This window comes from Mytilus galloprovincialis, chromosome 3, assembly GCF_965363235.1.
Source record: "Mytilus galloprovincialis chromosome 3, xbMytGall1.hap1.1, whole genome shotgun sequence".
Lineage (NCBI taxonomy): Eukaryota > Metazoa > Mollusca > Bivalvia > Mytilida > Mytilidae > Mytilus > Mytilus galloprovincialis.
In genome coordinates, this window is record NC_134840.1 from 101189682 (window position 1) to 101471093 (window position 281412).

The window sequence follows — 281412 nt, forward strand, 5'->3', positions numbered from 1 at the left end:
TTAACCATTTTTCATAAATTAAATTAATCTTTTACAAAAATCTTCTCCTCTGAAACTACTGGGCCAAATTAATCCAAACTTGGCCACAATCATCTTTGGGGTATCTAGTTTAAAAAATGTGTGGCGTGACCTGGTCAACCAACCAAGATGGCCGCCACCGCTAAAAATAGAACATAGGGGTAAAATGCAGTTTTTGGCTTATAACTCAAAAACCAAAGCATTTTGAGGAAATCTGACATGGGATAAAAATGTTTATCAGGTCAAGATCTATCTGCCCTGAAATTTTCTGATGAATCAGTCAATCGGTTGTTGGGTTGCTGCCCCTGAATTGGTAATTTTGAGGAAATTTTGCTGTTTTTAGTTATTATCTTGAATATTATTATAGATAGAGATAAATTGTAAACAGCAATAATGTTCAGCAAAGTAAGATCTACAAATAAGTCAACATGACCAAAATGGTCAGTTGACCCCTTTAGGAGTTATTGCCCTTTATAGTCAATCTTTAACCATTTTTCATAAATCAAAGTAATCTTTTACAAAATCTCCACTGAAACTACTAGGCCGCAATCATCTTTGGGGTATCTAGTTTGAAAAATGTGTCCGATGACCTGGCCATTCAACCAAGATGGCCGCCACGGCTAAAAATAGAACATAGGGGTAAAATGCAGTTTTTGGCTTATAACTATGAATTCAAAGCATCTAGAGCAAATCTGACAAGAAGTTAAATTGTTAATCAAGTCAATATCTATCTGCCCTGAATTTTTCAGATGAATTGGACAACTGGTTGTTGGGTTGCTGCCCTCCAATTGGTAATTTTTAAAGAAATTTTGCCGTTTTTGGTTATCTTGAATACTATTATAGATAGCGATAAACTGTAAACAGCAATAATGTTCAGCAAAGTAAGATCTACAAATAAGTCAACATGACCTAAATGGTCAATTGACCCCTTAAGGAGTTATTGCCCTTTATAGTCAATTTTTAACAATTTTCATTGATTTGGTAAATATATGTAAATTTTTACCAAATATAGTTCTCTGTTACTAATGGGCAAAGTTCATTATAGATATTATTGTAAGAAGCAAAATCGTTCAGTAAAGTAAGAACTTCAAACACATCACCATCACCAAAATACAATTTTGTCATGAATCCATTTGTGTCCTTTGTTTAATATGCACATAGACCAAGGTGAGCGACACAGGCTCTTTAGAGCCTCTAGTTTATCTTACATTGATCTTTTGATGTCGTCCCTTACAATCATTCAATACACTAAATATATTGCTTGTAGCACTTAACCATGAAAACTTAACATTGACCAATGAACCATGAAAATGAGGTCATGGTCAGATCAACAATCCCAGGCAAACATGTACACCTTACAATCATTGAATCAATCTATGCATTAAATATAGTTGACATACTGCTTATAGTATTGCAGAAACAAACTTAACCATGAAAACTTAACATTGACCAATAAACCACCAAAATGAAGTCCAGGTCAGATGATACCTGCCAGACAGACATATACAGCTTAAATTCCTTCCATACAACAAAAATAGTTGACCTTTTACATATAGTATTAGAAATCAAGACCAAAACCAAACTAGAGGCTCTTAAGAGCCTGTGTCGCTCACCTTAGTCTATGTGCATATTCAACAAAAGTCACAGATGGATTAATGACAAAATTGTGTTTTGGTGATGGTTTTGTAGATCTTACTTTAACTGAACATTCTTGCTACTTACAATTATCTTCATCTTTAATGAACTTGGCCCATTAGTTACAGAGGAAAATATTTTGTTAAAAATTTACAAAAATTTATGAAAATTGTTAAAAATTGAATGTAGAGGGCTGTAACTCCTTAAGGGGTCAACTGACCATTTTTGTCATGTTGATTTATTTGTAGATCTTACTTTGCTGAACATTATTGCTGTTTACAGTTTATCTCTATCTACAATTATATTCAAGATAATAACCAAAAACAGCAAAATTTCTTTAAAAATTACCTATTCAGGGGCAGCAACCCAACAACCGGTTGTCTGATTCGTCTGAAAATTTCAGGTCAGATAGACCTTGACTTCATGAACAATTTAACCTCTTGTCAGATTTGCTCTAAATGCCGTGGTTTCGGAGTCATAAGCCAAAATCTACATTTTAACACCTATGTTCTATTTTTAGCCATGGCGGCCATCTTGGTTGGTTGGCCGGGTCACGCTACACATTTTTAAACTAGATACCCCAATGATGATTGTGGCCAAGTATGGTTAAATTTGGCCCAGAAGTTTCAGAGAAGATTTTTGTAAAAGACTACAAAAATTTACGAAAAATTGGTAAAAAATCACTATAAAGGTCAATAACTCCTTAAGAGGTCAACTGACCATTTTGGCCATGTTGACTTATTTGTAGATCTTATTTTGCTGATCATTATTGCTGTTTACAGTTTATCTCTATTTATAATAATATTCAAGATATTAACCAAAAACTGCAAAATTTCCTTAAAATTGCCAATTCAGGGACAGCAACCCAACAACTGATTGTCCAATTTGTCTGAAAATTTCAGGGCAGCTAGATCTTGACTTAATAAACAATTTAACCCCCATATCAGATTTGCTCTAAATGCTTCAGTTTCAGAGTTATAAGCCAAAATCTACATTTTATCCCTATGTTCTATTTTTAGCCATGGCGGCCGTCTTGGTTGGTTGGCTGGGTCACGCCACACATTTTTTAAACTAGATCCCCCAATGATGATTGTGGCTAAGTTTGATTAAATTTGGCCCAGTAGTTTCAGAGCAGAAGATTTTTGTTAACGACGACGAAGGACGTGAAGTGATGAGAAAAGCTCACTTGGCCTTTTAGGCCTGGTGAGCTAAAAACGTAACTTTGACCACTGAACATGAAAATGAGGTCAAGGTCAGATGACACCTGCCAGTTGGACATGTACACCTTACAATCCTTCCATACACCAAATATACTAGACCTATTGCTTATAGCATCGTAGACTTGACCACCGAAACTAAACCTTGTTCACCGATCCATGAAATGAGGTCGAGGTCAATGGACATGTGACAGACAGAAACTTTATAATATAAGGTATCTTCATGTATATACTACATTGAAGACCCATTGGTGGCCTTCGGCTGTTGTCTGCTCTATGGTAGGGTTGTTGTCCCTTTGACACATTCCCCATTTCCATTCTCAATTTTACAAAGTATGAAGCATACAGGTGTTCCACCTTCTAAAATATTAAGCTTTTAAGAGTGAACTTACCCGTTGCTGCGGGGTCACTATCCCTTTGTCGAGCTTTCTGCAACAAAAGTTGCAGGCTCGACAATAACCAACCATTGGCCTGTGAACCATGTAATATGGTCAAGACCAGATAAACCAATCCAAATGACCCAAGAATTGTTTATCAATCAGCAGAGTAAATTGGTGATCTGACACCTAAACATTCATGATCTTGTGATCCCAAATCAAGTAAATAATACACACAAAAAGATTTATCAGTTTAATTAGAGGTACAACATCATATATAACAAATATCTAATAAAAATCTCACACACTCTGTCCTGAGGTATTTCATTCTAACTCATGATTTATACACCTCGCTTGATATGGTAACTAAAGAATGCTCAAGTAAATACTTATTGAGAAAATTCCATTATAATTTACATCCCCTATTAACAATGCCATAATTTGAAACTTTTTTTTTAAATCAAATATTTTTTTTAAAATTCAAAAGTAATGGTTGTAGAATTGCTTACTTGACCTGTTAAACAAAATCTAATTAAAGATTATGTGTGAAAGTGACCAAGCATAAAAAAATGAGCTAGTTTAAAGATTTACTGTTAATTAGATAGTGTAAAAAACAGGATATTATTGCAGCCTCAAAAAGGCACGATACTGTGTAATAATATTCCAATATGTAAACAAATAGTTTTTGTAAGGGCCATTCCATTTCAATGAAGTTGGAAAGGTAGGAAAGTTTAAATTTTAGACATGAGTCATTTATGGTTGTTTACTCAAAAGTACTGGGGATTAATTTATTTTTGAGGATTGAGGAAAATCTTTCTGGTTTTTTTTTTCTATATTTCATGGTATTTCCAAAGTCTTCATTCAAACCATTCAAAACATTTGTAATTCATTAACATTAAATTCCTGGCTTACTTATTCCCCAAAACTTTACCAAAGATTGAATCTGACGAATCATACTGAATCCACAATAGCTGGATTGTTTGGTGAATCTTGGAAGTCCCTTTATAACCTCTTACATCCATTTAAATGGAACGGTCCTTAAGAAGTCCCTTCATACCCTCTAACATCCATTTAAATGGAACGGTCCTTAAGAAGTCCCTTCATACCCTCTAACATCCATGTTAAATGGAACAGTCCTAACAATGCAATATCAAACAGAAACATGTTAAGTATGCTACCAATTCATAGATTAAAATATCAATTTAAACATTTAAAAACCTCAACAAAATCTACCTCTAAAAAACCTATTTTCATATTGGTGAACTCATCGTAAAAAAAATCACTACATCAACACATATAAACTTCATAGACGTACAGTTGTTCCTTTAACAAAACATTGCATGTTATGGTCACGCATGGTTAGCTTTAAAAACATAGAAAATAATGTTAACCTTTGAACAAATTTAAAACAAGATTGATTAATTGTTGCTTTTTAAACATGCAGTTGCAAATCCTAAATGAGTTTAAAAAAGTAGCGTGAACACAGTTCACAAATTTATACCTCAAACACTCAAAGATATCAGATTTTCAATCTCAACTCATTTTAATTTAAAAGTTGTAACATCACAGCTACCTCCCTTTATTGAAAATTTATTTCATTGCATTGCCTCTTATTGAAATCCATCCTATGAAGTGAAATGAAATGATGTCAGATGGGATTCAAGTATATTTAACCTTTCATTATTTGAAGATATTTTGACATAGATTTTTATTTCTCAGATTGTATTAAAGCCCTTTATTAATCATTTGACAAGATGGTTAGAAATAATCTAAGTTAGTCCATTATTTCAGGTGCAACCTCTTGTATTCAATATTTAGAAAATTTAATTATTTATAAAATTGCCACAAGCAAGGTTTCACAAAAATAAAGATTCAGGGATCCAGCCATTTTCAAAAAGGGTTTCCAACCCAGAAGAAAGGGAAAGGGGGTGGGGTGTCAAAATATATATTCCCATTCAAATACAAATGCACGCAAAAATTTCTAAATTTACACTTAATGTTGAAAATCAAGTTTTATTACAACTTAAAACAATTTATATATGGACGTGAGGTACCTTCATGGGTAGCCAAGGACTTGAAACACCCCCTGGTAATTGTTTTACATATATATTATTTATATATCACTACATACTGAAATCCATTTCACATTACAAAGATTGGGGAAAAAATAACATGTAAATTTGAGTTTATAATTGACACTGCAATGTAAAACAATTCCATAAAAAATTGCTGTGGGTAAGACAATGTAACAAAAAATGGAACAAATCAAAATCAGAAACTGTACACATGTGGGGTAACCAGCCAAACACTTATATAACAAAAATATTTATAAATTGAGATTACATATTTTATTATGTTGCTATCACCGGAAGCTGTGCATTTTTCAATTGGCTGGAGAAAAACAAAAAAAAACAAACATAGTGCATTTAAAAAGTCTGACAATTATTTACTATGGATCAAGGCTCTTACTTCAGAGATTTGAGAAAAGGAGGACTAGCTGCCAACTGGTAAAAATATAGACTGGCCTATGACAAAAACATTTTGAACACCCCTCCCCCTTTTCTAACAGTCTTCAAAAACATATTGATCCCTAACAGTCATCATTCTTTTAAAGTATCACTTTTACTCCCAGTTTATGTTACAAGAAATATTGTGTAAGTTCATTGTGCAATTTCCCACTTTGTAAGCTGAGAGAAACATTAGAAAACAAGTTTAATGCTGTTGAACATTAGAAAGGGTTTTATGTAAACCTAATTTATATGAAAATATTATGAACCAAAAAACTGATAATTGACGGACTGTACACATACAATAATACAAATGTAAGTACTGTAAATTCAGAAATTATTGCAATGTTTTTGTTATTGCGAAAAATGCGACAGGGTTATAAAATCGCAATTAGTTAAACTCACACTTTTAATTTTTTTATATAAATTACTGTAAACAGTATATATCTCAATATCGCAAAAATTAAAATCGCATTATAGTCTAAATTGACAAAAACGCAATAATAAATGAATGCAATAATTTCTGAATTTACAGTATACATTTTAAACGTTAAGAACCAATTTGAAATTACAGATTTAGCAAAAGACACAATCTTTCCTTGAAATTTTCATAAATAAAATGTCATTTTTCTTCCCACATCACTGATCTATTAATGCTAAAATATGGTCCATGAAGCAAGTTTTCATAATGATACTATTAGTGACAGAGAATTTTCCTATCAGACTCTCTTATATGAATTATATGGTCTATATGTCCTTCTCTAAAACAAGATATACTTAATATAAAAATGATAAACATGATATTTCTGTAGTGAAAACACACATTTTGAAATGAAATGATAAGTCAACACACATACACATGATTCAGATCAGTCACACCAACTCAAACATGCTTCATCATTTACACTCACACTCACACATACACACTAGTACTAAATAAGTCCTTTCTTTTTCTTATATTCGGCTAGGTTAAGGGATCTTTTTGGTGCTGCTCCTTCACGACTCGTTTCACTGGTTTTATTAACAATCATTGAGGGAGCTGAAAAGTAAACCATTTTATTACATTGATTTCCCAGTTAAAAAAACCCAGATAATTTCACATGTGAAATAAACGTGGTTATTTCACTCTCTGACGTCATACAACAATAGGCGTTGTAAAGACATCGATAACGGCGGATCAAAACAAATTGTGAATGCGTAGAAAAAAGATATAGTTCCTTACATGTTTTACATTAATTTCTTTAAAAAAAAAAACATTTTCCAATGTAATAAAAAGAATAACTAATCAAAGAATTCAAATATCCAAAAATATTCAACTGGTGACCGAACAACACTGATAATTAACTCATGCGCTACACGCACTCGTAAATTAATGTGTTGTTCGGTCACACGTTGAATATTTTTCACTATTTGAATTCTTCGATTAGTTATTCTATAAATAATAATATAATAACATTACTACTATTTATGAGTGTAGGTTTAAAATAATTCCTTTTTTTTCTGTGCGACAAACAAAGACAGTGTTGGTATTATGTCTTAATGTTTTTAGTTAATTCAAGAATGTTATTTTGAAGACATATCTATGATTGTGTTTCTGTTTTATTCATTCCCATATCTGATGAGAGGACAGCAATATCTTTATATCACAAACCTATGTGGTGAGGTCAATATACAATTATGGCCAATAGCAAAGTTAAAAATTCAAAATTGTCAACCAGAAAAGATTATTACATTAGGGTTGAGAAATTTGGTTATTCTTCACTTCTTAGGGGCCACAATTGTTTTTATTATACTGAACAGTGAAAGGGTATTTTGAACCATCAAAAGTAAGTTTTTTTAAAACACTCCTGTTGGAAAAAATTATTTAGAGTTGGAGAGAAATGTACTACACATTAAAGGTAGACTGTAAAATTTTATACGAGATATCCTTGACACAAGATAATTTCAAAACCTTGTTTCCTTGCCACTTGGTGGGTTTCAAATATGACTGTTGCAATTTTGTTTCAGATGTCTGTGATATCATTTTGATGGGAGATCACTCAAGAACAAATCAAGAATCTCAAAAGCTTAAGTCACCAGTAAATAATAGGGTTACTCACTGCTGGTGTAAATGTTTTAGGTTTATTCGTCCTTCCTTGAATTTAAATAAAAATAACTGCATTATTTCATGTCACATGATCATGTTTTAACCAATAAAAATGTTTCTTATATATGTAAGCTACAATAATATCTATTGTTACATTAAATACCTGATGAGGTGACGTCAAGATCTATTGTTATATCAAAATCATGATCAGCAAATAAATCTTGTTGCTTTTTATCTGGATTTTTTAATGGTGATATCTGCAAATAAAAAGAAATAAAAATGCCTTAATTTTTCTTTCCTTAAATACCCTGCTGTTGTTGCTGTACAAGAGGGTTTATTGCATCTTATTTGAAAAGAAAAGTGACCCCAATCATAAGTATCTTTCAGAATATTACTTGCACAATAGAATGTGCATTAAAGCAATTATTAGTTTTAAAAAATCAAAACAGTACTGGGTTTAAGAAATTTCCTCTAAAATTGGTCAACATATTTTTATACAACAAGCATTACTTTTAAACAGCATATAAAATATATGATAATATATATCAATACCGACCATGCCAGAACTGTATTACGAGTCAATGTAGTTAAAAACTCCCCATCATCAATGCTAGCACTGTGGACAATGTGCACATATATACTTACAGTTTCATGACTTAATTGCTGTGTGTTTGAATGTGTGTGTTTGGGGTTGTGTGGTTGGAAAGAGTTTTTTTACCACCCCATCAACAAGTTTAATTATCAAAATTCTATAAAATACTGTTAAATAGATTCAACCCAAATCTAAAGTTATTTATAAAACTGCACTTAAATCAAATGTAGCAAAGAAATGAATCTCATATGAAAAGAGATTATATACATGGTAAATGTAAGCAGATAAATAATCAAATAAGAAGAAAACAGATAATGGATCATACATTTCTCTCCTTCATAGATGGCTTACACTTTTTCAACAATTGATTATTTGTTTGTGACTTCCTTCATCTCAGACCCACTTTTTCAAATTTCAAATCAAACATTTCATTTTCTTGCTTTCCTTTGACTTCACTATTGTGATGTCACATAGAAAGAGCAAAATCTTTGATAAATAAAGATGAACTTTGCCTACATATCATCTTAAACAAAGACCACTTTCGAGTTTGTCCGTCACTGGAAAAAAGCTTGTCTATTATGAGGGCCTTTATGACATCATTTACCAGATAGAAGGGATCACTTGTATCCCTGCACTATTAACGTTCATTAAGCATCTTAGTGATCATCATTATGCAGGATAAACTAGAAATAATGTTTGTTCGGTAAGTATTTAATCACAATTCCCCAATGATAGCAGTGCTGATGGTCATATATGAGACTTCAATTTGCAGAATTATTCATACAATATAGAATCATAGTTTTCCAACCAATTGCTCAACATGGGAACAGAAGTGACTATGCCCCTTAACGCATGAATGATGTTCTCTAAAACCAGAGTTTTTGACCGAAATGCATCGAACTCAAAAGTTGTCTATTAGATAAACTGAATCTACCACTGTATCTAGTGGAATACCATATTTCTCATCTGTCAACAGTTAAATTCTTGGTATTCAAAAATGCACGACAAGGCTTATATTTTAAATTTGAAATGTAACTGTCTGAAAAGACGAAATATTGTATTACACTCAATGCAGAAGTAGAATCTATATTTCTGTGTCGGCTTCTCTCCCTTTTCAACCAGGAAACTTTTCTACTTATGATGCCAAAAAATAGAGGTGGTTGGTGAATACCTGGCCCTTATATCTAGAAAATTCAAACAGATAAAGGACAGGCAAACCAAACCAGTCTGTTACGAGTACAAATTAAACACAATAAAATCTTGTAGAAATCAAAACAGTACAGTCAACTATTTGTTATAAATTTCTTTTTTATCAATTTAATTTTCTTTTAATTTTCAAGTAATAGGAAAACCTGACACTAGATGACTTAAATTATATGAAAGAACTTAATAAATACTACATTGTGCTGAATATGACTTAACTGGCTTACTAATTTTTCCAATATTTCTTTAAATCAAAGTGCCAGTTCAAGGTAAAGAAATAACTCGGTATGTTGTTTTACACTAAATGATGGCTAGCTCTATTTGAATGTTTTCAATCAATGTTGACAACCCTATCCAAGATCCTATTCATATTTTGAAAAAAGTCGTAGGCAGCCAAAATTGATCTTGAGGTACTATTACTAGTCATGCACCTACTAGCCTTTACTGAAAATTGCAACTATGAAACATTTTTAAAACTTAACAGTAGCCTTTAACTTAGCAACTTAAATAATATGCGTTAGTTTTCTTTACTGTTTTGAGATATACCTTTCTATGATCTCTGTGATCTTCAGCCTGGAAAATACAGTGGATAAAATTAGGGAATAAACAGTCATATTGAAGATCTCAAGGTTTCAAAAGGTTCAGAGTTTTTCGTACCAGGTCAACTTATTGCGTTAAACCAATATTTATGTACAAGAGATCTTCAGAATGATTGAATAAATAAAAATTTGAACGTAATAAACCAAAACACCATAAAATAGTCCGATACATATATACTGTGACGTTTTTGACAGATAGCAGTGCCTTGATTTTTATTGATATTGTCTACATAGTTTTCTCTATATTTCTGCCAACCGTACTTTGTATTATTTTATTAAAGCAGTAAATGTGTGTATTCTATTTCATTATTACCTATATATTGTTTAATCGTTTTAATATTGTATGTTCCAGAACGATAGAGACGTTTTCTTACCGGCATCTTTTGATTAATTGTACGTTACTTTCACTTTCATTGTTACCGGAAGTCACGAGTATTATTATAAATATAGTGACCCTAGAAATCGTATAATATGTAGACTGTCCTGAACATGTTGTAGTTATAGTTTTGTATGTTTTTCAAATTAGGAACACATGTTAGAGTATTTTATGTAAAGTTTATTTAGAAGAGAGCTTTATTTCGATTATTGTAATAAGTTCTTATGAACTATTTTTGCACCGACGTTGCGCACCTTTTCGTAGTTATTGGGCTGTATCGACGTCATTTGATCAGACGTTTAGTGCAAAGATATGTACCTTATAAGGAAGTCTCCTTATTAGGTCATTGATTTCACCCCATATTTGGAATATTTCTCACGCGAAATAACAACACTAGCGTAAGATTTATAGTATTTTACGTCAGTTCCAGTTTGTCCCTGCCGCCGGCTAGCAGCTTTATTTACTTTCTCATAAATTTCAAGGTACAGTTGTCTTTCTAAAGCAGAAGTTTTAATATCTTTTAAGTTCCAGAATATTGCAATATTTATGCAATATAATTATTTATGCAGTTCATTTAATTGTTCCAGTTTCCAGTTTTTAACGGAGGCAGAAATTTAATAGTTTTAAAGAGAATAAAGTTTGATAATGAATTTTAACTTTAAATAGGAGAAAGGTGCGTAAAGTCGGCAATAGTGTCCGTTTGTTTTAAATAGTCAGGGTTGTTGTTAATGGGGTTAGGAACATTGTGACTTATTTATTTGTGTAGTATTTTACTTGTATTTACATAGAGAGTTGCTGATAGTATCTGTGTTTGTTGAATGCTGATTTTGGTGTAGCTGTTTTAAAGAATTCTCTGTTTGTCTAATCTATACGAAATATTGTTAATTATTGATCGCTGCTTTAAAAGATTTATATCTGTCCATTCTTGTTCCTGTTGTTATTAATATTATGTCTGGTGAATAAAACTTGTTATACATTTGAAGCGACTTTTTGTTTACATTCAGAACATCAAACTAAGACTGATCTGATACTTAATTACAATACATATAAAAATACCATCGTTTTACACACACACATAAAAAGGAGACCGTTTGCCGACTTAGAAACTATATTTGTGTGATATGCAGTATGCAGTAGCGGTAGCAGTAGTAATTCTGAGCATTCATATTTCCTGTTTATTTCTTTTGGTTTGTTGTTGGTGTCTGTCCGGTCTGTTGGTTGGTTTGGTTGGTTAGAAAGGTTCTCTCACCGGTTAGCGAAAACGTTACATTTGGCGTCGTCGACAGGATTCTACAGTTTCAAAGTGGAATTAAAAGATCCTTTATAAATATGTTGTTTTATTTTGATTTTGTGATTCATTATTGGTGAGAGGGCAGTGGCATATCAGTAAAGATATGACAGACAGAACATCTCAGCGGCTTTAGCGTTATACCGGTGCTGGTGGTAGGGACGACTGGAACTCAACCCCTCTAATGAGATTAAGGGGATATTCAATTAAGGGAAAATGCAGACTTACGTCAGATATTTAAAAGCTGAGCGCGAGGAGTTTAGGGTAGAGACAGATGGTTCGGACTCTGTGGATATTCTATATCCGCCTTCACAGCCTAGGCAGGTGCAGGGGCGGAGTAATTGCGAACTGGCGGCATCGGGCAACAAGGGGCTACACCACATTTGTAGTACTGATCTTTGGACCCTACTTAGATCAGGGTTGTGCTAATGTTGCTGAGGGGTCCACAGAGGAGTTCCAGTAACCCGGGAGAGTACTTGGGCCTGTGCATCCAAGGGGTGAGACTTCGACCGGACTTCTGCAGGGACCGGCGGGGCTACGGGGCAGGTACCAGATTTTGTCAGCTGGTGGCAGTGAAATTTACATCAGTGCCGAATTGTGAACCTCCTCCTCATTTTAACTAATATAACCACTTTTACAATTTTTAAAAAGAAAAGTAATAAATTTTATAATGTTTTCTATTTTTATATGCTCAGGTGGCAAGTATTCTCCTACTTGTGTGATCGATACAGGTTCTACTATATTAATTGTAACTCTTGGAAATTTCATCAGATTCCTGAGACAGATAGACCTGAATTTACAAGTCGGTGAAAAATGGCCAATGGTAGTTTTATACGCCCCTGGGAAAGGCTGAATTTATTTTTGATATTGGTTTTAAATTATAAAACATGAGATGATTGTGGCTGATATTGAGTCACAAGTAATATTAAGATTTGATTTTGATTTTATTTTGTCCAAGTATAAATGTAGTTTAGACTTGGAAAGGGAAGTTTTACCTGTTGGAAGCAAGTCAATTAAATCTAATAGCGAAAGTGCAGAGCAGTAGGTTTGCAGAATCGGAGTTGCTGAATATGTTTTTGTTCCAGCGGCTTCTGAACAAGATTGCTATTAAATCTTTTTAAGAGACGGATTCATTTATTAATTGTCTCGTTCTCATGGAAGAAGGTCTCTTTTTGGCTTGTACTATTTTTATATAGTTTAGTCGAAAAAAAAGGTTTTTGTTCCTCTAAGACTTATTGATATATAAGTTAGCAAGTTTTACAGAATACAATGTGCTTGCAGCCGTGTACGAGTATGTAGGTTCTATTTACTCTCACGAGGATGAAATAAATAAAATTTGTTATTTTGACGATGTTCCGTCTGTATCCTGTTTTGTTCCTGTCATGTATATTTCCTGTTTAGTTCCTGTCATCTCAAGTGCCGACTGCATCCTGTTTAGTTCCTGCCATGTCTCCCGTTTGGTCTGTATCTTGCTCACCTGTACGTGTGAGATTGGTGTTGGTTGTATACCAAGCTTACAATTATCTAGTAACATTTGGTAAGATCGCAACGATAGGTAGTACGTTTTTTTAAATGGTATTTTTAAAATAGAAGTTTAGAATTTAGAATTCAAATGTTTTTCTTTTAGGTATAGTTCATATTATAAAATTGTAATTGTTTAAGTATTAACTTTATCCAAATTTGAAAATATGCAAGTGTAACAGTATAGGTACATGTAATATTTTATTTGCATACTAGTACATCATGTTTTATGTATGTTAGTCAGTCACAAGAACTTTCAAGATCTCGTCTACATAGATAATCCTGATGACCGGCAACGAAGAAGATATTTAGTGGACTCTCTAGTAGTGATATGTTATCATGAAACCACTATGGACTTAAGTTAATGTATACTTATTATTTATTGTTCGGAATTGTAAAACTAAATTTAAAACAGGAGAGGGAATAAGAAGAAAATTGTAGTTTACATGTATATGGGTTGTTTTAAAAAATGATTACGGGTGAATGTGTTGGTATAATTTATATTGGACACCATTACAACTTTAAAGCTCAAATAGTGTTGTTTTATTATCTATGGATATTGTCATAATGTTAGCTACTATATGTATATTTAACTTGGAACCAATTATATATGTGAAATCAGGTAGCGACAGTTACCGTATTTGGTTGTGTATAACCCGCGGTCGGGGCGACCTCTGTTTGTAAGGAGGGGGTAATGTGACGTTTTTGACAGATAGCAGTGCCTTGATTTTTATTGATATTGTCTACATAGTTTTCTCTATATTTCTGCCAACCGTACTTTGTATTATTTTATTAAAGCAGTAAATGTGTGTATTCTATTTCATTATTACCTATATATTGTTTAATCGTTTTAATATTGTATGTTCCAGAACGATAGAGACGTTTTCTTACCGGCATCTTTTGATTAATTGTACGTTACTTTCACTTTCATTGTTACCGGAAGTCACGAGTATTATTATAAATATAGTGACCCTAGAAATCGTATAATATGTAGACTGTCCTGAACATGTTGTAGTTATAGTTTTGTATGTTTTTCAAATTAGGAACACATGTTAGAGTATTTTATGTAAAGTTTATTTAGAAGAGAGCTTTATTTCGATTATTGTAATAAGTTCTTATGAACTATTTTTGCACCGACGTTGCGCACCTTTTCGTAGTTATTGGGCTGTATCGACGTCATTTGATCAGACGTTTAGTGCAAAGATATGTACCTTATAAGGAAGTCTCCTTATTAGGTCATTGATTTCACCCCATATTTGGAATATTTCTCACGCGAAATAACAACACTAGCGTAAGATTTATAGTATTTTACGTCAGTTCCAGTTTGTCCCTGCCGCCGGCTAGCAGCTTTATTTACTTTCTCATAAATTTCAAGGTACAGTTGTCTTTCTAAAGCAGAAGTTTTAATATCTTTTAAGTTCCAGAATATTGCAATATTTATGCAATATAATTATTTATGCAGTTCATTTAATTGTTCCAGTTTCCAGTTTTTAACGGAGGCAGAAATTTAATAGTTTTAAAGAGAATAAAGTTTGATAATGAATTTTAACTTTAAATAGGAGAAAGGTGCGTAAAGTCGGCAATAGTGTCCGTTTGTTTTAAATAGTCAGGGTTGTTGTTAATGGGGTTAGGAACATTGTGACTTATTTATTTGTGTAGTATTTTACTTGTATTTACATAGAGAGTTGCTGATAGTATCTGTGTTTGTTGAATGCTGATTTTGGTGTAGCTGTTTTAAAGAATTCTCTGTTTGTCTAATCTATACGAAATATTGTTAATTATTGATCGCTGCTTTAAAAGATTTATATCTGTCCATTCTTGTTCCTGTTGTTATTAATATTATGTCTGGTGAATAAAACTTGTTATACATTTGAAGCGACTTTTTGTTTACATTCAGAACATCAAACTAAGACTGATCTGATACTTAATTACAATACATATAAAAATACCATCGTTTTACACACACACATAAAAAGGAGACCGTTTGCCGACTTAGAAACTATATTTGTGTGATATGCAGTATGCAGTAGCGGTAGCAGTAGTAATTCTGAGCATTCATATTTCCTGTTTATTTCTTTTGGTTTGTTGTTGGTGTCTGTCCGGTCTGTTGGTTGGTTTGGTTGGTTAGAAAGGTTCTCTCACCGGTTAGCGAAAACGTTACAATACATTTAAGCAAATAAAAATACAAAATTGATAGCCTTGAACTTGAAACAAATTAAGTCTCTAAACAAGGAAAATTAAGAGTTCAGTTTTATCTTATAAAATTAACATGGGTTTTAAGCAAAAAATAATTATCTAGAAATCAACAAAAGGAGCTGCCACTTTTTTGTTAACCCAAACATGCATAACTTTTAAATTATCTTTTACACTTCTTTAGCTACATTTTTGAACTACCATCCCAACCATAGCAAAAAAGAATATAATTATATACCTTCAATGATGGGATTTTGTGGTTCAATGATGGGCTTTCGTTTTTAAGTTGACCTTCTTTGGCTTCTTTCAATGGTTCTTTTGCCTGCGAACCAACCTGAAATAAAGTTAACCTTCAAATAATGAACACAATTCACTCAAGAGAATCTGATGCTTCATCATAGTGTTTTATGATAGAGGAGTGAAAGTACATGTGATATGTATGTTGTGGGAAAGTATATGTCAAATCATTCATGTCAGAGTATATATCGTAAAAGTACAAAAGTGTGAAAAAATATGTCGTGAAATTATATGTTGTGAAAGTACACATAAAATTATATGTCATGAAAGTACATGTGACATCATTTATTGTGAAAGTACACATGAAATTATGTCAGGAATATACATGTGAAATTATAGGTTGTAAAAGTTCATGTGAAATTATTTGTTGTGAAAGTACACATGAAATTAAAGGTTGTAAAAGTATATGAGAAATTGAAGGATGTAAAAGTACATGTTAAAATTATGTCGTGAAAGTACATCTGAAAATACTTGTGAAATTATATGTCGTGAAAGAACATGTAAAATAATTTGTTGTTGAAGTACATGTTAAATTATATGTCTTGACCTACATGTGACATCATTTGTTGTGAAAGTACATGTGAAATTATTTGTTGTGAAAGTAGACATGAAATTATGTCATGAATGTACATGTGAAATTATTTGTTGTGTAAGTACATCTAAAAGTACTTGTGAAATTATATGTCGTGAAAGTACATGCAAAATAATTTGTTGTTGAAGTACATGTTAAATTATATGCATATGTCTTCAATGTACATGTGAAATTATATGTCATGAAAGTACATGTAAAATTATGTCATGAAAGTACATGTGAAATTATATGTTGTGAAAGTACATGTGAAATTATATGTCATGACAGTACATGTAAAATTATATTTGTGAAAGTACATGTAAAATTATGTAATGCAAGTACATGTGAAATTATATGTTGTGAAAGTACATGTGAAATTATATGTCATGACAGTACATGTAAAGTTATATTTTGTGAAAGTACATGTAAAATCATATTATGAAAGTCCATGTCAAATTATATGTCATAAAGTACATGGCTCAATATCTTTAATTGTTTTTACATAGGCGGTAATGGTAACGTTTTTTCCTGTAGCTCAGTCCATATCGTAAACTTGGATATATATGATAGCTCGTTTCGAAGCTGTGACATTTTCACATATGTGGTTAAATTTTCGGGGTACGAAGTGAGATTACTTTTTCCGTAAATTAGCAAACCCCGACCATCCTTGTGTGATGCGGCTCCTTGTGGTAAAATATCCCCTTTTTAACACAATAAGTTCTTTGAAAATTTAATACTTTGAACACATTCAATAGCTCCATAGTTTTTACACATTTATTCTATGTTCCTCTACTTTCCTAATCACCACAAATAATTAAGTTCAGTCATTTGTTAAAAAATAGAAACATGTCCAATATCACTACAGAGATTTTTTCTTTACACGTGACTTTTGAGTTCCTCATTTCGAGGCGCATTAGGGATGTTGTCCCACATGTCAAATTATATGTTGTGGAAGTCCATGTCAAATTATATGTCATAAAGTACATGTCAAATTATGTTGTGGAAGTCCATGTCACATTATATGTCATGAAAGTACATGTAAAATTATGTCATGAAAGTACATGTAAAATTATATGTTGTGAAAGTACATGTCAAATTATATGTCATGAAAGTACATGTAAAATTATGTCATGAAAGTACATATAAATTATATGTTGTGAAAGTACATGTCAAATTATATGTCATAAAGTACATGTAAAATTATGTCATGAAAGTACATGTAAAATTATGTCATGAAAGTACATGTTAAATTATATGTTGTGAAAGTACATGTCAAATTATATGTCATAAAGTACATATGAAATTATCAAGGTTAACAATATATGTTCTGTAGTTTTGGCTTTAGACAGATTACACTTTTTAAAATATTGTCTAGTTTTAAAAGGAATAATAAAAATTTAGTAACTTTGAAGTGATAAACTTTATTTCGTGTAAAAAAAGATATTTCACAAACATTAACATTTGATTTCATCTATTGTAATAATCAAATTTCTGTCCATTGTTTTAGTGCCATATGACATACCTTTGTTACCATGGTTGGACGACACTGTCGTCTGGTAAATGGATCAGCTACTTTATTTTTCATTTCTTCTACTTCAACTTTACAAGCTTCTTCTGATTCTATCATATTACGCTGTCTGTTTCTCTGGTTTATGTAACTAAAGAAAAAGCAATTTAAGTTTTGGAAACTCAGAAATTGAATTTGATAAACACATTTTTTTATTACTATTGTTAATCAATGAACAAAATTGTGAGATTAATTAATGCTATTTCAGAATTTATAATTATAAAATGATCATAACTTCAATCAATTTTTTTTGCAACAATTGATAAAAAGTTACAAAAAAATATCTGAACCAAATTTGCTGAGAAGTACAAAACAAATTTAAAGTTCCAGATAAAATCATTAAATCAAATATTTTCAAAAAGGGAAATTTTATTCAACTTGAACTGACTTGCAAGTTTAATAAAAAGATATAATAATTCCAGCACACAGAATTGACAATACTTCCATAAGTCTATTAAAACTGCCCTGCAACCCTGACATACCTTATAGAGTTGATTTTCTGTGACCGTCGCCGGTCCAACTCAGTGGCCCTTTCCTCTAACAACCCTGACATACCTGATAGAGTTGATTTTCTGTGACCGTCGCCGGTCCAACTCAGTGGCCCTTTCCTCTAACAACCTTGACATACCTGATAGAGTTGATTTTCTGTGACCGTCGCCGGTCCAACTCAGTGGCTCTTTCCTCTAACAACCCTGACATACCTGATAGAGTTGATTTTCTGTGACCGTCGCCGGTCCAACTCAGTGGCCCTTTCCTCTAACAACCCTGACATACCTGATAGAGTTGATTTTCTGTGACCGTCGCCGGTCCAACTCAGTGGCCCTTTCCTCTAACAACCTTGACATACCTGATAGAGTTGATTTTCTGTGACCGTCGCCGGTCCAACTCAGTGGCCCTTTCCTCTAACAACCCTGACATACCTGATAGAGTTGATTTTCTGTGACCGTCGCCGGTCCAACTCAGTGGCTCTTTCCTCTAACAACCTTGACATACCTGATAGAGTTGATTTTCTGTGACCGTCGCCGGTCCAACTCAGTGGCCCTTTCCTCTAACAACCCTGACATACCTGATAGAGTTGATTTTCTGTGACCGTCGCCGGTCCAACTCAGTGGCCCTTTCCTCTAACAACCCTGACATACCTTATAGAGTTGATTTTCTGTGACCGTCGCCGGTCCAACTCAGTGGCCCTTTCCTCTAACAACCCTGACATACCTGATAGAGTTGATTTTCTGTGACCGTCGCCGGTCCAACTCAGTGGCCCTTTCCTCTAACAACCCTGACATACCTTATAGAGTTGATTTTCTGTGACCGTCGCCGGTCCAACTCAGTGGCTCTTTCCTCTAACAACCCTGACATACCTGATAGAGTTGATTTTCTGTGACCGTCGCCGGTCCAACTCAGTGGCCCTTTCCTCTAACAACCCTGACATACCTGATAGAGTTGATTTTCTGTGACCGTCGCCGGTCCAACTCAGTGGCCCTTTCCTCTAACAACCTTGACATACCTGATAGAGTTGATTTTCTGTGACCGTCGCCGGTCCAACTCAGTGGCCCTTTCCTCTAACAACCCTGACATACCTGATAGAGTTGATTTTCTGTGACCGTCGCCGGTCCAACTCAGTGGCCCTTTCCTCTAACAACCCTGACATACCTGATAGAGTTGATTTTCTGTGACCGTCGCCGGTCCAACTCAGTGGCCCTTTCCTCTAACAACCCTGACATACCTGATAGAGTTGATTTTCTGTGACCGTCGCCGGTCCAACTCAGTGGCCCTTTCCTCTAACAACCTTGACATACCTGATAGAGTTGATTTTCTGTGACCGTCGCCGGTCCAACTCAGTGGCCCTTTCCTCTAACAACCCTGACATACCTGATAGAGTTGATTTTCTGTGACCGTCGCCGGTCCAACTCAGTGGCCCTTTCCTCTAACAACCTTGACATACCTGATAGAGTTGATTTTCTGTGACCGTCGCCGGTCCAACTCAGTGGCCCTTTCCTCTAACAACCCTGACATACCTGATAGAGTTGATTTTCTGTGACCGTCGCCGGTCCAACTCAGTGGCCCTTTCCTCTAACCAGCCTGACATACCTGATAGAGTTGATTTTCTGTGACCGTTGCCGGTCCAACTCAGTGGCCCTTTCCTCTAACAACCTTGACATACCTTATAGAGTTGATTTTCTGTGACCGTCGCCGGTCCAACTCAGTGGCCCTTTCCTCTAACAACCTTGACATACCTTATAGAGTTGATTTTCTGTGACCGTCGCCGGTCCAACTCAGTGGCCCTTTCCTCTAACAACCCTGACATACCTGATAGAGTTGATTTTCTGTGACCGTCGCCGGTCCAACTCAGTGGCCCTTTCCTCTAACAACCCTGACATACCTGATAGAGTTTATTTTCTGTGACCGTCGCCGGTCCAACTCAGTGGCCCTTTCCTCTAACAACCCTGACATACCTGATAGAGTTGATTTTCTGTGACCGTCGCCGGTCCAACTCAGTGGCTCTTTCCTCTAACAACCTTGACATACCTTATAGAGTTGATTTTCTGTGACCGTCGCCGGTCCAACTCAGTGGCCCTTTCCTCTAACAACCCTGACATACCTTATAGAGTTGATTTTCTGTGACCGTCGCCGGTCCAACTCAGTGGCCCTTTCCTCTAACAACCCTGACATACCTGATAGAGTTGATTTTCTGTGACCGTCGCCGGTCCAACTCAGTGGCCCTTTCCTCTAACAACCCTGACATACCTGATAGAGTTGATTTTCTGTGACCGTCGCCGGTCCAACTCAGTGGCCCTTTCCTCTAACAACCCTGACATACCTGATAGAGTTGATTTTCTGTGACCGTCGCCGGTCCAACTCAGTGGCCCTTTCCTCTAACAACCCTGACATACCTGATAGAGTTGATTTTCTGTGACCGTCGCCGGTCCAACTCAGTGGCCCTTTCCTCTAACAACCCTGACATACCTGATAGAGTTGATTTTCTGTGACCGTCGCCGGTCCAACTCAGTGGCCCTTTCCTCTAACAACCTTGACATACCTTATAGAGTTGATTTTCTGTGACCGTCGCCGGTCCAACTCAGTGGCCCTTTCCTCTAACAACCCTGACATACCTGATAGAGTTGATTTTCTGTGACCGTCGCCGGTCCAACTCAGTGGCCCTTTCCTCTAACAACCCTGACATACCTGATAGAGTTGATTTTCTGTGACCGTCGCCGGTCCAACTCAGTGGCCCTTTCCTCTAAATCTTCTAATTCCTGTTGAAGTTTACCTTGTTGATCAACATTACCTTCCATGTCAGCCATTTCCTATAATATAATATTTATAAATGAATTCTACTGATTTTTTCATGGTCCCAGAATAGGCCTATCCTTGCAGAAAAACCTGAGGATTCCAAGACCCTGCTTTATCCAACATTTTTTTCTGGTCCCCCAGTGTGTCAGATTAAGTAAGTTCCACTGCATTTGTTTTTTTTGTTATATTTTATAAATGTTTTTTGGCATATTTTATTGAATTTTGTCATTTCGAGAACTATGTGTCAATCAAAGATCTCTGAAAGATTTAAATTCATTTCTATTTGTTAAGACAGTAGAGCTCAGCATATTGTTTCGATACAAGCCAGCTATTTGTATGCTCAGGTTGCTGTCAGATTGAAATTTAATCCCCATCTCTCTTTTTTGATCATAGTAGAGTCTATATCAATAAGTGAGCCATCACAGAAGCTCCTTAACATTTAAGGATGTACTTAGAAAAGGTTAGGTGAAAATTAATAAATTAAGAAGTTAAAATTGATACTATAAGCAGGTAGAGCAGCAATTAAGGATAAAGATACGCTAAAAATATTGATAGGTAATGGACCTCCTTTTCGAGATATTGAGATTTAAAATATGGCGGGAAAAGGCTGACTGGGACTTTTACCTTTTATTTACATTGATATTATTTCGGTCTCAAAACCAAAGAAAGAAAATCAAGAATCTTCTAAAATTTTGGTAAATGACCTTTCATGACCTAATAAATCTTATATGAAAAAATAAATGGGTGTTATGGGGCAAAATATTTTACATTGTATTGTATGGAAAAACACCAAGGAGTTCGAACATTTGACACAAATTCCAAAACCTCACCTAAGTACATCTTTAATAAGATACACTAACAATAACCTTCAACTGACCTTTTGTTTCAATAAAGTGGTTTTCTTAACATTTAATAAGATACACTAACAATAACCTTGAACTGACCTTTTGTTTTAATAAAGCGGTTTTCTTAACAGCATAATTATGAGGATTCTTTTTAAACCTTTGTTTTTCTGCTACAATCTGTAAAAAGCATCAATATGTTTTAAGTATACGAATAAATTATCATTCAAGTGTTAATCATTGTTAATAACATACTCAGTGTAAAATTTTGATGTTTTTGCAAAATAATGTTATTTTTCTATCATCTTCAACATTGAATTATGGATGTTTGAAGACTACTTTTTCAATGACATCTACTATAAGAAGAATAGTAGTTTCATCTTAATGAATTTTTACAATTGACAGAATACCCCTTATATTCCAAGTTTTGCAATCAATATACATAACAGAGTTAAATCAAATGTGGAATTTTATGTGACTGTCTTACAAGTGAGACGTTAAGCTAGCTAGCTAACCATAAAACCAAGTTAAATCCACCATTTTCTACATAAGAAAATGACTGTTCCAAATCAGGAATATGAAAATTGTTAATCATTTGTTTGATGTGTTTGAGCTTTTGATTTTGCCATTTGATTAAGGACTTACTGTTTTTAATTTTGTGCAGTGTTTGGTATTTTTGTTATTTTAATTTTCATTTATTTCCATATGTATAGTTTTTTGGGGGTTTGGTAAAAACTGTATTGTTTCATACTTGATTTCATGCTTTTCAAAGTTCTGCATACAAGATAACAAAACAGATGCTCCACAGGGCGCAGCTTTATACGACCGCAGAGGTTGAACCCTGAACGGTTCGGGCAAGTATGGACAAGATAACAAAAAAATTTAATTTGATAAATATTTGAGTTTACCTACATTGTATATACATGGAATCCAAAAAATAAATGTGTACCCAATAAATAAAAAAAAATCCACAATTCTTACTTCTTCAATATCATTTTCCTTGAATTTATAATTAGCAGCCTCTGCAATGTCTTTGACTTTTTTTTCAATATCATCTACAGTTGGTAAAGTTAGACCTCCTAACAACATGGCTTCTTTCCATTTAAAGAATTCTGAATCTGTGTAGTCTTGGTTTGATACAAACTCTAATCGGTAAACCCTTTCTGAATGACCATGTCTGCAAAATAATAGGTATATCAGTTAGTCTAATCATATAACCCTTTCTGAATGACGATGATGACCTAGATTTTTTTTAAATTTCATCTATGTAATTATAAAATTTCTGTCTTTTCAGAAAGATGATGGAAGTTTCAGAAAGAGGAAATAATCCAATAAATTATTAACATATTCTCTTTTTAATTATGGGACATGTACAGCACATATATCTTACCAATGATTATGAAACCCTAATCTAGTAAGAAACTAGAGGCTCTTTAGACCCTGTGTCGCTCACTTTGGTCTATGTGCATATTAAACAAATTACATAGATGGATTCATGACAAAATTGTGTTTTGGTGATGGTGATGTGTTTGTAGATCTTACTTTACTGAACATTCTTGCTACTTACCATTTTCTCCATCTATAATAAACTTGGCCCTTTCGTTACAGAGGAAAATATTTTGTAAAAATTTACAAAATTTACCAAATTAATGAACATGATGAAAATTATTAAAAATTGACTATAAAGCGCAATAACTCAAGGGGTCAACTGACCATTTAGGTCATGTTGATTTATTTGTAGATCTTACTTTGCTAAACATTACTGCTGTTTACAGTTCATCTCTATCTATAATAGTATTCAAGATAATAACCAAAAATAGCAAAATTTCTTTAAAAATTACCATTTGGGGGGCAGCAACCCAACAACCAGTTGTCCAATTCATCTGAAAATTGCAGGGCAGATAGATATTGACTTGATAAACAATTTCACTACTGGTCAAATTTGGTTTGGTTTCCGAGTTATAAGCCAAAATCTACATTTTACCCATATGTTCTATTTCTAGCCATGGCGGACATCTTGGTTGGTTGGCCGGGTCACCGGACACATTTTTTAAACTAGAGTCCCCAATGATGATTGTGGTCAAGTTTGGTTAAATTTGGCCTAGTAGTTTCAGAGGAGAAGATTTTTGAAAAAGTTAACGACGACGGATGACAGACGCCAAGTGATGAGAAAAGCTCACTTGGTGGCCCTTTGGGCCAGGTGAGCTAAAAAATAGATGAAGATTTATCCATTGCTGTTACAAAAATTGTCTCCTAAATACATGTACATTTATATCACATTCTACATTATTTTATGCAATACCTTAATTTTAAACCTTTATTTGTTCTAGTTGTCCCTAATTGGTAAACCTTTGCAGTTTCTACAACATCTATTATCTCTGCTACCTGAAATTAAAGACATAAGAATCAAACTATCAAACAAACATCTGTACTATCATTTCGTTAAACTGTGTGTGTTTCAGAATTAAGATGCATGTGGGACATGGAAAGCATTTTAAAAAGACCCTTACCTTTCATTTCACCTCTTGAAAGAAATTTTTAAGGAAAACAGAACCATCCACTTTGAGTGTCTTCCTCGTCGCCAACCATGATAAATTTGGGAACAGCCCTATTTCATAATTCTTACTTTTTCAGAAGGTGATGATAAGTTAATGAATTAACTTGCAGAATATTTAGAACCTTGTTTTATCATTCCACTTTTTGACTTGGTCAATGCCACCCTTTCAGAGCAAAGAGCAAAAATGCCAGTGCCTCTTTATATCTACGCCTACAATAATCTTACAAATCTACAGAATTTGCACATACCCTATATACAGCTCTGCCTTCATGATTTCCTATACCAATCCTTACATAACAACCTTGCACAGTTTTCCTGAAGAAAGGCATATGTACCCATCTACAAAAAAGATCAAATAAGTTACTACACTATATCATAAGTATCACATATATACTGTGGTTTCAAAAATAGGTACTAATTTTCTTTCGTTTTTAGATTATATCAGTATAACTGAACCATTTATTTAAGACTAATGGATCACAGTGAAAGATAAAATCCTACTGCTAAATACTTATTCTGCATTTAAAGAAGTCTAACCAATTTTATCAGAATTTCAATTTTGGTGGTGAAGTCCTTTAAATAAAGAATTGATAATTTTGACTTTTTTGCGAAATATTTGTCATATAAAAAATCAACTGCAAAAAATTGTTGGTTATAACAGACTATAAATGTAGGACTTGGAGGTACAATGGTATTTCAGAGTACCATCCCCAATTCAGAGTCCAAATATATATTATTCAACTTGTGACAATTATAATGGAACAGTATAGGTTAATGTGAAGTACAATTTATGTCCAAAAACCCTTAGAATAATGCAGTACATACCTCTCTATTTTATGCCGAGACAGTCTGACCTTTTGCATTTGTTCCTTTGTAGATACATACTGGACTTTTTTCTTTGATCGCTGGTAATTATAATATCTACAATGAATAAGACAAGTTTGTGTTATCTAAGTTTAAAGTCATATGAAACGAGTGAGTGGTGAAAAATAATGTTTATCCAATTCTTGAACCAATGCATGAATATATCATAAACTTAGTCCTCTGTGCACGATTTTTAAAAAATTTTACGCAAATACTGTATATCGTTTAATCGTCATTTTTTTTCTCTCTGTCTGTTATGATTTAACAAATATGGCTGCTCATTAAATGCCGTGTTTTAAAGCCGAAGTTTACCAATTGTCACCTTATAGTAAACAAATAACAAGAAGCATGGCCATTGAGCACGTGTTTAACATGTACAATCAGATAATTGTTTATTTTAATGACAGATCCATGCGTATTGCGATCACCGGATTTTTACGAGGAGGGTTAAGCTCAGGTCACTATGCATACGGAAAATATGTTGGCGAATTTCTTCCTGGAAGCAAGCAATTAAAAATAAGTAAACTTCTTCTAAATGTGGACAAATTGAAGAATTTTCCTCAGAAAAAAGTATATGTACATAAGTTGTATAGTGAAAACTATCCATTTAGTTATAAAAAACATGTGCATAATTATTTTTTAATTTGAGGTTTCTTATGACTTTTAAGTTGGAACTTATCTGAAACCTCGGGGGAAATGCCAAATTCGGTGTCAACAGATATTCTTGAAAGATGAAATTCCATAGTTTAAATTTCAATGATAAAGATAGACCCTCAACACACTCTGTCCGTTTAATTTTATATATAATATTTAGTGTAATGAAGATTTTTTCAGGTCTTTAACATTTCATGGAACTGAAATCCCCCTCAATTATCTGCAATAACTAGCAGTAAAAATAAAATTAAAAAAAAAGTGACAAAATTTCATACACAATCATTAGGCAGCACTGATTTTTAGATCTAAAAAACTTTAAGGGAAGGACATGCTGACAGAAAAAGAGACATAAACTATTCTACCCCACTCCTTCTGAGCAGGGGTATAGCTACCCAATTATCTCTGTGTTCAATAACTCAGACACTTACTCATTTTCTGATTGTGACCCCTCATCTGATGACCGTTCACCACTAGATGATTCCGATTCCGATTTTGTTTCATGGACCTCCATTTTACTCTCTTTACGAACATCGTCCTCATTTTCGTCATTATCATCGTCTTCATCCTCATCATCAGAGTAAATATCATCAGCTTTCAGCGTCTTTTTCCTTTTTTCTTCTAATTTCTTTTGTTTTGTGGCCTCTTCTGTAAACAACACTCATAGACTTCAACAACACCATTTAATTTTCTAAATATACTTAAATTCTAAATAATCAAATAAACTTTTGAGGCTACAGAACACACCAAGTTATTCTATTGAATAATCATCTAAAGACTACTTTATGATGCTAATAATTACAAGTGATGCACTCTTCAATTTCTTTTAATATACTTTTACAGAAAGTCACATTTAAAGGTGTCATCATCATTCACCTGCGACCGTTTGTTTTTACATCATATTCTCAACAAGATTAAGGTAATGTAAAATTCCACATGGTGTGTTTACCTTAAATCTCTTGCAATGGAAGATAACAAACAAAGATGAATCTTTTGATGAAAAACAGCTTGCTATGTGATTTGGGTTTTTTGCCATTGTTGAAAGATATACATTGACCTTTATTTGTTAACTTCTACAAAGTTGAAAAGAAAATGTAAACATGCACATTTAAATAATTTGAGTGCTTCCCCTCTCCCATCTAATACAGTTTGTAACAATTAATCCTATAACAAACCTTGTCTCTTCTTTTCTTCTCTTTTTGCCTTTATTTCTTTGAGGACAGAAAATTTTCCTGAATCTTTTTTCTCTTCAATATTTTTCCGTCTTTCTTTACTCCTTTGACTTGTGGACCTGTCTAACAAAGACTCAGCAAACTGCTTGTCTTTTTTCTTTTGTTGTTGTTTTTTGGCCTGTCGTAGTTTCTTTTCTATATCAAATCTGTAAGAGGAAGATTAATTTATCATCACTATGAAGTTAAAGGACTACTAACACAAAGGTTCCTGGTTCGATTCCCATTCGGGATGAAAATTTCAGGGATTTAATTGTCAGCTCTCCTTTGACACCATTTGCAAGTATGGTCTTGAGGAAACAACGATAGTCAATCGGAAAGGAACGATAAATGGCTGACCTGTGTTAAGAGAAAGTCATATCTCTTGCACGTTAAAGACACCCTTGTAGATTTAGAAAAAGAGCAGGATAATGCCGCTACAAGGCAGCACTGGCACCTGAAAAGTGGAAAGGGATTAAAATAAGTTGCAAACCTTGTTTCCCAATCAACTAACAATTACCAAAGACTGAATTTTTTTCCATACTCATTTTCTTCTGTTCTTTTTCTGAATATTTTACTTTGTCAAACCATTATATTATAGATTATTTTCACCCACAAAATCCTACCTTGTTTTCAAAGCTTCTCTTCTCTCGATTCTGTTATACAAAATTTGTTCTCTTTCTTTTTCTGTCATTTTTTCAAGGCGTAATCGATCTTCTTCATCTCCGATTAAGTTTTCATCATAGCCATCGTTGAATGTCTCTTTATCAGATTCGTAGTCAGACCCAGAGTTACCACCTGCGCTGTCAGACTCTGACACTTCACCTATAATAAAGCACAATATACTGCCTTTTTACACAGGATTATCACATTAAAAATAATACTACAATAAGAATGAAACTAAATGTCTATGAGACAATTAAACAAAAATAGAAGATCAACGTATTGCTTACAAACATGGTAAAGTTCCTAAATCAAAGGCAATAAACAAGCTTTATATCCCATAGTAGTCAAGATGTGAAGCTATTCAATGAAAATTAATTGACCTGACAATATTTTCTCAATGCTTTCATAATTTGGCCAACTTTTCCATACTAATGTTGCTTTCTTTTGTGTTTTTTTTCTTCTACTATTGTAAAAGAAAGACTTTAATCTTTTTTTATTTCTATCTTAATTTTAAATATGTTTGGAATGTAATGATCTTTTGGAACATTGGTGTTCTTCTGCCAAATACACGAGTATGATCATAGGTAGGAGTGTAAAACTTCCCTTGTGTTTTAATTTAGGACAGCTTTTCTTACATTCCTGAATAATTATGAAAGGAGTAAGTTCGGTAAGGGCCATATTTGGCCCCAATTATAAAGTTCATAGTTACAAGACAATAAATGCTTTAAGTTGCCTTAAAGACATGTGAGAAAGTTAAACAGAACTGTTTTTGTCAAAGTTCAATTCTAACACGTTGATTTTTACATCCCAAAAAGGTCAAGATAAGGGATTTTTGTGAAATTTGACAAAATCAGCTGGATTTCAACCAAATAAAGGACCAGGAAACATAGAGCGCAGGCGTCGACAAGCCTAATATTCAAATAAGACATGTGAAATGTCTTCACAAACATTATTTTAATAGATCTTTGTTGTCGACTTATGCGCTCTACAGTACGCCCAGAGAGTTTGTAATCGCGAACTTTTATCACCGATTTCCGAGTGTAGCGGTGTGACACCGCGAATCACGGATTCTACTCCCAATTTCCTCCAAAGATTCTCTCCCAACACCGCGTGGCTGTTAATTGGTTTATTGCCCATCGGATGAACTGAAAATTAATGACGCGTGACAACATAATCGGATTAGCCAGATTTATTACCTTTGTACATTTAATCGATCTTGATTGCACCTGTGTGCTTTAAAATACGTTATTTAAATGTCCATTCATTGTCAGATAAAAGTGTGACATTTTTATTTAAAATAAGATAATTATTCTTGTATGTATATGCCCATGTCATTGTCATATGAAATAAAACGTAAAAACGTATAAAAATACGAATAAAACACTTATTTAGTATTTTCATTATAGTCCGATCAGGTCATAATTTTTGTTTTTTCAACAAAGATGATTTTACCACAATTAGAACCTTTTATGACCTACTCAGTGAGCAATATCCGGTTCATTAATAGTTCAATATTATATAATTAATATCAACTGGCTTAAAACAAAATTATGTTTTTACGGTAATTTGTCCAATCTAAATCAAACCCTAGAGTTAATTTATCGGACCAACAAGTGAACTCTGTTACTTTCAATTTATTTTGAAATGTAAAATATTATGTTTCACTACCTCGGTAGATTACCGACTTGAAATATTTGAATTTAAAAAAGAAACTGTAAAGTGACAAATAGTTTTGTATGCAATGTGGCAGCCCTATATTCATAAATACTGAGATAATTCCCCGCCCAGACACAACACAATAATCACAACCTTATTTAATTATATGAAGAAATAAAATCATTTGTTTTTTATCTGTTATGATCTGTTATTGATCTTTTATTATTTAAAATAAAATTGGATTGGCGCAACCCGTATTTTACTGCTCGTTAAAAGTCCTCGGCGAAATATAAAAAGAAGTATTTCAACAATTCATACTATAGAATTCCGAATATTAAAATGAAATTAATAAAATATATCGTACAAGAAAGAAATATGTAAAAAAAAATGTGGATCGGATTTTTACGATCGACACATTTTCACAGAGGATCTCTACCAACGCCCATCAGGAACTGAACGACATGCATCCTGTTTTCATCTACCATTAATGTATAGTGTTGACTATGGAAGTATAAATAATGTCCAGGTTTATGTCCTCTGTTGACTGAGAAACGTATAAATAAAAGGCTGATGTTCGTTTATTCAGAAAAGGAATAAAATTTAGAATCCGGTTAATCAATTGTAAAAGGACCTTCTAGAGCCTCAATCTTAACGCACACAAATGTCAATCATTTCAAAGCAAGTTTAAACCTTCAATGAATTTTCACACGGTTATCCAGAAAGGTCACCTGAGTTTACTGTTACATGATACTATTTCCCGCCAAATAAAAATCTCGTGGACAAAATTGATGTCACTATTTTTAGCATTCAATATTGTGAGCGAAGTCAAGTTCAAGCTCAACCACGCACTGTTGATCACTGAGATGCGTGTCGTCTTCCCACGGCAATTAATTGTTTTAAAAATATTTAAAGATCACTGTTCTAAATACAACACTAAAGTTTACATTCATTGTGCGTAAATGAATATTATGCAACGACGAGTTGATGCAGCTATAGAAGTATTCCTGTTGTAGCCGAAATGTATTATATCCTAAAGTAATGCTAATCGTGAAGAGAAAATGCCGTAGACTTATTAAGAATAACGAATGGTGAATAGTATTTTCTTTTTTACTTGCATATACAAGTTTTAAGACACGTAATTTTCTTTAAACTCACTGCTCACATTTTATACCTTCAGCGTTAGTTTCCGTTTATTTTCACGCAAGTATGTCTCTTTTCGTAAGTTATATCAATTACCGATAAATAAAAAACGAGGTCATAATCAAGTATAGATTTTTTTTTATAAAACTTTAATGCAATTGAAAGCATTAACAACAACGTTTTGGATTTTAAAACTTTTATTTTGTAATCGTAAAATGGAAATGGCGTAGAATTATTAGCATAACAGATAGTGAATAATATTTTCTTTTTTACTTGTAGTATAAAAAACTTTGAGACGTGTAATTTTTCTTTAAACTGCCCTCATTTATTCAGCGTTAGTCTCCGTTTATTGTTGCACAATTATATCTCTTTTAGTAAATTAAATATTTATTTACTGATAAAAAAACGGAAGTCAAAATCAAATATAGTTGTTTAAAAACTTGATTAAAATGTACAGTGTAATTGAAAGAATTAACAACAACGTTTTGCTTTTTATTTTAATCTTTCATTTGTTTCAAGCAATCAGATATAACCTGATAATCAATAGACAGGAAATACAATTGTTTAATTACATTAGAAATCTCACATACCTTGACTGTCGTGTGCCGGCATAGATCAGACGGATTAGGGCAATTAATTACCTGGTGTCACACCGCGTCACACCAGACTGGGAGAGATGTCGCTAATACAATAAACAAAAGGTAGCGGATTTACGCGGAAGTCGGAGGGAATACTCCCAAATTTCTCCGAGAATTTTGGGAGGGATGTCGGAGTTTCCTGGTGTTACACCAGGAAAAATATCGGAGTATGGAGTTTGGGATTACAAACTCCTTGGGCGTACTGTATGTCTCCTGTCCAATAATCTATGGAAATTTACCCATTTTCATTGATTTTTTCGTGAAAAATCAATATGAGTACAACTTGTGACGTCATAATAAAACGTAGAAACATGAAATTTTCAATAAAATGGCTTATATCCTATCTAGTCAATGTATTAGCTAAAATTTATTGTGATATTGTTAAACAAATCCGAATTTGAATTTTACACTAAAAAGGGGGGCCATTTTAGGACCTTATCGAACATACTCCTTTCACTTTATTCCAAGATTCTTTCAAATCAAAAAACATAAAATTGAGAATGGAAATGGGGAATGTGTCAAAGAGACAACATGGTATTGTTTACAGCTAATTGCAGTTTACACAACACTGATGTTGCTGCATTGCACTGTTTACACAAATGATGCAAGAGAAATAATTCTTTTGTATGTATTGGATCACATTAATTACACTGTCTCTGATACATGTCTTAATTACATTCTATAAAGATAATGGTGATAATTAATAATAAAGAAGGGAGGTAATCTATTTCTGTCTGCATTAATTACATACCTTCCTCAGGTTCAGAAACATGTTTCTCACTTTCAGCTTCACTTTCTGAAGAGGATAATGCTGAGGATTTCCTGCTATTCTTTTTGGCAGCTTTTCCTTTCTTCTTTTTCTTTTTACCTTTGCCATTTACTGTCCACTGTAAATTCAAAAGCCATTTACTTTAAATTCTAACAAATCTGAACTGAGTTCTTTATTTTTCATTTAACTTTCTTTTTTTTTCTTTTTCATACATGTATGTAGATATTCAAAATAGAAGCATATCCTAAGAACACAAAAATAATACCTACAAAAACTAAAACAATTGTACTCTATAAATATAATCAACTACTGTGAGAGCTAGTAATTATCAAACCATTTAATCATTTTATCGGTACCACCAAAGCATTGTCACAGAAAAGAAAAGGAAATATTCTATAACAGAGTATCCTTCCAGGACACAAAACAATATATGCACAGCAAAAAACACAAAAAGTAAAGGAGAAGCACTTTTATTTTTGTTTCTGATCTGAAAGTCACAGTGAGGCCTTCAACAGGGAGCAAAAGAGCCCTGTTACCCTGTTTCATATTATAACATGATCTTGTCTTGACCAATACTTACATCATCATCACTTTCAGATGTTTCAGAGTCGGAATCACTCTGTGATGCTGCTGCTGAGTTTTGAGATTCAGAATTTGGTCGCTTCCTTTTGCTTTTAGCCAGTGCTTTCAGATCCTGAAAGAAAACCATTCGTCTTAAACAGTTTTAAAAACATTAATTCAACAGATTATTAACAATAATGCAACATAGGTATTTGAATGTAAACAAAATATGACAACTTAAAGTCATAAGAAACCAGTGACCGGTGAAAAATAATGTTTATCCAATTCTTGAACCAATGCATGCATATATAATGAACTTAGTCTTCTGTGGACGATTTTATCATTTTTTACGCAACCATATCGTGTAATTGTCATTTTTTTTCTCTCAGTGTCTGTTATGAAATGAAAATATGGCAGCTACTTAAATGTTGTGTTTAGAAGCCGAAGTTTACCGATTGACACCTTATAGTAAACAATCAACAATTAAACATGGATATTGAGCACGTGTTTTAACATGTACAATCAGATAATAGTTTATTTTAAGGACAGATCAATGCGTATTCCATCACCTGATTTTTACGAGTGGGTCACACTGAGGTCACTTTGCATACGGAAAATATATCAGCAAATTGCAATTCAAATAAAGTAAACTTCTTCTAAAATGAACAAATTAAAGAATTTTCTTCAGAAAAAAGTATATGTACACAAGTTTTATAATGAAAACTATTCATTCAGTTATAAAAAACATATGCATTTTTTTTTTTTAATTTGAGGTTTCATATGACTTTAAGCATGTTTAGCATATCATTTTCCTGGATTTGTCAGTGGGTTGGTTCTTTTTGATATATCAACTTTTAAATCTTTTAATCTTGTGTTCCTTTCACTATATAAAGGAGTAGGTGGAATAAAATGAATGAGATTTATTTCAAAATCATCCAGAATTTGAAGATAGGTCACTATATAAAATCATTGCATTGAATGACTTGCAATTTTTACCTATTCTTATTTTGCAAGCAAATCATCAAGCAGTAGTGTAAATCTGTCTGAATTGTTAATATGACAGGATATTGGTAACACACATGTAACTTCAAATTTGAATTTAAAGAAGATTGATAAGCTTTTGAGTTAATAGGTTTTTCAAATATGATTTGTTTTTGCACTACATGTCTATATGTGTTCTTAATTGATAAGTTATTTAATTAAATAAGGTATTTTAAGGGCTGGCTTTATATAGAGGTAAATTGTAAATGGATAAAAAAAGATAAGTTAAACATTTTGTTGCAGTTCAATATCAGATTAGCTAAACCATATATCATTACTTTTTATTTTTAAGTTGTATATATTTTTATTACAGTTCAGCTTATTGCACCATTTCCATATACAAGGCCTAATCTGATATATATGTGTTAAATGACAAAAAAAAACTTTAAACAAACAGAATTGAACTCTTTTATCAGTAGATTTTTTTAGATTTTTTAAGTTGTTGACTTTTTTATCTGCATCAAGTCATTTTTTTCTATATTTTTAAGAGAAGAGAAAGAAACAGACAAAATTAAAAGCATACCTAAATTTTAAATAACAAATCAAATAATTTTTGTTGATGAAATCATTTTATCTAAGCAAACTTTCTTTTTAACCTAACATGCCAAATTATGAACTGATCGTGATGTATACTTAGATTCTAATTGTCCCTTAAACATCTGAACTTCTTAAATTTTTACAATTGAACATTTTTTGTTTTTTCATTTTATTTATCTAAAAATGTCAAAAATTACCACCAACCAGGCACAAAATTGGATTTACTAGATAAGAAGATTTCCCTTACCAAAGTATTCTGACAGAAAATAAATAATTTCTACTTTATGCAAAAAGCTGCCTTCAATTTCTGACTACAAGAAAGGCTAATATGTGGCTAAGGAAGTCTATCATTTAAAAATGTGATAAAATTGTAACTAGAATTATCTTTCCATCCAGTTGAAAAATATATTCCCATTTGGAAAGCTTTAGCTACAAAAATGAGCTATATTTGATCATATTCATTGGAAATTTCCTAAAGTAAATAAAGATAAAGGCAGTAAAATTCACTTAAAGTACACCATTCTAAGGTTTCACTTTATTTTCCTTTCAAATTTCTAATCTAGATTTTAACTCAGGACACATTTAATATAAAGGACAGTTATATTAAATTTGAGTTAATGTTGTTGTGGAAGAACAAGGTTGCAACTTTAATTCAGACTTTACAAGTAGCATGGGACATTTTTTGCTCATTCAGTATTAAGTGTCAACATTTATACAGCACACACACACACACTCACATTTCCTCTTATTCTTTGAGTTTTTTCTAAGTGTTTTAATGCTGAGAGTGGTGAAATGCATGTTTTTTTGTATATATGTTAAAATCCTAGATAAAAGATGTTGTGTTAAAATCCAATATCATGATAGAGAAAATTAGATGTTTGCATATATACATGAATTTATAAGGGAAGATAAAGGATGGTGGGAGAGAGGTCTTAAATTTTGTTTGGCTTCACTTTGTGTGAAACTTGATAAATCCATAAGAATTCTCTGTAAAACGTATATATCCACTGAATTTCAGAACAATCTAAACTGTCATACTTCATCAATGTTTGATCCACTGTCACTTTCTTCACTATCTGAATCGATTAGAGCTGCGCTCTTTTTTCTTTTCGACATTTTTGTCACAGAAATTATGAAAGTCTATTATAAAAATAAAATGGAGCGCTAATGTCTTTCCCACAATGCAATTTTGGGAATAAACCGTCAGCAAAATGTTTTTATTTTTAGTTTTTCCATTCGAAAATTGTCACTTAGAAGGTAAAATCCTATTAAAACTCTAGAGAAACATAAATTGTCAAACGTCTCATACACTTCGAAGAGAAAAAAATGATTCACATTTTCATGATAAACAATAACGAAATTTAAGTCAACAATACAAACGATCGAGATGATTTCACACAATGACAAGCGTCAAAAAGTTTAGAACAAGGACTTCAAAACGTTTTTGTGCAGAGAAATTGTGTTGCAGATCAGAATCAACTGTTGCTACTTTTCATTGTGAGGACTGTGGCTCAGACCAGTGTGAAGACTGTTGTGAAACAATACATTCAACCAATGCCAGTTTTGAATTACATGATAGAAATGTGATTAAAGGTCCTCATCATTCAGAACTATGTCAGATTTCTAAAATACTTCCATCTAAAATATGTATAGATGAAAATTTTGCTGATTTATGGTGCGAAGTGTGTTGCATAAGCTTCTGCAATTATTGTTTTGAGGTTTTTCACAAGCTGTCATCTCGAAAAACACATAGAAAAATATCTTTTAAAGAGCATAAACTTCGGGAACAACAGAAGGCAGAAGAAACACTACACATGAACATCCAGTCAATGCCCCTGCCTATGAACATTCAGCCATTGGCATTGTCCCCAGTGTCAGACGACGATTCATTGACCTACATTTCTTTTCCCCAAGAAGAGTCAAACATAGCAATGATTAACACAACACAGGTGCAGTCTGTTAATATTATACCAGATTTATGTGTCAATACAAATGATGACGATATCATTAATACTTTGGCAGAGAGCATGATTGAAAGTGAATACGATGAAATAGCAAGCTTCATGTTGCTTGATGACCAAGAACAGTTGAAGGTAAAAGAGTATTCAAAATAATGGAAACATAATCACATATAGCAAAGGGGGCTCACATAACAAATTCATTTGTCATAAAGTTGCAAACAAAGAAGAAAGATTACTTTTAAAACCACATTATTTAGGAAAAGTGGATGGCAATGAAACAGTAACCCAGCACTAAAACATGTCTCCTAGAGCATGAATCCGGGTCCGTTCACGCCCATTCATGTTCGCACCTGATTACGTTCGCCCCCATTCACTTTCGCACCCTACACGTTTGCGCCCAATTTTTATTGCTTTTGTGTTTCATATCTTTGTAATCAAGTTTTGGCAAGTGTATTCATATAAGTATATTTGTTGTCATTGTCTGAAATTAAAGTGAGACAACGTTGGTTTTTTTTTTGTGTTGAATAAATCCTGTTCTTGTTTTGGTTTGTGTATGGTAACTTTTATTTCATTGTTTCAAAATAAAGTGAGACTCTGACAACGTATTTTTTGTGTTGGATAAATGTTAATCATATTTCGGTTAGTGTATTGCTATAACTTTATGTTTCATTGTTTCAGATCAAAATGGCCAAGCTGATAAAATCTTTTGTGTTTTTCATTTAAAATCTTCAATGTTTTACTGCAGTATTTACAATCAATTACAAACAACTATCATGATTTTCTCATTTACAATAAATTGTTATTCAACTGGAATTTGATTTTAAATTGGGTGCGACTGTTTTACAAAATTACTAACATGTGACCTACAGGCTACAAACAAACACATTAAATTGCAATCGCACCATCAAGTTGAAATGATTGAAGGTTTATTTCTTGGCTTTAGACATTTACTACATTTTTTTAAAAAAGAAAGATAATTTAAACAACAACAAACTCTTGTTTTATAGTTACATGTACATGTACATTTGTACCTGTATGATAACTTGACAATTAAACTAATTCCTTAGTAGATTTAAACTATTATAAAGATAATAATCAATGCTATTAGTAAAATAAATGATTAAATTTAACTTAAATCAAAACCATTCTTTAATTTAATTTATAGGTATCGAATGAAGAAGACTTTTTAAACAAGCTTGAATGTGACAGTAATGATTTAGTAAAAGTTGTGTCAATATTTGGAAACACAGGTGATGGAAAGTCATTTACCCTTAATCATACATTCTTTGGAGGGAAGGAGGTGTTTGAGACATCTGCTCAACAGAAATCATGCACTATTGGTGTATGGGCAGCATATGACTCGAAGAGTAAAACAATCGTCATAGATACAGAAGGAATGTTAGGATTGACATCCAATCAGAATCAACGATCTAGACTTTTACTCAAAGTTTTGGCAGTATCAGATATTATTATATATCGTACACGAGCAGAACGACTACATACAGACATGTTTCAGTTTCTTTGTGATGCTTCAGCGACATATTATAAATACTTCTCTACTGAACTCCAGGAAATGGCTAAAAGAATTGGCAAGACTCTGGCTGACTTGACACCAGCAGTTATTGTCTTTCATGAAACTGTCAACACACAAATTTTATCAGGTATATACATTTGTATAAAGCTTAACATATGCTTAAAATTTAATTTTACTTTGAAAAATTGCACAAATCTTTTAAAAAAACCAGTAATATTTCTTTAATGCTTCACTTACATGTATTATCTCCCTTGAAACCATAATTACACTTGTTAAGTAGAATAACATGTAGCTATAACTGTATGCTAAAAAGATGTCACTATTCAATATGAAAATAACAAAATAATATACATGTAAGGTAAATTATAGCTAGAAATGTGAGAAAGTAATTTAATAACACATGAGTACAGGTTTCTTTAAAAATAAATAAACGTCATGTAGACATCATAATGTCTTTTTGGTTTTATTGATAAGATAAATTCAGATAAATTCAGCATATCTTTTAAAAGATATCTGGAGGTCATCATAAGCCTACATGTTTATAATTATATCAAAATCTGAATCATCTTAAAAACTTGAAAATAGATTTATTAATGAATACAATTTTTGAAATCAATACACAGTCCTCGATTAGAAATAGACAAACCATGAAGAGATAGAGAAAACTAATTTGGGCTTTTCCAGTAGTAATCTTATTTTTGGACATGGGCCGGGTTGTTTGTCATTTATCTGGTTTATATAGTTGAATGTCCATACAGATGTACATGCATGCAAAATTACTGTTAGAAAAGATTATGTAGGGATTTTGCAGTTCTGCCTTAATTGTCGCTAATTATCATGATTATAAACTGTTAATTTCTTTAACTTCTGATGTCTTATTTAAAATATGTCAAAGGTATTCAAAGAAATGTAGTGATTTAAGGGATGTAAAAACAGTACACAGATAACAGTGCAAACAACCTGATGTATTTCTGCCTTAATTGAAGCCAAACAGTTTTTCTCTTCTTCTGATATCTAATTTAAAAACTGCTATGATTTAGTATTCAAATTGATTTAGCGATGTTTAGTAATACAATGTAATAGAAAACTACCTTGAAAACAAAGCGAATTCATGTTATTACAGGAAAACAGTCAGCAGACAGTCAGCTTTGGGATCGATTTAGTCAGCTGGATTGTAAATTTCATTTCAAAGATTTACATTATGTTGGTGTTCAGACAAAAAGACCACCAACTGACTTCACACCATTGAAGACGGTCTTAGAAACTTTGCTGGGAGATAAAACCAACAGAGCTTCTAAACAACCAAATGTTATCTATTGTACACTTAAGGTAAAATTTTATCTACTAAACTTAGTGACTGGTAAAATTGCAGAGTTTCTAGAAAGCCATTTTTGTTTTATTGAGACTTGTACATGTTGTAGGAAAGATTGTTAAAAATCAAGAATAGAAATATTTAATTTATTTAAGGAGCTATGTCATAGTACTTTGATTGCAATCCAGATAGTTTTATGCTTCGAAATATATTTTATGTGAAATTTACACAAACATTTTGTCAATTTTGATTTTTCTTTTCTCTCTCATTTTTATACGACCGCAAAAATTATAATTTTTTGGTCGTATATTGCTATCACGTTGGCGTCGTCATCGTCCGAATACTTTTAGTTTTCCCACTCTAACTTTAGTAAAAGTGAATAGAAATCAATGAAATTTTAACCCATGGTTTATGACCACAAAAGGAAGGTTGGGATTGATTTTGGGAGTTTTGGTCCTAAAATTTTAGGAATTAGGGGCCAAAAAGGGCCCAAATAAGCATTTTCTTGGTTTTCGCACTATAACTTTAGTTTAAGTGAATAGTAATCTATGAAATTTTGACACAAGGTTTATGACCACAAAAGGAAGGTTGGGATTGATTTTGGGAGTTTTGGTCCTAACAGTTTAGGAATTAAGGGCCAAAAAAGGGCCCAAATAAGCATTATTCTTGGTTTTCGCACAATAACTTTAGTATAAGTCAATAGAAATCAATGAAATTTTAACACAAGGTTTATGACCACAAAAGGAAGGTTGGGATTGATTTTTGGAGTTGAGGTCACAACAGTTTATGAATTAGGGGCCAAAAAGGGGCCCAAATAAGCATTATTCTTGGTTTTTGCACCATAACTTTAGTATAAGTAAATAGAAATCTATGAAATTTAAACACAAGGTTTATGACCATAAAAGGAAGGTTGGGTTTGATTTTGGGAGTTTTGGTCCTAACAGTTTAGGAATAAGGGGCCCAAAAGGTCCAAAATTGAACTTTGTGTGATTTCATCAAAAATTGAATAATTGGGGTTCTTTGATATGCCGAATCTAACTATGTATGTAGATTCTTAATTTTTGGTCCCGTTTTCAAATTGGTCTACATTAAGGTCCAAAGGGTCCAAAATTAAACTTAGTTTGATTTTAACAAAAATTGAATCCTTGGGGTTCTTTGATATGCTGAATTTAAAAATGTACTTAGATTTTTAATTATTGGCCTAGTTTTCAAGTTGGTCCAAATGGGGGTCCAAAATTAAACTTTGTTTGATTTCATCAAAAATTGAATAAATGGGTTCTTTGATATGCCAAATCTAACTGTGTATGTAGATTCTTAATTTTTGGTCCAGTTTTCAAATTGGTCTACATTAAGGTCCAAAGGGTCCAAAATTAAACTAAGTTTGATTTTAACAAAAATTAAATTCTTGGGCTTATTTGATATGCTTTTTTATATTGCCCAGTTTTCAAGTTGGTCCAAATCAGGATTCCATATCAAGTATTGTGCAATTGCAAGAAATTTTCAATTGCACAGTATTGCACAATAGCAAGAAATATCTAATTGCACAATATTGTGCAATAGCAATTAATTTTCAATTGGAGTTATCTTTCTTTGTATAGAATAGTAGTTGATAATATATGTTGGAAATTTGCCAGACATGACTATGATGTCATTTTCTATTTTTATTTGCCAATAACTTTATGTAAATAACTTCATTGGAAATTTGCTAATATAAAATGTTGCTGATGAAGTTTTTTTATTGTTTTATACAATAAACAATGTATATTCACTTTTACTACCAACCAATCTTTACCATTCAGTGATAACAAGCACTTTATTTTACATTTTAATATTTTATGATGTATTTAAAAGAGTAGTTATTGTTGCAAACTCCATTAGAAGTTTGAATTGATATCAGTTTTGGAAAAAGGGAAACGGGGATGTGAAAAAAAGGAGGGGGTTTAAATTTTTCTCATTTCAGATTTCTTAAATAAAAAGAAAATTTCTTCAAACATTTTTTTGAGAGGATTAATATTCAACAGCATAGTGAATTGCTCAAAGGCAAAAATAACTTTTAAGTTCATTAGACCACATTCATTCCAAATCCAAATTCAGAGCTGTATCACGCTTGAATGTTTATACCCCGCTTTAAAAAAGGGGGGGTATACTGTTTTACCTCTGTCTGTCAGTCCGTCGGTTCATCAGTCCGTCCATCAGTCCGTCAGTCAGTCAGTCCGTCCCATGAAACTTTCGTCACATTTTTCTCAGGAACTACACATCCACCCTTTCTGTTATTTGGTATCAACATTTATATATGTCAGCCATACCGTGTGATGCGTTTTCAGATTCATCACTTGACAACTTCCTGTTTACCGAACACTTGTCTGATTTTACACATGATAGCCAAGTTGAAAATTTTCGTCACATTTTTCTCAGGAACTACAATACAAGGATTTCTGAAATTTGGTTTCAGGATTTATATAAGTCAGCTATACCGTGTGATGCGTTTTCAGATTCATCACTCGACAACTTCCTGTTTACCGAACACTTGTATGATTTTACACATGATAGCCAAGTTGAAAATTTTCGTCACATTTTTCTCAGGAACTACAATACAAGGATTTCTGAAATTTGGTTTCAGGATTTATATAAGTCAGCTATACCCTGTGATGCGTTTTCAGATTCATCACTCGACAACTTCCTGTTTACCGAACACTTGTATGATTTTACACATGATAGCCAAGTTGAAAATTTTCGTCACATTTTTCTCAGGAACTACAATACAAGGATTTCTGAAATTTGGTTTCAGGATTTATATAAGTCAGCTATACCGTGTGATGCGTTTTCAGATTCATCACTCGACTACTTCCTGTTTACCGAACATTTGTATGATTTTACACATGATAACCAAGTTAAAAATTTTCGTCACATTTTTCTCAGGAACTACAATACAAGGATTTCTGAAATTTGGTTTCAGGATTTTTATAAGTCAGCTATACCGTGTGATGCGTTTTCAGATTCATCACTCGACAACTTCCTGTTTACCGAACACTTGCATATTTTTACACTATTAATATTATCCACTTGCGGCGGGGGTGTCATCAGTGAGCAGTAGCTCGCAGTTTCACTTGTTTGTCCATACTTGCCCCAACTGTTCAGGGTTCGACCTCTGCGGTCGTATAAAGCTGCACCCTGCGGAGCACCTGGTTTTAAACCTATTTATTAACCAAAATGTACACACATATATTCATAAAGCTTAAAGTTCACATATTGAATATAAATTTTATTCATATTTCAAAGAAAATGAAATGTTTTTTCATTGCAGAATTTAAATGATAGATTTAGTGGACACTTAGACAGACCTGAGATAGGAACTTTTCCTGATCAGATATTTTCCTGTCCTGTAAGGTGCTTGTCTTGCCAGTAAGTATTTTAGAGAGAGAAAGATTAATAAAGGCCATGGGTGTGTAACTTACTTTGTTAAGATATGTTATTTCTAATGCAATGCACCCAAAGACTTGTCGTCTTTGATTGTGACAAGTCCAAATTTCAGAAGAAAAACAGATTCATTGCCTTTAAAACATCATTTATTTTTGTGAATATTTTATTATTAAGGTTTTGAAAAAGTTTCTTTATAAGCCGATAAAAACACTGTAGTTTGTTAATGTTGATCATTTCTTTGTGTTAAACACTGAAAGCTGTAAATCAATTGAAAAAATTAAAACCAATTATTAACCCACTAAGTACATTATTGCCAAAAATGACTGGTTATTAAAAATAACATATTTTCTGTAATGGCCCTGTTTTTTCTGTAATGTCCCTGTTTTTTCTGTAATGGCCCTGTTTTTCTGTAATGGCCCTGTTTTTTTCTGTAATGGCCCTGTTTTTTTGTAATGGCCCTGTATTAATGCCCGGTTTGTCTGTATAAAGCACAGTTAGGGTTTTTAATAAAGTTAATAAAATTAAGTTGTAAAGAGTATAATACTTTTTTGTATTTTATTTAATTTAGTTACCAGCAACCAACATTAAAGAACCATATATAGGGATCACTGTTCCTCCTGTTTTTTCAACACATAACTTAATATCTTGGATAATTGATATATTAACACATACACTTTTATTCAGTTGGTTAATAAATGTATTAAGAAATGGGTGTTTTTACAATGGCTCTGTTATATGTCTTCGGTCAGTAATAATGGCCTCGGATGTCTGTAATGGCCCTCAGCGTTGCCTCAGGCCATTACAGACTTCCTCTACCATTATAACAGACCTTGGACATATAACAGGGCCATTATAAAAACACCCATTCATTAATACTATAATATTATACTTTTCAGAGAGAGCTGTATTAAATGTATGAACCATTGTACTGAGAGTGATGGTCATGAAACAGAAAAGAGATGTACATACCAACACCAGTATCAGAACAAAGTGTTTTTATGCAAGGTAAAGACATACTTTTATGTACTACTTGTACATTGAAAGTTAAACAAATTACTTTTTATTGCAATGCTTATGCTTGACCAACATCAACTGAGAACTGCTCAGTCTTTAGTTTCTTGTGTTGCTGCTTTTAAGGTGGTTCCCAACACTTTCACTAAAATTAATTTGGTTCGTTTAATTTTCATAAAATATGGACAAAGTATTTACTTTGACCCTTTGACAAAAATATAAAAATTTCAAAAACTTTGAACCATCCATTTTATCAGAAAAATTACACTGGTTATATAGCAGTTTGACAAACACTTATTTTGATCAATGAGACGTTAAATATTCCCTTAACAACACAACGTAATTAAAACGTTTAGCTGATTTTACAGAGTTATCTCCCTGTTGTGTTAGGAACCACCTTAAGCTGATGTGTTTTTTTTTTCGATTTTCATTTATTATAATTAGAACTTTAATTTGTTATCCTCTGCCTCTAAACTACATGTTAAAATTATGGTTAGTGTGTTATAAAGTTAAGTTTAACTGAGCATTTACGAGAATGTATGTTAAACACATTTACACATCTATGGTTTATGTTGTAAAACAAGAATATCAAAACTACAATATTGTTTACGACACATCCTGATCATTAAGTACTTTTTTAGGTGCATTTACTCCACTTATATGTGATGTGATCAATGTCCCTAGATACTCAATTTAGGGTTTATTGTTGCTTTTCTTGTTTCTGCAAAAAAATTAAAACCAAACCACATGACTTTTGACTGTGACCTTGCTACTTTTTATATTTTAGACCTGTTTATTGGCTGGTAAACATAATGTTGTAGTACCTAAGACATCAGAATCAACAGATAATGTCTGGATGGGACTGGCTAAATATGTATGGACTGGGTGAGTAAATGTTGAAATACATATAACGATATATATTTGTAAAAAGAAAAATTTCAAATGTGAATGGTTTAAAAAAAAGACTTTCTAATGTTTGACCTCAAAACCAACTTTTATAAGATAGTCAACAAAATAAAAAGGATGGTGACAGTGTCTGCATATTTGCATTAATTAATATATTTATAAGGAAAATAATGGATAAAACTTTATTAAATGACATGTGCTTTTGTTTTTAGAGAAGTTTTAGAGTGCCCCAAGTGTGGAGTTATATACAGGAGTAGAGAACGTTGGTATGGTAACAAGAATATGGAGGACATTGTTTCTGTAGAAGTCAGACATGTCTGGCCTGATGTGAGTATCTTATATAAAGTGGGAAAATTTTGTAAGTCGTTTATGTTCCTGAATATTTTCAAAAAGCAAAATCTCTCTTCGCATAAATTTGGTATTGGTGGAAGTTTATAATCAAGGACAAAAATTGTCAGAAAAAATCAAACCTGGAAAAAAACTGCTTTACATCAAATAGAAGCTTTTGGAAGCTGTTTCTTTTTCAATTTCTTTTGCAATATTTAGGAAAATTAAAAATGAAAAGAAGGTTGATCAGAATACTTTGTAATTTATATTTCAACATTGCAGCCTCCATTAACATTTAGTTGGATGCGAAAACAACCTCTCACTGCAAAATTATAAAAATAGAAGGGAATTAAACTATCGATGACAACATTTTACAAAAAACAAAACTCAGTTATACTATTTCTTATATTCCAGGGTTATAAAAATCTACAGGGAACCAGTAATGCTGCCAGAAAAGTTATTGATAGCATGCAGTACATTGCTGATTCAGTTACCAGTGTGAGTCAGAAACCAACTAAAATGATTTCTGATTGGATGACAGACCAGATAGCTCCTGACTACTGGGTTCCTAATTCACAGATAACAGTAAGTACTGACATGTTACTATTGAGTTTGGTCAACTTTGTTGTGTTTTCAGTACAATATTTCATTTAGATTTCAACAAGTTTACTTTTTGTCTGACAATAATTTCACATCTTTCTTCTGAAGGTTCACCCAAGATTCACAATAGCAACACTGTGATAGACCAGACTTTCTCTAATTTTATCTGAAAACCTCTTTTGTGCATGTAGAGTAATTTATTTTTAATTTCACTAACATCAAGCAAATCAAACTTTCATTGAATATAATTCTTAGACTGATTCTAACTACCGGGTAATATGGATTGTTAATGACAAAGAAAATTCTTTTAATTTGCAGAATTGTAAAAAATGTCAGAAAGAACTTGATAATGAACAGAAGCATCACTGTCGTGCATGTGGTGAAGGATTTTGTGATGACTGCTCATCAAAGAAAAGACTAATACCAGAGAGAGGCTGGAATTTCCTTGTTCGTGTTTGTGATGATTGTTATAGTTTAGAAAACTCAACAGGTAAGTTCAATAATCTTCCTTTTCACATTTACAGAATTTTTATGTCTCCACTGAAATTATCCATTTTGCAGGGTACAGAGGATTCATTACTTTCTATGGAATACCATTTTTCTGGACTTTGAAGGTAAACTATAGGATTGTATATCAATCCATGAAAATATAACTTTCCTCAATATGAGAAAATTGGTACATGTATGATACTATCCACTAAACATAATTGAATCCACAATAGCACAAACTGAAAATAGATAATAAGTTTGGACAAATTGGGAACAGATACTGGTTTCACGTGGTCGTTGTGTGAAGACATTTGGTTTTCACACAATAACTTTAGTATAAGTAATAGAAATCTATGAAATTTAAACACAAGAAAGGAAGGTTGGGATTGATTTTTATGAGTTTTGGTCCCAACAGTTTAGGAATTAGGGGCCAAAAGGGTCCAAAATTAAACTGTGTTTGATTTCATCAAAAATTGAATTATTGGAGATCTTTGATATGCCAAATCTAACTGTGTATTTAGATTCTTAATTATTGTTCCTGTTTTCAAATTGGTCTACATTAAGGTCCAAAGGGTCCAAGATTAAACTTAGTTTGATTTTAACAAAAATTACAGTGACTTGACTGATAGTGTTGCTATCCAACAATTGCAATTCATTCAAAATTTTGACCAAATTGCAATTTGTTTTATTAAACCAAATTGTTCAACTGGTCAGAAATTTGAACAAATTGTTCAGTCAAAATGTGAAAGTGCAAGGTGATAAAATAAATCATACTTACAATCCTATAAGACTTTAACTCCACTGTTCTGATGTTATTTTTAAATTAGTTTATCAATCTGTATAGGTATATATAGCTATTACCATACTAAAGGTGAACTGTTTTATTTGTAATTGCTATAAAAATGTCCAAACTAAGCTTTTATATAGTTTTTCTTTCAAAATGTATTCTATATTCATAAGAATCACACAGTATATGAATAAAAACATCATATTCAGTAAAATAATTTGTAAAATTGCAATATATTTGTAGGAAGGGGAGATAATCTTTTTTGGTTTCAAAAAGTCTTTATTCAAAAGAATAGTATTTTAGGTTATTTCCCAAAGGAAACTTATCAATAGCATATTGTTATTTCACATATAGTTTACTGAATATATGATGTATTATTTTAAATGATATATGATTCTTATAAATATAAAATCCTTTTCGAAAGAAAAACTATATAAAAGCTTAGTTTGGACATTTTTATAGTAATTCAAAATAAAATAGTTGACCTTTAGTATGGTAATGGCTATAATATAACATATATGATATAATATATCAATACAGTGGAGTTAAAGGCTTATAGGATTGTAAGTATATTTTATTTTATCACCTTGCACTTTCACATTTTGACTGAACAATTTGTTCAAATTTTTGACCAGCTGAACAATTTGGATTAATAAAACAAATTGCAATTTGGTCAAAATTTTGAATGAGTTGCAATTGGTATAATTATATTATATCATATATGTTATATTATAGCCATTACCATACTAAAGGTCAACTATTTTATTTTGAATTGCTATAAAAATGTCCAAACTAAGCTTTTATATAGTTTTTCTTTCGAAAAGGATTTTATATTTATAAGAATCATATATCATTTAAAATAATACATCATATATTCAGTAAACTATATGTGAAATAACAATATGCTATTGATAAGTTTCCTTTGGGAAATAACCTAAAATACTATTCTTTTGAATAAAGACTTTTTGAAACCAAAAAAGATTATCTCCCCTTCCTACAAATATATTGCAATTTTACAAATTATTTTACTGAATATGATGTTTTTATTCATATACTGTGTGATTCTTATGAATATAGAATACATTTTGAAAGAAAAACTATATAAAAGCTTAGTTTGGACATTTTTATAGCAATTACAAATAAAACAGTTCACCTTTAGTATGGTAATAGCTATATATAACTATACAGATTGATAAACTAATTTAAAAATAACATCAACACAGTGGAGTTAAAGTCTTATAGGATTGTAAGTATGATTTATTTTATCACCTTGCACTTTCACATTTTGACTGAACAATTTGTTCAAATTTCTGACCAGTTGAACAATTTGGTTTAATAAAACAAATTGCAATTTGGTCAAAATTTTGAATGAATTGCAATTGTTGGATAGCAACACTATCAGTCAAGTCACTGTAAATTCTTGGGGTTCTTTGATAAGCTGAATCTACTTAGATTTTTGATTATGGGCCCAGTTTTCAAGTTGGCCCAAATCAAGGTCCAAAATTAAACTTTGTTTGAATTCAACAAAAATTTAATATATGGGGTTCTTTGATATGCTGAATCTAACCATGTATTGTGATTTTTATACGACCGCAAAATTTGAAAAATTTTTCGTCGTATATTGCTATCACGTTGGCGTCGGCGTCGTCGTCGTCGTTGTCGTCGTCGTCCGGCGTCCGAATACTTTTAGTTTTCGCACTCTAACTTTAGTAAAAGTGAATGGAAATCTATGAAATTTTAACACAAGGTTTATGACCACAAAAGGAAGGTTGGTATTGATTTTGGGAGTTTTGGTCCCAACATTTTAGGAATTAGGGGCCAAAAAGGGCCCAAATAAGCATTTTCTTGGTTTTCGCACTATAACTTTAGTTTAAGTTAATAGAAATCTATGAAATTTTGACACAAGGTTTATGACCACAAAAGAACGGTTGGGATTGATTTTGGGAGTTAAGGTTTCAACAGTTTAGGAATTAGGGGCCAAAAAAGGGCCCAAATAAGCATTATTCTTGGTTTTCGCACAATAACTTTAGTTTAAGTAAATAGAAATCAATGAAATTTAAACACAATGTTAATGACTACAAAAGGAAGGTTGGTATTGATTTTGGGAGTTTAGGTCCCAACAGTTTAGGAATTAGGGGCCAAAAAGGGACCCAAATAAGCATTTTTCTTGGTTTTCGCACCATAACGTTAGTATAAGTAAATAGAAATCTATGAAATTTAAACACAAGGTTTATGACCATAAAAGGAAGGTTGGTATTGATTTTGGGAGTTTTGGTCCCAACAGAATAAGGGGCCCAAAGGGTCCAAAATTAAACTTTGTTTGATTTCATCAAAATTGAATAATTGGGGTTCTTTGATATGCCTAATCTAACTGTCATGACTGTGTATGTAGATTCTTAACTTTTGGTCCCGTTTTCAAATTGGTCTACATTAAGGTCCAAAGGGTCCAAAATTAAACTTAGTTTGATTTTGACAAAAAATGAATCAGTTAGGTTCTTTGATATGCTGAATCTAAAAATGTACTTAGATTCTTGATTATTGGCCCAGTTTTCAAGTTGGTCCAAAATCAGGGTCCAAAATTAAACTTTGTTTGATTTCATCAAAAATTGAATAAATGGGGTTCTTTGATATACCAAATCTAACTGTGTATGTAGATTCTTCATTTTTGGTCCTGTTTTCAAATTGGTCTACACTAAAGTCCAAAGGGTCCAAAATTAAACTTAGTCTGATTTCAACAAAAATTGAAATCTTGGGGTTCTTTGATATGCTGAAACCAAAAATGTACTTAAATTTTTTATTATGGGCCCAGTTTTCAAGTTGGTCCAAATCAGGATCTAAAATTATTATATTAAGTGTTGTGCAATAGCAAGTCTTTTCAATTGCACAGTATTGTGCAATGGCAAGAAATATCTAATTGCACAATATTGTGAAATAGCAAATTTTTTTTTAATTAGAGTTATCTTTCTTTGTCCAGAATAGTAAGCAAGAAATATCTAATTGCAAAATATTGTGCAATAGCAAGATTTTTTTTTAATTGGAGTTATCTTTCTTTGTCCAGAATCAACTTAAATCTTTGTTATATACAATATACAATGTATATTCACTTTTTACTACCAACTGATAAATTATAATAAATAACATTCAGTGATAACAAGCAGTTTTTTTTACATCTTAATATTTTATGATGTATTTAAATGAGTAGTTATTGTTGCAAACTCCATTAGAAATTTTAATTGAGATTAGTTTTGGAATAAGGGAAAGGGGGATGTGATTAAAAAAATTGGGTTCAATTTTTCTCATTTGAAATTTCATAAATAAAAAAGAAAATTTCTTCAAACATTTTTATGCCCCACCTACGATAGTAGAGGGGCATTATGTTTTCTGGTCTGTGCGTCCGTCCGTCCGTCCGTCCGTCTGTCCGTTCGTCCGTCCGTCTGTCCCGCTTCAGGTTAAAGTTTTTGGTCAAGGTAGTTTTTGATGAAGTTTAAGTCCAATCGACTTCAAACTTAGTACACATGTCCCCTATGATATGATCTTTCTAATTTTAATGCCAAATTAGAGTTTTTACCCCAATTTCACAGTCCACTGAACATGGAAAATGATAGTGCGAGTGGGGCATTCGTGTACTGAGGACACATTCTTGTTTTGAGAGGATTAATATTCAACAGCATAGTGAATTGCTCTAAGAGAAAACAAAAATTTTAAGTTCATTAGAACACATTCATTCTGTGTCAGAAACCTATGCTGTGTCAACTATTTAATCACAATCCAAATTTAGAGCTGAATCCAGCTTGAATGTTGTGTCCATACTTTCCCCAACCGTTCAGGGTTCAACCTCTGCGGTCGTATAAAGCTACGCCCTGCGGAGCATCTGGTTGATATTTGGGCCCAGTTATCAAATTGGCCCACATTGAGGTCTAAAGGGTCCAAAATTGAACTTTATTTGATTTCATCAAAAATTGAATTCTTTGGGTTCTTTGATATGCTGAATCAAACCATGTATTTAGATTTTGGACCTTAAAAGGTAAATGTCCAATTCAAAATTTTTAAGTTCTTAGACTACATTCAATCTGTGTCTGAAACCTATGCTGTGTTAACTATTTAATCACAATCCAAATTCAGAGCTGTATCAAGCTAATGCTGTGTCCATACTTGCATTTTATTCATGGATTATTGGGGTATACTAATTTAAATGTTCAAAGAAGAACAAATATTTTATAGGATTGTATGCAAACCTTGGCAAAACCACTTATTTCAATATCCATGAAAATATATCTTTCCTCAATAAAAGAAAATTGGTACCTACTAAATGTAAATGAATCTTCATTAGCACAAACTGAAACAGATATTAAATTTTTGAAACATTAGAATGTGATTTGGTGTTTGAATATGTATGCTTTTAAATGCAGTAAGGAATTAATTTTAATAAAATCTTCTTCTAGAAATTCCTGGTGGAAGGGAACCACAAGTAACTGCCAGGAAAGTTGGTGAGGTGCTGTCGTCTGCTATCAGTGTTGTTGGTTCTACTGTAATCTATCCAGTGGGTAAGATTATTGTTATCTGATCTGGAGAAATGTATTATAGGGTTTCCTTAGATTTGTTTCTGGAATAACCTTCAAGTTTTAATACTATATTTGGAAATCCAAAAATCTACAACATCTGAGTGTATTAATTCAGAAACTATTCAACATCGGACATAATATTAAAATTCAAGTTTTGATTTTTGAGACACCTATCTTCGTCTTGTCTCAAATTTGTGGTACATGTATAACTTAAAAGAATAAGATATGTTTAGATCTGTATAACTTAAAAGAATAAGATATGTTTAGATCTGTATAACTTAAAAGAATAAGATATGTTTAGATCTGTATAACTTAAAAGAATTAGATATGTTTAGATCAGCTAAACCTTCTTGTCCTTAATATGAATTTAAAGTTGGACATTTAACAGCCGTCTGTTGTCTATCCATGCTTTTATTTACACATGAGATGATGAAGAATATGTTTTTCATTGCAGGTATGTTAAAAGATTCAGCTAGACCAACATACTGGACTCCAGATGAACATATCACTAAATGCTGTGTTTGTGAAACACCATTTGGACCAAAATTGAAAATACACCATTGTCGAGCTTGTGGAGAGGGTGTGTGCCATGATTGCTCCCCAGACAAACGTCCTGTTCCTCTGAGAGGATGGGATTATCCTGTCAGAGTTTGTCAGAAATGCTTTCAGAAGAAAGATAAAGTGTAACCATGTAATAACTTGATGGTCATGTGACAATTTTTTTGCCATATGACATCTTCACAGTCATGTGACAACTTTTTGGTCATGTGACATCTTCACAGTCATGTGGCTTCATCATTTCTTATGGAATTTGTCTCTTTAGTGAGACCATCTTTGTAAATAGGCCAGTTTCGGGAAATCATTATGTTATTGAATGGCATTTAATGTTGTACATGCTTATATATCTAAGGTTTTCCGTGCTATATTTTAAGTAAATTTCTTTTAAATTGAATGCCAAAAGTACCTATGATTTATTTTTATAAAACAGGTGACGACTATCACAGATTAAATTGAAAAATTTAGTTCATTGTTTCAAGAATTTGGTTTTGCTGAATTTGACTGTGCTTCTAGATTTAATCAAATATGGAAAGAAGTTTTAAAAGAGTTATTAAATAGGATAGGAATTGGTAAAACCAGTTTTAAGGCTTGCATTAGAATATGTTGGGTTTATTATTTGTTTGTTAGATATTTTTATGTATATATATATTTCATGTTGCTGTCTGATTAAAATACATATACTGTGTCCAACCTTGGATTATGGAATCTGAAAACATTTTCAGGTATAATTTTGAATAATGTTCAAACTAACATATTTAATCAACTCATTTTTTTTATTCTTAAAATCAGTTGCAGTTAAGGTGTCATACCACCAATTACTCCCGCAAATTTAGAACGTATGTGAAAGTAGGCCTACTCGGACAAAAAATAGTGCATTTGTTGTCATTGTTCACCTAAACTAACCAACAAATATGCAGAAATGAAACTTTTGTTGAAAGAGAAATATATTAAGACCATTTTGAGCCAAAATTTACCTGTCTATGAGTTTGCATTAAAAATTGAGGATTAATGCGCTCCATAGTATACTAATATAAGATTTCCAGAAAACCAGGGGTTATTTTTAGTGGTACCTCCTTTCGGAAGCTCTCTTCTTTCTTATATGATTTTGAATGTATGTTGAAAATTGGCATGCAGAAAGGTAACACCTGTACGATTCAGGATATACCTAGATTCTATGAAGTTAAACGTAAGGTAAAATATTTAGAAAGCTGGAAAAATTGCAAAATTTGGTTGAACAGATAGGGACTTTTAATTGGTGGTATGACACCTTTAAGCAAAATGCGGTGAAACATCAAAATCAGAAAACAATTGTTTTTTTTGGTCTTAACTGATCATTTGAGATAATAGTAGCTACATTTCAATCTTTTTGGGGGCAAAATGTCACATAATGCAAATTTAGAGCCTAAAACTTGAGTTTGTGCTATTTTTAGCTTTTCCCACCCTGACAATATGCTTTTATATAAAAAAATGTATTAAATAATGTTATAAATGCACAGAAAGTTATTCTGTGGTGTTAAACATTGAAACATAGGTTGTTTACTACCCCCAAACAAATTTTGTCATGCAGATTTAAAGAAATTATTTGATTTTTACCCCTTATATCATTGCATCATACTATGTACTTGACAGATAGCATAGCCTAATGTAAACACTGCAGAAACTAACAAAAGTACCATTTATTATTCCAAATGAAATTTTATATCTTAAATTTTATTAAGTGATGTAAATAAACACAGTTAAATGACCATGACTGCACTTTTGATCAATTTGTAGTTCTTTACTGACACCAGATGAAAAAAAAGGGGGGGGTCAATATTCCTTGACACTTAAATACCTTGGATTATTTACTAAATTCATTGCAAAAATTGTGGAAAGTCTTTAAAGTAGTAGAACAAAGGAGGAAAAATTAGCAAAAACTGATCTTGATATTGAAAGTTTATGTTCCTGTAGCCCAAAATGAAATTTTCAAGTATTTTCTATCAAAGTCATACATTACAGTCAGTTTAAATTGAGCTGTGAAATTTTTAATATAAGTCGCATAATGCTCAGATAGGCTGTTTTTAACTACAAATTGACTTAGGATAAGAATAAAGAAAAATAAAAGATTTCTAATCAACTTTTTTGTCTCTTTAATTTATGCAATTTTTATCTTCATATTAAGATTGAAACTTTTTTCGATTTTATAAAACCCCTGTCTATGACATCCATTATAAAACCCCTGTCTATAACATCCATTATAAAATCCTTTTATTATAATATGTCTTTGCATATATTTTAAGGTTCACAAATGAACAGTGTAAATACTACTGAGATTAGAAAAAGTTGATACAGAAATGTTTTTCTTAAGTGATTTTTTTTTCATATAGATGTAAACAATTAATATTTTATTATATTATGTTTAAACCTTTTCGCAAATACAAATACTTTTTAGTTTTATTCAATTGATTACACAAAAATTTTTTAAGAGAAGATAATTTAATACTGTGAAAAGTGAAAGAATGAATATCCGGTTAGCCCTTTTTGCATTTTCTAAGAGAATATAATACAGATTGTCTTCTTGTATTTTATTGTAATATTCTTATTTATATTCTTCCTAGTCACACAAATTTTAATCTTAATGAACAAAGCAAAACATGTGTGCACAGCTTGAAGTTTGAAAATAAGGCCATTGACATTATGTGCTTTATTTTTTTTTTTTTAGAAATGGAATATTTATATACAAAAATATTCTATAATAATTGATTTATTGTAGAAAATAAATACTTGTATGTGGCAGGTTGCCAGAAAAAACCGTGGCAGGTTGATAAATACAAAAATTTGCTATTTATATTTTGTTAATTTCAAATCAGGTAAAGGCAGTTCATTTTAGCGCAGTTAAATGATCACATATTCTGAAATGCCAAATTTGGGTTGATATAAGTGTTCCCATTTACATATTTATATTCCAATTTGGGATGTCTTCAAAATGGTGATAGGATGTAGATACAATCATTTAATTTATGCTTAGAATTTGCCCTTTTAATCAGAACATAGGGTGATAAGTTTTTTTGTTGTTTTTATACGACCGCAAATTTTGAAAAAATTTTCGTCGTATATTGCTATCACGTTGGCGTCGGCGTCGTCGTCGTCCGGCGTCCGAATACTTTTAGTTTTCGCACTCTAACTTTAGTAAAAGTGAATGGAAATCTATGAAATTTTAACACAAGGTTTATGACCACAAAAGGAAGGTTGGTATTGATTTTGGGAGTTTTGGTCCCAACATTTTAGGAATTAGGGGCCAAAAAGGGCCCAAATAAGCATTTTCTTGGTTTTCGCACTATAACTTTAGTTTAAGTTAATAGAAATCTATGAAATTTTGACACAAGGTTTATGACCACAAAAGAACGGTTGGGATTGATTTTGGGAGTTTTGGTCTCAACAGTTTAGGAATTAGGGGCCAAAAAAGGGCCCAAATAAGCATTATTCTTGGTTTTCGCACAATAACATTAGTTTAAGTAAATAGAAATCAATGAAATTTAAACACAATGTTAATGACTACAAAAGGAAGGTTGGTATTGATTTTGGGAGTTTAGGTCCCAACAGTTTAGGAATTAGGGGCCAAAAAGGGACCCAAATAAGCATTTTTCTTGGTTTTCGCACCATAACGTTAGTATAAGTAAATAGAAATCTATGAAATTTAAACACAAGGTTTATGACCATAAAAGAAAGGTTGGGTTTGATTTTGGGAGTTTTGGTCCCAACATAATAAGGGGCCCAAAGGGTCCAAAATTAAACTTTTGTTTGATTTCATCAAAATTGAATAATTGGGGTTCTTTGATATGCTGAATCTAACTGTCATGACTGTGTATGTAGATTCTTAACTTTTGGTCCCGTTTTCAAATTGGTCTACATTAAGGTCCAAAGGGTCCAAAATTAAACTTAGTTTGATTTTGACAAAAAATGAATCAGTTAGGTTCTTTGATATGCTGAATCTAAAAATGTACTTAGATTCTTGATTATTGGCCCAGTTTTCAAGTTGGTCCAAATCGGGGTCCAAAATTAAACTTTGTTTGATTTCATCCAAAATTGAATAAATGGGGTTCTTTGATATACCAAATCTAACTGTGTATGTAGATTCTTCATTTTTGGTCCTGTTTTCAAATTGGTCTACACTAAAGTCCAAAGGGTCCAAAATTAAACTTAGTCTGATTTTAACAAAAATTGAAATCTTGAAGTTCTTTGATATGCTGAATTCAAAAATGTACTTAGATTTTTTATTATGGGCCCAGTTTTCAAGTTGGTCCAAATCAGGATCTAAAATTATTATATTAAGTATTGTGCAATAGCAAGTCTTTTCAATTGCACAGTATTGCGCAATGGCAAGAAATATCTAATTGCACAATATTGTGAAATATCAAAAAAAAATTTAATTAGAGTTATCTTTCTTTGTCCAGAATAGTAAGCAAGAAATATCTAATTGCAAAATATTGTGCAATAGCAAGATTTTTTTTTAATTGGAGTTATCTTTCTTTGTCCAGAATCAACTTAAATCTTTGTTATATACAATATACAATGTATATTCACTTTTTACTACCAACTGATAAATTAAAATAATCTTTACCATTCAGTGATAACAAGCAGTTTTTTTACATCTTAATATTTTATGATGTATTTTAATGAGTAGTTATTGTTGCAAACTCCATTAGAAATTTTAATTGAGATTAGTTTTGGAATAAGGGAAAGGGGGATGTGATTAAAAAAATTGGGTTCAATTTTTCTCATTTGAAATTTCATAAATAAAAAAGAAAATTTCTTCAAACATTTTTTTGAGAGGATTAATATTCAACAGCATAGTGAATTGCTCTAAGAGAAACAAAAATTTTAAGTTCATTAGAACACATTCATTCTGTGTCAGAAACCTATGCTGTGTCAACTATTTAATCACAATCCAAATTTAGAGCTGAATCCAGCTTGAATGTTGTGTCCATACTTGCCCTAACCGTTCAGGGTTCAACCTCTGCGGTCGTATAAAGCTACGCCCTGCGGAGCATCTGGTTTTCTTTTCAAGTAAAGTGCAAGGAATTGTAATTATTTTTACTTGGTTTTAGTCTTTCATGTGTAAATCAGCCTCTGGAATGTCTGTTATTAACTAGGATGTGTATGGGGGTCTGGATGTGGTTTACAAAATAGAGAATTATGGACTAAGAGTACAGAAAAACTAAGAAATGAGATAAATTTGGTTCTTAAATTTTTAATGCAAGAGAATAATGAAAAAAATTAGTAAAGAGAAAAGTGGCTTGAAAAATAAAACAATATAGAAATAAAAGAAACCTCATTTAGATCCTGGTTCATCTGCGATAATTTTTAGGCAAAGAAATCTTATTCAGTAATTTTTCATTAGTATAAGTTTTAAGATATTAAACCAGTAAATTGTATAAAGGGGTAGACCTAGGCTTGTGTTAACCATTTTTATATATACATGTTTTATGTATCGAAGTACAATAGATTATTTCAATTCTACTTCACATAGATGCTTAAAAAGCATCTTTGAAATTACCTATATTACAAACACATTGCTGATTTCTACAGAGTTATCTCCCTTATCCAAGGTCTGTTCTCATTATTATGTTCTTAGGCCAAACAACGTAAATCAATAGATTGACAGTAAATGTTTTATAGAATTTTAGATGAGACAGGAAGTTATAACTGTTTAATTTTTCACATAAAAGTCATAACAAGCTAAATGCTTAATTATAAAAAAAATACTGATTATTCAAATTAAAAGAGTATATATTAACATATTGAGTTCTATTATTATTATTTTTATAATTTTCTTGTGATTATCAGGTTTCTAAGCAAAATATTGAAATTGAGTGCAATATATGTGTAGGATTATTTATTAATGATTCTTTAGAAATTATTGTTATAAACCTGAGTTCTTAAGGCTATTCTAAATAAAATCTCTGTTGGGATGAAGTGTTGAAAGGGATGTTTTTGCAAGACCCCAACCATACAATTTAAACACCAAACGTAATACTAGAAATTGGTGTATGCTAAATTAAAAGATTATATAATGAGTTGAAACAAGAACTGAATAAGGACCCTTATGGGATTTTTTCATCGAAATATTATCATCCAGCTTTCAGTTGTTTTAGACTTAATCACCATTACAAATTCTATAAAATAGACAAACATGGTCTCAATATTTGTTAATCACAAATATTAGACAAAACCTATCAAATTTGATCATTTATTAGCAAAAATGAAATTTGTTCTTTCTTTAAACTGAAAAGTTGCAGTAACTTAGTTACTATTCATTCTTGTACTGTTAAAGATGGTGATCCCTTTATATTTTATAATACCAAATACATCTTGTATTATTTAAAATTAAGGGCAAATAAGGCCCATTAGGCAGGTATCCTTAAGATAACCTAATCAGTATAAAACCTAATAACAATATTTTTAATGTGATACTAGCTTTTTGTTTCTTTTATTGTTGATTTATTTACATGAACTTTGAACTTTGTTGATTTTTGAAATTAAAACATTAAAAGATTTTGTTGTTTTTTTTTATTTCAAATTCCTTATGTGGTTTCAATCAATTCGCCTGTTATAATGAGGTTAGGAGAGATGCTCTTTGCAGTGTTAAAATTGAATTGCATAAAACTTCTTTTTACACATATAGATATAAGAAGATGTGGTATGAGTGCCAATGTGACAACTCTCTATCAATTTGTAAAAGTAAACCATTATAGGTCAAAGTACAGTCTTCAACACATAGCCTTGGCTCACACTGAAAAGATATAAACAAGAATGTGTTCCCAGTAAACAGATGCCCCACTCGCACTATCATTTTCAATGTTCAGTGGACCGTGAAATTGGAGTAAAAACTCTTATTTGGCATTAAAATTAGAATGATCATATCATAAGGAACATGTGTACTAAGTTTCAAGTTGATTGGACTTCAACTTCATCAAAAACTACCTTGACCAAAAACTTTAACCTGAAGTGGGACGAACGAACGAACAGACAGACAGACGAACGGACATACCAACCAGAAAACATAATGCCCCTCTACTATCATAGATGGGGCATAAAAAGAAGATGTGGTATGATTGCCAATGAGACAACTCTCCACAAGAGACCAAAATGACACAGAATTTTATAACAACTACATGTATAACAAGAGTCAAATTCACTTTTGTCACCTGAACTATGTGTATGGTATCTAGAAGTCATGGAGATGGTCTTTGTTTTTGTCATTGAAGAATATATGAAATTTTACCCTTTTATATAGATTATGTTTAGTCAACTACTAATTGGATATTTTTTAACATGGCTAAAAAGTACAACATGGAATTCAATACTTTGTAATGTTATTACAAGATGGTGTGGGTTGGATTCCAGGCCAGGTAGAATCAAAGACTTGAAAATTGTAAGTTGCTGCTTCTCTACCAAGTATCCAACATTTAGAAGTAAGATTCAAGTTTGGTCAGCTAGGGGTCAGAATAATTTAAGTGGAGGGTGATTTGTCTTCCTGCATACTTAAACTAGCCCATTAACAATGCAACGCAGTGTGTCTAGTATAAACAGGGATCAAATTCATATTACTTTTAACATTTTCTTGTCCTAAATAAGCATTTAATTTGCTGCTGTACAATAAACAGCCACCCATCAGCATCTCAATTCTTTAGCAAATAACAGGATTATGCAATTAGAAGGCATCTAGGTAGGATTTTTTCTCTGTGTTGAAGACCTTCCCTTCAGCTGTTTTCTGATCTTTGGTCGGGATGTTTCTTTGACACATTCCCCATTTCCATTCTCAATTTTATCTGATTAAAAAATTAAAAAGCAGGATCAAGCAATGGATTGTTCTTGTCTTAACTCAATCCATATATGTATGATAAGAAAGTTTTTATGTCAGATATGATGCAAAAGTTAAAATGTTCATCCAAGAATATCCAAAAAGCATAATTTTTCTAAGGATTTCCTTCTCAAAAGGTGTACCACAAAACCTGTCAACATTAAAAATAAAAGTCCAATGGCATGTATGCAGAAATCAATCATCAGTGAGAAATTGATTTTTTTCCTCTATACACAAAATTTAATATAAAAAATCAACAATATTTAAAAATATCTATTTGTTTCTTATAGATATGCTTAACACATTTCTAATATTCATTCCTCCAAAACATATAATAAGCTCACTAATACATGAAACAGAATTAAAAGCCTAATATATCCGGGGCATATTCTTTACAATTTTATACACACCTGCGACTCATTTCACAAAAAATCCTACAACTAAAATTGATTGAAAGTTGTACTGAAGTGTGTATGACTTAGAGTAATTTTACTCTTAAGGTTTTTTGTGACAATAGCTGCTGGCTTTCATTTATTCAAGTTTGAGTGTTTCTAATGTAGTACATCCAGAGCATGCAAAATGTTATTTTCATTTAAAACAATAGACACATCATAACCTACTGAAGCTATTAAAATCAAAACACTAGAGAATGAAAATGAGGTCAGGGCCATATGAATTATTTGAGTTGGACAGGCTAATGACAACAAAAACAATTACTATATTTATATTGACTTGTCATGCATAATTATCTAGGAGCAGGTATGAGATGAACTTACCAATGAAACAGACCTAAGTCTGAATTCACATGAAATGTGAATTCAATGCCATATGCAATTAAGTCATACTGACATATACTCCTTTACACAGAAGATTGAACTTAACCTGACCACTAAAGCAAGATAATAGAGGACAATGTTCAGCTGACCAACAGCATAAACAAAATTTGATAACTCAACCTAAATAAAGGATAAAGTACAAATGCATTTAAAATTAAAAAAGAGATGGTTACTGTGGACCATGGTCTTGATTCAAGTAAGTGAAGAGAAAATATACTTGTATGCTTATAATAGAGATAAATACATGTAAATATGCATAAATGACAATACATTAAATTATTCATGGATTCTTGTACCGGTAATCATATATTCATGGGACTTTCTCTCTCACTTACATCATTTTAGTCAGTCACTTATTCATTAAGAATTTCTTTTCTCTCTCACTTCATTTTTAAGTCAATTAATTATGCACCTTTATTTTATTTTATTAACCTTTTTTCCTCCTCTCTCACTTACATTTTTACGTAGTCATACATTTATACATTGGTATTTTTCTCTCACTTTCATTATTACAGTCGGTCATTTATACAATGGGATTTTCTTTCTCTTTATCTTCCATTCAGACATATATAAATATATATTGGATCAATCAAAATACATTCAGTCGGTCATTTATACAATGGGATTTTCTTTCTCTTTTATCTTCCATTCAGACATATATAAATATATATTGGATCAATCAAAATACATTCAGTCGGTCATTTATACAATGGGATTTTCTTTCTCTTTTATCTTCCATTCAGACATATATAAATATATATTGGATCAATCAAAATACATTCAGTCGGTCATTTATACAATGGGATTTTCTTTCTCTTTTATCTTCCATTCAGACATATATAAATATATATTGGATCAATCAAAATACATTCAAACAAACAAAATCTCATTTCTAGTAACACATTGTGAGTATACACAAACTCACATACAGAAACTTAGGTAAAATTGAAACAAAAATATGCATTACAGACCTGTACATTCAAAAATTATTGTGATGTCTATATTAATGCGAAAAATATAACAGTATCATTTTGAAATAATAAAATCTTGCATACAAAATTCCAGGAGTGATATTTCTTAATAAAATTTCATAAAAAACAATAGCACTTAAGGTGGTACCCAACACTTTCACTAAAATTAATTTGGCTGTTTAATTTTGATAAAATTTTGACAATGTATTTACATTGACCCTTTAACAAAAATATAAAAATTTCAAAAATTTTGAACCAACCGTTTTGTCAGAAAAATTACACTGGTTATATAGCAGTTTGACAAACACCAACTTTGATCATTGAGAAGCTTGATATTCCCTTTACAACACAATGTAATTAAAACGTTTAGCCGACTTTACAGAGTTATCTCCCTGTAGTGTTAGGTACCATCTTAATAATAAGATATCACATTTTTGCCAATGGTCAAGAATTCAGAATAATAAATGCAAGAATTAATTTCTGAATATGCAGTTATCCAATCAATTAAAAGAATATCACAGTATGATATCAAAAATCCCAGTTAAATACGTATTTAGTACATTGTGGACCTGTTTATGTTTTATCTGATTATCCAGAATTTCATACAATATCAGTCTACTGGATATCCACTGGGAAGTTCATCATAAACATCAGCCTAGTTGTTAGGGTTCTGCGATCATGAATGTTTAGTAAAGAATTTATAATATATAACCCCGCCTAGTCCACACACTTCTAGAAGGATTATAACAATTAAAATCATCTTGTTGGTCATCACTCTGTAAATAGGAAAAAAGTTCACATTTTTTCCATTTGTATGTTCAATCAAATAATTCATTTTGTGGGTACAAAATGTATAAATTTTTCTGAATTTGGAAAAAATGCTTTTTTCATTGGAAATTTGATTTCATAGTTTGGCAAAAAGTTTGTAGTATGAGCCTGTATAAAAATATATTTTGTTCAACATTTAGTTTCGCATTTTTTGTTTACCCACAAAATCAACTAAAATTTGTACGCCACAAATAATGAATACACAGTATATTAATTTTAACACTTTCAACAGCTAATCAGCATTTAAAATAGACGATCTTTAAACCACTGGCTGTATGTACACTTTAAGCTGTATTTGCTTCTGAAATAAAGTATGGGTATTATTGGAAGGGTTGTTTCTTTTTTTTTTTACCTTTTCTTCTGACATTGGCGCAACTTTCTTTTATTCGGCTATTGATTACCCTTGGTTTCTTACAAGTTTTTTAAAGAACATACTTAACCAATCTGTTGTGACTGAGGGAACGAAAATGTATCACACAATTTAGACGTTAATCGGATAAATAGTTTTCTATGTATCATTTTTCTATAAACCAAAGTCTTGTCTAATTAAGAAATAATTCATGGAAGCCATAGATTTGTTGGAAATTTACACATGCCCTGGGCCGTGATATTCAAATATTAACCTGTGCCAAAAGCATTAAGAAACTTTTGCAGAATTTTATATTTTTTTGATTTTGTAGATTTCTCTGAGGTCTTATGCATAAATCCTTTTTGTTATGCATCCAAATAAGAACTTAAGTTCAGTATTTTTTTTTTTTTCAATTGCAATTTTTTAAACAGTAAAATTGGCATAGAGTTTGCAAATAGATTCTGATGTGGATTTAGGTGGAAGGTATATTTTAACATCCAATATTATGTATATCTCTAAGTCTGCACTAAGTATATTTATATTGAGTATTTTATAACTATGTTGTTTACAAAGTGAAAAAAGCATATCATATTAGAATTATCATCAACTTATGGTTGAAGATTTCACTAGTCGTATATTTCCCCATGTTTGTGCTTAGACTTAAACAGAGACACTCAAACAAATAGATCTTGCACTCAAGTCTATTCCACCAATAAGATGAAATATAATAAAATAATGCAAATCATTGGCATATTTATAGAAAGTTCTATGAATTTAGAAGATTTAAATTGTCTCCCTTTAGTATCTTTATGTTGCAGAAGATATCTTATCATTAAGTTAAACTGCCCTAAAACCTACAGAAAATGTGTATTTATCTTACCTTGTTGCCATGGTTTTAAGGATTTTCCTACTTTTAGATAAGTTTGAATCTGTATCATGTAGCTGAAAAAAAAAAGTAAATTTGAAAGCATAAAAGTGTTTAAAAAAACATGATCTTTTGTTTTGGCTTGATCCACTAATTTGATGTGGCTGGTAGGACAGAACCTTCAAAATCCAACCACAACCAACATACTTTCTTTGGACATTAAACCATAATTGAAACACAACTCAGGTCTAAAGTTAAAACTTTCCTGTCCTCCTGTCCTCCCACATTTGATTAATGGAATAGCCCTAATGATAAACTCATATTTGGTAATATCAGAGTTTTTTTTATGTTGATTTCATGTCCACACATCCAAATGTTCAATAGATGTGAATGCTGATTTTGACAAACAGATTTAAATATCATCTAAAATACAACTTTTTTATCAATCCAGGAAAATTGGCACCAAACAGTAAACATTTTTATATTCACGTACCCTATCTCTTGTTCTTCCTAAGGTTTCCCTCTGTCTTCCTAACTCGTCAATAATTTCCACTCCTATTTCATCAGTTTCAGCTGCTATCTGATGTGTCCTAGCAATGCTATCTGTGGCCCGATTCAAAGACTGAGTTCCCTGATAAAGTTTGTTTCTCGAAGAAGCTGCCATTTGCTATTAAAATAAAAATGTAACTTTACTATAAATTGATAGTTTCAAACAGTAAGAGTTAAGACTGTAGCACTTTCAACCTGCAATGCACTGATCCTTATTCTGATTTCAAACTTTGATTAGTTCTTGTCACCAACATTTCTTGAATTTATAGCAAATTTGAGCTAGTGATGATATCAATTGATATGTTTCATTAAGAAAATACAGTTTTGAAAAATGTTCAAGATCAAATTCACTGTAAACTGCCTTATATTGTTGTTGTGTTATTTTTAATTCAGTTTTTGATTTTTTAGATTGTAGTGTTCCAGTCTATCTATCGTTTGTTTTCAGTTTAGAGTTTGTAAATATTTGTCTGTTTGTTATTTCTCTTTTGGTCATTGTGTTGAATGTATTTCTTGAACATGTACATGTGACTTTCTTAGTCCCTTACAGAAATTACACCAACTCTTCATTGGTTCTCCAGAATTTTAAGAACTTTGAATTTTTTTCATAGTTTAAGTTTACCTCATCTCTATCAAAACCAAAATTATCAGATCCTCTTCCTGTAGCTCCTTTACTTTTCTTCTGCAAAGAAAGAATTGCAATATCCATTTAAATTAAATGCATGTTTGTTCATGTTTTTAAAAGTGAGTCATTTATATTTCTTATTTTCTTGTAATTATAACTTGTGAATAAAAAAAAGCCTCTTTACATGCTTATTTTTTTTTTACATCTCTATCATAGGAAGGGCAGAAATTGGTCCCTTTTTCCTCATTTTGATCTTTGGTGAAAGGAAATGTATCTAGCAAGGTTATATTCAGTCAATTATAGTTGGTTGATAAAAAGTAAGAACTATCCAAAATATAATGAAGTTTGCTTTGAGATGCTCATAAGTGCTGAGTTTGAGTTTTCTGGGGTTTTATGCATATGATATAATATTGTACAACATTGACTTTAGGGGATGATATTCTAGAGGGCCAGCCCGGTCAGGAGGATTTTTTCTAACAGAACTTTCATTTTCAACTTTGTCATTTGTCATTATTTCATGTCTTTTGCATGGTTATAAAACCACATGATATTTATTTTCATTTTTTTAAACAATGTGCAATTCTTTTTTTCCAAGCCACCAAATTCATCTTCAAAAATTTAATTTATAATTTAATTAGTGATAATTTTGTGGCAAATAATGTTCCTTTAACATTCTCAGGAGCGCCCCCACCCTTATGTCTAATATCAAATTCTGTATCCCGCCTGGTATTATTAACTGTTATTCCTATCAATTCGAACTTACCAGATTTTTTGTTATATTATCTAAGTCATGTCTGTAGTTACGTATTCTGGATATTTGTTGAGATCTGTAAGAAATAGGTGCCATCTTTGCTTCCCCTTCCATTTCCTGTAGCTGAAGTATAATACCAAAAATATGGATTAAAATTTTGTTCCCTTTTATTCTTATGATTTAATCCACACCCGTCTGAAATGATAGAATATTTGATTCTTTGATTTTGTGTAATAATTTTAGAAAAAATACTTGAATAACTTCATTATATAAAAAAAAAAACTATTATAAACCATGTTAATTTTAATTTTTTGTGTTTATTTTGTTTCTTGACAGCAAACTAAAGCAATAGTTTCTGCTGTTTACATAAACTTTGCACAATTAATTCATGTAATTTGGATTTATTTATTCTGGTCCACATTTGTGTTTCTAATTCATAAATATTTTGTTGAAAAAAATATTTGTAGACTGTAATCAACATATTACAAGTTGAACCTTGACCTTTTGCTTTCTATATATTCACTGTAAACAGGAAATTATTGACAAGATATTTTTAACTAGTTTACACTTACAATGAAGTTTGCTTCTTCAATATTTCTTTCTGCATGGCGAATGGCAGTCTTTTTCTCCTCTGTCAAAAAAATAAGAACATAAGAAAAAGAAAAATAATTGTCAAAAGTATATTTAATCAAATAGGAAATATATATATGTTATCATGTACAGATCGATTGTTCCAAAACATAATATTTTTTAGACTCAAATGCCAAATAAAATTTTATAATGATGATATTAAAAAGACGTTATTTTGATGAAAACGATTGTTTGCTTCTTTTATTGTTTCTACAGGTAAGATATAGTAAATAGATTTAACAGTACCTTCATTATATTTACTGTAAATAGCCTTATGGGACAAGATTGTTATTCACCTTATCACTATTTTTCCGCCATTACTGAACATCACACAAATTCCTCGTTAAATTTTTATGTCATAATACAAAATATCTGTTGCCACAATGGAAAAGTGATTGATGTATGACATCAATAGTTCAGATAGTTCAAGCAGGACTGTGTCCAATAGATTCCTGGGTCAGCGGGGAATAGCAATAAGGTGAATTGTACCCATACGTAGTCCTGCATAGTATTTTTCAACATTCATATTTATTTTTTCCTAGAACTATAAGGTTCTGGAAAATCCTTACTACACTAAGTAGACAAGACTTAAAGGCATTTAAATCTGGTGCAAAATCACATATACCTAACTAGATCAAAATCATCTATATATACTTTGTATACAAAATATGTTCAAATTTTAACTCTGCATGTGACTGGTTTAATTAGGATTATGTAAAATGTACTGGTTACCCGTGTGATGATTTAAAAAAATATATATAGATATTTCATCTTTGTTACCATCCATTCGAGGTTTTCTTTTGTTAATATGAAATATTATCATAAAATGATTTCATAAACAATTGTTTATGTAACTTTGAAATTTTATCAAAACAAATAGCATGTATCCACTTTAACAGAGAGAAACAATGTTTAATTCTATGCTGCTTTAGGGTAAGACAATTATTGAAAAGACATGTATCTAACATTTTTTTGATTTTCATCTTACAAATCTTTAAAAATATATATTCACATGTCAGCCCAAGCTATCAAATTGAATGTAAACTGCATGGTTCATGCATATAAATCTTTATTTGTAGTGTGAGAGACTGTTTCTAGTAAATATATTAAAGAACATGTGAAAAAAGAAATTTCTTAAATACAAATAGACATACATGTACTCTGATAAATATTTGAAACAATACTTTTTGATTTAAACCTAAATGAATACCAGCATGTCTTGTCATTGTAACCTTCCAATAGTGGTCGCCATTTTGAAAATATTGCTAACAAATGCCAAAGTATTAACTTTTAAATCTAATTTTGAAGCAAAAACTTTGATACCTAAACTGATATGGTTTTCGATTTTATTTATATGAATATGTTGTCGATCTTTTTAGGGGATGGAAGGATATAAGTAACAATAAATAAGTTTAGAAAATTGATAATACAAAAAGGTCCCATTGCAATTTTAACGAGTTTTAACGGAGAAGTCAACGGAGGCTGTGTGGTTACATGTATGTCACTTCAATTTTCAAACTTATTTCGAAGCACGAAATCATATATCTGAACTGAAACTCAAAACATTTTTAATTGAAAAAAGATGTATACTTTAAAGGGAAAATTCACGATTTTTTACTTATGGTTTAAATATGTTCATTATGACATAATATATATATATTCACAAAGTTTTATCGCTTTATGTGCAGTAATAAAGGAGAAATTCAATAATTAATGAAAAAATATTAACTACTTCCTGTAGGTCGTGACGTTTTCTCCTGGTTTTTGCATGCTGGGATTTAAAATACAATCATTAAAAGTCTTGGTTTTTAACTATATTTTAACGTAATCGTAAGCGCGCCGATGACTAATGCTATATCTAATAACCATCCGATAATAAGAAAATAAAACGCACAGACGTGCAGTTGTACACATTCATGAGATAATTTTTCTATATTTCCCTAAATATTTCGATTTATTTTTGTAGACAGCACAAGAAATTTTTATTATTATTATTTTGCTTTAATATATGCTTTTTCATACTGATAAAGTGAATAAATTGAAGTATATAACTTTAAACTGTTAAGACAATACATAGGTTTACACTTATTGACCTTTTACTATCTACGTTATTACTAGGTTGATGCGATAGGTGTATTATTCTCCGACAATACTTGTGAAGGTAAAATGTTATTTGCAGATTGGTAATTAGCTTGGCCTCTAGGGCACTCTGTGCCAGGTGCGACTGTCTATTCGGATCAGTGGATTATAAGACAGGAGGTCGCGTTTAATACACAAATTTAAAATACATTTTCAAGGTGTTGACAAATACAAGTGAATCGCCGTGGAATTATTTAATTATATTTGATGCTATTATTTTATTTGAATTCAAATAAGTAACTAAACTAAAAAATGAACCGGTTAAAGTATGGAAATTAGTTTTCGGAATAAAATGATATACACTCTTATGATTTATTTATGTTTTTTAAAAAGGGAAAATAGAACTAGTTTTACAAAAGCATTTTAAATGTCTTATAAAGGCAAAAAAATGTACGGGAACACTTAAATTTAGACATTTGAAAGCCATGATCAGAGAAAGGTGTACCTGTATTACATTTTTACTTCTAGCGTTTGGCATTAGATTTTAGCTGAGACTACTTTAACCGTTGACAGTGTCAGATTTAAGTGAGGTCGGAAGGGTTAATCTTATGAAAAATAATTATCTGATATCATTTGGATTATGGAAGGAGCTATACTATAAAAATACATAAATTTATTACCAATACACTCGAGATCAAAGGTTGTTAATTTTGCTGTTCAAGTTAACTTTTACTCACATATTTTTATATTTTGATTTGAGCGTGCTTGTTTTTATATGACAGTTTTTTCAGTTCTCTTATCTCGTTAGACGAAAGTAAACCTGCACAGTATATTCTGCATTTGTATAGTCCGAAGTTTACAAATTGATATTCTTATTTTACATGTAAAATGAATGAACAGTTATTAAAATAAAACGGCATTCATTTCAAAATATACCACTGTTTTCTAGAGTGAAAATGAAGTCACATATGTGAAGATAAAAACTAGACGAATTACTTATATGAAATAACAGGAATAAAAATTATATATAAAAATGGAAGAATAGGTGCTGAAATATAAATAAAAGTAAAATTGAAATTAGATAACAGTGGGATAATCTATACATGATTTTGTACACAGGCCGTATATCACGGACAGTTTTATATTGGTATGGTATATTTTATAAATTTTACCTGTGCACACCTGGTTCACTCGCGATCACGCATGTGATTCATTGACCTTGTTCATTGTGTATTAAATTAAACAAGCCTGCCAGGAAGTCGACTGTTACAATACCCCGATATGTCACATTTACAATACCCCCGTAATTACCTGTATTAAGCCATGATTACAAGAAGACAAGTATTTGAACTTGGGTCAAGTTAGGTAAAAACCCAAAATAAGCTAAAAATATACGTTAGAAAAAAAAGCATTTAAAAAAACTTTTACATAGGAGATAAATCTCAGTTTATAATAAGTATCTCCAGACTTTTTTTCACTTTATTGAGACTACTTTAACATTATTATAGCATAATTCATACAATACTTGATACTGTATCTGGGTGCCAAAAATGTAAATTTATTGACCAGCTAAAACCATTGTACGATATTATGTCATTTACAGCTTTTTAACCTGACCTCAGCATTATACGTTGAATATTTAACCCTCTTAAAAAATTAAGATGTTTTTTAAAGTATTTTTTAAATTATTCTTGTCAATCTTAATGAAGCATTACTTGATTTGATGATCTTGAAAACTATGTAGACTTCTTCAGCTTCCATTACTTGGTCGGGTAGAAAATCCATCAGCTTGACAAGTCATATTAACACTGATTAACGAACATGTCATGCCATGTACTAGGACTTTGTGGTAATTAGATATCCGTGGTCATTAGTTTTCAAGATGGCGTCTTGCCGAGAATTTAGAGTCGATTTTAAAAATCTAATAACTCACTTATCTAGACAAATAAACCTTTAATATTTTGAGAATATGCTTATTTATTTAGGATGAACATAATATCAAATTTTTATTTTTTTGCGAATTTTCCCTTTAAAGGGGGGGAGGTGAAATACACAATATAACAAAAAAGTTATGACCGTTTAAAATATGTACCCTGTTCACTTTCATTGATTACTAATCAGCCATTAATGATATATAACTGAAGTGTAACAGTCACAGATGACTGAGATAGTTGGATATGGTAGACTTTTGAGAACCCAACTCTGACTCAGTCTTAGTCCAAATAATTATGACGTCTGGCAAGGCTATTTTAAATTTTTTTCTGGGAGGCGTCCCAGAAAAAAAATTAAAATAGCCTTGCCATCATAATTATTTGGACTAACTCAGTCTCAACATCACAGGCACTTGTTTCTATCCATTGGAAGAACCACTTTCAACGTATATATATAAATAATTTAATTTAAATATACGTTGATAGTGGTTCTTCCAATGGATAGAAACAAGTGCCTGTGCTCAACATATCTGTGATGTCTGTTTTTTCTGAATTTATCTGAAAAATAAGGACATTGTAAAACATTAAGTTATATATATTTACAACCTCCCTCAAAATTTGGGATTTTCCCTTCGACTCTGTCTCTTATGCTATCCAAAACACCTGACAAATCATCCTCAAGTGACTCAAACTTTTCAGAAGACATTTTGACATGACAGTCATGTGATCATTATAAATACGGGTTACACTAACTTTAATCTCGAGTACAATACAATATTTTTATTTTCCAAATTAAAGGGCCCATTAAGAGCATAACATTAATTACAACATGACATAAACATTACAGAGTGATTAAAGAAACATAAAATAATAATTGAAATTCAAATGCATGAAGAAAGGATCAGTGGTCAAGGGGAGATAATTTTGATATATTTTAGAGTATCTAACTAATTTTCTGATTTTCTTAGTTGCAGGCCTTTATCCAGGTATGCACATAAAATAGATAGAAATCTGCTATCTTCATTAATCATGATCCATGAAAAAAGATCATTTATATTTAAACTATCTAAACTGGGGTATTTTTTTATATAATCAGTGGTTATTGTAAATAGGGCATTCCAGAAGAAAGTGCATTTCATTTTCAATACAATTTGTATTACAATATAAACATATCCTCTCATGTCGAGGTAATATTTCATATTTACCACATACATTGGTAATTCGTTCATGTCTGCCAGTTTCTATTCTTAAACAGTGATTGCTAAGTCTGTATTTTGTTAATAAATGTTTTTGTGGGTGCTTTAAATCTAAATAATTTTCATAGTCAAATGACTTTTTGAATGAAAAATAAGTGTCCAATTTGCCTTGATTCTGTAAATAAAAATCTCGCATTTTCTCCCAATCATTTTGAAAATTTGATTTGAGCTGTTTTTTCAATAAGTTTTTAAATTTATTTTTTCCTAGATTTTTACATATATTTAGGTCAATACCAAATTTTTCACTGTAGAAAATGATATTAGAGAGCCATGAATTATTGGAACTGGTTTGACCTTTACTTTCTATCATTTTTAACTCAGCACATACATACATACATACATACATACTAATGACTGGACCGAATGACAGGACCAAATGAAAAATGCTAATAACTTTTTCATTTCTCAAAGGATTGATCTCAAATTTGAAATATAATAAGATTTCATCATTTGATATATAGATTTTAGAAAAAAATTTAAAAAAATTTGTAAGAAACTTTAGAAAACGTGACATGACCAACTCTGATAATGACAGGACCAACATCGACAATGACAGGACCAAATAAAAATGCTAATAACTTTTTTATTTTTCAAAGGAATTATCTCAAATTTAAAATATAAAATGATATGTCATATTTTGAAAGCTAAAGGTTATAAAAAATGTAGATTTTATTTCAAAAACATTCGAAAACGTGACATGACCATCGCTGACTGACAGAACCAACCTCGACAATGACAGGACCAAATGAAATTGCTAATAACTCTTTTAGTTCTCAAAATATTTTTCTGAAATTTGAAATATAATTAGATTTCATCATTTGATATATAGATTTAAGAAAAAAAATTAAAAAACTTTGTAAGAAACTTTAGAAAACGTGACATGACCAACTCTGATAATGACAGGACCAACATCGACAATGACAGGACCAAATAAAAATGCTAATAACTTTTTTATTTTTCAAAGGAATTATCTCAAATTTAAAATATAAAATGATATGTCATATTTTGAAAGCTAAAGGTTATAAAAATGTAGATTTTATTTCAAAAACATTCGAAAACGTGACATGACCATCGCTGACTGACAGAACCAACCTCGACAATGACAGGACCAAATGAAATTGCTAATAACTCTTTTAGTTCTCAAAATATTTTTCTGAAATTTGAAATATAATTAGATTTCATCATTTGATATATAGATTTAAGAAAAAAAATTAAAAAACTTTGTAAGAAACTTTAGAAAACGTGAATTGACCATTTCTGATAATGTCAGGACCAACATCGACAATGACAGGACCATATAAAAATGCTTGTAACTTTTTTTATTTTTCAAAGGTTTTATCTCAGATTTGAAACATAAAATTCAGAATATTCCTCTCAAATTTTAAATAATGACAATTTAGACCATTTTGCACATCATATAAGAAAAATATAGAAAAAAAAAGTATTGAAAGTTGTTGCGGTTATGTGACCTGACCAACATCGGCTATGTCCTGGCCGATGAAAAATCATAACTTTGATTCTTATTTTACTAAAATTTTTCAATTCTGATCCATAATTAGTAACTTGGGAAATCTTGACATAGCTGCAAAACGTATGTTGGCGTACAGAGAGTCACAGGACAAAAAGACACGAATGATCAGTATATCTGAGGGGGAGGACAGGGGGGTACCCTTCTCCCACCCCTCTTCTCCTTTCTCCTACCCCCGTTCTCCTTTCTCCCATTAGAATAAAACATCTCCTTTTGAGATATTTTTTCTTGAAATATTAGATCATTTTTTAAAAGGAGAGATATTTTATTTTTTCTCCTTTCTCCAACTTTTTCTCCTTTCTCCCAGCCTTCCTCTCCTTTCTCCTTTCTCCTACCCCCTGTCTCCCTTACCCCTGTCCTCCCCCTCATATCTAAGAAAGAGATCTTGAAATATTTACATGTTATTACATATAATCATTGTATAGTTTAAGAGATAGTTCATTAAACTATAGATAAATTAAGATTTATTGAATTATCATCATAATATTTCTTGACATCATGAAGTCCAATTTAAGCAACTTTGGAAAGGTATCAAACCTTTTAAAGTAGTCGGTGGAAATGTGTGCTTCAGTATATTTTATGAACAAATATTTAAAACTAAAAAGAAATCATGCATGCAAGGGTCGGACATACTTCAAGAAATGGTTATTTGTTCATTATTAGAAAAAAAATAATCAAGATATACCCTGCATATACTCGAACATTCCTTAAGTCATACATGGAAATAATTATTTTCTGTTTTGAAAATAATAATAAAACACTACATGAACAATTATGTGATTTTAATTACTGTCATAACAATCTTTATTGGATTTATCAACTTATTTATGGCTTATGTCACACCTTTTGTTTGTTACCTTATAATTGTTACCAGAGGTGTCAGATTATGAACGATAATTAATATACAAAAAATGTTGATTGAATGAATGAATTATCTTTATTCTCTCAAACCAAATACATATAAAGTTACAGAGAAGATATAACAATGATATTTATAAGATATACACGTGTGAAATATCAATCAATTTGATAAATATTTACACAAAAGATAAATAAAAATTTAGATGTACTAACCAGGAGGATAGACTTTCACATATATAGATTTTATAAATACAATATTTCTACAACTTTTAATACGTTTAATACAGACTAACGTTTTTTCCAATGTTAGTTTTTCCCCTTATTTGCTAAAAACTTAAATCATTCAATCTTAATGTGTGTGTTTTATTTTATTATTTTTAACCAGGATTTATATTGTAGGAACTATGGTCATTTCACGTTTTCGCAATAAAAATAAATCTAGATTTTTTTCTTTAATTGATATATTAAAAGATAAGATCTTATTACATTCTAAATCTGAGATAATTCCCTTTTAAAATAAAAAAGTGAATATCATTTTTATTTGGTCCTGCCAATATTGTCGAGGTTTGTCCAGTCACTGTAAGTGTTGGTCAGGTCACTTTACAACAAGTTTTTAATATTTTTTTCTATAATTATTCCTATGTTTATGTATAAAATGGTTAAATCTAATTATATCTCAAATTTCATAAAAATATTTTTTAGAAATAAAAGAGTAATTAGCAATTTCATCTAGTACTGTCATTATCGAGGATGGTCATGTCAGTCAGCGATGGTCATGTCACGTTTTCGAAAGTTTTTGAGACAATATCTATATTTTTTGTAACATTTAGGTTAAAAATATGACATATCATTATATATTTCAAATCTGAGATAATTACTTTGAAAAATTAAAAAGTTACAAGCATTTTTATATGGTCCTGTCATTGTCGTTGTTGGTCCTGTCATTATCAGAAATGGTCATGTCACGTTTTTTAAAGTTTCTTACAAATTTTTTCAATTTTCTTTTAAAATCTATATTTCAAATGATAAAATCTTATTATGTTTAAAATTTCAGAAAAATATTTTGAGAAATAAAAAAGTTATTAGCAATTTCATTTGGTCCTGTCATTGTCGAGGTTGGTCCTGTCAGTCAGCGATGGTCATGTCACGTTTTCGAATGTTTTTGAAATAAAATCTATATTTTTTATAACCTTTAGCTTTCAAAATATGACGTATCATTTTATATTTTAAATTTGAGATAATTCCTTTGAAAAATGAAAAAGTTATTAGCATTTTTATTTGGTCCTGTCATTGTCGATGTTGGTCCTGTCATTATCAGAGTTGGTCATGTCACGTTTTCTAAAGTTTCTTACAAATTTTTTTAATTTTTTTTCTTAAATCTATATATCAAATGATGAAATCTTATTATATTTCAAATTTGAGATCAATCCTTTGAGAAATGAAAAAGTTATTAGCATTTTTCATTTGGTCCTGTCATTCGGTCCAGTCATTCGGTCCAGTCATTAGTGTAACCCTATAAATACCGAATAAAGTTCGGGATGGATATATTCATAAAAATATAAACAAGTGTGGACACAGATCAGTGTGGACAATAAGAGTTCTTTGTTTTGATTCTTTATAAACTATCTTATCCTTATATGCATGGCATCTAAGAACATGCGCCATACATATATATACTATTTGTAAAATTCCACAAATTCAATTGCCTCACTAAAATTTCAACACTGATTATTTTTTTTTATACATACATATATAAATATAATAGTCATTTGTTGTTCTGTGACAATGTATTTATGTTCCTTTGTCCACAAAATCTGTAAATTAGTAACGGATCTTCTCAGCGGTATCATTAGAATTTAAAGTCGAAATTGTTTCTCAGAATATATTTGATGGTTTTGAGAAATGACAATGCTTAACATGAATCGATGAGTTGGGGCTAGATGAGGAAAAAGTAAACTTCAGTTTTTCCTTTAAAAATGCAGTCTTCTTCAAAGCCTGGTCAAAGTAAATAAATAATGTATTTAGATAAACAGGAATCCGCTTGTATTTAAGTTACGCTCATAAATAAAGTGCAGAGAATCAGCTTACAGTATTAGCCGGTCAAAACATATAAACGGTGGAATGAAGATTAAATAAAAATGTACAGATATGAGCAGGATCTTGATGTGGTCCTCCATTTTTTAGTTCTTTAATTTTCAGCCAAAAAACTCAAATCAACTCAACTACAGAAGGATTCGATCAATTACTTTGTATTCTTCATTTTTTGTCATATTCTCAAGGGTTTTTTATCGGTAAAAAATGCAAACTGGTTGAAAAATTTGGAATGAACCATAATAAAACAAAACAAAGGATTATACAGATGTCAGACGAGGGGAATGTGTCGGGGCATTTCCATATTCTTTAAATTTGTTGGTGCCATTTTCCCGTTCAGTTCTATACTTTGTATTTTAGTACTCTATACTGCATATTCTCTATTCTTTATTTCCTTTTTCTTTTTTCTATTTTTTTTTTAATTATTTCTTAGATTATTAATTAGTTGGCGTCTAGACTTAAATACACACGGAACGATAAAACATATCATCGAGCCAATGCTTTTTAAATTGTTTATTTTAGACTTTTTATACTTTGAATATACTATATACGTTGTACAATGTTAAATCAGTGAACAAGAATTTGACACCCAATGCCCCTTTAAATGAATCTAATTGGCAGTAATGTTGAAGATTTAGATGTATTGTGACTTCTGTAGTCTAGTCTGTCTGAAATAACACAATTTGAATTTTATTTGCCTTTTTCTATTACTATTGTTTCATCATTTTTTCAAATTGCGTAGTACTGTTCTTTCGCCCTTAGCAAGATTGTTTTTAACATTTTTTTCTATTGGTAGAAAAGACAATTCAAACTTTGTTAGATGGATATAATTATCCAACGTATGGCACGCAGACGCAGGTTTATATTAGTATTGTCTAGCAAATTCATTGTAGTCTTTTAGTATAGACTTTTTTGCATTTTTGCCGGATGGCGTTGGTATAATTTTCAAGCCACAGGATATGTAACCTGATTTGATTATTTGCGTTTTAATAGATTAACTACATGCTTTTTTGCATGTGCAGCTCTTTGTTGCATATTATTTTCATTTTGTTCTTTTTTTATTGTAGAAACTGTTTTTTAAATTATCGCAAACAAAAAATTTTGGAATCGTATAATGGTATGATGTCGTTGTCTGCGTCTTCGTCCGAAGACACATTTGGTTTCCGGACAATAAATTTAGTTCATGTGAATGGATCTCTATGAAATTTTTTAAGAAGATTCAATACCACAAAAGGAAGATACTACAAAGGAAAAACTGGGATTGAGTTTGATGGTTACTGCTCTAAGGGGGATCAAAAGGTTGGGGGTTCCAATTTTTTTAAGGGGTTCATATTTGTTTTTCAAAATTTTTAAATTTCAAATTTTTGAAAAGTTTCAAGGAGAAATCTTCAATTGCACAGTATTGTGCATTAGATTTGTAAGATCTTTGACCACATTTATTTTGTGTCAGAAACCTATATTATGTCAAAAATTTGACCACAATCCAAATTAAGATAGTATCAAGCTTGAATATTGTGTCCAAATTTGCCCCAACTGTTCAGGGTTCGACCTCTGCGGTCGTATCAGGCTGCACTCGGGGAAGCATTTTATTTGCTTTTCTATTAAAACGACGTGCTATCTTTGAGTTCACATTTGGCGATTCTCTTAGCTACGTGCCTTTGTTAAAGGCATACGATACAGTTACAGGGGAGTTAATGACGTTGCTAACGTAAAATGTTATTTTCGCGACGTCAAACTGTGACATATCGGGAAAAGATGCATTTTGCGACTGATTTTTTGCATTCAAACTGATTTAATTCGAAAACGAATGCATGGACCCCCTTTTTTTAAACCGACATTTTGTTTCATTTTGCAGGAGATTATGTGGACCAAATTTTATAAAACTGTAAATAGAGCAATTTTTTTAATTTTGATAAATGTACAGCAAAAAATTACTGTTTTTTACTCAATTCATGACCATTTGATAAATATGAGTTATTTCTGAACAAAAAAAGCATACATTTTTAGAACACTTATAAAATACAGAAATTACAAATTATTTAACAAAAAACAATTTATGTTTATCTTTTAAAACAAAAAAGTGATGTCTTTCTTTCTAAAAGGAAAATACGGCCACAAATCCGAATTTTGAGCAAATATACAAAATTTCGACCTCATTTAACTCAAAAAGTAGCACATGAAGGTATATTTTTTTATTACATATCTGATTTAATCAGGTAAAAAATAGCCTATATGCAAATTTTCATCAACTTGTAAATACAGAATCAAAACTGTATCGTATGCCCTTAATTAAGCTGACATTTGGTGGCCCACGATTATCTCTACAATAACTTTTTATTTGTCCACTGACGTTACAAACGCTTTTAAATTATCTATTGGTTATTCCATAGATATGTAGATTAAAATTTGAAGGTCTCTGGTTAATTCTAGAATGAATTGTTAACTTTTCTCTGTGAAAAAGCCCACATCTTTGACATCCTTACTGCAACGAATACAACATGTATTTTATTCAATCATCCTTCGTGGTATTAAGTTTTGAAAATGTTCCTTTGACACCATCTGCCAACCAATATACTATTGGCTGACATAGTTAAATATAGAAGATATACTAAGCGGTAATATGCAAGTTTGTTTTCTTCTTTTAAACTAAAAATCGATATACTAGTAAATAAAGAAAATCTAACAAGGGCAAAACAACTTCAGATTTTTAACTCTTCCTTTTGTTTACCTATGTCAAAACTGCAAGCAAATGGCAGAGTTTTCAGTGCCTTTTTTCCCCATGTTTGCCTATCACTGAAAATCTAAATTAGTCAATTTGACCAATTTAATTAGTCATTTTGACTGTCCTCTAGATGACAATGCACTTTAATCATTTTGACTATGCTCTTAGTCGTTTGACTAGATGGTTAGTCACATTTGACTGAGGAGGGTGGTCATTATGACTATGTTAGGAAGTCAAAATGACTATATGTCATACTCCTTATGACGAATTGGATTGTTCAATTGACTATGCACATTTGTCAGTTTGACAATTGAATGTAGTCCATATGACTGATTGATATAGTCGGAAGTGACCATGTTGGTTAGTCAACATGATTACTGTGAATAGTCACGACTGTTAGACTGTTATTTTAATTTGTGTTGTGTTTTTTTGTTCTACCATTTAATTTGTGTGTGTTTCATTCCGTTTCGTTCTGTTATGGTTCATTTCTTGTTATTCTACTTTTTGTTGTTTCTCTTCCATGGGATTAACAAATACATCTGGAATATAATATCATTAAAAATACCACAGCAGCAATACAATAACAATGACAATAGTATAAGACCACAAAGTGCTCAATGTTCAAAACCTTCCTATATCTTAAGTTTCCATGTGTAACCATTACTCAGTGACATATATTAAAGTCAAAAATCAAATAATGAAAATAAATTTATTATAAACTCATTGTTAATTTGAAGTGTTTATTTCAGATATTTTGTCGGTAACAACTCTGCATGTGTCAGTGTGGTATTCTCTATCTACAGAACATCAAAACTTTTGTTATTACTTGTAGAAAATAACAGCATTAACAGATTGTGAGGTTGTCATAAAACTGCACGAGATTCTGTTAGAAACAAGAATGTGTCCACAGTACACGGATGCCCCACTCACACTATCATTTTCTATGTTTAAAGGACTGTGAAATTGGAATAAATTCTCTAATTTGGCATTAAAATTAGAATGATCTTATCAAAGGGAACATGTATACTAAGTTTCAAGTTGATTGGACTTCTACTTTATCAAAAACTACCTTGACCAAAAACTTTAACCTGAAATTTGCACTATCATTTTCTATGTTCAGTGAACCGTAAAATTGGGGTCAAAACTCTAATTTGGCATTTAAATTAGAAAGATCATATCATAGGGCACATGTATACTAAGTTTCAAGTTGATTGGACTTCAACTTCATCAAAAACTACCTTGACCAAAAACTTTAACCTGAAGCCAAAAACTTTAACCTGAAATTTGCACTATCATTTTCTATGTTCAGTGAACCGTAAAATTGGGGTCAAAACTCTAATTTGGCATTTAAATTAGAAAGATCATATCATAGGGCACATGTATACTAAGTTTAAAGTTGATTGGACTTCAACTTCATCAAAAACTACCTTGACCAAAAACTTTAACCTGAAATTTGCACTATCATTTTCTATGTTCAGTGAACCGTAAAATTGGGGTCAAAACTCTAATTTGGCATTTAAATTAGAAAGATCATATCATAGGGCACATGTATACTAAGTTTCAAGTTGATTGGACTTCAACTTCATCAAAAACTACCTTGACCAAAAACTTTAACCTGAAGCCAAAAACTTTAACCTGAAATTTGCACTATCATTTTCTATGTTCAGTGAACCGTAAAATTGGGGTCAAAACTCTAATTTGGCATTTAAATTAGAAAGATCATATCATAGGGCACATGTATACTAAGTTTAAAGTTGATTGGACTTCAACTTCATCAAAAACTACCTTGACCAAAAACTTTAACCTGAAATTTGCACTATCATTTTCTATGTTCAGTGAACCGTAAAATTGGGGTCAAAACTCTAATTTGGCATTTAAATTAGAAAGATCATATCATAGGGCACATGTATACTAAGTTTCAAGTTGATTGGACTTCAACTTCATCAAAAACTACCTTGACCAAAAACTTTAACCTGAAGCCAAAAACTTTAACCTGAAATTTGCACTATCATTTTCTATGTTCAGTGAACCGTAAAATTGGGGTCAAAACTCTAATTTGGCATTTAAATTAGAAAGATCATATCATAGGGCACATGTATACTAAGTTTCAAGTTGATTGGACTTCAACTTCATCAAAAACTACCTTGACCAAAAACTTTAACCTGAAGCCAGAAACTTTAACCTGAAATTTGCACTATCATTTTCTATGTTCAGTGAACCGTAAAATTGGGGTCAAAACTCTAATTTGGCATTTAAATTAGAAAGATCATATCATAGGGCACATGTATACTAAGTTTCAAGTTGATTGGACTTCAACTTCATCAAAAACTACCTTGACCAAAAACTTTAACCTGAAGCCAAAAACTTTAACCTGAAATTTGCACTATCATTTTCTATGTTCAGTGAACCGTAAAATTGGGGTCAAAACTCTAATTTGGCATTTAAATTAGAAAGATCATATCATAAGGAACATGTGTACTAAGTTTCAAGTTGATTGGACTTCAACTTCATCAAAAACTACCTCGACCAAAAACTTTAACCTGAAGCGGGACAGACGGACGAACGGACGAACGAACGGACGAACGAACAGACGGACGAACGGACGCACAGACCAGAAAACATAATGCCCATAAATGGGGCATAAAAATGCCAAAAATATGCAAGCCTTCGAACTTCCAAGGGTTTGTGTTGTCAGAAGCATGGCACAACTGCCTCATTAAATGTATAATACCCAAACAAATCCAGAGAAAGAAGGGAAAAGTGTTTATATTTTCCATTATATATTTTAAAGATGATGCTAACCTTGCATTTATAAATTCTATGAGGTAAAAACAGGAGTAAGACAAGGCTGTGTGATGTCTGCTCTTCTTTTCAATGTCGTCATTGACTGGGTAATGAAAAAAAACAACGGAAGATGCTCCAAGAGGAATAAGATGGAACCTTTCAGCAACATTGGAGGATCTTGATTTTGCTGATGATCTTGCTCTTTTATCGCATACCCACCACCATTTACAAGAGAAGACAAACCGCCTTAATACTTTTGCTAGTCAAGTTGGACTTAAAATCAGCCAAACCAAAACTGAAGTCATGACGCTAAACATCAATAACCCAACTCCTATCCTAGTAGATGGAAAAGATCTCCCCATCACAGAAACATTTACATACCTAGGAAGTACAATAAGAAACGATGGTGGTGCAGGAAATGACATAATGAACAGATTGAACAAAGCCAGGAATATATTTAGAACACTTAACAATGTATGGAAATCATCACAGTATAGTAAGAAGACCAAACTAAAACTGTACCAGAGTTGTGTACTATCTACTCTGTTATACGGATCAGAATGCTGGAGGATGACAGAAGTCGATCTTAACAAACTGTCAGTTTTCCATACCAAAAGCTTAAGGAGAATCCTGCGCATTTTCTGGCCAAACAAAATATCCAATGAAGATCTTCTAAACCAGTGTCAGCAAGATAGCATGGGTACAATATTAGTGAGAAGGCGTTGGAAATGGATTGGGCATGTGATTAGAAGAGATAGTAATTCCATCACTAAAACAGCATTACATTGGACTCCAGAAGGAGTAAGCGAGGAAGTAAGCGAGGAAGACCAAAAAACACATGGAGACGTACTGTAGAAGGAGAACTGAAGACCATGAACAAAACATGGGGAACAGTAGAAAAGATGGCAAAAGACAGACAGAAATGGAGAACCTTTGTTGCTGCCCTACATGCCGATGGCATACCGGGCAGTAAGTAAGTAAGTAAGAGAAGTCAATGATTAAAATCATCATCTTTAAAATATATAATGGAAAATATAAACACTTTTCCCTTCTTTCTCTGGATTTGTTTGGGTGTTATACATTTAATGAGGCAGTTGTGCCATGCTTCTGACAACACAAACCCTTGGAAGTTAGAAGGCTTGCATATTTTTGGCATTTTTTCTAACAGAATCTCGTGCAGTTTTATGACAACCTCACAATCTGTTAATGCTGTTATTTTCTACAAGTAATAACAAAAGTTTTGATGTTCTGTATTTATGGCATTTAATTGTTAACATAAGGGGAAGGAGTAACGGCAACCCTTCTCAGCTAGACCAATGACACAGGAATACAAATTGTGTCCATTTTAGGAATCATAGCATAATGGAACAACAATATGCATCCATAGGATACCATGCCTTTTATATGCTATCTCATCTCTATATCTAGTGATTCTGGAAATGTGGGTAAATATCATAATTTTGCATATATTCTATAAAAAGTAACATCACAATAAACATGTGTACTGAATTTATGTGACCAAAACTTCAAGACAGACCAGAAAGAATAATATTATGTCCCTCTACTTTCATAGATGAGGCCCAAAAAACCTAAGGATTAGTTGATGCAGGCTTGAGTTTTGAGCTAAGATGTTACAACTGTCTTAATCTAGACTTTACAACTATAAAGGAAATGTTTGTCTGTGTATTATTGGCGAGTGTTATTAAAAGTTTTTGTGTTTCATTAGATTATCCTTTTCCTTTCCCTATTAGATTATTTTTGGAATTTTGATATCAAATGTGTGAAATATGGTTATGAAAATCATATAATAGACCTGAGCTTTCTCTTTGGCATTAAAATCCTTATTGACAGCCCTTCATTTTAATGGATTAATTGTTGCTGTTGTGTTTAATGCCACTCTCAACATATTTGGCTATTTTGTGGTAGTCAGGTTTTATTGAAGGAAGCCAGAGTGCAAGAATGGAATTAAATGCACCTGCCACCAGGTAGGTTGCAACTCACAACCTCAGTGTTGACAGGCCAGTGATAAAGTTGTTGATGTACTTAAACCACTAATGAACAGAAGTCACTCATTCACTTTGACATCTAAATATGCAGCCATATCGTCTTGAAAATGGGATGTTTACACTGGTGCCTCAAACATTACTGTGTCACCCTCACAACAGTTCTTACTCACACTTCTCGTCATTCAAGTCAACAAAATTAAATAGATCTACCAAATGGATTCATTGATATTTTGATCTTGTCCTATATACACAAGACTTATTTAAACTGGAAAGTATCAGCAAATCACCAGCGTGTTGTATTAGCATTCTTGTATTCTTATCATCTGCATTTAACATAAAATTCTTGAAATCTCCTGATAAACTTGCACCAGTTCTAAGTCAGAAACATGGAGTCGATTTCACCTAAAAACTTACAACTAAGATTTGTCTTAGGTCATGAACAAATCAGTATACTTACAATCAATCTTAGTCGTAAGTTTTTTTGTGAAATCAAATCCAGATGTTCAGTGCTGTTGTTTGTTGTGGTTCATAAGTGTTTCCTGTTTCTCCTTTTTATATAGATTAGACCGTTGCTTTTCCTGTTTGAATGGTTTTACGCTGTCATTTTAGGGGCCCTTTACTGCTTTCTGTTTGGTTGAGACAAGGCTCTGTGTTGAAGACCATAGTTTGACCTATAATGGTTTTCTTTTAAAAATTATGACTTGGATGGAGTGTTGTTTTATTGGCAATCATACCACATCTTCTTATTATTATGCAAAGAAATACAAGAGTGCACACGCTGAAATGTCTCGCCTTCTATACTAATCATTGATATTATGTTGATAGTCCTAAGTATAAAGCTTAGTTTTATTACAACTGTCTCATAAACTTAACATTAACCAAGATAACTTAACAAAGACCAATGAACCTTGAAAATGAGGTCAAGGTCAGATGAACCATGCCAGGCAGACATGTACAGCTAACAATGCTTCTATACAACATATATAGTTGACCCATTACTTATAGTTTAAGAAAAATAGACCAAACGCAAAAACTTAACACTGTGCAATGAACTGTGAAAATGAGGTCACCGTCAAATAAAACCTGCGCGACTGACATAAAGATCATAAAATATTTCCATACACCAAATATAGTTGACCTATGGCATACAGTATTAGATAAAAAGACCAAAACTCAAAAACTTAACTTTGACCACTGAACCATGAAAATGAGGTCAAGGTCACATGACATCTGCCCGCTAGACATGTACACCTTACCATCATTCCATACAACAAATATAGTAGACCTATTGCATATAGTATGAGAAAAACAGACCAAAACACAAAAATTTAACTATAACCACTGAACCATGAAAATGAGGTCAAGGTCAGATGACACCTGCCAGTTGGACATGTACACCTTACAGTCCTTCCATACACCGAATATACTAGCCCTATTGCTTATAGTATCTGAGATATGGACTTGACCACCAAAACTTAACCTTGATCACTGATCCATGAAATGAGGTCGAGGTCAAGTGAAAACTGTCTGACAGACATGAGGACCTTGCAAGGTACGCACATACCAAATATAGTTATCCTATTAGTTATAATAAGAGAGAATTCAACATTACAAAAAATTTGGACTTTTTTTTCAAGTGGTCACTGAACCATGAAAATGAGGTCAAGGACATTGGACATGTGACTGATGGAAACTTCGTAACATGAAGCATCTATATACAAAGTATGAAGCATCCAGGTCTTCCACCTTCTGAAATATAAAGCTTTTAAGAAGTGAGCTAACACCGCCGCCGTAGCCGCCACCGGATCACTATCCCTATGTCGAGCTTTCTGCAACAAAAGTTGCAGGCTCGACAATAAAAACTAATTTTAAACTTCGTTTTTATTCTTATATATTATATACATTGTATATATGCAATGTATATATGCATATATACATCTTTTTTTGTGTTTTTTTTCTCTCCATTACAACAACATATAACCTTAAAGGCCTATATAATATGCAATATTAATATCATTTACTAGTTAAGCTCAAGACACCCAATTCATTGCAAAACTATCACATACTTTTTCAAATTTCATTCATTATTTCTTTTTCTGACGCCACAAAAATTTAATTTGTTCTTGAAATTTAATATTTTCTGTATAAATCAAATGTTTCTCCCAGCAGTCTGATATGACTCAGGGGTAAACCCTGAACAGTAGGTTGGGCAAATTTGGACACAATTTTCAAGCTTGAATTCATTGCTGACCTGCTCTTATCAAAGCAAAAATTATACAACATAAAAGCTATAATAATATGTCTAAACCAGTTCTTACATAAAGAAATTAACAAAGTCTTATCTGCTGTAACTTTATATACATAAAAGACAAAAAATAAGACAAAACAAAAAAATGATAACCAAGCATTGCATTCTACATTTGACAAACCCTATGAACAGGAAATACAATATGGGGGGTCTGAATGGGGTTTACAGATTAAAGAATAAGTGGTCAAACCCACAGAAAAAAAGATTAGAGAATAATAGGCAAAAAACACTAAAATAGAGAAAAATGACATAAAAGAATAAAAACAATACGGAAAAGAAGACACTCATCAATTTTTATCCTTATTTTCCAAATATTAAATACAGACATGATTTTTAATAGCAAATAGTGAAAAGCAGCAGAAATTACCATCACTATAATGATGTTGGGGGTTATTAACAACCTTGACTGTTCGGTGGGTAATCACTATAGAGTGTTTGCTGAAGACAGATTTTGGTTTATAAAATTATAATTTCAGGGATTTATTCTGTTCCCTTCAAGGGATTAAATGTCATGGATATATGAAGAGCATTGAGAAGTTAAGATTTTTCAATGTTGAATTTTATGTTTGCATGGGAAATACCAATTTTGAACATTTTGACTTTGAATTATAGTCCTAAATATAAAACTGCAGTTAAGTAATACAAATGCATTGCAGTACCAAAATATTCCAATGACTCAGCTTGATTAATTTTGAAAGAGAATTGTTTTTGTCTCTCAAGGAATCAGTAGAAACCTGACTTGACTCTGTGATCACTTATTCTGCAAAACATCTTTAAAATAAGAAAAAAATAATACAATAGAAGAACAAAAGATATGGGGTATCCCTCCATGACACAAAAGATATGGGGTATCCCTCTGTGACACAAAAGATATGGGGTATCCCTCTGTGACACAAAAGATATGGGGTATCCCTCCGTGACACAAGATATGGGGTATCCCTCCATGACACAAAAGATATGGGGTATCCCTCCATGACACAAAGGATATGGGGTATCCCTCTGTGACACAAAAGATATGGGGTATCCCTCCATGACACAAAGGATATGGGGTATCCCTCTGTGACACAAAAGATATGGGGTATCCCTCCATGACACAAAAGATATGGGTTATCCCTCCATGACACAAAAGATATAGGGTATCCCTCCATGACACAAAGGATATGGGGTATCCCTCTGTGACACAAAAGATATGGGGTATCCCTCCATGACACAAAAGATATGGGTTATCCCTCCATGACACAAAAGATATGGGGTATCCCTCTGTGACACAAAGGATATGTGGTATCCCTCTGTGACACAAAAGATATGGGGTATCCCTCCATGAAACAAAATCAGTACATGCACAACAAAAAATCCACACAAAAAGCAAAGGAACATTGCTTTTATTCAGAGCTCCAGATAAGCTGCGTATTTGCGTGATCACGCAATACAAATAATAAAAAACCCAATGCAATTGCACATTGCAGGGTTCAATAACCCAATTAAGTCAAAGGAAAACCCAATTATATGCCAAAACCATGAGTTCTCAACCCTTTTATTGGCTACCATTTGCGTTATTTACCCTTATCTGTTTACAGTCGTCGCGTAAACTATTCTTATAATATTTATAATTGGAAATTTCCTTTCGTTCTAAAAATAGATCCCTGCATCAAGTAACTGAAATGGGTGCCTGTTAGAGTGTTCCGTTGCTCAATAGGTACACGTGTTTTTGAAAACATTTCGATCTTCTCGGTGTTTATCCAATTAGCGTGTGTCATGTAGTCATTTTTTTTCCGCATTGCTCGGGATTTATCATAACATACATTGAATTAAAACGAAAGTGAATGTCCGGTAAAAATATTGAATAGAAGCATGTTTTCTGCTTCTTTTGAAAAGCTGAGGGAAAGTTATGATGATAACAAGACTCAGTCAGTGTTTTTAGGAAGCGTCCATCGAACACACAGGCGTGTGTGCGTGTCTTAACGAGAACATTGCTGATAAAAACGGGGTTTCCTCAAAAACGAAATCAGTTGGAAAAAGTGAAAGGCCAAATCAATTATGACATGATAAAGCATCAGAAACCAAAAGTTCTAATAAAAGACAACTAAACCCAGATTTATGAAAATTAGAATGAAACAATTTATTAAACATTCAAGTATAATTAGAGTTTATCTATACTATTTTTTTTTTATTTTACGGTTAATTAATGAATACACACACAGGCACTGGTCTCAGAATTTATTATATAAAGGTATAAGACGAGTGCCTGTGAATACACATATCCGTTTTGTATCAGTTTATATGAGAAAATACAAAACTGGCAGAAGGTTTGAACCGGAACACAAATTAAAACCTACAATTGCTCCTCAGTGAATAAACCAAATGAAACAGCTAGCAAATAACCCTAACCCTAAACCAAGTAAAACAGCTACATGTAAACAAAGTAAGAAACATACATTGTATTTAAGATGGAAAAAAATCTGGGGTTGATATTCCCTAAATATTCAAAATTGTGTTGGGCCAACATTAAAAATATCTTTGTTTCCCCTCTCCCGACTGAGGTTGTTAGGGTATGGGTAGGTAGGTAGGCAAATTATTTTATTTTATTCCTTGATATGGTTTTCTATATTGAATTTGTACAAAATTCAACAGGTAAGATGGGTAAGACTCAAGTCAAGAAAAGTGGGGTATTCCCTGTATTCTAATTCAGTGTACACCACAGTTTTCTGGTGTTAAAAAAAACAGTATACAGCCACCTTCTTTTTTTTCCTATTCATTTAATGTAATGAAATCTACAAAAGCAAACATTCTACTTGTGATAACAATGCTTAATGATAGAAAGTGTTTTTTTAGTTAAAAAATCAAGCTTATTTCAAGTCTAATTTGATGCATAACTCACAACAAAACAATTCCTTTGTTCACCAATTCATACCTTGATCATCAATTATGAGATGACAAAAAGATACATGTATGTTAATCACTTGGGAATTAAAATTCAATGAATAAAAATTTTCAATAGAAGTGAACATAATTCAGTTATGTTCAGTTACACCTGGATCATGCAGCTTGGTCAATTGATTCCTAAACAAAGATTTGTATGTTTTTTCAAGTTCATTGAGAAACAAGGCTTCACTTAAATTCATGTTTTGTATTTCCTAAAATACTTATAAGTATTTACGAATCCTACTGATGCAGTTATAACGTTAAAACGTGTCCTTTTGTAATTTTCATGCCATAAATGAAATCCCATTTAAACTTGTGCCCAACCTGTTCAAAGACAAAGTAGATAGATTTTAAAGCATGAGTCAGACCATTTTTACTCAAAGTCTTTAAGATTTTATCCTTTAAACAGGAACAGAGGTTAGACACAAAGCAAATCAAGATGCACTCAGCGGGTTAAAAGATGCTTCAGTATTTTTTTTATTTTCAAAAAAAGATCACCCTTGCACACAAACAAATCGTGTGGAAAGCATTTTGTTTGTTTTCCTTGATTCCGAATCATGTAGACGCTTCAATGCAAAAATACCTTGATTTAAAACGCTCGTTGACTACAGCATTGGAAAGGTATCACCAAAACCCAACGATCGTTGACTACAGCATCGGAAATAACCAAGATAGCCAAAAAAAAAAAAAAAAAAAATAGTGGACAAGAATGGCCAATAAAATTTTTCGGGTCGCGGTGATTTTACCGGGTCGGTCGTGTGAGGGGAAACAAACAATATTTTATTTTTGGCCTTGATGAAAAAACCCAATACATTAAGGAGCTTGGTGGTGAAAAACCCAATTTGATATTAACACGAGGGGTGAATATGAATTGATAATGCAATTAAAAAACTTTATCACCCAATTGTATAAGAAAATGGTGGGTAAAAAACCCAATTTGTGAATTCTTATCTGGAGCTCTGTCTGTTCTTCATCTCAAAGTCACAGTGAGGCCTTCAACATGAATGCAGTGGCGGATCCAGAGGGGGGGGTTCCGAGGGTTGGAACCCCACCTTTTTTTTGGCCGATCAATGCATTTGAATGGGGACATATAGTTGGAACCCTCCCTTTATTCTGGGTTGGGAACCCCCCCCCCCCCTTTTTAAAATGACTGGATCCGCCCCTGCAATGAAGTCTGAATTCTAATTATAAACAGAAAGAAGTAAGATAAGAAATGTAAGAAAATCACATAAAATGCATCACAGCACATTTTAAAATTTAAATACATGCATTAATCTGGTAAAATAATTGTCAATAGAACATTATTATTCTAAAAGCTTCAACCTTGTCCGTAGTTTACTAACTGAGTGTAATCTAGGAGAAAATCTCAAATTTTTCGATGAAACTGTCTGTTTTTCTATTTTCTTTGATGGTGTAGTCTGTAAAGTGTTCATTTTTGATGAATTATTTCTTTTTATTGTCATTGCAGCTCTTAAATTCTCTGCTTTTGTTACTTCTCTTCCAGAGGTCTGAAAGAAAAAAAAAGTTTATTGTTTTAATCTATTTATTCTAGAACAGTGAGAATATGCATATATCCTAATAATGGAAAAGAAGGCAAGCATGTGGTGTCTTTCAAAGCTGTTATCCTAATTCAGGTAAGTGGCTTTGGTTTACTTGTTTGCTTTGTTTGTATAAATAATGCCCAGGTGCAAATACATCATGCAAATTCAAGATGGGAATTTATTAACACTTGATACAATAATCAATGATAGATAAATGAAACAGAATTTGTTAGTCTTGTGCATTTAAAATTAAAAACAAGAATGTGTCTATAGTACATGAATGCCCCACTCGCACTATCATTTTACATGTTCAGTGGACCGTGAAATTATGGTCAATACTTTAATTTGGCATTAAAATTAGAAAGATCATATCATGGGGAACATGCTTACTAAGTTTCAAGTTGATTGGACTTCAACTTCATAAAAAAATACCTTGACCAAAAACTTTAACCAAACTTTAACCTGAGCTTCGCACTATCTTTTTCTTTGTTCAGTGGACCATGAAATTGGGGTAAAAACTTTAATTTTCCATTAAAATTAGAAAGATCATTATAATGGGGAACATGTGTACTAAGTTTCAAGTTGATTGGAATTCAACTTTTTCAAAAAATACCTTGACCAAAAACTTAAACCTGAAGCGGAAAGATTGATTAAAACTGTATATACCTTAAGTATTGATGACAAGGTAGATTCTGTGTCCTTTAAACGATCTAAAACTTCCTCTGATGATAACACATTATCTGGTAAGGGTAAAGGCTCTGTTTTAGGGTTACATATAACTTTTAACTGGCCCTGAAATAAAAAGTCAAATTTACTAGCATAACACATTAATCATTGTTAATATTGATCCACTGTCCCCATCAATGCACATATCTTAAAAGTCCTATGTCAATATTGAAAGGTAATACCCGTGTCTTGATATCAAATATCCCTCAACAAAAAGATGAAATCTGATCTTTGGTGAAAATAATAAAAATGGACAAATAAAATGTTCTTGTATCATTTACTGTAAATCAACTACATGTAATTTTCACCACTTTGGTGAGTAGAAAATAACGCGAATATAAATCGTCAGTGTATTTTAAAAACTTGGATCTTCATTATTTAACTACATAATGCAAATCGAAAATCATGAAATTAAATTGCTGCATAGTAGGCTATAAAGAGCTAAACATGCAATAAAGTATCCATGAGAATAAGTTGGTTTACAGTATGTGTGGTCAAGATTGAAATGTATCGAAAATCTACATTCAAATGTACTTACAAGTTTACATAACTGTTTTGCAGTAAGACGTGACAAACAGGACCTGTATCTTGACGGACAATGCTTCCTTTTTGTAGCTACTTCTGTGACTGTCTGATGGAGCTGATTGGTCAGTTCCCCATTGATATATTCTTTCTTCTCTACATCTACAGGTTCAAACTCTGTAATGATTAAATATGCATTATATTTGATCTGCTGTAGTGAAGGAAATTTCTCTACATCTCTACATATGATCAGCTCAAATGTTTAAATGAAGGAACCACTTGGGTTCATCAAAGTTTAATAATACTATTATGCACAAAAAATATATATTTGAGGTTAATTTTCTTTTTAAAGATTAATAGTGGACTTGAGCATTAAGTTATTGTGTAGGAGGTTAAACACCCCAACTCACTGAACAAGCGATTAGCCTGACCTAATGAGAAAACAAGAATGTGTGTCCCTAGTACATGGGTGCCCCATACACATGAAAATGGGGTAAAAACTCTAATTTGGCATTAAAATTAGAAATATCATATCATAGGGAACATGTGTACTAAGTTTCAAGATGATTGGACTTCATGATCAACTTCATCAAAAACAACCTCGACCAAAATCTTTAACCTGAAGCGGGTCAGATGGACGAACAGATTGACGAACGAACAGACGCACAGACCAGAAAACATACGTCCATAAATGGGGCATAAAAATAATAATTGGACAGATTATATACCAAGGTGCAATCACCAGGAATTTATCAAAAACGTACGCCACAGTATTGTAACCTCCAAGTCTCATATACTGTCAGTGTGACTTTGGTACGCCACAGTATTGTAACCTCTAAGTCTGATATACTGTCAGTGTGACTTTGGTACGCCACAGTATTGTAACCTCCAAGTCTGATATACTGTCAGTGTGACTTTGGTACGCCACAGTATTGTAACCTCCAAGTCTGATATACTGTCAGTGTGACTTTGGTACGCCACAGTATTGTTACCTCCAAGTCTGATATACTGTCAGTGTGACTTTGGTACGCCACAGTATTGTAACCTCCAAGTCTCATATACTGTCAGTGTGACTTTGGTATGCCACAGTATTGTAACCTCCAAGTCTGATATACTGTTAGTGTGACTTTGGTACGCCACAGTATTGTAACCTCCAAGTCTGATATACTGTCAGTGTGACTTTGGTACGCCACAGTATTGTTACCTCCAAGTCTGATATACTGTCAGTGTGACTTTGGTACGCCACAGTATTGTAACCTCCAAGTCTCATATACTGTCAGTGTGACTTTGGTATGCCACAGTATTGTAACCTCCAAGTCTGATATACTGTTAGTGTGACTTTGGTACGCCACAGTATTGTAACCTCCAAGTCTCATATACTGTCAGTGTGACTTTGGTACGCCACAGTAGTGTAACCTCCAAGTCTCATATACTGTCAGTGTGACTTTGGTACACCACAGTAGTGTAACCCCCAAGTCTCATACTGTCAGTGTGACTCTGGTACGCCACAGTATTGTAACCCCCAAGTCTCATATACTGTCAGTGTGACTTTGGTACGCCACAGTATTGTAACCTCCAAGTCTGATATATTGTCAGTGTGACTTTGGTACGCCACAGTATTGTAACCCCAAAGTCTCATATACTGTCAGTGTGACTTTGGTACGCCACAGTATTGTAACCCCCAAGTCTCATACTGTCAGTGTGACTCTGGTACGCCACAGTATTGTAACCCCAAAGTCTCATATACTGTCAGTGTGACTTTGGTACGCCACAGTATTGTTACCTCCAAGTCTGATATACTGTCAGTGTGACTTTGGTACGCCACAGTATTGTAACCTCCAAGTCTCATATACTGTCAGTGTGACTTTGGTATGCCACAGTATTGTAACCTCCAAGTCTGATATACTGTTAGTGTGACTTTGGTACGCCACAGTATTGTAACCTCCAAGTCTGATATACTGTCAGTGTGACTTTGGTACGCCACAGTATTGTTACCTCCAAGTCTGATATACTGTCAGTGTGACTTTGGTACGCCACAGTATTGTAACCTCCAAGTCTCATATACTGTCAGTGTGACTTTGGTATGCCACAGTATTGTAACCTCCAAGTCTGATATACTGTTAGTGTGACTTTGGTACGCCACAGTATTGTAACCTCCAAGTCTCATATACTGTCAGTGTGACTTTGGTACGCCACAGTAGTGTAACCTCCAAGTCTCATATACTGTCAGTGTGACTTTGGTACACCACAGTAGTGTAACCCCCAAGTCTCATACTGTCAGTGTGACTCTGGTACGCCACAGTATTGTAACCCCCAAGTCTCATATACTGTCAGTGTGACTTTGGTACGCCACAGTATTGTAACCTCCAAGTCTGATATATTGTCAGTGTGACTTTGGTACGCCACAGTATTGTAACCCCAAAGTCTCATATACTGTCAGTGTGACTTTGGTACGCCACAGTATTGTAACCCCCAAGTCTCATACTGTCAGTGTGACTCTGGTACGCCACAGTATTGTAACCCCAAAGTCTCATATACTGTCAGTGTGACTCTGGTACGCCACAGTATTGTAACCTCCAAGTCTCATATACTGTCAGTGTGACTTTGGTATGCCACAGTATTGTAACCTCCAAGTCTCATATACTGTCAGTGTGACTTTGGTACGCCACAGTAGTGTAACCTCCAAGTCTCATATACTGTCAGTGTGACTTTGGTACGCCACAGTAGTGTAACCTCCAAGTCTCATATACTGTCATTGTGACTTTGGTGGCAGGTGAGACAAAAATGAGTCTAAGATCTTTCAAAATTTTCTTTTCAGAATTCTGTGAAAAAGCTATAGAGCAAACACTTTTATGTTTGACCAATATATAATTCATAACATAATTTGGGACTATAAAGCTAGGTCTGTGGATGAAGGAAACAGAATTTTTAATTTAGCACAAATTTTTTAAATAAATATTCATCCGAATGAAAATTAATGTATCTTACGAATTCTTACCTGTGGTATCGTTTCCATTACTCTCACTCCATAACTGTCCATCTATGGACACACATTCATGAAAAGCACCCTCATACACCTAAAAGTAACAAGAATATGACCACTTTTCATCAAAATAATGTAAAAGAAAATAGAAAATGAGATATATCTAAATGAAGCTGTTCAAATGGTTCTTAGGCATCAGAACACTGTTCAATTTCTTTACAAAACATTTAAATCAAAATAGTCACATTGCATTCTTTCAATAAGATTTTTAGTGTAGGTTACCAGTTTAAAGAAAATTTGTATCATAGTTATAGAAAATTCTTCCAGCTTTAACTGAAATAATATATAAGGACATGTTTATCTGTAGGGGTCTTTACATGTTGATATTCAGTTAAACAGCTTCAGACATACAGTCAAACGTGTATTAATAAGCATTCACTCTTGAAAAGAATCAAAAGTTATCACAAGAGAATTTAAAAAATTTTGCAAGCTTCAGTTAAAACACATGGATGGTACCAGCCAGATCTAAAGCAGTGTTCTTATTCAAAGAAGATTTTTCCCAACTCAACTAGTCAAACTTCCTTTTTATCTCCATTTGTAAAAGACACTTTTTCAATCTGCATACCATTCACCCGAGCATTTATATCTCACATGTCTACTACTGAACAACACCCTCCACCCCCACAAGTCTTTCATTTGGACACCTTCTGGCCAGACCCACAATGAATGCATGATGTCTTACTTAACAGTCTATCATCACTACTGACCTGATGGATATACATGTATATCATGACTCAATCAAATAATCTGCCAGGCAATCATAAGTACCAATACTGGCAGTAGCTCACAACCAATACAGTGAAAATACATGGATGGTTCCAGGCTAGGGTGATTTGAACCCTCAATCTGGGCAAAGGCAGTGCTATGACCAAATGAGCCAAATAATACCTTTCCTAGCTCTACCAGTGAGCAGTGTAATGGATGCAGTTGAGAGAAGTTAACCCTCCATTTATGTATGATTTTCCCATTTGAATGGTTTTACACTAGTAATTTTGGGGCCCTTTATAGCTTGTTATTCGGTATGAGCCAAGGCTCCATGTTGAAGGCTGTACATTGACCTATAATGGTTTACTTTTATAAATTGTTCTTTGGATGGAGAGTTATCTCATTGGCACTCACACCACATCTTCCTACATGTATATATATCTATGAGCTAAAAGTGTAGCACTATCTGACCCCTTCTCTTATATACAGCTTGTAAGATAGATTCATTCCACTCGTCATAATTTTTTTTACAGCAACCACATAAAATCGATAATCAATATAAGGAAAAACGTCTCTTGATTCATCACTTTCCAGATTTCATTGTGTGTGTTATTAAAATGATAAAATCCAAAAATATTCACTTGTACAATTCGCTTGTGTATGTAACAATGTTTTAGATTTTAAGGAGAGAAACTTATGTATTACTGAAAAATTATTACACCAGGGTTTTCGATATCACAAACTAGTCAAAACATTTACTAAATTTTATCATCGGTATAAGGACATCATTCGTAAATATAGCTCAACATGCAGACTTCTTATACGTACAGGTATTTCACATCCAAAATTTTATGGAAATATTCTTTATAAAGCACAAAAATGTCAGTATTTCATATTTTGGAGTTAATATTGATTCACTTATAGGGTCTTTGCATCGGAACTAAACACAATTATTATTAATACAGGGCTCGACATTAACGCTTGTCCGATTGTCCGGGACAAGTGCACACAGGTGTCGGGCAAGTAGATTCACCATACTACTTGTCCGATGGGACAAGTGAAAAAACAAGGTCAGATAAAAATAGATCAAATTCAAGACTTATACATTCCCAAAAATATGAATGATTGTTTTATTGATCATACTTAATGAAATAATTATTCATTGATTGAACCAGAGACATATAAAACTTGTATAATATGTCTCTGATTTGGAGTATTGAACATGCTGGCAGCCATTGACCAGGGGGATATAAGTAAGGGGAAAGAAACCAATGTTAATGTATCTTCTTAGTATAAGCTTCCTTGAATTAGGAGCACCTCCATATGGAGTTTTACCTAAACTTTAAAATATTAAATTAAGGTATGTTTCATTTGATTTTGCTTTTATGCATAACAATACATTAAAAGAGGTTTTATTTGATAAGATCTATGACATGTGATATAAAAATTTAAGATGAAAAAAAAAAAAAAAAAATCTAAAAAGTCAGATTTTTTGGTGAAATGTGTATGTACTTCATGATCATATATCAATGTATATACAAATCAAAATAAATTGTAAAAGCTTGTTTTGACATCATCAATAAATTAAAAAGGTTTACTCATATACATGTTCAAGGTCACTGGGGTAAAGCTGATGACCGTAACTGCATTCACGGTCATCCCAAGATGTCGGATGAAAAATTAGGTCAGTTTCTGTATTGTCTGTTAAAGTGTTTCTATATCATTTTCTTTACAAATCATACATTGAAACGATGTAAATTTATAAAAGAATCACACGGAAATCACTAATTACTTCTGAGAAATGTGCATGAAACGGGAAATTCGATTTGAAAAAATCGCCAAGATGACCGTAAATCACAATCGAGATGACCGTAACAGAATCAGCGATTCATAACAAGGCTGACCGTAACTGCTTTTAAGATGACCGTAATTTGTAAATGATGACCGTAACTTTTAAAGGATGACCCTCAATTCTAAGAAATATCCGTATTTATATAAACTATCTTTTTGTATCAAATGATTAATCGTGTTGGTATACACATATTAATATGAGAGTTTTATCCTATAGGTAGAAGAAAATAAGAAGTGCTTCAAATGCAAAGATTACCATATGTATCTTGTTTACAGTAGAGGGTTTAATTTTTGGAAAGATTAGAACTTGTTCTAAATCTTTACTTAGGCACCAGCCTCCCTAACAACAGGACAGGTTAGCTACTGTTACTAAATGTATTCACACTGAAATATAGTTCCCTATGGTTCTGATGTATGTGCACATTATACACATATAAACTGGAAAAAACTGGGTATATTATTGGAGCAGTTCTTTCAAGAATGTATGTCATTAAGGTGTGTTGATGTGCAGGCTTTTAAAAAACATTTTGATTAGGTAACTGGGTATTGATTCAACTAGTATGATTGACAACTGTCATTATCACTAAACAATCAGAGACCAGGTGAACCTTTGATTACAATGCCCCACCTCCTAACTGCCAATCAAATTGGCCACATTACCTATCAACCTCAGTCTTACATAATTATACAGACCACTTAATATAATTCTTAATACACAAGTATTTGACCTCATAATTGAATACACAAATGTGTATATTAGATGTTTGATATTTATAAGGATGATAGATTTATTTATTGCCAATTACTTTTGATCTACATTACATAAAGTGATTCTGTAAATTATATCTGAAAGATAAATGAATAATGGATTAACAAGATCTTAAAAAAAATGAAATATGAATATAAATATGAATAAATAAAAGGTATTCAAGTAAGGCCTATAATTTACTTGATAAATTTCCAATAATCATCTGTAATTAATCAACAATTAAATTAGTACACTTTTTTTTATCAGGAATTGGCTTGAAACAGTTTAAAAATTTTAAAACTTTTAATTATAACAAACCATTGTTTATTAGTTTATTTCCCATCAATCATTATGTCTATTTTAGTCATTTGAATTTTTATTAGAAGTGAATATATATTTTTGCAATCAAGAAAGAATCCACATTTCAATAAGATAAGTTTTTTAATTGGTTTACGTTGAAAAAGTACATTTTCAATGCACTGTGTTGAAAAATACTTTAAAAATTGATCAAAAGACACTCTAAAACTTTTAATCTTCAATGCCCATAACCTCTATTTCAACTTATAAAATGCCCCATAACAACATTTTTCATTTTTGTCGAGCCTTCGACTTTAGTCGAAAAAGCGAGACTAAGCGATCCTACATTCCGTCGTCGTCGGCGGCGGCGTCCACAAATATTCACTCTGTGGTTAAAGTTTTTGAAATTTTAATAACTTTCTTAAACTATCCTTGAATTGTACGAAACTTTGACAGAAGCTTGTTTATGATCAGGAGATAGTATCCAGAAGTAAATTTTGTAAAAATAAAATTCCATTTTTTCCGTATTTTACTTATAAATGGACTTAGTTTTTTCTGCCAGGAAACATTACATTCACTCTGTGGTTAAAGTTTTTAAAATTTTATTGACTTTCTTAAACTATCCTGGAAATGTACAAAACTTGGCCAGAAGCTTGTTTATGATCAGGAGATAGTATCCAGAAGTAAATTTTGTAAAAATAAAATTCCATTTTTTCCGTATTTTACTTATAAATGGACTTAGTTTTTCTGCCAGGAAACATTACATTCACTCTGTGGTTAAATTTTTTAAAATTTTAATAACTTTCTTAAACTATCCTGGAATTGTAAGAAACTTGGCCAGAAGCTTGTTTATGATCAGAAGATAGTATCCAGATGTAAATTTTGTAAAAATAAAATTCCATTTTTCCCGTATTTTACTTATAAATGGATTTAGTTTTTCTTCCAGTTAACATTACATACACAGAGGTGTTTACATCTACGATTTTGCCGTAGTTTCTACAGATTTCAGTGAAAAAATACGGACTACGATTGTCATAGCAAACACTACGGGTTTGAAAAAAATTCGTTTCGTTTCAAAATCCGTTAAATTTTGATCGTTTCGTTTCAAAATCCGTTAAATTTTGATCTTGATCAGTTAAACGATTGAATTAATAAGAATATCAATGCTTTAAAGCGCATATAAGACAAGGTAAATTGAAAGCATGTCCAAGAACCACTGATGACAATAATAATACTACAACCAGACCAACATCGACCAAGAAATCATGCCAAAAATTCATAGATTGTTACAGGGAAACTTTCCCTTCTTTGGGGGTTTTGAAGAAGGGCCCAACATTTGTTTACTGCTTTAATGCAACTGCTGAACGGGGGGCTGGTAAGTAATTTATTTTTTGTAAAGTCTATTCACTGTGCTAAGAAGATGTTCCTTTAGGATAAGGGGAACTGCTCTCCTTCTTAGTGCAAGCTCTTTCTCAATTGCCCAATCTTTCAAGGCCTTAATTTGTTTTTAAAAAAATGGGAAATGTTGATTTTCTAGGAGCCGTGCTGCCCAAATTTTTTATGAATGTTGGACTTTTTCATATTTTTTTTGGTCAAATCACAGTCGCTTGAATTTTAGTGATATATGTATGAAAAAAAAATTAAAAAAATACTGTTATATGTATACGCTTGAATTTTAGTGATATATGTATGAAAAAAAAATTAAAAAAATACTGTTATATGTATACGCTTGAATTTTAGTGTATAATATAACAGTATTTTTTTTATTTTTTTTTTCATACATATATCACTAAAATTCAAGCGACTGTGGTCAAATCATGCAAATTAAAGGATATAATATTGGTCAAAATCTTTGTTTCAAACATGTCTGAATAAGACTGCAGATTCTGTCAGAATGCAGGAAATTTAATCTAATTTTTCAAAATTTTCTTGGGGGGGCATGCCCCCAAACCCCCCTAGAAGGTTCGTGCCGCTACGCGGCACTCATCGTGAGGACTACTGACAACATTGCAAAACTACTGACAATTCTACTGATAGACATCAGAATGGGTAAACAGGTCTGCATACAGCCTGCAGTTGAAGTATTTAAAACATTTTTAAGATTCTTAAACAAGCCTGGATTTTTACCAAACTTGGACAGAAGCTTCTGACAATCAAAAGATAGTATGGAGAGGAATAATTTTATTGATTTTTTTCATCATTTTTGATGAGTGTGTGATTAACAGCAAAAGTAGGCGAGACACTGGGTTCCGCGGAACCCTTACAAATTTTTTTGTTTGTTGACACTTTAAAGTTTTAAGCTGTTGGTCCAGATTTATGTCTTACAAGGATAGTTGGTAACATTTACTAGAAGAATTTTTGTTTTTATGAAACATGTTCAGAACCGGCAACATAATTTCGATAAGATATAAACTGCAGTTTAAATAAAATTGTGCAAATTAAGAGACCCATATTATTTAATTTGAGCTCATTTTGTCCTCATGCTGGAAAAACAAGTTTCCTTCTAAAGACCTGCTGTAAATGCAATTTTCAGCAATAGTGCTTTATAAATGTTCATTTTTCCCCACCATACCTTAATATGAAATATTTCAAACTACTCTTCTAATCTTTCCATGAGTGATTTCCATCACTTTGATTAAAATGAATTTGCCAAAAGACATGCAAATGAACAGGAAGGGAAAACATGCTACAAAAGCGTGATAAAATAACACCTTACAAGCATAATGAAAAAAATGCGGTGCACAGCCTTCAACTGCTCGACAAAAGATTTTTTGTGTGTTTCTGGGATTCCTTTTAATGACATATAATAAATACACATTTTTAAAAATGCCAAAAAATTGCATGTACACCCATTGATATTATATCGTCTTTCATTTTGTCGTGCAAATAAAATAACAGAAATATTTTGAAAATATCATTCAAATAAACTAGTTAAGGTGAGCTCCAGCAAAGTAGATCCTTAAAATAGTATTGTACGAAAAGCGTATCACAAGGCGGAACGTTGTCAATTTGTATATATACAGAAATGTTATTCATACAGTCAGGATTTTACTTCTTCAAAATTATCTCCCCATTACGCCAGTTCATGCTCACAATCGTAGAAATGGAAGCCATTGTAGGGATGACGCTCTGCCAATTTTGCTCTTGAAAAGTGATAAATTTATCCACATAGCACCATTACGATCGATAGTTATATGTCAGTTATATTTTAAAAGACAAATGTATCTACTAGCTAATGAGCATTAGTTAATGATCTTGTCTGCATTGATTCAACTTTTAAATATTCAAAAATATTGTCTGTTCGGATGTCAGATGGAATTTTTGAAAATAATTAAGCATTTAAAAAAATTCTAATTAAATATTTCGTGGAAGGGCAGACTAAACATTTTCAGTGGTTGAAGATTTATAAACCCTAGTTATCACACACAAGAAAATCATATTTTTTCGAAGATATCCATTTTCATCATCCAAATTAAAAGACTGTCATCAAGTACTTTTAGAAAAAATAGCTATTCGAACACACCTACTCTGTTTTTGTGATTCATTAGATAGGTATTTCACTTGACCCATATATTTCATCTTTTCGTACTGTCATTTTTTTACGTTATAAAATCAACCTGTAGCTTTGATATATAATAATGATAGAATCTGAAGCGAGATGCTATATAAAATACTCTTGCTTTGTACGTTTTAAAGACAAAATATACACCCCAAACATGCCCTAACATAAAAAGGTGCACTCGATTTTTCTCTTTTTGATACAATCATTACCTGTTTTGAGGATTTTTTTTCTTGATTCACATAATGGAAGGGCAGACACGAAAATTTCTGAACTAAAAGATTGATATGTTCTCCGTCCGTGATAAAAAAAAATCGGAGGTTATGCATTTTCTACATCCAACTTATAGATACTATATATAAAAAAGAGGATGTGGTATTATTGCCAATGAGACAACTATCCAGAAAAGACTAAAATGACACAAACATTAACAACTATAGGTAACCGTAAGGCCTTCAACAATGAGCAAAGCCTATACCTCATAGTCAGCTATTAAAGGCCCCGATAAGAACCATGTCGTCGACTTGATATCTTATTGTTTTGCATTACTATGTAATAGATACATTGAAAACTTATGCAAATGGTGTTTTTAAAATAAGAAAATTGTCGTTTTATTTGTTTCTATTAACTTTTTAAAATTTTGTTACTATATCAAACATTACAGTTAACATTTATCGCTTTCTCGATAAACACATTTCATAAGTGTTTCCGCCTGCATATATCAAGACAAATTAAGATTTTAATCTGCTTCCTCTGGAACCATACACATGGGCTCGATTACCAAATATTCGTTTGTATTATTAATGTTTTTAATGCTCCATTTATTGGCATTATGTTTTTCTGGTCTGTGCGTACGTTCGTCCATTCGTCTGTTTGTTTGTCTGTTTGTATTTTTTTTTAGTTGTAATCTCTGTCCTGCCTTTTTATTTTTCACTCTATTCGGTCCTGCCTTTTTTTTTATTAGTTTATCCTGACTTTTTTTTACCTAAATTGTCATCCTGCCTTTTTTTTTTGCAAAGTGTCTCATCCTGCCTTTTTTTTTTACTCAAAACTCCTGTCCTGCCTATTTTTTTCAAATTTCATCCTAGCCCCCCCCCCCCCCTAAAAATCAAATGGTAGCTCCCTAAACATAGAAAATGATAGTGTAGACGAGGCATCCGTGTACTAGGGACACATTCATGTTTCTTCAAATTTTCGTCGTATCGCTGTCAATTTGTGTTAAAATTTTAACGTCGATATCAATAAAAATTTCATTGTTTACGAGAAATATGCAATTTACTATCATTGTTATAAATCCTAAATATGGCCAATTATATTATAGTTTAAAAAAAGAAATTTATGAAACATATTTATATACGCTAACCGAGCCCCTATTGAGATCGACAAACTCAACAAAAAAGCTTTGAATACAATACGAATATTTCTTAGAATTGAGGGTCATCCTATAAAAGTTACGGTCGTCCTATATAAATTACAGTTAGTCTTTACAAATTACGGTCATCCTTTACAAGTTACGGTCATCTTTTTACCAATCACGGTCACCCTTGTTTTATGTTACGGTCATCTTGAAAATATTTTGATTATGATTTACGGTCATCTTAACGATTTTTTCAAATCGAATTTCCCGTTTAATGCACATTTCTCGGAAGTAATTAGTGATTTCCGAGTGATTCTTTTATAAATTTACATCGTTTCAATGTATGATTTGTAAAGAAAATGATATAGAAACACTTTAACAGACAATACAGAAACTGACCTAATTTTTCATCCGACATCTTGGGATGACCGTGAATGCAGTTACGGTCATCAGCTTTACCCCAGTGAAGGTGGCCAGGTGTATTTACATCCTTGGTTTAACCCATACCACTACTAAAGAATGAATAGGTCCATAGGGAAACGTAGTGGTTTGGGAAGAAATGATGATTTAATGATTGACAAATGATAGTGACATTGAGTCAGAGAACACAGTCTTGCAAAAAAACTTTCATTCTGAAATAATGAAATGTATTTTGATGCGGTATTCATATAACATTACAAAATGCTCCTTTTATTAGGTACAATCAAAGCCCAAGTGTTATTATTGCATAAATCATCAATATGTTAGATTTTCAATTATGAATTCGGACAAGTGAGTTAAGAGTTCGGACAAGCTGATTTTCTTGCCACTTGTCCGAAGGGACAAGTTAGAAAAAATGTTAATGTAGAGGCCTGTAATAAACCAGTTGTTGGCATGACACGGGTTATGTTCTTCTCATATATGTTATGATGGTATGATACTAAACCCCTCAGGGGGAGGATTGTGCCTGATATTCATATGATGAAGACATAATTTTTCAATCAGTTTAATTGAAGTCCGGAGCTGGCATGTCAGTTAACTGCTAGTAGTCTGATGTTATTTATGTATTATTGTCATTTTGTTTATTTTCTTTGGTTACATCTTCCGACATCAGACTCCGACTTCTCTTGAACTGAATTTTAATGTACATGTACGTATTGTTATGCGTTTACTTTTCTGCATTGGCTAGAGGTTTTAGGGGGAGGGTTGAGATCTCACAAATATGTTTAACCCCACCCGTATTTGCACCTGTCCCAAGTCAGGAGCCTCTGGCCTTTGTTAGTCTTGTATTATTTTAACTTTTAGTTTCTTGTGTACAATTTGGAGTTTAGTATGGGGTTCATTATCACTGAACCAGTATATATTTGTTAAGGGGCCAGATGAAGGATGCCTCTGGTGCGAGAATTTCTCGTTGCATTGAAGACAACTATTTTATAGAAGAGATAGAAGAAGAAAAAAATTTGAAAAAAATATATTTGAGGTGTCCATGGGGTTCTGCGGAGTTCTAAAAGTTGGGTGTTATAGACTCTCCCTTTCTGTTTTCTGTAGATATTTGAACTCTTCATCATCTGATTTGTTGAATTAATAACTTAAATATTATATTTAAGTAACATTTATATGGGGACGAAGTCCCCAATAACAGTAGAAAATTCAATAAAAAACAAAAAAAATCTGGAAAATTTTCCCAATATTTTCATTGTACTAATGAACTCAAAATCGTTCAATTTTTTTTTGTCGCGTTTTTGAATTTCCGCATCTGCGCAGAAATCTACTTCCGATTCCAGTCTTGTTTGCATGAGACTTTGAATAAAATGTAAATTCATCAGTCTAAGAAAGGAACTCAATACTAATTCATTTTTAAAAATTGTTTGTTATAAAACAAACGTTACCTGATGACAGCGTTTCTTTGTTTACATTGAATATGACGTCATAACTTAAATAACGTCACAACTAAAATCCCTAACAACAGAACCAAAGTCGGAAACGTTACGTTCTTTGTTTACATTGAATATGACGTCTTAATGTCACAACTAAATCCCTAACAACAGAACCAAAATCGGAAACGTTACGGTATTTCTGTTTCTCTTTTTAACATTTTTGATTTATAAAAAAAATCATAGACTTCGTCTCCATTCATAGGTTATGCCTGCCTCATATTATCGATAAAAAAACAAAATAATAAACTTTTGGGGTGTTTGGTGGTGAAAAGACCTACCGCCCCACTTTTACAGGTAATGCCTGCCTCATATTACATTGCTTGGTCGAACACGCTCCATGCCATGAGTAATGACCAAACTTCTTCAAGTAATTTCTTGTTTCTACATTTTGGCATAATTTTTGCGGTTTTCATTTTTGAAAAAATAGTTATATTATAATTTTCCTTTATTTACACTACAGATAAAAAAGTGCAATGGGAAATACTATGAATTGTTAATAAACATCTCCATGAGTCTAGTACCGAATTACCAACACGGTACACACCAATATATACAAACACTCTGACTCCACAGCTGCCAAAAGACATGAAAAGTCAAAACAAAACAAATCATGAAAATAATTCGAATTTTTGTATAGATTGTTACCTCTTTAAAACATTTTTCCCAATGGCATTTTTGGTTTTCATTAATTTCGTAAGAACTTGTTGTAGCTTCAGTAGCCGAAACTATAATCTCTTCAATCAGAACATCTGTACACTTTCTACTTTTAACTTCGATTTTCGAAGGGCGGAAATCCGCCATTTTAAATATGCCGCTATTTCATTGCGCATGCGTGGTCTCACAAATTAGCGACAACGAGAATTTTAGCGACAACAAGCGTCAACAAGCGACAAGAAGCGACAACAAGAATTATTTTAGCGACAAGCGACAAGAAACTATTTAGCGACAAGAAAACATTTTTTTTTAAAATTAATTATTGCAATAAATATTAAAAGAAAATAATTTTAGCGACAAGAAAGTTAAAATTGATAGAAAAAAATGAAACATTATTTACATTTAGATTTTCTAAATCTTTTCTAAATCTTTCCTTTGCCAATAAAGGTCTCGATGGCGTCAACCTAGGCAATATCCTTCATCATAAATTAGTTCAATCGAAAATACCTCCTTATTTCAAAGACCAGTCTGTACCAATAATTTCTTATACCTATACCAAACCTATTGCAACTAAAATTTTCAATTACAAACGCGTTTTGCAGAATCTCGATATTGACGACTTCAAGTCTAAACCTCCTGATTGCACTTGTGCTAGTTCCCAATTCATATATAATCCTGCTGGCCACGTTATTACCGGTGACCTTAACATTGTTAATAACACTTCTCTACGAAATGTGTTATCGAAAGGTCCGAAATATCGTGAGCCTAAATCCATCAATTGGAAATACAACTTTAAAATTTTGATGGACTCAGTCGAGGATTATGCCAGGCAATGGGCTAAACGTGAAAAGGAAGACGTAGACACTCTATCCGAATGGATTAAGGCAGTGAGGTCGTTAATACAAATCAGAATCAAGAAACTGAATGGGTCCATCAGTGCCCATGCTACGTCAATCTTTAAAGACCCAAATGTTGCTAAACACTTATCCGACCTCCATGATAAATATGTTGTTGTCCCCGCAGACAAAGCCCCAAATAACATCGTTTTTGTCTGTAAAAGTCACTACATTAATTGCTTGATAAACGAATTAGGTATAGACAATTCACTTGGAAACTCAACATATACCCTCACGACACTTACCAAAGAGGAAATCCTAGATAATCATAGGTCTGTTCTTTGTTCCTTTGGTATTTCAACCAAAGATGAAGAACTGGATCTTCCATCACTGTATTGGATACCTAAACTACATAAGTGTCCTTACAAACAACGGTATATTGCTGGGTCTTCCAAGTGCTCCACGAAACCTCTTTCTAAATTATTAACATCTATTTTATCAGCAATCAAAGACGGGCTTCAAAGTTATTGTGAAACTGCCTATTCTAGAGGTGGCGTGAATCAGATGTGGATACTTAAAAATTCCAAAGATCTTTTAGAGTACATACAATCTAACTCTCTTTCATCTTGTAACAGTATTAAAACATTTGACTTTTCTACTCTTTATACAAGTATTCCACATTCCAAGCTAAAAGACAAATTGAAAGAGTTGGTATTACTTTGCTTCATAAAAAAGAATGGCCAACGTAGATACAAGTATCTTGTCTTAGGGAGGGATAAATCATACTTTGTAAAGAATCACTCTGATTCAAACAAAAAATTCTCTGAAACCGATATTATCAAGATGCTTGATTTCTTGATTGACAACATATTTGTAACGTTCGGAGGACGTGTTTTTCAACAGAGTGTCGGCATCCCAATGGGAACAAACTGTGCCCCTCTACTTGCCGACCTGTTTCTTTATTATTATGAAGCTGACTTCATGCAGGAACTTCTTAGGAAGAAAGATAAGAAGTTAGCAATATCCTTTAACTCTACTTTCCGCTATATAGATGACGTTCTTTCACTAAACAATTCAAAATTTGGTGACTATGTGGAACGCATCTATCCCATCGAATTGGAGATAAAGGATACTACAGATACAGTTAAGTCGGCTTCATATCTTGACTTACATCTAGAAATTGACAATGAGGGTCGATTGAAAACTAAACTTTACGACAAAAGAGATGATTTCAGCTTTCCAATTGTGAACTTTCCATTTCTAAGTAGCAACATTCCAGCAGCACCTGCATACGGGGTATATATCTCCCAATTGATACGTTATTCCCGTGCTTGCATTTCCCATCATGATTTTCTTGATAGAGGGTTACTGCTCACAAGGAAGCTATTAAACCAAGAGTTCCAAATGGTGAAGTTGAAATCATCCCTTCGTAAATTTTACGGACGCCATCACGAGTTGGTTGACCGTTATGGAATAACCGTTTCACAAATGATATCGGATGTTGCTTACGTCGTAACTACAATCCCCTTCCCTTTCATGAATGTGACCTACCGAATTAGACTATTTACCAGATTTGTAATCACATAAGCAACACGACGGGTGCCACATGTGGAGCAGGATCTGCTTACCCTTCCGGAGCACCTGAGATCACCCCTAGTTTTTGGTGGGGTTCGTGTTGTTTATTCTTTAGTTTTCTATGTTGTGTCATGTGTGCTGTTGTTTTTCTGTTTGTCTTTTTCATTTTTAGCCATGGCGTTGTCAGTTTGTTTTAGATTTATGAGTTTGACTGTCCCTTTGGTATCTTTCGTCCCTCTTTTACATAATATTTTATCATCTATTATGAATGACAGCCAGTATTACGTTTAATTATTGTATTATCAGATTACTTTTCCTTGTGTTTTAGAACATATTATTTATCTTATAATTTGTTTGTTAAAACTCTTTTCGTGCAATATGTATTAAGCTCGCAAAATGAATTACTTGTGCATCATTGTCCTGAAAATATTGACACAAATTGTGAAATACAAAGAACTGAAACCAAACAGGAGGAAAAGAAAATTGAAATGCGAATGTTTTCATCTTTTTATTTGTTTATTGCCTCATTAAACGATATTTATCATGTTTATGCATATTGATTGAAGATGAAAGGAAATTTATGACAATCTTGAGTTTTCAACAGGTGTTCTCTATTTACAATGATTGTATATTCTGGCGCGTGTAATTGTATAGTCTGACGCGTGTACAAAGTTGAAGGTGTTAATTCAATTTGGATGTTATTGTAGCAATAAAAAAGGGGACACGCGACTCGTTAATCTCATTTGATGTTCCACATTGTGTGTACTGTTATTACCTTAGGGTGAAGCCACATCTAATGTTGTTCCTATCAAGAACAATGAATTATACTGTTAGAAAGGAAATAATATTTCATGTTTTTGTTTCAATAAATCCTTCAAAGGAAAGTTGACCTTTTTTTTGTTTTTGTTTCAATTTTATAGCGTGTGCATTTCCTTTGCTCTACCAAGCTGACTGAAGCCATTCAACTTTTATGTTTAGTATAAAGTAAATTGTCAGCATTTCAGTATTATTCTTGCAAAAGTACGTGCTCTGTATATGGACCCCAAGGTAGAACCACGTCCTCGTCGTGGGGTCTGGAAACACGCTTAAATAATAAAGATGGCCGCAAAGCGTGGCTGAGAGTTCTACAAATAAAGCATCGAATTGACATAACAAGAGTACACTTAGAGCATAGTATTAAGCAAATGAATCAAAATATTATATTCCATTATGCCCGCTCCATATATATCTCCATTCGTTTATTCATACTTTGACTTTGATGAAAACAGATACATACATTATCTTATACATATTCTTCATATTTAAAAATAAAAAAAAAAGAAGCTCAATCTCTTTCCTTTTCACAAATGTTAAATTTCTTCATCTACCTATATCGAGGCCAATATACTAATATAAACTTCACAATCTCTTTCTTTCTCACAAATGTTTCATTTCTCCGTCTATCTATATAATAAAACATTTTAATTAGACATATCTGCTCGTATATTAAAAAAAACCATTAAATACAAATTTCTTTATATCTAATAAAAAAAAAATGTTTTCTTGTCGCTAAATAGTCTTCTTGTCGCTTGTTGTCGCTAAAATATTTTTTGTTGTCGCTTCTTGACGCTTGTTGTCGCTAATTAGTGAGATGCGTATTGCGTAGTACAACAAATCAGGAAACAGACACGTATTGCTTTTCGTTTTACAAACGTGCCAGTTGTTGACCTTGCACTGTTTATGTTCGAAGTCCAAAAAGAAAAATGGCAGCCCGACTGAAAACGCTTTTTGGTCACATTCAGGAACATAATACCCCAACTGATGTCTCAACAGTCTTAACACATGCTAGTCCATACACCGGAATTTATAAGTATACTCTGAATTCGCCAAGGTTGACAGAAAAACAGAGACAGTTCTATGAAGATAATGGGTATTTGGTCATTAAAAAACTTGTTCCTGAGTACAGTCTGCAGAAGTACAGAGAAAGATTTGAACAGATATGTAAAAAGGAAGTTGTAGTACCTGGTTTGACTATTATGAGAGACGTTGCCATTTCAAAAGATGAGTTTGTACCAGGACAAAAGGCAGTAACCAAAATCCAGAACTTTCAGATAGATGAGGAGTTATTTGAGTATTGTAAATTGCCAGAGGTATTGGACTATGTGGAAGCTATTGTTGGAAGCAATATCAAGGCCATCCATACTATGCTGATTAACAAACCACCAGATCCAGGTAGGAAAACCTCCAGACATCCAATGCACCAGGATCTTCATTACTTCCCAATGAAACCAGCGGAGAAGATTGTCTGTTCCTGGACTGCAATGCAAAAAGTTAATCGTGAAAATGGTTGCTTAGTTGTGCTTCCTGGTACTCACAAGGGTACACTACTTCAGCATGATTATCCTGAATGGGAGGGTGGTGTTAATAAGATGTACCATGGTGTGAGAGATTATGATCCCAGCATGCCCCGTTCACATCTTGAGATGGAGGCTGGCGACACAGTTTTCTTCCATCCTCTGTTAATACATGGATCAGGAATGAACAGGACAAAAGACTTTAGAAAGTCCATTTCATGCCACTATGCCAGCAGTGATATCGAATTTGCAGAACAAGATTCCCAGAGTACAATATCTGAGGAAATACTTGATCTGATAGTTAAACAGTACAAGGTTCCCAGGGACAGCGTTAAATATGAGGACATATGGAAAATCAAAAGCCGTACTGTTAAAGGACACTCCGATTGGTAAAGTAACAGTTACAATTTCAAAAGTGTTCGAGTGTAAATTATTCATGTGATACATGTAGGTGTGACTTTAATTTTAGTTCACATATTTATTATTTGAACATCATGATTCATATATTTATAATATAGTTCTGATATACATGTATATTCGAAATGACATTTGATTGACTGAAATGAAATAAATGACTTGATTTATGTGTTAAATTGCTAGCTTGACTTTGATTCAATTATGTAAGATTTTGTACATATGTGAATTATTAATTTTTGTTGTAAATTTTAATTTATATGTGATCATTTGTATTATTAGGTCTTTCCACTTTTCTGTGGAAAGACCTATTGTTTTTCTTCTGATTATTTATTTTTTTTTTTTTTCTTCCGCCTAATTTTGTTCTTGCGATAAACATTTGTTTCGCAATATGTCACTTAGATATTTTGTATATGATATCGAACAGTTTATGCGCTTTTGAAATTTACCCTGCGTAAACAAATACTTTTCTTTGTAGGAGTTATCTCCCCAAACACTGTTTTCCTTGTTAGCGCATCTCCTTCGCAACCGTAAAAGATTATGACAAATTTATTTTACATAATTGCTCGTTATATCCTTCGCATGATTTGTCCTATTTTGACCGAAGCGATATGACCGCTCTATATGAGAGTTATTTCCCCTTATGCATCTGATATAAGTGATATGAATTTCTATCTTATAAACCATAAGTGATAGAGACCTAGGATCTTTTGATTTGAGGTCCTTGGTCCCAAAAAATGAAAATTAGGTCAGGGTCAAAGGTCAAGGTCATATTTTAATATTTTGAATTTGGCTTATTTTCACTTATATCCAAAGACTGTATAAGATATCAACAAATTATTTTTACTAAATTGTTAGTTGCGACATGTCGTAAGATGTAAATTTTGATTGCAAGAGTACGTTGAATGTGAAAGGGAGTTTTCTCCCCTCTTGTATTAAAAAATACGCGTTTAGTGATATAACTCATTAACTAAATATAATTAAGACCTATGGTCTTTTGATTTGAGGTCCTTGGTTTATGACCTTGAAATTGATCTCAAGGTCATAGCTTAATTTGACGTTCTATATTTTGACCTTTGCTTTTATTCTATATGTATACATGATAAAGATATACAACTTTTAGAAAAAGGTATCAAGCCATTTAACCTTGAAAAAAAACAACCGGAAGTGACCTTTTGTAAACCGGAAGTAGCTATTTTTTGTACTTTATTAAGATAAAAGTATATAGAACCAGATATTTTTGGAATCGGTTTCAAGTAAATATTTAAATATAATCGGAAGTAACATTTTTCAAACAGGAAGTAACAAATTATCTCCCTTATTTAAAAAAAAATGTATGGAAACAATATATTTTTGGAATCAGCTTACTAGGAGCTATCATTTGACAATTGAAATGACATTTTAAACTTAGTCTCACAACTTTTCATATCAAAAAGGATGGAAAGACCTTCAATTGTTCTCTGAATTTTTTTTTTTTTTCTTCCGCCTAATTTTGTTCTTGCGATAAACATTTGTTTTGCAATATGTCGCTTAGATATTTGGTATATGATATCGAACAATTGATGCGCTTTTGAAATTTACCCTGCGTAACCGAAAACTTTTCTTTGTAGGAGTAATCTCCCCAAACACTGTTTTCCTTGTGAGCGCAACTCCTTCGCAATTGTAAAATATTATGACAAATTTATTTTACAAAATTGCTCGTTATATCCTTTGCATGATTTGTCCTATTTTGACCGAAGTGATATGAATGCTCCATACGAGAGTTATTTCCCCTTATTCATTTGATATAAGTGAATTGCATTTCTAACTGGTAAACCATAATTGATAGAGACCTAGGATCTTTTGATTTGAGGTCCTTGGTCCAAAAAAATGAAAATTAGGTCAAGGTCAAAGGTCAAGGTCATATTCTAATTTTTGAATATGGCTCATTTCCACTCATTTCCAAAAAACGTTTAAGATATCGACAAATTATTTTTTCTAAATCGTTTGTTGTGACATGTCGTAACACGTAAATTTTGATTGCAAGGGTATGTTGAATGTGAAAGGGAGTTTTCTCCCCTTTGGTATTTAAAAATACGCGTATGGTGATATAACTCATTAACTAAACATAATTAAGACCTATGGTCTTTTGATTTGAGGTTCTTGGTTAATGACCTTGAAATTGATCACAAGGTCATAGCTTAATTTGACGTTCTAGATTTTGACCTTTGCTTTTACCCCATCTGTATACATAATAAAGTCATGAGACTTTTTGACAAACGGTATCAAACCATTTAAACTTAAAAAAACAACCGGAAGTGACCTTGTGTAAACCGGAAGTAGCTATTTATTGTACTTTATTACATAAAAGTATAAAAAACAAGATATTTTTGGAATCAGTGTCAAGTAAATAGTCAAATATTATCGGAAATAGAGTTTTTCAAACCGGAAGTAAGAAATTATCTCCCTTATCTAAAAAAATATTGTTTAGAAACCATATATTTTTGGAATCAGCGTACAATAAGCTATCATTTGACGATTGAAATGACATTTTAAACCTATTTTTACACCTTTCATATTAAAATACATTGTTTTGGTGGAAAGACCTTTAATTGTTCTCTGAACAATTGGTTTTTAATTAGTTTTTCTAATGTGATTATTTTGAAATGTTTTTAATCTAAACAATGTTTATTTATTCTGCATATTCTATGGTTCAATGAAGAAAAGTATAGTTTTTTGTATTGATTGTTGAGCTTATAATAGAATAGTGTTTTCAAAACTTTTCTGTTTGAACTCGCATAAAATACATATGTTATGTACTCATAATGTAGCTAACTAATTTTTCGATTTAGAAATGTGATACTTGCAAATAAAGATTTTTTCTGTGGCTGCATCACCTGAGTTTGATATATATAAGTATTATTAAGAAGATTTAAAGGTACAAAAAAAATGTATATTTTCAAGTAAAACCAATATACCCCTCTTTTCAAAAGCGTACAATACTATATAGGTTTTATCAGATTAGACAGAAGTCTTGATTATATTCTTTGAATTTTAATATTTTATTAAAAAACAAACATCAGACATGTCAGATGTGTAATCCAATTACAAAATGTACATTATACAAATAAACTGACTAAACAAACAAATCTTATCAGTTTACATATGATATATAAATAACATATAACTCATGATTTCAACAAATAGATTTATCATAATATGTATTAATATATCAAAGTACAAATATTGATTTTTTATCTATAAATATATGTGTAGTAATTATAAACTGATGAATTTTGTCTATAAAGTATGATAAAAAAATGTGCAGTAGAAATTAAAAACGGTGAATAAGGATCAATTTTTTCTTTAGATTACATGCAAGCAGAATTGCTAAAAATTATACCTGAATATTTTTTAAAATTTTACCCATTGTAATATTCGATTTACTATAGCCGTATGCATTGACAAATGATTGAAAAAGATTGTGATTCTTACATAATTATTAAAAATTATTATTTTTGTTTGTTTTGTATTTATTTCCATTCACCAATCTTGGCAATATTGGTAGTAGGTGTCAAGCTGCTGTTGGAGACCTAGTCTTGAAACTGATGACAGAAATGACTCATAATGTCTGTTTTGATTTTAATGTCTTTGACCTGTGACTGTCTGTTCTGATTGTGGACCTTGACCTGTGGACAAAAATGGTAGATGTCTGATTTTCTAATATCAACCTTGACCTGTGGACAAAAATGGTGAATGTCTGATTTTTATACGACTGCAAAAATTTTAATTTTTTGGTCGTATATTGCTATCACGTTGGCGTCGTCGTCGTCGTCGTCCGAATACTTTTAGTTTTCGCACTCTAACTTTAGTAAAAGTGAATAGAAATCAATGAAATTTTAACACAAGGTTTATGACCACAAAAGGAAGGTTGGGATTGATTTTGGGAGTTTTGGTACCAACTTTTTAGGAATTAGGGGCCAAAAAGGGCCCAAATAAGCATTTTCTTGGTTTTCGCACTATAACTTTAGTTTAAGTGAATAGAAATCTATGAAATTTTGACACAAGGTTTATGACCACAAAAGGAAGGTTGGGATTGATTTTGGGAGTTTTGGTTCCAACAGTTTAGGAAATAAGGGCCAAAAAAGGGCCCAAATAAGCATTATTCTTGGTTTTCGCACAATAACTTTAGTATAAGTAAATAGAAATCAATGAAATTTTAACACAAGGTTTATGACGTCAAAAGGAAGGTTGGGATTGATTTTTGGAGTTGAGGTCACAACAGTTTATGAATTAGGGGCCAAAAAGGGGCCCAAATAAGCATTATTTTTGGTTTTTGCACCATAACTTTAGTATAAGTAAATAGAAATCTATGAAATTTAAACACAAGGTTTATGACCATAAAAGGAAGGTTGGGTTTGATTTTGGGAGTTTTGGTCCTAACAGTTTAGGAATAAGGGGCCCAAAGGGTCCAAAATTGAACTTTGTGTGAATTCATCAAAAATTGAATAATTGGGGTTATTTGATATGCCGAATCTAACTATGTATGTAGATTCTTAATTTTTGGTCCCGTTTTCAAATTGGTCTACATTAAGGTCCAAAGGGTCCAAAATTAAACTTAGTTTGATTTTAACAAAAATTGAATCCTTGGGGTTCTTTGATATGCTGAATTTAAAAATGTACTTAGATTTTTAATTATTGGCCCAATTTTCAAGTTGGTCCAAATGGGGGTCCAAAATTAAACTTTGTTTGATTTCATCAAAAATTGAATAAATGGGTTCTTTGATATGCCAAATCTAACTGTGTATGTAGATTCTTAATTTTTGGTCCAGTTTTCAAATTGGTCTACATTAATGTCCAAAGGGTCCAAAATTAAACTAAGTTTGATTTTAACAAAAATTAAATTCTTGGGCTTATTTGATATGCTTTATCTAAATATGTACTTTGATGTTTGATTATGGGCCCAGTTTTCAAGTTGGTCCAAATCAGGATTCCATATCAAGTATTGTGCAATAGCAAGAAATTTTCAATTGCACAGTATTGCACAATAGCAAGAAATATCTAATTGCACAATATTGTGCAATAGCAATTAATTTTCAATTGGAGTTATCTTTCTTTGTATAGAATAGTAGTTGATTTTATACGACCGCAAAAATTTTAATTTTTTGGTCGTATATTGCTGTCACGTTGGCGTCGTCGTCGTCGTCGTCTGAATACTTTTAGTTTTCGCACTCTAACTTTAGTAAAAGTGAATAGAAATCAATGAAATTTTAACACAAGGTTTATGACCACAAAAGGAAGGTTGGGATTGATTTTGGGAGTTTTGGTACCAACATTTTAGGAATTAGGGGCCAAAAATAAGCATTTTCTTGGTTTTCGCACTATAACTTTAGTTTAAGTGAATAGAAATCTATGAAATTTTGACACAAGGTTTATGACCACAAAAGGAAGGTTGGGATTGATTTTGGGAGTTTTGGTTCCAACAGTTTAGGAAATAAGGGCCAAAAAAGGGCCCAAATAAGCATTATCCTTGGTTTTCGCACAATAACTTTAGTATAAGTAAATAGAAATCAATGAAATTTTAACACAAGGTTTATGACGTCAAAAGGAAGGTTGGGATTGATTTTTGGAGTTGAGGTCACAACAGTTTATGAATTAGGGGCCAAAAAGGGGCCCAAATAAGCATTATTTTTGGTTTTTGCACCATAACTTTAGTATAAGTAAATAGAAATCTATGAAATTTAAACACAAGGTTTATGACCATAAAAGGAAGGTTGGGTTTGATTTTGGGAGTTTTGGTCCTAACAGTTTAGGAATAAGGGGCCCAAAGGGTCCAAAATTGAACTTTGTGTGATTTCATCAAAAATTGAATAATTGGGGTTATTTGATATGCCGAATCTAACTATGTATGTAGATTCTTAATTTTTGGTCCCGTTTTCAAATTGGTCTACATTAAGGTCCAAAGGGTCCAAAATTAAACTTAGTTTGATTTTAACAAAAATTGAATCCTTGGGGTTCTTTGATATGCTGAATTTAAAAATGTACTTAGATTTTTAATTATTGGCCCAATTTTCAAGTTGGTCCAAATGGGGGTCCAAAATTAAACTTTGTTTGATTTCATCAAAAATTGAATAAATGGGTTCTTTGATATGCCAAATCTAACTGTGTATGTAGATTCTTAATTTTTGGTCCAGTTTTCAAATTGGTCTACATTAATGTCCAAAGGGTCCAAAATTAAACTAAGTTTGATTTTAACAAAAATTAAATTCTTGGGCTTATTTGACATGCTTTATCTAAATATGTACTTTGATTTTTGATTATGGGGCCAGTTTTCAAGTTGGTCCAAATCAGGATTCCATATCAAGTATTGTGCAATAGCAAGAAATTTTCAGTTGCACAGTATTGCACAATAGCAAGAAATATCTAATTGCACAATATTGTGCAATAGCAATTAATTTTCAATTGGAGTTATCTTTCTTTGTATAGAATAGTAGTTGATAATATATGTTGGAAATTTGCCAGACATGACTATGATGTCATTTTCTATTTTTATTTGCCAATAACTTTATGTAAATAACTTCATTGGAAATTTGCCAATATAAAATGTTGCTGATGAAGCTTTTTTTCCTTATCTTATCTAAAATGTTTTTCGATAATGTATGTTGGACATTTGCCAGACATGACTATGATGTCATTTTCTATTTTTATTTGCCAATAACTTTATGTAAATAACTTCATTGGAAATTTGCCAATATAAAATGTTGCTGATGAAGTTTTTTTTATTGTTTTATACAATAAACAATGTATATTCACTTTTACTACCAACCAATCTTTACCATTCAGTGATAACAAGCACTTTATTTTACATTTTAATATTTTATGATGTATTAAAAGAGTAGTTATTGTTGCAAACTCCATTAGAAATTTGAATTGATATCAGTTTTGGAAAAAGGGAAACAGGGATGTGAAAAAAAGGGGGGGGGTTTAAATTTTTCTCATTTCAGATTTCATAAATAAAAAGAAAATTTCTTCAAACATTTTTTTGAGAGGATTAATATTCAACAGCATAGTGAATTGCTCAAAGGCACAAACAAAATTTTAAGTTCATTAGACCACATTCATTCTGTGTCAGAAACCTATGCTGTGTCAACTATTTAATTTTAGATTTAAAAAGTTTGAAGAAGAAATCTTTAATTGATTTGTAAAATCTTGACATTTGTTTTGTGTAAAAAAAACCCATGTAATGTCAAAAATTTGATCACAATCCAAATTCAGAGCTGTATCACGCTTGAATATTTTGTCCATACTTGCCCCAACTGTTCAGGGTTCGACCTCTGCGGTCGTATAAAGGTGCGCCTTGTGGAGCACCTGGTCTAATTTCAGAGGGTTTTGACCTTTGCATGTTCTGCTCTTGATATATTTTAACTGTGGAACTCTGTTTTGATTTTAGTCAATCTAATTAAAATTAAATCTCTCGACCAAGCATAAAAAAATGAGCGAGTGAGAGATTTAATTTTAATAAGATTGGATTTTAGTGTCTTTGAACTGTGGATGTCTGTTCTGATTTTGGTGTCTTTGACCTGTGACTGTCTGTTCTGATTGTGAACCTTGACCGGAGGACAAAAATGGTGGCTGTCTGATTTTCTAATTTCAGAGGGTTTTAAACTTTGCATGTTTTATGGTGTATTTTGACTGTGGAACTCTGTTTTGATTTTAGTGACATTGAACTGTGGATGTCTGTTCTGATTTTGGTGTTGTTGGCCTCTGGATGCCAGATCATTTTTTAGTGTGTTGACTAGTGAATTGCTTTTGGTGTATTTGACCAGCACGTTTGCCATATTGTTGACTAAACCATTGTTCTTCTAACTTCCACAAAGTTTTAACAAAATCAAAGTAGACATCCACAGGTAAGTTATAGAAATCAGAATAGTCATCTGCAGGGCAAACACATAAAATATATTGAAACAGATACTAAAATGTCAAAGACCAACAGTAAAAAGATACGAAAATCAGAACAGACATCTACAGGTCAGAGACATCAAGAGGTCAAAGACATCTTACTGTAAATTTAGAAATTATTGCGAGGTTTTTATTATTGCAAAAAATGCAACACAGTTGTAAACGCAATAATTTATACTTGTATTTTGAAAATTTATATGAATTAAACTGGAAGTTTCTCAAAATTGTAAAAATAAAAATCGCATTTAAGTCTGAAATGACAAAATCGTAATAATAAATGGACGCAATAATTTCTAAATTTACAGTATTTTAAACAGACATTCACAGGTCAAAGATAGACATTTACAGGTCAAAGCAAAGACACCAAAATCAAAATGGACTCCAATTAAAAGACACCAAAATCAGAACAGACATTCCCAGGTCAAAGCAAAGACACAAAAATCAGAACAGACATCAACAGGTCAAAAACACTCAAATCAAAAGAAAGGCATAAATAGGTCAAAGCAAAGACACCGAAATCAAAACGGACTCCTATGATTAAAAGACACTAAAATCAAAACGGACTCCTATGATTAAAAGACATTAAAATCAAAACGGACTCCTATAATTAAAAGACACTAAAATCAGAACAGACATTCCCAGGTCAAAGTACAGACACCCAAATCAAAACAGACTTCCTCATTTAAAAGACATCAAAACCAGAAGATATTTATGGGTCAAAGACACCAAAGTCAAAACAGACTTCCACAGCTAAAAGACATCAAAATCAGAACAGACAACCACAGGTCAAAGATAGGCATTAACAGGTCAAAGCAAATACACCAAAATCAAAACTGACTCCCCTGATCAAAAGACACAAAAATCAGAAGACATTCACAGGTCAAAGACATCATAGTCAAAACAGACTTCCACAGTTAAAAGACAACAAAATCAGAATTGATATCCACAGGTCAAAGAAATCAAAATCAGAACAGACATACAGAGGCCAAAGACACCTCAACGGCACCAAAATCAAAATAAACACCCACAGTCCAAAGACGGGAAAATCTTGTGGATGTCTGTTCTGATTTAGTGCCTTTGACTGTTGGGAATCGTTTCGATTTTGTGTGTTTGCCCTGTGGATGTCTATTCTGGTTTCTAAATTTGACCTGCTAATGTCCATTTTGATTTTGGTGTCTTTGACCTATGGTTGTCTGATATGATTTTGGTGTCTTTGACTTTTGAATGTCTGTCTTTTACCTTTGGTTGTCTATTCTGATTTTGGTGTCTACGACCTGTGGATGTCTGTTTTAATTTTGATGTCTTTGACCTTTGTATGACTATTCTGATTTTGGTGTCTTTGACCTTGTATGACTATTCTGATTTGGTGTCTTTGACCTTTATATGACTATTCTGATTTGGTGTCTTTGACCTTTATATGACTATTCTGATTTTGGTGTCTTTGACCTTTGTATGACTGTTCTGATTTTGGTATCTTTGACCTTTGTATGACTGTTCTGATTTTGGTATCTTTGACCCTTGAGTGACTTCTAATTTTGGTGTATTTGACCCTTGAGTGACTTCTAATTTTGGTGTTTTGACGTGTGGATATCTTTTCTGATTTAGGTGTGTTTTGACCTTTGAAAGTCTAGTTTTGGTGTGTGTGACCTATGGAGATCTTTTTAGTATTTCTAGTTTTTGATCAATGGATGACTGTTATGATTTTAGTGTCTTTGAGCTGAAAATTGCTGTTTTGATTTAGGTGTGTTTTGACCTGTTATGTCTTTGGACTTTGTTGTAATTTTAACCTTTGAATGTATGGTCAGAATGTAATGTCTTTAAACTATGGATAACTTGTTTTGTTTTTGGTATATTTGTCCTGTGGAAGTCTGTTCTGATTTTGTTATTTTTTAACATTTGAAAGTCTGGTATAATTTTGGTGTGTATGACCTATGGAGATCTTTTTAGTATTTATAGTTTTTGATCAATGGATGACTGTTATGATTTTAGTGTCTTTGAGCTGAAAATTGCTGTTTTGATTTAGGTGTGTTTTGACCTGTTATGTCTTTGGACTTTGTTGTAATTTTAACCTTTGAATGTATGGTCAGAATGTAATATGGATAACTTATTTTGTTTTTGGTATATTTGCCCTGTGGAAGTCTGTTCTGATTTTGTTATTTTTTAACATTTGAAAGTCTGGTATAATTTTGGTGTGTATGACCTATGGAGATCTTTTTAGTATTTATAGTTTTTGATCAATGGATGACTGTTATGATTTTAGTGTCTTTGAGCTGAAAATTGCTGTTTTGATTAGGTGTGTTTTGACCTGTTATGTCTTTGGACTTTGTTGTAATTTTAACCTTTGAATGTATGGTCAGAATGTAATGTCTTTAAACTATGGATAACTTGTTTTGTTTTTGGTATATTAGCACTGTGGAAGTCTGTTCTGATTTTGTTATTTTTTAACATTTGAAAGTCTGGTATAATTTGGTGTGTATGACCTGTGGATATTTGTTTTGATTTTGGTGTGTTTGACCAATTTATTTGTGTTAGAAATGGGCAATACTTTGCTTTCCTTTTAAGATTATGCCTAGTTCATATCAAATTGGTACACTCAGTTATGTTTTGTAATTGCTAATTCCTTGTAGAAGTTGTTTAAGGGCGCACAACACAATAGCAGGGGTAGATAACAACTGATCCCACCTAAATGTGTTGTTTCGATACAATTTCCTCATAAAATTAACAGAAGTACAAGTTGGAAAAAAAAACCCCAGAAAAGCTCTTCATCTACTGTTTACTCTTTTGTCACCAAAATATTTAATCAATTAGAGTATTGTAACAGCTGAAGGATACCCCATGGTGCAGGAGTTTCTCTCTCCATTGGTGGCCTTCTGCTGTTGTCTGCTCTAAGGTCGGGTAGTTGTCTCTTTGACACATTCCCCATTCCATTCTCAATTTTATGATGTAATACAGGTGTGTCAAGGTGAGCTAAAAACACAAATCCAATACAGCTTGTAGCATAGATTTATTAATGATACTGTCTTGGACAATTATGACAAATACTTTTATGATATGATAATAGCAATGAGCTCAGCCCATGTTATGTTACAATGTTACATAAGCAAATAGTAAACTAAAAATTTTTACATAAATTTTATAATAATGACATTCAAGAAAAATACTATACACAACAAAGTTTTATATCATTTAACAATTCAGATATATTTGTGAATAACAAAAAATAGGATCAAAATAATTAATGTGTTGTTCAGTCCCTCCTTAGTTATTTGTCAACATTAGAATTCTTGGGTAAGTAACATCAAAATTAAGGTAAAAAAACAGATAAATAGTGTGCTTCTCGTATATCTAATAAGAAAATATTTCTCTGGTTATTTCATAAAAAATAAATGACCTTGAGGTAAATAGATGTGAAACATTACCAAACAAGAATGTGTCCATAGTACACGGATGCCCCATTGGCACTATCACTTTCTATGAAATTGGGGTCATAACTCTAATTCTGCATAAATAAGCAAATATATTTTGGATGAGAAAAATTGATTTTAACTATGATTGAAATATGAAAATAAAATCTTAGGTATTTAAAGAAATAAAGTCTTCTCAATATTAGCAAATAAACAGTGACAAACAAAAATTAAAGAATTCATTTTTCAAAATAATTTTGATGAAACAAATATGTCAACAATTAATTTCTCTTGTACTCAATTCCACATATCATTTATTCATACAACCAATCGTAGCACACTTAAAGTATCAACTTATTTTCACATTTTTATAATGATAGCACTATATACCAAAAACATTTAAAGCTTTCACACATATAGCCTGCTATAAATATGAAATGGAAGACTTTCATGAGCTATAATTATATAAGATACAATAAATATCTTATTACACCTCTACAAATTTCTTAATGTCTTAATGAATCACTAGTTAGTATTAATCTTTCAAGTGTTAACAATATTAATTTACAAAACCCTATCTAAAAATAAATTGGTACCTCATGTACTATGAAAACTATAACTACTTGTTCAAATCACTGGTAAAATTGTATAATATAAGAATCAGACAAGATTGATTTAAAGAATAGTTTTACCATTTTCTTTTCATGCCGTTTGAAATTTTTCTGCGCAAGAATTTTGTTTTGACTATCTGCATGACTGGAAATTGCATATTACAGAATGTATGCATAACTTGATTTAAATGCATGCGAGATAGTTCCCCTAGCTAAACAATTTACAGTGCTTCCTACAGGATTTATATTAATTGCCCAATCTATAGTACAAAAATGCTCTTTTTTATCACTGATCCTATTCTTTCCCTGCAATGTGAGTAGCATATAAGATAACACTGTTAACAAGAATGTGTCCATAGTACACAGATGCCCCACTCGAACTATCATTTTCTATATTAAGTGGACCATGAAATTGGGGTAAAAACTCTAATTTGGCATTTAAATTAGAAAGATCATATCATAGGGAACATGTGTACTAAGTTTCAAGTTGATTGGACTTCAACTTCATCAAAAACTACATCGACCAAAAACTTTAACCTGAAGTGGGACAGACGGACGAACAGTACAACGAACGAACGGACGCACAGATCAGAAAACATAATGCCCATAAATGGGGCATAAAAATCATTTAAATGACATCTCGTATCAACTTTATAAATCTTTAATGCCAAGTGTAAGACAGAAGTCATAGAGATCTGCAACTCTGAAGGAAATGATGGTCAATTTCAGAGTTAGCGATAAAATAAATGCTGAATAAATAAAAAGGGGGGAGGTGATGACAAAGAGACTCTCAAAAACCAAAAGACATTCAAAAACAGACACCACCATTGTCCAATGATATGCAATTACAGGACAAAACAAGTCCAAACTTCACAGAAAAATAAAGACTGATCAAAAGACAAACCCCATCAGAAAACAAAGTAGGCCATCAAGAAACAAAACATTTTTACTAGTTTTTTTTCTGAATACTTTGTATCATTGTGACAGAAAACAACAACTTCATTCTTAATAACAGCACCTAATTCATATGTACATAAATCCTAAGTATGACAATCAGGGGCGGATCCAGCCATTTTAAAAAGGGGGGTTCCCAAACCAAGACAAAGGGGGGTTCCAACTATATGTCCCTATTCAAATGCTTTGATCGTCCAAAAAAAAGGGGATTCGAACCCCCGGAACCTTCCCCCTGGATCTGCCACTGACAATCTGTTGTACGATAGTTAATACCAATCTATAAATACTTATGTACAATCTATAAATATTTATGTACATTTATATATATATAGTCTTTTTAATCCATATTTACACATATATAAAAATATTTTTACATATCACAGATATTGAATTTGTTCTGATTACATTTAGAACTAATAAATTTAATTATATGGATTTAAAAAAAAAAAATAAAGAATGCTACAAAGACATTGCACAACTTTTGATCTGAACCCACTATACTAAAATAAAAACAGGAAAAAGAAACCAGTTCAAAGAAGACTTGAATATAAATGGTGTTTCTCTTAATGCCTGATAAATAAGAAACTGTAAACTGACACTGCATGCCCAGTAAAAACTTTATTGCCCAACATGTGTTTTAAATTAAATGACTATTTTCAACAAAAATTTGGTTAATTATCCAATTATCATTGTTTGCATTGTAACATTATTAAACTTGCATCAGATAATGGATTAACTTTAGTTAAATTGCAAAACATACGTTGCCTTTGAAATTATCAACTATTTGGTGAATGCTTGAGAAAATATTACCCAGAATGCACTAATATCAACTAACCTACACTTCTGTTTAATCAAAAGATGACAATAGTTATCAATTCAAGCACTCTGCACAGAAAACTTTTTTCATCTACTAGTCCGGAAACTAAATATCAAAATTTGTCCCTATATGACTATATAAAATTTTGAAAGTTTTCACTAGTCCGATTCAATATTTATTAGTCTTGGGCATCAGACTAGTGGCTAACCACGCAGACTGGATTCAATGGTATACAAATGATGATCTACGGTGTAGTCTTTAACCTGTATAATTGCCAAAATTTGTCTTTAACGTAATCCTTGGTTTAATAGGTACATTGGTAGTCTTAAGGTCATGTGAATTAGATTTTGATACAGCTATCTTTTTGGCAGTCTGACTGAGTTTTATAGCACTTTCAAGTTTTGATTTAAGAATGGATTGTCCTGCCATAATTGTACGGAATTCCGTTGGATATTGTGGTCCTATTTTCATCAATCGTTGTAATGAATCTTCATGGAGTGTTCCCCTAGCTGTAGATGCACTGTCAAAATCATCCAATAGAAATGAAACAAGAATAGGAATGAATATAGTCAGCACTGTTAATTCTGAAAAAAAAAAAAATTGAGATGATTTAACAATGACATCATTTATAATTTTAAAGCAGATATTAAATTCCTGCACCTTGCAAAAGTTATGCAATTTTCTTGACAAGTGTAACATCATTTTGTGCCTTGAATATCTGATCATATATTACATCGATAAATTTCTGGAAATGTTCATGGATAGGATGGATAGAATGTTATGATCAATGTACTATATTTTTGTGTATCAAAAAGGTAGTGATAAGTCTTGGAAGATTCAGATATCATGTCAGTCCCATTAGGTTCTGATTGCATAAATTTTTTAAGTATTCATCAACAATACCTGAATAAATGTTCAAACATATGAAAGGAAACAAATCAACACTACAAACCCATTTATCTGGGGCTTAAAACCACGAAATCCCAAGGTCCCGAAATTTAAATAAATATAAATCCCGACATCCTGAAATCGAACAAAAAAATTCTCACATCCTGAAAGAGCCAACCCAAAAACCCAAGCTTAAAAACACCTGATCCCGGAGTCCAGATAAAGGTCCTTTTCCCCTTAGAGGTTAGAGAAGAGATTTGATTATTAAAATTTTGGTCATTGGTTGAAAGAAAGAATGTTGGTAGTGGCAAGATTTTGAAAGTCCATCCTAACCTCCCCCTCCACTGTAATGGAATAGTCCTAAAGTAGGTGAGGAATTATTGACTTACTTTTATCATCAGCAGCTAATGGCACTAATGATTCAAATGCACCCAATGATGCTATAACAAAAAAGATGTGATGAAATATAACTTACTTTTATCATCATCAGCTAATGGCACTAATGATTCAAACGCACCCAATGATGCTATAACAATATTTAATTCATCATCCACAACAGCTACATTGTCTTTAACACGTAACAAATATTCCGCTAACTTTGGAGCGAAACCTTTAATGAAGCCACCAGCACGCTCTTTACCTAAATGTTGTATTACTGAAGTAAACATCTGGATACTTTTGAGTTGAATCTAAAAATAAAAAGAATTGTAAGTGAACAAGAAAAATATCAATGTAAAGATATTTTTCATTTTTTCTGTACATTTGACATAATTGTTGCAAACAGGGTTTCCCCTGGGTCAATTATTTTTTTTGCCACCTCTTTCGCCAAGTAACATAAATATATTTTTCGTTTAAAATTTACCTTTTATCTACCACCCCCTCCCTTAAATTAGATGATTTTGCCCCTTGTTTCTATGACTATCTTAAATGAAAAAGGAAGACGTAAAACTATGCTTGAAACACTTGTGTCACTCAAACGACTTTAAAGAAGTCTTCCTAATCAATTGCATATATTAAAGTCAAAGGATAATTAAAGTTTTAAATCAGAGATTTTTCTTGCTTTTGAACATTTTTCGTCACAACATCTTTCTTTTCTGAGCTATCTTTAAGAGGAGAGGAGACGTCAAAAGTTTGCTTCAAACACGTGCCTCGCAAAGTGGTAAATTAATTCTGTATGTGACATTTAGTGGAAGCCATCTAATAATCATATCATTTTGTCTAACAATTCAATCAACACCTTTATTCATTAATCTTTTGCTGTCGATAGCTATCAAATGCAATCAGCTGATTATTGATTTTCTGTCCAAATCTTAATGAGGTCAAGGTGAATTCCGAGTATTGTCTGATCAGTTAAAGTCCTAGAAACTCAAAAACCAGGTGCTCCGCAGGGCGCAGCTATATATGACCGTCGAACCCTGAACAGTTGGGGCAAGTATGGACAAAACATTCAAGCGTGATACAGCTCTGAATTTGGATTGTGATCAAATTTTTGACATTACATGGGTTTTTTTTACACAAAACAAATATCAAGATTTTACAAATCAATTAAAGATTTCTTCTTCAAACTTTTAAAATCTAAAATTAAATAGTTGACACAGCATAGGTTTCTGACACAGAATGAATGTGGTCTAATGAACTTAAAAGTTTTTTTTTGCCTTTGAGCAATTCACTATGCTGTTGAATATTACAGTGACTTGACTGATAGTGTTGCTATCCAACAATTGCAATTCATTCAAAATTTTGACCAAATTGCAATTTGTTTTATTTAACCAAATTGTTCAACTGGTCAGAAATTTGAACAAATTGTTCAGTCAAAATGTGAAAGTGCAAGGTGATAAAATAAATCATACTTACAATCCTATAAGACTTTAACTCCACTGTGTTGATGTTATTTTTAAATTAGTTTATCAATCTGTATAGTTATATATAGCTATTACCATACTAAAGGTGAACTGTTTTATTTGTAATTGCTATAAAAATGTCCAAACTAAGCTTTTATATAGTTTTTCTTTCAAAATGTATTCTATATTCATAAGAATCACACAGTATATGAATAAAAACATCATATTCAGTAAAATAATTTGTAAAATTGCAATATATTTGTAGGAAGGGGAGATAATCTTTTTTGGTTTCAAAAAGTCTTTATTCAAAAGAATAGTATTTTAGGTTATTTCCCCCAAGGAAACTTATCAATAGCATATTGTTATTTCACATATAGTTTACTGAATATATGATGTATTATTTTAAATGATATATGATTCTTATAAATATAAAATCCTTTTCGAAAGAAAAACTATATAAAAGCTTAGGTTGGACATTTTTATAGCAATTCAAAATAAAATAGTTGACCTTTAGTATGGTAATGGCTATAATATAACATATATGATATAATATATCAATACAGTGGAGTTAAAGGCTTATAGGATTGTAAGTATATTTTATTTTATCACCTTGCACTTTCACATTTTGACTGAACAATTTGTTCAAATTTTTGACCAGCTGAACAATTTAGATTAATAAAACAAATTGCAATTTGGTCAAAATTTTGAATGAGTTGCAATTGGTATAATTATATTATATCATATATGTTATATTATAGCCATTACCATACTAAAGGTCAACTATTTTATTTTGAATTGCTATAAAAATGTCCAAACTAAGCTTTTATATAGTTTTTCTTTCGAAAAGGATTTTATATTTATAAGAATCATATATCATTTAAAATAATACATCATATATTCAGTAAACTATATGTGAAATAACAATATGCTATTGATAAGTTTCCTTTGGGAAATAACCTAAAATACTATTCTTTAGAATAAAGACTTTTTGAAACCAAAAAAGATTATCTCCCCTTCCTACAAATATATTGCAATTTTACAAATTATTTTACTGAATATGATGTTTTTATTCATATACTGTGTGATTCTTATGAATATAGAATACATTTTGAAAGAAAAACTATATAAAAGCTTAGTTTGGACATTTTTATAGCAATTACAAATAAAACAGTTCACCTTTAGTATGGTAATAGCTATATATAACTATACAGATTGATAAACTAATTTAAAAATAACATCAACACAGTGGAGTTAAAATCTTATAGGATTGTAAGTATGATTTATTTTATCACCTTGCACTTTCACATTTTGACTGAACAATTTGTTCAAATTTCTGACCAGTTGAACAATTTGGTTTAATAAAACAAATTGCAATTTGGTCAAAATTTTGAATGAATTGCAATTGTTGGATAGCAACACTATCAGTCAAGTCACTGTAATCCTCTCAAAAAAATATTTGAAGAAATTTTCTTTTTATTTATTTATGAAATCTGAAATGAGAAAAATTTACCCCCCCCCTTTTTTTTCACATCCCCGTTTCCCTTTTTCCAAAACTGATATCAATTCAAATTTCTAATGGAGTTTGCAACAATAACTACTCTTTTAAATACATCATAAAATATTAAAATGTAAAATAAAGTGCTTGTTATCACTGAATGGTAAAGATTGGTTGGTAGTAAAAGTGAATATACATTGTTTATTGTATAAAACAATAAAAAAAACTTCATCAGCAACATTTTATATTGGCAAATTTCCAATGAAGTTATTTACATAAAGTTATTGGCAAATAAAAATAGAAAATGACATCATAGTCATGTCTGGCAAATGTCCAACATACATTATCTAAAAACATTTTAGATAAGATAAGGAAAAAAAGCTTAATCAGCAACATTTTATGTTGGCAAATTTCCAATGAAGTTATTTACATAAAGTTATTGGCAAATAAAAATAAAAAATGACATCATAGTCATGTCTGGCAAATTCCAACATAAATTATCAACTACTATTCTATACAAAGAAAGATAACTCCAATTGAAAATTAATTGCTATTGCACAATATTGTGCAATTAGATATTTCTTGCTATTGTGCAATACTGTGCAACTGAAAATTTCTTGCTATTGCACAATACTTGATATGGAATCCTGATTTGGACCAACTTGAAAACTGGGCCCATAATCAAAAATCAAAGTACATATTTAGATAAAGCATATCAAATAAGCCCAAGAATTTAATTTTTGTTAAAATCAAACTTAGTTTAATTTTGGACCCTTTGGACCTTAATGTAGACCAATTTGAAAACTGGACCAAAAATTAAGAATCTACATACACAGTTAGATTTGGCATATCAAAGAACCCATTTATTCAATTTTTGATGAAATCAAACAAAGTTTAATTTTGGACCCCCATTTGGACCAACTTGAAAACTAGGCCAATAATTAAAAATCTAAGTACATTTTTAAATTCAGCATATCAAAGAACCCCAAGGATTCAATTTTTGTTAAAATCAAACTAAGTTTAATTTTGGACCCTTTGGACCTTAATGTAGACCAATTTGAAAACGGGACCAAAAATTAAGAATCTACATGCATAGTTAGATTCGGCATATCAAAGAACCCCAATTATTCAATTTTTGATGAAATCACACAAAGTTCAATTTTGGACCCTTTGGGCCCCTTATTCCTTAACTGTTAGGACCAAAACTCCCAAAATCAAACCCAACCTTCCTTTTATGGTCATAAACCTTGTGTTTAAATTTCATAGATTTCTATTTACTTATACTAAAGTTATGGTGCGACAACCAAGAATAATGTTTATTTGGGCCCTTTTTTGGCCCCTAATTCCTAAACTGTTGGAACCAAAACTCCCAAAATCAATCCCAACCTTCCTTTTGTGGTCATAAACCTTGTGTCAAAATTTCATAGATTTCTATAAACTTAAACTAAAGTTATAGTGCGAAAACCAAGAAAATGCTTATTTGGGCCCTTTTTGGCCCCTAATTCCTAAAATGTTAGGACCAAAACTCCCAAAATCAATCCCAACCTTCCTTTTGTGGTCATAAACCTTGTGTTAAAATTTTATTGATTTCTATTCACTTTTACTAAAGTTAGTGTGCGAAAACTAAAAGTATTCGGACGACGACGACGACGACGCCAACGTGATAGCAATATACGACCAAAAAATTAAAATTTTTGCGGTCGTATAAAAGTAAATAAACAAGATGGAGGAAAATAAATCGTTGATTATATTTTTATCACCAAATTCTTTTGCAAATGACGAATTTTTATCGCCACAATTATCATTTTTTCGCAAATTGCGAAAATGGCGACCGCCAGCGGAAGCCCTGGTTGCAAATAAATAATTACCATCAAAATTACTTACTAGAAGTAGAACCAATACCATTTAGTACACCAACATGAGTCTTCCTTTTGATAAAACTAGATGGTAGGGGTATTTAATAAAACCAAAATTTACTTGTTTTGCTTATTGTTGAAGGCTGCCCAATGACCTAAAGTTGGTAGTATTTATGTCATTTGGTCTCTGGTAGAAAGTTGTCTCATTCACAATCCTACAACACCTCCTTATTTATAAATAAAAGTTACAATTAATGCAGAATTATATTTAAACTGTAAGTCCAATATAATGATTCCTAATTTACCCCACATAGATGAGAAGAATAAGTATGCATACCTCATATATATGTGAGGCCCAGGTATTTAGAAACATATCCAGACATTGATTCCTGATATCCATACAGTCAACAATTTCTGGAGGTGCATATAATAAAAATATTGTAACAGTTCCTAATAAAGTCACATCATCCATGGCTGGTTTCTCTTCAGCTGTAAAAGATGAAAAATAGGGTTAGGATTTTTTAGCCATTAATTTTAAACCAAAACAATAAGAACTGCAGTTTATAAGATAGAGGATTACATTACATACATGTACATCACGAAACAAAATAATTTACTTATAGTATTATATGCGCTTCAATAGAATAAACTAAAGCTGAGTTTGAAGATTTATAACAAACAACATACGCATAAATTTTCTTTTATTTGTGTTTTTTTTTTTCAGGGAAAAAAGAATGTCACACAAAACTAAGAACAGTTTTTGCCATTGATCTTCAGGCCTTTACGTATTCTCTCATTTTAATGTGTGGGATTTTCTCGCTGCATTGAAGACCCATTGATGGCCTTTGTCTGTTATCTGCTCTTCGGTTGGGTTGTTGTTTTTTTTTACCCATTCCTCATTTCAATTCTCAATTTTATTATAAAAATCAGCTGCCCATTTTTTTTAAGCCACATCAATTTCAGAATTCAAAAGACATTCAATAAATAATTAAAAGATGAAAACATACAACAGATTTAAGTGTATATAGTTTATACTAAAAAATGTTTGCTCTCAGAAACAGACAACGGAGGATGCAAAATCTTGATCAAAGTGAGGTAAAAAACTGAAGGAGAAATGGACTTACTTTGGTTAGCACTATTGAGAACAGTTTTGAGAGCACTCTGTAATAACTGTGACCATCGGCCGGAGATAGTATCGTCAGAGAGGAATGATGAGGTACAAAGTGATTTCAGCGTGCATAAACATGAGGTAACAACAGCAGGTGATTTCCTCTCGGCTGACTTGGAAGACATTTCTCGTAACACACCCGTAATCAAATACAAAACTGTAGGCAGGACATTTGTACTACCTGGAATAATAAAGACAGATAGTATTTAAGTGTTTTAAAAGGTTTTCTAATATACCTTTAAATAAGTTTCTTGTCTTTTATCTGTTATAATAAAATTTCTGCATTACGATCAAATGAAGAGTAGTTTTTATTTGAAAGACTTAAAAGAGAATCATTACATATGCATTTTTAAAACATAACAAATTTCTGTGCTGAGAGGTCAATGTGTACCTTTTTAATTAGCTGCAAACTCTGGATTCATTTTTAAATGTGGATTTTGTAAGTATAGGTCAACCACAAATTCAAAGCTTTCCATGAATTAAAATATTCATACGAGCTTGAAAGCAAACTTTAATAAACTATGAAACTAAGTATCCACCAAAATTGTTACTAAAGAAATGAAATTATCCACTGTAATAATAAAAGCTGTAACTTAAAGACTAGTGATGTATGCTGTATTACTTACCTGCAGGTGAACACAGACTGGGCAGATCTCCTAGTACAGATACTACTGCAGCTATCAGCTGACAACACTCGTCTGACAAACGTCGTGCAGGAGCCTGGAAACCAGTTGTGGGAGCAGAGGGGTTCAAAACAGGGATGTGTTTTGATATGACACACATACAGGCCTCTAATGCAGCAAAGACAAGAGATTTTCCTTGTTCTATTTCCCCTGATTCCCCTCCTTCTCCGACTGTAACGTTACTATCAGTGGTGTCCATGGACTCTGTACTACTTTCGGTACTCACTGGGGATTCTTTCTCTAAAAACATACAATTAAATAATGACAAAATATTTAGAACCTTCATAAAGGAGTTATTTCCCTTTGATTGTTACAAAATTTATCTTAATGCATAAAATTTGATTTAAAAAAAGCAAGTTTTCTGCAAATGATTTAAAAAACTGGAAATTATTTTTTTAAATATTCACTGTTTTGTAATAAGAATGGTGAAAAATTTTATTTATTAGAATAAATTGCTTTTTTATTTCCAATTTGCCAAATTGATTGTCAGGAGAGAGCTTGTAAAGTGGAGTATTTGATCTTACTTAGGGCTATTCCATTAAAATGGAGGTAGATGAGTAGAGAGGGATTTCCAAAATCCCCATACAACCAATGTACTTTCTTCGTAAATTTACATACATCAAATGAACACAAAATACATAAATGAGCAACAAACTTCCCTTCCGCCTGTCCTCCCTTCTATTTTAATGGAATAGCCCTTATCACAAGTCAGAGACAATATACTATACCTTTATAAAAGATTTTCTGTGAATCTAAGAAATCTGTGTAACTAAGGATAACTTGTTTTACTACATCAGCAGCTACTAAATGAAGTTGTAGATTTTCTCTGGTTAGGAATGTTCTGTAAACAAAAAAAAATAAGAATTAATAAACAAATAATAATATATATCAGAAACTTTTCAATATGTAAACTCTTTGTTTTGAGTAAAGAAGATTATCCTTGTCTGAGCATTTTTTAGCTTGAAGAAAGACACTTCATGAAACATGTGATGGCTTGAATTGAAACAAGACCTACCAGGATGTGATCTGTATTGTTGGGAAATTACTATCAACAAGCAGAAAACAGCAGCATGGTAGATCTAAGCACTGCCTACAAGTTTCATATAAACATTACATACCTGTCAACCTGTGACGATGAAAATGCAGGTCATGACCTGCATTGAAGAATCAAATCTCAGGTCATAACGTGTACAAACTTTTTCGAGCTGAATTTCAGTATTTATGGTACATTTTCTTATAATGTATATATCAAAGATACCAAAACATCAATGCATATTCACTTTGTTAAGTCATTTTAAATCTTATTAAATATTATTTCATTACACTTTTATAGATTTTTATAAATTTGTGTAACTCAGTCTTATGTGCTTTACTTTTTGAGAAAAAATACTACAATCATCAAACACTAGACTTTAATGTAATTCTTAAATGTTTGAGACTATTGACTTTTTTTATCTTTAATGTTTGAGACTATTGACTATGTAGCCTTTAACCATACTATTTATTTCATTTAACAAGGAAATTAGACTATGATAAAATATAGTAATACAGTTAAAGGAAGTATAAATGTAAAAAATAATTTTCAACTTTTTTTTAAAAATTGTATAAAGGTATAAAAATAATGAAAAGTTATTTTTCAATATGTATTTGAATTTTATATTTTCATGATTTAATCTTTTTCACCCATAAAACGTAAATATAAGAAATAATTTTGAATGGTGACAAATAAGGGAAAGTAACTCTAGTTCAGTTTGTAAACCACATGGTACAATTTATTTACAACCTAAAGCTAAGGTAATTGGTGTTAATTAACAGTGTGTTTGACACCAAAGCTGTCAAGTGCAGCCATGCACTTAATGGGTCACTTAATTTGACAGTTTACATAGCTAGATGAACTTCCTGTTCATGGAAGAATTACGAATTTGCCGGTATTTCAAAGGAATATTACTTATGAAATCAATCTCAAGGCTAAGAAATACGGGTGAAATCGGTCATTTTCGGAATTCCCGGGTTATTTCAATGACCCGGCGGGTGTTCCAGGTGATCCCTCAGAATTGTGAAAATCTCGGGTCACACCCGCAGAATACGGGTCAGTTGACAGGTATGACATTATCAAACTGCAAACCAAATACAAAGTCATTACCCTCTCATAGATGACAAGAAAACTCTTGTAGATGTCTTTGACCAAAGGACTTTCCAACAGATAGAATAATGGAATAATGGATGAGTCAAGCAATTACTAGACCTGCTTTTGCAGTTTGCGATGGGTAAATAAATAACAACAGAATTTTTCGAAAAAAACTGATTTACTTTCTTGTGAAATAAAAAAGTGAAATTAAAAAAACTAATGGAAGTCTATAGATTCATTTGTGCATCAATTATTCTCAAATACTGCAGTATTAGCATGCTCACCGATGCATTACAGTAAGAATTTCTACAGATAATACTGGATCTTCAGCGATGTATTTACGTGGCCAGTCAGAGACAACCATTGCATGTAATCCTTTTAACAACGACATAAAGTTCAGTTCAGGTATAATTGTTGTATGATTGGTTAAAGCTTCCATTGTTACACCTGAAAATAACATTTATTTATAATTTATTCATCTTTCATCAATATATATTTACATTCAACAAAAATATCTTTTTATTGTACATTCTTCTGTATTCCTTTTGTTATTCAACTGATCAAGTGTAAAAGAGTAAAATTTGGGTGCAAAAAACTAGTTTAATGTTGTTTATGTACCAGTAGAAAGTCACAAACTAGAGCTCTCATAGCCTCTGCTAAATAGACAACTTTCGAGTTCGATGCATTTCCGTCAAAAACTCTGGTTTTAGTGAACGTCATTTGTGCATTTAGGGGCGTCGTCACTTCCATTCAAATGTTGAGCGAGTGGTTGGAAAACTATAACTCTATATTGTACGAATTATTCGGCAAATTGAATTCTCAAAATTGACAATCAGCATTGCTGTCATTAGGGAATTGTTATTAAGTACCTACAGAACAACCATTATTTCTAGTTTATCCTGCACAATGACGATCACTAAGACGCTTGATGAACGTAAATAGTGCAGGGATACAGGCGACCCCCTCTATCTGGTAAATGACGTCATAAAGGCACATATAATTGACGAGTTTTTTCCGGTGACGGATGAACTAGAAAGTGGTCTATTCATTTGACGATCTTATAAAGTGTTTATTTCATTTTCTATACTCAGGACAGTAAAGAGCTTCACATATCATATAGAAACTTGTCTATTGGTGGAGATGTCTTTTGAAATTCGTGTCAATGGTTAGCTCTTTCTTTGAAGAATACTCTACATCTGCTTTTACTCATTCAGCAGGCTCACATATCCAACATGCCACATCAAAATGAGGACAAAGTCACGACAAAATAGGCTTGTAAGGTATGTACTCCAAATTGTCATGACAGTTATCTTCCCATGACAAATCCTCTGAAAATTGGTATCCCACAAGTAATAATGACTTAACAGTAATCATAAATTTTTACCTAGGAGTAAGAAGAATCTTTCTTTATTTACATCATTCATATTAGCTGGAACATTTTTCTCATTGCCATCATCTTTATCTTTATTTGTAAATTCTGTCTCTTTCAGCCATATAGTTAATGCATGTAGTATAGAAGGCCAACACTGTTTATAGTGCTGCTTGGCCGACTCTATTGTATCTGGATGATAGAATGTTCCACCTTCTGATGGTAGCTGACTCGAGTATTCTACAACACAATAATTAAATAATTATCACTAAGTCAATAAAATAGGAAGAACTTACCAACCAGGTGCAATTGTTATTTTCTTGTTAAGATATAATGTTTTAATATCAACTTTGCTGTCAGATTCTTTTTTAAATGTTATTGTAGATATGTATAAATATGTTTTGGATATCTTCAGTGAAGGTTAAACTACCTACCCTTAAAAGTTATTAGATAGTGTGTGTTTATTTACCCATTTATCTAACATTTTTCATCCCCATTTAACAATGTGCCCTTATTTCCTTCTTTGACTTTTTCCAATGGACTTTACAATCAATCTTTTTTTTTTTTTTATCAAAAATAACTTTTTAATTTTATGCATTTAGTGTATCATTAAATAATGAAATGAAATTATCGATAAATATTATCTATTGTAACTTGTGTATAAAAAGGGGAGGTAACCACAACACCTCTGGATTCTAATTAGGAGCAGATGTCTCTTAATACAGCTTCAAACTTACCCGAGGGAAGCGAGAGATAGCCATAATCTCTGAGAGCTCCATACCAATTCTGACTAAGGGTAGGTAACTCTGGTTTGACAAGTGATAATAAACTTTCCCTAGAGTTGTCACTATACTCATCGTCAAACTTGGATTTATTATTTACTCCCTTTTCATTCTCTTTATCTCTTTCAACAGCTACAATGTAAACCTGTAAAAAGAAATATAATTTATTGAGATTGAATAATACATCAAATCACCACTGATCACTGTAAAAAGAAGCAAATTAGACCATTTGGCCACCAGGGCCCCATCAACAATATATTGCACTTGTCTAGACAAGTGAATCTTAAAAGGAAAACAATAAAATTTGCCATTGAGACTGTAAGACAATACTATAAAGCACCTACTCATAATATAAAGTTGGTTTACTTAAACATTGCAGTACTGTAAATTCAGAAATTATTACGATGTTTTTATTATTGCGAAAAAATGCAACAGGGTTAAAATTCACATTTTGAATTTTTTTTATAAGAATCAAACAGCATTTTTCTGAATATTGCAAAAATTAAAATCACATTTTAGTCCAAAGTGACAACATCGCAATAATAAATGCATGCAATTATATCTGAATTTACAGTACTTGAACTTTAACATATACTGACCGGCTTTAGAAACGCAACACTAGATTATTCTTTTCAATTTTTGTTTTTAATTATGCATTTTTTTGTAAACAAACTTATGAATAGAAAGTTCTGTCATTACTTAAATGTTTGAAAAAAAAATGCAGTTCGAAAGTTGAATTGATTACGTCATTTTCGATGTTCAAATATTGTGGTATACACTGAAACCCTGGTTTTCCCCTTACCAATGAACGTGTCACCGTCAAAAGCAATGACTGCCTGTAACAAACGCCAAAATGATTGTCAGAAAGGTCAACCATTTCTGTTCGGCACGTTTTGGTTTCTGTTTTGCACCTTCTGATTTTGCCGTCGTTCCACCCATTACAATGTGTTTTGTCAATTATGCGGTTTAAACTTTAAGGCTCTAAATGTTTTTCTGCAGTCGATTCTTTGCCAGTTCAGTTAATGGGAAACATTTATGGCATTAATCTGTGCAAAATTTCATTAATCAATTTGGTTAGCAGTTGACGTTGCGGCCGTAGATCTGTCTCACAAATGACGTTGTCTAATCAAATTCTATTGACGTTGCATTGTCACTACATGTTGATCTAGTCTTTGATGGTCTTCAACAAATCCAGTCTACCGGTATCATTGTCGGAAGAACAGTAAGACGAGTTTCTGACGTCAATTTTTTGTGTTGCAGCACGTTTACGTTTTCCTGTTTGCAGAATTCTAATGAGTTGATTCAGCTTTTCATTCCTGAGTTTTGTCAATATGGAGATGCAACATTTTTTAAATGATTAAAGTGTGTCCAAGGATTGAACGAACTGCTTCACAAAGAAAAAAAACCGGAAAAAATCTTTTATTGGCTCGAAATTTCTGAAATTTCGTGCGATCTAAAAAATCTGGTATGTTCAATAACCACAGGTAAGTCAGATGTTTATTTTTCGAAAGGGAAAGACATATGATGAGCATGAATAGTAGTTGTATGAGGATCAAACATTATTTGGTGAAAAAAAATCTACAAAATGAGTGTTGCGTTTTTAAAGCCAGTCAGTATATTTAAAAATATACATTACACATGTATGTCATTAATTATTAACATATGTGTGGATATAAAAACCAATACTAACCTCTGCCCAAGCTCTTAATACTGCTAGTTTTTCCATTGTGACAGCACTTTCGTTGTATATTTGTGACTTCGATTTTCCTGAGTTAAGTTTTGCTAATGAGGATACTAGTAGTTGATGAACTCTGCGTAAATCATTTAAATCCCTGGCGACACCACTCCCAATCCATGTACTACATACATTACAAGCTGCAGCCGTCACATCTGAGGGTGTGTCTTGAGAGAAAGCTGGCCGCAATGCTGCACTAACCTAGAAAACAAAAATAAATCATTGATCACTAGTTTATATCAAACTGTAATACATGAACTGTGGATTCATTATAATTAGTGAGTATCTATTTTCTGAGAATTCATGGGTATAAATTAACCCAAGAATTTAATTATTTAACAAAATATATATCTTTTATACACTTGATTGCACTCTTTCGAAATCCATCAAATCAAATTTTCATATAAATAAAATTTTTCTCAACTCATTAAAAACATGAAATCCTATAGAAATACAGAACTTTATATGAAAAAGAAAATAATGGAAATCTCTTGTGCACTCTTATGGGTCTATGAAGAGAAGATTACACCACCTAAAACAGCTCTATCCGTCACGATAAAAAAAAATAACAAAACAAAACTGAGGTCTTACATGCAGGTGTATGAAACTGACCTGTTCCTGAGAAATATATAAATCATATCAAATGGATAAACAAACAAATATAACATACTCTGAGAATACAAGTTTGTAAACATACCTGTGCTTGAAACTGTTCTAAGATCACATGACCTGGAAATTCTGGTTCTGGTACCTTAGCAAACTTCATAATAACATCCTGCAAAAAAAACGTTTTCCAAATTACTTTTCATTCATTTTGACAAGATCAAATCTTTTTTTATAATCTTCTGCCAGCTGGTGACAGGGGAGATAATCAAATTACAGTAATCTAATTATCTTTTACTGAGTACAAATTTTATTTGTAAAATTTCCATCATTACTTTACGTAGAGATATAATGGTCTGTCATCATGTGAATTTTAGTAATTTAATATGACATTACCTGTAAAGCAGAAAGTCCAGCAAGTCTAAGTTGGTTGCTGTCTGAGGTAGCTGCTATGAAGGCCATTCTGACCAACTCTGACAGATGTAACACTAAGTAATTCACTGAAATTAAACATACATAACTAATAAGTACAATGTAAATTCAATTTCACAATCTTTTATGCTTTTTTGGAACAAGTTTTTCATGGTTTTATCCTCATTTTCTAAAAATTAAAGATAGGCCGTAAGTTTTCTCACTTAAATTGCTTTTACATTTGTCATTTAGGGGTCTTTTATAGCTAACTATTTGGTGTAGGATTTACTCATTATTGAAGGCCATATAGTGACCTATATTTGTTAATTTCTATGTCATTTGGTCTCTTGAGATGAGTTGTCTCATTGGCAATCCTACCACATCTTCTTTATTATAAGTAAGTATACGTTATGTTTAAAATTAGTTTATACCTTGACCAGTTGTATTCTTTAGATTCCTTGCTTTTTCCAGATCAAAATGTGTGTCATCTACTTCACATGCTGTTACAATCATTCTTAAACATTCTGTGGCAAACACTCGAGTCGGCCATCTACAAGTAAACATAAAGAAGTTACGATCATTCTTAAACATTCTGTGGAAAACAAAGAGTCGGCCATCTACAAGTAAACATAAAGAAGTTACAATCATTCTTAAACATTCTGTGGCAAACACTCGAGTCGGCCATCTACAAGTAAACATAAAGAAGTTACGATCATTCTTAAACATTCTGTGGCAAACACTTGAGTTAGCCATCTACAAGTAAATGTAAAGAAGTTACAATCATTCTTAAACATTCTGTGGCAAACACTTGAGTCGGCCATCTACAAGTAAATGTAAAGAAGTTACAATCATTCTTAAACATTCTGTGGTAACCACTTGAGTCGGCCATCTACAAGTCAAAGAAAACATTGAAACTTTCTTAAATATTTTTTGATTTTTCAATAAAGTATTGGAGCAATTCCATCAAAATAAATGATATAAGGATTAATTAAATTATAGTTAATAAAATTGAGAATGGAAATGGTCATTATGTATGTCCAATTGATATATGCAAAATTGTTCATACTTTGTTATTTATTGAGGAATCTAAGAAGTCTTTCCTTCCACCAAACATCAATTTTTTAGAAGAACCCTTACTGGACTCACAATACTTTAGATTCATTGTGAAAAGTTACATCTCTTTTTGAAACTAGCATCAAAGAAAAGTAACAAGTGGTCTAGAAAACAAACAAAAAATCAAATTACTACTGTAAATTCAGAAATTATTGTGAGGTTTTTATTATTGTAAAAAATGCGACAGGGTTATAATCTCAATAATTTAAACTCACATTTGATTTTTTTTTAATATGAATTGAACAGGATTTTCCTCAATATCGCAAAATTTAAATCACATTTTAGTCTAAAATGACAAATTCTCAATAATAAATGCACACAATAATTTCTGAAATTTACAGTATTCTAATTAGAACCAACCTTGGAGCTACAGTAGGATGAGTTACATCAGCTTCTAAAGCAGTAAATGTTTCATTGTCATCTTCATCTTCAGAATCTTTATCATCTAAATCATTATCTCCATCCTGTAAACTACTGGTCGTGTCTGGAAAAATAAAAACCATCTCATAAAAAGACATTTTTTTTTTCACAAAATGGATTGCTAACTACCACTTTCTTGCAGTTCAGTAATATGGTAAAAAGCTTTTAATTTTTACTGCCGTATATCACGTTTTTTACATTTCTCTAATTTTTGTGCTATTTTCACATTTCCTGACCAGTGTGAGAAAAATATTTCTCATCACTAGTGAAAAATCTGTTCTTGGCAAATGATTAGTCCAAATTTGATTATGACGTCTAAATGTTTTGTTTTCTTCTGAATTTTCCTATTGTGACGTCATGAAAAAAGGCGACCATGCCTGATGACGTTGCATATAAAGAACACAAGTTTCTGAAAATCTTTGAAAAAGAAGGATAAAAATCATTAGAGAAACCGATTCCTACACTATAACTCGTGTATTACGATATTTCTCCACTCTCGACAGTTAAATTTTAGTTATTTAAAGAGCTCGGCAAGCCTCGCCCTTTAAATAATAAAATTTAACTGTCTCGAGTGGAGAAATATCGTAATACACTTGCTGCAGTGTAGGAATCTATATGTATCTAATTTTTGCACAGCATTGATTAAAATGCCATATGTTAAGTCAAAACTGTGAAACAAAACCTAACACAAAAATAGATATATGGTATTTTGTTTCATGTTTAGAGTGTGTGTTTATGAGATATTGACACCCACTATTTTTTTCCTTATCTTTGTAATTGGAAAGATGTTTCATTGATACACATAAACCTTCTCTTTCAAATTCAAAGTTTTTTTTATTTGATATAAGAACTGAAGTCAGATTAGTTTGAACACGCAATCCCAAGACTTACTTGTACCATGAAATTAATCTTATAATGGAAGTTTAACTCTTGATCACATTCCTTTACATACCTGTTGATGCTGAAAGGACATCTTTAAGAAGTTTCAGCCATCGAGTGAGGTTACGGGTGGCCAGTGCTTGTAACAAGCTGTCAATGGTGTCCTGTACGTCTGATATTAATTTCCCATCCGTCTCAGTATCCATCATACCAAACAGCGAACCTTCTAATCCTGTGTCAGTAATAAAGGAATCAGGTTGTCCTTCCTTGCCTTCACTGACGGCCAGAGTTAGGGCCTGCTCACTGACCTCCCCGGCCTCTCTTGTCACAAGCTGACGTAAACAACCTACGGCAGCTCTTCGTAACAATAAATGACCACTGGCTAAATTCTCCTGTAAATGGTATCAAACATTTAAACATGTGTTTAAATAGACTTATCAATTTTTCTTTCCTTGTTTTGATGGGTAAAGTGTTGCTCAATTGTGAATCATGCATTGTGTATGAGTTTCATTAAATTTAGATGAAAAAAGAATTAAGTAAGAGTGCGAAAACAAAAATGAAACGGAACAGATAGAGGAATATTATAAGGTAACATTTGATGCCCCCATTTCCTGCATACAAATTAATTTGGCCAACTTCTGACTTACTTTCAAATTTGATTTCAGTAATAAATACTTACACAAAGCTGAGGAATTAATGAGGTTAGATTAACATGACAGGGAGCAAACATATGTAACTGTTGTAGACATGTGATGGCCTCAACATTGACTAGAGTCCTGAGTAACAAATACTTACACAAAGCTGAGGAATTAATGAGGTCAGATTGACATGACGAGGAGCAAACATATGTAACTGTTGTAGACATGTGATGGCCTCAGCGTTGACTAAAGAGTCCTGGTGACACTGCATAATAGCACAACACACCATACAGTACAATCTGGCTGTGGCTATAGAACCACTGTTTCCTACAATGAAAACAATTTTACATTTCACTTAAGATTCATTAAAAGAAGTATTGTCACAATTGTCATAAATTAAGTTAATCATACAGTACATTTAACCTTTTTGAAAATTTTCTGTAATTAGTTTGACACAAATTATTGAATAACTAGTTCAAGAGTTCAAATATAGACATTAATCAAAGAGAGACCAAATATAACATTAAATCATAAAATTGAGAATGGAAATGGGGAATGTGTCAAAGAGACAACAACCCGACCAAATAAAAAACAACAGCAGAGGGTCACCAACAGGTCTTCAATGTAGCGAGAAATTCCCGCACCCGGAGGCGTCCTTCAGCTGGCCCCTAAACAAATATATACTAGTCCAGCGACAATGAACGCCACACCAATCTCCAAATTGTACACAAGAAACTAAAACCAAAACAACACAAGACCAACAAAGGCAAGAGGCCCCGACCCGGGACAGGCGCAAAAAGTATGCACATAAAGCATGAGTTAATTCTCCTTGTTATTCAGTCATCAGTTGAATATTTTTCAATATTTTAGTTCTTGAACTAGTTATTTTATTGACTTTATTGAAAATCAAGTAGAAAATGCAAGAAACTTAATCTTTTTCTTTGCATAACAATTTTTGTTTGATGCAATTTCATTGATTTCAACAAATTGTTGTTTGACGTGAGAGGAGTGGAATTATCAGATTTGTTTTTTCAAGTAAAATTAACAGTTTTTATTACACTGAGAGATCAAAGAATTTTATTGCAATAAATGTAATAAATAAATTAATTTAATTGTTGCAAAGACTTTTTGTAACGTAATCAATTGTCCTAATGTTTACCTTGTAATTCAGGTCCTAATGATGTTATGAGTGCTGACAAACATTTGCCCAGACACTGATGAACATCTACTGTAGAGGGAGGCACTGTCAGTAATAACTGTAAAACTAAGGTCAAGGTAGGCTCTACATAACTACGGAACATTGGACCTCCTGAATCAGCTATCAGTCCTAAAGCATGTAATGACCAAACCTGAAAAATATGAAAAGGAATGTCTTTTATACAGTTTGCTTTTGGTCACAGGAAAACAAAATGTTTAGTTATTCTTTTCTAAATAAAAGGTGAATTTGTACATGGGACACAGATGATGACCCTGTTTGCATATAACTTTATACAATTTATTTATTTACCTGCACAACTGGTGAACTTGAATCTTGTGCTAGGGCCAACAGTATGCTAACACTTGTATTGAGATGCTGTCCTGAGCCCATCCCTCCAACATATCTATGTAGACAACCCAGAGCTAGGGAATGCCCAGTCCTGCTCACTACATCTCTAGCTGACTTCAAACTAAAAGAAGAAAGTATATTACACTGTGTATTTATTATTATTTTTTTAGTACCAATTTTCGTTGGTATAGGGAACTATATAAATGTTCAATTTGCGAAAGAAGCTTTTGCAAAACCACAAGATAAAATATCCATGAACATTTTTTCCATCTGTTTCCACAAAAATTGTTACCCATGAAAATAAACATTTCAAGAGCATACAAATTCAAAAAATATGAAGCATCTAGTCTGATTAATCAGAAAGAGATTAAGTTTAAGAAGTTGTATGTCGAGCCTGGATTTTAACAACATTGACTACCCATAAGGGTCTTGCATGGTCAGTAATTTAAGTCTCATACAACACTGAAAAAGATTTATATGTTGGCCACTAAATATATATTGTTGTTGCTTTTTCTTCTTTTTATTTGTATGGTTGTCTAGTTATGGATACCCCCAGATAATCGTTCTTTCATTTAAGGAAACCAAATTATCTAACCTGTATAAGGTTGTGATACTAACCTATTAAAGCTACTTTGTGCCATATCAGCAATAAATCTACTATCTCCAACCACCTGAGCTATTCTACCCAAGGCCTCTCCTGCAGCACATCTTAAAATTGGGTTCTGGCTTCCTAAAGCACCCTGGAAATAAAGTAAGATACATTCATGAATATACACTTAATTCTAGCATCTCTAATGAAGTATCTCATTGTCTGTTTAGATTATCAGTCTACTTTACAAAAAATCTTTTTAACCTAAATGCAATGTCACAAAAGAAAACCTCAAAATAATTTGATACTTGCAAATTAAAACAGCAATAAATCATTTAGACAAAGGAGTGAAGTAACGAAGTATTTTAATCAACAGTATTCCCATTTTTTCTTGCCATTCAGCATGTTTATGTGATATTAGATAAAATCAGTAAAGACTTTACCAATATGAGATTGAAAGCTGCCTGTCTAACGTCATCTGGGCCAACACTGGTCTTTGTTTCAGCCAAACTCTGAAAACATAAAAGTCAAATATTATTATCAAGTTGAAAAGTGTTGATTTACCATCTTTTGGTATGAATAAAACACACCCATGCAGAGTATGCAACACCCTTATCACCCTGGAAAGTTGAGAAAAACTTTTTACACACAGGTACTTTCTGGACAAACTTTAATAAACACAATACACAAATTTACTTTTGTTTTGCCTGTTGTCTAACCTTTATGATTTTATAATTTGTATGTATGCATGCATGCATATAGACTCTTTTGTTAATGGAAGCATCCCTCAAGAAATCCATGTAAATCAAGCCGTGTCCCTAACTTATGTAGAACCGATTACTAAACACAAAGGGAGTGTAAGGAAGTCTGTTGTTATTGTTGAGGAAGCAAGGAACTCATAAAAAGAGTCTATGATCTTCTTAGGAGGAACAGACAAACTAAAGAGATATCTGTAGGATAATAAACCAAGGCCCCAAAGTTTCCATTCTAGTTTAACATGGTCTGTGTACCAGAATTGTGCGTGGGAGGCTGAAAAACACCTTTTGAAGTATTGGAAATTCCAATACCTGGAGTAAGGATTAAAATTCAGGACCTTCAGCACTTTTGTCTATTGGTCTTAATCACTAGGATGTGAACCACATTTTTATTGTTTGAACTACTCATTAATACTAAAGTGTAGATTTACCTTTAATGAACACAACACTGCAGTAAATATGTTCATCTGTACAGCCTGTTGTCTAAATGATTTGGCTTGTTTGATGCATTCGTTAAAGTGTTGTAACATCTGAAATCTGTGTTTGTGTGCCACACGTGGGAATACTGATCCATACAACTTGACAGAACTATCAATAACCGCCACACCCAATGGTAGGGGTCCTGGAACTGGGTCACTCTGAAAAACAATTACTAGATATAAAACTGACATTTTCCATTTATCTTTTCATACAGAAAGTTTTTATTATGTTCATCATTATAATTGTTATCATTTAACATACTTTGCTGCCAATTAATAAAAAGAGGAAGCATTTCTATTCTTGCTTTTGGTGCTTTTCGAAGCCCAAAAGTATCTCTTTTTTCCAATCAAATTACTTCTCCAACTTAACATGAAGAATTTGAGTGGAACTTTATCAACAAGTTTAGGTGTGAAAACTTTTGCAGAATTATCATTTTCTTATCCTCACGCAACAAAAACCTTCCTATTGGACTCACACTGATGTTATACAATATCAACATGCAGACAACCTGATAATTGGTACTTATATCAAATGGACAAAGAAAGGCTTACCAGAGGACATCTTTGATACAGCGAATGTGAATCGTGTTCTAATGCTCCAGATCCTGATGCACTATTTGGTTGAAGCTGAAAGAAAAAAAAACTTCAAGTTAGAACAAAAATCAATAATCATTAAAGATAGTAAGTTTTGTGCATTCAAGAATACAGAAAATAGTTTTTCCGAGCATGGAAATTGACACATAACACTTCCTTTTACAGTTCGTTGTTTTTCTGTTGGTTTTATAGAATATAATTAAGCCTAGTATTTACCTACAGCTATTTGTGCCACACATCAAAGTCTACACTACCTTGCCTATGAAATTCATGATTTTTTCGCATGATGTTAAAGTATTTAATGCATATTCTAAAACATGGGTTTAAAGAATATTAGCATGATTTAGTCATAACTTGTCCCATTGTCTATTTTAATGATTTGGAAAGATGGAAAGCAGGGTAGATGAAGTAGAATATTTACATTTTTTCAATAAAAGTATTAAAAATTCTGTTTTATTTATGGTCAAAATGCTAATGGTTTCTGATTCATTTTCCAAAGATTTTCAAAAGACTAGGTAAGTCTTAATGAGCTCATGTTAGTTTTTAGTTTGTTTTTATAACAATTCCTGATATAAAGATCAAATGTTTAAATAAGAAATTTCGCTTAGTAGAATAGAGACTAAAAAAAAACTCTTTTAATTGTGCTTTTTTTCTTTGAGTCTTTCCAATCTTTAATGAAAAGCAGACCATCTGTTTCTGTTCAGGTAGTTTCCTCCGTTATATATCGGGGCACTCCCACTTGGGGATATATGGGAGTTCATTTATCATTTAATCATTTATTGGGTGGAAAACCATGTGATATCAAATTATACTCCATGCTTTTTAATCAAACAGTTATCTAAGGTTATATATCAGAAAAGATTTCAAACAAAGCACAATGATAATTTATCATTGTAAAAAAATCAAAAGCTGAAGAGTCAAAGGTATACATCATGCCATGGATATTATCAACACTGTACCATGCAAATTTCAATAACATACAATTCTTCTGTTCAAATATGAAAATACTGCAAAGAACAAACATTTCATCTTTTAATAACTTTTCATACAAGAATTCACAGTCTCATTTTTTTTGGACAAGTTTAAAATTAAAAAAGCTTCTATTTAATTATAAATCATGAAGAAATTCTTACAAATGCTTCAATGAATCTAAAATTCAGCCGAGTTGCATTTTGATCCACAATATTATCTAAAGAAACCCTTCCCAGAACCTTATTCAAAAATACCTTGTCCAGAACATTATTTTAAGAAACCTTTCCAAATGAAAAAAAAAAAAAAGAATTAAATAAATGAAAAGTATAATAGGTAAAGATCACCCTATTGCCAAAACTAGACTAAAAGAATTTCTTAAGAAACATTTTTTTTTAACAAAAACCAATCCAAAGATTTTTAGGAAGAAGAATTATGCAACTCGGCTCTAAGAAGCCATGCGGACATTGATTCATTCATTGGTTAGTCAGAGTACTTACTACATTTGAATCCACTTTACGTTCAGGTTCAAACTATAATAGTTCACACAAAGTTAAGTTAATTCTTTGATATAAATTGATCTATTACCATGTCATAACGACAGCTAATTATATTCTTCACTTTCATTCTTTCAATACCTTTCATTTAAAATTAAAAATATCAGTATACAACTTACTCACAACCTTCAGTCATCTGATCAAATCAAATCTTGTTAATCAAATTTTTTTTTTGAGCTTTTGATATTGCCATTTGCAAAATAAGAGTTCAGTATTTTTGTGATTTTACTTTTTACCAACAAAAAAAAAGTTTCAACCATGTGACAAATAATTTATCAGAAAAAGGAACAGTAGCGACATGTTTTTAAAAAGAATTTAAAAAAAACTGAAAGTTTTAATATTCTGTGAAAAAAATCAAATCATAAATTAAATAATTGACTGAACATGGCAGTAAGAGAGTTTGCAAAGGTGCTTGATGGTTAAATGGACTTTCAATCTATCAATTATTTACAGGTTCTCACAAAATATCGCTGAAAAATTAAAGATAACCTCATGAAAAGTTTAAATGTCAATTTACTACGCAAGCGAATTGAAAAAGTAGATTTGTTGTCTGAAATTGTTGCAGGATTATTTAATTTCTATCCTCATAAAAATATCACTTTATATATTGTCTATTAAATGAGACTGTAAATTCTGTACAAAAATGTGCCAGACAAAAAAGATAAACAAAAGGCAGTACAAAATGCAGCATTTCACAGACAAATATGTATCGTGATCTAGATATTAGTTAAATTAATAACATTTCAATTTTATTGCAAAACGTTCACATTTATAGTTCTTAATCTTAAATAATCTTCAGCGGGGTTGATAGGCACATGCTTGCAATAGCGTCTTTCCTTTTAGAAAATGTTATAGTAATATATGCTAAATAAGGGTTGATACTTAAATGTCTTCTGCAATGTATAAATTATTTCAAAGGTCAATGAACTTGCTACAAGGGGTATAATAATAATAGCCTATCATGTATAATTTTTCAAATGGGGAACCTTAAAGTTACCACATGGAGTGTGAAAGTGAGGCTAACAATATATGATAGATTAGATCCTTAATGTTACAACATGGAGTGTGAAAGTGAGGCTAACAATATATGATAGATTAGATCCTTAATGTTACCACATGGAGTGTGAAAGTGAGGCTAACAATATATGATAGATTAGATCCTTAATGTTACCACATGGAGTGTGAAAGTGAGGTTAACAATATATGATAGATTAGATCCTTAAAGTTACCACATGGAGTGTGAAAGTGAGGTTAACAATATATGATAGATTAGATCCTTAATGTTACCACATGGAGGGTGAAAGTGAGGCTAACAATATATGATAGATTAGATCCTTAAAGTTACCACATGGAGTGTGAAAGTGAGGTTAACAATATATGATAGATTAGATCCTTAAAGTTACCACATGGAGTGTGAAAGTGAGGTTAACAATATATGATAGATTAGATCCTTAAAGTTACCACATGGAGTGTGAAAGTGAGGTTAACAATATATGATAGATTAGATCCTTAATGTTACCACATGGAGTGTGAAAGTGAGGCTAACAATATATGATAGACTAGATCCTTAATGTTACCACATGGAGTGTGAAAGTGAGGCTAACAATATATGATAGACTAGATCCTTAAAGTTACCACATGGAGTGTGAAAGTGAGGCTAACAATATATGATAGATTAGATCCTTAAAGTTACCACATGGAGTGTGAAGTGAGGTTAACAATATATGATAGATTAGATCCTTAATGTTACCACATAGAGTGTGAAAGTGAGGCTAACAATATATGATAGATGAGATCCTTAAAATATCCATGGACATAACTAACACATTCTGTGGCAATGACTCAAAATATAAAACTTATTTAAAAGCTTGAAAGTGCAGATAAGGCATATTGAAAGATTTGTAATTTTTATTGTTGCTCCAAATCTTGTTGTAAAAAGTAAATTCACTTCCTGTGTGACTACCAGCAAACAAAAACTAACTCTATTTTATTTACAAGTATAGACACCGTTTCTTTCTTTTCCAAAAAATTAGCAAACGAAAAAGAAAGTGAACAAAGCTATCTTTTTTATTTATGTATTGGCATTACAACAGCATTATTTTTTTATACCTGATCTTCTATAGCTTTGTGGTCTGTTTCCTGTAACCATGATCCTAATATAACACTATCGTCCACGTGACAAAGTGATCTCAGAAGTGATGTCGTTGTATTGGCTGGATTATCTGTCAATGTAAACTCAGCCACCAACTCTCGAAGCAATACTGTATAGGTAGCTGGAACAATAAACAATAATATCACATTAGAATTTTACTACTAAGTTTACTAAAACATTTTATTTACTGATAACATATTGGACCCTCTAGAATTTATGTGATAACAGACAGTTCAAGTGAATATGATGATAACAGAATGGTGTCATTTGACAACAAAATTTACAAACAGAGTATTTTAATTCAAAGATAATACAAATCTTTTAATTATCATTCATTTTAAATTAAGACTCTTCTCAGACTCATATTATCATGTGATCTTTTGATTTGTACATACCCTCAAATGTGTCTGGAGGAAGTAACGATAAGACGTCATATAAGCGTAACCTAACCATAGCAGCACTGGCCTTCAACTGGGAACCACACTGTTTTATAACACCAGGGATACTGGAAAATTAACATATATTACATTAAAACTCAGTATTTCTTATAATAAATACTGGTACAGTAAATAATGAAATTATTGCCATATTTTTATTATTTAGAAAAATGTGACTTAAAGGGTTGCAGTTTTTACATTTAATCCATCAGACTGTAAAATCAGTCAAGCCAGGTGAAATTTATAATACTGGTATGGGGCATAGTTTTAAAGGATCAACATATATTTTTCGGTGAATTAAATTTGAAAGTTTAAACAGCTGATTTAGTACAGATTGTATAGCCAGCAAAGTGGCAAAAATCCTCTCTGACCTTTGTTAGACTTGTATTATTTTAATTTTAGTTTCTTGTGTACAATTTGGAAATTAGTATGGCGTTCATTATCACTAAACTAGTATATATTTGTTTAGGGGCCAGCTGAAGGAAGCCTTCGGGTGCGGGAATTTCTCGTTATATTGAAGACCTGTTGGTGACCTTCTGCTGTTGTGTGTTTTCTATGGTCGGGTTGTTGTCTCTTTGACACATTCCGCATTTCCATACTCAATTTTATCCTTTATTAATGTATTATATAATTTCCATTTAGATATTATTTTATTGCATTTTATTGTACATACTGTGAAAACATGAGAAGAGCACACTCCAGAGGTGCGAGTAATCTTCTAATAACATCCTCTGTAACCAATTCTCTACAGTTCAGCAAGAAACTGTACATAGCTGTTATCAAATAGAAAACTACACACATAAACAAATAGTGAAATGCTGTGAAAATAAAAATAATATCATTTATATATATGAATACATAGAGAGCCGTGGTGTAGTGGTTAGTGCAACGGACTACTAACACAAAGGTTCCTGGTTCGATTCCTGTTTGGGATGAAAATTTCAGGAACTCAATTTTCGGCTCTCCCTTGACACCATCTGCGAGTATGGTCTTGAGGAAACGATGATAGTCTGTCGGAAGGGGACAATAAATGGCTGACCCGTGTTAAGAGAGAGCCATATCTCTTGCACGTTAAAGACACCCTTGAAGATTTCGAAAAAGAGTAGGCTAATGCTGCTACAAGGCACCACTCGCACCCGCAAAGTGGAAAGGGATTAATATAAGTTGCAAAACTTGTTTCCCAATCCACTATAAATAAATATGTTTAAACTATATATATGAATAAAAAAAGATGTTAGTGCAAGTCAATGAAAGTGAAAAGTTATGTAGTTTATGCTGTTGTTATCAAAATTAAAGATTAAAATATTTTATCTCTTTTAAAAATCCTGTTGCTATTAAACTTCAGTGCCAATCATGCAACAAAATTGAAGAAATTTGCACTAAAAATAGAAACCAATTTATTGTATTTACAGAAAGGTCCTAAAATACACCAAGATATCTAATTATTATGTAATGTAAACATTTATTACATCACAAACAAATGAACAATCAAATTGCACAAAACTAATCTTAGCGGAATCATTTTAATCTTATTCCAATTATTTTTTCGCTCATACTCCTTCAACTTATTCTCTCATACAAGTGTTTAATTATTTTCTTGTTAGTTCTCAATATGCATTTCACCTAGATAAACCACTGTCATTCATTATTTTTCCTAAGATACCATTTTTGTGGATTTCCCAGATAAAGCTGAATCAAGAATTTTAGAGGTTCAACAAAGAAAAACATTTTTTAATAGATTAATATGCAGACTTTGGCAAAGTAACAAGTCAAGTATCCTTGAAAATATAATTTTTCTCGATCCATGAAATATTGGCACCCAGGAAAGGAATCAAAAGTATACAGAACCCATATTGGCTAAGGGATACAGCTTGCATAAAATTAGTTAAGTTCAAGGTTATCTGAATTGTGCTTGGTAAATTTTACAATGCAAAAGAAATGCCCCTAATTTCCCCCCATTCTAACCTCCAAGTGCGCCTGCCCTTGCTTCTAAAGTAACCTGCCAAGTAAAAGCGTCGCCTCTAACTTTCTCAGATTCTAATTCCTTGTTAGATCTCGGGAATGCATTTCTCCATAGTAACAACATTCTAGGTAAATGGTTTTTCACAACTGGTGTACCTATACATAATAATTTCAAAATATTATAAAATTGTCAATCACTGAAGGATCTCTAATAATAAACACAAAAATTTGTCTCGCATTTTAAAAATTTTGAAAATATATAGCAGTGAAAACAATGTATGTTTATAATGGCTAAATTCAATCTCTAATTTGCAGATACACATTTCATTTTTCTACTGTCCATGCATTTCTGAAATAATCAAAAGAGCTATTTCTATTCATATAGTAAAATCAACAAATATTTGAAATTGCAGTTATGAAGCATGCCCTAAAAAATATGAACTTAGTCTAGTAAATCAGCTTTCATCCCTTAAAGTGCTGATTCTAACAAAACACAATAATTCTGGATTTAATGATAGTTAAATTTTTCAAACACTTTCTGGAGCCTTTTTATTTATATTTACCTAATGTCATCAATGATCCAAACAACAACCAACCAGACTGTGTTCTCTGTAGAGATAGTCTACTGTTCTGGGATGCAGTCCTTAATAACTCCTCAGCCAGATTAAATAATTGCTGAAAAATGTCAAAATATATCATGTGAATATGAATAAAACACAGAGGGATCAAGCCAACTAGACAGCAACCAAATAATGGAAAAGCAAATCTTTAGGTCAGTGTTAAATATCAGTACATTATAAGCTCTAAATTGCCTACAGCCTTGGGACATATTTGTATACATTACATATGGTTAATATTACATGTATATAATTCAAGAAGTTTGAGCTGAAATATTTTTTTTCTTTATATGTGTATGAATTTTTAAACAGTTTGCTTCTTATTGCAGGCACACATGCATTCATTAAATACAGAAGTTTATTCACTAGGAAAAATTCAATAAAACGGATAAAAGAAAGATTGCATATCATAATTACAGTGTGCCATTCTTTTAAAATTGTATTTCTATTTCTTTACCTTTCCCTTTGCATGAGGGATCCCTAGTGGACATTGGTAAATGCCACCCAAAAGGGCAGCTATAGCACTACTGTATCCAGACACTGCCTCAGGTGAACTCTTCAATTTATCCATTCTCTCTACACATCGATCTAATAGAGGAGTCAGTTGTGAGGGTAAAGCACGAGCTATACATCCCAGACACCATGATGCTGAGAGTCGTGAGGCTGGACTGGGGTGTATCAATACTGACACAACTGGTTCTATAATACCTACAATGTAAATACAATTTGTATATTAGAGTCGTGAAGCTGGACTGGGGTGTATCAATACTGACACAACTGGTTCTATAATACCTACAATGTAAATACAGTTTGTACATTAGAGTCGTGAGGCTGGACTGGGGTGTATCAATACTGACACAACTGGTTCTATAATACCTATAATGCAAATACAGTTTGTATATAACCATCTGGTGTGGGATCAAAGGTTGAGTCAAAACTAACCAATGAAATTTGATTATATTTCATTTCCCTTATGCAACAGCTTAAACAACCGGTAAGGCTTGTATATGAGAGTACCTTATTTGAATCTATAAAAGGTTGGTCATGTTTGATTTCAGAGTGTCTTTCAGACTAAGATTTAAGAATGTACCACATTCACCCCTGTATAGTCTGCATTTGTGAATATTGCGCACCACTTTTTCATTCCCAAAATTGTCAGATTTAGCAACTGTACTTTGAAATGGTACAATAAGAGGGAAAAAGATTATCAAAGCCTATAGCAGTGTCTAATATGCATCCCCTCTCCAAATTATATTTCATGGGATTAAAAGTGTGTATAAAATACGCCTGAAGATTTTTCATCTTAAATTTTATACTGGTGAATTTTATATGAGGCAAATTTTCCTTAATTCCTTCAGACAATGTTTTTAAAATGTGCAAAATGATTAAATCAAATTGAAAGTATACTATCAATCTGACCATACCTGTTGCTGGTTCTGCTACTAATGGACTAGCTGAAGTTCCTAATCTAAGAACAAGACTTCCCAACTCATGTAGGGCACACACCAGCACATGTTGTCCCCCCAGTATACTCTGTGACTTGGCGTCATTGGCACTATCCACTGCTGCCTCTCCTGAAATATATGTAATGATTCATACATAGTCTGAATATTGTTTTTTACTTAATTTAACATTGAATATATATTCTTATAGACATATTATAAGGGAGACAACTGGTGTTTTCTTATCGTTTAAAAAATACATTTTGATAGTTCTCATGATTTTCAATTAGTAAAAAATTAACCCTGTAATTCATTTTTTTCTGAGTCATATAAATAAAATCTTGGGTGTTTTATTTAATGTTTTTATATAATATTTTAGAAAGATGAAGTGAACTAGTTAAAAAAATTTCACATGACTCAAGATAATAATACAAAGAGTTCATTTTGAATTTTTTTTAAACATTTTTGATGTAGCTCATTAAGTTATGATTAAGTTTCCAGACACTTCCTATAAAATAACCATTGAAAATTATATTCTAAACCAAGGAGAAAGATAAATCATAAATAGATCAAAAGCTATGCGGTACACTGAAATTCATCACAAAACATTTTATGATAAGTTTTTTGACAATATGAATGATTTATTCATATCTTACCAACAGTATTCATCTGTTTGATTATTATTTGGCATATTTCCTTGGCAGCTGCAATCTGAGCTTTCTCTCCCAATAATTCACCGATACAACATCGCATTATAAATAGGACACACTTCCTGGCATAGACAGCATCCACATGGGTGGGTGTGGCCTTAGGATTGGCTACCAGGTTAAGGACATGGTTAAGGAAGAGAGAAATGTTTCGTTCTAACCATAAACCTCCCATTGTTCTTACAAACCCTATGTAAGCCTGAAAAAACAGGAAAGAAAAAAATCAGGAATAATTTATCTATTGCTCATGGAAACAATACATGAAATACACCAGTAGACACTTTTAAAAATTAAACTGCTCGTTGGAACAGTAAAAAGAAATTATTCTCCAAAAAATTCTGATTGTATTTTTCTTATATCTAGTTTATATATAAGTATAGATTATTCAGAAATCTATAAATGATAACTGTCTACTGGATCAGCTGTCCCGTAAACCAGCAGTGCAGTGAGCAGTGACTTATTGTTGCTCAAAGTCTATGTCATTTGGTCTCTTGCGGAAAATTGCATCATGGGAATTCATATTAAATCATCTTATTGTTATAGCTGATGATTTTAGTAAAAATCTGTATAATTCAAATCAATCATTCTTTTTTTAAGGTCAAATTCAATTGTGTGACATTTTGATAGAGTATGGAGAGATCTGTTCAAATGTTTATTTGACTCAACTCACATGTGTAATGCCCACTCTGATTTCTCTGTTTATTTCTTTAGAGCTGCCTTTTATCATTTCACCAGAACTCTTTAAGAAACCAATACCTCCTTTAAGGAAACCTGATGCCAAGAGGGTTAGAACATCTTCTACTTTAACAAGCTTAGCTTTACCTGTAAAAGAGAAAATAATTTTACAGAATTATTGACGGTTTTCAAAATCCAAAGTACAAAATCATAAAGAAGTACCTTTACTATGAAAATTTTAAAACTTTAGCAAAATAAAATGGTTGGAATAAGGAATAATGAATTTACTGCAAGAAATGTAGAATAACCTACCATAAAATTACCAGACTATGAATCACCCCTATAGGCTATATTACTATTGTTTGTGGTTGTATGTAACAACACCCCTTTTGAGACTAAGAGGTCAATAATTAATTGGGGAACTCAACAGAGCTTTGTGAAACCAGACTTACAAACAGTTACAGTATTAAATTCAAGTTAATCATTAAGGTATTTTCTCCAATTCAGCAAAAGTATATTTTAAGATTTTACAATAAATTTTATTTCAAGCTATACATCTTTAAAAAACAGTTGTTGGCATGACACAGGTTAACTTCTTCTCGTATATGTTATGATGGTATGATACTAAACCCCTAAGGAAGGATTGTGCCTGATATTCATATGTTGAAGACATAATCTTTCAATCAGTTTAATTGAAGTCTGGAGCTGGCATGTCAGTTAACTGCTAGTAGTCTGTTGTGATTTATGTATTATTGTCATTTTGTTTATTTTCTTTGGTTACATCTTCTGACATCAGACTCTCCTGAACTGAATTTTAATGTGGGTATTGTTATGCGTTTACTTTTCTACATTGGCTAGAGGTATAGGGGGAGGGTTGAGATCTCATAAACATGCTTAACCCACGCCGTATGTTTGCGCCTGTCCCAAGTCAGGAGCCTTTGGCCTTTGTTAGTCTTGTATTATTTTTAATTCTAGTTTCTTGTGTACAATTTGGAGTTTAGTATGGCGTTCATTATCACTGAACTAGTATATATATTTGTTTAGAGGCCACCCTGAAGGAAGCCTCAAGGTGTGGGAATTTCTCGCTGCATTGAAGACCTGTTGGTGACCTTCTGTTGGTTACTTCGGCTGTTGTCTGTTCTATGGTCGGGTTGTTGTCTCTTTGACACATTCCCCATTTCCTTTCTCAATTTTATCCCATAATTAGAGACTTTGTCAAGGTAAAACATAGCACAAAATGAAGACTATTGCCAATAACCAACTTTTATCATCTTTCCTATGCCTATTTCACCCTGCTCTGTTGTTCCTTAACTCTCATTCCAACATTTAAAAAAAACTAGACCAGGCATTATCAGCGACGTCACAATGAGAGAGGAGAAGCTATCAGCGACGTCACAATGCAAGAGGAGACATTATTAAGCTTGCTTTCATCAAGCGTAAAAAAACTGTCTTAGGAAGAGGAAAACACCAGTAATAGAACGATAAACAGATAATCAGGTTTTTTTTCGTGTTTCTCAATTTTATCCCATAATTAGAGACTTTGTCAAGGTAAAACATAGCACAAAATGAAGACTATTGCCAATAACCAACTTTTATCATCTTTCCTACGTCTATTTCACCCTGCTCTGTTGCTCCTTAACTCTCATACCAACACTTAAAAACAAGAGGCTGTCACAACGACAGCAAACCGGATTTATTAACATTAATTTGTGTCCTGGCAATATCACAAGAACCATTACTGATGAATGGTGAAAGTGAAAATCGTCAATATCAAATTTGACCTCCATTTTGTCATCAGTATCAACATATTAAAATTTGAAAAGCTTAGATTGAATGGTTCATGAGTAAATGCAACAACCTGAATGGAAACGCCATTTTACGATCTTTCAAGAACCATAACTCCTGAACGGTAAAAGTCAAAATCGTCATTATTGAACTTGACCTCTATTTTGTCATCTGTAACAACATATTAAAATTTCAAAAGCTTTGGTTGAATGGTTCATGAGAAAATGCACGGACACGACGGGAAAAACCATTTTTCAATCTTTCAAGAACCATAACTCCTGAATGGTAAAAGTCAAAATCGTCATTATTGAACTTGACCTCCATTTTGTCATCAGTAACAGCATATTAAAATTTCGGAAGCTTTGGAAGAACAGTTCATGCATAAATGCACGGACACGACTGGAAACTCCATTTTTCAATCTTTCAAGAACCATAACTCCTGAACGATAAAAGTCAAATTCGTCATTATTGAACTTGACCTCCATTCTTTCATTAGTAACAACATATTAAAATTTGGGAAGCTTTGGTAGAACAGTTCATGCGTAAATGCACGGACAACTGCATTTTTCAATCTTTCAAGAACCATAACTCCTGAACGATAAAAGTCAAAATCGCCATTATTGAACTTGACCTTCGTATAGTTGTCAGGAATAACATATTAAAATTTTAAAAGCTTTGGTTGAACGGTTCATGAGTTAATGCACGGACAACATTTGATTGCCACCCGCCCGGCCGCCCGCCGTACATCCCCAAATCAATAACCGACATTTTTGTCACAAAAATTCAGTTAACTAGACCAGGCATTATCAGCGACGTCACAATGAGAGAGGAGAAGCTATCAGCGACGTCACAATGCAAGAGGAGACATTATTAAGCTTGCTTTCATCAAGCGTAAAAAAACTGTCTTAGGAAGAGGAAAAGACCAGTAATAGAACGATAAACAGATAATCAGGTTTTTTTCGTGTAGATATCGTAAAATATCAGCTGCTCCACACAATGTGAAACTTTTTAGTTTGTTTGCCTGGCTCACTCGCAAAAAAGGTTCACATTGAGGCTCGCAGCTGATATTTTACGATATTAATGTGTAGAAAATCCAATAACCTATATGTATGAAGACTAAGTTACTTCTTATTTCAATTTGTGCATTAAACACTATGGGATTTTTTCCCTCAAGATTTTCAAAGGATAAGGATTAGGTCTAAAGCTCATTTATCAGATGTCTTTGTTTTTTGTTTTGTTGGGTTATTGCCTAGATGATATTTATATTATGTTAGATAATTACAGCATATGCATTTTTATGGTTTTTCATTATGAAATAATACACTATTTTAGTTATTCAATAACAACCTTTTGAATCTAAAGTCATTTTTTGTTCACAGTAAGATTAATAACAAGTTCATCGAAAAATACTGCACTCTATGTAAACACAATCACAATTAATGATGTGGAGAATAAGCAATTATTAATTTCTTCAAATATTACAAATATTTACTCTGGTTAGAAGAACCTGACTATTCACCTGTAGACTGACAATTATGTAATCCCATCCCAGAAAGTTATCTATCATTTCTATGGAATTCTATTTATCAATCACTTAAACATGCTTCAACATTAATTATAGATGAAACTAAAATAGATTTGATCTTTGAGAAATGTTTTGATAAGCAAACTATGTTATGGTATAATTTTATGTCATAACATCGCAATTTGAGGGGTAAAAAAAATGAATTTACTTTTATTTTTGCTCTTTAAAATTTTTTCGGTAAATAAAGGTTCTAAACATGCTAAATGAAATTAATGACTTATGTTGTTTGTGCCAACTTTATGGTTGTTGATTAAATTGCTTTTGAACTTTGTGGTTCTTGGACATACTTCTGTACTTTGTTTATTTAAGACCTTAATTGGTTCAAACAATTTACAATTTGTGTTTTCAAATCATGAATCAGGGAAAATTCTTATGATTTTAAATTGTATTTCACTCCCCTTGTGACAAAATTGTTAGTTTGCTTATGCTTATCAGGACTTTTATATGCACAACATAAGTTTGACAATAACAAGATCATCATAAGATACATATAAGTTCGGAAAAAGGGAGATAACTACACTTACCCACAGGTGTCTTCACGGACTGAGCAGAATAAAGCAGTTCACCAAGTAGTTTACCAATAGCACAACGGGCATCATAATTAGATCCATCTAAAGCTCGGAAACAAAGGGAGATAATTACACTTACCCACAGGTGTCTTCACTGACTGAGCAGAATAAAGCAGTTCACCAAGTAGTTTACCAATAGCACAACGGGCATCATAATTAGAGCCATCTAAAGCTCGGAAACAAAGGGAGATAATTACACTTACCCACAGGTGTCTTCACTGACTGAGCAGAATAAAGCAGTTCACCAAGTAGTTTACCAATAGCACAACGGGCATCATAATTAGAGCCATCTAAAGCTCAGAAACAAAGGGAGATAACTACACTTACCGACAGGTGTCTTCACTGACTGAGCAGAATAAAGCAGTTCACCAAGTAGTTTACCAATAGCACAACGGGCATCATAATTAGATCCATCTAAAGCTCAGAAACAAAGGGAGATAACTACACTTACCGACAGGTGTCTTCACTGACTGAGCAGAATAAAGCAGTTCACCAAGTAGTTTACCAATAGCACAACGGGCATCATAATTAGATCCATCTAAAGCTCAGAAACAAAGGGAGATAACTACACTTACCCACAGGTGTCTTCACGGACTGAGCAGAATAAAGCAGTTCACCAAGTAGTTTACCAATAGCACAACGGGCATCATAATTAGATCCATCTAAAGCTCAGAAACAAAGGGAGATAACTACACTTACCCACAGGTGTCTTCACGGACTGAGCAGAATAAAGCAGTTCACCAAGTAGTTTACCAATAGCACAACGGGCATCATAATTAGATCCATCTAAAGATCGGAAACAAAGGGAGATAACTACACTTACCCACAGGTGTCTTCATGGACTGAGCAGAATAAAGCAGTTCACCAAGAAGTTTACCAATAGCACAACGTGCATCATAATTAGATCCATCTAAAGCTCGGAAACAAAGGGAAGTAACTGTTTCTAGTTCTGCTGTATACATAAACTGTGCTTCTTTAACTAGCTGCATCATGCACTGAAAGTAGCATTAGAAATGCATTAAGTGCTTAGTCTATTGTATAAGTTTATTGGTACATATGTTCTTTAAATTATTCTAATACATGTAATACAGGTATTACAAGAAAGGTAAACTATTAAAGTATTAGGAACCCAATGTTTAAAAGATACTTCTGAAATGTCACTTTGATTACCTTGCAGGTATTTCCATGGTGATTAATTGATTATAAGCAACATGGTGGTGACTGAATAACTTGCTGACTGATCTTTAAAATCATGATAGTTCTGAACTTTGAAGTTTCCAAAAGACATTCGGTTAATTCCCCTGTATCACATAATATCCTTGTAAAGTTACAGGGATGGACTTGTAATTTGTATGTACCTTGGCTGCTGAGCATCTTACAGACATGGCCCTATCTGTCATACACTGTTTAGCTGCCTTATATATGTCTTTATATATACCACCTCCTGCAGATCCAAGACCTCCAATAACCTTCTCCAAGGTCAACATTATCTCACTACGTCCTTGACTCTGAAAAATAAAAATAATACACATCTTTAAAAGTTTGTATCTTAAACTCATACAATTTTTGTTTTGGCAAATGTAGTCATATTCTTTGATAGAACACAGACAATCCATTCTTTTGCTTATCACAAGTGGTTTCCCAAGCACAAAATAACCTAAACCCAAACTTTGACATGTAACCTTTGTAAAGTTTTGGAGTCAATGAACAATTACTCAGGGGACAAGGCCATATAAACCCCATGGAGTTGAGATCTACAAATGCTAAAGCAACTGCATACCAAATATCATTCACCTAAACTGACCTAATTACAAACTAAATTAAACAAATTAAGCCAAAGTTTCAGTCCATACACCACTTGGGAGGTTGGGCCAATTGATCCCCATTAACTATTCCCATGGTAACCGATTTTAAATTATTGACAATCACTAAAATATCATTAATTTACAACCTTTTTACATGACCAAAACAGTTGAATATTAAGACTTGAACCCATTTTTTCACCAAAATATTTAGGTTTGCACTGGGAATCCTTTTTTAAATAGAAATATCTCAATATTATCTTAAAATCCCCATAGGAATATGACCATGTATTTAATTTACTGTTTAATAATCTTAAAGTCTACGCCAATCCCTATTGATTGAAGTGATTACTACAGCATATTTCTAACCCAGATAAAATTACTGAACAGTCAATCAACCTAGCGGAAATCAACAACATCATCGCTGGAGATGGAAAGTCATGTAAAATTATAGAAAATCAAAATCGATGCCAAAGTGTCCATCAATTCACCATTCCATTTGTTATAATTATTTGAAATCAATATTAATAACAATACAAGATTTCCTTCTCTTCAATACACAGGAAGTAATTTACCTTGATAATTAACCTGTAAGCTGTCAATTAAGGTAATAGAACAGGTGCTTTGTAATATGATAACTTCATTACTCCCATTATCATCATATTTTATATCTCAATTTACAAAATTTTTAAGTTTCGGTTTAAAAAAATTAGTATGATAAACCTTGAGGGTTGAATCTAATCAACACCAAGATAATATTGTCAATGCAGATTGATACTTTTCAATAAACAGTCAAAGCTCAGACATAAACAAGACCATTTTTGTTTTTGACTTAAAGAAGTCAAAACATGTATTTATTATAAAATGTGTTTTCAATTTTAGACTTATTTAAGTCAGAAAATGACAGACTTGTTAAGGTCTATTTATGTTGATGAAAAAACTTAATTTTACTTGGTGGCCAAAGTACACCACCTATGACAGCAAAAACCTGTCTGAGAGTTCACAAGGTCTATAATTTAATTATTTAATTGAACATCCTTACTAAACACAGATATTTTACCTCATTTAGTGTGGTTCCAGGTGGTTGTTTTGTAAGGTTAATTAACATTATCTCTGATTTTTTAGACTCTCATTCATATTTTTTTATAGAAGACAAAGCATTGTCTTTCAATGTTGTCATTATTTGATTTAGATGCATGACCTTTTTATAAATATGGGTGAGTCTTGAAGTTAACCAATTTTGATAACTTATTGACAGGAGTCGACATTTGCAACTTTTTGATTCTGGTCAATTATTTCTTGCTTAACAGTATTTGACTTACTTATGTCATATTTTGTCTTGCATTAAAGGGAGACAAATCCCAAAACTTACAAATTTAGACCTCTATGAGTCAAAAGCAGATTCAGACTTATTTATGTCTGAGCTCTGACTGATAAATGAAGAGGGGGTCTTCTAGCAATCATATATCTCTTTGAAAAGCATGATAAATGCAGGGTATTAAATTTCATTTAACAACATCTTGGTGTAAATATATCTGCCACATGTTTAAGAAAAACAAGCCAGTACAATTTATCTCAAGGTAGCCTACAGAACCACCAAACCCTGGCTGGACCTACAACTCTTAACAGCAAACTCATCCCTTATTCTTTGTGTGGAGTTCAGCATACTGAACCCCATAAAATATATCATCTATAATACAAACAGAAACACTCAAGTTTTAAGTTTCAGAGGTGGATCCAGCCATTTTAAAAAAAGAGGGGGGGGGGGGTCTTAAACCAGAGTAAAAGGGGGGGTTCCAACTATATGCTCCCATTCAAATGCATTGATCCCCCCTTTGGATCTGCCTCTGAGTTTGAACACCTACCCCTGAAAAGAACAGCAACCCAAAGTCCAATTTAAATGCACAAATTATTGTGATTTTTGAAGAATTTACAAAAACACAAGTTTAACAAGTGAAACTGCGAGCTACTGCTCACTGATGATACCCCCGCCGCAAGTGGATAATATTAATAGTGTAAAAATATGCAAGTGTTCGGTAAACAGGAAGTTTTCGAGTCTGAATCTGAAAACGCATCACACGGTATAGCTGACTTATAAAAATCCTGAAACCAAATTTCAGAAATCCTTGTATTGTAGTTCCTGAGAAAAATGTGACGAAAATTTTTAACTTGGTTATCATGTGTAAAATCATACAAGTGTTCGGTAAATAAGAAGTTGTCGAGTGATGAATCTGAAAACGCATCACACGGTATAGCTGACTTATATAAATGTTGATACCAAATTACAGAAAAGGTGGATGTGTAGTTCCTGAGAAAAATGTGACGAAAGTTTCATGGGACGGACTGACTGACGGACTGATGGACGGACGGACTGACAGACAGAGATAAAACAGTATACCCCCCCTTTTTTAAAGCGGGGGTATAATTATTGCAATTTTAGGAAAAGCTACATACAGAATTTTACAGATATAAATGTATTTGATATCAAAATGTGAGTTTTTATTATTCAGCAATACTCCAGTAGTCTCATTATTTGCATCAATAAAAATCTCTCAATAAAATCTTAATTTACAGAATTCAATAGACCATTGTCTTGTCTAATAACGCCCGTGAAATTGCTATCAAACAATCGGGTATTAACTTCCTATTTTCACACAACATTCATATCTTTCTAGTCAATTACCAGTATATTAAGTGATTAATGAGATGTCTGTCAGAGATGTTTTGATCAGAACAGGTGCTGTCTATTATCATTGATTCATCAAACCATTTAACCTGCCTGACCAGAAGCACTTTCATTATGACCTCAAATGACCTTCCAATCCTTAACAGTACAAACTGTTCCATTATTGATAGTCAAAGATATATGGGTGTTAAGGGTTTCATGCCAAATAACTGCAAAATTGGTAGGTTGTGATTTTTTTTTTCTCACATGTCCGAAAAAATGGGTCTTCTCTGAGTCTGAGTTTCAGTTTTGGGATGATACCCAGTGGCAGATCCAGCCATTTTGAAAAGGGGGGATTCCCAACACAGAGTAAAGGGGGGTTCCAACTATATGCTCCCATCAAATGCATTGATCGGCCAAAAAAAGGGGGGGTTCCAACTCCCGGAACCCCCCCCCGGGATCTGCCACTGATACCCTATGGAATGTGGATTAATGGAGGTAAAAACATTTGAGATCTGGGAAAAAAAAGGGGGAAAGTGGGAAAAAACATTTTTTCAAAGTGAATGAGAGAAATGAATTAACATGGTGTTGATCAATTTAACATTCTTGATAGTGAAATTTTTGCAGTTATAACAAAACATATGCTGGCGACAAATTAATAGTGAAGACTGAAGGGGGAACCTAAAACCCCCCTTTATTTATTTTTTGGGTCTAAAACGACCTTGTTGTTAAGGTTATATTAGGACAGCCAAATTCTATTATAATACCCCCATCACATCTGTCTCTATTCATTCCAGCCCTCCACCCATTTCTTTCTATCATTCTTTTAACAAACAAACCTTCTATTTAAAAGATAACAAGGTTTAAGTAATTAATAATGTATCTATCAGGGAGTTTATATGGACAGGTGATACTAAGGAATTTGTTGTTTTAGTTTATGGTAGATCTTTGCCAAAGCCTGTAATTCCCTGGCTTAAGTTTGTTCGTGTATATTATATTTGTTTTGGTTTATTTTTTGGTAACTAAATCTGGCCTTATTTTTGTAAGTGGTAGATCTTTGCCAAACTAGCTACTCTCTTTTAATCAATTCACAACTTGTTTTTTGCTGACATGTGTCTTCTGACATTACATGTTAAATGCATTCCATTCAACACACATTTAAATCTTATTAATTTAATTTTGACTGATATGTGATGAAGACTGAATTGAGACTTTACAAGCAGACGATTTAACACGGAACATTTACTGTAATATGCCAACATGTTTCTGGCGTTATAAGAGGAATGTACAGTTGGCATGTTTCTCATTTTAAATTTGTTTACATATAACATCTGCAAATCAATATGTTACATATATAGTTGTGAGGGTTAATTTCTGCCAAACTAAAAATCTTTTTCTGTAAATGTGCTAGTCACAGCCTAGTTGAAGATTACTTCTAATAATAGAAACATATTTTGGGTTTGCATGTCACAGCAATCCAACAACAAATTAACAAAAGACATCTATATTTTTCTATACAGTCCAGGGATCTCCATGGATGAAAATTGAACGATGGGGGAACTTTAACCATAACAAACCGTGTCTACGCTGTACAGTGTAGCGCGATCGGAAGAATTTTATCCCTCCATACAAGGAATGGTGAACATGCTAATTCATTACTTATTTAAAATATATTTAATTGAATTTTCATTATAGAATTAGAAGTATCAATATTTTCATTTATTGCCGTTTTTAACCATTCAAATGCCAAGTCTTCATGGTCCCCCCTTAGTCGAGAATGACCAAAAGCTGTCATGAAGGTCCCCATGTAGATTTTTTGTATTTTTGGTAATTGCTATGGGGGTTTAAAATCATGTGGAGCTTATTTTTATGGACACTGTCAAATTCAGAACTCATTACCGGTATGGCTGATTTGCAGCAACAACAAAACGATTCGTACGGGTTATGTAAAAGGTTAAAGAGATTTTTAAAGCAAACGTTGACAAATGAAAAGGTTTTTAATGACTTTATCTGGCAAATTGATGCTGTGCAACATGCATCTTTCGAGTCTGAATAGAAACCGGAAACGCGGATGTATCAATTTGATTGTAATATACAAAATGAATTCGGAATTACGATACGATATTTCTTTACAGGAAATATTTAAGTTTTTACTTTTAAACTTTTAAAGTAATTCTAAATTATCGTTACAGCAGTACTTGAGTTATTTGCGATGAAATAATATTTACTGTTTTGCGTCTTATTTTGTATTTCTTAAAAAAGGGGGTTGCTGATTGCGTAAGTCAAATTAAAGAACATGTTTGACTTGTTAAACTTTGTAACTGGATTATTAATTAATTTATTTAATCTAAATTATCATAATCATTTGCCGAAACTTAGTTGATTAATTCGACAAATGGATCGTCTATCCTCAGATGCCAATTTTCTAACAAAAACATTTAAAAAACCATACCGGTATGTAATGATGAGGTGTTTGATTTTTCACACCTGCAACACACATGTACATTCATTGACATTGTGTTATCACTTTTAGGTGTTAAGTATCTGTTATGATATTACCTGTCAGACTGACTATTTATTGAACATCAGTGATAGGTTCATTTGTGTTATACTTTTGACTAATTTCATGGTAAAATCAAATCAATCTGGCACAATAGTATGTCTGGCATGACTGAAACTGGCTTCAAATCAACTAATTAATTTTCCTCTCAACAAATTCTTTCTCAAGATGTATTATATCAGGATAGCTCTTATACTTACTGATCTCTCAACAAATCTCGTTTCAGAAGAGTTTTGGAAGGTGCTCAAGATCTCCCAGTATAATCTCATGCACGTAATGGTTATTACATAATTACTTCAATGTATTCTAGATAATTACAAAATCTACTGTTTTTAAGTTCAGAGCAATCAATGTTTATCATTCAAACATTAGTTATTCCAAGTTAATAATCATGACGACCTTATCTTTATACAAGCGTTTCTGCTCCTCCCTCCTTTCATCTTTCTATTTTTTTAAACACAATGTAGCATCATTTGAGGCTTAGAGGATTTAGACTTCAAAGTCACCATTGTAACTCATAGACAAGTAACATTAGCAATGAGATTTTCTTTCTAAAATTTCAGAATTTGATTACTAGGGACAAACGAGTAAGTAGGCTTAGAGAGAATGTCAAGTGTCATTTTTAGATAAAACCAGACTCTAATAAACAGCTGCGCCATGAGTGCATGATACGCCTGACCGTTTTGAAAGTATAAAATTTAATAACTTCTCAACTTCATATCAGAAATTTATGAAAATCGAAAGGGAGCTTACTTCAATATATATAAAGAATTCAACAAAGTTGTATGAGAACTACTGAAAGCATTTTTGAGTAATTGTCAGAAAACTAGAAAATCCCCCTTTTTTAATGATAAAACCTCATAACTCAGAAACTTAAAATCTAAATTTTTTTAAAATCCAAAGGGCGAGCTCTTACATCAATATAAATAAACAATTCAACAAAGTTTCATGAAAACTTCTGAAAACATTATTGAGTTATTGTCAGAAAAGTAGTTAATCCCCCTTTTTAAATGAATAAAACCCCATAACTCGGAAATGTAAAATAGAAATTTCATAAAAATACAAAGGGAGCTCTCGTCAGTAGAAATTAACAGTTCACCAAAGTTTTGTGCAAATTGGTTAAAGCATTTTCGATTAATTGTCTAACATGTTGGCGACAGACGGTTGGACAGACAACTGTATGCCATAATACGTCCTGTAAATGGGCGTATAAAAATAAACTTGAAAATAAAAAGAAAGATGTGTCTGAAGACACCAAGGCCTCCAACTACAATGCTTCCATTCTCCATACCCTCTATCCCACAATATTAATAATATTTACCTCAGCATTCTTTAAAGCCTTGATGAGTATTTGTACAGTATCTTCAAATGATCTTCCTGTCATCCGCCCGAGCTTTTCGTACATTGCTCCCAAGCAAGCAATGGCTGCACTGCAAATAGAAAGGATTAGATAAGTGACAATAATTTAATTAACTGAATTTATTTTCAATCTTCTTGAATCCTATTAATTTGTGACCAAGCTGAAAAAATGTTTTGAATGTTTCCCTCCTCCATCACAAGAATGGACATTGTATTTTGCAGGCCTCGTCTGTGACTTTCATTGTTGAGAAACTTACTCAAATCTAACATGAACCAGAGTCCAATAATTTCTAACCCAATATATTTGATTCCATGGCAAATCAAGATGTCCCCCAGAAATCGCTAAAAACAAAACTGTTTAATTTGAGATTCTTTTATGTTAAGTTTTACATTTCACAATGTGGTAAGGAGATGTTTAACTGATCTTTAAACTGCAGTATGTCTTTGTTGATGTTTATAGTACTTTATAATTAACTATAAAACCTCTCATTAATTTTGCTAATGAATTTAAGATGCAAAACATTGGTTATCCTGACATAAGGCCATGCACATGTGATTATCATAACTCAGTAGTTTTGTGTAAATATTGGAAGGACCTATATGTGCTACTTAAGGTGGTACCAAACACTTCACTAATTAATTTGGTTTGTTTAATTTCCTTAAAATTTTTACAAAGTATTTACTTTGACCCTTTGACAAAAATATAAAAATTTCAAAAACTTGGAATCAACCAATTGATCAGAAAAATTAAACTGGTTATATAGCAGTTTGACAAACACGAATTTTGATCACTGAGAAGCTTAATATTCCCTTAACATCACAACGTAATTAAAACGTTTAGCTGATTTTACAGAGTTATTTCCCTGTAGTGTTAGGTACCACCTTAAGTTTAATTGTTAAGAGTTCTGGGTTTATTAGTCAACATGGTAACTAAAGGGCTAATATCAACATCCACCAAAATTAGTTGGTTTACAGTATGCTATATAAAGGGTTTGAATTTAAATTAAGCATCTTTGGAGTATGGCCTTCAAATGCCAAGTTAATTGGCAACTATGAATAACAATTATGTGTAAAATCCTTAGACCTGACACTACTGTTTTCATTGCAAGCACAACACAACAAGTTAATGCTCTGATTATTAAACAGATACATCAATTCATATTACTGCATAATGTAGAACTGCATCCATCATCGTCTAAACCCTTAATTACTTATGACAACAGACTTACAGTTTGGTTGGCAGGAAACTTGGAGAATCATCCTTGTTCTTTATGATATCATTGCATTTGCCGATCGTATGAAACAGGTCGAATGAATCGCCAACAACAAATAATGTGGCGAGATTTCTTGCTAGTAACTTTCTCGTTGGCGGACCCGGCGATTCACTTATTTGATTTATTAATTGTTCCACTAATTTCTTCTGTTTTTCTTTTATATCAGACTGAAAAAATAAAAAAATAAAATATAATATAGATATATGTGTTATGCCGTTTTTCGTTTGGTTTGCTTATTAACTCAAATTTAAATCATATCCCACACGATGCCCCCAAAATCAAATTAGCCAAACTACATGTATGATGTCAGCTTCAAAATAATCCATCATTATTCATGGGGGGGGGGGGGGGAGGGGATACATACTTTGGAGTAGAAATTAATTAATAAATTGTCTAAAGAAAGCTTGAAAAGATTTGAATGGATTGCAACTATAGTAAATGTCTGAAACACTTCTGAATTTATATTAATTACTCCCAAGAAACATCTGAATGTATATATGTAGGTTAAAAACAGAGCAACTGAGCTGAGAAGGGAATGCTGATAAATGTACAAACTGTTTAGACAACAACAAAAAAATCCTACACCCTGAAATATTCAACATAGATTGATACAAAGTCATAGTATATAAAGAAACAAAACAATTTCAAAAGGGAAATGTTCTGAAAGGACAAGGTACGATAGCTTTTTTATAAGTAAAGGCCTGTCTTTGGCCCCCGTTTTCTCATTTTTCAAATTTTGTTTTGAAAAGCCCCAATGTCCTTTATTGCGGGACAGGAAACAAAACCATGCATAAAATTCCCAGAATGTAACTTAATTCTTATACTTACTTTTTGTGCTGCAGATAGAACTTTATCCAGAAATCTCAGCCATTCAAATACAAATACAGGTCTTTTATTTTCTGGAATTTTTTTGAAAGCTTCTTCATTCAATAATAAACTATGTGCTAATTCCATTTTCAAAGGTTACTGAAAAATAACAAATAGTCACTGAAATACATGTAGCTCCATATTTCCAAGAAATAATAACAAACTGCAGAATTTTTTAAACATCCAAAACAAAGTGAAAAGTACTGAAAATATCAACAAGGAAGAATGGTTTGATAATACCCACAAAGTACAAATTACATATACATGTATTTATAGACCTCCACTTAGTGCAGCATATTTAAAATAACCACAATGTGCACAGTATTAAAAATATCCACAAAATAAGGAAATTTCTAGATCTATATCTAATTGAAAATATTCAAAATGCGGATCAGCAAAGTCTTATAAATATCCTCAAATTATTGAAAGATATTCAACACATATATTCTCAATACTATCACTCAACATATCAAGTTAGTTAACTTATAAAATCAATCACTATTCATTCAGATAATTCTAATTAAATCGACACATCGGCTACATGTATCTATCCATTTCACAATACATTCCATGACGTTATGAACATGCAGCAAACCTGGTGTCTACGTGGAAGTTCATGTTTGTTCTGAGTGGTTCTATTACATACAGATGTAGGTTTGTGACTGGGGAATGTTTATGATTATAAAATCTTTGTAATCAGTCATTCACTACTGTACATCAAAAGGGGAGCGTTAACCAACTGTTAAATCTAAGTCTAATTAACTACTGATCAGGGAAATAGGATGCCCTTTGGACTGAAAGAAGATCCTCGTTTATTTTTTGTCTTGTTTGTCTTTTCTTTTTCTTTTGTTTTCAAAATTCCAATAGGGAACATACTATCGGCCTAGCCAAGATCAGATGTGCATTTTGTGTTTCACATGAAGTCAGAAATGAGTATCACCTCAGGGAAAAACTCTTTTGATATTTTGGTTCAAAAATGGTTTAAATTATGAAAAATTGCTATCGTTAGGCTAACACTGGAAGCATTTATATAATTACATGCAGTTTTTGGAAGAAATATTTAATATTTTTATTAAATAAATGGTGTTTAAAAACTGTATAATTTTCTTTAATGGTTGGCTTCAAGACATGGTCACCAGTGTCAGATTTTTGGTCAATGACAAAGACAACAAAATATGTTTAGAATTATTGAATATCAAACATTTTAATTGAAAAAAAAATGACAAGAACATGTTTAACTCACAGTTATGTCAAACAACAGTAGCTTTCTTTGATCATTAATCTTATCTGATAAAACTGTATCTAAAATTATCTATAAATAACAAAACTTCCAAAAAAACCCTTTCTTTTGGTGTATAGAACATTAAAATAACTTGATGCATATTCTTACAATAAACAATCAAACTTAGCAATACAATTTATATGTTTTGTCTACGGACAAGACATTGTATTCATATTTAATGAAATGCATTATTAAAACCTAATTTTGATACAGCTGAAAGTGTTCTCTTAAAAAAAAACCATACATTTTATCAGGTTTATCTATCAAATGATGCTTAACTTCGAGGAAAATGGAAACAAATACATTTTGATAATGTCTACGGACAAGACATTTTATTGATATTCAATTAAATGCTTTCAAAGATGATTGTTAAAGTTAAGATTAAAAGTTACTATTTAAATTTTAAGCTGTGTTTTTTAAATTTTGGAAAATACAAAAATGTACCCATAATTCTTTACATATCTCAATAATTTATTGATTAAGCCAAACTGAAGACACATTCTTTTAACTGAAATACATATATCTGACTGTTTAAAACAATCAAACTATTATTAAAACTCAATTTTGACATAGTTGAATGTGTTCTCTTAAAAGAATAACATACATTTTACCTATCAAATTAGGCTGAAATCAAGGAAATTGGATACAAATATGTTGTGGTAATGTCTACGGACAAGACAATTTCAGTAAAAAAAAAAATCTGTTAGAATTAATTGTGACTATATTCATGTTGAAAATACTGAGTTTTAATTTGAATAGATAACTTTCATCACCTATAAATAAGATTTAAGTTCCATAGCAGACAAATAATTGAATTTAATACTTGTTATGTACAAGTGTCTTGTCCGTAGACACTTCCTCATCTGCTGTTAATACTGAAATGCAAAAGATAAAGTTAGAGAGAGAGAAATACTTTTTCTTCATTTGATTTAGTTAATCTTTTAAGGTATGCATCAACTGGAATAAACAATATTGAAGTAAAATAAGGTATGCTTTTTATGACTGATAATCTGACACTTTTTAAAATCCACTCCCGTAAAGTCATTTTACAAAAATTGAGAACACTTAAATTACCATTCATTTATTAAAAATAAGATATTTCTAAGTTTAAACAACACATAGGACTAATTAAGTCCCATAAAGCCAAGCAATATTGATAAAAAGACATGTCTACGGACAAGACATGTGTCTACGGACAAGACATTCTGACATATTTTTGAATTTTTTCCTCTATTAATAGATGGTAGAAAAAAATGTTAGTAGTGTTTTCATATCTACAAAAGAACAGGAACTTAGCAATGCAACATAAATGTAATTATGCTTCCAGTTTACTAGGGAATGCATGTCTACGGACAAGACATTTTTTCACTTTATTTGTATATCCAACTTTGATGGCATATATCTCCAGCTAGGGTACTGCAATTTTGATAAATGAGGTAGTTTCTGATAATGTATATACTAGAAGAAAAAATAAAAGACATAATAGCATAAATTTAATTTATTTTTCTCTTTTATCACTACACTGAGCAAGCTAAAAACAAAAGTACAAAATTGCATAACGAGCGCATAGTATTCAACTTTTTATCATAACTTTGTAACCACTGAATATTTTTTGTTGCAACAACCAGTAAAAGAAAGAAGAATAAATTGTCTATAACAGTGAACCAATAATGTAGTTCAAATTAAGTTCAATTATTAACTATCAATTGATAAAAAAAGGTAAATTTTAAATGAAACAACATAACGTGTAATTTTGCCCATTTTCAGCGTGTATTTTAGTGTTTTTTTTTCAAAACGGTAACACCTATACATGATATTTGATATTCATTGTGAAACCCTACATCCTCTTCTTCAGTTCAAAGATGTATTACTTATGTAAAGTTTATCTTCTTGTCTTTACAAGCCTATAACATAGACCCAATATGAAATGCACATCTGATCTTGGCTAGGCCGTATATATAATTGTATAAATAAACCAATTTTTCAACACGTTTCGGCCATTGGCCTTCTTCAGTTCTTTATTTTTCCTCTCAACTACATGGCTGACATTTTTCTCTTTTTTCGTATTCTTTTATTGAGCTTGTTTTTCTTTTGTTGATTTTTGTTCGGGGGAGGGTAGGAATGGGAGAATGTCTAGATCTTTAACAAGTCTAATCAATTAATTACTGATCAGAAAATAAGATGCCCTTTGTTTTGAAAGAATATACTCCTTTATTTCTCTAATTTTTCTTTTCTTTTTAACTTTTTTTAGGGAAGATGTAAATGTATATTTATTATTCCAATCAAGGGCCCTTGATGGGCAGCATAACATGTACACATAAAACAATACATCATGATTTGTAACAGAAAAACATTTTTATAAACTAAAATGAAACATTAAAAAAAGTTCAGACAGATGTTATTATCTTCATTCTATAAAAATCATATACATTTAATTCCAGGCAGGATCGATATATATCAGAACCATGGAAGAAGAGGGATGGGAAATGGATATCTAAAACATTTAGAATGTCAATTTAATAAGCATCCACAGTTTGTTTTTCTAAGTTGATTAGTTTTTATGTAAATCTAATACACAGAAAAATTGTAAAATGTTCCAAATTCAATTAATCTTAATATAATAGAGTGGCCTTTATTAATTAATGCCATTTAATTTAAAACAAAATTGTGCCGCTTGTTCTTACGTTGGTAAAATCTGTGTTTACACTCATGCCTTGTTCTAATAAAAAATCCTAATGAATTTCTCCCTGGGTTTTATTATATAAATTTGTTAACCATGTGATACAATTTATCTCAATACTATGATCAATAACATGGCAGGACTTTTTTAGTATTTTTCCATCCCCTTGAGTAAAATTTCTATCATCAAATAAAGTCTTCCAACATCCCTGTGATGTCAAATGTTAAGTCTAAATTGTAAAATCTATTATCTGTATGAAAAGAGACACATTATATATTATACAACTAACTTCATCTGTTATTGATTTCAAACTAGGACATCCAATCATTGTCTACTGCATTCTCTATAGATGACTCATTTTTTGTTTACAGTCTATATAGCTATCGGTAAAAAATATTCATACCATATATAGATCAATTAAATTTGTATGACATACTTTTGTAATTACAGCGGTTTGTGTTAGTGGGAAAATAAAAAAGAAATCTCATAATTACATACTAATATTCCTGATGTTCAGTAGTTGTCGTAGGTTGAACTGGTCCATAAGAAGTTCTCATTTTCTTGATTTTTATATAGATTAGACAGTTGGTTTAAAGATCATAGGCGAATCCAGGGGGGGGCCTGGGGGGCCCGGGCCCCCCCTTTCGTGGGAAAAATTTGGTTGATTATATAGGGAATCATTGAAGCATGACTGGAGCGGGCCCCCTCTTAGGTCAGTCAGCGGGCCCCCCCTTAGGAAAAGTTCTGGATCCGCCACTGAAGATTTGAACGGTTTTACACTAGTCATTATAGCTTGCTGTATGGTGTGAGAAAAGGTTCTGTGTTGAAGGCCGTACTTTGATCTACATGTATAATGGTTTAACTTTTACTTTAAATTTTACAAATTGTGACTGCGATGGAGAGTTATATGATTAGCATTCAAATCACATCTTCTTATATAATCAGGATTCATTTATTTTTCATGGATACCAATTTTCGTGGACTCAGGAAAAATTATACTTTGGTGGCTATATCATTTCATGGTTGTGGATAAGTTTGCATACAAGCATATAGAAATTTGTACTTTGTTGAACATTTGAATTCGAGGTTAAATTCCATCAACCAAATCCAGGAAAATTTGTATCCCACTGATAGTAATGAATTCAAAGTGGTATACATTAATTCACATTTAGATACTACAAGTACACATCCGTGATATCGCGGGTCCGTGACTGAATTAAAGTATATAACTATACCTAAGCCTTATTTTAGTAATTGGTATTGTCATCTGATAAGTCATGTCGATTATAAGATACACAGTTTTCTCTGCTTTCAAATCTTTCTGTTTGAACCCGTCGACCTGGAACTTATCAGTTATTGGAAATATTAATTATTTGGAAAACATAAGGTCCTGGCTATCCAGGAATGGAGTATTTTTTTAATCAACAGCATTGTCCTATATTAGTTATCTTAGAAAGTCTTGCTGATTGCTGAATAAAACTACAATAGGGAACAATTTGACAATGATTGAATTTAGTAGTGTCAGTCCTTCAGTGTTCTAGGATTTGTTTGGCACCTTGACTTACCACGGGTAAGATCAATAAAAAAATTACTTACCCACATCTAAAAGTTAAATCCGCCAACCAATGCTTTAGCTTTAGCTCGCCGCCCTTATGGCTGGGGGTCTGGGGGCCGCTCAAAAAACTTTTATGACATGCTTTAAATTATATGTTGTGAAGTTTGTCTGAACAAAGCTGGATTCGGATACAATTGAATTTTGTACAAAATTTAAAAAAAACGATTTCTTACTAAATTTGACAAATATGTTATAGTTATTACTATGTCATTTATTAAGAGCTATAATAAATGCAACTGTAAGTTTATTTTCCTCCGATGACAAGAAAAAAAATTGTTTATGTCCCGATTTAAGCACCAGTTATCAATCCAGATTTTCCGATTTTACCGACACCGTGACCGACTTTTAGAATGATAGAAGAATGTGGTCTCTTTTGCGCTTGAATACACCTAGTAAACGAGTGCTTGAATAAAAGCGCCGATAGACATCCACAAAATCTTCGATCTTTTATCAAAGTTTTTTCTCGTGATTTAATAAAAATAAATATACATATATATATATATATATATATATAAAAAATAACATACATCCTTGGTCCCTTGCTGTTACACAACAAAAAGGTTGATTTTCATGGCGCGCAAAAGTGACTAAAGCCCTCAAAATCCTAGCTTAAACCCTGAAAGTGTATCTCTATCTATAATAATATTCAAGATAATAACCAACCAGGTGCTCCGCAGGGCGCAGCTTTATACAACCGCAGAGGTCGAACCCTGAACAGTTGGGGCAAGTATGGACAAAACATTCAAGCGTGATACAGCTCTGAATTTGGATTGTGATCAAATTTTTGACATTACATTGGTTTTTTTTACACAAAACAAATGTCAAGATTTTACAAATCAATTAAAGATTTCTTCTTCAAACTTTTTAAATCTAAAATTAAATAGTTGACACAGCATAGGTTTCTGACACAGAATGAATGTGGTCTAATGAACTTAAAAGTTTTTTTTGGCCTTTGAGCAATTCACTATGCTGTTGAATATTAATCCTCTCAAAAAAATGTTTGAAGAAATTTTCTTTTTATTGATGAAATCTGAAATGAGAAAAATTTAACCCCCCCTCCTTTTTTTTCACATCCCGTTTCCCTTTTACCAAAACTGATATCAATTCAAATTTCTAATGGAGTTTGCAACAATAACTACTCTTTTAAATACATCATAAAATATTAAAATGTAAAATAAAGTGCTTGTTATCACTGAATGGTAAAGATTGGTTGGTAGTAAAAGTGAATATACATTGTTTATTGTATAAAACAATAAAAAAAACTTCATCAGTAACATTTTATATTGGCAAATTTCCAATGAAGTTATTTACATAAAGTTATTGGCAAATAAAAATAGAAAATGACATCATAGTCATGTCTGGCAAATGTCCAACATACATTATCTAAAAACATTTTAGATAAGATAAGGAAAAAAAGCTTCATCAGCAACATTTTATATTGGCAAATTTCCAATGAAGTTATTTACATAAAGTTATTGGCAAATAAAAATAGAAAATGACATCATAGTCATGTCTTGCAAATTTCCAACATATATTATCAACTACTATTCTATACAAAGAAAGATAACTCCAATTGAAAATTAATTGCTATTGCACAATATTGTGCAATTAGATATTTCTTGCTATTGTGCAATACTGTGCAATTGAATATTTCTTGCTTTTGCACAATACTTGATATGGAATCCTGATTTGGACCAACTTGAAAACTGGGCCCATAATCAAAAATCAAAGTACATATTTAGATAAAGCATATCAAATAAGCCCAAGAATTTATTTTTTGTTAAAATCAAACTTAGTTTAATTTTGGACCCTTTGGACCTTAATGTAGACCAATTTGAAAACTGGACCAAAAATTAAGAATCTACATGCACAGTTAGATTTTGGCATATCAAAGAACCCATTTATTCAATTTGTGATGAAATCAAACAAAGTTTAATTTTGGACCCCCATTTGGACCAACTTGAAAACTAGGCCAATAATTAAAAATCTAAGTACATTTTTAAATTCAGCATATCAAAGAACCCCAAGGATTCAATTTTTGTTAAAATCAAACTAAGTTTAATTTTGGACCCTTTGGACCTTAATGTAGACCAATTTGAAAACGGGACCAAAAATTAAGAATCTACATACTAAAGTTATGGTGCGAAAACAAAAAAAAATGCTTATTTGGGTCCCTTTTTGGCCCCTAATTCCTAAACTGTTGTGACCTAAACTCCCAAAATCAATACCAACCTTCCTTTTGTGGTCATAAACATTGTGTTTAAATTTCATTGATTTCTATTTACTTAAACTAAAGTTATTGTGCGAAAACCAAGAATAATGCTTATTTGGCCCTTTTTTGGCCCCTAATTCCTAAACTGTTGGAACCAAAACTCCCAAAATCAATCCCAACCTTTCTTTTGTGGTCATAAACCCTATGTCAAAATTTCATAGATTTCTATTTACTTAAACTAAAGTTATAGTGCGAAAACCAAGAAAATGCTTGGTTGGTTTGCCGGGTCACCGGACACATTTTTTAAACTAGATACCCCAATGATGATTATGGCCAAGTTTGGTTAAATTTGGCCCAGCAGTTTCAGAGGAGAAGATTTTTGTAAAAGTTAAGGACGCCGGACGACGACAGATGCCGGACGACGACAGACGACAGACGACGGACGCCAAGTGATGAGAAAAGCTCACTTGGCCCTTCGGGCCAGGTGAGCTAAAAATTTGAATCATCACCAAAAAGTATACATATCTTTAGATTAACATAACAAAGAAGTGTGTAAAGTTTTAGGCAATAATCGTGGGACATGTGAAAAAACACACCCCTGTTTTAGTTTGGTTTACATTTACAATTAATTCTCCAATCTCCATAGGCGGTAATGGTAACGTTTTCCTCCGTTGCTCAGTCCATATCGTTTACTTGAACATGTATGATTGCTCATATCGAAGCTGATACATTTATACATGTCTGGTTAAATTTTCGGGGTGGCAAGTGAGATTACTTTTTTCGTAAATCGCTGGACCCTGGAAGATGGTGAAAAATGTCACTCTCCTCATGAAATAATCCCAAAATTCTGATCATAAAATTCAATAAAAAAATTGTCCTTTCTAATAATTCATTTCAGGTCAGATCTACATCTTTCTTTTCTCATCACATCAGCTCTATAAAACAGTTCTTATTGTTCATTTATGTCCATTTTTAAAATCACAGCATTCACAATTGTATGGCGGACTAATATTTTTTTTTAATTACGTCATCTGAGTTCCTCATCTCAAGGTCTATTAGGGATCCTGACCCAGTTACAAAGTGCTGTAACTCAAAAACTTTTAATCTTATTTTCACCAAAAAGTATACAGATCATTTGACCACCATAAGAAACAACTATATTATGCTTCATGAAATTTGGATAAGTTGTCTCAAGTTACGGTGCGACATGTTTACGCCGGACAGACATACTGACATTTGTATACCATAACACGTCAAGTCAAAGTTTTGATGGGCGTAAAAAAATTATGTGACACAAATCTGTTCAATTTTGTTTTTTTTAGATTTTTCTTGCCCAAATATTATTTTGTTGTCTAAAACACAAAACTGATGACATATTGCAGCTACAATGTACAATGAACATTCATACTGTTACAAAGCATGGTCTTTAAATCAAAATGAAAATATGATACACCCAATACACTTCTACTTGTAAATTACTATCGCCTGGAAAGGGAAGTAATTCCAAGTTTTATTTACATATACAAATGTATTCTCTCAAAAATCCAAAACTGAAACTACCTTCATATGCATATTGAAATTTTGCTGGTGGTAATGTTGTTATAACAAAAAACAGATTTCACAGTCCCTGATGTTGCACATATTTTATCAGTCGAAGGGCATTAACCTAACAGTTTTGGAAAAACATCAATAAAAATTTCCCTCTCGATACTGTCTTTTGATTGAAAGAAGCTTCCAAGTTTGGTAAAAAATCCAGGATAGTTTATGAATCTAATAAATGTTTTATAAACTTTAACTGCAGACTGTATGTAATGTTAACTGGAAGAAAAACTAAGTCCATTTATAAGTAAAATACGGAAAAAGTGATATTTTTTTTCACAAAATTTACTTATCAATAATATCTTATGACCAGAAACAAGCTTTTGTCTAAGTTTGGTAGAAATTCAGAATAGTTTAAGAACATTATAAAAATTTTAAAAACTTAAACCACAGAGTGAATGTTTTGTTTCTGGCAAAAAAACTAAGTCCATTTATAAGTAAAATACGGAAAAGCAGAAATTTAGTTTTACAAAATTTTCTTCTTGATACTATCTTATGATCATAAACAAGCTTCTGTCCAAGTTTGGTACAAATAAAGGATAGTTTATGAAAGTTATTTAAATTTTAAAAACTTTAACCATAGAGTGAATGTAATGTTTCCTCGCAGAAAAACTAAGTCCATTTATAAGTAAAATACGGAAAAAATGGAATTTTATTTTTACAAAATTTACTTCTGGATACTTTCTTATGATCATAAACAAGCTTCTGTCCAAGTTTGGTAGAAATTCAGTATAGTTTAAGAAAGTTATTAAAATTTCAAAAACTTTAACCACAGAGTGAATATTTGTGGATGCCGCCGTCGACGACGACAGAATCGCTTAGTCTCGCTTTTTCGACTAAAGTCGAAGGCTTGACAAAAATGGAGGTTTGAGAGAAAATGCAATGATAATTCTTATAAAATTAAAGTTTCGATGTGGCATAACTCTTTTGAGAATATTATATTAAACTTGCGAAATTATCAGACATTGCTGAACAATGATCATGAAACCTTTGGCATAGTCTTGGTTAAAATCCGGCAATCATTGTATTCATTTGTACATGAGAGCCCTAACAATATAATGATTTTTTAATTTAGTAAAAATTTAAATGTTACAACAGCAAGTAAAAATAAATGGGAAATGATACAGATGATGCCCAAAATTGCATATCATATATAGGTATAAAGGGACTTAAACTAAAGAATGGTAAAGTGCCATAAATAAAGTCTTTAAACAACTTCTTCTGGGTTAAGTTCTTGTTTCACATTGTAATTATATTTGCATCCTTGTATAAGAATCTTAAAAGCACCAATCCTATTATACTTATTACTGTTTGAATTTTGAGTTTTACTCTGTTCTCATCTATAGTACACATATCGCATACCAATGAATTTCTTCATGTTATGGGAATTACAAACCATTGCTTAGAAAGCAAAATAAATATGGTGTGTGTTGTCTAACTGACACAAAGAAAACATTTCACCACTTCTTTGACGATTTTGCTATTTACTAAAAAAAGTTTCTAAAGGGGAAATTTAATACATGAATAACAGTGGTTGCCAATCAGAAACATTTACTTTAAAATTTGAAAAAAAAATGTAGGATTCCTTATTCATTTTTATATGTGATATAAGCTAAATTATTATTACACTTGCATGTATGAAGAACACATCACAAACTTAAATTATTCTTGTCACTTCTTCTTGACAGGGATCTGGTTACTGCCATACTGGTAAAGTATTTTGAAGATTTGCTGACTTTGAAACCATTCAAAAATAACACCTATCTCATAATAGACAATTTTAACACGGAAACTATTTATACACTACAGGGTTATATTATATCAATGTATTTATCCTGCTGATGGGTGCTGATGTAGAAATTAAAAATTGTTCATTTTGTAACTTGTTATTGGCAAGTCTGGCAAACATTTGCCTTCTATGTTACATTCAATGAACTTGAAACGTAACCTAAGCGATATGCTTTTAAAGATTCGTTAACAGAAGTAAATATAAATTGTTAAGAATGAAAAACTTACATTTTTCGCATAACAATCCAAAATATTTTTTAGCTGATTATGCCGACGATTTTTGCCACTTCCTGTTTACACTTCTGCGCATGCGATGACGTAAATTTTTACATTGAAGTGTGTATTTACAATCAAGATTGGTCACAAATCAATTAAGAAAATTACATATTGATTGATTGATTGATTGATTGATTGATTGAAGAAAGAAAAGATACTAAATATTTCTTAAAAAGTAAAAACACAACAATACTGAACTCCGAGGAAAATTCAAAAAGAAAGTCCTTTATCAAATGGCAAAATCAAATGATAAATTACATCAAACAAATGTGAAAAACACAAATCTGCCTTCAATTTTAACACTGTTTTTTTTTTTATTCAATAGAGATTTACAATCAAACAACGTAATCAGAGACCAATATTTTAATTAGATTGAATGGTATATGTGTTGCTAATATATTGAGTAAGAATGTCTTTCATAATTAAAAAGGCTTAACTATAAATAGAGAATCTTTTTTTATTTGAAATTTTTATTCATTAATACGTCAATCCACTCATTTTAGACTACTATTACACCAATACCAAACGACTTTTAGATTAGCTTCAGAAAGTGTCTACATAAAACATCAAGACAGCATAAATTGCCTACTGACATATTAGGATAGTTGTGATTCCGAACCAACACTAATAGTAACCAAAGAGATTGCAAATTAGGCATATTTAAAGTTTGGAACAAACTAGACTAGTTGCAAAACTGTATGACAATAGGTATAATTAAAGTAACAAAATGCACTGGTTGACTTACACTAGCATGATTTGAAAAAAAATCATGGAACACCAACTTGACAGTGGCAGCTTGTTATCAATGTCAATTTTAATGAGTATAATTAAGATACAGTTGATTTTTGTGAAATCTAATTTAATTGAAAATAACTTCAATGGTATTTTTTAACTTGTAGTATTTTATCCGGAAATTTAGTGCTACGCCAAATTTGGTTTTTATATTAAAATGTATATTAAAAATGATGCACAGTCGCAAAAATATTTAAATATAAAAATAGTACTTTTATTTGAAGCAAATACTATATTCATGTCTTAAGATAAATATATCTTACAAACAATTAGTATTTTTATTTTTTTAAGCTTCCATGTAGGGAGTTTATTTAAATTATTCTACGGTGCACATCAGGGTTGTTTGCAAATGGAAGCTGTCAACAAATAATTTTTTGATTCCTCAGTAAAAACACTTAAATTTGGCCATGGGGAAAGAGCTTGGACCCCTACAAAAGTTTCAGAAAGAAGCTGATACATATAAGAAAAAGGTATTGCAACTTCTGTGATGAAAGGTCGATGAACAAATTAAAGAATTCAGAACGTTTAGAAAAAAAACATGTTAAAACATGACCAACTCTACCAAAACCAAACTTTTGCTTTCAGCAAAAATTAATGCGTATAGTATAGTTTTTTTTCAATCAAGATATACAGACTTCATATGTTAAGATGGATACATTTTTTCCCTCAATTAAGATATTATAGCTTTCATGTCGATCCAGCCCCAAATCTTTAGTGACAACGTCGATCAGGCCCCACATCAATCTGGCCCCATATTCAGTCGATCATGACCCAATTAAAAAATATATTTATAACGAATTTTTATGAGGATGGATATAAATTGTAATTTTAAAATGTTATAAATGAATTTTATAAGAATGTAAAAGGTGAACAGTAAAATAAGTTGGCCGTTTACGAATATTTCAATAGATGAGTATAAAACAACTATATTTATTATGTTTTCATTACAAATTTTCAAGATTATTGGGTATAATTTTAATAAAAACATATATAACAGAATTTAGTACAATCAGCAGCCATCAACATTAAACAGCAGTAATTAGCATTTTTTTCATTTGCAATTCTTTCATCCTGTGTAATAACAAATATATGTAGTTACATACACAAAGTTACAAGTCGATCCCGAACTGCCAATAAAAAATGATGAATATAACTTGTTTTGTTTTTTTTATCTTTGCAGAACTATTTTAAAGATTCTCAACTTTAAAACAATATTTTGATTGAATTAGTTGATCACAAGTGGCCTATTTAGTTCACAATCATTAGATAACGGTTGAATAAACAAACCATTTCATTTAACTATTCATTATGATGATATAAACCTTTAAAGGTTCTAAATAATTGAGTTTTCCTCTCAGTTCTATCGAATTGAAATAATTCATTGACTGGTTCTCCAATATTTATGGTTCACTTACCTGTTGTCATCAATCCTGGATAATTTTTACAAGTTCCATTTACATTGTATCCTGATTCAAATTTGTGGCCAAATCCTCTGAAGTCAATATAGATTATTCATTGTTTCATTATGGGGCTGGATGGACCGGATGTATACCTACATATATTCATTGCAAAATTGCTTGTCCATCAGGACTTGAACCTGGGACCTCTGTGTTATGAAGCAGTGTGTTAATCGACTTAGTTAACCCTTTCGCCGATGAGTCCCGGTTTACCGGGATTCACGCTTCAGACAGCTGACGATGAGTCCCGTTTTACCGGGATTCGAATACCTCTTTTATGTTTCCCGCTTAAAACAGTGCAAACATGAGTTATCTTTCTTTGATGGAATACCCGGATGAAAGTGTAAACATAACGCTTCCGTTTGTTGAAAACCGTGTCAAAATCAGAGGAAATTTACGGAATCTACGAGAATTTGAAATGAGGGAACATTTTTTTTGAAAGAATATGGAAGAATTGAAGCCAAACTAGTATACTTTTTTGACATAAAATGTCGTTTTAAGTACAAAACACTTGGAATGGACATCGTTCAGTGTGAGGAATTTGTACAGCCTCATAAAAAATTTGAAAATTTTGCAGTTTTGGGTTAAAAAATTACGATTTGTGGTCAAAGAGCAGAATTTTGAGAATTTCACCTAGAAAATGCCGAAAATTTGAAAATTCGAATATTTTAAGAAGAAAAAATTATTAAAACATGAATAAAACTGTGAACATGGTGTTAGTGAATGAAATAAATACACAAATAACTACAAACAAGTTTTTATTGACATTTATTATGAAGATCTCCCACTTCAGTAATAGTAGCCAGGGAAGCCATCGTCTCAGAGTAGCTTCTGTCTGGGCAGCAATCGGTGAAAGGGTTAAAGAGGTCTGCTCAAGCTTTAAACATTTCCATTAAATTCTATTTCCCACTTCAGGGCACTGTTCCTTTGCATTTTGAGTTATTTTTTGCTATTCATGTTCTAATCCTTTGTGTTTCTATTGTGAAATTTACAAAATTAAATTATTATTTGTTGTATATACCAGTGTACTCAATTATGTATTTTTAGGTTGACAAACAAGCAAAGGATAGTACTAAAGCAGCAAACGACAAAAAAATAAAGACAGATGAAGAAAAACTAAAAGGCTTTTTTAAAGGGTTTGTAATTAAAAACATTATGCAATAGTCCATTTGCCAATTTCTGATTTGATTCTGTTATTACACACTTTTTAAACAAATTACTTCCCTTTGTCAATCGTAGACTGGTTCTATACCGGACAAAATTGGCTTTTGCGAATACAAACTATGATGAATTGAAAGTGATGTATCGGCGGTTTAACTATTTTTTTATAAAAATAATTTTTGATGTCAAAAGTATTTAGATTAAAAACACATTAATGTAATTATAAGATTTGAAAACCTTAAAGATTACTCACATTAATACGCACAGGCAAATTTGCTCGTTCTGCTCGCTCTCCATTACAACTGAAAATTAATGTCCCTCATAAGGGAGGCAACTGAAAGAGGGATCTCTAATTATAGGGTCAATTACGGGAATTGGAAAATAGCCTATTGTTAATTGACATATTATAGGAATGTCCTTATAGTCCAATACCACAATTGTTGTCCCTTGATTTTCGTTGTCCACGAATATAGTCCCTAGTGTGGACAGTGTGTTACTTGCCAATTTTTTTTATACCCTTTCCAAATGTATTTCTCCATGTTTTATCCCTCCGGCAATAGCAAGTCGAGGGATAAAATGACACTGTCTAAAAATTTGGGTCATGAATTTTAAGGTAAAGTAGTGATTTGGTCCAGTTGAAAAAGGTTAATAATTAGTACTTTGGAAGCTGTCAAAAGATTTCAAGGCCCCCTTAACATAAAATTGTCCATATTTTGAGTTAGAGCCGATGAAGTTTTCTATTAATTTGATTTTATATGTCCCAAAAGTAGTACAACACACTGTAAAAATTTTATTGAGAAAGCACAGGTGGGATTTTTTGAATTTTCAGTATTGTCTTAAAGAAATGCACTACGAAATAATTGTGGTCTCGGACCGGTTAGTTGAGCTAGAATATCAGACATTCATTGTATTAAGAAAATTAAATTACTTTTATGTACATGCTTACAAAATTCCTTAAAAGAATGTTTGATTAAATTGCAAGAAAAAATTGGGTATTTGAGTCACATGCTAACAATTAATGAAATGTTTAATTGTTGTAAAATGTATCAATTCATTTCCTTTTTTCAGGTGTTATGATCTCAAAGCTCAAGTTGATGATTTACTGAAGCAGGCCAATGAACTTTCAGAGGTAACTTGATTGGCCAGTTTATTACTTTCTTCTCTTAAACCAATAGGCAAAGAATATTTATTACCGTACAAGAAGTGAAAAAATATCATTGTATAAAACTGTCCCCTGTTGTAACTAGTAGCTGGGATTATGTATGGGTTCCATCAACATCATACAAACTGTCAGATTTCAATGAAAAAGTTTTAAAGAGCAAAACTAGTTGATGTTATTGCTCTTGAACAAATAATGTATTTGATTGAGAAGGGGGCATTGGAATGCTGTTCATTAAACATTGTTTAAAATTGCCACGGATCGTCAAACAAGAAACAATCAATCTCTTTTATTTTGGTATTACCGGTACAATGTTATTGTTATCATATTGTTGATGTGATTTTGGCTTCTCTAGAAATAACTTTACTGCTTTTTTGTAGGAGAATGAGCCAAGCAAAATAAAAGATTTTGAAAAGAAGAAAACAACAGAAGTAAACAGAATTACAACATGGCAGGTAGGCAACAGGCAAACATAATTTGATTTAGAATAAAAAGAGGTACATTACAGTCTTAGGTTAATAGTGTTGCACACATTTGAATTTCTCTTTTTTTTCGCGCCTGGGAGACATAGCGATCCTACATTCCGTCGGCAGGGGCGACGGCGTCCACAAATATTCACTACGTGGTTAAATTTTTTTGAAATTTTAATAACTTTCTTAAACTATCCTGAATTTCTAAAAAAAAAAACTTTGACAGAAGCATGTTTATGATTATAAGATACATTTAGTATCCAGGAGTAAATTTTGTAAAAATAAAATTCCATTTTCTGTATTTTACTTATAACTGGACTGCTGGGAAACATAACATTCACTCTGTGGTTAAAGTTTTTAAAATTTTAATAGCTATCTTATACTATCCTGGATTTTTACCAAACTTGGACAGAAGCTTGTTAATGATAAAAAGCTAGTATCTAGAAGGAAGTTTTGTTAAAATTTTGTACCTGTTTATCTGTATTTCACTTTAATATATATGGACTTAGTTTTTCTTCCAGTTAACATTACATACAGTCTGCTGTTAAAGTTTTTAAAACATTTATTAGATTCATAAAGTACTGGATTTTTACCAAACATGGACAGAAGCTTCTTTCAATCAAAAGATAGTATCAAGAGGAATATCTTTATTGATTTTTTTCCTTATTTTTGTTGAGTCTGCGATTTATAACAAAAGTAGGCAAGACATTGGGTTTTGCGGAACCCTTACAATTTTTTTTCATTTAAAGCTAAGTTTAAATGAAACATGTATCAAAGATAAACTTTTTCTATAAAATTGAATGATGTTTTTTTCATTCAGTATAAAAATGCCTGCAGTTTCTTACAATAATTATGAAATATATTTATTATTTATATTTTTAGGGAAATCAATGTTTAAAGACAAATATGAATTTCTGCATGAAAAAATCATATGGCTATATATAGTACAAAAAAGACACTGACTTTCAATATATAAGGATTTCATAGTTATGACATGTCATCAAAATATTTCATAACCATTAAAAAACTGAAGACGTTTATGAAATTTCATAAATTTTCTTTAATTCACTTTTACAGACACAGTTACAAACAGCAATGGACAAAGTTTTACCAGATGAGAAAGGTGTCGCTTATCTCAAGTAAGTGAATGGCAGTATGGGATTATCTTAAGGAACATATATTTATTTATTTGAGCTTCTCCCAAGGAAAGCATTACATGTCATCTTCTCTTTATCAAAGCTACAAAATTTTGATAGAAGCGTTTTTTATGATCAAAAGACATAAAAAGAGCAAAACTTATTTAAATATTTGTTTCTTTTTTCTTCATAAATAAACTACATTTTTCAGATAAATAAACCTTTTTGCAGTTCATATTAGGACAGTGTTTATGGTCCAATTGTTTCAGACATCAATAACGGAGAAAGTTTGGTAAGGGTCATATTTGGCCTCAATTATAAAGTTCAATGCTTCAAGATAAAAAAATGTTTTAAGTTGACTTAAAGACATGTAAGAAAGTTTTATAAAACATTTTCTGTTTTATTCTAAAACGTTGATTTTTACATCCCAGCTAGGTGAATATAAGGGATTTTGACAAAAATCAGCAGGATTTTAGCCAAATTTAACATTTGGAAACATAAAACACAGGCATCGACAACCTAAATATTCAAGTCCGACATGTAATATGTTATTACAAACATTATTGTCAAAGATCTTTTATGTCGACATATGCACTCTATGTTTCCTGTCCAAATATTCAATGGAAATTTACCCTATTTCATTGTTTTCATGCAAAATCAAAATGAGTACTATGTGTGACGTCATTCATAAAACGCAGGAACTTAATCTCTAACAAAAAGACTTATTTCCTATCAAGTCACTGTATTAGCTTTTAATCATTGTGATATTGGTCATTAAATCTCAATTTGAAATTTAGGCTGAAAAAGGGGACTATTTTAGGGCTTTATTGAACCTATTCCTTTGTCAAATCTTCATGGCATTTAACTTAACTTAAATACAAGCTTTGAAATAGCATGAAATAACATCATCTGAAAAAAAAGTCATTGAGACTGTACACCATTTCCTCTTGAACTGCCCTTTATACACAAAACGAGAGAAATTCTGATGAACTATCTTAGAATGCTCCTTAATAACTATTTATTTAATACGAAGTTACATCTGGTAATCCGAACATATCACATTGTGTCCAATAAAATTCACTTTGAGTAAATGAAATATTTTAAAACTAAACGTTCAGTGGCCAATATTGCATGGTTAACTCAGAACTATCCTTCGTAATTAAGGTAAATTTTAATAGGTTTCTTGCTTAAGCATGGTATAGATAGGTTTTACTGCATTTTGTAGGGAATTAAAAGGTGAAGAAGAAGAAGAGGATGAAGAAGAAGGGGAAGATGAAGAAGAAGGGGAAGACGAAGAGGAAGGGGAAGATGAAGAAGAAGGAGAAGATGAAGAAGGGGAGGAAGATGAGGAAACTACACATGAAGAGATAGGTAAGGAAAATGGAGAATTGAGTATCAAAATTAAAGAGAAGACTAACATATATGTGAAGGTTTTCAAAATGGAATACCAGATATTCCTGTCTAAGAAGGAAAGCTTATTATGGAAGGAAAAACAACCTAATGACAGCAAGTTGGGAAATGATGAATTTAAAAATAAGTACTGATGTTATAAAAAGAATTAAATTTGTTGTATTTTTTTGTTGGTGTTTACAGCCACTTTTAACATTCTTTGTTATATCAAGGTGTACAGATTTTTTTGTTGGTGTTTACAGCTACTTTTAACATTCTTTGTTATATCAAGGTGTACAGATTTTTTTGTGTTGGTGTTTACAGCTACTTTTAACATTCTTTGTTATATCAAGGTGTACAGATTTTTTTGTGTTGGTGTTTACAGCTACTTTTAACATTCTTTGTTATATCAAGGTGTACAGATTTTTTTGTTGGTGTTTACAGCTACTTTTAACATTCTTTGTTATATCAAGGTGTACAGATTTTTTTGTGTTGGTGTTTACAGCTACTTTTAACATTCTTTGTTATATCATGGTGTACAGATTTTTTTGTGTTGGTGTTTACAGCTACTTTTAACATTCTTTGTTATATCATGGTGTACAGAATTATTTTGAGTGTAGATACACAGACAGAACCACAAACCATGAACAGGAAAGCTCACAATGCTTGTTAGGAAATAAAATTAAAAACATGATTTTCTTTAAAAAAAAAAATGGTTTGCAAATCAAATTGAATTTTAAAACTTATCTTTTAGGAAAGGGTAAACCAGTAGAGAAATTAAAAATAGAAAGAAAAGATGATGATGATGAGGAGGATGAGGATGAATATGAAACAGATGAAGATGAATATGAAACAGAGGAAGACGAAGCAACAGATCAGTAAGTAAAGATGTATTTACACTTGTATGCAAATTTGTCTGCCATTACTTAAAATCACACAAGTTTCTGTAAAATTTGACATCACAATTTTATAAATTTGACGTCACAAATAAAAAAAATATCTGATTTACAGTTTCAACATAGATACGTACCATCGAAGTCACCATTAATTTATTTGAGAAAAGTATCCAATAATTCACAGGCTTTATTTAATTTTAAAAAATGAAAATATTTTGTAAATTCAGTAAGAAACCTACAGAAACAAAGAAAGAGAAAATGCAGAAAGAAGAGAAAGAAGCCGATGAGGAAGAAGAAGACGATGATGATGAAGAAGAAGACGAAGATGAGGAAGAGGGAGACGAGGAAACGGAGGAAGATGAAGAAGAAGAAGAGGAGGAGGAAACAGAAAAGAAGGGAAAAAAGAAAAAGAAAAAAGATGCAGCAGAAGATACACTTGAAGTTACCACGGGAGTGAGTTGCATGTTATGAATTATAGAAGTAACTTACTATCATTTTCTTATGAGATAATTACTTCAAATTATTTTTCAATAGTAGAATCCCAAGGCAGAACTGAAAATGATATTTGGGTGGGGTTTGACGAAATCTTTTAAGATAAAGAACAACTTGTTCTATAATGACTGTATATTAAGGGTATAAAGATCTAAAGATGTGGAAAGATTACCAATAAGATAAATATACACCATATGCGAAATGTCTGAGATGTAAGCAACTATAGGTCACTGTACAGCCTTCAAAAAATAGCAAAATGATAATAAATTTTCTCTTATGTATATGATAGTCTAGACCACTTCAAATTGATTTTTACATGGGTTTTTTTTAAATTTTAGGCCAAATTTCAATATTCATTAAAATTGTATTAATTTTTAAGCTTTTTTATTTAATTTTTTTAGGGACGAATGTTTGAAGCTGTGTGTGAATATGCAGGAGACCAACCTGGAGATTTACCATTTAAAGTTGGAGATGTATTAACTATTGTTCAGACAAGGTAGGTGGTCACTCTCCTCTCAGAGTTATCTCCCATTCAGTATTTAGAATATATTTTTCACATTTTATATTTTTGTCGAGCCTGCAACTTTTGTTGTAGAAATCTCGACATAGGGATAGTGATCCGGCGGCGGCGGCGGTGTTAGCTCTTAAAAGCTCTATATTTTAGAAGGTGGAAGACCTTGATGCTTCATACTTTGTATATAGATGCTTCATGTTATGAAGTTTCCGTCAGTCACATGTCCAATGTCCTTGACCTCATTTTCATGGTTCAGTGACCACTTGAAAAAAAAGTTCAAATTTTTTGTAATGTTGAATTCTCTCTTATTATAAGTAATAGGATAATTATATTTAATATGTGCGTACCTTGCAAGGTCCTCATGTCTGTTTCACTTGACCTCGACCTCATTTCATGGATCAGTGAACAAGGTTAAGTTTTAGGTGGTCAAGTCCATATCTCAGATACTATAAGAAATAGGGCTAGTATATTCGGTGTATGGAAGGACTGTAAGGTGTACATGTCCAACTGGCAGGTGTCATCTGACCTTGACCTCATTTTCATGGTTCAGTGGTTATAGTTAAATTTTTGTGTTTTGGTCTATTTTTCTCATACTATATGCAATAGGTCTACTATATTTGTTGTATGGAATGATTGTAAGGTGTACATGTCTAGCGGGTAGATGTCATGTGACCTTGACCTCATTTTCATGGTTCAGTGGTCAAAGTTAAGTTTTTGAGTTTCGGTCTTTTTTTCTAATACTGTATGCCATAGGTCAACTATATTTGGTGTATGGAAATATTTTATGATGTTTATGTCAGTTGCGCAGGTTTTATTTGACCGTGACCTCATTTTCACGGTTCATTGCACAGTGTTAAATTTTTGTGTTTTGGTCTTTTTTTCTTAAACTATAAGTAATGGGTCAACTATATATGTTGTATAGAAGCATTGTTAGCTGTACATGTCTGCCTGGCTTGGTTCATCTGACCTTGACCTCATTTTCAAGGTTCATTGGTCTTTGTTTAGTTATCTTGGTTAATGTTAAGTTTATGTGACAGTTGTAATAAAGCTAAGCTTTATAGGACTATCAACATAATATCAATGATTAATATAGAAGGCGAGACATTTCAGTGTGTGCACTCTTTGTATTTTATATTGATTTTTCTATAGCACTAAATATGTTTAACTGAGAATTCTATTTTGATATATTGATGTCTTTTTGTACATTTTCAAACCAAATGTTTGCACAAATTAAGGAAGATAAAACTGTTATTATAAATAATTTTCAACATTTTACAAATGGCATGATATAAAACACAATTAATTTCCTGGTAAGATGTTATCTGCTTTTATTATTTAATCAATTCTTCAATGGTGCCCAGGATATACACAAATACTAAATGCTGTCATTTCCGATAAACTAATTCAGAAATGGTGTTGCATAATTTGTTGCTTGTTCTGATCATTCCAAACTTCATTTTGGATGAAGTTGAAACTAAGGAAATAAGTTGAAATACTGCATCATTGCATTCAAACTCAAATAGACATTTTAAAAGCAGTAGTCAAAGAGCTAAGATATACAATGGATTCATTTATTTTTGTGGGTACTAATATTTTATAGATTAAGGAAAACTAACCTTTTTCATTGATATCTGATATCATGGTTTGCCAAAGACTGCAAACATTCTAAAATAGTAATTTTTAAATTTTTTAAATTTGTGGTCCCCCTGTACCCATGAAAACCATAAAAAATGGTTTCTGACAAATAATAATGAATCCACATTAGTATTGTTTTACAAGAACAGACATCCATGTTCATCTTAACTTTATTGTCTTACAGGGAAGATGGTTGGTGGGAAGCAGAGAATGAAAATGGAGATAGAGGAGTGGTGCCCTCTACATTTTTACAAGTAAGCAATAAACTTATCATCAACATGATTAAAATTTTCCAAGCCAGACTCATCTTAGCATTGATGTACAAAAGGCTCATCAGTGATGCACAGATAAAAAAAAAACGCTGAACATAAGATTAATTTATAATTCATAAAGCAGATGAAATATTTTCACTTTTTATGCCCCACCTACGATAGTAGAGGGGCATTATGTTTTCTGGTCTGTGTCTCCGTTCGTCCGTCCGGTTAAAGTTTTTGGTCGAGGTAGTTTTTGATGAAGTTAAAGTTACATCAACTTGAAACTTAATACACATGTTCCCAATGATATGATCTTTCTAATCTAAATTCCAAATTAAAGTTGACCCCAATTTCACGGTCCACTGAACATAGAAAATGATGGTGGGAGTGGGGCATCCGTGTACTATGGACACATTCTTGTTTTTATATTATCTTGTTTAATGATATGGTTCAGACATAGACAATAATTTTATCTCCATTTCTAAGCATTTTACATTTGATTGCAGGAATATAACAAGTACAAAGATTTACAGAAAGATGATGGTATGTAAAACAGATTATGAATAAGTGTTATGCAATACATACTTCTTAGCTAAAAGGGAAATAACACAAAGTGAAAGAACTATGCCAACAAAAATAATGGAGTTTACATTTTGAAAATCCTTATTCAAATCATCCAGATGGGGGCTAATTTGAAGTATTTTCAGTGTAAATAATGTTAATGAACTGCTGTTTTGTACTAAAATCATTAGAAATTTTAGCTGAAAATGTTCAAAACATGCAATTTGAAATTGTGAATTATTTCCCTTTAACATTCTTTTGACTCTTTTTAGATCTTATTAATATGATTTATTTTTATATTTTAATAATGCAGCCATCAAAATATGAAAAGGCTGTTGAAGTTGAATTATACCAATATAAATCAATTTATCACAAATGAGATCTTTTTGAACCTATACAAATTATTTTCATAGGTAAGAAGAAACTCTAAATTCTAGGAAAATTAAAATCCTTGTTGAAAATATTAATCTTTGTTTATGTACAGAGTTATTGCTGTTAATATAATCATGAGTATAATCACTAACCAAGTACAATAAATCAAACAGTACCTTAGTTTTACATTTACTCTCCACTAAACACTTGATTTGCTAATTCTTGATTCCAAAGAATACTTTTATTAACAGTCAGTAAAAGGCAGACGGGCATGAAGAGGATAGGTGAGAGTGAGGGGAAAGTAACTTTATTATTAATGTTGATATTCTGACAAATACCACTAGTTATACATTGTGCATGTTTCATTATAATAATTTATATTACAGATGAGGAGGAAGAGGAGGAGGAAGAAGAAACAGGAGACCAGGAGGGAGGGGAGACTACTAGAAGGTAATCATATAATTTTTGCAATATTTTGTTCATGAGTTAAGGAGGATGAGATGAACAGTTGGTCTTTTTCTGAATATTTTAATTAATGAATGCTAAAATTTTTAATACATGTATCTCAGTCAAATACAGTGAAATATTTTCATTCAAACATCTATAAATATTTAATGGAAGGGTTCACAATTGGGCCTTTGAAACATAGCACTATGGTTAATTTCATTTTCATTTTCCATTTCATTAGGAAGTTTTGATTTTGATTCCTACAGACGAACCTTTTGTATTTTAACAAAACCTAAGACATTACAATACTAGCAATATTAAGATCATTACAATAATTTCTGAATTTTCAATATTCCCTTTTCTAATATAATCTCAATGTTGCATGTATTTTTGTTCCTGATTTCAGTGGTAAAAAGCATTGGGGTAGTATCAAGAAAGCTGTCAATGAGGTATGTTTAATTCAATGGACGCCATGTGATTAAATTTTCAGTGGTACAATGTTTTGGAAAGATTGAAAAACGTTAGAACAGGATTGCTGCAGTCTTAATTTTTTTGTGATAAGGAAGTCAAAATTCATCTCTTATCTTTATTTGAATTAAGTTTAAGAAAGTAGACTTAGATTAACTGACATAACTCTGAAAAAATCAGTGGTAAGTTTATGCCAACCAGTTTTATAAATTTATTGTAAGCCTTTTATAAACACAGCTTTATTTATTTCTAATGAATGCTTTAAACAGTATTGGAAAAACTACCTATTACAAACACATTACCGATTTTTTTTTTAAATGTAAATTTTGGATGACAAAAAAAAGTCCACCCAAGAATCAGTATGATGCATTAGTCCTGTTATAACAAATTCATCACTTCTGTGTATTGACATTTGGTTTGACTTCAGTATTTTGTGGTTTTAGTTTGTTTTTTTTCAATTGTAATGACTTAGAGAGTAAACTATGCACGTCCTTTTTGGTAATTGTTTAGATTTGTTAGATATATATATATTATACTGAGAATTTCTGTAGGATACACTGGTACATGTCTATAAGATCTTCTTAGCTAGATAAATTTCTGAATTAACATTTGGGTTTTAATGACACAAAGTTTAACCATCGTGACTGTGTTTAACAATTAACACTGAAACATTGATCACATGTTATTTAAAAGCATTATATTTTTAAAGATTTGGATAAATTCAATGATTTTCTTTTTTTTTAAATAGAAAATCTTTGTAAATGTGATGTATGAAAAAACAGTATATTTTAAGTATATAAACATATTCAACTTAGCGTTAAATTTTAAGGATCTTATAATGAAACTTGGTCTCAACTGATAACAATAACGCAACATCATAAAAACAAAATACTCAAGCCACAGATTTTTGGTTGAGACAGCTTAATAATTTCATGGGAACACTGATGCTCAATTAATCTTTTTCTGTCAGGAAAATGTAACCCCTCTTTTCATAAAACAAATTTTCTTGAAAACATCTCTTGTAAAATGATTATTTATGAGAGTTAAAATATGTTTCCTGGTATACATTTATGCTTAATTGTCATTAATTAAATTGTCTCTGACAAGAAATATAATCAGATCTCAAAATTTGTACTTGAAACAGCAAATCCAAGATATAATAGTACTCAATATTTTTATGACTGATAGCCCTTATATTCATTAAAAATAAACTTGTCATACATAATGTATTAGCCCTGTTTTTTTCCTGTATTGGCCCTATTAGAAGACCAATATTAACGGTTGATTATATTGACATTGGAACGTTTTCAGTATTGCACATGCTGATTCATCTGTATAAGGGCTGATTTGCTCATATCATTTAGTAAATAAAATTAAATTACACAATCAGTTGCTCATTGTAAGGCTGTTCCAGAAAATGCTATGTCCCCCAATGGACGACACAATTTTTTAACTGCCACCACCCAAAGAATTAAAATAAATTATAACAACACTCCCTTTGCATTTTTGTATTTCAAATACAACCACCACATAAATTAAAAAAAAATGCTTTACATACGGTGGGCATAGTATTTTCTGGAACAGCCTTTAACAGTTTTGTGAGTTTGGTTGTACATCTTAATGTGTTTTGTGTGAAGTGTTTAAATTAATCAATATTCACAATAAATGTATTTGTAAATGATAAAGACATTTAGAGATAAAAAAGTGAGTATAAATGAGTGTTCTCTCATATTTAATTAACTTTGTTTTCCTTCAGATCTCTGTTAAAATAATTTCTTAATACACTAAGAGGACTTCTGAGTCCATTCTTTTTTAAACTAACAATATCTTTCAGGGGGATAGATATCTCTCTTTTTGAGTGGATCATATTATATAATTTAACAAATTTTGAATTAAAAAACTAATAATGAAGAAAAATTGTTGTTTGCTGCACCCGTCATCTCTTAATGAAATTAATGTACGAAAACAACATTGTAAATTTCATTTTTTTTAACAAACAAAAAAAGGCTTAAGCATAATCTGTGTGTTTCCAAACTGACAATCTTCAAATATACGATGCATTTTTTCAAGAAATAAAAGGACAACAGCAAACAAAGAATTTTGTAATGATGTTATTGTTTTAAAATATTCTAACTTAACTAACAAGAATTTAAAAAAAAATTTATATTGTCTGCTTTGAATTTCTTTTTTCTTTAATATTGACTATATTTTAGCCTTTTTTGGGGCTATCTGCGTTTTAATCATATGTTGCAGCTGTTTATTTATTATTTCATGCATGTATGTAATCCTAAATTTGTGATGTTTTATTAGGACTTAAAAGATGAGGTGAGGGATTGTCTATAATGTCACTGGACACAGTCTGCCATTTCTGTCACAATTGTCCTGGATTTTTTTCACAATTGTCATGGATTTCTATCACTATTGTCCTGGAGTTCTGTCAAAATCGTCCTTGAGTTGTCACAATTGTCATGGAGTTCTATCACAATCATCCTTTATCCTGATTTTCTATCACAATGATAAAGACCCTAAATCACATCACTTTCACTTTCTAATTATAAATTATATCATTTTTGACGTGAACATTGTAAATTGTTATGAATCTTTCAAAAGATGTGATTGAGCAATACAAAGTTGACTTTTACCACACATATGAGTATAACAATTTAAGATATTTCAGCATGAGATCTTTTCAAATTATCAGTCTGAGAAATAGTTTGTATGAAAACTAGGAATGGAAGGGTGTATATAGATAATCAGTTTACAGATGGATATTGAATTTATAAATCATATTCCTTAGGGGTAATAACTAAAAATATCAGGTAAATTTGTAAAGCCACTACACTAAATGCCGATATGGTTAAATTTAACACCCACAAGTTATTTTAATTATTCTTTGGCTATCTAGACATAAGCAAAAACTAAGGAAAGGGTTAAATGATTAATGTCTACGATAAGAGTGAAAACAGCTTATAAGAATAAGGAAAAGTATTTCAGGACTGTTTATATCTGAATGAATGCTTACTTTTTACAATATTATTGTGCATCTTATCTTTTTCTTGCACTTAACCCTATTTTGCTTTGATATTAATATAATGATATTATGATATTAAATTTCAGTATACTCATATGAACCTCAGGCTGATGGTAAACAATGTTGGCATATTGCCATTGGTTTTTGTTATACAATTTTACTTTTAACTTCTTTTTTCATTGTGTGCATGATACTTGGGAACTTGATGTAAAATTTTCTCACAGTTTTGTTATATATATTAATATATTTTTTTTCTTGGTTATAGATTAAAAAAAATCACTGTAACAAGAAAAATAAAAAAATGCCTGAAATAAAAGTTTACCCATAAACATATACCTAAAAACCTTACAAAGTCAAGTTATTAGCATTCATGTCACGTGTGGTACTTTATTCATAGTCAATTCTAAATATTCCAAAAAAAGTGAAAGTCAAGGACAATGCAGGAACAGTTGAAAACGCCTATACCCTGTTTGCATCCACTTTTTTTTACTTAAAATACAGGTCATCCTGAGGTCCAGATTAAATTGACCTTGTAAGAGGGGGCGTTTTAATTTAGTTTCAAAATGCACATGTATAACTAAAGTGGTACATAGAAGGTATCCAGACAAGACAGGGTTTTCTCTTCGTAGAGGTGATATTTGTTTATAGTAGGTTTAACTGTATAATATTAACTGAACATTGGGATTATACATTTTATATTGTATCTATACTAAATCAAATAACTATATATAGTTAGGATGTTAATTAACTTAACTACAAATATTAGTTTAGAACTGTATACTATAGAGACTTAGACAACCTAAAAATACGTCTCCTGATTACAGGAAATCGATGTATTTAACATATAAGTAATTTGCTATTTCAGACGAGTGCCACAGATGTACTTCATGCTTTAGGAGCAATGCCTTCAGGATTTAGACCTTCTACACTAAAACCTTTATCTGTCAGAGGTAATGTGGATATCTATTTATTAACTATTTTTCACTTTTTTTGTACTTAACAGGTTGTTAAAGAGTTATCTTCCTTTTTTGTTTGATATTTAATATTGTATGATTAAACAATTGACCTTTGATTTAAACTTTTTTTTTCAAAAACATAGTGTTTTACTTTCATCTATAGTTAAAGGTAAATGACTTGCATATGCTTCTAACACTATAATGTAAATTGAAAGATACAAGTTTTACTTTGAAGTACAGTAAAACTTGTACATAGCAAACCTTGCATTTATGTCATGAGGAAGCTTATATTTCAGAACATGTAACAAGTAGATACATTTTTAACCTTTGAACTATCCAGTTCTGAAGGGGTTACTTTTAGATTGTGTAAAGGTATATAGTACATTTTTGTACAATGTAAGCTGTGTTTTCAGACACATTGGGGGGACTAGAAAAAAATTAAGCAGGGTGTCGGAATACCAGTAGTCAGTTTCTTTGTAAGGATAGGCATATTTTGAGACCATGAAAATGTGTGGGTTAAAGCAGGATGTTGGAATACTCAGGTGTCAGATTAGGCAGGTTGCACTGTTACCACTGTATGATGGTTGTAAAGGACATCTTTGTTTTCGTTCATAATGACCACAATTTAATATATAAATATTGAAGTATCTTTTATTTATTTGTTACAGATGATACTTACAGAATGAAGAATTACTTGGCACCTAAACTTAGTAAATCTAACTTGTTCTACAGAGATCTATTCTATGATCCTCAAAAATCTCAGGTAATTACATTAATAGTCGTAGATTTAAGATATTTGGTATGCAGTTGTATAAGTATTAGCACATCTCATTACCATGGAGATTATTTGACCCTGTGCCCTCAGTTATGGTCTATTGACTTTGAAACTTTTGCTTAGTTTTCATGTATTAGTTTGTGATTAGGTCAGTGTATGGGGAACCACTAGTTGTAAGTCAAAGGTATTTGTTATGCAGTTGTATAAGTATTGGCACATCTCATTACCTTGAGATTATTTGACCCAACCCCCTCAGTTATGGTCTATTGACTTTGAAACTTTTGCTTAGTTTTAATGTATTAGTTTGTGGTTAGGTCAGTGTATGGAGAACCACTAGTCGTAGGTTCAAGATATTTAGTATGCAGTTGTATAAGTATTAGCACATCTCATTACCTTGGAGATTATTTGACCACGCCCCCTCGGTTATGGTCTATTGACTGAAACTTTTGCTTAGTTTTCATGTATTAGTTTGTGATTAGGTCAGTGTATGGGGAACCACTAGTCGTAGGTTAATGATATTTGGTATGCAGTTGTATATGTATTGGCACATCTCATTTCCATGGAGATTATTTGGCCCTGCCCCCTCATTCATGGTCTATTGACTTTGAAATTTTTGCTTAGTTTTAATGTATTAGTTTGTGATTAGGTCAGTTTATGGGGAACCAGTAGTGTTTGGTCAATGATACTTTGTATGCAGTTGTATTAGCATTGGCACATCCCATTACCATGGAAATATTTTTACCCTTCCCCTCAGTTATGGTTTATTGACTTTGAAATTTTGCTAAGTTTACATGTATTAGTTTTGTTTAAGTTTGTTTAAAGAGAACTACTTTTAATATGATAAGTCAATGGTATTTGGTAGTTGTATTAGCATTGGCACATCTCATTTCCATGAAGATTGTTTAGCCATGTACCTTCAGTCATAGTCCATTGACTATGAATATTTGCTAAATTTACATGTTAAAGTGTTGCTGTTTTATATTTCAACATTTGCATTATCAAAGTTACAAACCAGCAAGACATATCTCTGTGATAACAGTTTATTTATACTTATTTTAATTTTTTGTCGAGCCTCCAACTTTTGTTGCAGAAAGCTTGACATAGGGATAGTGATCCGGCGGCGGCGTTAGCTAACTTTTTAAAAGCTTTATATTTTAGAGGGTGGAAGACCTGGATGCTTCATACTTTGTATATAGATGCCTCATGTTACGAAGTTTTCGTCAGTCACATGTCAAATGTCCTTGACCTCATTTTCATGGTTCAGTGACCACGTGAAAAAAAAGTTCAGATTTTTTGTAATGTTGAATTCTCTCTTATTATAAGTAAAAGGATAATTATATTTTTTATGTGCGTACCTTGCAAGGTCCTCATGCCCGTCAGACAGTTTTCACTTGACCTCGACCTCATTTCATGGATCAGTGAACAAGGTTAAGTTTTGGTGGTCAAGTCCATATCTCAGATACTATAAGCAATAGGTCTAGTATATTTGGTGTATGGAAGGACTGTAAGGTGTACATGTCCAACTGGCAGGTGTCATCTGACCTTGACCTCATTTTCATGGTTCAGTGGTTATAGTTAAGTTTTTGTGTTTTGGTCTGTTTTTCTCATACTTTATGCAATATATCTACTATATTTGTTGTATGGAATGATTGTAAGATGTACATGTCTAGCGGGCAGATGTCATCTGAACTTGGTGTATAGAAATATTTTATGATCTATATGTCAGTCCCGCAGGTTTTATTTGACCTCGACCTCATTTTCACGGATCATTGGTCAGTGTTAAGTTTTTGTGTTTTGGTCTATTTTTCTTAAACTATAAGTAATAGGTCAACTATATTTGTTGTATGGAATCATTGTTAGCTGTGCATGTCTGTCTGGCATGGTTCATCTGACCTTGACCTCATTTTCATGGTTCATTGGTCTTTGTTTAGTTTTCTTGGTTAATGCTAAGTTTATGTGACAGTTTTTAATAAAGCTTTATACTTAGGACTATCAACATAATATCAATAATTAGTAAAGAAGGCGAGACATTTCAGCGTGTGCACTCTTGTCTTTTCTATATCTTTATTTGTAAAAAAGATAAAGCTCTACAAAATGTTTTTGCTAATTACCAGTAACAAGACGAATATCATAACTGACTATGCAATATGTGTTTAACTAATTGTTGAAGGCCGTATGTTGACCTATAGTTGTTAATTTCAGTGTGAATTTGTCTCCTGCAGAAAGTTTTCTCATAGGCAATAGTACCACATCTTTTTTTATTGCATAGATATATTTTTCTTTACAGATAATGCCAAGAAACAGTAAATTTGACAGAGTTATAACGATAACAAGTTGTAGGCAGATTCCTACACCTTCAAAAGGTAGTACAGTCTTTTTTATACATTGAAGATTAAACTTCTACAGTAATATATACATCAGTATTTGATTTTTTTTAAAGAATGGGACAGCACACTTGGTTCTTTAGATGAAGTTTCTCTTGGACAAATTGTCATATTTTCTACTTAAAGAATAAAATACACAGAATATCAGAATCTTCTTCTTATTTCTCTAAAAATTGTCTAGAAATTTCTTAAGCAAATGCATTTAAATCAAGAGTTTTCTCATATTTATAGCCCTGATTTAAAGGTTTATTGGCCACAAAGTTAAAAAAAAAATGAAGATTTTGAAAACAGCAGAAAGTGAATAATGGTCTCTGGTGAATATTTGTCTCATTGGTCAGCATCCAAAACACAGGTGCACCGACTCCAACCTTAATTGACTAGAATTGTCAGTTTTCCAATGGAAGGTCAGAAGTTTTCTCTGGGCACTCTGGCTTCCTCAAACAATAAAAACTAGTCGCAACAAAATAGCCCAAAAGCGATGCTTAAAAGTGGCATTAAAAATATGTTAAATCAAAATCAAATCCAAAGCACTGTAGACTTTGAGGATTATGGGTAACTAACTGACTATGTTTATCATTTCAGCTATTACTGTGAAGTCAAGATACGTCAGAGTTTGCTTGTTTGATGGACAGAATGTAAGTTGTAACAGATTGAGTGGCTTTGCAAATAAAAAAAAAGGGTAATATGCGGTGTAACTTTATCTTAAAGACATGGAACATAGAATTAACCAGGATCAGTCATGCAGGAGATACAGTTTAGCATATTTACTCTTCTTATGAATTTGTTGAACATTATTTGCATACTGCAATGATTTCTACATTTATAGTATTCATACCTTTGTGACTGATAACTTGGTATTCAATATTGAAGATCTTCAATATTCTTGAGCCACACATAGCATGATGCTTTTACAGTTCGCAAAAATATGATAACAGAATGCTGAATTAAAAAAGTTTAACATTAAAAATCACAAAATATTTGTTTTACCAATACAGTTAAACTTTTCACGGTGAAATGTTTTGCAGTTGCAAGTCTGAAAATCACTGAATAAAACACAGAACTAAAAAATGATTTGTAAATGTGTTTGTGTTGATTTGTGTTGAGTTTAATGCTGATCTTATTATTTTCTTTTTTCAGGTATTAAGTAATATTCATGTAGTAAAAGTACATTCTGTGGACAAAGAAGAAAAGACCTGGTCATTTACTACAAAAGTAAGACAAATTCTAAGGTTGTTTGCTTCTTAAATTAAGTCCATTCACCTCTTCATTTTACAATTGCAGGTCAGTGGCGGATCCAGAAATTTTCATAAGTGGGGGCCCACTGACTGACCTAAGAGGGGGCCCGCTCCAGTCACGCTTCAGTAATTCCCTATATAAGCAACCAAATTTTTTCCCCAAAAGGGGGGGCCAGGGCACCCTGGCCCCCCCCCCCCCCCCCTAAATCCGCCTATGCAGGTTCTGAGAATACTGTTAAACAAATCATTAGAAATACATTATACATTTATTTCTCTAACTCTTACATGATTAATCCTTTTCTTGAAATGTTTATTAATCAACTTGTGGTTCGTTTGATCTTAGTTCTTCATTGGTCAAAATTCGATTATTATATTGAATTTTCTTGCTTTCCTCTGAATTTCCTATTGTGATGGCATGAAAAAAGTCGACCATGTCTGATGATGTAACATAAAAGAGCATATCTTTTTGCAAATAATTTGACAGAAGGAATAAGTTTGCCTGCATATTGTTTAAAAATCATTAGAGAAACAGATTCCTCCACCGAATCTCATGTAATACGAGCCTCACGTTTTTTTAAATTTAATTGTCTTGAGTGGAAAAATATTGTATTACATTCTATGTTGTGGTAGAATCTATATATCTATCATAGATAGTACTATATAATATTATTAATTCGTATATTTTAACAAATTTGATTCGATTAGGGATAGCCACATGTTAAACTATATTTCGAAGGTAGAGAGAAAACGGCGTATAGCAAAAAGCATATTGACCGGCAAAAAGCATATTGCACGGTTATTTTTAGAATATCTAAAAACCGATATACTTTGTGACGTCATGTAATAAATTTCAGGATATTGTTTAACGTTTTGAAACAAATGATATCTGTGATCAATTATTTGACGAAAAAAAAATCTTCAAATACATAAGATGTCCAAAAAAATAACAACTAATATGTTGTTATTGTCAAGGGGACAATGTAATATCTATAAAGTTCCAACAAACCTAAATGACGATTTTGATACAAACATGGTCGGAAATTTATAATATATCAAATATAGCCTTTGTATGAGGACAATACAGGATATATCGACCCAAAGAAGTATATCGACCTCGGACTTCGTCCTCAGTCAATATACTTCTTTCAGGTCAATATATCCTTGTATCGACCTCATACAAAGGCTATATTTGTATACTATACAGGTTAGTATATATTTTGTATACCATATATAAAAAATTAACATATTTATCACACTTTTTTATATTTTACAGATATCAGATGTAATGGATCCTTTACAACATGCTGAAATATTTGTCAGAACCAATCAACTTCCAGAAAAAATAGGTCAGTAGGTCATAAATTATTAGTCAAAAGTTCCATCGAAAAAAAAAAGGAAATATATATTGTTTTGAGACAAGTGTCTGAAGACATAAAACCTTAATTAATTTGCAATTTCTCCTTCAAAGTTTCTGTTCCAAACATTTTCAATAACTGTAAAAACTGTTGTGAAAAGGTAACAGGGAATCAGGATAGGTTTTGCAGAAATGAAAACTTACTTTTATTTTTTTTAGCAGTATTTATAAGCAGCATTTCCTTAAGGTGGTACCTAACACTACAGGGAGACAACTCTGTAAAATCAGCAGAACGTTTTAATGACGTTGTGTTCTCAAAAGAATATAAAGCTTCTCAGTGATCAAAACAAGTTTTTGCCAAACTGCTATATAACCAGTGTATTTTTTCTGATTAAACAGTCAGTTCAAATTTTTTGAAATTTTTATATTTTTGTCAAAGGTTCAAAGTAAATACTTTATCAAAATTTTAAGAAAATTAAACGAGCCAAATTAATTTTAGTAAAGGTGTTAGGTACCACCTTCAATGGCAATAATAAATCTCACATTTCTGTCAATTGTTCAACAGTCCCAGTTTTAAATACGCTAAAAAATTTACAAATTTACTGTATAATTATTAATCTCTTTTATCAGTTGGCTTATTTTCTCAGAAAGTAATTTTAATTTTTTAAGAAATTATAATCACTCAGTTTCGTGTATAAATTTCTAAATTGCAATTAGAATGCTTAAGCTACTGAAATGGGAAATAAAAAACCTTAAAGCAGCATTTTTTATTTCAATCAGGGTTATAAAAGAATAAGAATTCATAGGGATTCATAGGGGCTTGTATCTATATTGATGTTACCATGAGTTTGCCCTTTGTGTTAAATATTTTACCTTGAGCAATTACAATATTACAATATTATTTGAATAAAGTGTAACATTCTCTCTTCTTTTTTTGACAGGAATATTATTTGAACTCGGATTTACATTTGTTAGAAATGTAAGTATTCTTTATCAATATTCTAAAAACCTTCTTTTAATAGTATCTAGATTCAATTTGTACATACATGGTTTGTAATGTACATATAACAGTTTCCATTTTAAAGTACACGTCAGTATTTTTAGTTGGAATAGCAGGATAGTGTTCAAAACCTCTAGTTTTTTTATTTTGCCATTTATGTTTTATATAACCAGACCAAATGATCACTACACTGCACTCAAAGTTCAAATTCTGATTTACCGGTAATCATATAATTTTTTTCATGCTTTTAGCAATTAAATTATTTAAGTATATAAAATTTATCATTTAACATCAAAATGAATCCAGTGTGGGGTTGTTGTAACATATATGAAAAAATCCACTATAAGAGTTAACCCACTTCGCATTGCTAAATATATTTTAATGTAAGATATTTATAAGCTTTTACTTTGAAAGTAAACATAGCTTTTTATTCTTAACAACTCATTCCTACTCAAATTGAAACAATTAGTAGGTATTTATTATTTATATCAATAAATGTTGTCCTCAGTTTTCTTCAAAGGACAGTATATGTTTTGTAAGCACTAACTTCATATATATAAATGTACTTATAAAGTTAGTATACAAGTCAGCATGATGCTGCTTTCTGGCTCGGCTATGATAATACATGTATATAATATAACATGTTACTTTGATAATAACAGTCAACGGACATCGAATCTAAAGTGAGTATCATAATAAATGGACTATAGCAAAAATAGAACTTCAGTAGATAAAGTATGAACAAGATCTTCTAATTATTTAATATATGTTTGTAGGTTTGAATAGCTTTAAAGAAATGCAAAAAAAAATGTCAAATGTTTTATTAAGAAGCACTATTTTTATAGATTTTGCTATTTCAATTTGGGAATGTTCTGAAATAACTGCAATATTGAGATTTATGGGACACTGAAGTATTAAACTTTTAGGATCATTATGACTGCTTTGTACATTATTAATGGTTTCTTAGAAACAAATGCTGAGGTTCATATAGTTTCCTTTGATTCAAAATATTCACTTGTTATGAATAATCCCTGATTTATATTGATAATTTCATGTAAAATCTTTTTTTTTTATTAAAAACACTTTCTTTATGTATTTTACCATTTATTTTTTTTAATTTTAATAAAGCCACTTGTGTATTGATTGGGAAATATGACAATCTGGACAATGGAACCTCAAATTCCTCAGCTATTCTTTTTTGCAAACAACATTCAAATGCATCCATACCAAATTTTTCTTACACTTTATGGGGTATAGAAGTAAACTCTTTCTTTTTATTTGCAGACTTATTGGTTTTTGAGGGGTAAAAAAAACTAACTTTGCCTTCCCAAAATCTAATACTGCAGTTATTTTTTCAGTAAGGTCCACATTTTAAAATTCATATCTGTCAAGAAAATTAAAAAAAAAAAATGTTTAAAAATAACATAATGCATTTATTCGATATGTATAATCAGATATAGTTTTTGCAATAGTTCAAATCACTGTATCACTAACTTAGTTGTTATGGCAACACTAAAATGTTTTTATTCACCTCCACCAATTATTGTATCCCTTTGCTTGTAAAAATGTCTGCATAATTTAGTTTATTATTTTAACTTTGAAGATGACAACATCAAGAAAGGTAGTAGTAGTTGTTTTGTTGTTGAAGATTGCAATTGAAAATATTAACCCACAGTGTGATGCGCACGATATTGGATATGAATGTGGCATTCTACACATATCATCAATCATCAATTTCATTGAGATTTGATTCACAAAAGTTCCCTTAGAACACTGTGATTTCTCATGATGAATTGGAAATGAATGTGCCATTTTACACTTTTATATCATCCCTTGAAGTTTAATTCACTTAAGTCATACCTTGAACACTGGGATTGCACCAATATTGTATCACTTGTAAATTCACAAAGTAATATCCCTTTTAAAGATTTATTGTTATTTGTATTACATTTAAAGTAATTCACAAAACTGTTCGATTTAAAGTACAAATTATAATCCACTGTATGCTAAATTATTTATTGCTTACTTAACATTATACCTGCTGCATGTCAAAGTTAAGTAAGAGATTTGTTTATATTTTAGCATTGCTAGGCAACAGCTCTCTTAAAGAAAAAAAAAATATATAAAAGATCATTATATTCAAATTATAACATATTAAAATGAAAAAAATATACTTAGTTTCTCCAAGCCCTTGTGGTTGAATTGTAGCACATATTTATGATTGTGAGGAAAAATATCTTTGGCAGTTCATTTTCTGAGACTGTGTATTTTTTTCTTTGTGGCTACAAATTTTGGTAGATTGAGGAAAACCAGTATTTGTGGATTTTGATTTCATGATTTTGCTAAAATCTGGTTTGAAGACTGATAAAAAACTATGCATCTTTGAATTTTGAAAGGAGTAGGTTCAGTAAGACCCCTTTTTGGCCCCAAAATAAAGCAGTTTTACCAAATTGTTAAAATATAAACCTTTAGTTATTTTTTGGACAGTAGAATGCTTCTGCTACATAAATATGGGCTGTTTTTGACAATACAATGCACATATATCCGGTACTAGCACCATTAAGTCATGCTAAATTACTGTAATCCTCATAATTCTAGCATTTTAGTTAAATTTTAGACGGTTTTCGTGTAAAACGAAAGTGGCCGCATTCGTGTTCATCCTTAATATTGAAATGTAAGTTGTATTTTATGATAATACATAACATATATAAAGGTTGAGGATGAACACAGATGTGGCCACTTTCATTTTCACCAAAAACCATCTGAAAAATGACATTTTTCAGCATATTAGGTAGATTTTCATATTTGAGCTTGAATCGGATCGTTTTTAATGACTAAATTTGTTGAAATCTTTCACATAAACTAATTAATTGAAATAAAATAGACACTTAAGTGTTTAAAAAGTGGTCAAAATCTTTCGTCAGATGAACCTGAAAGTTACGCCAAAATCGGTCCTTACCGGACCTACTCCTTTGTGGTTCACCTATATCCACAAAATCAATGAAAAATTGGTATCCCATAAATTATTATAAATCCATAGATAGTTTTATGTATGGAAAACAAAGGTTGCTAATGATAGGAATAGTATTGTATGTACCCTTTGTATTCCACCCATTGTGACATTGTTTTTAACTAATGTAGTTGCTTGTAAATAAAATTAACAGTTTAAAAATGATGTGTTATGATATGTAAGTGAACAATGTTTATGAATGATCTGATTAAAAACATGTGTTCATTCTAAATGCTCTCTTTTACTTCCTGTTATGAACACTTAGGGATACTCAAGTTTGTTGTCACCATGTACGCTTTCAAAATTTGGAAGCAGAAATTTAATTGGTTGACCTAATAATCTTCAGAACAGAAAGTAGAAGATGACATTGCAAGGTTGGGAAACAAGATCTGTATTTGAGTTAGATTATTTTAAGAACCTGTATGAAAGTGTGAGCCACTCTTCTATATAATCAGCACTGAATGTTTAGCCAGTAAACAATCGATCAAAGATTAAACAATAATTTAATTAGCTTTTCTCCGGAGACTGTTAAGGTAGCTATTTAGAAAAAATGCAATAGTTGTTGAAATTGTTGACCTTGCCTGTAAGGTCATATAGCATGATACATTATAATAATTTAAGAGTTATTTGAGATTTACTATTTTGATATTGACTGCTCAGTGCTGTTGATTCTTTTATTTAAGATGGTACAAATATTTGTGGATTGAGGAGACATTGTATTTGCATGTATATTTATAAATTTATGGTTTTGCCAAAGTCTGCACACAAGCCTAAATAAAATTTGTACTTCCTTGGACATTTAGATTTGTGGTTCACTTTTAACCATTGATCCACAAAAATTGGAATCCAATGATTAATTATGAATCCACAGTATACTTAAATGTTTTGTACATATGGATTATTTTTTTCTATGTAATCATGGGTTTATTTAAATGTTTCATAAATTGCAAATTCCTATGGTTTTTTATGTAGAATTTGTCAAACCATGAGTTCAAGTATCCATGAAAGTACAATATTGCTTGACAAATGAGAATTGGTCCTAACAAAAATAAATGAATCCATATAGTATAAGATTTTTTAAATGGCTAATGTAACATTCTGATGAAATTGACTACTCAGAAGAAAATGGATTTACAAATATGTGGTTTTGCTGTAGATATTATAAGCACTAGAAGGAATAATTGCTTTAAAGTTTACAAGAAAGTTATATACTAATTTTTTTTTTTTTTATTTGGTTGCATATAGCAATAAGCAATAAACTTTTGAAAACTTTTAACTATTTCCTATTTTTCAGAGCACTGAAGAGCCTGGAGAGTGTAGTTGTGGATGGGTTTTCCTGGATCTTTATGAACCCACTGGAGGTCTGATTATGAACAAGTAAGTATGGGGATGATGGGTGAGGAATTTGATCTGTATGAACCCACCAGTGGTCTGATCATGAACAAGTAAGTACGGAGATAATGGGTGGGTTTTACTTGATCTGTATGAACCCACTGGAGGTCTGATTATGAACAAGTAAGCATGGGGATGATGGGTGAGGAATTTGATCTGTATGAACCCACCAGTGGTCTGACCATGAACAAATAAATATGGGGAAAATGGGTGGGTAACTTCATCTTTATGAACCCACTGGTGGTCTGATTATAAACAAGTAAGTATAGGGATGATGGGTGAGGAATTTGATCTGTATGAACCCACCGGTGGTCTGATCATGAACAAGTATGGAGATAATGGGTGGTTTTTACTTGATCTGTATTAACCCACTGGTGGTCTGATAATAAACAAGTATGGAGATAATGGGTGGGTTTTACTCGATTTGTATGAACCTACCGGTTGTCTGATAATAAACAAGTAAGTATGGAGATAATGGGTGGGTTTTACTTGATCTGTATGAACCTACCGGTGGTCTGATAATTAACAAGTAAGTTTGGGGATAATGGGTGGGTTTTACTTGATCTGTATGAACCTACCGGTGGTCTGATAATTAACAAGTTAGTTTGGGGATAATGGGTGGGTTGTACTTGATCTGTATGAACCTACCAGTGGTCTGATAATTAACAAGTAAGTTTGGGGATAATGGGTGGGTTTTACTTGATCTGTATGAACCCATTTGTGATCTGATCATGAACAAGTAAGTATGGGAATCTGATGCTTGGTTGGTAATTTGATCGTTATGAACGTACCAGAGGGATGGGGAAGCCTGATACTTAGCAAGTAAATTGTTAGGTAATGCAAGTTTAGAAGAAAAAGGGACAGGAAAGACAAGGGACCACCAAAGAGATTGTTCGGAGCAAGATAAGATAGAATAGGGGAGAGTATTTTCGAGCAGAGAAGGGATAAGAAAGGGGAGCATAAGGGCAGAGAAAGATAGGAAAGGGGAAGGTATTTTTAGAGATTAGAGGTGATAAGAAAGGGGAGTATTATTCAGAGCCAAGAAGGGTAAGAAAGTGGATTTTATTTCAAAGCAGAGAGTGGATAGAAAATTGGAAGGTATCAGTTTGTGTTTATGATTGTCCCATTTTCCACAGCAACAGCCAAACAACTTTTTGAAGTAGTTCACAATTTACTTCTTTGCTTTACTTGCTATGCACAGCATTATCCTCAGTCCCAATTGCCAAAGCCATGTGCATCACAACTTTTATACATCTGTTTCAGGACGTTTGATCTTTATGTAAATGGAGGAACACCATATGAGAAGAATGTAGAAGTTGATCCTGCCATTAGTCGTAGAAGTAAGTAACTATATCATTTTATTCGATGTTTTTTGCCTTATTTTAAGATGACATGACAACTCGATCTACATCATTAATAATAATTTGATGTAGGTTTAATGTATTTTTCCCTATTTATTTCTAAAAACAAACGATGTCTATAAATAGAAAATTATATAGTTATGTTATGCTACGGGAGAATAATTGCGTATTTGAGATTTTGGACTTTAAAGAATTCAATAAAAGATGGCAGAGTTGTAGAATCTCTTTGAAAAGGTTTTAACATGGAACAATAAGAGGTTTGAAAATAAAAATCTAAATTAAATTATTCTTTAGTAAGTAATTATTTATATATTTATTTTTGCAGCATGTAAGTATCAAGAGTGTATATGCACATCCAGCCATTTTAAAAAGGAGGGGTTCCCAACACAGAGTAAAAGGGGGGGGGGTTTCAACTATATGCTCCCATTCAAATGCATTGATCAGAAAAAAAAGGGGGGTTCCAATCCACGGAACCTCCCCCCTGGATCCACCACTGACATCTGAAGCACATTAATCACATTGTCCAAATATATAAATTCCATCTCATTGTCTAGAAAATAAGCTTAACAGTTATGTGTATTTTTAAAGCAATTTGAAGATCTACATACTAGTGATTTATTAACGTTCACTTGGTACTCATTGATTTCTTGTGTTAACAACATTGTGTGCAAAATGAGAAAATAAACTCTAAACTAAGGAGTATTTGCACTGTTCCTGTCACTGTTTGTGGTAAAACCTGCCTAATTTTTTGTCATTTATAATAATTAACGTTTTTGTTGGTGTGATTGTTATTTTTTAATTAAGCTTTGGAATAATATTTGTATCTTATCCTTGCATAAATATACAAGCACCTTAATTTTATTATTCCAGATCAGCTTTCAATGAAAATATAAAATTTAGAATGGGGAATGTGTCAAAGAGAGAACAACCCAACTAAAGACCAAAAACCAGCCAAAAGGCCACCAATGGGTTTTCAACACAGCAAGAAAATCTCGCACCCGAAGCCCTGGTTAACAAATATATATACTAGTTCAGCAATACTAAACTCCAAAACATGTAAATGAACTAAATAAAAAATCATACAAGATTAACAAAGACCAGAAGCTCCTGACTTTGGGATAGGCGCCAATAATGTGGTGGGGGTAAAACATGTTTTGTGACATCTCAACCCTCCCCCTATTCCTTAAGCCAATAAAGAAAAATCAAGCACACAGCAATAGGCACAGTAAAACTCAGTTTTAAAGAAGTTACAATGAATTACACTTATGTTCAGAGCAATTTTTAAAATTCATTAATTTTACACACATGCTTACATAGTAATATTTATTGATCCTGTCTTCAGATGTTTTCGAGATGAATTGAAATATATATATGTATATGATTATTTTTCAGCTACATCCAATGCCTTCATGTCTTTGATATCTGGTAACAAACAACCAAGACTGAATATCAAGGTGCATGTTCCTAAAAGGGAACTCAAAGAACAGTTAGAGTAAGTTTCTTCATTATTAAGAGATCTTGAGCACTATTTTTTTATGCCCCATTTATGGGTATTATGTTTCTGGTCTGTGTGTCCATTCGTCTGTCTGTCCATTCAGTCGTCTGTCTGTTCATCCATTTGTCCGTCCCGCTTCAGGTTAAAGTTTTTGGTCATGGTAGTTTTTGATGACGTTGAAGTCAAATCGACTTAAAACTTAGTACACATGTTCCCTATGATATGATCTTTCTAATTTTTAATGCCAAATTAGAGATTTTCCCCCATTTTCACAGTTCACTGAACATAGAAAATGATAGTGTGGATGGGGCATCGGTGTACTGGGGACACATTCTTGTTTCTTCTGTATTTTAGGTATATTTCTTGAATAGCATTTTTTCTGCTGCTTGTCTTTTCAATGGCTTATTCATTTGATAGTCAATACTTCTTGATCTTCTGTGACTTCTTGTTTGCTGGTTATTAGATTTAAATGAAATTGTAGTGAATGTTCAGTACCTAATGGCATTACGCACCTTTCTTTATATTTTTATTCAAATGATTTAAGGCGAAGTGTACGTAATTAAACTACACAATGGATTTTTTAAAAATTTTACATGTAGATTCTGCTTGTAAAAATAAATCGGAAAATAAAATAAAAAAAGGGGGTAACCGTTTTTGTTTTTGAGATACGAGCTGTTGAAGTTAACAGCATCATACACCAAAATTACAAAGGATATATAGGGAAAATCGTGAAATTCGGCAGGAATTGTTACATTTCCAAGATTTTCTATTATATTTGACAATCGATTTTTTTTTTAAATTATAAGACGATTCTAAAATGTCTGAGGAATCGATTGGTGCAAAGAAAGTCCTTAGCAACCGTGCTACTTTTCAAGCTATACTCTGTTAAAGTTGAATCTTGAGTGTAAAAAAAACAAAAAAAACAACGACAACGTTATTGACGTCGCCGCAACAGTTACGACGCTTCATACAGTTCTATACTTGTATGAAATATATACCGTTTTGTTGAGAGTTCGTGTTGCTCGGTCTTTAGTTCTTTATCTTACGTTTTGCGTACTATTGTATTGTGTTTGTCTATTATATTCGGGTGCGTGCGGAGATCGCCAAGCTAGAAAACGGTTGACATTTTCTTCATTATGAACTAGAACTATTTTCGACCTTGTTGCCTTATTTTTGTTAAAATCTAAACACTGCGACGTGTTTTCAAAATCTCTGTTCCCATAAATCTTCATTTCATCAAGGTCTCTTCTCAGAATATCAGCCATCTGTCTGGCACAGGATAACAAATCAATATTTAAGTAAATTTTAAGTTGTGTGGTAATTCTTAGTACATTTGGGTAAATTAATCTTATCTATGTGCCGCATACGCATCTCTATAATTCAACACATCCCTGAGCCACGACATTATATATTTTATGCATTGCATGCGCTTCTTTTTATTACAATCCAGACCGGCTAGTAACCGTTGTATAACTTTACACGTCTGAAGACGAATATTTGCGTGAAACATTTTTGTATGATTTTTATTTCTGGAAATCAATCTGAAATCTAGATAAGTCCTTTTCCGAAAGTCAGGCGGGACCTTTACTTTTATGTGCATTCGGGATTTACACAAATTGTAACCCGAATAATTCAGTCGTATTATTCAGCTGATGTACGAATGCTACATTTCTCGTGTGGGAGAAAATCGGACATGGAAAGGGCTTGAATTATTCAAGTTACTCAAATTGAAACTGGGGAATATATTTCTAGCTGTTCGAAATTCGCGGAAACTAATGATTGTTTTTCGGCATTACGGTATTGAATCAATATGAGTCTTTTAATAAACTCGAATACCAGTCAGTTTATAGGACTTCAGTTTGAATTAGGGGCGGCAATCCATTCATTTTATCCAATCAATTTGGGGGGGGCGGGTTGAGGAGGGATCCAGATCCCAAAATCCCGAGGTTCCGAATTAAAAAAAAATTAAATCCCGACTACCCGAAATTCGGAAATAGAATTCCTGGATCCCGAAAGGGTCAATCCCGAAATCCCGAGCTTAAAATCACCCGATCCCGGAGTTCCGATAAAGGTCCTTTCCCCCCCCCCCCCTGTAATTCTATATTCTTTTCATTCATAATCTTGAATTGAGACTTGATACTTACATTCTCTAATTTTGAATGATGCACACAGCCCACAATAAAAGAAAACAGATTTCGCTATATATCTCTTTGAAATTGGAATTTGTGAAAGAAGAAATGACATGTTATATTTTCTTTTACATGTGTACTTTCAATTTCAATATGGTTCTAAATTTAGATTTAGTTTTCCCATAAATTGCGGACGGAATAGAAGACACCTATTTTCTGCACATGTAGAAAAAGTTGAAAACTGGGAGTTGAATGACACAATTTTTACTTATTTTAAGATAAATGTTAGAATTAGACAACTTTTAAGTTACTGAGTAATTTTTGGGGCCTAATTTGTTTATTTTTTGTTTGTTTTCCGTCTTTGTTCTTCCGACTTGTAAGTGTTGCACTAGTGATCAAATTATTCTCTTGGTATAGTCTGATATCTTATATGAATATAAATCATGTCCTTAAATTTTCAATTGCACAAAATACGAACATTTCAACGTCTTTTTAATAAAACAATTAAATTCACACGTCTTTCATTAATTATTTGTAACCTATTATAAAACTTTATGTTGAGTACTGTGTTTTTCATTCAAGACTACGGCTTTTTAAAACGATATTGTTGGGTCAATTCAGGTTTCATTTTAATTAATTTGATATCAATAGAAGAAAAATTGTTACATGTTTATTTGTTTATTTGTTTATAATGTTGTTGTGAGGCGTTTTTTCTTTCTGTTGATTTCATAAACACGAAATGCCTTCTCCTACGCGTCTAAAACAAAAACAAAAAAAACAAAAAAACAACAGTGTTTTTAAGTCAGGCTGCACACAGAACAACGTACAGAATGCTGTGATTTCTAATTTGAGTTATTGAGATAATTTCTATGAGGTTTAAGACAGCACAGGCGTGCTTGTTGGATTCATTATAGACTGCAGAAAGTAGTTTCTCTTTAGTGTGTTCTTTCTTGGAGTAAGGGAGATAACTTGCGTAACTAACGACGAACGTTTTTAATCCCATATTCCGCTAGAGGCGTGCAATTACGTACACTTCGCCTTAAGTGGATTTATTCACTTTGCTCACAGTTCTATATGTTACATTTTTGTATTTCTGAAAACATATCAACTTATGAAAAACATAGCCTGAGGATGCATATGTTTTAAAGAATAATTAGTTTATTTTCTAAGCAAATCTTAATGTTATATATGCAGTAAGATAATTACAAGATTACCCCATACATTCCAATATAGCCAGAAAAATGTGTATTTTTACAGTTTACTGCCAGACGTTCTGATAGGAAATGCATCTTTGATTAGCATGTATTCGTACTATCGTCAAATCTTAGCAGATACATTACTGAAAGATAGAGTAGACTTAGAATCTACAGGTAAGTTTTTTTTTATGTCTCACCTATAGCTTACATATATGTATTTATGCTATCGTCATATCTCAGTACAACATGAGCAGTCGTGAGTGAAAAGTATCCAGAAAAAGGTTTTCCAAATTATTTTTTTTCAAGAAATCATTATTTATTTAAACTAAGAATAAAATTGCAGAATAATGTTGGACAGGTTTCAAAGATGAAAATGCACTTAAAGTTATATTTTAAATATGTTTATAAATGAATTTGTTTTTTATATGTCTTTATTTTAGAGTTGATTCACAGTCCTTTCCTTGCTACATTCCCATCTACAGCTGACCAGATGGATTTGATGAAGATATTTAGAGTAAGTTTACACACACTTAAATTTACATGTGACATTGAGATCGTATTTATTCAAATATGTCAAACAGTCACAAACACAAAAAACACTTACTGGAAAATTGATTTGAAAAAAATACAATGAAGATTTAGGCAACTATGTTGTGACAGCATAAGTTACTTCCCTTTTGATTATGGAATTGGAAAGAAAATCATGTACCCGTGAAATGCTTGGGAGCAAAGAAGCCAATGTATTTGTGGGCTTAACATGAATCTGAACCTATAAAAATAGTATTTAAAGTATTACATTGTCAAAAGAGTTCTGATTTCTTTAAAACTTGGTGGTATTGATATTATTATGCTAATTTTATTGTTGGTTTGTACGAACATAAATGAAATATACTGTAAAATCAGACATTTATGTATACATTTATGTTTTAATTGCAATACAATAGGCTTTTAATGTGAGATAAATGTGAAATAATTAGATGTGTTATTCTTGCCAATGAGACAAACCATCAACCAAAGTTCAAATAAAGTGGATGTAAGATAATTATAGATTATAGTTGGTCATCTCAACGAGATTACCTTTGTCGCTTGAGCCAGTTTGGCTTGAGATGACATCAGTTTATCGCTATTTTACCTATGAAGACATTGTTATAAATTTCATTGACAATGCATATGCTCCATTAATTTCTAACTATAATTTTTCAAATCAATTGACTCCGCTGAGAAAAGCAATAATCAGTCAGTAAGATCAAAGGAAAATTTTGTAAAATTGCGATAATTATTGATATTTCATGAAATGCTGCATACAATAAATGCGAGTTGTATTTTTCAAAACCTATCAGTTACAATTTTTCATTACAAAAAATGTTATAAAATTTTAAAATCTGCTGTATGAAATGTCAGACATTTATTATGAATCTGTTTACAGGAAGCTTGGATAGAAAGAACAAAGATCATAAGGGCACCTGAAAAGGTAAAAGATATATATATAGATTTAGTACATTTTAGTTTAGTATCTATAGTGTAATTTAAACTGTTGTATTCCTTAGGGATGACATCAAAAGTTCAATGTAGGATAAAAAAAACTTAATTCACATAGTTTCTTCACTGACCCACTACCCCCCCTCTTAACTTAATTTGGGAAAAATTGATTTACCAATAGGGATATATGTAAAAATCAATTTTAGATATACAAAACTTTCAGAATTTTAACCCCCACCCCCACCCCCAAACTATTTGTTTTAAGTTTTTTATCCTACATCGATCTTTTGATGTCGTCCCTTATATATATATACACTGAGTAAAACTAAATTAAAAAAAAATTAAATTTCATATTTCAAAAAGATCACAAGTACATAATTGTAAACCAAAAAAAAAAAATGAGAAGGTTTCAATTTTTAACCAACAAAACCAATATTATAAAGTTTATTTCCTCACGTTTGTTAATTTTTAATTTCATGTTGGGTTTTTATTTAGAATAGGTTGTTAATCTTTTGACTCAGTGTATTTGTTAGTAAGGACTATAAGATAAACATAGGCTAGAGGGAATGGGTCAGTCAGTGTATTTGTTAGTAAGGACTATATGATAAACATAGGCTAGAGGGAATGGGTCAGTTAGTGTAATTGTTAGTAAGGACTATATGATAAACATAGGCTAGAGGGAATGGGTCAGTTAGTGTAATTGTTAGTAAGGACTATATGATAAACATAGGCTAGAGGGATGGGTCAGTTAGTGTAATTGTTAGTAAGGACTATATGATAAACATAGGCTAGAGGGAATGGGTCAGTTAGTGTATTTGTTAGTAAGGACTATATGATAAACATAGGCTAGAGGGATGGGTCAGTTAGTGTAATTGTTAGTAAGGACTATATGATAAACATAGGCTAGAGGGATGGGTCAGTTAGTGTAATTGTTAGTAAGGACTATATGATAAACATAGGCTAGAGGGAATGGGTCAGTTAGTGTAATTGTTAGTAAGGACTATATGATAAACATAGGCTAGAGGGATGGGTCAGTTAGTGTAATTGTTAGTAAGGACTATATGATAAACATAGGCTAGAGGGATGGGTCAGTTAGTGTAATTGTTAGTAAGGACTATATGATAAACATAGGCTAGAGGGAATGGGTCAGTCAGTGTATTTGTTAGTAAGGACTATATGATAAACATAGGCTAGAGGGAATGGGTCAGTCAGTGTAATTGTTAGTAAGGACTATATGATAAACATAGGCTAGAGGGAATGGGTCAGTTAGTGTAATTGTTAGTAAGGACTATATGAGTCAGTGTAATTGTTAGTAAGGACTATATGATAAACATAGGCTAGAGGGAATGGGTCAGTTAGTGTAATTGTTAGTAAGGACTATATGATAAACATAGGCTAGAGGGAATGGGTCAGTTAGTGTAATTGTTAGTAAGGACTATATGAGTCAGTGTAATTGTTAGTAAGGACTATATGATAAACATAGGCTAGAGGGAATGGGTCAGTCAGTGTATTTGTTAGTAAGGACTATATGATAAACATAGGCTAGAGGGAATGGGTCAGTTAGTGTAATTGTTAGTAAGGACTATATGATAAACATAGGCTAGAGGGAATGGGTCAGTTAGTGTAATTGTTAGTAAGGACTATATGATAAACATAGGCTAGAAGGAATGGATCAGTCAGTGTATTTGTTAGTAAGGACTATAAGATAAACATAGGCTAGAGGGAATGGGTCAGTCAGTGTATTTGTTAGTAAGGACTATAAGATAAATATAGGCTAGAGGGAATGGGCCAGATGATCTGTGTAAAAGTATATCCCTACTTTAGGTTTTTAATGATATTTATTCTAAAAATGAAAGGAGATATTTTAGTCACATTTTATGTGAAATTTGGTATAATCTGTGAGGCTTTACTTGAGCATGCTTAAAGCGTTATGTGTTTTTTAGATTCAGCTCCAATCAACTTCTTGTTTAAACTTGAATATTCTTCCACATAAAAGCCATGTATGTGATTTTCATCTCATTTTTCTAGGGAAATTCAGAAGAAAGCTTACTAAAAATTTGTTTAAAATCAGCCTTCATGTGAACATGTTTTACCATGTGGAGTTTTACAGAAATCTCTCATCTAATAACTGTTTACAGAATACTTATAATAGATATTCTTATACATTATGGCTTTTGGTGAAATTTTGTAGTATTTTTGTTGAGAATAACAAATACGAGCTGCCATAGATTTGTTATTAGGTTTTATGTGAGCATGGTTTACCATGTGGTACATTTTTATATCAATTTCCATTCAAACTCTGGTTTACCAAATATTTAAAGTAAGGATATAATAAGGGTGCAATAGCCTACAGTTCAACTTGTTTTTTAAACTTATATATATTATTCACGGAATATGTATACTGTGCCCTTTAATTCATATTGCATGATTCATTTAATACATATCATATTATGACACAGATTTAAATATAATCTTGCATGGTTGCTGAATTTTTTTATTTTTATATATATTACTAAATCAATATTTTACAATATGTATTCTGTATTTTTAAGTAGAGATAATGCCCTCTTGATAGTATCATATATACTTTAAATTTTGCCAATAGAAATGAAGAGTTATGGCACTTGCCTTGCTGATATGTTAATGTTCCCTTATTATTTTGTGTCATATTTGTGCATTGTGGAATTGATATCTGATATTTTGATTTATGCAAACAAGTATAAAGAAATTGTGATGTGATCTTCTTTGAACATTTGAACTTATGATTTATCGATAACCTAAACCATGAAATTCACAAAAAATCCAAACCTACAAACAATGATTAATCTACAGTATCTAAATATATGCTATTGATACTTGCCTTCTTAATTTTTTATCGGTTTCATATGGAGTTATGTCCCTTAGGTTTTGTAATAATGAAATATATATTTTTTTATTTTTGCATGTACAGCTTGTAAGTAGCATGTGTGAATGCATGGTAATATCACATTGTTATGTTATCAATTACACATTCTAATGCAATATTTTGCTACATCAATTTTTATTGCACAATATCAACAAATTTTCTAAGTAAATTTGTTACATCAATTTTGATTAGACATTATCAACAAATTTTCTAAGTAAATTTGTAACATCAAATTTTATTGGACAATATCAGCAAATTTTCTGAGTAAATTTGTTACATCAATTGTTATTGGACAATATAAAGAAATTGCTTATCTATGGTTAATTTTATTGATTCTGCACCTGTTTGTTTGACTTCATTTCCAGTGATGAGAAATAGTTATTTCTTCCATTTTATCAAACTGTGTGGTATTTTAATATTTGCTTATACCTGTATCATTATCTTTTATTTAATAGATGTAAATAATAGTATACTGGCTTTACTAATAAGTAGCCATTAATTTAATTGTTTAATTTATATACAAAATTCATATTGATCCCAGAAAATTATTGAAATACATTACAGGTTTCTCCAAATTTTTGTTCCAAGTTTTCACATCTAGTTTACCTGTCTTACTTGAAAAGTGTTTTTTGCAGTGTTCATTGTTTTAAAAAAGAAGCGTTAATATGAAATTTTGCAATTAATTTTGTTTTGAGTTTCCATTACCATTTGTTTATATTTGTTAATATGCTAGTTGTTAATTTTTGTGATTTGGTCTTTTGTGAAGAGATGTCTAATTGGCAATCATACCATCTTTTATCTAGTTAGTTTGAAATGGACCACAAAAAGCAAAATGTGTATGCAACCATTGGTTTCTTTTTTCAGAGTTGTCAAAAAATACTGTTTGATTTAGATGTTAATGTCATTAGTGAGGTATATAGACTACAAACAGTGTACAAAATACTTTTCATGTTTGACAAAGATTGAAAACTTTCTTTTTTACTGATTGAATGTGTTTTCATTCTACACAAATTGAGCATTCATATTACATTCCTAATCATTCCACTTTATACCCATAATATCATGGATGTTGGGTTCATTATAACCAATGTGAATGAAATACAGACCTTGTGTCCCCCTTCACATGCAAGGACCTGACAAAACTGTGTTCTACTTTCTTTTTTGAAAATATTATGTTTACCATTGACATAACCTATGTATCCCCAAAACGTGTTCCAAATGAAAGTAGAACACAGCATTGTAGTGTTCAGGGAACAAAATCTGTATTTGAATCATATTGGATTATTGGTACTTTTAAGTTTTAATCAAATATAAAGAGGCTTTGTGCGATATGCAGAAACATTGTGATTATTTTATTCATATTCAACATATAAGTATATGTATACTGTTATTCTGGTTTGTGGAGATAGTGTTTGCAATGGATGAAAGGGAGTTATCTTAATTTTTGATTGTTACACCTCTAAGTATTGATGTGTTAAAAAAGTAGAATTTGGGAGTTGGAAATGGACTTCACAATTTGATTAAAATTTCCTGTCATTGTAGTAGATACAACCTTGTTTGTCTGTTCATCTGGTTAAGGTTGTTTCCTCAGAAACATGTTTATAATTCAATAGACTTTTTTTGTATATTACTGACTTTTGACTCCTGATTATATAATTTTACAACAGGTTACTATACTGTGGTTAAGCATCTTGATACTCCATCTTCTTGGTAGTAATTTTTTTTTTTGTATAAGGAATTAAAACTGAATATTTAAGAACTAAAAAGGTACTAAAAGTGCCTTATCCAAAACCTTTCAATATAATATCTTTCATTACATAGGTGGATGTTTTTATGTATTGTCCAAATTCAGTATTAAGATTGTAAATGAAAAAGGAAGTGTGTGATATTTGAATTGACCACTAAATTTTTATCTTTCTATGCTGAAACACATTTTAGTGACACTACATACACCAGCATTGAAATGTTTAAAACTTGTAGCAACATTGCATGACATTACCTACTTTAAAAACTAAATCTTATGATTATTTCCCATTCTTTTAATCCCATACCCTTCTTTAATTGTTATAGATCACAGTTCGTAATATTTTACCCTAACTCTCTCTATATACAATGGTCTGATTCAAATGTAAAATAATTTATTTTTTTGTTGGAACCATTTTTTGTGAATTAATGAAACATTGTGTTTGTGTTTATAATTGATTTTCTTGTTTTGCAAGAGTCTGTATGCAAGCCAATCAGAAATTTATATATTTTTTATCAGCTGTATGCAAAGACACATACTGACAATGCAGTACGGAGGATTTGATTATTTTCATTGGTACCAAATAACATGGGATGTAAATAAAAAATGCATTTTCATGAATACCAATTTTCAATGTTTTGACAAATTCTGATTACAATTGAACCATTTGGAAAATTGTACTTTGTTTAATTCTTCAATCCATTGTTTATTTTTACTCTAAATATCGACTAAAATTACAAAAAGATTGAATCCCCATTCTTGCCATCATACATGGTATACCTGAATGTGTTTGTGTTCATTTAGACACAGGTAAATCTGTATATAAAGGTCAACCTAATGGCTTTATAAGAGAAGTGTCCATTGAATAATACATATTAAGAGAGACATGGAATACACCCCTTTGATTTCACATGTTTTATATACCATTTCCCTTTACTTTTTTAGCGAGACATAGAGTACATGAAGACAGAGTTTGCCTTGGTATTCCAGAGTAGTGTGTACCCATTGGTTCATCTGTCTTCATTGCCACCATGGTTACCAGGAGATTTACTTGTTGAGATGGTAAATATTTAATGGACAAAAGATTTTGGTTCCACCTGTTCTCTCATTTACTGATTTATTTCTTAAGAGATGATACTATAGGAATTTTTTTATGCCCCCACCTACGATAAGAGGGGCATTATGTTTTCTGGTCTGTGGGTCCGTTTGTCCGTCAATACGTTCGTTCGTCTGTCCATTCGTTCTGCTTCAGGTTAAATTTTTTGGTCAAGGTAGTTTTTGATGAAGTTCAAATCCAATCAACTTGAAACTTAGTGCACATGTTCCCCATGATATGATCTTTCTAATTTTTTTGCTAAATTAAAGTTTTTACCCCAATTTCACGGTCCACTGAACATAAAAAATGATAGTGCAAGGTTCAGGTTAAAGTTTTTAATCAAGGTAGTTTTTGATGAAGTTGAAGTCACATCAACTTGAAACTTAGTACACATGTTCCCTATGATATGATCTTTCTAATTTTAATTCCAAATTAAAGTTTTTACCCCAATTTTACGGTCCACTGAACATGGAAAATGATTGCGAGTGGGGTATCTGTGTACTATGGACACATTTTTGTTTAGAAATGTTTTGAATTGATATAAAAGGTATATTTATCTAATGTTACTAAGTTTTACTGATACTGTTCAGTATAAACTATGTTTTTTTTTTACATATGATGCTTTGTTTAGCAGTAAAGATTAAGTAAAAAAAAAACATCGATTGTGAAAAGCAATACTGTCTGTCTGTGCAGCATGTTCTATTTCTTCATTTTGGTAGATGAAAGTTTTTGTTTTTTGTAAGTTTGGGTTATTTTTTTGAAAAATGGTAGGCAGCAAGTTTTCTACTGAACACTTAAACTACAATGTTCACAACAATGTTAGCTAGATCATAACTGTATATATACTGTTACAGTAAAAACAATTTGTGAACTCTTTTCATCTTGTAAGATTAGAATTCATTGTTTTCACCAGGCAGTGTTGATTATATATAATGTTTCTACAACATAAATCTATATTCTTTACAACAGAAAAGACAAGAAGAAATCGCCAAATTCCAAAAAATGAAGTTAGACAAAAAAGGTATATTGGCCATGCTGTTATCACCTGATGTGGAATATCAACCATTTGATATGAAGGAAGTGGCATTTAATGTGATTGGTCAATTTTGTCATAATGATCCAATGACTGTAAGTAAAAAATTAATGTGATCGGTCAATTTTTTTCAAAATGATCTATTGACTGTAAAAAAGCTTAAATGTGATAGGTCAATTTTATGAGAATGATCTTTTGACTGTAAATAAAGTTAAAAGCGATTCGTTAAATTTGTCAAAATGATCTATTGACGTTTACTCATGTTGAATGTGATTGGTCAATTTTATTAATAAATATAGAATTATATGGTACAAAAATTTAAAACTTTGAAAATAACAACATGAAGAATAACTGTAAGATGAAATTTTGAACAAACATTTTTAAAATACAGAATTAGATTCTTCATTCAGCCATTCTTTAATAGGAGGGATGTCAAGAGACTGCAACTCAACAGTACAAAGAATTAAAAAAAATGCACCAGTATGATACAGTTTGGGTAATTTTTTAATGCAAAGAAATTAAAACTAAAAAGCTATAATTTATAAGACAATTAATGCTAGTTAAACAGATAAAAAATTCAATTCTGTAAACACTTCTACATTAAGAAACAGAACAAACTGTAACAACTGTGCTGATACACAACCATTTGGTAGTATTAAACTTATATTGTGAGTTACTAATTTTATGTCAGAAATCTAAGTTCTGTATATTGATTTCAGATTGCAATCCAAAGTTAATATTTGTACAGGAACTACAACAAAGAAGCATCTGTGATATGGACTTTTTTTAGGCAACAGAGTGAGCCAGGATCTGATATTAGATACTCTGTCAAGCTGGGTGCTGACAGTATAATAGTTGTTGATCAATTAAGTAAATAATGCTGTTTAGACCACAGGGTTTGGCACTAACAGAAGTCCTGCAATGTAATTTTGGTCAGCCGATAGGTCCAAGGAATGAAGTTGCCCAGCAGGGCATTTTAAGTTAGTGAAATTTATCAAAAGAAATGCCCTAATTCTGTGAAATAACTATGTGCTAGATTTTATGTTTTTATGTTTTGTAATTGGATATTTGTGTCAAAAAAACATTTGTATGTTCTTCATATCATTATACATTGGTCCTTCCTATCACCTTATAAATAAGTTAGTGTTGAGTCTTTGATCCGTCCAGGCTTTGGTAATTTTATGTTTTTAGAAATTATAATTTATTTATATATTGTATTTTTATAATTTGTATATATGATATTAAATTTATGAAATATGAAAAGGTGTAATTTCTCTGTCCTTTACTTTGGAATTATTATTTAAAAGATCTGCAAAACTGCCAAATATGACTGAAATCATTCTGTATAGAAACAAATTGACAGATTTGATTTTATTCACCTCGAAGCAAATGTAAACTTCTCACAAAAACAGTACGGTAATTCAGTAAATATCTAAAAACAATAATGCAAAAAATAGTATAATTTGAACGTTTTGGCTTTAAGAGGGGCACTATCTACTCGAAATATAAAAAATATAATATATTAATTTTTTTTGTTCAATCATTAATGAAATGCAAATAGTGAAATAATAAATCGATTTTAGCAGCCAGTATGGTTCAATTTTGTTAAAATAAGCTTAAAACATTTATTATGAATTATTCACTTGCAAGTGAAAAATTCAACCTCATTGAATCCGTATGCATGTTAATTTCAATTTAACCCCTTAGCTTGAGATGAATAACACGTGAATTGTATGTGTAAAGTAATTTAAAGTAAAATAATGTCAACATTGAAAGTGAAACAAAGGTAAATCATTTGATTGACTTATTCGATCCACAAAAAATCATTCTTATACAGGTAATAACTACGATAAACATTTATTTTTCATCTATAATATGAAATTAAATAGACATAGAAAAATCCAACAGCACAACTTTGCTTATAAGAATTTGATTAAAATCGGTGAACATGAATTTGACAGCTTTAATCTAATGGGCTACTTACAAAATGCCTCAGTCAAACACTCAACACCAATAAAATTGTGAATGGGAGGGTTGGGAGCCTGCAAACATGTTTAATACTTACTTACTTACTTAATCCTCTTCGTGCTTTGATGCACATAAGGCCAATACTAGCTCTCTCCATAACACTCTGTCTTGTGCTTTCTTCTCTACTTCTCGCCATGACATCCCAACCTCCTTCATCTCGCTTTCCACTGTTCTTCTCCATGTTTCTTTAGGTCTTCCCCTTTTCCTCTTGCCAGTCGGAGTCCACCTGTGTGACACTTTAGCAATGTTTGCTGATTCCTTCCTTAAGACATGGCCTATCCATTTCCATCTTCTTGTTTTTATTTCATCTCTTATGTCTTTTTGTGCTGTCAGTTTGAATAGTTCCTGATTTGATATTTTGTTTGGCCAAAAGATTTTGCATATTCTTCTCAAGCAGGTATTGTGGAATGCAGCCAGTTTGTTGAAGTTAGTTTGTATAATTCTCCCAACATTCTGAGCCATAAAGCAGTACAGATTTGACATTGCTGTTGTAGAATTTAATTTTTGTGTTTCTGGCAGAGGGATGACGATTTCCAGATTGGTCTGAGTAGACAAAAGATGTTCTAGCCTTACTCAGTCTTGCTTTGATGTCTTTGGTGGTCCCATTATCACTGCTTATTACGCTGACTAGGTATGTAAAGTCTTCTATTTCCTCAATGTTTAAGGATCCAATCTTTATTGGAATTTTATTTGATTGGTTGTTGATTGACATGACTCGTTTTCTCGATGTTTATTTTGAGCCCATGTTTGTTTGACATAGTATTCAGTCTAGATGTTTTCTTTTGCATTTGTGCTCTGTTGCTGGATAGTAAGCAAATGTCATCTGCAAAGTCTAAATCTTCAAGAAAGGAGTTGATTGTCCATCTTATCCCAGTGTTTCCATTTCCTAAGGTTGATCTCATACACCAGTCAACAATTATTAAGAAGAGAAGAGGAGAGATTATGCATCCTTGTCTGACGCCTGTATCCACTGAGAAACAATCAGAAAGCTGTCCATTGTGTAATACACTACATTCATACTTGTCATAGAATATCTTTATCAGCTTGATTATTTTCGATGGTACTCCATATGCTCTTAGTATGTCCCAGATGTATTCTCTTATAACACTGTCAAATGCTCTTTGGAAGTCAATGAAGTTTAATACTATTTTGTTCTGCCACTCTATGGATTGCTCTATGATGTTTCGGATGGTAAATAGATGGTCAACGCAGCATCTGTTATTTCGAAAACCTGCCTGTTCTTCACGCAGCTTACTGTTAATGGAATCAGTTATTATATGCTTGATGACTCTAAGGAATACTTTACTGTGGATTGAAAGTAGTGACATTCCTCGCCAGTTGTTGCAAAGTTTCAGATCTCCCTTCTTTTGCAGTTTTATAATAATTCCTTTGTCCCATTCAGTTGGTATTTCTTCATCTATCCATATGTTGGTAAATAGATAATGTAGTATCTCGCTTGTTGACTGTATGCCTGATTTTAGTAATTCTGCACTGATGTTATCTATGCCTGGTGCTTTACCATTTTTCAGTTGTCTTATTGCCTTTTGGATCTCATCTTTGCATACAGCTTCTGTGTCTATTTCAAGTGCATCTCCAAACGGTTGAATGTCAAGTATATCATTGTTTGCTTCAGCCCTATTCAGGATAGTTTTAAAGTGTTCTGCCCAACGATCTAACTTTTCTTTGTCTGTAGTAAGTAGCTTCCCCTCTTTGGATAGTACTGTTGCATCATTATTCCTGGACTTTCCACAGAGCTACCTAGTGATTTTATAAACTACACTGAGCTCTCCACGCTTTGACGCTTCTTCGGCTTCATTTGCAAGTTTTTCAACAAAACGCATGCAATAACTACGATAAACATTTATTTTTCATCATCTATAATATGAAATTAAATAGACAGAGAAAAATCCAACAGCACGACTTTGCTTAATCTATTTATATCTATATTTATGTTGACATCCCTTATATGGTCATCTCGATAGTTAATTAGATGGCGTCTAATCTAAAAAACACACGAAAGGAAGCTATGTATTTTCACGCCCGTGTCCTGTTAATTGTTTATTTTAGACTTTAATAGTTTGGATAAATGTTTTACATTGTTATAAATCAAATATAAAAATTTGATTTAAATCGGTGAACATGAATTTAACAGCTAGTGTCCCTTTAATCTACTGGGCTACTTACAAAATGCCTCAATCAAACACTCAACACCAATAAAACTGTGAATGGGAGGGTTGGGAGCCTGCAAACATGTTTAATACTGCCACATATTTTAAGTGCCTGTTCTGAGTCAAGAGCCTGAACTGCAACGGTTGTCCTTATGTGTTTTTTTTTTAATTATTTTTTGTATTTTAAATTGAGCTATATTTTTTTCTGGTTTGAATTGGTTTACATTTATCATTTCAGAGCCTTTTATAGCTTATGTTGTGGTATTGGTTTTGTTTATTCTTTTAGTTACCTATCGTTGTCAACTTCTATGTCAGTTGCTTTCTGGTGGAAAGCAATCATTCCACAACTTCTTATTTTTATATAAATGTAAAAGTAATATGAAGTTTCTATATTTACTAAACATTTAAAGGAAGAGACTGATTTCATTGAGCCGCATCTCCTCTGAAACGATACACAGCTGGAAATATTTATGATATGATGTACAAATGTAGTGTTTTGTACAGTAAACACAAATTTTTAAGAAAATAACACAAGTCGGAGACAGTTATAAATCTGTGTCTCATACGCTTTCTCTGATGCTCAGTCGACGTCCTGCCCACGAAACAGTTTGTTTCAACATTTGTCTGATTGTACCATGATTTCGTGTGCATGGTTTTATCTAGTATTTAATGTGAACATATACGTAAAGAGGAATTTCTACCTTTGGCAGAGATATACGATGTATAAATCTGTATTCAGTAGGATCAAGAATCCTTCTAGTTCTAATCGGAATTCCAATTTCTACAAGTAGATATAATGATTCAGAGGAATCCACTGGAAATCAAAATGTGCTTAATTAATATAGGCATACATTGTTTGGACCCTGAAGTTATATTCACTTGTGTTTAAGATTGTAACACAATGTTAACTGCTGTACCCTATTCTTTTTACATTTTTACCTACGGTATTATGTCTGTTTGTTCACACAACGTTGTCAATATAATAGAATTTTATCCGACTGTTAAGTGAGAAGTTAAGCTAGCTATAAAACCAAGTTTAATCCACCATTTTCTACATACGAAAATGTCTCTACCAAATCAGGAATATATTACTTTCTCAAAACGTAACAAATATGTTGTCAATCAAGAAATCTAGCATCTTGATATATTGTCAGTTTCGGAGAATTTTTTGTTTGAATCAGAGTGATTCTTTACAAAAGAGTGACGAAATATACCAGAGAGACAGCCAAACTCATAAATCGAAAATAAACTGATGTCCAAACGCCATGGCCAAAAATGAAAAGGACAAACAGACAAAAAATAGTACACATGACACAATATAGAAAACTAACGAAAAAGAACACGAACCCCACCAAAAAGTAGGGGTGATCTCAGGTGCTCCGGAAATGTAAGCTGATCCTGCTCCACATGTGGCACCCGTGGTTTTGCTTATGAGTGGTAAATAGTCTTAATTTGGTAAGTCACATTTATGAAAGGGAAGGGGATTGTAGTTACGACGTAAGGAACATATCCGATATCATTTGTGAAACGGTTATTCCATAACGGTCAACCAACTCGTGATGGCGTCCGTAAAATTTACGAAGAGATGATTTCAACTTCACCATTTAAAACTCTTGATTTAATAGCTTCCTTGTGAGCAACAACCCTCTATCAAGAAAATAATGATAGGAAATGCAAGCACGGGAATATCGTATCAATTGAGAGATTAGGATCTATCCTTCCCCAAGACAAGATACTTGTATCTACGTTGCCATTCTTTTTAATGAAACAAAGTAATACCAAGTCTTACAATTTGCCTCTTAGGTTGGAATGTGGAATACTTGTGTAAAGTGTAGAAATGTCAAATGTTTTAATACCTTTGCAAGATGAGAGAGTCTTAGATTGTATGTACTCTAAAAGATCTTTGGAATTTTTTAGTATCCACATCTGATTCACGCCAACAATAGAATGGGCAGTTTCACAATAACTTTGGAGCCCGGCTTTGATTGCTGATACAATAAGATGTTAATAAATTAGAAAGAGGTTTCGTGTAGCACTTGGGAGACCAAGCAATATAGCGTTGTTTGTAAGGACACTTATGTAGTTTAGGTATCCAATACAGTGATGGAAGGTCCAGTTCCTCATCTTTGGTTGGAATTCCAAAAGAACATAGAACAGACCTTTGATTTTCCAGGATTTCCTCTTTGGTAAGTGTCGTAAGGGTATATGTTGAGTTTCAAGTGAATTGTCAATACCTAATTCATTTATCAAGCAGTTGTAATGATATTTACACACAACAATGATGTTGTTTGGGGCTTTATCTTCGGGGATAGCAACATATTTGTCATGGAGGTAGGACAAGTGTTTTGCAACATTTGTGTATTTAAACATTGACGTAGCTTGTGTATTTAAACATTGACGGTGGGTATTGGTAGACCCATTTAGTTTCTTAATTCGGATTTGTATCAACGACTTCACAGCCTAATAATCCATGCATATATGACAAATCTAGAGAGAATAATTTTCTATCAAATTTTTAATAGCCTATATAGAAAGAAGGACAAGCAGACCTTTCATTTTATTGTGCTTTTTAAATTCCAGTATTTATATGCTATTAACGTATTACAGTATTTTCAAACGCTTCCTATTTGATCCTTAACTTTTATGGTAAAATGGCCTTTAACATATCTAACATATAAAAATCTAGGTTTATTCTTAATAATTCTCAAAAACAATCACTGAGTAATGTGGCACCAATTAAGTGTATATTCGGATTTCTTCGGTTTTTACATTGGCCATTTACACCTGCAACTTCTACATCCAGTGCTGTCTCTGGCTAGTACGTATCCAAACATACAGTATCTACATGTTATCTGCGGGCAGCCTGAAAAACAAAAATATTCGAATATACAATGTCTACATGTTATCTGTGAACAGCATGAAAAATGGATATATGCAGACGTACAAAATCAACATGTTATATGGTAACCGCAAGAAATTTGCGCAACAGTAGTTTACCAATGTATAAATATCTTCAGTCCATCAAAAAGAAAATTCTAGGTAACACTCAAAAATTAAGAGAATTATCTGATTCAATTCGGGAGACTGTAATTCAGTGGTTATCTTTTGTTGTTGTATATATCATATTTGTTTTTCGTTCATTGTTTTGCACATAAAACCGGCCGTTGTATTTTTTCGTATGAATTGTTTTACATTTGTCATTTCGGGTCCTTTTATATCTTACTATGTGGTATGGGTTTTACTTATTGTTGAGCGCTGTAGTAACAAATATTTGTTAATTTCTGTCTAATTTTGGTCTCTTGTGGAAAGTTGTATCATTGGCAATCATGCCATATCTTCTTTTTTTAAATGACATTACTTATATTCATTTTGTTTTGTCTTTGAGAAGGTTCTGTATGAGCTAAGTACAACACCAAGGTGGGATGCAGGTTACATAATAATACCAATTTGAATTCCGTTTGTCTTTTGAAATATCAATCAACCAAACTCAGCAAATATGTTGCCGATCAAAAAGTTATCAATTTTGATGACATCATCGTCTGTGTATTTTTTTATAGAGATCAGTTCGGTTTTAAAAAAAAAATGTTTTTTTTTCATGACAGAAATAAATGAATTTGTATTTACGATTAACATAATGTGGATATGGCTTTGTTTAATTTTGTATTTTATTATTTCTATCATTACTAAAAGATAACATTATATTGTTTAACGTTTTACTATACTCACATTTACACATTGGACAAAGCAGTGCTGCCTGTGATTTCGATATGGCGCATATATGTTTACAACTAACAAAACATTGAGGATCTGCTATTGCTGAAAAAGAGTAAATAGATAGATCAAAAGTTGTCAAAGGTGCCAGGCTTATTATTTGGTCAATACTAGTATAACTAAATTATCAAAGATACAAGGCTTACTATTTTCTTACGATTGCAACGTATTTTTTCTACAAAAGACTCTAATAAAAAGTAAAATCACAAGAATACTGTATTCCGAGGAAAATTCAAAACGGCAAGTCCTTAATCAAATGACAAAATCAAAAGTTCAAACACATCAAACGAATGGACCACAAATAAACTCATCATAGATACCAGGATTAAAACTTTATATAACGCTAGACGCACGTTTCGTCTACAAAAGACTCATCAGTGACGCTCGAATAAAAAAATGTTTAAAAGGTCAAATAAAGTACGAAGTTGAAGAGGATTGAGGACCAAAAATTCCTAAAAAGTTTTGCCAAGTTTTACAGCTAAGGTAATCTATTCCTGAGGTAGAAAAGCCTTATTTTTTTCAAAAATTCAAAGTTTTGTTAACAGATAATCTATAGTTATGAACATATCAATGATAACTCAAGTCAACACAGACGTTCTGACTACTGGGCTGGTGATATCCTCGGGGAAATAAATCTCCACCAGCAATGGCATCGACCCCAACTGTCATATTCCTGAATTTGTACTAGCACTTTCTTCAAAAAGAAAATGGTGGATTAAACCTGGTTTTATAGCTAGCTAAACCTCTAACTTGTATGTTAATAGTTAAAATGCCAAAATGAAACATAAAGTTGAATAGCATTGACAAATGATAATTATTCCAAAACTCATTCGGTAAGCAAGAGCTTGCAGCTGCTACTCTGACTTTTAGGAAACACCACCAGCGTCTGAATAGATCGTCGAAGAACTATGGGTTATGAAAAAGGACGTCTCGTCTCCTTTTCTTACAAAGTTCATCAGTAGATACCATAACGTTTTGATAAATATTCCGTATCAACGAAAAATACATAATGCTTGAAATATAGATTCGAGGGAGTGACGTCAAGTAAATATTATAAAAAATGAACTAAACAGTAAAAGTAATAATTAACAAAGATAAATAAAAGAATATTATAAAACTGTATATAAGATGATAAACAACGTCAGTACCTAAAATTTATAGTACAAGACTATCGTGTATTATTTGTGAAGTTGATACGAAATATTTATCTCTTGGTACTTTCCGATGCACTTTTTTAGAAAAATGACGAGACGTTCTTTAACTACCGCTGATTTTTATACTTATCAATTATTAACAATACGACATGCTTTTGAAATATTCATTTAGGCTCTCCTGGGTAATTCGTGTACTTGATATCATTTAGTTTAATATGTATACCGTAATATATGATATGTACCTACCTCTTGCTTTCGTATAATTTTTGTATGTCTGTACATATACATGTACACTATGTAGTTATTGTGTGTATCTCTATACCATTGTAATTTGGTTTGTTGAGAAATAAAGATATATCATGTAAAATTACATCTAACTGACACCGTTAATTTATCAATCTATGTGCATCAAAAGGCGATTGTCACCTGCTTATGTAATCTATAATCTTCTTATAATGAGTAAGGATGCTTGATTAACCGATAATGGATGTGTATTCACCGGCTTAGTTGGCATATTGTTTTGTCCTTTACATATGATTACATGTAGGGTCAATAGTTTATTTCATTGGATTTACTAAAAATAATAATATTTTAATACATGTATTGGCAAAGTCAATGTTTTTTTTGGAAAAAAAAAATGAAAACAACACTTGATAAATGTCATGCGTCTATAGTCCTTTTCTGAACTTATCTCTATTAGGAACGTATATTTGAAAGTCAATGATTAAAAAAACGAAACAGTTGAAACTAAATGAAAATAATGTCAATGAATACATAACTTCAGCTCTTAGTTGAACTTCTTGATTTGTCTTTACTTGTGGTGACTCTTTCAACTTACATCAATTTAATAGTATTCAATGCCGATTTGTATTAGCTTTACAAAGTAGTCGTTCCTCTTATAATTGATGTGTTTCCCTCGGTTTTGGTTTCGCTGAACCAATTAATGACTATTGAACAGCGGTATACTACTGTTGTCTTTTTTCATTAACAATAACGGGTGCCTTTATTTGCCTTAATTGTATATCTCTTAACTGACATTATTTGCCGAAATGAGCTGTTTGGGGCAGTTATTTGTGTACTGTTAATGTTAGAACGAGTTTAAATTTCGTGGATAGCTCTTAAAAAATCACAAGAACGTAATGATTGATATTGTTATTCTTATAAATCGTACAAAAATATTAACGTAAAACTTCGTATTTATTCGCAAATGAGAGTAAAAAATACCTGTAACTAATAAACATCAAAGACTAAAAATGAGATTGAAATTAACATAAGCTTATTCACTTTGTGATTTGTTTCAAATCGTAGGGATAACAAGTAACATGTTATTTATAATGACCAAGATGAAATTTTAAAATACTTTCCGAAAACAAAAAATAAAGAGTTTGTTCTAATTCAAATATATGAGTTACTTCCCCGTAAACACTTTCTGTATGTGTATGGATATTCTATATAACTTTCATATATTAGTTCTGAAGGTATCATCAGCTCAGTATAGTTTTTCTGACACGATTTCTAACAAACCTTTCTAATAAGGTATGTTTGAAATAAAAATTGACTCAATTTATATTTATTATTTCTGCATTTTATATTTTTCGGTTGAATCTTAAAGTATTTAGTTTTGATATTTTTTGCAAAATAGAAAATCCTAAGACGAAATTTATTATCTTCGCACTTAAAAAAGGGGTAAAACTGATACCAGACGGTACTTCTTTATATCCAAAAAATGAGAGACATTTTTTTTTCTCATTTTCAATGTCCTACTTACTTGTATTTACAACAAGAGAGACTTTCCCCCTTTATAAGACCTTAATCACCCATTGTAGAAGATGCAATAATGTATCAGAGGCACTTTATAATGCGTGATTAATTAATTGTCTAGTTAATGTTCAACGACAATACGTGATACATAATATAATAAAAAAGGTAAACTTTGAAAAGTGGGTCAACCGTTACGAAAGAATAGGTATATGATTCCCTATCACTTCCTGAAAATAAAGAGGTTATGGTATGTAAGGCGAGAAAGAAGAAGGTATGATGCAATAATATTTTAGGACCCCTGCATTCGAAAAAAAATCTACTAATTGACATGATTTAGATGTTCACAATACTAACTATTTTTCTTATAATTTTTACCCTCACTTTGAGAATTTGTAAGTAATAAAATGTTTTACCCTTAATGATATCTTGATACTAAAACGGATAAAACATCTTTTTCGTTAAAACCTTGACTCGTATCCAATTTGTCCTAGAACTATTTTTAATTTTGACATTTAAAGTCAAATATATATATGTCATTGTCGACATATTAATGACACCATAGTGACATAAACTATTCCGAATGCACTAATTCGATCATCATAAAAATGTTTGACAATATTTTGAAAGGCATGAAGAGTTCTACTATTCATTAAGGTATCAGAGAGAATACATCCCAGAACAGATATATAACTGTTATGAAATGTCGTTCTCCTTTTTGAACGGTCACACAACCTATGATATATAAAAAAAAATAAAAATTAAATGGATGTTTTCCTATGACATATAACAATCACTATAATAAACTAGTTGATGTTGCTTAAAACGTAATCATTAAAAACAATTCAAAACAACTTATCAATATGTACATTTGGATATGCACAAAGACGCGTGTTCATATTTAAGGACGTCTTTACACTTAGGCTATTTGATGTGTACCGATTGAAAATAATAATGATATGTGACCTGTATGAAAAAAGAGGTATGGGATGCTAACCAGCGAGACATCTTTTCACCTGAGACATAACCAGCGAGACATCTTTTCACCTGAGACATAACCAGCGAGACATCTTTTCACCTGAGACATAACCATCGAGACATCTTTTCACCTGAGACATAACCAGAGAGACTTCTTTTCACCTGAGACATAACCAACGAGACATCTTTTCACCTGATACATAACCAACGAGACATCTTTTCACCTGAGACATAACCAGCGAGACTTCTTTTCACCTGAGACATAACCAACGAGACATCTTTTCACCTGAGACATAACCAGCGAGACTTCTTTTCACCTGAGACATAACCAACGAGACATCTTTTCACATGAGACATAACCAGCGAGACATCTTTTCACCTGAGACATAACCAACGAGACATCTTTTCACCTGAGACAAATGACATAGATGTAAGAAGCTATAGGACACCTGTACGACCTTCAACTTTTTTCAAGATAAGGTTTATGGGGAAATTTATAATTGTGTGCGGATTATATATTAAAAAGTCAAAACTGTGTAACACTAAAGAAAACAATACGGTAGGATTTTGAACTAGATGATATGAATTCTGGTGAATAGTTGTCTCATTTGCAGTCATACCACATATTCTTACTTTATATTGTAAATGTTTTAAAATACTTTCAGAAAAACAAAAAAATAAAAAGTTTGTTCTAAATGAAATATATGAGTTACTTCCCCTTAAACACTTTCTGTATGTGGCCCAAGACCACAATTAATGACCCCGCTTTTCGTTGTCCACGAATATAGTTCCTTTTAATTAGAGTGTATTTTTCCTTAATTTTTTTTCTTTCCTTTCCTCACTCATTCCTTAAATCTTTTTGGGTGGAAATGAAAGAAGAGAGGTCAAATAAATTTTTGGAGGTTGTATTTTAACTGAATTTGATATGGAATGAGTGATTAGGTCAAGTGCAAAAAGGTGATATTTACAGTTTTCGGAACATCTCTTGACTTGTCAATAGGGGTATGGATGTGTATTGGCTAAATTTGTAAAAGTGATTGCTTCAATCTTTCTGAATTTTGGATATATATTTGGACTAGGACAATACATTACACACACAAAAAATTGGACAAAAGTGCATGGTGCAATTTTTTTAATGATGCAAAAGGTTATAAAGAACTGATAGAGGAATTAATTGTGGTCTGTGGCCTAAGAGGTGCATTTCAGCAAATTTAGAATTTTTACTTTGGCATCTTTTCTGAATGATCTATTGGTATTGATTTGTCAAACTATATGAGAAGAAATGATTTTCACTTTCATTTGATAGAAATTTTGTGAAAAAGTCACTTTTCAGGTTAAATGCCTAAAATGTAGCTTTTTCACTTTTTTCACTATTTTTTCAAAAACAGCATGCTTAATTTCTCTCTGACAGTTTTTTTCTGATATCTATTTGTGTTTGTGGTATTTATTTCAGTTGTTTAACTTATTTGTGAACTCTGAACACAAAAAAAAGTAGATAAAAACATAAAAAGAGTGCAAAATGTGCTGTTTTAATAGTCTAAGTCTAACGGTCAGTATACGCAGCAGGAGAAATGTGAAGTTCTATGCACTTAAAAGTTGTATTCCAAAACAGATTGCACTGAACCTACATCAAAAACACTTATTACTGGTTGCTTAACCATTTCTGTTTCACAGACTACCTTTACTTTCTTCTGTTGGATAGCTAGTGGTTTAAATATTGGCCTTTTGAGGCTGACATTTCATTCAGTTTTTAAACAGTAAAGTTAATAAACTTTGCATCAGACCATACTGTCTGCATATATAGTTGAAAGTGACAGTCTTGTTACATCCAGGCTCCATGTTTTATCATATCTGAGCACAGATTTTAGCAAAAAGAAGTATATCTCCATCTCCCATATCATTTATATGCTTTTAAATATGCAAATGTGGGGAACGGCCTAAACTGGCAATCTGTTTTTTAAGCATAACATTGCTAAAGACCATTTTATCCACATGCGTTATGCTATTTGAAACTTATATTTCCATCAAAAGTACATTTATAACCTGTTAAAGTTTGTTTGATAACTTAACAACTTCAGAAAATTGTGGTAAGTGAAAAATATTACATTTGATATAAGGCCTCACCCTAATTGAAAACCTCTATTTTTTGGCACAGGCTCATATAAAATTAACTTCTGGCCATTTTGCATAAGTCTGATACATGAAATATGCTTTCTGTTGCTTTAAATAGATGTTAACTTATACATAGAGACATTAAAAAGTGTCAGTTTTGGTATCTTTTGGTTTTTAGAAGCTCAAATTTGATAGTGTTAATTGTTCTAATTCAACGCCACAATTCAGCACCCAAAATTCAGATATAAAAAATGCCACATTTTTTTTATTTGGTATCATATGGCTTTGAAACTTTGTAACCTGTTTTATAATATACTAAGCTTGAATCATGCCAAGTTTTTTTAGAATTGGTCAAGTTTTAGGCCCCTAATAGGCCCAAGACCACAATTAATGACCCCGCTTTTCGTTGTCCACGAATATAGTTCCTTTTAATTAGAGTGTATTTTCCTTAATTTTTTTTCTTTCCTTTCCTCACTCATTCCTTAAATCTTTTTGGGTGGAAATGAAAGAAGAGAGGTCAAATAAATTTTTGGAGGTTGTATTTTAACTGAATTTGATATGGAATGAGTGATTAGGTCAAGTGCAAAAAGGTGATATTTACAGTTTTCGGAACATCTCTTGACTTGTCAATAGGGGTATGGATGTGTATTGGCTAAATTTGTAAAAGTGATTGCTTCAATCTTTCTGAATTTTGGATATATATTTGGACTAGGACAATACATTACACACACAAAAAATTGGACAAAAGTGCATGGTGCAATTTTTTTAATGATGCAAAAGGTTATAAAGAACTGATAGAGGAATTAATTGTGGTCTGTGGCCTAAGACATGTATGAATATTCTATATAACTTTCATATATTAGTTCTGAAGGTATCATCAGCTCAGTATAGTTTTCTGACACGATTTCAAACAAACCTTTCTAATATTGTCCGGTTATAAATTTCAATTTCATATAGAAAATAAGGGTTTACCCCAATCAGGCAAAGTTGACGGATTTGGCTTTTATTCAAGGTGCTTTTTGTCAATAGCTCCTCAACTGTTTAGGTTGTTGGCTTTCAAATAGTTGGCTTTTAGAGTTCATGATGAGGCAAATCCAGAATAGTGCCTTGGACGAACAACCTTAATAACGTGTTGTATTTATTTTTTATAACTTGATTATATTGATTTCACCAAATATTTGCATAAGTGTCGCGATTGAAAAAAAAAAGAAGCTCCCTATTTTTTTTGTTATTTTTTTTTTGTTTTTTGTTTAAGGTTGACGTAACTAACTGTCATACTATTTAAACTTTTTAACATGTTGTATCATAACTTGAGTTTGCTTGGATTGATATACGGGCCATTCGTGTTGGAATTGATAAACGTAACACAACGGTTTATTTTAATATATCATTCCAGAGCCAATAGGCATTGATAATCAGATACATAAAAAGCATTTTTAAATGTCATGCACTATTACAAATTGATACCAATGCAAACATAAGAATGATGTAGGATTGATGCATGTATACTCGCTTTTAATTTTAAGCATGATTATTCTTTTCAAAGTAATTACACTTTTAAAAGTCTTATTTGAAACAATTATGCAAAAACAAAATGAAATATTTAGAGGGCAGACGCTAATAAAATGGTTCTGTAGAAAAGTACATGATTGAACATTCCCTCAGTGTGTTACATTTTAATGTTGTGTCGTTGTTCTCCTCCTATATTTAATGCGTTTCCCTCAGTTTTTGTTTGTTACTCCGATTTTGATTTTTGTCCATGGATTTATGAGTTTTGAACAGCGGTATACTACTGTTGCCTTTACTTGTACGACTGAGAGAATCTTCATGCATGTACTTTTCTATAGAGCCATTTTATTAGCGTCTGCTCTCTAAATATTCCATTTTGTTTTTGAAAAATTCTAATATGCAAAAAAAGGTTAAATCACGTGCTTTTAGAGCAGCTGTTTTTTTAAAGGGTTCAGATTTTAAAATAAGCGCAACTAAAGAGACATGTATTATAAAAATGCGCATTTGTTGTAGTAAAATCGATACCGTTAATGTTATCAAAAGCAAAATAACAAAGATATTGAACTCTGCGAAAAAATTAAAACAAAAGTCCCCAATCAATTAAAGTAGTATTCAAAGCCAATTATTGACTTGCGTAGATATACATCCTGTAGATTTCCTATATGTTGGCATTACTCAAGGGTTTCCTTTTTGAAATTGCCATTGTCTTTTTCTAGGTTGGAGTCGAACAGACATATTTTAGATTATAGCATAAAGGTGAATTATTTTAAAGTAAATTGGGGTATGGACTAGTTATCATAAGACGACAGAGTTCTCTTATTTAATATTTTGAGTCCTTTGTCTTTTCTTTTTTTCCCCTTTATTTTATATCACCAATTTATTGATTCAAATTTTGTTCACTGAGTTCTGCATGTAGTTCTAGTTGTATTTTTACAGCAATGTGATCGAGGCTTTTGGTTGATCTCACCAAATTATGTGTATTCCCCAACCAGGAGCTGATCATGGAGTGATTTTCTTTGGTACCGTCAGTTATAATTGTTTATCTTTATTTCATTTACAACATTTTACATGCTATTTTTTTATACCACATATTTCAGTATATTTTTATTTGCATATTTATTCCAATGTTAAATAAATTTAAATATATCAATATATCAATAGAATGTTTTAATTTTCCAATAGAATTTAAATTTGATTTATTATATTGCTAAGAAGCAAAGACTAGTACTTAATCATTGTGTATTCTTTCTGTTCAATGAGGGTATTTACGAAGAGCTTATTCAGTTCAAATTTCAACACAAACTTTTCTCTCTAGTCGTTCAATTTTGTCCCCCTGTACAATCCTATTTGACAGATATGACAACCTTCACCACCCTAGACTTGAAAACAACCTCGATAACCTAATGTGTATTCTGTATTTTTAGAAGTAGCACCAGGTCAACTTCATTTTGCCCCATAAAACACAATACCATAAAGCCACATACATATGTATTTGTTTTAACGACATGCAATTTTGCAACTTATGTTATCAGAAAACATTTCTTACAATAATATTTATAAAATATATTAATGAAATAATGAAATAATGAAGTGATGAAATAAAGTAAGTTAAGTGATTTACAAAAAAATGCTTTACTAAATAGTATTAATATAACTTTTATTAGAAACAATAAAAACACACCAAAACACACAAATATGTTTTTATTGTTTTTTGTTTTTTTGTTTTGTTTTATCTAATGACATACCATCTAAAAGCTCCTGCCGAACTCCGAAAAAAATAAAAACGGAAAGTCCGTAGTCCAATGGCAAAATCAAAAGCTCAAACACATAAAACGAACGTGATTTATAATTTGAAAAAAAAAAACAATAATGAAATCAATTAACAAAAAAAAAAGAAAATAAAGTAAATAGAATAATCGACAAATATGGGCATTGCTAATTAAAAGTATCAATTATTTTAAAAGAAACTACACTTTACAGTTAAAGTTCAGCTTCTGAAATCTTACCTTGACTCAATATGAAGGATAACGTAAGCATCAATGCGAAGATCTTCATTTTTATGAATGGTTTAACCATCGTCAGCATTTTATATAACTCCCACATTGCTGTATCGTTCTGTTCATTTGTGTCTACCAATTATTCGTGTCAATAACAGCCGTTATATTTAATTTACAGGTCAATTAACTGTATAGCGATTATCACCAACATGATGAAATGCAATCACTAGTGTTCAAACCAATTGCAATGTGAACGTCTGTAATCCGATTAAACAGATTGAACTTAACATCACGAGCGGTCATTTGAGATCACAAAGCTTAGCTGACATTGACTACTGAAATAACAATTTCAAAAATTTATTTTTACATAATAATAAATAATACAAGGCAATGTATTTCCCATAAATAATGAAGTTAAGCACGCTGTACGAAAGTTAATAATTACCAAAATTGGATTTATGTTTACAAATTTGTAATTTCAAAAAACGCATTTTCACCCAAAAATTCAAAAGTCGATAATAGAACTTAAAACTTTAACCTTAAAAATGGTCTGCTTTATCTTTTTTAATGCCTTTGTAGAAATTTGAATACTTAATTCTCATCTTCTGTGCCCAACTTTTGGGTTAAATACAAGTTTACCGTACTAACAGTATTTTCCAAATTATGAAATAAATTTATCGAATCTCCAAACCAAAAAAGAAAAATTTGCATTACAAAATCTATAAAATGTCTATATGAAAAAAGAGAATTTCACAAAAATACTGAACTCCGAGAAAAATTCAAAACGGAAATTCTATTATCTAATTGCAATATGTTGTTACTTAAAACTTATTGTAATATATATGTACCTGTATCATACAGTACATGATATTTACTAGAAATTTAGGTAATATAGATTTGGGGATACTGTTACAATTTAAGCAGTTTGAAAGTTTATCTATTTCAAATATCTTAAAGTTATGATTTACAAACATCGAATATTGTGATCACTTTTGGTAATATTTCTGTATCAAAATGTTAAGTACAAATCAAGTACTGTAAAATACAGGTACCTAAATATAACAATAATTTTAAAATATAGAAATAGTATTTTTAAAATTAATTTTTCAGTTATTACAGATTTTAAGTACAGAAATAGTACTTATGAAAAAAGTAGTAGTGTATACGATAGTTGCATCAAATTCCATTATATTGACAACGATGCGTGAACAAAACAAACAGACATAACTGGTAAAAAATGTCCAAAAGTATGGGTTTAGCTGTCAACATTGTGTTATAATCTTTATCACAATAAAAACAAACAAATGTTTTACAAAGAAGGACAAAAGGGCATAGATCAAATTTAACAACCTCATTCATTGCTTTCTTTATATTTTTGAATTTTCTTTATGTATGTAAAATCCACCCATATTAAAAGGTAAGTACTGGGACCGAATGATTAGATGACAATTAAAAAAAGGCAAAAGTAGTATACTGCTGTTCGAAATTCATAACTCGATTGAGAAATAAAAAAAACAGGTTACAAACCAAAACGGAGGGAAACGCACCAAATATAAGAGGATAACTACGACACAACAGAAACACAACATTTAAATGTAACACACACAGAAACGAACTATGATATAACAATGGCCATTTTCCTGACTTCATACAGGACATTTTACATGGCAAGACTACAATACCAATAAATAGGAGAACATATAGGACAGAGAAACACACGAATAATTGCTAACAAAAGCAATGTGTCTAAACCACACTGGCAAAAATTGTTCAACACGATGGTATCTAACATCCGGCACAATGACGGAACATCATTAGACAGAAGAAAGATAGGTTTCTCCTTATTTTCTTATTTTATTTATGATATCGAAGTATATATATATACATATACAATTATTTTCTATTGTGAGATGCAATATTTTCTACAACCGTTCTATATTAACGGAGAAATAAGTAAAAATGCACGTCAAAATGACGAATTGAGTGAACCTTGCCTCGAAATTGTTTAATTTCTCGTTAAATTGTTCACATTGTACGTAAAGAAAGGTATGGGAAGAATGATATTGACACGGAGATTGCAAAACTAGTGATTATGAACATCTCAATACTTGTATTTATAACCCGGTTTGGTCAAATAAAATATCGTAATCGCATCTCGTTATAATTGATCATAATTTAACTTCAGCTTTAAAAAAGAGTTTTGTGGGTTGTTGGAAAACAAGTTTTTTCACAGGACAACGGCTTATTATTTATATGATCAGTTTAGATTCAAATAAATAATAAGCAAACACTTGAATTCCTACTCTTATAGAACACGAATAATTCTAATTTTACTTTGCATTCAAAATTTGTTAACAGCAGAATAGATAGAAATGAGTTATGACGCAATTTGCACCTTTATAAGTAATATAATCATTCTATGTATGTAATCTTTTCTATGATCGTTAAAAATAAATCTTCTTAAGGATAAACGTTGATAATAAGACAAATGTATATGCATGCATAACTCATTGACATAGAAAATGAATGTAAACTTTATAGGAAGAAAAGGATTACAACTACCATGCATTAAAAATAAAATACATTTATAACTAATTGTAACTATACTACTACAAATGTATGTATAAATTAGTATAATAGTCTCAGGTCATCGACAAAATTCAATAATAAATATTTTGTTAACCCAGTTAACCTTACTATAAAAAAACCGAGTCTGCACTGTCGCCATTGTGTTATGATGATCGTACACTGACGTTGGTCAATAAATTTTGACAATATATACGGACAGACGGATTCAGTTTATTTCAAAGTGGACGTAATTCGAGCAGCTTTTACATACCGCCGAGCGTAGAGAGTCGAACAATATTTTTACTATATTTTGCTTTAAAAAACCGTCAAATAAAAAATAGTTGAACCAATATAGTTTTGGCAATCAAAGGTGGTGTCGGAGGCGTGCAACCTATACGTCTTCTAGATTCGCCACTTATCTTATAAAGTGTATACCGAATTAAAATATTGTAAGACATAAGGAAATAGGGACACCCTTGAAATCGGATTATGTGAGTTTGATTATGTTTATTATAAACATTCCAATTAATATTTTTAAACAAGCGAGTGATTCGAATTCATAGCGTTTTGAACTATTTGTATAAAGCTGCATATGTCAAACGTTAGAAGGTTTGACTGCAATATATACAAGTATCAATCTGATTAAAAACCGATCTCTCATCGTTCCCGTTTGTTCCACGGGAAACCGGGAGCGATGAGAGATCGGTTTTTATTAAGATTGTACAAGTATGGAACACAGATCTAACGATTTTTTCTATTTGCCATATGTCCATTGCCCTTGCCCTTGACCTCATTTCTATATTATTTTTCCTTTGGCCACATGGCGACTTATGTCACAATGAACTTCTTTCTTTAATTAATTGGTAAATTTTAAGGGTCTTTGTTGTTGGTTTTAATAATTAGAATGTGTTCATGTCCGTCTGGCAGGATTCATTAGACCTCGAATTAAATGGTTCCATAAACAATCGGTTTAGTACCGGTGACCATTTTTTTTTTATCTTACAGACCTTCAAAATAAATTGAACTGCGATTATTTAAGAATTTGTGAAATGTCAGTGCGTATACTTAAGTATAAATGTTTTTTTGTTGAAAAAAAGCCAGTGAAGTTGTTTGCCTTCTCCGATCAAGTTATCTCGTTCGTGAAATTTGTGAAATTTTCAGTTGTTACACAATTTTGTTTTCAAGAACGGTGCAATTTTGTTTGGAATTTTTGGTTGTTCTTTGCTCACTTGACCCAACAGGAAAAGTCATTTTTTTCATCACTTGGCACCAGTCGACCGTCGTTCATTTTCGTTTCAATACAATTTTAAATAAATTTTCACATCTAAAATTACTAGGCTGCATTTAACAAACCTTATCTAAAATCATATGTCATTTTTTAATTATAACTAGGATATATGGTTTTAAAAAGTTTACTCTGACCCCACTTGTCAACCAAAATGGCCGTCATGGCTAAATAGAGTACACATAAGGGGGCATGCAAGTGCATGATGTCAATTATTTAAAAACGGCCGTAGACATAGAAAATTCGAAAAGTTGAGCTCTACAATTTGTCAATTTACTTCAAAACTTTCACATAACTTCTTAAAGGAGTTATTGCATTGCCCTTAAAAGACGAATTTGAAGTTCTTTATATCAATTTATATCTATTATTTTCAAACATATGACAGTAATATAGCAAAAATGATATAGGAACCAAGATATACAAATAAGTCGACTTGGCTGATATCCTTATAAAACTTATTGACCTTTAATTAAGAGGTTTTTTTTCCCCATTTCTTTGCGTTTTTACACGCCCGTCACAATTTTGACAGGACGTTTTTATTGTATACATCCGTCCGTCCGTCTGTCCTTCCTTCAATCCGTCTGACTTTTCTCAATCTATAAGTCATTCTGTTCGTCAGTCAGTCTATCTATTCGTCTATCCTTCTGTTCAGCGTAAACATATCGCACCGTAACTTGAGAACAGCTAATTTAATTTTCGTGAAACTTAACAAAGATATTTCTTATAATGGTCAAACTATCTGTAAACCTTTTATTGAAAATCAAATGAAATCTTTTTGAGGTACAGGACATTGTAAGTAAAACATGAGTGTGTGTGTTTTTTAACCTGTGGCGTCATATCTCAAAAACGATTTATCATTAATGCATCAAACTTTACACACTTCTTAGTTATATAAATCTTAACTTCTGCATACTTTTTGGTGATGTTTTAAATTATGTTTAAGCGTTATTTAGTTTTTTAGTAAAAAAAGGGGGGGTGACATATTGCGATGTATCTCAAAACCCATATAAAAAAAAATACCATAATGTTATAAAATATTTAGATATCAGTGTTTGCTATTGAGTATTTATATTCACTTTAAAATTAGTTTGAAGATAAGTGAAATAAGGGATGCGCCTTTCATTAGGAACATGTGTATTGCTATAACTACCTACATGTATGTCCAAAAGTGCCCGTTTAAAAAAGTTTACTTTACAATAAATATATATTCAAATTCTTTCAAAGGACAATGTTCATATCCGTGTTAACGTTGATTTTCATAAATTGTTGGTATTAAATTTTTTTTTTTTAAAAACGAGTGATATATATAGACGAAACCGGGTGATTGTGTAATAAACAACATTGACAAAACCGGTGTATTTTAATTTGACATGACTCATTTCTTTCGTTCCATATACAGAAATAGAAGTATTGAGATGCTCATAATGACTAGTTTTGCAATCTGCGTGTCAGTATCTATCTTACCATACCTTTCTTTCCGTGCAATGTGAACAATTTAACGAGAAATTAAACAATTTCGAGGCAAAATTCACTCAATTCGTCATTTTAACGTGCATTTTTACTTATTTATATATAATATAGAACGGTTGTAGAAAATATTGCATCTCAAAATAGAAAATAGTTGTATATGTATATATATATACTTCGATATCATAAATAAAATAAGAAAATAAGGAGAAACCTATCTTTCTTCTGTAAATTGATGTCCCGTCATTGTGCCGGATGTTAGATACCATCGAGTCCAAACAATTTTTGCCGGTGTGGTTTAGACACTGTATAAAGGAACCAGGTATAAAATTTAATACAACAGATTAACTATGACGTAGAATCGCGCGTTTGACGTCAGAATGTAACCTTCACACAGGTAGATATTTAAGCGTTTGCAATATAAGTAAAAAATAATACAAATCATCAACTGATCGGATTAGGGTTAGGTTAATGGCATAAAGTATACAAAATGTTCCAATTCCTACGGAAATTTCAAAGTGGAAAGTCTATAAAAACTAACATCGATACGAATGGAAAATAGCTGTCATCTTACTGACTATATAAAGGGACAGTTAAACTCATAAATCTAAAACAAAGTGACAACGCCATGGCTAAAAATGAAAAAGACAAACAAACAACAGCATACATGACACAACACAGAAAACTAAAGAATAAACAACACGAACCCCACCAAAAAACTAGGGGTGATCTCAGGTGCTCCGGAAGGGTAAGCAGATCCTGCTCCACATGCGGCATACAGGCGTTTTTCGAAACAAACGGTGAGTTAAACCAGATTTTATAGCTAGCTAAATAAAGGCAACAGTAGTATACCGCTGTTCAAAACTCATAAATCTATGGACAAAAAACAAAATCGGGGTAACAAACTAAAACTGAGGGAAACGCATTAAATATTAGAGGAGAACAACGACACAACATTAAACTGTAACACACACAGCAACGGACCAAGCATTAGACAACATCCGATGAGAATAATCAATATAACATCAAAACCAAATACTATGAATATATACCCGAATGTCTGTGGTTTATATCTCCGATGAATTGACAAATATGTTGTTAATAATACATGTAAAGCTACACAAAACACCTTACAAATATAGATTTATTTCGTCTTCAAGCCATTGTTCCACTACTAAATTGTCTATTCTTCTTACCAGTACACTTGGTACAATCAAAAATCTGATAATGAATTGTTCAAATAAGGCCTTCGAAAATAGTGGAATTAATTACTTTTGGAGTGTCAAGAACTCGTTGGAAGTACTTGATAAATTGCATGCTTATATTGGTGATTTTGAATCTGTTCATAGTTTGATTTTTCAACCCTGTATACCACATTGCTTCACATTCTCATAAAGAAAAAAATCATACACCTAACTAATTGAGCATTTAAAAATTCAGAATGTGAATATATATGTTCAATCTCTTTTAGATTTTTTTTTAGTAACAATAAACAAAAAAACTATGTCAATTGGACATGCTTTGATACTATATATGCCCTTGCTAGATAACATTTTTGTTCGCTTTGGAGATTCCGTATATCGTCAGGTTATCGGAATTCCAATGGGGACAAACTGTGCACCACTTATTGCGGACCTGTTTTTGTATTGCTATGAGTTACAATTTATGACAAAAATCAGCAAAGACCCATCGAAACAACATCTGATAAACAAATTAAATAATACTTTTAGATATTTGGATGATATTTTGGCTTTCAATAATGACTTCAGTATGTACTAAAGAAATTTATCCTGTTGAACTTACTTTAAATAAAGCTAATACTAACAATGACCACTGCCCTTTCCTCGATCTTGATATCTATATCACTAACGGAAACCTTAATACTAAAATTTATGATAAAAGAGATTATTTTTCATTTCCAATCGTTTATTATTCATTTTTAGATGGTAACGTTCCCTTGTCACCATCTTACGGTGTTTATATATCTCAACTTGTACGATTCGATCGTGTATGTAACAATGTTTTAGATTTTAACGAGATAAATTTATGTATTACTGAAAAATTATTACACCAGGGTTTTCGATATCACAAAGTAGTCAAAACATTTACTAAATTTTATCATCGGTATTAGGACATCATTCGTAAATATAGCTCAACATGCAGACTTCTTATACGTTCAGGTATTTCAGATCCAAGTTTTTATGGAAATATTCTTTATAAAGCACAAAAAATGTCAGTACTCACCTCAAAAACTAACAGAACCTTTAAATAGACTTATTAAGAAGGGATATAGTTACAATACTGTTGTCAGGTCATTAAAGATTGCATATTTTGGCGTTAATATTGATTCACTTATAGGGTCTTTGCATCGGAACTAAACACATTTATCAAAAAACCAGTTGTTGGCATGACACGTGTTATGTTCTCCTCATATATGTTATGATGGTATGATATTAAACCCCTAACGGAAAGGGTTGTGCCTGATATTCATATGATAAAATCATAATCTTTCAATCAGTTTAATTGAAGTCTGGAGCTGGCATGTCAGTTAACTGCTAGTAGTCTGTTGTTATTTATGTATCATTGTCATTTAGTTTATTTTCTTTGGTTACATCTTTGACATCAGACTCGGACTTCTCTTGAATTGAATTTTAAATGTGCGTATTGTTATGCGTTCACTTTTCTTCATTGGCTAGAGGTATAAGGCAGGGTTGAGGTCTCATAAACATGTTTAACCCTTCCGCATTTTTGCGCCTGTCCGAAGTCAGGAGCCTCTGGCCTTTGTTAGTCTTGTATTATTTTAATTTTAGTTTCTTGTGTACAATTTGGAAATCAGTATGGCGTTCACTATCACTGAACTATTATATATTTGTTTAGGGGTCAGCTGAAGGACGCCTCCGGGTGCGGGAATTTTTCGCTACATTGAAGACTTGTTGGTGACCTTCTGCTGTTGATTTTTTTTCTATGGTCGGGTTGTTGTCTCTTTTACATATTCCCCATTTCCATTCTCAATTTAATGTAATTTTAGGATGTACTTGGGTAATATTTTGAAAATTTATGTCAGAAATTCGGATCCATCGATACAAGGTAAAAGTTTTGCTCCATAAAACCCATTTTTTCTTTCATAAAAGACTTTAATAGCTCATGAAAAGTCATTTAAATAATTAAAGCAGATTCTTGATTTCTTTTCTTGATTTTGGAACCATATAAAATCAATGTAAACGTTTTAAAGTTTAAAGACCGAGTCGGCCTTTGCTTGCCATTTTTGTTTAAATCAAATACATTGTATCTCAAAAAAGCAGCTTCATAACCTGTCAATATTTTTTTAGCTTACTAGTATTGTGTTCATTAACCAATACGATTTCAACTTAAAGTATCAATTTTAATTTCTCAGTTTCGATTCAAAGTTGATTTTTTTTATAGAAATTTGAAATCACCTAAAAAATAAAGATAAATTGGGTCGAAATTTTGGACATTTACTGAAAGTTTCAGGTTTTTGAACATTTCTATCCTTCGGGGTAAACATACGATATTTTTCTGTTTCAATAGATAAACACCAGCAGATTTTTGTTAAAACATTTGAAAAATCTGCTCAACATACGTTTGCTTTACAATAGTATATTTTTGTTCTAGAAATATTTGATTTTTAGCAAAGTCTTAAAGTTTTAGAAAAAAAAACAAGTTTTAATGCTGTATTCGTCTAATTTAAAGAAAATTCCTTTTTGACATTTTTCATAAAAATGTGTACGTATAACCTTCACACGTATTCAAGCCTAATGTCATTTTCAGGTTTTATCAGTTTGAATGATAAATAAACTCATCATAGATATCAGGACTGAATTTTATTTTTAAGCCAGACGCACGTTTCGTCTACAAAAGACTCATCAGTGACGCTCGAATAAAAAAAATGTTAAAAAGGCTAAATAAAGTACGAAGTCGAAGAACTTTGAGAACCAAAAAATCCTAAAAGATTTGTCAAATACAGCTAAGGCAGTCTATTCCTGAGATAGAAAATCATTAGTTTTTTCAACAAATTCAAAGTTTTGTTAACAGTTAATTTATGATTATGAACAAATCAATGATAATTCGAGTCAACACAAAAAGTGCTGACTACTGGGCTGTCGATACCCTCGGGGAATTAAAACTCCATCAGCAGCGACTACGACCTAATGGTTATAAATAAACTCATCATAGATATCAGGACTCAAATTTTATATTTACGGCAGATGCGCGTTTCGTCTACAAAAGACTCATCAGGGACGCTCGAATAAAAATATTTAAAAAGGCCAAATAAAGTACAAAGTTGAAGAGCTTAAAGGACCAAAAATTCTTAAAAGTTTTGCCAAATACAGCATAGGCAATCTATTCCTGAGGTCGAAAATCCTTAGTATTAAATTCAGTCGCAACATGTATCTTTTTCCGAGATGTCGCAGTTTGATGTATTGATAATTTTACGGTAGTAACGTTATTACCTCCCCTGTAATTGTACTGTATGCCCCTAAACTCTTGAAGCCAGGGATGTAGAAAAACGTTAATACTTGAGGGGATATATTACAAAACGGAAATAAACAAATCGTAATCCGATCCTTATAAAGGTAATATCTCTTGTATGACGTTGGTTAATTATTCCTATTATATAGAAATCTATATCATAACTAACAACATTAATGTTCAGCTGTACATGATCTACAATCATGTCAAAATCTTAACTTTTTACATGCGTTCTGGCCATATTTTTTTTTAAATTCAACAACAACAAATTACTCTTTCTGCTGTTAACAATGTACTTCAGTTGTCCAGCCTTCCAGTTAAAAGTCCCTGTTTGTTAATAATTGACTTCCAGGGTTGTTCCCTGATAATCATCATTATATGAAATTAATATTAGTTTTAATATAGCTAAATTATGAAATTATCAACAACGAAATAGAAACGTTAATAACAATGAAACTTATTTGTTTGACACTTTACAACATATATCATCTAGCATTATATTTTTGAGTATTGTTCTTGTCAAATTTTAGTATATTTTGTTTCCTTTCTAAAACAAATAGACCGTCAGACGGAAATTTTAACAGCAAACATATCAGCTAAATATAGATATACAGTTAGTAGTAAGTATTTTCATCGAGTGTTTGTTGACTTAGAGTTATTGCCCTTATATGACAATGCTAACTTATCATTACATGTGCATTATAGTTTACAGGAAAGAAGCAATAGCAATATACTGATGATCAAAGTTGGTACATGTAAATCAATCATCGAGATAAAAAATATTTACCTTTAATGATTTTTAGACAAATTTAACCATGTAACTACACTAAATAGACAAAACAGTACACAGGAAAAGCCAATAGTATGTGATCCAACGGTTAACGTGTGTATAAACTTAACAATGATTTTGGACCAATTTTAAGACGAATACCGAATGACTTGAAAGCAATAATAGATGGACTGGAACCTCTCTCAATCCCCCTGTTTTTTTTAGAGGAGAAGATTTTTTAAATGTTAGCAAACTTGATGAACAGATTGTGGAAAACTGTCTTTTAAAGGACAATTACTCCTTTTAAAAGGGATCAATTGTCAATTTTGGTCATATAAACTTTTTTGTAGATCTAACTTTGCTGATTATAGTTTATATCAATCTATAATAACATTCAAAATAATAACAAAAAACCGTAAAATGTCGTTAAAACTACCAGTTTAGTGGCAGCAACCCAACAATGGGTTGTTCGATTCGACTGAAAATTTCAGAGATAATAGATCTTGACCAATTAAATATTTTTACCTGATCTCAAATTGCTATAAAAATTTAGTTTTTTAGATATAAGCCAAAAACTGCATTTGACCCCTATGTTCTATTTTCAGCCATGGCTGCCATGTTTGTTGATGTATTAAACTTCGGATTCAATTTATAAACAAGATACCCTAAGGAACATTCATTTAAAGTTTGAAGGTCTTTGGTCCAGTAGTTTCAGAGGAGAAATTTTTCGGACGAGGACGGACGCCAAGTGATGGCATAAACTCACTTGGGGCCCGTTGAGCTAATTTTATCTATGTGAGTATTTTCACTGAGAAAGGTTAGCAGATTCTGCTTCACATATTGCACCCGTCGTGTTGTTCATGTTAACACAAACCCGGAAAATAGTCTAATTCGGTTTGTCACATTCATAATAATCTTTCAACTAAAATGGATTTTTATTTATATTGAAATGTCAAGGACTCGTTTTTCTTTTGTGAGATTTTTTTCTGAAATTGATCGCTTTGAACATATAACGGTTTCAAGTTAAATACTCAATCCTTCCGAACGTTAACTTTATTCTAGTTAAATAGTGGTGCGGATACAGCTGAGACGAAGTGTAAACCATCCTTTGCTTCTGTCCCTTTTCCTGGTTCGTGGGCATCTGTCTTCTTACTCTGTAAACAAAGAAATAAAAAATAACAATGTTGTGTAAAACGGATTGAAATTGCCCCGAGTCTTAGATAATTCTGTCCACTCAGTACTTTTCATTTTGTAAAAATAGTACAGTAAAGGTGTGTTTTTTCAAGATGACGTATACATTCCAAGGTCATAAACATTTCTGAACTGTTATTTATTCCTCTGGTCATCTTTAATGTCTAACTCTAATCATATATAATACACGTTCGGGAAATAACACCGACATATAAAATCACTGTTTTTATGTTATTAAGTCATGCAATCTAACCACCGAAGTATATGATATTTTATACTATTATAATCTTAAATAGACTCATCAAGAAATATTACCGACTTCGTTTTCTGTCAAATATAAATAGGTCACCTTGTTGGTAGTGGAAAACGTCAAAACTCTACGTTTTACGGCCTACAACGCGATGATGTTACTTTTCTAAATTTCCTGTTTCCAAAACTTTGAATTTTTCGAAACACTAAGGATTTTCTTATCCCAGGCATAGATTACCTTAGCCGTATTTGGCACAACTTTTTGGAATTTTGGATCCTCAATGCTCTTCAACTTTTTACTTGTTTGGCTTTATAAATATTTTGATATGAGCGTCACTGATGAGTCTTATGTAGACGAAACGCGCGTCTGGCGTACTAAATTATAATCCTGGTACCTTTGATAACTTTTACTAATATTTTGACGTTTTGTCGGATTTTTCACAAAGAACAAAACTGTAAATTATATTTACCGTAAAATCAAAGTCGATGACCTTATCTTAATCGTTAAAACGGAAATTTATGCATCAACACTAGTTTTCTAAGAAAAATCTATGAATTACAATTAGAGATTTGATGATTTTAAGACAATTTTATTAGGTACTTCGCCGATTTAATGTGCTTTCTGTACAAATGTTTACCCATTTTTTAACAATTCAATCAATAATGTTTCAAATGATAAGTGAGATAAATGCATTATTTTTTAGATTTTCAGTTGAAGTTCACCGAGTAAGAGTTGTATGCCAAATTTTACTGAAATCTGTGACATAGCCCTTGTATCACTGTTACTTGATCTTATTCGATGTATGACTGTTGAACAGCTGTATACTACTGCTGTTTTTATCTATACATGAGTTTCTATTCATCAACTTTGTTTTGTTCTCATTGCTCAATCCAATTCATTGCTACACCAACACACTTTTACAGACAACCGATAACATTGAAAGAGTTTAATATCACAAAAATATCGAACTCTACACTAATACCTATTAAAAACTGTAGGAAGTTCTTTATCAAATGGCAAAATCAGACGCTCAAATACATCAAGCGAACGGAGAACACCTGTCATATTCCTGACCTGGTTTTATGGCTAGATAACCCGCTTACATGTATGACAGTCGGATATAATTACATTGAGTTGACAATAATGTGAAGACAAAACAAACAAACAGAAAAAAGGTAAAAAAAGGTAGTACAGCAGTTAACCTTGTGTTATAATCTTATAATCACTACAAAAACAAACAAATATTCCATCAAAGTAAAACAAAATGGCATCAAGGACAAATGAAAGAACACTGTAACACCTAATTATATATGTGATAGGAAACAGACATTGTGGCCGACAAAAATATTTTCATCTTTTTATGTTTTTGTTTTTGTCTGATTTCACTCGGGAAAAAAATCAAAAAGACAATAGAATAAGGAATAGGAGTGATGCGTTTCTGTATTCAATGATATAATAGATCTTTTATTATTATTCTACCGACATAAAAATATAGGGAGCTGTGATTGTATTGGCAGCTCTCAAAATGACGTGGGTGCCAAAACTAAAAATCCCCGTCTTTAACAATGAGCAAAACCCTAACCATAAAAGAACCGACATAATAAAATGGAAATCAATTCAAACAAGAAAAACCAACAAACATAAAATCCTAAAACACTAACACGTTGACAATGAAACAACTACACACAATAGACAAAATGACACAGAAATTAACATGCAAAAGTCACCGAACGGCCTTCAACAATGAACAAAGCCCACACCTCATAGTTAACTACAAAAAGACCCGAAATGAAAATCCTGGTATCCTTGACGACCTTTTTTTTAATAACAATAACCGAAATCTGGATAAAACAGACCACATAAGAACAGGCCACTCACAAGTAACTTGCTTATGTTTACAAAAAATTAATGAAATGAAATAACCTTTTTTTCCATTGAAACTGAACAAATATGAATTTTCGTCTCACTCGCATATACAAATTCAATTTTACAACATTGCATATCAGCAGTTGTCTACACTCATCAACATAATGGCAACGTGAATTCAAAGCATCACAGTAAATAAGCCGAGAAAGCCAGAAGATAGATGATGAAACTCAAGTTCATTAAGAAATCGTTTTGCCGGTAGATTTTTCCTTTTATGTCGAATATTCTATAACTTAATATGTGTTTGTCAAAATCTTGTTAAACTCCTATCATTTCTAACACTGTTTATAGGAGTTTTATTGATAAAGACATGTTAGGCCCTCGCAGTGTCTTTGTGATTGTTTAAATCTGATAAATCTCTTCTCGATTGGCATCAATTATAAATATTGAAAGAGTAAATATGTTGGGAATCTTATAATTCCTAAATCTTAAACATAATTGATCAATTGCATGACATTTGTTGGGAATCTCAACCTTCACATACAATCGAATAATATAAACTAATTAAGATTTTACCAGATTAAACATTTGAAATGCAAAATATAATTGACCAATTGTACAAACAATTATAATTTCATATACAAATATATATCAAGGTTTTGATTTTGTAAATATTGCCGGTATATTTAACGACCATTCTGTTAAAGAACAAATTCCTGGATATTTTGACAATACTGAGCTACCTCTTATTTGTTATATTTACAAGAAATCTACCCGGAAATTTGTGTTTAATTATAGTCAACTGTGTAAAGATGTTAATATCAGTGAAAATACACCTACTTCATGTAATTGTAGTACCTCCGAATATATTTATGGACCCATTTCCCATGTTATAACAGGAGATCTTAACATCGTTCAAGATCGAGAGTTAAAATCATTCCTCAGTAAAGGACCTTAATATCGTCCCCCGTCAATTATCAATTGGAATGAGTGTCGTAATATCATCCACGACTCACTCCATACTTACTGTATGAAATGGATAAAACGGGAAAAAGCTGACAAAACATCTTTGGACTCTTTTTTTAATTCAGTAATGAAGATAGTTGATATACGTATTCAACATTTTAAAGAACATTTTACTATTAACAATAACCACAAAAATCCTATTTCTCGTATCAAACATAAACTAAAAGAACTAGCCAAGAAATTTGTTTTTGTCCCGGCCGATAAAGCTGCTAATAATATTATTATTGTTTGACGTAAATTTTACATTGAGGTTCTGAAAAAAGAAATCACCAATTCACCAACATTCCAACTGACTCCATTTTCAGAAAACGACATCTGTAACAAACATAAACTTTTAGCTACCGCTTTACAAGCAGAGCCAAATACAATGAAAGTCCCAACTATGTACTGGCTTCCGAAGCTACACAAAACACCTTACAAATATAGATTTATTTCGTCTTCAAGCCATTATTCCACTACTAAATTGTCTATTCTTCTTACCAGCACACTTGGCACAATTAAAAACCTGATAATAAATTGTTCATATAAAGCCTTCGAAAATAGTGGAATTAATTACTTTTGGAGTTTCAAGAACTCGTTGGAAGTACTTGATAAATTGCATGCTTATATTGGTGATTTTAAATCTGTACAAAGTTTTGATTTTTCTACCCTGTATACCACATTGCCTCACATTCTCATTAAGAAAAAATTCACACACCTAATTAAATGGGCATTTAAAAAGTCAGAATGTGAATATATATGTTCAAACTCTTTTATGTCATTTTTTAGTAGCAATAAACAAAAAAACTATGTCAATTGGACATGCTTTGATACTATATTTGCCCTTGAATTTTTACTAGATAACATTTTTGTTCGCTTTGGGGATTCCGTATATCGTCAGATTATCGGAATTCCAATGGGGAATAACTGTGCACCACTTATTGCGGACCTGTTTTTGTATTGCTATGAGTTACAATTTATGACAAAAATAAGCAAAACCCATCGAAACAACATCTGATAAACAAATTTAATAATACTTTTAGATATTTGGATGATATTTTGGCTCTCAATAATGACGACTTCAGTATGTATATTAAAGAAATTTATCCTGTTGAACTTACTTTAAATAAAGCTAATACTAACAATGACCACTGCCCTTTCCTCGATCTTGATATCTATATCACTAACGGAAAGCTGAATACTAAAATTTATGATAAAAGAGATGATTTTTCATTTCCTATCGTTAATTATTCATTTTTAGATGGTGACGTTCCCTTGTCACCATCTTACGGTGTTTATATATCTCAACTTGTACGATTCGCTCGTGTATGTAACAATGTTTTAGATTTTAACGAGAGAAATTTATGTATTACTGAAAAATTATTACACCAGGGTTTTCGATATCACAAACTAGTTAAAACATTTACTAAATTTTATCATCGGTATAAGGACATCATTCGTAAATATAGCTCAACATGCAGACTTCTTATACGTTTAGGTATTTCACATCCAATTTTTTATGGAAATATTCTTTATAAAGCACAAAGGTGTCAGTATTCACCTCAAAAACTAACAAAACCTTTGAATAGACTTATTAAGAAGGGATATAGTTACGATACTGTTGTCAGGTCATTAAAGATTGCATATTTTGGCGTTAATATTGATTCACTTATAGGGTCTTTGCATCGGAACTAAACACATTTATTCAAAAACCAGTTGTTGGCATGACACGGGTTATGTTCTTCTCATATATGTTATGATTGTATGATACTAAACCCCTAACGGGAAGGATTGTGCCTGATGTTCATATGATGAAATCATAATCTTTCAGTCAGTTTAATTGAAGTCTGGAGCTGGCATGTCAGTTAACTGCTAGTAGTCTGTTGTTATTTATGTATTATTGTCATTTTGTTTATTTTCTTTGGTTACATCTTCTGACATCAGACTCGGACTTCTCTTGAACTGAATTTTAATGTGCGTATTGTTATGCGTTTACTTTTCTACATTGGCTAGAGGTATAGGGGGAGGGTTGAGATCTCACAAACATGTTTAACCCCGCCGCATTTTTGCGCCTGTCCCAAGTCAGGAGCCTCTGGCCTTTGTTAGTCTTGTATTATTTTAATTTTAGTTTCTTGTGTACAATTTGGAAATTAGTATGGCGTTCATTATCACTGAACTAGTATATATTTGTTTAGGGGCCAGTTGAAGGACGCCTCCGGGTGCGGGAATTTCTCGCTACATTGAAGACCTGTTAGTGACCTTCTGCTGTTGTGTTTTGTTTGTTTTTTTCTATGGTCGGGTTGTTGTCTCTTTGGCACATTCCCCATTTCCATTCTCAATTTTAGTTTTACAGTATATCTTTGAAGCTATGTATGAATAGGGGAATGGCTGTGTGGGTAGATTTTTATAAATAGTCTGCAATTATATGAGTTATACCAATACTGTAATATACTATATCATTAATAATTTTCTCAAATTAGCAGTTGTTATCAAATAATTAGTTTCCATTAATGTTGCCGTTTGATTTTGTACTTTAAATCAAAACTGAAAATCTTATATACAAAAAGAGCAACAATATGTATATAAATCTAAAGGAAAAGTAGTATAAATTTCATATCTTTATAACTGTATATCCACCATAGATCAAAGGTCGACTATATGTTACCATAGGTTTTCAACAATGAGCAAAATCATTAATTCAGTGTTTTTATTGTTCCGTGATTTCTTCTCAGAGTTGATGTGTTCCCTCGGTTTTTGGCTTGTGACCTGGATTTGTTTCAGTTAAATCGATTTATGACTGTTGAACACCGGTAAACTACTGTTGCCCTTATTTATCCCTTACATAATATTTTTTTCTCTCTACATATAGACAGGCCATAATTTGCAATAAATGCAAATTTGTTAAATCGATTTAAAAAAAAAGACAACTCAAAGTAACATACCAAAAACTGAAGGAATCACATCAATTACAAATGAAGCTAAACTGGGTTCATCGACATAGTAAGCGTCCCCTGCTATGAATGACTCAACCTCCATGAGAATTCAGTAAAAATGCCACATATCGCCATAAAACAGAATTTACTTTTTTATAACTCATGCTTTTTGTAATTAGGTGTTTTTTTATGTATGGTACAGTAGTGACAGTAGAGAATGAAAATTTCAACTGTATAAGCTTAATGTAAAAAAATAAAATAAGCCGAGAAGGTACCAAATGGACAATCGACAATCAAAAATTATAAGTTGAAAACGATAAACACTATCCGTGGTTTGTTTGCAATTAAATGTTACCTTTTTATGTTATGTGCCGACACTCATTGTCAATTTATATATGTAAGTCAAGATAAAGACAGAACGTGTTTGTGTATTCTATATCTCAAGTTCGATGAGATAGATGCGTTCAACTTAATCACCAAATTTTAAATCATTTAGTCAAAGAACATCTTCGTTACCGTATAGTAAATTCAAAGGATACTGTTAACTTTTTTCTTTCTTCCTAAGAAGTATGAAGTCAGCCTCATAACATATAAAATGCATGATCGGTTACGTTCTATGATGAGTCTTAAATGAGGAAAAAGGATTGAAATGTTTTACTGTGACAATTGATACATAATCTTTGATATTGGGATAGATATTCAGTAACTATTAACAGTCATGATGAATGTGAATTAACCCTGCTTTGAATAGACTTACTGATCGACCCGAATTATGACAGTGCTAGTTCACAATGAAACAGCCTACTGGAAGTCATGCTACCAAACCAGCACATATTGTTTTGACGTAAATCCGAAACTTTGTTCTAACTAATTTAGATGCCGCATGCTAGATAAACTGTGAGGTAGCAAATACTAATTTTCAAGTCCTTGGTTTTATGCAAAGGTGTTCGGAACCCGAAAATTTTCACTCGAGTACTATATCAAATAACCACCATTGGTAATTTTGGAGGTAACGGAAAAAAAAACACAACAACAGGTTATTATAAAAATATAACAATAACTTAACAAATAACAACAAAATAAATTCACATAATTCTCAATGCATTCTGTCTTGCAAAGTTTCCTGCAGTTTAGTCGATTTCTCATCCATTTTGTCGTATTAGATTTCTTGACATTCATATGATTTGCACCCCATTTTGCCGTATAAGATTTCTTGACTTTCACATGATTTGTACCCCATTTTGTCTTATTAGATTTCTTGACATTCACATGATTTGCACCCCATTTTGTCTTGTTTGTATCCCATGAAGCCACAGTTCTCTTTGCATATCTTATATGGACATAAAACAACAGGGACTAAGAGTGGAATATCTGAAAATATAAATATATGCTTATTATTTAGATTTTATAAGATCAAGAATTTCAGATAGCTCTTAGTTGTACATAAATATTTATCCGATTAGTATGGCATGCGCTGCCGTCTGGTAATCTCGTCTAAAAACAATTCAATAAATTGTTTCGTTTCGTAACAGAAAATTATGAAAGCGATTCTCCATTTGATAACAGTCTAATAACAATGCTTCACTTGCAAAACACGATTTTCACCAGACATTGTATTACATGGTTTTTTTTTTAATTCCTTATGTTAATCGTGTCAAATTACATTGAACGGATTCATATATACGCACCACCCTTTCGTTTAGGTTCCGACACTCAGGCCACACCTGTCTCATGTCTAATTCACATAGGTGTTTAATAGTTATATATGTTGTTCCCTAATTCGGGTCCGGTCACCCTTGGTCCCCTCTTAATCTGCATTTGGGTCCACATATCTTTACTTACTTTTAGGTTCGCACTGACAAGACCCGAGGCACTGCTTACGTAATCGTGGATTGATATTATCGTTGTTACACACTATTGAACATGATGGACATCTACGGAGAATTGGACCTGAAAAATAAAATAAAAAAAATGTATTTTAAAAAGATTAAAAAAATATACGTTATTGCATAAAAGTAACAAGCCAGGTATCACATATGGAGCAGGATCTGCTCGCCCTTCCGGAGTACTGAGATCGCAACTGGTTTTTTTTTGTGGGGTGTTTCGTATTCATTTTTTCTATACTGTTTTTTTTTTTGGTACTGTTGTTTGTATTTTCGTAGTTTTTGTAAGGCATTGTCATTTTTGTTTTTGATTTACGAGTTGGAATATCCCTTTGATATCTTCCACATCTCATTTTTCTAATGTGTACACTAATATATGAAAATAAAATTGAGAATGGAAATTAAGAATGTGTCAAAGAGACAACAACCCGACCACAGATCAGACAACAATATGAAAATAAAATTGAGAATGGAAATGGGGAATGTGTCAAAGTGACAACAACCCGACCGCAGATCAGACAACAATATGAAAAGACTACTTTTAGGCCTCTAAAAAATCAAAATTAAGGATATGTCCGGTTCTTCTGTACAATATAACGATAATATATTTGCTGAGCTGCAATTTATAAATTGTATAAACTCCATCATTTTTGTTTTATCAAAATCGAATTGGTGATCTACTTTTAAATATAGGGATATCGCACAGGTACTTGTCTATGTAAAAAACCTTAAGTAACAAATATATATTATATTAAGGTATAAACAAGTTTAAATTGAAAACAACGTTCAAACCTATGGTTGCGATGGATAAAACCGCAATTTGTATACGTGTGCATGTAATTCTTCTCATATATGTTATGATGGTATACTGAATACTAAACCCCTCACGGGGAGGATTGTGTCTGATATTCATATGATGAAGACATAATGTTTCAATCAGTTTAATTGAGGTCCGGAGCTAGCATGTCTGTTAACTGCTAGTAGTCTGATGATATTTATGTATTATTGTCATTTTGTTTATTTTCTTTGGTTACATCTTCTGACATTAGACTCGGACTTCTCTTGAACTGAATTTTAATGTGCGTATTGTTATGCGTTTACTTTTCTGCATTGGCTAGAGGTATAGGGGGAGGATTGAGATCTCACAAACATGTTTAACCCCGCCGCATTTTTGCGCCTGTCCCAAGTCAGGAGCCTCTGGCCTTTGTTAGTCTTGTATCATTTTAACTTTTAGTTTCTTGTGTACAATTTGGAGTTTAGTATGGTGTTCATTATCACTGAACCAGTATATATTTGTTTAGGGGCCAGCTGAAGGACGCCTCCGGGTGGGAGAATTTCTCGTTGCATTGAAGACCTGTTGGTGACCTTCTGCTGTTGTCTGCTCTATGGTCGGGTTGTTGTCTCTTTGGCACATTCCCCATTTCCATTCTCAATTTTATGTAAATCAAATTTCGATGTAGAGGGGTCTAAATACAGTACAAACAACATTTTCAAAAGGACCAAAAAAGTGAAAACGATATACATTTTAACATATATAGGATTTTGTTAAGAGACAAGTGCCTTTGTGATACTGTGAGAAAATGTGGAAGTACTGTCGGCTTACTCATATCAGAAAATACCTATACATATAATTTAATATAACAGGATATTTTTTTCGGAAACAATTAGGTGGGTCACGGTTATGCATGGATAATGCAACAAGGGTTACAAGGGATAAAGTTAAAGTCATCCCCTCATTTTACCTACTCCATTGGAATATCTATACCCTTCTGTGGTAATTTATCTCCTGGTTGTGCGAATCAAACAAAATAATTTTGAATTGATATCGGATAGGACAACATAAATGCACTCATAGAAAAATTTAGTTTTTTCCCCCAAAGAATATGCATATAGTATAGTGATATCTGGTGTCTAAGGGGATATTAAAGTTAAAACTGAATAAATGATAACCGGTTTAAAGTCAATGATTACTTAATATGAGTTTGCACTGTGAACAAATCATGAAAACCTTACGAATACTATGATATGTCGGGTGCCCCGTACTTAAACATTTGCTTTCTCGTGTTTCTACATGTTGGAAAACATTCGCAATTTTAGGATGACCAAAAAGGCAAAATATTGCATTTTTTTTATCATTGGCAGTCCAAATTCAGTCCAAATTCCTCGAATTTGGTAAGCCGAAGTTTTTTAAAACTGTTTTGTTTATCATGAAACATTTTCGTTTTACGTAACTTTCGGACTGAGCTATTGAACGTCAGAACGGCAGACACGTGCCTGTTCAATAAATTGATCAAATAACTAAAAGTATGATTATGAGGAAGTGTTAATGTGTGACATGCTACTGTTTGATGCAGATATAAACTTAATTATGGAAAATTTATTATCGTATTACTCATAGAAAAATTTGGCACAGGTGTTTTATATGTTGAAAAACATGGCCTTGATGCGGATTGTTAGAGTGCAAGCATTTTTTTTTTACTTTCGAAACGATGACTAAAGTTTGAAATGCTGCTATATATATTTCTAACGGAGAACTGTCAAGTCACGCTTGACTGAATCATGTATTGACCTGGCACATACATAAAATCTATGCTAATGAACGTTATTAATAAATGCAAGAATATGTTGGTGACACCGACAATCAGGAAAACTAATGATTGATGTCCGGTATTGATTGACTGATTATGACGTCATCAATATTTTCGTTCGATTCAAATCTAGTGTACGTCAGGTCACCCCAATCATTACTTTCTCATTAATGTCACTTTTTTTATAGTGCTCTAATTTCACCACAGATTATTCATCAAATTTTCCAATAATTAGTCAGTGTAAAACTAAAAAAAATGTCAATACAAAAAGTATCAATAAATGACTAAATTCATCTTTAAATTATGCTTATATAAGTTTTTTTTAAATAACATCTAAATTTAATTAAAATTGTTATAAATAGATGCAAATGTCTTAATATATAAAATGTTATGTTTGATTAATGAAAAAAAAATCCATTGATAAGGATAACAATCAAAACCGCAATAATTAAGAAAACAGATGAGTAGACATTGCAAATGTTTTTTTCTTTCAATAAGGTATTGAAAAGCTTAACTGTCAACCTGATAAACAACATCATGTCACCCTGTTCAAAAGACGGCAAATTACATAAAGGAAAAAAAATTATCAAAAATTTGCCAACGAAAATATATTTATCTTTTTTAGGTTATAAGGAACCATTTGTAAAATTCCGACTTATAATCGTCATCTGATAATAAAAAAACGAAAACACGATGAAATGTTAAGAGAGCAATGGCTAACAATGAATGATATTGACGTGGGAGCGCATTTTCTTTTAAATTGCAGATACACAGATAAATAGAGAAAATACAGGAGCGTGCCATAAGATTTATATATGAAGACTATTGTAGTACCTATCAACAACTGTTAATTAAATCAAAATTACCAAGCTTAGAAATCAGAAGAATTAGAATGATAGCAATAGAGGTATATAAAATTATTAATAAACAATCTCCATTATATCTACATGAACTTATAGAAATTAAAAAATGTAATTACTCTTTTAGAAATAACAACATAGCAGATGTTCCCAGGGTAAGGACAACTACCCATGGACTACACTCATTTAGATATGCAGGAGCCAAACTCTGGAACGAACTGCCAAATAAGATGAGGGAAGAAATGCCATTGGGTCAGTTTAAAAGTTTGTTGGTAATTGGGAGGACAGTTCGTGTCAGTGTTCCTCCTGCAGATCTCAATGAGCTGTAGATCAGTTTATTTATTTATCTTGTATACTCTGGCTTTTAAATTATAAGGCATATTTTTTTATTTTTTTTATTTGTGTTCTTAATGCTTGAATTACTTTTAGTGCTTTATAATAGCTATTGCATGCATGATAGTTTATCTGCATTTTATGTTTGCTTATATGCTTTAATTGTGCTTATTAATTGCTGTGCTTGATAACATTATTTATTTTGCATGATGTGCTTTATGTTTTATGTGTTTTATGTATTGTGCTTGTCTTATATGTATGTCGGATAAAAGCTCTACAGAGCTTATATTGTACTGTTATATGTATAACCGACTTTAAATAAATCTTTTATGCTTTATGCTAGATACACATTTGTTTTGTATACGATTTTAGATTCGCACTCGCACAGAGCCAAAGGAAATGAATGACCTACAGTCATCCATTGATAAGAATAACAATTAAAACCGCAATAAAAAAAATCAATTGATAAGGATAACAATTAAAACCGCAATAATTAAGAAAACAGATGAGTAGACATTGCAAATGTTTTTTTCTTTCAATAAGGTATTGAAAAGCTTAACTGTCAACCTGATAAACAACATCATGTCACCCTGTTCAAAAGGCGGCAAATTACATAAAGGAAAAAAAACATTATCAAAAATTTGCCAACGAAAATATATTTATCTTTTTTAGGTTATAAGGAACTATTTGTAAAATTCCGACTTATAATCGTCATCTGATAATGAAAAAACGAAAACACTAAAAAAATGTTAATAGAACAATGGCTAACAATGAATGATCTTGACGTGGAAGCGCATTTTCTTTTAAATTGCAGATACACATTTGTTTTGTATATACGATTTTAGATTCGCACTCGCAGAGAGCCAAAGGAAATGAATGACGGCCGCAAATAGACACAGATCCGCATCTGCTTCTAGACAACGGCTGGTGAATAAACGAGACGCCATGTAGTCCAAAACTGGGCACATAAGGTTAACTATTCTCTATGTAGTAGCACCCTTTTATGGAATAGCGACCGTTGATGGATACATTTTTTTTCTTTTAAAAAAGATCAATAATTCTTACAAACTGTAAGGTAAATTTCTATAAATATATCAAGACAACGAAATTTACCTGGTAATTTTAATTACTTATTCATAATTTCATAATCCGTAGAAAATCCCTATACTATCTCGTTATTTAATACAGGTTTCTTTTTAGGCATAGTTCATTGCCCTATCTTAAACAATAATAATGAATAGAAGACATGAGATGATTAGTACAGTGCATTCTTAAGGTGGCTAACCACCTTGGTCTTTATATATAACACGTGTGATTTATTAATCTGAATATATTGGCCAGCGCATACTGGCACGCATACTGGCACGGTCACTGGATCGTCATCTAACGATGTCACATTTAACATTTACTTAAACAGTGGTTAACCTATGGTATGATTCGTACATTTGTGGCGTCTAATATTCAAACTAAATCAAGGGGCGAAAAATAATTGGCAAGCTTGAAACGGTGAATCAATAAAGCATGACGTTAGGCATACATGTTTCATTCATAAATTACTATACTAGTTTAAATAGTTTAAACATATTTATTTATAGTGGATTGGGAAACAAGTTTTGTAACTTGTATCAATCCCTTTCCAATTTTGCGGGTGCGAGTACTGCCTTATATACATGATATAGACGTCGTTACATATCCACTTGCTAGCATAATACTACAAGAACATACTCGAAAATCTGAAATAAAGATCACGTGTACATTGCCTCATTCAATAGACAACTGATAAGATCTGTTTTACAATCTACTGCACTTCAGTTATTTATAGTGACTTAACCTACGTGTTGCTTAGTATAACAATCATGAGAATGTTCTCATGTTGTTTAAACTCGCATCCATTGGAAAGGGGAGGGAGAGAGGGCGGGAAATATACTGCACTAAACCAAAGTGTTGCTTAGTATAACAAGAGTGCACACGCTGAAATGTCTCGCCTTCTATACTAATCATTGATATTATGTTGATAGTCCTAAGTATAAAGCTAAGCTTTATTACAACTGTCACATAAACTTAACATTATGCAAGATAACTAAACAAAGACCAATGAACCTTGAAAATGAGGTAAAGGTCAGATGAACCATGCCAGGCAGATATGTACAGCTAACAATGCTTCTATACAACATATATAGTTGACCCATTAATTATAGTTTAAGAAAAATAGACCAAAACACAAAAACTTAACACTGTGCAATGAACCGTGAAAATGAGGTCACGGTCAAATAAAACCTGCGCCACTGACAAAAAGATCATAAAATATTTCCATACACCAAATATAGTTGACCTATGGCATATAGTATTAGATAAAAAGACCAAAACTCAAAAACTCAACTTTGACTACTGAACCATGAAAATGAGGTCAAGGTCACATGACATCTGCCCGCTAGACATGTACACCTTACAATCATTCCATACAACAAATATAGTAGACCTATAGCATATAGTATGAGAAAAACAGACCAAAACACAAAAAAATAACTATAGCCACTGAACCATGAAAATGAGGTCAAGGTCAGATGACACCTGCCAGTTGGACATGTATACCTTACAGTCCTTCCATACACTGAATGCTAGCCCTATTGCTTATAGTATCTGAGATATGGACTTGACCACCAAAACTTAACCTTGTTCACTGATCCATGAAATGAGGTCAAGGTCAAGTGAAAACTGTCTGACAGACATGAGGACCTTGCAAGGTACACACATATCAAATATAGTTATCCTATTACTTATAATAAGAGAGAATTCAACATTGCAAAAAAATTGAACTTTTTTTTTCAAGTGGTCACTGAACCATGAAAATGAGGTCAAGGACATTGGACATGTGACTGACAGAAACTTCGTAACATGAAGCATCTATATACAAAGTATGAAGCATCCAGGTCTTCCACCTAAAATATAAAGCTTTTAAGAAGTGAGCTAACACTGCCGCCGGATCACTATCCCTATGTCGAGCTTTCTGCAACAAAAGTTGCAGGCTCGACAAAAATTGCGTGTATGCTCTCATGGTGGCGTGCTTACTTGCATGTGGAGGGGAGGGAAGGAAAAAAAACAGAGTCTTTAGAATAAAACTGTCTAGCACCTAGCCTTTAGCAGTAAGAGCAAATACTGATAGATCTAGAATCAGAATAATCTGTCTGTGTTTAGGCACATGTAATCTCCGTGAGTAACCATGCACGTCAAAATTCGACTCATCGTGGAGGTCTAGTACAAAACCGGGTTCACAATCTCAAATCACATAAACATGTTATCGTCCTGAACATAATTTATAAGGATGGCCAGCAGGATGTTACACATCAAATCAATTGATCAATATTCCAATAAATCAACCTACTAATTTGACATATTGTGCGTGGGCGGACATGGCTTGTTCGTATCTGAAAATTGACAATGAATTCGTTGACCACTTGGTATTTATATTTATTTTAGAACTTGTGTTACCGGATTCCATGCAGGACCCAAGCTTTGCTTGACTTGTAAGCAAAAAAAAAATGCCTTCATATATTTAAACATACGACAACATCTCAGTGTTTACTTGTCCTAGCCAATATACTTCGATTATGCATATAGTGTGTTTGTTCTAAGCGTCGTGGTAGACAAAACAAGATGGCTTATTTTCAACTTTCTGACTTTTGTATAGCTGTTTTTTAAACTTAAATATCTCCCTAACATTTCCAAACAAATTTACGTTTAACTACAGAGCTATATAGATATGATTACAGTTTAGACAAGGTATTGGGGAATCCGAAATAAGTACCCAATACTAGTTATAATGTTTGTACGTGGTCAATTGTCACAGATCTGCTGCGTTCAAAATGTCAACTTTTTTGTTCTATACTGATTTCATTTGAAATCCAGCTCTGATATTCAACTCTGAGGATCTGGATGGGAGATCCCTCATTTCTCTTTTCTCTATTCTTTAATTTTTTTTGCCGCAAGTTTGTCTCAATTCTTTAAATTTTTCTTCCATTATTCTCTGTTTCATTATATTTTAAAATCCCACTATTATCTATTCTCTTTACTTTTTAGCATCCCTTTTTTCCAATATTCATTTTCATCGAGTTGGAGAGTAAATATTCAGTTACAAATATTATTAAAGTGTTTTATCCTCAAAAATGTCATATAATAACATAGTTTCGCTCTTAAAAAATCATCTTAATTAATTTTCGTATTACTTTGCATGACTTAAATCCAATGCAGTATAAGCAGCTATGCATTTGCAGAATTACGAAATATTACAAAACTCCAAGGTCAATAACATATCTCAAACTGAAAGGGTGTTTTTGGTCAAAGCGCTCTTTTTACAGGAAAGGTGCATTTCATAATAGATGACTGCTCGCGTTCGTATAAATGAACCGTCAAGTCAAAAACTAATCATTTGATCTCTTATTGGAAAAGTAAATTTGCGCACAGCAGACGTCAATAGCCTCATATTATCACATCGCACATAATGAAGCTATGTTTCATCCATCTTTTTAAAACGGAATATTTTGAACTTGCATAGTGCAATGTAGTGCATTTAGTTTTGTTAATTCTGAACGAATACTTTTTATGAATATGACGATTTATACCACATTTATCCCCCAAAAATCAATCTAACCAAATACATAATCCTTCTTTTATCTCCTAATAAGTTTTTTGTAAAAGAATAAAATGCACCATACCATAAGTATACATCTATATTATAACAACCTACCTTGATGTGAATTATGAAATATGATAACAATAATTAAAACAAAGAAAATTTTCTCCATGAGCTCATTTTGTTCCTGTGACAAGATTTGTGTATTTCGGACGTATAAAGATCACTATATGTAGTAGCGAGGGGTCGTATCACTCAGAGATGTACTACCTAATTTAAATAAATTGGTATAGTACTATAAACGTCTTTATTTATATCACCAAGGATCGGTGGTTGTTTGACATAGATCCTATCATCGCAGATTTAATTTTATACTTACATATTGAAATTTTACGTAGATTTTTCTGATTAGTCATGTTATATTTTGATGATCAAAGGTCGTGGTATAGATTTGTGATTGGTACAATGCCGGTATCTATATAATTTTCACATTAGATAAATCGCTAAGTGCGGTTTAACTTGACTTCGAGGTTTTTTGTTTGTGGTACGGAACTTTTGTTTACAATTTATTTACATAGAGATCATCTGATATAATGTGTTAAGCCGATCGTCTAATATACTAGGTATACCGATTATATAAGGTACAAACTACTAAAGACATTCGAAAATATTTAAAAGAAAACGTTCGATTTAAAATCGAGATTTTTATAGATTGTGACTTGGATGGAGAGTTGTCTATCACATTGGAATTCACATCACAACACATCTTCAATTATCTTTGTTCGTAAGAAAAAAAAAATCATTGTCAGGGAAAACAATATAAAAATAAGGAGATTTGGTATGATAGCTAATCTGACGACTATCCATCAGAGTACAAATGGAGTGGATGTAAGCAATTATATAGGCAACCGTTCGACCTTTGACAATGAGAAAAAGTCCATACCGTATTGTCTGCTGTAACAGGCCCCGACATAAACATAGAAGGGGGTCTTGAACAAGGAGAAAAAGTCCATATCATATGGTCAGCTATATCAGGCCCCGACATTAACACAGAAGGGAGAAAATATGATAATATAAACATCAATTTCAAGATATAGAAAAAAATGTACATGTGACCCCTTTAACAAATACAAAAAAAAAAAACGTATTGTTTAAAAAATCAGTCACTTTTATTATATTTTCTGTGTAGAATTAATGTTAAAAAAGATAAAAATATTTCAACAAATATGACTAACGCATTCTATGTTGAAAACAAAATCAAGTGATGCCTCGGTCTTTCTCTTACGTAATATTTAGTGGGTCATTTTGAGAGAAGCATTCACCTACCTCGACAAGTCATTTTTATTAAACAAAATAGTTTGTCACTAAACATTAATTATGAACAAAACATGTTATTAAGTTAGAGAATGAAAAATGTACCGACAATAAAAAAAGGGGGATAATCAAATCTACCTGTGGCTTCGAGAACCGTAAAGAAAAGAAACGATATACCTTATACAAAGCATACTTAAAAAAATAATAAATAGTTGAATAATTTTCTGAATAAGTTTCCGGGATCATATTTAACTGTTTTCTGTTAAAAAAAAAAAGGTCAAAGTCTTTAAATCCAGTCAAAAGAAATGATTTGTATTTAAATTCGGTAACGAAGCACTGTGTGGTACCCATTAAGCATGTTTAAATTTGAGATGATGGATTAATGGATTAATGGATTCGTGTTTAAAGTCTAATGGCAATTATTACACGCGTATAAGGATAAAACGTGTTTATGTGATATAGATTAATATGAACCGTGCTTAATACAAGACATGCAGACACACTAAGCATGGTTTTTAACTTAGGATTTTTTTAAACGTGTTAAATCACAAGTCCATGATCCCCGGAAAGACATGTCAATCCATTCTGGACGTGTTATTTTGACTTTGAGATCTTACTACTATAATTGTGTGCTTAGCAGAGAGGCATCAAATACAAATTTTAAAATGATTAGTCTGTGCTCCTACACGCGAGGGGAGTACACTTGTACGCACTTATAAATAAGTCAGTTCAATGAGACCACACCAATATTTGTTTTCCTTACAATTGTTATTGATAATACCATCTGTTTTCCCCATAAAGTCAATTTAAAAGGAGTATGAACATTTTTCAAAGAATTCCCTTATTGTTATATATATTTTTTTTTAAATTCAGAAGGGATCGACTGCAAAATGATTATACCAAGTGATTCACGTCTTTCAAAGAAAAAGAACCTATTACTACTATAATTTTATTTTTTAACGTGCTTTTTATCATACAAAATATTTACTGATCAGAACCAGTGCGAATTTAATCTTTCTTAAAATATAAATTAAATTTTCTTTCACTGGCGGAATAGATATTGGAAGTTCGATCTGTACACAAAAATTCTAGAAACAACATTTAAACTTGTGGCCTATACGAGGGTCTAAATAGTTGGTCCTTCAATTTTATATTTTGCCCGTTATTCTCTTTTCTTTATTAGCACACCCGATTACGAGTACACTGCATGTATTTCTTATCTTATTTGTTTTGGCGCCCTTTTCTTTAGCATTGCTTCTATGTTCTCTTTTGCTTAAACCAGAGCCCCTTTACCCCTAAATCCTCCTCAGTTAAATTCTTCGACTCGTTGGTCTTTTAGAATTGAAAATGCATTAAACAGTTTAATCACTTCTCTTCTAGTGAATTCCTCCGATTATTTCAACATGAATGTTTGTGTAATATTTGCCACTAGACATTTGCTATTCAGAAAAATATCAATTGGAATTTCAACCTCACCAGGAATTTTCAGTCTTCTAGTTGTTTTGTGATATCGGATACTTATAAAGATTGTTTATTGTTATTTTTATTTTATTGTTAGTAGAGCAGAGTTGATACCTGAAAATTACTATGAGAAATAGTCTACGAAAATTCTAGCATATAGATTTTAAGTGGCACTTCAAAGGAAACGATATGACACAAATCACTGTAGTACATGGTATGTTTCTGTGGCTAAGCCTAATGCGCATTGTCTTCAGTATGGAACACACACTCTCACGTACAAGTTCAACGCGTCTCCCTAGTAACGGGTTAAGTGGACAGTCGCATGTTTTAGATTTAACAATTTTACTTGTTTGAGGGTGCATGGATGGGGTTACAGAACACAAAAAATGTGGAAAATAGCGAGATGCTAGGAATATTAATAATATATAATTGGCTGAAAGTGTATAGAAAAGAAAAGAGAAAAAAATGCCTAGAAAATAGAAAATACACAAATGAATAACCCCATCCAGACTGAATGAAAAGAATAATGTGAAACAATTCTGAAACTACTATAAAATTCCATTGGAAGTAAAGATATGGCTATTACAGTTCAAGTACATTAATATCTAGATTCATCATATTCCTCGAGGTTTTATCATTGTTCCGATACTTTGTGAGTAAGACAGATACAGGAGAAGGCGGACATACCTTTCTGTAATTGGGAAGTTAATTGTGACTAAATAATTAAGACAAATACAAGAGAAAGCGGACATACCTTTCTGTACAGGGGAAGTGAATTGTGACTAGATAATGTAACCGGTAATCCTTGACACCTTTTTGTGAATTCAGCACATGTCCAGGAAAATATGTCTTCCCAACCTGTAAGAGGAGAAGGATACGGATAATTTCCAGGAAACAAAATAGTGACTGTTCAAAAATGGAAAAATACGGAAAATAAAAAATAAAAATAAAGAGTGGAGAATAACGAGGTGCTAAATATAAATAGTAGAGAATTGTGAAAAAAAAACAACCTTTAAACGAAGAAGGATAGGATACGGATATTTTCAGAAAACAAAATTGTGACCTTTATTTTTCAAATTAATATCGCTGTAGTCAGTAATGATATCTGACTTTCGTGACAACAATGACCGCTTCTTTCCTTGCACCTGTGTCTTCTTTATAGTTAACTTTCGACGCAGTTACATCCCGGCATTGAACATTGTTTATCTTCCTTGAGAAAATACGAATGAATATCAAACAGCCGGAGGAAAAACATACGAATTTCAGACACGTATTGCAAAGAATACCACAGTATCAGCTGCAGCGGCACTCCTCATGTACAAGAAATTCAAAATGACGACACAAATATTTATGAGGCAGAAAAGTGCCATTTCTTGATTCACAACTACTAGTATATATTTTTCTTCAATTAAAAAACTTATGTCTTTATAACTGTTAACAAAACATTGATTTTTTTAAAAAGTATGGCTTTTCTACCTCAGGTACAGATTACCTTAACTGTATTTGGCAATTTATTTTCGGAATTTTTGGTTCTAAAGGCTCTTCAATTTCGTACTTTATTTGGCCTTTTTAACATTTTTTTTTATTTGAGCGTCACTGGTGAGTCTTTTGTAGATAAATAAACTCATCATAGATACCAGGATAAAAAAATGTATTTACGCCAGACCCGCGTTTCGTCTACAAAAGAATCATCAGTGACGGTCGAATCAAAATATGTTTGAAAGGCCAAATAAAGTACGAAGATGAAGAGCATTGAGGACAAAACATTTCTAAAAGTTTTGCCAAATACAGCTAAGGTAATCTATGGCTGAGGTAGAAAAGCCTTAGTTTTTCAAAAGTTCAATGTTTTGTTCACAGTTAATTTATCGTTACAAACATATTAATGATTACTCAAGTCAACACAGGAGTGCTAACTACTGGGTTGGTGATACCCTCGGGGAAATACATCTCCACCAGCAGTGACATCGACACAGTGGTTGCAAATACACTCATCATAAACACGAAACGCGCGTCTGGTGTAAATATAATTTCAATCCTGGTATCTATGATGAGTTTATCCTCAACAAAAAGATTAACTGCTAAAGTGAAATCACCACTTAAGTCACGTATTTGCAGAATACTTAACACTAAATATATGAAAAAATGATAATTCACCGAGCGTCAGGGATTTCGTTACCGCAAATGACTATAAATCTTTATTATTTTCGTCAATAGATACAAATGTTTGGTCTGAAAGGTTGGCTATACCTGAACAAACACTTCTTTCTAACGTAAAAGCACATCCTTATTTTATCATCATAGTCTTTATATAGCCTGTAAATTTAGATGCGATACGTTAAACTTATTAATCATTTAAATGAACTTATTCTAAAAGGTTACCAATTCACCATCGTTATTATATCTTTGAATATTGTTTTCATTGATATTAATACTGATTTTGTGATCAATGAATGAAACCAAACCTTATAAATACAGCAGAGAAGATGTGCAAGCATCTGGGGTCAGTCAGTCACCAACAAGAGCATTCATGGATGACATGACAATAACAGCTAAGTCAGCTCTGGAGGGCAAGTGGATGTTGCAAGATCTAGGTGAGCTTATGGACTGGGCTCGAATAAAGTTCAAGCCTTCAAAGACAATGAGTCTGATATTAAAGAAAGAAAAGGTGCAGGACAGAAAGATCAGAATCGAAGACGACTTCATTCCAACAACCATGTAGAAACCAGTCTAAAGCTTGGGCAAGTGGTTTTAGACTGTTGATGAGAGGGTATCACAGACAGGAAAGTGGATGGACATTATTGACAAGTCTGGTTTGCCTGGGAAGTACAAGGCGTAGTGTTATAAGCATGGAATATCGCAAAAGATAACCTGGCCTCTGTTAATGTACGAAGTACCTCTAACCAAGGTTGAAAGTTTAGAGAGGAGGTTCAACAGACACTTATGCAAATGGCTTGGGTCTCCAAAGAGTTTTAGCAGCAATGTCTTGTACAGCATCAGTTCAAACCTTCAACTACCACTGTCTACTATTACAGAGGAGTTTAAAGTCGGCAAAACCCAAAGTGCAGTTGAAGATGCAGATAGCAGATTAAGGCATAGAGACATAGTGGTCACGGTAACATCAGGGCGACTTGGTTTTTGCAACGTTCAGCAACCATTATGGAAGTCAGAAAATGCAAAACATAGAAGGAAACTTGTTCAGCAAGAAGTTCGTCGTCAGGAAGAAGAAAAACAAGTAAGAGCCGTCAGTTTGAAACAACGAAGGCAACACATGAAATGGGAAATGGCAAGACCAAGAAAGATCAGTTGCATGAAATCAGGAGAATGGACGGTCAGAAGATAAGCTTCTTAGATCAGTGTACGACGTACTACCAACAACCATAAACCTTACAATGTGGACACTGATTTAAGAACCTAGTTGTAAGTTGTGCGGTAAACTAGCAAATCTAAAACATATTTTGTCGTCTTGCAGGACAGCTCTGAAGGATGCTAGATATACATGGCGCCGTGACCAAGTCTGTCGAGAAAAAGCAGACATGTCTTGGACAAACAGAGGAGGAAGAAGACTAAGATAGAGAAGGCGCCAAAATTCATTAACTTCATCAAAGGAGTTGGAGAGTCATCGATAAAAACATACAGCAAAGCCAGTGGTATTCTAGGAACATCAAAAGGCTGGGAGATGCAGCCGAAGTTGGGGGAAAGACTACCTTCCCAAGACAGATTTGATCAACAACCCTCCGACCAGACATTGTGCTGTTGTCCAGAATCAGCAGACAGATAATTTTTGTAGAGCTAGCAGTGCCATTGGAAACAAGACAGGAAGAAGCCCATGATAGAAAGCTTGCCAACTTTCAGGAACTGGTAAGAGACATCCATGGGAAGAATTGGAGGATATGGTATTTTCCAGTGGAGGAAGGCTGTAGAAGCTTTGTTTCTCAAATAATTTTTAAAGCCTTGGTGTTCCTTGGTATGACTAAGTGGACCAGTAAGAAAAGTTTGGAGACAGGCAGAGGAAGCTTCTGGTTTGGGTATGGAAAAAGAAAGAAGAGCAGTGGAAGAGTTAGCTGGTTCCTGGTTGAACCTGATCAACTCAATCGGTGTACCCCTGGAGATTGTCGTGGACAGCGAAACAGTCGAGGAGAGGGGATCCACCTGATGATGGAACCAGCTGAGCAGTGGAAACACTGTAATTAAGGTATAGAGGTCAGTTACTGAGAACATGCTTGGATCTATATTTTGTTTCTTTTGTAATTTTATTAGTTGTTACTTTGTTACTTTGTATCGATTTGATGTTCAGCAGCTGGCAAGTTCCAACATCAATTTCTAAATGTTGCTTGCTAACTATCCAGTGACAACAATATCATGATTTGTCGGGGAAATCAACTGTAATGTAGAGGCCACGTTTATATATCAACTTCATCATGTTGTTTTGCGCTTTCTTTTTGTCTATTGGTCATTTATTTATTCAATTTATTCGTGTAAGTAATAGTTATTGCTGCGTCGCTGCAAAACACCCAGAGTTAAGGAATAAGAGCAAACACAGGTCGACTCGAAATCAAAATAATGTATACCGGATGGGATGAGATTTGATGTGAAGGCAATGTGATAACTCTTCACCAGATTTCAATTTAGTTGAAGTTCAGAAACCAACTGACCTCCTAAAGCTGGAACTGCTATATAATAGCACGTATTAAGAACAAACAATGAAAATGAGTTCAACTAGTTATTTTACTTTCGCATTCACTTGAACTTTCCTTATAATAACAACTGTAAAGCATTTTCACAGGTTTTTTTTAATACAATATACAAATGAGATGTGTTATGATTGCTAATTGCTAGTGACTATCCACCGAAGACCAAAGGACAGTGATACTAATGTCTGGATTGGTCGTGTCTCTTAACAGTCACTGTCCACCAAAGACCAAAGGACAATGATACTAATGTCTGGATTGGTCGTGTCTCTTAACAGTCACTATCCACCAAGGAACAAAGGACAATGATACTAATGCCTGGATTGGTCGTTTCTCTTAACAGTCACTGTCCACCAAAGACCAAAGGACAATGATACTAATGTCTGGATTGGTCGTGTCTCTTAACAGTCACTATCCACCAGAGACCAAAGGACAATGATACTAATGTCTGGATTGGTCGTGTCTCTTAACAGTCACTGTCCACCAAAGACCAAAGGACAATGATACTAATGTCTGGATTGGTCGTGTCTCTTAACAGTCACTGTCCACCAAAGACCAAAGGACAGTGATACTAATGTCTGGATTGGTCGTTTCTCTTAACAGTCACTATCCACCAGAGACCAAAGGACAATGATACTAATGTCTGGATTGGTCGTGTCTCTCAACAGTCACTGTCCACCAAAGACCAAAGGACAATGATACTAATGTCTGGATTGGTCGTGTCTCTTAACAGTCACTATCCACCAAGGAACAAAGGACAATGATACTAATGTCTGGATTGGTCGTTTCTCTTAACAGTCACTATCCACCAAGGAACAAAGGACAATGATACTAATGCCTGGATTGGTCGTGTCTCTTAACAGTCACTGTCCACCAAAGACCAAAGGACAATGATACTAATGTCTGGATTGGTCGTGTCTCTTAACAGTCACTATCCACCAAAGACCAAAGGACAATGATACTAATGTCTGGATTGGTCGTTTCTCTTAACAGTCACTGTCCACCAAAGACCAAAGGACAATGATACTAATGTCTGGATTGGTCGTGTCTCTTAACAGTCACTATCCACCAAAGACCAAAGGACAATGATACTAATGTCTGGATTGGTCGTGTCTCTTAACAGTCACTGTCCACCAAAGACCAAAGGACAATGATACTAATGTCTGGATTGGTCGTGTCTCTTAACAGTCACTATCCACCAAAGACCAAAGGACAATGATACTAATGTCTGGATTGGTCGTTTCTCTCAAATATAAGCTATTGATGCAAATTGAATCAAAACAGTTGGAAAGACAATTGTGTCACGAAGTTGAAAACAAAAATGTTCAAAATATATTCAAAATCTAAGGCTATGGCAATCAAAGGTACCAGGATTATAATTTAATACGCCAGACGCGCGTTTCGTCTACATATGACTCATCAGTGAGGCTCAGATCAAAATAGTTATAAAACCAAAAAAGTACAAAGACGAAGAGCCATTGAGGAACCAAAATTCCCCAAAATTGTGCCAAATACAGCTAAGGTAATCTATTCCTGGAATAAGAAAATCATTAGTTTTTCGAATAATTCAAAGTTTTGTAACAGGCAATTTATAAAAATGACCATATAATTGATATTCATGTCAACACCGAAGTGCTGACTACTGGGCTGGTGATATCCTCGGTGACGAAACGTCCACCAACAGTAGCACCGACCCAGTGGTGTAAATAGTTATCAAAAGTACCAGGATAATAATTTAAGACGCCAAACGCGCGTTTCGTCTACATAACTGTGTCACGGTGGGGGTTAACAAAGCTCATTTGTTTCAAATTATGTCTATATTTGATAGGGACAGTAAATGTACTGATACAAAGTAAAGGGAAAGAAGATTCAAATGGGAACATAAAACATCATAAAAGTAAAACCACAAAAATACTGAATTTAGAGGAAAATCAATTCGAAAAGTCCATAATCACATGGCAAAATCAAATAACAAAACACATCAAAAACGAATGGACAAGAACTGTCATATTCCTGACTTGGTACAGTCATTTTCAAATGTAGAAAATGGTGGATTAAACCTGGTTTTATAGCGCTAACCCTCTCACTTTGATGACAGTCTCATCAAATTCCGTTATATTTACATTGATGCGTTAACTAAAAAGACAGAATAAATAAAATAGTTAAAATATTTGTACATCAGTCATCATCGTATAACAATTTTAAAATGAACAATTTAACAGAACACAAAAACATCTATCTACATACACATTCATTAATTTGTGTGTCTGACGTCAGAAAATTTTATACGTCATAAGTCATCGTACAATGGTTTCCTCATGAATTTTAATCTTATTTTTAACATCCTCGGAAACTGGTCAAAGAAAAATGCTGATGAAACCATTCGATTATTTAATATTATTGCACTCCTTATATTTCTAACACAAGTTTACCTCTTTCATCAATATTCACTAAAATAGACAAAGTTTAAGATTTTAAAAGAACTCTTCCTAGATGACTTCTAAGATCTGTCTACTTTCATGCAATAAAATGGTTACTGACAAGAATCTTCATACGTGACTTCTTTCAACCAACTCATCCTCATTAGCCGAGTTAAGATACGATAAGGTTGTTTTCTCCGCACTTCTTTATAATCCAGCATTCCCTATTCTATTCTCTCGGGGATGAAAATGACACTTAGGTAGTGAATATTATAATTTTCTGTAATATGTCCTTGATTTTTAAAAAGTCACATATAATGATATTTTGAGTTGGGATAAAAAAACGATATAAGGATGAGGCTTAGAAACGGGGAAATGCATGGCTGTGCCGAGTTTTTTCCCCGTTTCGGGCCGAATCCTTATATTGTTGATATGTCAAGTCAATGCACTATTATTGTCTTTATACTGCAATCTAAGAAAACCATTTTCAATTGTTGTTTAGTGTGTTAATGTTATTTATTTGATTTAAATATTGGGGGAAATCCCCCTTTAAAAAGGCCTCATATCACACAGCTGGAGAAATATACAACACGATGAAATGTACATCATTACCTGTTGAAAACCGCAATCAATGGTGAACGTATTCGTTTGTTTACAGACTAAAATATGAAACATGTAATTCTTGTTTGCTTTTAATAAGAAGAGGCTAATTTATTATGTCATGTGAAGGTGATTGAAAAAAACAAAATATATCTTCATGTAAAGTTTTTGAATAAATCTGTTTCCCTAACTTGTACCGGTCACTCACCAGACATATAAGGGATCAAAATGTATTCTTCACCTATACTACAACGTCATAAAAGTAATCAATAAGGGCTGATTTCCTAATGCTTGTAGTTTTAAGGTTTGGTTGGCGTTCTTGCTTTACTTGTCTAAATGTTTGCTCAACCATGGTAACAAAGATTGACATCTGCAATCAAGATAGGCGGCGCTTCAGCTTGTACACGCTATCCTTAAATGTTATTCGATGTTAAGTACAATGCAGAGCATAATGTGAACAAAATGAAGCCCCGGCTATCTTTTGATTGCAGATGTCAATCTAATTTACAGTACTTTAGCAAGATAAAGACAATAAAGCAAGCAAGCAAGAAAACAAAACATTTCTAATTGTTGATTGCTTTCCACCCAGTGACCATAATTTCTTGCTTTGTCGGGAAAAACAAACCACTGCCATGTAGAGTCAACATTTAGATATTTGCTCAATCATGTTGCTTTGTTCTT

At 32.0% G+C, this 281412-nt stretch overlaps 7 protein-coding genes and 1 long non-coding RNA gene across 16 annotated transcripts; 3 read left to right on the top strand and 5 right to left on the bottom strand.

Moving 5' to 3' along the window:
* Positions 1-3487: 3487 nt before the first annotated feature.
* On the bottom strand, positions 3488-35664 carry LOC143069556 (RNA polymerase-associated protein RTF1 homolog). 2 transcript variants are annotated; one of them, XM_076244246.1, is made up of 17 exons: positions 35507-35664; positions 32910-33023; positions 32312-32447; positions 28087-28285; positions 27428-27630; positions 26684-26900; positions 25563-25658; positions 24986-25076; positions 24483-24565; positions 23162-23357; positions 22283-22360; positions 21231-21352; positions 18003-18138; positions 15851-15946; positions 10182-10208; positions 8004-8097; positions 3488-6793 (listed from the first exon to the last, which is right to left on the bottom strand). In XM_076244246.1, exons 1-17 carry the CDS (start codon positions 35582-35584, stop codon positions 6687-6689), a joined length of 2073 nt encoding a protein of 690 aa, XP_076100361.1. In that variant the 5' UTR covers positions 35585-35664; the 3' UTR covers positions 3488-6686. The 2 variants fall into 2 exon arrangements, with proteins under 2 accessions (XP_076100361.1, XP_076100362.1); XM_076244247.1 differs by lacking the exon at positions 10182-10208.
* A 110-nt stretch (positions 35665-35774) lies between these two features.
* On the top strand, positions 35775-54990 carry LOC143069557 (zinc finger FYVE domain-containing protein 1-like). The gene is made up of 11 exons (XM_076244248.1): positions 35775-36561; positions 37595-38090; positions 39087-39292; positions 42580-42677; positions 43592-43700; positions 44494-44591; positions 44825-44939; positions 45354-45524; positions 45858-46029; positions 51258-51359; positions 51832-54990. The coding sequence occupies exons 1-11, from the start codon at positions 35869-35871 to the stop codon at positions 52062-52064; spliced, it is 2493 nt and encodes an 830-aa protein (XP_076100363.1). The 5' UTR covers positions 35775-35868; the 3' UTR covers positions 52065-54990.
* A 7099-nt stretch (positions 54991-62089) lies between these two features.
* LOC143069553 (vesicle transport through interaction with t-SNAREs homolog 1B-like) lies at positions 62090-70923 on the bottom strand. Its single transcript, XM_076244241.1, has 7 exons — positions 70796-70923; positions 66122-66180; positions 65562-65672; positions 64796-64855; positions 64121-64294; positions 63643-63704; positions 62090-62361 (listed from the first exon to the last, which is right to left on the bottom strand). Exons 1-7 carry the CDS (start codon positions 70893-70895, stop codon positions 62262-62264), a joined length of 666 nt encoding a protein of 221 aa, XP_076100356.1. The 5' UTR covers positions 70896-70923; the 3' UTR covers positions 62090-62261.
* Positions 70924-89839: 18916 nt separating this feature from the next.
* Positions 89840-105763, bottom strand: LOC143069554 (uncharacterized). The gene is made up of 5 exons (XM_076244243.1): positions 105578-105763; positions 94455-94533; positions 91473-91633; positions 90875-91000; positions 89840-90175 (listed from the first exon to the last, which is right to left on the bottom strand). The coding sequence occupies exons 1-5, from the start codon at positions 105731-105733 to the stop codon at positions 89972-89974; spliced, it is 726 nt and encodes a 241-aa protein (XP_076100358.1). The 5' UTR covers positions 105734-105763; the 3' UTR covers positions 89840-89971.
* Positions 105764-109688: 3925 nt separating this feature from the next.
* LOC143069558 (phytanoyl-CoA dioxygenase, peroxisomal-like) lies at positions 109689-113615 on the top strand. The gene is made up of 2 exons (XM_076244249.1): positions 109689-111026; positions 113366-113615. Exon 1 carries the CDS (start codon positions 109740-109742, stop codon positions 110721-110723), a length of 984 nt encoding a protein of 327 aa, XP_076100364.1. The 5' UTR covers positions 109689-109739; the 3' UTR covers positions 110724-111026; positions 113366-113615.
* An 8054-nt stretch (positions 113616-121669) lies between these two features.
* Positions 121670-181916, bottom strand: LOC143069566 (HEAT repeat-containing protein 5B-like). 2 transcript variants are annotated; one of them, XM_076244263.1, is made up of 38 exons: positions 181829-181916; positions 170386-170523; positions 169513-169724; positions 168246-168354; positions 161256-161405; positions 160721-160892; positions 155954-156105; positions 155233-155482; positions 154559-154708; positions 153592-153842; positions 153081-153192; positions 152521-152673; positions 151229-151328; positions 150514-150623; positions 150076-150239; positions 147910-147942; positions 146399-146473; positions 145799-146005; positions 145056-145124; positions 144642-144763; positions 143985-144144; positions 143637-143826; positions 142635-142804; positions 141913-142231; positions 140901-141024; positions 139859-139977; positions 139413-139516; positions 139111-139188; positions 138369-138614; positions 136634-136823; positions 135912-136136; positions 134812-134974; positions 133128-133240; positions 132343-132639; positions 131673-131897; positions 130886-131037; positions 125832-126045; positions 121670-125052 (listed from the first exon to the last, which is right to left on the bottom strand). In XM_076244263.1, exons 2-38 carry the CDS (start codon positions 170509-170511, stop codon positions 124727-124729), a joined length of 6132 nt encoding a protein of 2043 aa, XP_076100378.1. In that variant the 5' UTR covers positions 170512-170523; positions 181829-181916; the 3' UTR covers positions 121670-124726. The 2 variants fall into 2 exon arrangements, with proteins under 2 accessions (XP_076100378.1, XP_076100379.1); XM_076244264.1 differs by lacking the exon at positions 147910-147942.
* Positions 181917-182985: 1069 nt separating this feature from the next.
* On the top strand, positions 182986-225917 carry LOC143069560 (nephrocystin-1-like). Of its 7 annotated transcripts, none has more exons than XM_076244251.1 (32): positions 182986-183138; positions 185173-185261; positions 186355-186415; positions 186826-186900; positions 187993-188054; positions 189277-189422; positions 190195-190318; positions 190564-190789; positions 191230-191324; positions 193162-193231; positions 193738-193774; positions 194551-194614; positions 195018-195060; positions 196766-196783; positions 198976-199060; positions 199735-199829; positions 202129-202204; positions 202808-202860; positions 203363-203437; positions 204734-204806; positions 205756-205793; positions 206477-206497; positions 207418-207435; positions 210119-210201; positions 211480-211556; positions 212970-213069; positions 216459-216571; positions 216838-216911; positions 217824-217868; positions 223471-223587; positions 224591-224749; positions 225374-225917. In XM_076244251.1, the coding sequence occupies exons 1-32, from the start codon at positions 183076-183078 to the stop codon at positions 225389-225391; spliced, it is 2493 nt and encodes an 830-aa protein (XP_076100366.1). In that variant the 5' UTR covers positions 182986-183075; the 3' UTR covers positions 225392-225917. The 7 variants fall into 7 exon arrangements, with proteins under 7 accessions (XP_076100366.1, XP_076100367.1, XP_076100365.1 ...); XM_076244252.1 differs by lacking the exon at positions 196766-196783 and adding an exon at positions 197390-197404; XM_076244250.1 differs by lacking the exon at positions 196766-196783 and adding an exon at positions 198197-198223.
* Positions 225918-231525: 5608 nt separating this feature from the next.
* LOC143069561 (uncharacterized) lies at positions 231526-242353 on the bottom strand. Its single transcript, XR_012976436.1, has 3 exons — positions 242139-242353; positions 232577-232666; positions 231526-231713 (listed from the first exon to the last, which is right to left on the bottom strand). It is a non-coding gene; the product is annotated as an uncharacterized LOC143069561 (long non-coding RNA).
* Between the last annotated feature and the right edge of the window lie 39059 nt (positions 242354-281412).

What these genes read in the sequence shown, in the direction of transcription:
- LOC143069554 (XM_076244243.1), bottom strand. Translation starts at nt 105,733, where the DNA reads ATGGCGGATTTCCGCCCTTCGAAAATCGAAGTTAAAAGTAGAAAGTGT. An exon ending in CAAAACAGTTATGTAAACTT is followed by an intron (nt 91,001 to 91,472) that starts GTAAGTACATTT and finishes TTTTTATTTCAG; the next exon opens with GGCCAGTTAAAAGTTATATG. An exon ending in CCTTGTCATCAATACTTAAG is followed by an intron (nt 90,176 to 90,874) that starts GTATATACAGTT and finishes TTTTTCTTTCAG; the next exon opens with ACCTCTGGAAGAGAAGTAAC.
- LOC143069553 (XM_076244241.1), bottom strand. Translation starts at nt 70,895, where the DNA reads ATGTCTTCTGAAAAGTTTGAGTCACTTGAGGATGATTTGTCAGGTGTT. An exon ending in AATCCCAAATTTTGAGGGAG is followed by an intron (nt 66,181 to 70,795) that starts GTTGTAAATATA and finishes TTTTTTTGACAG; the next exon opens with AGGAGAAAAAGACTGCCATT. An exon ending in TTGAAGAAGCAAACTTCATT is followed by an intron (nt 65,673 to 66,121) that starts GTAAGTGTAAAC and finishes ATTATACTTCAG; the next exon opens with CTACAGGAAATGGAAGGGGA.
- LOC143069566 (XM_076244263.1), bottom strand. Translation starts at nt 170,511, where the DNA reads ATGGAATTAGCACATAGTTTATTATTGAATGAAGAAGCTTTCAAAAAA. An exon ending in TGGATCATTGATGACATTAG is followed by an intron (nt 152,674 to 153,080) that starts GTAAATATAAAT and finishes TATTATGTATAG; the next exon opens with GTACACCAGTTGTGAAAAAC. An exon ending in GGGCCTCACATATATATGAG is followed by an intron (nt 126,046 to 130,885) that starts GTATGCATACTT and finishes TTTTATTTTTAG; the next exon opens with ATTCAACTCAAAAGTATCCA.
- LOC143069560 (XM_076244250.1), top strand. Translation starts at nt 183,076, where the DNA reads ATGGGGAAAGAGCTTGGACCCCTACAAAAGTTTCAGAAAGAAGCTGAT. An exon ending in AAAGGTGTCGCTTATCTCAA is followed by an intron (nt 188,055 to 189,276) that starts GTAAGTGAATGG and finishes TGCATTTTGTAG; the next exon opens with GGAATTAAAAGGTGAAGAAG. An exon ending in GGAGGGGAGACTACTAGAAG is followed by an intron (nt 194,615 to 195,017) that starts GTAATCATATAA and finishes TCCTGATTTCAG; the next exon opens with TGGTAAAAAGCATTGGGGTA.
- LOC143069556 (XM_076244246.1), bottom strand. Translation starts at nt 35,584, where the DNA reads ATGTCGAAAAGAAAAAAGAGCGCAGCTCTAATCGATTCAGATAGTGAA. An exon ending in TCTCGGCATAAAATAGAGAG is followed by an intron (nt 25,077 to 25,562) that starts GTATGTACTGCA and finishes TCTTTTTTGTAG; the next exon opens with ATGGGTACATATGCCTTTCT. An exon ending in GTCCAACCATGGTAACAAAG is followed by an intron (nt 15,947 to 18,002) that starts GTATGTCATATG and finishes ACTTTATTTCAG; the next exon opens with GTTGGTTCGCAGGCAAAAGA.
- LOC143069557 (XM_076244248.1), top strand. Translation starts at nt 35,869, where the DNA reads ATGACAAGCGTCAAAAAGTTTAGAACAAGGACTTCAAAACGTTTTTGT. An exon ending in CAACACACAAATTTTATCAG is followed by an intron (nt 38,091 to 39,086) that starts GTATATACATTT and finishes ATGTTATTACAG; the next exon opens with GAAAACAGTCAGCAGACAGT. An exon ending in GCTAAATATGTATGGACTGG is followed by an intron (nt 44,592 to 44,824) that starts GTGAGTAAATGT and finishes TTTTGTTTTTAG; the next exon opens with AGAAGTTTTAGAGTGCCCCA.
- LOC143069558 (XM_076244249.1), top strand. Translation starts at nt 109,740, where the DNA reads ATGGCAGCCCGACTGAAAACGCTTTTTGGTCACATTCAGGAACATAAT.